The sequence below is a fragment of the Hirundo rustica genome, chromosome 23 (genome assembly GCF_015227805.2).
Source record: "Hirundo rustica isolate bHirRus1 chromosome 23, bHirRus1.pri.v3, whole genome shotgun sequence".
NCBI classification, from domain to species: Eukaryota; Metazoa; Chordata; class Aves; order Passeriformes; family Hirundinidae; genus Hirundo; species Hirundo rustica.
Window position 1 is genome coordinate 4,372,894 of NC_053472.1, and position 248,153 is coordinate 4,621,046.

Below are 248,153 nucleotides of genomic sequence, written 5' to 3' on the forward strand. Positions count from 1 at the left end.
TCCAGGCCCTGCTGCTGCTCCCGTCCTCGCCCCCAGCACACAGGAGCCGGTGCTTACGAAGGGTTACAACACTTTTTATTCCCACGCAGCCGTTTCAGAGTACGAACACAAGACAAGACACCAACACAGACAGCCCCCCACACCCACCAGCACCCCAAGGCTGCTCCCCACTCTTTCAGCAGGCACCCCAATGCTGCCCTGTGCTCACAGACCCCAGCCCTGCTCTGACCCTCAACCCTCGCACACCACGCAAACACAGCAGGGAATTTCATCCCTCCTTCCTCCCACTCTTGTTCCTGCCCACCAGAAAGCACCTCTTCCCAATTACTGGCACCAGCTGGTCACCACCACAGCACAATGCCAAGATTTCCAGCCCCCCATGGATGGGTTTGGCTCTCTGAACCAAACCTCAGCACCGCCTCTGCTCCGGAGAGTCAGAGGGTGACACGGTCCCAAGGTGTCACAGCATCCAGTGATGGCAGTGCGCTGCTGTGGCTGTGACCTGTGCCCCAACACCTACCTCTGCTGGAGTCTGTGAGCTCACAAGACCCTGGTGGCAGCTCCCGAGGACAGTGGGGACCTGCAGCTGTCCATGCGAGGGGACAGCACCTGCTCCATCCCGTCCCACACTACCGACAGCGGTGTGAGCCACCTACGGTGCACCCCACAAGGGAGAGCCTGGGGAAAAGCTGCAAAACCCCTCCTTGAGTCCACATCAATGATGGAAAGCTGTAAAAAAACCCCCAAACCCCAGTCCCACATCGCTGCTGGCGAACATCCCGCTCGGTGTCACCATTGCTGCCGCTGTGCCGGCCGCACGTCACCTTCACGTCCCACCTCTCTCCAGGTCACTCCCCTTTGCCTCCTCGCAGCTTGGCCGGGTCGGCAGCAGCGTGGCCACGGCGCGGGGGGCTGTCTCCTACCCTACGAAGACTCAGGCTGACGCGAGAACAGTTTTTGGCTGGGCGGCGGGGCCGCGCCTACGAGGTCAGGTGCCGCGGAGCTGAGCGCAGCCACAGCCACAGCTGGGCCACCACCACGAGCGTCACTCGGGCTCGGTGCTTCCCTGAAGAGCTGGAGGCTGCCAACACAATGATATCCACATGAGCTGGGGCTCTGGAACACACGCAGTGGGTGTCTCCCTCCCAGATGCCCCTCAAATCATGCCCACACAAATGCCCGACCTCACTGCTGGGCCCCCAGGGTATTTACTCTACCCTGCCCTGTACCATGCAGGCACCATCACCTCCCTTGCAGCTGCCTGGCAGCTCTTCAGAACCTGCCAGCAGTGCCCTCGCAGCGCTCAGGTGACAGGGACAGTGCACATCTGGCTCGCTGCCCTCCACACCCCTCTGTGTGCACCACGCCACACGTCCCAGCGCCCTTCCCCACACTGCTCGCCCCACAGCCCCTGGGTTTGGGGGTGGCTGTGCCCTGCTGTGCCCACCCCGAGCCTGGTACTTGCCCCTGCAGCTCTTGCCGTCCCCTTGCAGTGTCCCTGTCACACAGCTGCACAAAGGCCCGTCCGCCCGGCTGGTGCAGATCTGCTCGCAGCCTCCGTTGTCCTCGCACCAGTCCGACCCTGGACACAAACAGCAAATGGGGACACCTGAGCCAAGCTCCCACGCCCCTGGTCCTTGGCTGCCCGAGGCTGGGATGGCAGACAACCCCCTCCCCAGCCTTCCCTGGGGTCCCACACTTACGCTTCCTCCTGATAGGCCCCACTGAGAGGATCTGCTCCTTGGACTCCTCGGCGAAGGCACTGGCCATCCTCGTGTGCTGAGGGCAGTTCTGTTCGGGGATGAACACCACCTCTGTCACCCTCAGCCTCTGCCCAGGCCCTCTCTGTGCTTCTCCAGCTGTCCCAGCTCCCAAAGCAACCTTGTAACCAGCCTCAGAGAGCACAGGTCCCGAGGTGACCTGCCTGTGACAGAGCATCTCCTCCCTGTGCCTAGAGGGACACACAACCCTCCCGTCTCACCCCTAGGCCTGCATCTCGTGTCACTTCTCTGGAGCCACATCAGCAGGGCTCACTGCACTCTGGAAGAACCCTTCAAATCAAGCATCCCCTCCCACTCACAATTTTGCAGGAGTATTTCTCGGAGTCGCAGAGGGAGACGGCGCAGTGCAGGTGAACCTCGTCGTAGTCCCCGATGAACTTGAAGACAGTGACATGGAAGCGACAGGTCAGGGACACCCCGTTCTCCTCTATGCCGATGGTGTTGTCCTTCATGTTTTGGCACCTGTGCAAAGCCCTGATGCTCAGTGCCACCCTCCTGTGACTGGCACAGTCCCTGTCCCTCATCCCAGGTCCCACAGTGGGGTGCTTAGACCCTGCCATGGCTTGTCTGGACAAGGGTGTCATGCCCCTCCTCTGTCACCTTTGGCATTTCCAACATCCCCAAATCCCTGTGCCATGATCCATATCCCCCTGTCTCCTGAAGTTAAGTGCTGCCCACAGCATCAGTGACGCAAGGAAAGTGCTTCTCTCTGCACCTGGTACTCTGTCGCACGCAGGGCTTCGGCTACGTCCACACCAAGCAAATTAGCTCCTGCTCTGACAACACTGCTCCTCACCCTGTCCAGATTTTGATCAACCCTCTCATTGGCCAAAAGGTCCTGGTCCCAGCTGATGCCTCCACCCTTCCAGCACCAACAGACAGCATGGAAACCACGGGGGCTCGCGGTCGCTCACCCTCCCTCGATGATGAAGTAGCGCAGTTTGTCGTTGCTGTCCCGCGAGGGGGTGGCGTAGCACTTGTTCAGCATCAGGATCAAGTGGTTGGAGTCGGCGCCCACCACAAAGACCCCCACGTAGAGCACGTCCCGGGTGGTGAGCACCACCTCGCCCTGCCGGTACGGGTGCTTGTAGGATGAGTTCTTGTACAGGGCCATCTTGGTGGTGAAGCTCCCTTCCTGCGTCGGCACCGTCAGGTTAATCACGCTAACGACGGCAAAAAAAAAAATACTGGCTCAGTTGGTGGAAAGGTTTTGAGCCCCCAAATTGCTGCCTTGTTTCAGAGCCAGCACTGCCTCACTCGTCTGTGTAAGGGGCCCTGCTCCTACCTGAGCATCGGCCGCACAACTGAATCCAGGGAGATCTTGATGTCCAGCTCATAGGCACAGGAGAACTCCACGTTGATGGTCCTGTCCCGGGTGATGATGTTGCCCGTGTTGTTGGCACTCTCGATCCACACCGTGTTCTTGTACACTATGTGAGTGCTGTTGGACTGCAGAGGGAACACAGGGCACTGCCTGATTCCGGCTGTCCCCATTTCCCTGCTCCCAATGAGCACCTCTAAATGAGCTGTGTGACAAGGGACCTGCTGCCCCTCCGCCTCTGGCCAGAAAGGGTATGGAATGGTGGGGCTTGGAATTGCATCCTTACTCTACAAAACCTTCCTGTGCTCCCCTCCTTGACTCCCAGCCCATCAAAGCCCCTCCCAAGCATCACTTGCACTGACCTGCCCCAGCCCTGGAGTTGAGCTGGACTGCCGTGGACTGTCCCACACCCCCAGCCCTGTGTGCCCCATGTCCCAGCTCACCTGCACCAAGTTGCCACAGTTGCCTTTGGTGTTGTTGATCTGGAAGGAGATGAAATCCTCCCCTTCGATGCCAGGACAGTGGCGGTCGTTGACCCGCACGCCCTCACGCTCAAAGCCCAGCTGGAACAGCTTGCACTTCGAAATGGACACCTCCATTTGGGCAGCCTTGCAGGTCACCTCCGCATCAATGATGTCGTGAGTGGCTGGAGGAGAAGATGACAACTTCACATCACCACAAATGGCACCTTGGCACTCCTCTCCGCCACCAGAAATGGGCTGGGATCATATCCTGTGGTGTGCTCTGCCCATCCTACATCCCTGCTGCTCAAAGTGCTCCCAAACCAGAGATGCCCATAATGTGCACCTCAGAAAAGCTGTTTTCTGCTCTCTGCTCCCCTCCTGAACTGTGCATGGTCACGAAAACCCATCTTGGCAGAGGTCACAGCTCTCAGTATCTCCCTTCCCAAAGCCCCTGTGGCATAATGGCACAATGTGGAGCTGGACACTGACCCCACAGCCAGGAGCAGAGCACTCACTGTTCCCATAGGGCCAGGAGCAGAGGACCCACTGACCCCACAGCCAGGAGCAGAGCACTCACTGTTCCCATAGGGCCAGGAGCAGAGGACCCACTGACCCCACAGCCAGGAGCAGAGCACTCACTGTTCCCATAGGGCCAGGAGCAGAGGACCCACTGACCCCACAGCCAGGAGCAGAGCACTCACTGTTCCCATGGGGCCAGGAGCAGAGGACCCACTGACCCCACAGCCAGGAGCAGAGCACTCACTGTTCCCGTAGGGCGGGGGCTCGATGCAGCCGCACAGCTCCCCGCCGTTGTCCAGCTCGCAGGTGCGGTTGGGGCAGTCGGCGCCCACGCAGGGATCTTCCACCACTCCTGCTAAACAGCACAAGACACAGCACAAACACAACCGTTACCCTCAGACCGTGGGGCAGCCGCCTCTAGCCCATCTCCCCAGTGAGTCGTGGCTCCCTTGGACTTGAACAGCCCCAGTTGTCTTACAGCAATTCTCCTTCTCGATCCAGTCAGTGCCCAGGATGCCAAAGGTCCGGCAAGCTTCTCCATAGGCAGCCAGCGAGCCGCACAGCTGGACCTTCTTGTGGTTGTAGCAGCCATCCAGAAAGCAGGACTCGTAAAAGGGCAGCGGGTCCAGGAGGCCGTAGCAGGGCTGGAAGAAGCCTTTCATGTCGGTCAGCTTCAGGCAGTAGCTGTCGCTCTGCAGCTCCTGGATCTGGACGTTGTCGCAGGAGGCGGCGTATTGCGAGTACTGCAGCTCGTTGCAGCTGTGGGCACCGGACACGTCGTGGGGGCTCCTTTCACGGCCAGCCCTGCTCCCATTCCCGCTCCCAGCTGGTGGGAAAGGGCCGTCTGACCACTCACCTCTTCTGCATGCCGTTGGTTTTCCAGCTCTGTGCCAGCACCACGCTGCTGACGGCCGGCTTGCCCCGCAGCGTGGCGTAGTCGTCGGTGCGGTCGCCGTTGAAGTTGCCGCAGAGGCCGCACACCTTGTTCTGCAGCCGCTCCCCGATGGTGATTTTGATGACGTTGAAGCCGTTGTAGCGGATCTGGATGTCGGGGCTGGAGTCGATGACCAGGAAGCCCTCCTGGCTGAAGATCTTGGTGGACAGCCCCGTGACGAAGGGGATGCTCACATGACTTCCGTTCACCTGGCATGAGAGAAGGACGTGAAGCTGACATCCCTCCCATATCCACCTATAGATGTGGACATGAGCCACTCGTAAAAGATTCCACAGCTTCTTCCCACTATATCAGCTGTGAAAACATCAAGTGTAGCCTGGGGCCCTTGTGGAGACAACTGTGCAGCCTGAACTGCCCTCCACCATCCCCTCCCAGCCCCGCTCTGGAGGTGCTGGACACCTCTGACGAGACCTCACCTTGACGGTGTTCCTGTCAGTGATGAGGATCTGCTCCTCGTTGATGTAGAAGTACACGGGGGAGATGATGGTGAGGTTGGGCGAGGACCACTTGTCGAAGTTGATGATCAGCTGGAAGGAGAAGTCGGGCAGCTTCTGGCAGATGGTGGAGAGGACGAAGGCGCAGTTGGCGGGGAAGCGGAGGAAGGCGCCGTCGAAGGTGCGGAAGACGCCGCCGCCGGCCGCCAGGCAGAAGGAGCTGCGGGTGCTGAAGCAGCCGCGGACGCCGTTGCGCAGCGCGCACTCCTCGTCCGACTTGCAGTGCCGGGGGTCGCACTGGATCAGGTTGCGCCGGAAGCAGCGGCACCGCCGGGTGCAGTCCCCGCTCCAGAAGAGCTGCTTGGGCTGAAAGAGGGACCAGTCAGCGGCTGCCCCATCAGCCTGGGACAAGGTTTACACCCCTCTGTCACACGACAAGCAAGAGCAGGAAACAAGGGCAGAGGAAAAGGTGCAAAGAACACGCTGGCAGCTCGCACCTACCTTGCAACATCTCTGCTTCCCACATTCATGTTTGCACTGCCACCACAACCTCCCTCACCTCTTGTGCGCACGCAAAGCCACAGTGCTTAATACTCTTCCTAGCATTCTTGGCCTCATCCTTGGCCTCTTCCTAGCATTCTGCCAGCCCCCAACCCATCTGCAAGTAAGCCCATATAGCACCCCGATACCAGCTCCTCATGGAACCAGTACTGAACCAGTACCCCAATACCGGCTTCTCAAAGGCACCTCACACAGAACAGTTTCCCTGGCACAAAATACAACCCCCTACGATACGCCCAACGCTGTCAGCACAGCACTCTGCTGCTTCAAACTCCTCAGCAGCAGCCAGCAGCTACGAAAAAAGCAAATTTCATGTGAAACACTGAATCTATGATGTGTGAATACCTAGCACAATGTGATCGTGCAATATTGGACTTTGGCACTCGTCAAAGAGTCTTCCCAGCCACCACCCTTCTCTCCGTCCCACCTCCACCAGGTCCCTCCTGTGCCTGACACCCCAGGTCACCTTCACCCAAAAACCACATGATGGGTTTTTTTTGGATAGAAAAACACCATGCATACAATATGCAGCACACCATGGAATGACATCCCCCTCCTCTCTAGCCCTGCTACCAGCCCATCCTGACTGTCATGACTGTCATCCCCACTCAAACTCTGCCCAGAAACACCATCCAGAGGGAGGGAGCAGGCCCCAAGAGCTGCCCACCTCGTAGTATTTGCCATCAGAGTAGCAGCCGCAGTTGTGGGGCAGGATGCAGCTCTTGCCGTTGAGGACGTAGCCGGGGTCACACTGGCAGCCCTCCACGCAGTAGTGGCTGCAGTCGCTCTTCAGCCGGATGGCGGCACATCGGGGCTGGCACAGGGACACGCAGCTCTCGTAGTGGCTGTTGGGGGGACAGCTGACAGCTGAGCAGGGGACAAAACAGACGCAGATTAGCGCCATGGACACAACCAACCTGGCTCCCCACCAGGGACGGATTCAGACCTGTCACGCCTGGTGCCAGCCCGTGGCCTCACCACCCTGTGACAGCAGGGCCCCTGAGCCATGAGCTTGCTTGTTAGAAGGGAAAAACGACACAAATTTAATTTTCAGTCTCGTTAGCAAAGACAATTACTTCCCATCTGATTTGCCAGACAGATTGGCTGCCGGGGATGTGTGCGGTGCCCATCCTCAGGAGCCTGATTGAACAGCACATCATCATCTTATTGACAAGGGGCTGCAGCTTCATTAGAGCAAACATGCACTGCTGGCATTGAGGCTGACTGATATAAACCCCGCTTAACAGTGGGGGATGGCTGATGTCTTCTGAGCTTGAGGCTTTCCATTCTCCATCCCTGTCCCTTCTGACCTTGAGACTTGCCCTTTTCCATCCCTGCTCCTGCTGTACCACATGCAGTTTGTGACAACTCCAAGAGAATACTGTCCCAGATTTCACACGCCTCACCTAGCAAGTGTGGGAAGGATTGGCTGCCAGGCCATTGGCCTCCCCTTCCCCGGCACCCCAGGAAAAGAAGGACCTGGAGGCAGGGTGGCACTTACAGCACGAGGTGAAGTTCCTCCAGCCAGTGATGGCAATGCCCTGAGTCTGGCAGGTGCTGGCGTAGTTCTGCAGCCAGCTGCAGGCTGTCTGCATGGCCCCCCCATCCACGCAGGTGTCGAAGAGGCAGTTCTTGTAGAAGAAGCCGGGGTTGATCTTGCTGTGGCACTTGGCAAAGACACCGCTTTGGCTGGGGATGAGGCTGCAGAGCTGCTGGGGCTTCCAGAACCCCTCCACCCTGCCACAGGCCGGGCAGCGGTCGCCGCAGCCCACGCGGCAGAAGGCGTCCCGCCTGGCCCAGCTCTGCACAAAGTCACCGATGCTGGTGGCCGGTGTCCCCGCCGCGGCCACCAGGTCGTCCTCGGGGTTGCCGTTGTAGCGGCCGCAGAGGCCGTAGGTGAGGTTCTGGAAGGCCCGTGGGATGGTGACAGACAGGAAGGTCTTCCAGTCGTACACCACCTTCAGCCCGAAGTCGGTCTCCACCACGATGTGGAATCCGAAGGCGAAGATGTTCACTTTGCCTTGGCCCAGCTTCAGGGGCAGGTAGAGACGCTCGTCATTGATCTGCAGGGAGGAAATGAGGCACACTGCGAGGGGGAATGATGGTGGGAGCTTCCGCAGAAGGACACAAACGAAAGCAGGGAAAGGTCCCTGCTGACCTCGGCTCCACACCCAAAACAAGGCAGCCAAAACAGAAACCCTCCCCAAAAGCTGTGCCTGGCAGCACCCTAGCGTGAGCCCAAGCATGACCTGACCCCCAGAAAACCTTGCAAGCCATAAGGCCTCATGTCTGGGGTTTTGCTCCACAGTTTGGGAGTCACACCTGCAGAGATAATCACAGCCCTCATGGCCCTGCACTCACCAGCACAGTGTACTTGTAGGCACGGTGGATGACGATGTTGTAATTAAAGACCTCCACTTGGACCTGCTTCACCCACAGGGCCAGAGAGGTGTCCCGATCCTCGTTCTTGGCCGTGACCGTGAACGCCGGGAACGTGTCCGAGCGCTCCACCCTGGGCCGGGAGATGGTGGTGCACAGCACCAGCTCACAGCTGCTCTGGAAGTCGAAGGAGTAGCCATCAAAAGTCAGGTAGTGCCCGTAGCCCGAGATGATGCAGGAGGCGTCAGTGCGGACGTGGCAGTAGTAGAGGCCGTTCTCCTCCAGGCAGTACTCGTCGTCCTTGCAGGACACATTCTCGCAGTACACGCTGTTGTCCGAGCCGTTGCAGTAGCACAGGAAGTGGCAGGAGATGTCCATCCAGAAGGTCTGGTTGGTGGCCAGCTGCCGGCCCTCGAAGTTGCAGCCGCACTCGCGGCGGGGGATGCAGCGGGTGCCGCGCAGGGCGAAGCCCTCGTCGCACTGGCAGCCCTCCGAGCAGGTGTCCCTGCACACGGGGCCCGAGGCCAGGCTCTCGCAGGTCTCCACGCAGCTCATGCACTCCTCGAAGTGGCTGTTCTCCGGGCAGGAGAGAGCTGCAGGGTTGGCAAACGCAGAGCCTGAGCCCCCAGCTCTGACAGCACGGGGTGAGGAACAGGCAAAAAGCGGGTGGTGACGGATTCAGAGGGAAAAGGGAAACAGTCCCAGCACCTTGTGGCGACGGCCTCATCCCATTCCCTTTGCAACCCCTTTTCCTCTCAGCCCTCACCCCCCTCACATCTCAGCCCTGTCCTGCCATGTGCCACACATCACCTCCTCCTGTTATTTCCCTGTTAAACACCTCCCTGAAACCTCTGAGACACAGCCTTCTCACCATCTACTTCCACACTTGTGATTTTTCACATCTGCTTCTGAATTATGAATGTTCTCCCATCCACGGCAAGTTTACAGCAACAGCTAAAACCCAGTGTTATTCAAATTATCCTCTGGTGGTGGCGTACGGCACCACCAGACACCATCTGCGGCTCCAGAACGCTCCTACAGCGCACCGTAAAACTTCTGCTGCCTCCTGAAATGCCACCCTGAAACCGCTTCCCTGGGAAACCTGTCTCTGCTGGCACCAGAGACTACTGCCTGGGATTCCAGCGTCCCGCACAAAACGCTGCTCCACCTCTGCACGCCCACAAATCCCCAACAAAAAGGCTCTGCCTGGGTTTGGTGGGTTCCAAACTCCCTTCTCCCCGCCCTGGGTGATGAAGAGCTTTGGTGGACTCACGGCAGAAGCTGTGGCTCCTCCACTGGCCGACGTCCACGTCGGCGTTCTTGCAGGCGCTGGCGTAGCGTGCCACCGAGTCGCACAGCTCCGACACGTTGCCCCCGCTCTGGCACAGGCGGAAGAGGCACGTCCTGTAGTAGGCCGAGACGTTGACCACGCTGTGACACTCCAGGAAGGAGCTGTTGGTGGGGTCGTTGATGATGCCGCAGCTGGAGCGGCTCCGGTAGGACTTGAGCAGCTCCGAGTCGTTGTTGCAAGCCATGAGCAGGTCCCCGCACTCGCCGTTGCAGATCTCGTCGAAGGTGGTCCAGCTCTCCAGGAAGAGCTCCAGGTTGTCCGTGAACTTGCCCTTGGGCAGGCAGAACTCGTCGGTGGCGTTGTCGTTGAAGAGGCCGCAGAGGCCCCCGGTGCAGTTGAAGTAGGAGGTGGACAGGCGGATCTCCACGAGGCCAGAGCTGTAGTAGCTGATGGCCAGGAGCCCCTCAGACTCCAGCACGGTGCTGTTGTCAGTCTGGTAGATTTCCAGGCGCCCAGAGTGGTGGAAATAGGGCAGCTCCACGTCATAACCGTTCACCTACAAGGAACAAGGTGGAGGCTTCAGGGAGGGTGATGTAGCTCTGCCCAACCACACTGTGCACATTAGAAACACTTCCTGACCCAGACCCACCCTCCAAGGCCCAGAGCCTCCTCTGAGTGAGGGCATGAGTATCTTTGATTTTTTCCCCTCAAGAAGCAATTTTTCTTCCAGGGAAATAGCAAGTTGCTGGAGAAAAGGAGGAGGCAGGAAAGCCTGCTCAGCAAACAGAAGGAGCAGCGCTGTGGCAACAACTTCAGAGACACCCAAAGGTCCTCCAGATGATGGTTCAAGCCACAGACCCATAAGCCCTTCTCCACTGGATCACTCCACCTCCCACCCTGCCCCTGAGCAGCACCTTTACCTTAATGTCTGACAGCCTGGAGCCTCCAATCTTCACCTCTTGGCCGGCCGCCTGGACACGCACAACACGCGGCCCGTTGGGAGCGGAGCCTGCCTTCTTCTGGCTGATGTCCACCTCGATGAAGTCTGGCCTCTCCGGGCAGGTCTTGAGCAGCGTGTAGGACTGTTCCAGCGGGTATGGGAAGGTGATGCCATCAAAGGTCTGCAGCACCTGGTCCTGCCCCACCAAACACACCGTCTCCCGCTTTGGGTAGCACCCGCGGTAGCCGTTCTCGACGGTGCAGATCTCTCCCTCGGGGCAGGTGGTGTTGAAGCACCTGGCCTCCCCGCCAGCCTCGCAGTGGCACCGCACAGAGCAGTCTGGTGACGCCCAGAAGGACTCCCCGACGGGGTAGTAGCGGCCGTTCACGTCGCAGCCGCAGCCCTGGACGGGGACGCAGCGGTCGGCGCTGAGGACGTGGCCCTCGGGGCACTCGCAGCTCTCGGCGCAGGGGGACGTGCAGGCCAGCGGGGCCGTGAGGTCTGAGCAGGTGGCGGGGCAGCTGCTGGCACACACCGAGTACCGGCTGAGCTCCGGGCACTGCACGGCCGCCGCTGTGGGCGCAGAGGGGTGACAAACACAAGGGCCATGTCACAGCGCAGTTCAGCTACCACCTTCTCACTGACCGCAGCAGAGACAACACCGAGTGACCCACGAACCCCTCAGTGGTAGGACTGGCCCCTCTATTTCCCACCCAGGCCTCCCTGACCAGTCCTGGGCTTCTCCAAAAGAGCCCCACAGCAGCCCACAGCTATTTAAGGCTACAAGGATGGTGGACTGACCAACCAGTCCCTGCTCCAGTCCAGCCTCCAACTCCCCTCATGGCAGCTGATGACCTCTAGAGCATTGTGGAGCTCCCACCTCATTCCTGACTTGTGCCACGCTCTTGCCGGAGCAAAGGTGTGATGCCCCGGAGAGGAGGGACCAATCAGTTCTCTCCCAACTCCCTTGGATTTCCTCTCCCTCCTGTCACGCACTCCTGAGCACACAGGCAAACCCCTGGTCTTGCTCCCGTCCTCCCAAACACTCACCGCATCCCGTCTGGCTCCGCCACTCTCCCACCGAGATGCCCAGGGCCTGACACACGGTGGCATACGCCTGGATGGCCTGGCACAGCCCGGTGCCATTGTCCTTGGCGCTGCAGAGGTCGTAGACGCAGCTGTGGATGAAGGCAGTGGGATCCACGACAGAGCCGCACTCCCAGAGGGGCCCCCCGCTCTTGTTGATGAAGCCGCAGTACTCGGGGGTGAAATACAGAGCCTCGGTGGCGGGGTCGCAGAGGCTGCAGTTCTCCAGGCAGCCCGTGGAGCACCTGCGCTCGGGGTGCGGCACCTGCCAGCTCTCGCCCAGGTCCGGCACGGACGTGGCCATCCTCCCGTCCGAGCGCAGGACGTCGTCCTCGGGGTCCTTGTTGTAATTGCCGCACAGCCCGCACGTGGCGTTGATGTACGAGCCCGGCACGGACACGGAGGCATAGTGCTGTCCATCGTAGGTCACCAGCAGGCCAAAGTCAGTCTCCAGGGCAGTGGACAGGCCGCTTTGGTAGACCTTGATTGCACCCAGTTCCAAGGAGATGGGCAGGGACACCACCAGGTCGTCCACCTGCGGGGACAACACCCAGCAGCTGAGCCAGTGCGTGGAATAGCAGAGCCCTTGTGCTGGGACACGGACAGGACAGCCCTGCGATGGGGTCTCGGGGTAGGGGCATGCACAGAGGGACAGCCACTGGTAAGCTACGGGCACTTCGTGTCACCCGTGCCCATTGCCCAGGATCCACGAGGCCCACAAGCACCGTCCCACTCTCTCCAGGCTGCTGTTAGTGCTGCTGCCACCCCAGAGGAGCTGACCTGGCAAGTTCTCCCCTTCCAGCAGAGCTCTTACCTTTGCCTTCCCAAAGCCGCCCTTGGGGAGAACAATCTTGTGCGAGTAGACCTCCACAAAAATATCCCTCAGCCAGGAGACGGAGGAGCCGCCTCGGTTCTCATTCTTGGCCTCCACGTTGAAGTAGGGCAGCTGGGAGCCTGGCCAGCACTGCCTGGCGAGGAGGTAGGAGCAGGAACCCTGGAAGTGAAAGAGGAAGCCGTCGAAGGTGTGGTAATGTGGATCTCCGAACACCACGCAGGTGCTGCTCTCCACCGGCACGCACTGGAAGAATTTGGCCTTCGTCTCACACGCCTCGAAGGGGCCACAAGCCATGTCCTGGCAGAGGATCTCATTGTTGAAGTCCAGGCAGCGGCATTTGGTGGTGCAGTTGGCGTTGTCCCAAAAGATCTCCCCTTGACGGAGAAACTGTCCTAGAAAGACAGAAAGGGAAAAACCCACGCTACATCACCTCTTGAAACAAAAACATGCTCTGAGTGCACGCTCAGGGGGCTCTGCTGGTCCTGTGATGGAGACCACCACCACCACCACCGTGTCCTGCTGCTGGGCTTCTCAGCTGCTTTGTTTGTGCAAACTCCCAGTGGGAGCCACTCAGCAAATCCCAAGCTTCATTTCTAACGTGTGGTGCATCCTCTTTGAGTCCTACCCACACCACGAGTCCCTGAAATGCTGCGAGTGCTGTCACAAATCCGGGGTCAGTGCTGCAACACACAGGCTGGAAAGCTTGAAGGTTACTCCATGCACTTTGGACACCCATCACTCTGGTTCTTCAGTACTGCAGGGCACAAGAGGCACTTGTGCTGCTTTCCCAAAGGAAAAGCCCCATTTGGAGGCGGTTTCCAGCACTTTTGCTGCTCTTGCACCATCCTCCAGCTCTGCTGTCACTCCCATGTTTCCTTTGCTCACAAAATTCTGCTGGTCAAAAAGTCACTCTGTCATCAGCAGCCCCGGGAGCAATTTACTCCCATTCAGGAAGAGCTCGTAGCAGCTACAACACCAAAGAGGTGTTGATAAGCAGCTTCCACCCCACACAGGAGCCCCAGCAGAGCGCTGAGTGATCGCAGAGCCCCAGACGGAGCAGACGTGTTACACCACCAGCGAGGGAGCGGGTTTGGCTGGTGAGAGACAGGAGAGGCAGGGAGAAGGCTGGAGAACAAGGGTGGCAAGTCCCCGTGAGAGTTTCTTTCCCCTCCATCTGGCCATTTTTCACACTCCTCCGGCGCATGGCTTCTGCTGTGCGATGCCTGAGTTTACCTCTCCTAAACTTTTTGTTCTCTTCCCTGCCTCCTACCAAAAAAAAAAAAAAAAAAGCTATTTTCCGCTTCCCTGTGACAAATGTCTCCTCTTGGCAAGGCCCACGCTCCAACCATCCTGGTGTGGGGAATCTGGGAAAGGGGTGTCAATCGGATCCAACACCTCATGCTGCATCTCCTCTCGTGGAGGGCAATCAGCCATTCACTGTGAAATTCAAATCTGCTCGCACTCCTCTTGTCACCTGCAGAGCTGAGATGGGTTTCCAGCTTCTCTGCCAAGTCCAGCCTTTCTTCCTGGGGTCAGCAGCTGGAAAATGCTGGAGCAGCTGGACCCAAAACTCTGCTGGAGCTGCAAGAGCCTTGGAATCTCGTGGACCTTCACTAGTCCTAAACCAGGACATAAAGAAGCCACGTGTCTCCAGTGTCTGTCAGCAAATGACAATCCCCTCTTGGTGGAAAAGCTCCTGGAGCACAGTGGATGCTCCTGACAGTTTTATTTGTCAAATGGAAATGCAATCATCTTCCAGCAGCAGAGTCCCTGTGTGTGTGTGCATCGATTAATCCCTTTATGGCCCTGTGCTGTCAGTGACAGGCACAGACTCTGTAACTGCTGCAGACACGTGGCATTTGTCCTGCCTGCAAAACCTGCTGCTCCTCCTGCACAAACAAGGGAAATGGCACCACAAGATCGGCTTCTCTAATTTATGGGCAGGAGGAAATTGCTGTCCCAAGGTCTTTCCTGTTGCCACCAATTATCGCAGGAACTCGGAGATGTGCAAGGACTGAACGCTCTCCTGTGTTTCTGTCCCTGCAGCTGCAGCTCATGGGGATGCCCCAGATCATGCAGCACCCCAACAGCATCACCTTTCACTACACTGCACCCTAAAATTTGGGGACAAGCAATGCCATTTCTCCCTTACCTCTCAGGCTGCAGCCGTTGGCCGGGTCTATTTCTCTGCCATCTATTTTGAAAGCCCAGCGCCCAGGGACGTTTACGTTGGTTGTTTCCTCAATATTGACAATGTCTGGGGTTCTGGAGCCTGGGATGCTGAAAAAGTTGGTGAGATTTCCACCATTGAAGCCGGCCTAAACCAGAGAGAGAGCAAATTCCATCATCCTTTTTGGCAATGGGAGAGCGATGCTGCCTTTCCTCACTTCCCTGTTCCACCCTGAGTACATCTTCTTTAGTTCTAACACCTCTTCCTGGAGATTTCTGTTTTCAGGTAGCCTATATTTCTGTTTTCAGGTAGTCTGGATGTGAATGAAAAGCTGAACAGGCACTACAAGCAGAAGGGATGTGCACTCACAGATTTATGTTTGTATAGATACATATCTAAGTACATACAAATCTTAGGGTGTGTGAATTGAGTGGTCAAAATTGAGCGGGGGTGCAATGCAGGGAGAGAGAAAGCGAGGAATCAATGTGGGGATGCAGGATTCCTGCATTCCTTATGCAGGAATGTCCCCTTCCTCAGGCAGAGGGACTGGCTGCGGCACTGCTGCCGCCGCCGAATTTTGGAGTGCTCATCCCGCCGTGCCCAGCAGTTCAGTGTAAGGCAATTTCTGGGGTTGCTGAGGGATTCAGTGGCCTGAGCAGGCACGGGTACCTTGGGAAAGCCATGGGCAGTCATCCAAGAGCTCAGCAGGGATGGGGATAGGGGAGCAGGAGCCTCACCTGAGCCATCACCCCGCCGAGACCGGTGAGGGGATCCCCTCCGCTGGCTGTGCCCGTGGTCCAGCTGATCTCGTGGTAGTTAAACAAGGCGAAGGATGACACCCCGTCTGTGATCAGGACAGCCTGGAACGTGTTCACCTGTGGAAAACCACGGGCACAATCACAGGTGAGACTGCTTTTCTCCTGCCCTTCTGCCACATTGATGGCTGGCCCGGGTGAGCCTCACAGTGAAGAGCAGAAGTGGAATGGGACCCAAAATTCGTTTGTTCTTGCTGCCGCAGCCCCAGCAGCTCCCGCTCCTGCTCCTTCCTCCGGCCGGGAGCGTGTGAAGACCATCTCTGATCCACGGGAACACCGATAGATGGCAGCATGAGAATGAGCTCAGGGGGAAGGAGCAGCAGGCAGGATTTGGCTGGCTGTGACCTGTTATCTCCCATTACCCTGTCTGAGCATCATTCCTGCATTATCTTTCCCGGTTCCCTTCCACATTCATACCCTACAAGGCTGCTGAGGGTGGATTACATCCAAGCCAGCCGTGTATATCCTGCACTTTGCTGGCTGCCAAATCCCTTCCCTACCTGCTAAATCCTCTGTTTGTGTTCCTCCTCTCACTTGAAATGACTCTGCACTTCCAGCCCCACAAACTCCAGGCACATTCCAGCCAGGATCCAGGTGGGAAGAGCCCATCTTCCCTTTTAGGGCTGTGCAGAAAGACAGAAGCAGCTCCTTCCCTTGAGGTATCCCTTCCATCCCTGCAGATCCAGCAGAGCTCATCACTGGGAACTCACTCACTTCTCTCAGCATTTTCCTGTCCTGTCCCATCCCTGTCCTGGGATCATGCCACGACAACTCCTCCTGCCTCTGAGCAAGCAGGATTTTAGCAGGGCACAATTTGTGGGCTGCCTCTCTTAATAACTCCAGAGCCTGGCACCCTGGGCACCGCACCCTGGGGAGGAAACCACAGCCACAGAAACAATCCCCAGGTGATTGGGAAAGCACAGGGATGGAACCATCTCCCCCCGGGAAGCATCAGGGCTTATCCTGCCAGGAGCACTGCAAGCAGCTGGTGGCTGCTGGAGGAAGGGGAGGGCTGGGGGTCACTTTGCACCACGTTCCATCCCCTTGGAGCAAACCCACTGGATCTGGGGATGCCTCAGAGGGGAACCCGGGGCTGCTCCAGCTGTCTGCACGCCACAGGGGATGTCACTTCCAAGGAAATGAGGCCCTGCCAGGAGAACTCTCCAGCACAGAGGCGAAGCAGCTCCGGGAGCTGTCAGGAGAGGGAGAGAGGTGTGGGCAGAGCTGCCTCCCAGCAGCTGCAAATGGCGCAGTTCACACCAGGGCGAGCAGGGCAGGGAGATAAAGCAGAGCCACTGCCACTCCTCAGCCTTTCCCTGGGATTTTTTCTCCCGCTCGTGGTTTCCTCTTGCTCACCTTTGCCAAGCCCTTTGCCAAGCCCTTTGCCGTGCTGGGAGACAATAAACACGTCACACACAAAGGCAGTGGCACTTGGGGAGTGCCACAACAGCTTTTCCACACGGGAACAAACCCTGCTCTGCTCTGGGATGGTGGCAGGATGTGAATCTCACACCCAGCTCTCCTCATGAAGAACACCTCCATCAACGCCCCAAATTCCCCTCTTTGGAGCTCCTGGCCATGGAGCACTCGCTCTGTCCAACCAGGCCCTCAGAAATGAACCTATTTGCTCAGGTGACATCTCCAGGCAGCGACTGCAGCGTCCCCGAGGCCACACTCCCAAATTTTCTGCAGCTTTTCTGCACTGCGATGAAATTCCTGCTTAAGTTGCATGGTGCTATTCCTCGTGCCAACCCCGAGCCCTGGCTGCTCTACAGCAAAATAAATTGCATTGTGTTGCAAATGTAATTCTTCAGGCAATACATGAATCTCTATATTGCTTGCTGCCTGCAAATACATATATATGTATAAATATATATACGTGGGGGTTTTCTGCAAGTACTGCCAGGACTGGCAAAAAAAAAAAAAAAAAAAAAGGCATCAAATCTCAAGCTTCTCTAACAAATGGAAAAGAGCTGAACTGTTTCTCAGAGCCAACTCCTCGAGACAGGAGAAACTGGGTTCAGGCTAATCCTGAACAATCCAGGCAATAGCTGGGATCCCTCACTTGATATTCGAGAATGGGTTGGGTGAGGCTTGGGGCAACCTGGCCTAGAGGAAGGTGGAATAGGGTGATCTTTTCCAGCCCAAACCACTCTGATTCTGTCCTCACCCCAAGCTCCAGCACAGGCCCTACCAGCATCCAGCACGGACCGGCATCAACTGCAGTCACAGCTCACAAATTCAGCAGATATTTAAAAGCTGTCCATGCCCTGACAAACATCCCGCTGCCATCCCCCTGATGGGATACAGCTCACACATTTATGGCCACGTGACATGGCCGAGTCATTAGCGTGACTCTGATTGGCGTGATCAATCTCCTATGCGGGCAGGGAGCTGCCATCGGAAACATCTGAATCTGCATGCAAGGAACGCGTCACGATCAAGCCAAAACATCCTAATTGGTGTCAGAGCCTTGCTTAGATCCTACAAATGCTGAGGGGGCGATGCTTTCCCTGGAGATCTTAAAGCAGGGAGCAAGGCTCCTGCAGGCTCCCAGGGGACAGAATTCAAGGATTGTGCTGCTCCTCTGCCCAGAGGGGAAGCGGGGTGCAGGAACACCGAGCGTCTCGCTCAGTTTTACCCACAGACGATGGGACGAGACACGAAACACACCCACGAGAAGCCACTTACCGGCGTGGTGCTGCTTCCCCCGTAGAACGTCACCTCCTCCCAGGTGACGATGAAGACCCAGAGAGCAGAGAAGGAGGCCATGTCCCTGAAGTGCCTGCGGATGTCCCTGGAGGCCCTGCGGAGCAGCTCTGGCTCCGTGCTCTCCCTGTAGTAGATCTCCCCGCGGATGCCGTTGTGCACGTCGGCCCAGAAGGGCGCCACGAAGGCGCGGCCGTCGGTCAGTGGGAAGGCCTCCGGCGTGAACTGGCTGACCAGGGCGTTGAAGGAGATCACCCCGTTGTTGTTGACCTGCGTGGAGACCCTCACTTTGAGCAAAGGTGGTTTAGCAGAATAAATCGGCACAGAGCCGCCCGTTTGTCGGGAAGTGTGGGGAGAGAGGATTCGGGTGCCTCACTCAGCAAAGAGCCCTGAATTAGGGCTACAGTTACTTAAACAGCTTCAAATGTTTGGGGATCTCTCTGCAGTTCCTGTGATCTAAGCTCCTTCCCCAGGCAGAACAGCAGGAATGTTCTGAGCTCCCAAAAACGGCCACGGCTTCGGACAAACGCCTGAAACCCAGCTCCAGAACAAACCCGCTCTTTTCTGGGGTTTCTGCAGTGTGGAGATGCCGGCGCTGTGATTCCTCCCAGTCGTGTGCTCAGACTGGTGCATGGAGGAGAGTTAATGGGCTGGAAGGAAAGCTACACTTATTTTTCCATCTCTGTACCATGTGAGGCTTTCCCTGATACCTTTAGGAGAAGCACGGAATTAAGCAAAACCCAGGATGATAAAATGGACTCGGATAAGAACGCCACAGACAGAGGGTGAGCAGCCCAACCATCTGGGCTTCAGCTTCATCCTACCACGGTGGCCAAGAGTTGGTGCAGGAAGCGCCAAAAGCAGTACAAAACCCTGAAAAGTCTTCAAAATAGGGTTCTACAGGAGAGGCACCCATCAGAGCAGAACAGCACCTGCTGAGACACTGCCTTGGGCTCCCCGGGTTACTCAGCTTTGGGAGAGCAGCTCTGCAGCGCTGAGGGACGTGGATGATGGTGACACAGGTGGCCGCACGGAAAAAGCTTTGGCTTTGTCACCTGTGACACATCCAGGGTCTCCCCAAGAGCAGGGAGATGCCACCTCAGCCTCCCCAGAGTCTGCTGAAGTTGCTTCTTAAAATATTTTGTGCAACAAATGGCACTGCTGCCCTGGATGCTGGAATCCCCCACCACACAAGGGTTTGGAATGGGATTCTGCTTTCCCAGCACTGCTGCGCACAAACACGAGCTGGAGAACGGAGGAGTCTCTCTTCTGATCCCACAGAGACCACAAAACTTGGGATGTGGCACAGTCACGCTGACTTAGGCCCTGTCTAAGGTTTAGGTGAGCTCAGGTGACCCCTCTCAGCCCAGCCCTTAGCCAGGCTTTTGCTGTGCCATCACCTGGGAGCAGCAGCAGCAGCCCGTCCTTGTCTGGGGCCCCCCCAAAACTGTTGCCCCTTTTCCCCCCTGCAGGTCCTGCACGTTCTCATTTCTTGTCATGGAGCAGGAATAATGTCCCTCGTGTCAAGCCCTTCGCTTTGCTGTGCCATTTAATCACCCGCAAAGAAAATTTATTGCCTTTTAGATTCCTTTCCTATGAGCATTATCCCATTAAATATACCTTTGACTTTCTTAATCATAAAACCTATCAGTTCGTGAAATCTAAGAACTTGTCAGATAGCTGCTAATAAATCTTCCAATTCCTGATGACAGGCACAGCGCATTTAAAATGCAGCCAATAACAGCAAGGAAAAGGATGAAGGCAGGATCTGCTTTCCCTACTTACATAAATGCTTCTGTACGGGGCTCCAAAAAAGATGAATGGCACAGAGATCTTGATTTCGGGTGAGCTCCCATCATCGACTTTGGGGGTTTTGGTGTCGTTCTGCCAGAACGGATACAGGCTTGCCACGGTGTGAGCTGGAAGGGGAGGGAGAAGAGTCCTCAGGGCAGCGTCAGGACAGTCCTGATTTCAGAGAGGCCACAGAAAACAGCACCAAACCCCAACATCAGCAGCCAAAGGGGGACTGAAGGCAGGGCAGAGCTGCTGGCTGTGGGACTGGCTTTAGAACAAGCTCAGGAGAAAAAGCATCACCCAGCTTAGTCAGGGCACAGCAAAGTGACCACAAGATGCAGCACAGCTGCAGTTTTTCCTCCCCCGGGGCTGTGACCCAGTCAAACCCCCTCAGTCTTAGTTACGCACGGGGACAACAGCTCCATGCCCTGCTCCAGGACTGGCCGTTCCACACGGTGAGGTGCTCAGGGGAGCAAGCAGCACCAGCTCCAACCCCCAGAGCCACGTTCCTGGCAGTGCCCACCTTCCTCCTGCCAGGGCTCCTGGCCCGGGCGACACCTGAGGGGTCACGACTGTTCCCACATCTCCCAGCAAAATCAAGTTTCCTGCTAAAAGGCACTGCCAGAGAACGGAACTGTCTCTCCCAAAAGTACTTCGGAAGATGGTTTTGACACATTTCAGCCTGCTGCCTTTTTACCAGCCTAAAATCCATCAGCTTGAGGCACAAGCAGAGACTTCAGACCCCGGGGCACTCATCCCTTCCTGTCCCAGCCACCGCCACACTTCTGCTGTCATTTCACGTCCTGTTCCTCCAGCCAGCTCCTCACAGAGCAAAAGGAGATTTTTCTGGGTTTGCCTCCCCCTTCTCCCCTCTTTGATGTGGGAAAGGCTCACGACATTCAATCTGGGATGACAGAGCCCCCGGGCTGGGAACAATCCCGGCTCTGTTCGCCTGGATTCAGGACATGCTCTTATTTCCTGCCCTGAGCTCCTGGGGGGTCTCCAGCCGAGGCCAGGTTGCTTTGTGTTCCCATGGGCAGGGAAGAGGCTCTCCTTGATGCCCAGCTCTGAGGATGCTCCGTGCTGGGCATTAAGGAGCCACTGACTGACCCTTCACAGGCTCCAGATTTCCCTGGGAAAAGGGAGATAAGGGGAAATCTGGCCTAACCCACGGGCATCCTGATTTCCTAAGACATTTGTGTGCCCTGAGTGCCCTGATGGACATAAAGGGAGGTGGCACTGATGGTGTCCAAGCCACAGCCCTGTCTCCACAGACATATCCAAAGGGCCACAGCGAAATTCCTCTTGCCAGGCAGTAATAGAAATCATTTCACAGCTGTTACACACCTGATGAGTTATCACAGCCGAGGCACAGCTACAAGATGTGGATTTTATTCCTTTTTCCAACAGGAGGCTCGGCAGACATTCTGCAATTCTCCTTTGGCTCTACAAGTGCCACACTACCACACCTGCTCAGCACCCCTAACACAGATTTCCCAAACCCCTGCTTCCTCTGGAATGCTCCACGTGCACACACAGCAATATAAATTATAAACACAAGCATCCCTTGGGATTCTCAGTCGCTCCCTCCCCATGGGAAACACTCAATTCGCCCTGGTTGTTGTTCTTGCTCCAGCCAGGGAGCTGGGGGTGTTTCCCAAACCCTTTGGGGTGGTTTTCCAAACCCTCTGGGTTCTCTGGGCACAGCCCATCTGGGGAATCTTTTCCTGCTGGGAAATACTCACCTCTCTGCCGTGCTGTTATCACCAAAAGGGCCACCCAGGCTCCCAGAAATGCTCTCTTGTTCATCCTACAGGAAGGAGACAAACGCAGCCATGCATCACGTTGGTAGGAAAACACATCCTTGAGGCGATTCCTGAAGCTGCCTGGCTGCTGCTGACTGCTGGATGTTCCGGAGCTGGAGGTCCCTCACCTGCCAGGCAGCCCTGAAATGCCTGTGCCATGGATTGGTGTGAGGAGAATTCCCTGGTGGTAACAGCAAATCACTGCCAAAGGAAGCCCAGAAACACCTGGAAGAGCTCATTTTGTGTTTGGAAGCTGTGAACAGCCACGGCTCTCCATGGGCTCCTCATTCTTAGGAGCAATTCCCGATCCGCTTAGTGCGGGGATGGCCACTCCTGGCTGATCCCAGGGGGAGCAGCTCAGCTCCAGACAGCAGAGCTGTGATGTGCTCTCATGCTCCAGGGGCTTCAGCTTCAGCTAATCCTCTGCCCTGGCTGCCACCACAACCATCACTCCGGGGCTTGGATGAGCGTGGAAGGAGCACAAACATTTACACAGCTGGGCAGCTCCTTGTGCTGAGAGACACAGAGAGCGCAGACACAAAATGAAAGAGAAATCCTGTGCCAGCTCTAATTCCTTCTGTGCCTAATGCAATTTGTTACTCGCTATTAATCCAATAGAAAATATTGCTCAAACACCTGCTTTGATTTCTTCGCCCGTCGATTGCGCTCGTTCCGCACGGGCACGGCTCAGGGAGAGCTCCCAGGAAGGTCTGGAGTTCTCCCAGAGTGCTGGGAAGGGAGGTGGGAGCTTCCCACAGTGACTGTGTGCATTATGCACAGCCTGGGCATCATCAGCAGCCTCCCCACCTTCCCAGCCTTAAAAATCTCCCTAAAAACCCTTTGTGCTCTCCCCACGGATCTGTTTGTATGGAAAATGCGGGTCAACAGATCCAACTCCTCCTAATGACACAGAGCACAGGATTACGGGTTAAATGTGGGATAATCCCCATCATTTATCCCACAGCACTCCCACTTGGCTCCCGTTACTTGGAAAGTTTGGAAGGCAGTGGAAGGAAAGCTCTTCGCTCACATCAACGCGACCGCATTCTCCACGGGGAAGAGTTCATTCCACCGAGGAAAAGTTTTAGCACATTCCCCATCTTGGAAAGGTGGAAGGAGAGTGACAGAGATTTGTACAGATTGTAAATCTGAGTCTCATTAGCAGAGACCAGCAGAGAGTGACCAGTGGCAGTGGGAGGACAGGAGCAAAGCAGGACAGACAGCAAGGAACACGCTACTGAACACATCCCATCCAAAACTACAATTTTTTAGCCATGAAAAAAAAAAAAAAAAATTACCAACCTGTTTCATAGGCTAGAGGAGCAATCAGGTCTGAAATTTTAGACCAGTCTTGGTAGAGCAGGGCGAAATCCTATGTCAATGGAGAATGCATGCCCGTCCTCCCGTGCCAATTATTGCTGATGACTGAAACGATGGCTCAGCCCTCTGCTCTCCAACTTGAAAACTCCGTTTTCCTCAATGCTCTTCCAGGGCTGGAGCAGTGTTGAGTTGCAATCACAACTGTTGTTCCTCTGTTGATAACCAGCAGGCTAATCTGGAGATCAGATTCTGGCCTGGAGAGGGAGAGGAGCCTCTTTCTTTCCCAAAAGCTCACCCCCTTCAGGTGGATTCAGATGGAAATGCCAGAGAGACGGAGCTGGGCTCGCAGCTCTGCTGCTCAGAGAACAGAAAACCAAACCCTCGGAAGAACTGAGCCCCTTCCTCCTTTGTGTAAAGGGGGAAAAAAAAACCAGCCCATCTATATAAAGTTACAGGATTAGCATTAAAGAGTGCTAGGCTTAAAGCGCCGTTCAAAGGCGCTGCCCTGGAGTTTCAATGGAGCTGCTTTCCCATCCAAGTCCTGCTTTTACAGCTGGAAAAGGAAAAACCCACCCAGTCCAGCCCAGAGAAGGTTTCCTTGCTGTGCCCATTTCTGCCCTCTCTGGAAGGACTGGTGCTGGTGGGAGCTTCACTGGGGGACTGCTGTGAGCGTTACTCTCGTTTTCACTCGTACAATTGCAGTTTCCAGCGGGATTTTCCCTGCCTCTGGCAGCTGGGCTGACCACAGCTCTATATTTGAGTCCAATCTGTACCCCAAGAAAGATTTCAGCTGCTTTGAGTTGGTTCATACCCATGCTGGAGGAGAGGGGAGCTGGAACAGCAGCTGAGGGGTGAGGGATCCACCAGCAGAGCCATGTTGGAGCTGATTTTTCAGCCTGTGGCAAGGCTCAGGTCAGACAGGCACAGCTCCAACCCCAGCAGTGGGAAAACAGCCTGATCCTGGCTGATTTTCCCTTCTGACATTGTAGGTGGGAGACTTTTATTCCTGATTTTCCCTGCTAGCAGGTCTTAATCCCTCTTGTCCTCCCCACCCTCTGCCAGGAACAGAGAGGAGACAGGAATGCCAGGAGCCCAACAAGCAGCCCAGCCTTTTCTCCCTTGGGTGTCCCTGGCAGTGTGTTCAGCAAGTTTCCCCCAAAAAGCTGTCTCTTACCTCAGCAGTCTCTTTTAGCACATCAGGGCACCAGGCAGCTCGCGGCCTCCACAGCAAATCCCAGAATTTGCTTTCCCTCCGTCCTCCAAGCATGGCCTTGCTAGCAGGAATCTTTCATTTTTAAATTTATTTTTACCCTTTCCTGAGCCAACAGCTATTTTAGGAGGGCAGGGGGATATCAGCACTGACTGATACTCCAGGGGCAGATTACTTCCAGCCTGTATCCCGGCTCTTCCCTTCCCTCCCATACATTTTAAACACAACCAGCTCCAGGAAAATCAATCGACTCTCCTCGTTCTGTTTTGTAACACGGAGAAAACTGGTGAAAATAGGTTTCCCTCTGCTCCTTTGTCAGTTTAATATTCTGGTCCTGTTTGTCCTGTGCAAGTGCACACTGATGAAGTTTGATTAGGTCTCACTGTCTCTTTGGGGAAGACTTTGTCTTCCAGCCTCTCTTCTTCTGGCAGGGGATGTTCCCATCATGCAGTGCTGAACACATCGGAGCTGCACAACCAAACACTTTTTTTTTCTTTTGTCCTTAATTCTTCTAGCAGGAAACTTCCTCCCGTGCCTTACCTCCAGGCTAAACAAGCATTAAAGATGCCGCAAGGGCTTCTGTGGCTGCTTGGCCTCGGGCACAGGCAGTGCCTTGTCTGGTTCCCATCTCAAGGACCTGGCACAGCCCATGGAAGATGCCCTGGCAATGGAATTGCCCAGGAGCTGTTTCCCACCCAGAGGGGCACCTCTCTCCTCCTGCCTCCCCCATGGTCATTTGGTGCAGGCCATGAGGGCAAAATTTGTTTTAACCCCAAGGCAAATCCCTCTGAGGAGAAAGAGAGAGTGAGCTCCAGCTTTATTCCTCACCTGGAAGTGGGGACAAGTCCCAGTCATGGGGAAATACAACCCAGAAGAGGAATAGATCTCCCAGCTCTGTGAATTCTCTTTTTGACAGGTGCCACCTTGCACAGGTGAGGTGGCTGTGCCCAAGCTCATGGACAGACAACAAAATTGTCAGCAGGACAAAAAATCCCGGCAGTTTTCACTCGCACCTTTGTGGTGACAACAGGGAACATTTTTGCTTCAGGAGACACAAAAGTGCAAAGCTCAGGACACTGGGGTTTTTTTTGTGTAAAAACTTACATAAGTTTATTGAACTGATCCAAACCAATGACCTATTTTGGCCTGAATTCCACCGCTACGTCTGCGAGCAAACCAAAGGCAAATTGTGGGAGCGGGAGGTGTATCCCCAGGGAGAGAAACCAGAATAAAAAACCAGATGCACTTACAGTTCTTCTCCTTTGAAATTACATATGGATGCAACATTAACAGGGAGCAAGAACAGATTTTCATGTATAAATTATATTTGAAGTTTCTAGAAACAGCAGAAAAGCAATCACAGAGGCAAAGGCCCGAGATGGCTGAAGCCCCTCTAACGCTGCTCTGGGGAAGGCGTCTCTCTCCTGCTACAGAAGTGCCACATCCAAACCAGGCAGGCACAGCTGCCAGGAACACGTATTTTAGCCTCTGGGCTGCTTTAAGCGCCTCGTTTGCATTCTCAAATCTTGCACACGAACAGAACCCACAGAACCTCAATGACAAGAGAGGAGGCAGAGCCGCCGCGGCGCCTCTGAAGGGTTCCAGACCCGAGAAGGAGAGGGCTGTCCCCAGCAGCACTCCCTCCAAGCCACCATGGGTCACACCTGCCACCAGCACGCCTGCAGCTCCCAAAAAAACGAGGTTCCAAATCCCAGCCGGGGAGCAGAGGACAGCCAGCTCCCCGTGCACATTCATAATAATGCCCGCTACGCGATCCGCCCGGAACATCCGGCCAGAAACATGGATATTCAACGGGAACACATCCAAAAACACAAGAGCACGGCGTCAAACTCGGCACATGGAGCCGTGTGACACTTTGGTATACAGCTGTCACCCAAGTCCTCGTGGAGCAGGTGCTCTGCCCGCTGCCCACGGCAGACTTTTATGCACGAGCTAGCAGGAACAACACGACAGCTCTGGACAGAAGCAGCCCTCAGACACAAGGACACAGAAGCCAGGGGAGCTTGCAGATCTATTTTCTCAAGGGGATGTGACAGACCCAGGGACCTATAGCTGAAGTGGGCGCATGCTGGCAATGCCTGGACGTGGCAAAGGGTTAAATCGAACCTCCTGCCACATCTGCACCCTCCCTCAGCACCCAAACGTCCTCTCCCACCTTCTCCTCTCTCCCCAAGACATGGTCCTCTGTTGGGTGGCACACACACATGACTCTTCCCCACAAGGCATCAGGGTTTGGGGTCTTTTTCCCCATCCTTGTGTGCCACTTGGTCCCACTTCCCACAGCTGATCATCCGCACACACAAACTCCCTCTGCGTTTTTCTGAGTCCTTCTCCTCACAAAGACAACCGAGGTTTTTGGTTTCTACCCCACAACTGCTCCACTATCTGCACACAAGGTGAATGCCTGGAGAAAAACCTTCCCCTGGAGAAGTGGCAGGGTGGTGATTTCATACCTCAGCAGAGCAGGGGAGCAGGTTTGGGTGTCAGCACCAAATCCCCAGCATCTGCTAAACTTCTGTGTTCTCTTTTTCCATCTTCCAGTTCCCACCAGGTCTGTCACAACCAAAATCAGGGTTTACTGCCAGTTCTGAGCTGGTGACAGCACCGATCCCTCCATGGAGAGCCCAATTTTTAGTGGGCAAACAAACTTAAAAGCACGTACTTGGCTCTTCTTTATCATCCCATTCCACTTTTAATGGCCTTTGTTTATTCCCTCCTCTGAAACCCAGACACTTAATTGTGCTGAGGAAGTTGGTCAAGAGTTACAGCATCTCATTAATAGCAGGTACAATGCCATAGATACACCCAGAGAGGCAATCACTGCTCTGGAGAATTAGATCAGAGATACTTTTGCATCTCCACAGGTCGCCTGTCTCGGACTCTGCAGCCACTCAGGGATAACCTACTTACACTGGAGGTCAAGGGCTGAAATAGGCTTCTAATATTAAACAACCATATCTTCATAAAACTTTGCTTTATAACAAAATATCTTATTAACCACAACTTTTCCTATTGGTAGGTATGTATATATCATACAGAAGTGTTGGCTTAAGGGTTTTGCTATCAGGCAGCAAATTATTTTCGCTGCCCAAACGGAAAATACATCTTCGGTAAAGCTCTAGCTTATAAAAGCATCATTTTATGTTACACTGCCACTACTTCCCTGCTGTTTAGTTTACAGGTACCATGGATCTATGGAAAACCTATGCTACCTATGGAAAAATCTCACTCCCTTCCCTATTGCTCATCTCAATGGGGCCAAGAAATTGCTATTTTTGGCAGGGGCTTGAGGCACAAATCAGTAAATTGTTTTAAATCCTCCCGTTTTAACCCTCGCTTTGGGTAAGGAACTAATCCCCTCTGAACAATCCCCACATCCTAAACCTGAACACTATGAGATAATAATACTTCATCCCCTCCCCGCTGATCCCACCCCACGATCCCGGTAAAATGTGAAGAGAAATACACAACTCCAAGAATACCAAAGGAGCTCAGTGATGTGGGCAAAAGCATCCCAGGAAAGAAAGTGCACATGGGGATAAAGGGAGCATTTCAAAATGAAGGTCAGGAGTTCATGTGTAACTAGAGCCCTCGCTGCACAGCTCCAAAAACTGCTCTGCAGCTGCTTGGAACCGGGAAATCAGGGAAGTCTTGAACTTGGAGCAGGGAAGACACAGGAAAGTGAAACGAGAGAGAGAGAAAGGAAGGAGGATCTCGCTGACCAGGCAGGGGAATCTGCTCTGCAGTAGAAAACAGGGACTATGTGAAGCAGCAGCACGCGATGCCTACGAGGGGCGCGTGGGGGAAGCTAGGAGAGAGAGTGAAACCCGCTGAACACCCAACGTGAGTCCAGCTGCTTTGTTCCTCCACTTCCAGAGGCTGATCCGAGCCAACACATCCTCCGAGTTCGGAGCCTACGCAGGGACCCCCGGCCAGGGGCCCCGGGGAAAGTGCTAGGTTTGAACTGGTGCAACAGCAACAAACACAAACTTCAACTTGACTCTTCCTCTCTCCCAGGAGAGGAATTTTAGCCATTCCACTTGCAGCAGCCGCTGGTACAAGGTGAAGTGCACGGAGGATCTCTCCAGCATCAGGATGGACAACGGCCAACGGGGGAAGCTGCTCTTCAACCCCTTGTTGACCTGTTGCTCTAAAAGCCCTTCCAACGCAGCGCTCATCCACCACCTCCCAAAATTCACTTTCCAACACACCTTTATCCCCACAGGCTGCAGGCACCGTGTGAGATGGGTACAGCAGCCAAAACCTCTTTTTTCTCCAAAAAATCAGGTGGATGTAGAGCGTGCACTTTGGAAAGAAAGTTTCTTTCCGGGAAGTTCTTTTTCTTTCCCCCATTTTGTGCACTCACAGAAAGCAAACCAGCGGAGTGAAGTGGATGCACTAAAGTACCTGAGCTCTGAATCAAGCAGAATACTGATGGAGATCTTCCCTGTGAACTCGAGCACAACAAAAGGTTGAGACAGCACCAAGCTGCAAGAAAATACTACAGCAAGCTCGAGCCACAGTTGGATAGCTAGGCCAAAGGGAGCTCTGGTGGAGCAAAACACCAAAAAATTTAGGAAAAGAAAACAACAGGTCAAATTCTGCACCGAGCTGTCTCCTCCCTTATGGACCCTGGCACTGTTTAGCTTGAACAACTGACCATTCATGCCAAATCACGAGTATACCGGAGCATCAAAGGAAACATCAAGGTATTGCCCACACTGAAACACACATCCTGAAGTCAATTGTCACCTCAAGGTCACCTGCAGTGGATGGTGGGCATGGTTCTCAGATCAGGGCACTTCCTCCGGGCTAAGAAATCACCTAAGAAACACAACCAAACCTCAACCAACCAACCGAAATAAAAACCTTGCAAAAAACTCCTCAATGCATGTGTGTGGGTGTGTGGGGGCGTGTGGGTGCGGGCAAAAAGGCTATTTCATTCTGGGCTCCACGTAGATTTTATCCCCATCCCGGATGCCGTAGGAATGCAGCGCCCGCGAGCTGTATTTCATCTCCTCGGGACCAAAAGGAGCTTCCTGGTCCAAGTAGAAGAGCAGCATGTTGCTTGTTGACAGCTGCACCACAGTTTTTAAGTGCTTCTTCAGCTCTGCCACAGTCTGGTCGAGGCGGATGGACATCTCCTCCACCTTGTCCTGGAAGTGAACCTCCACCTTGGCGCTGCTCTGAGGCCGCAGATCCACCACTGCCAAGGGCTCCAGCTTCCCGTACTTGGTCACCAGCTCGTGATACCTGCAAAATTCAACCAGTGCAGAGTTATGGTGCAGCCAAGGCACATTTCCCAGGTCTGAGAGATCCCCACACGAGACAAGGACGCTGATTCCAGCTGGTGGCCTGAAGGCCCAGAAAGCCCAAGAGCTCCAGTTGCTCTGTCCCACAGTCCCCAGGCTGCGCCGTGGCACTGACACGAGCTCAGGGTCCCACTAGGGAGAAGTATCTTGCTGAGGAAGGTGCAGTTACCACCGGCCTGAGGTGTTTGAGCTGACTGGTCTCAGAACAGCTTTGTGACAACGCTGAGCAGCACAGTTTGGGCTCCTAGAGTTTCAGAAATCCCAGTCGAGGCTGCAGTGGGATTTGGAAGACAGGGAGGACGCTGTACTCACAACTCTACGCCTTCTGCTCCGGTGAAAACACTTCACTGAGGAGTGCCAGAATCAAGCCAGTGCTCACAAAAAGGACACAGCCCTACTTTAGATTCCCAGTATCTGTGGCCTCACGACTTAACTGATCATCAGACGTTCCTGCTGTTTTCCAAAAGGCCAGCTAGGTCCCAAATGTTACACTCCACCGAGCACGGGATCATCAAGATCACCGAAGCAAGGTGAGCTGCTGCACAGTTTGAGAGCCGATAACAAACAGGGCACTTCTTGCCAGCTGATCCCTCACACCTGCTCTCAAAGAAGATGGGCATTTTACTAGCAGAGGCACACACTCCACTGTCACCTCGTCCTGCAGACAAGTTCTCTGAGTGTTCTTCCCAAGGTCCCTGCAATGGAAAGTCTGTGTCACCCCCGCCCCCCCGGTATCGCTCCCATCGGGCCAGGCTGGATCTCCCTGCCTGGCTGGGAAAGAGGAGGAACGGCACAAAACACAATGGGATTGGGATGACAAAGGCTGAGAGCTGCCGAGGACAGGTAACGTTTCAGAGCCCCCGCACAGAAAGCGCTTTGTGCTCCCCTTCCCAGGCGGAGCTGAACGCTCCGAGCGCCGTGTCACAGCCCCCGGGCAGCGATGGGATCTGGCAGGCTGGGTGACCCCAGGGAGTCCTCCGGAGGCAGGAATGCTCCTGGAGAACAGCAGCTCCTCTGTGTGCTGGGCACTGAGGGAAGGGCCACAAGGCACTAGGAGTTCCCCAGTCCCACGGACACAGCCAGAGTGTCCAAAGGCGGGACGGTGCCCTGCTCTCACAGGCGCTGGGGTGGCAGGAGAAGCGATGTTTAACTGGGAAAGCCATTAGTGCTGAGAGAAAACAACACTCCCCTCCTTTAAACCATCTGCAGGCAGAACAAATGCCAGCCAGCATCAGAAGTGGGGAGGGCTTCTCTCTCTCTGGAAGGATTTGCCAGCAGCAACATCCGATGGGAAAGAGGGAGAGAGGAACCCCCCCCTCTTGCTCCTCCAAACCCTCAGCCGCCTTTGGGACATCCCTTTAATTCTCAGCACATCTGCTGCTGCAGACCAGCAACAACTTCTGGGCCAGCCACAGTCACTGCCATGATTCATGCACTAAAAGTGAACTGGGCTGATGGTGGGGAGAGGATAAACAGGGGGACAAATTTCAGACAGGCTGAGAGAGAGAGAACCACCACGAGAGAGCCACAATTATCCAAATATGTGCTGTAAATATGTGGTGGGTCAAGCTGTCTGGAATTTTCTTGTGTTGAGGAAGGGCAGAATGAGCTTTACTATGTGAGCTGCAAAGAAAGTGGGGAGTGTGGGTGACTGGCTGCCCTCAAATCAATCAGGACCAAGGCAGAACGGCACGTGGATGTTTCGGACCCCAATTATAGGCACCCTGGAGACTTCTCTAATCACCCCTTGCAGCCTGGCAGATGCTGAGGCTGCTGAAGATCTGAGCCTGGCTGAAAGTGTCTGTGATACTCTGCAGATAAACACTGGAGCAGACAAGCAGAGGGCTCATTAAAAAACCCCCCAGACACGAGGACGTCACTCCACAAGACAGCCAATATTGGATTGTGCACCCGGCGCTCCCTACAGCCACCACATCCACCGAGATAAATCGTTCCTTCCATTTCCCTGCCTGCCTGATCCCTTCCAGCTGCAGACAGCAATGCAGCAAGCAGGGGGCTTCTGGAGCTTATCACAGGCTGCACCTTGCTGGTCTGGAGGGGGGAAGCTGTCCTCTGCTCCCACTGGGATCTTTGCCATGCCCAAGTTGCTCTCCCTCTGCTCGAGGCAGCACTGCAATGCAGATGTCAGACCCCAGCCACAACGTGTGTGTCCTGATTAGTTTCTAATTACAAACCACTTTTGGAGCCACCACACCAGATCTGGGAGCGAGGAAGGGGAAGCTTTAGCAACAAACAAGACACAAAATCCCTCTGCAAGGAATGCCAGCTCTCCCTTTGGACAAGGGCTGCTGACTGTAGGTCTGGGAAATGAAACCCAGCACTGGGGACACTCTCAGCCATCTGCAGTCTCCGTAGAAAAGAGTCTGCAGTGGCACCCAACCCCTCCAGGACAGAAAAACCCTCTCTGGAAGCTGCAGAATTCTCTTGGAAACGCTGCACAGATGAAGGGATTCGGACAAAGAGGCCATTGACCATGAAAAAAGGCAGTACCAGTGCTCAAAGGCTAAGAAATCTGAGGGGGAGGTAATTTTTCTAGCATAAAGCTGGTATGTTGGTCAAAATTAGCCAGGTTTCCTTGGGTGGGTGAGATGGCAGCAATCTTTTACGTGAGATCCCACCTGCAAACCAATCCCAGCGGTGTGTGGTGATGTGTAACACACAGCCTGTTCCCAAAACCCATGTCCGAGGCACCATGAGTGCCTAAAGCTGTACCCCACTGCGTCCTTCCCAGCAATATACGGATCACTGACATTCTGTCACCACCTAACACAAGAAATATGAAAAGTTATGGAAATTATTCCCTTTTGGGAGCAGCACCATGAGCTCACAGTCCCAGACTCCCCTTCCCCTTCCTCTCCTGCATTCTGTCTCTGCTGTTATCCCTTCCAATATTTCCTTCAATTTTTATGCTTCAAGGCCCTCTAAAATTACAAGTCAGGACATGTCCGCAGAAAAAGGACCAGCTGTCCTGTCTCCCTGTGCCTCTGAACTGACCCCAGCATGCTTTTAACCAATATTATAATCACTGACCCTATTAATATTCCCACAAAATGCCATGCCCTCATTCCTCATTCCAGCCTTCCCACCCCCTCACCGGACTGGCAAGTCATATATCCAGTGCTCTAGCAAAACAAGAGGCATTTTAGCTGAGAGTTAAGCAGAGGAGAACACTGAGCAGATTCCATTTGCACCTCTGTCATCCATGCCAGGCCATACCTGTGACCTTCAGTGTGTCCCCACCTCAGAGTCACACACACACTCCTGTCCTACCCCTTTTCTGTAAAGAAAGGATAAAAAAGCCCTGCTGTCCAAAAGCACATGAGGGTTTAGGGCAGAGGGCAGGTGGAGGCCTGATGCTCCATGATCCCTCCTCAGCCCATTAGAAGCAATAAGAGGATGCTGGCACAAAAAAGATACAGACTAAACAGCATCTGTCCAAGTTCATTAGTTTACCAAGACGAACAGATCATTGGATGTACTTTTTTGGCAAAGAAAACCCATCAGACTTGTGATTTGCAGGCCTGAAAGTGAGGGGACAGCTCCCCCTTGCCAGCCACATTCCACACACCAGATGGTCCGGAGGATTAGATGCCCTGGCCTGGCAGCGGAGAGCAGGATGTGTCCTGGCTTCGGGCACTCCCAAACACAGGTGATTATGAAGGGAGCCGTGGGAGAGGCCAGGAAACAGCCAAGGTCATGAACTGAACAGTCCTGTTGTTTCATGGCACTCAACACAGGCACTTTTAAGGCCAAATCTGACTCAGGAGTGACCCTACAAATCATCAGATAACAATAATGTAACAATTTCAGCCCAAAGAGACTGAAGGAGCCATGCCTGGAGGAAGCTGAGGGATGTTCCTTTTTCATGGAACAGCTGGCACACATTTCCCATCACTTGGCCGGCCAGTACCCTTCTGTCCCTGCTCTCCACTGCAGGACATGGAATTCCTACCTGAAAGGAACCTCCTCCTCGGGGAACTCCATGTAATAGCGGATGAAGAACCGCTCCGAGTCCTCCCGCTCGCCGTCGGCCACGATGCTGCCGTTGAGCTTGGTGATGGATGGCAACCTGCAGGCACACACCAAGAGCCACAGTCAGCCAGGAGGGCAGCCCAGACAGGCTCACCAACAAGGCAGGCACATCAAAAGTGCTTCAGCTTTAATGCCATGAGAATTCCTGCCAGGAAGCTCAGGCCTTGATCTTTTTGAGAGAGCGGGAAAGTTCCATGTAATTTCTCAAGAAACATTCCAAGTTTAACATTTTCATTTCACCACAGACACGCACCACACGTGCAGAGATTTGTAGGAGACTCACAAAATCCCCCAAGAAGCAAAGCAGTCAGATTTAACGTTTTCATTTCCCTGACTTTTCCACAAGACAAGCTCCAATCTTTCTGCATTCCCACAGAACTTCATCTCCTGCCAGCCTCTTCCTCGGATTACCTGCTCCCACCCCTTCCTTGCCTTGTCACATCTCTGCTGAGCAGAACAAACCAACAGACCTGGCTATTAGCAGCTTCCTGCGCTCCTCGGTGGTGTAAGACTGCAGCAAAGGAATTCCCAGCAATTTCACTTCCTCGAGCTTGGGGAAAGAATTTAACTTGTCAATGTCTTCCCAGCAATGCAGACCTGCTCGGGAGGAAAGATTTGTGTTAACAAACACAGAAAACACATCATGGATCCAAGATAATCAGACACAGCCAGAGAACATATGTGACAGGAGAGTGTCACTGCTGCTCCTTTGAGAAGCTGGCTTTTTGCTCACGATGTGCTGCTAAAAAACTCGACATTTGCTTGTGAGACAGAGGAGCTGAAATTCTCTCGTGCTGTTTCCAGGTCTAGAAGGGTGCTCTCCATGGCTTTTTTATGGACCACTCAGCCTTTGGCCCCAGTGCTGGGGACTGACCAACATCAGTGACGTTGTGTGCATAAAGGGATGCTGCCTTCAGAGTGTTAAAGTCACCAGCACTTCTTTCACTCCAGGCATCCCTCAACAGCCACCAAATGGCTTTACCTCACATACACAACTACCTTGGGTCCCATTTCTGCTCACAACCCAATGGTGAAACAGTCCCAGAAGCCATCCGGGTATTTAATGAAAAAGGTTTTAACTCGTTTTCAGCCCCCTCAAGACCTGACATTTGGGATAACAAAGCAAGCAGGGAGGACAAAATAAAACAAAGCTGAAGATTGAGCAGAGCAGAGCCGTGATTGCGTGGTGAGATCAACACAACTCATCTTGGAGTCCTCGCCTGCCGGAACTTCAGAGCGCAGCAGCTTTCTCTAAAACCCCCAAAAAGTTTTAACAAGCTCCTTGGGATTCCTGTTTGACATTCAGCTCCCAAAACATCAAAATGCAACACAGAGCCCAGAGTTCTTAAGCACCTGGCATCAAAACTGCAAAACGACTTACCAGAGGAGCACTTGTTCCTTGATGAGACAGTGCTTTCAAATGCAACTTAACAGGCTTTTCCTCTTCTAGTTAAGCTTTTATTACAGGGATTCCTTGATGCTCACATTGTAGGGCATGTTAATGAAGTCCCTTCTACCTGCCTGACACTTCAGCAGCACTTGCACAGCATATAAAGCTGTAAAGAACAAAAGCTGCTGGTGCATGAAGCACTCCTGCAGGTGAATTTCTGGTGTATGTGTCACACACAAACACGTCACAGCCTCCACCAGCTGCCCTGCAGCTCCTTCTCTCCCAGCACAGGGTGCTCTTCCCAGTATTCCAACTGCTCCTTCTCTTTCTGGAACGTTGGCCGAAAATCCTCTGGGGCTGGAGTGTAAAAGCAGCTTCCAGCATCACTTGTGAGGCTGTAATGACTGAGCACAGATGCCAGACAGCTTCTGCTGGGGGGTGCTTGATCCATGCTGCACACCTGCACATGCCCTCATTTTACCTGAGATAAAGCAGGGAATAAAGGGAAAAGGGGATTCTTTCATCCCCTCCACTGCCAGACATTTATTTATCCTTCCCCAGCCAGGAGTACCAGAGGCAGGGATGGGAAACAGAGGGAAACTACCAACATAAAAAACCTTTCCTGCTCATTTTGATTAACTGGCCCACACTGCTCTGACTCGTCTTTTGATAATGACTGACAACCCAACGCAGCAGGAAAATCCCACAGATGGGCAAGTTCATTCCTTGTCATCCGTACAGGAGGAGAGACTCTGATCAAACAAAACCCATCCCAGCTTCCAGGCTCTCACCTGACTTGTGCAAGTTGATGGATCTTAGGTTGGGGAAGAGCCTTGCCAGGGAATCTTCTGACTCTTCAATGGTGGTGAGGTTGTTGTTAGCCAGGATAAGAGTGTCCAGTGATGGAAACATAATTCCCAACTTTCGAATTTCAGTCCAGTCTTGAAGATTATTGTCAGTTATGTGGAGCAGCTTGAGAGACTGACAGCAAACTGGAGAACAAGACACTGTTTCGTAGTCATTAAGGCACAGGAAGAGCTCCTCCAAGCTGCACAGGGCAGAAAGGATCATGCCATCAATTTTATGTGATTTTAACATGACTTTCTGTACCAGCTCTGAGAAGCTTGGTGTAGAAAAGGCCTTTGAGCACTCCACATAGAGTGTTTCAACTACACCTCTGCTCCCACCCATATCTTCAGAGATTAAAAAAACCTTTGGAGTGTTCCCTGAGTCTCTCCCAGTGTTATGTGACAGATTGGTTGGGGTTGTCTTCTACATCTGTGCCCAACAAGTCACCAACCCAGCTCCAACAGTGACTGGGACCTGCTCCCAGTGCTCTCAGCTTAATTTAAAATGGGGTTTTGATACAACACTGATGATTTTTTTCCCCCCACATCACTGCCAAAGATTCCCATGAAAGAAAGAACAGATCCCATCAAAGAAAGAGCAGGTCCCACTAAGTTTTCAGACAACTGAACTCTCACAATCCCAGAGAAGTGTAGGTTGGCCACTCAGGACATTCTGCTGTCATCACCTCTGCTTACAGAGCTACACTAAGAGGGATCTGTCATCAAAACAAAGCCACTGAGGACATTCATGGGAGCAGAATGCCAAGGTGGCCTGTGACCAAACCATAGAAATCAACACCTTAGCAGAGAAGAGCAGGAGGAAATATTCCTTGACAAATGGCCAGACCCTCAGAGGTACCTCCCATTTAACAGGTATGCCCTGCACAGTGACTCAGAGGGAAGTGTCACCCTCCAACATTTTTGGGGTCATTATCCATCTCTGGTATTTAGGTTTGGAAGAGCAGAAGGCCTGGGCTTTGCAGCACCACCCAAGTTTGGTTTCTAGGACGATGCAAAGCACTCACCTGGAGTTCCCAAACTCCCAAAGGAAAAAATCCCTTTTTCTCTACAGATGTTTGCATCCTCCCAGCCCCCTCATCCCTCACCAGGTGACTCCATAACCCAGCCTTGTCCTGAGTGCAGGGAATGCCCAGATTCCCAGGCTTACTCTGGTAATTCCTGCAGGATGGTGTGCACTGTTTCCCAGGAAGCTTTGCTGTTGTTGAGCACAAGTTTGCGGACGCCAGCGAAAGACCCAGCGCAACTTCTCTCTAAAACGGACAAACTGAGAGGGTTGGAACTCAGGTTTAGAAACTCCAAGTGGGGGACGTTGGACACAATTTTACTGACCTGAGTGGGGAGGGAAGAAAAAAAAAAGAATAGAAAGAAAGAAAGAAAGAAAGAAATGTGTATCAGGCAGTAATCGGACCTCTGGCAATAATATCCCACCTCCTAAAAGGGGCCCTGCGGAATCGCCACAAAGCAATTATATGGGGGGAAAACATAGGGATATCTACCTGTAATTCATACGCCAGCCATTCCTGATCTAGATGGATCAGTTAATTGCTCATTCTCCTCAAGAGTTCATTTAATTACACTCTAGGAGCAGCTTGATAAGAGAAAGGCAGTCCCTTGGGAGAGGCCATAAAATCCACCTGCACCCCAAAGCTGAGCAGCAGCACGTTCCAGGAGCCAGCCCTCGCTCACAGGGGGCCATGGGCTCTCCTCCTGCCTCCCTGGCCGACACTGAGCACTTGTCCAGCTTCCCACTGCTCCCCACAGAGCTCAGCCAACCCCTAATTCCCTCCTTGATGGGGGAACTGGGTGGGAAGCAGCTTCCAGCAGCAGCGGACATCAGTGCAGAAAATCACGTGGCTGGAAAGCTCCAGGGATGGGCAGAGATGGGCAGAGCACGGCACACAGAGGGCAATAAACGGCCTGCTGTTGGCAAAGGGTGATGGTCTCACGAATTCAGGCGTGGCAAACGTGAGGGAACGAGTCCACACCTCCTCTCAGGTGATGTCATGGTTTGGGTGCTACACTTCAGGAATTAAATAGGCAAACTGGATGATGTCAGTCCAGCAAAAAGACGGGATTTAGGAGAAAATGGCTTATGATGGGTGATTGGAAGAAGGGTGTTTTTTCAGTATTATACTAAAACAAGGAAAAGAGGCATTGAAGTTCTTCTTAGTGGGTATAAAAAGCTGTTGTATAAGGAACAGTGATGATGCTCCTTCTGCCTGCTGAGAACAGGGCAGGCAGAAATTGGCTGAAATTGCAGCACAGGAGACTTAAATTACACAGTTTAACCTATGAGGTTATTAGCTAAGCATGGGAACAGGCTATCCAGGGACCTGGAATCCCCAGCACGGGCAGATTTTAGGGGTGGGGAGATATTTATCTGGTGTGGATGGGCTGTGAAAACTTAATCCTGTCTCAGAGGAAGGGGCCAGGACACAGAAGCCTTTCAGTTCCCGGGCAGCCCGAAGAGACTGAACACAGAGCAGGGTGTGAGATGTGCAGCTCGTGAGTGACCAGATATGAGGTCAGCCCCACTGAGCTGGGACACTGCAAACACTGCATCCCCTCCCTGCTTAAAGACATGAGAATCTGAGGACACAAAACCCCATGATATCCTGGTTTTTTTCACATATTTCCAACAACAAACACTAACATAAAAGGAGAGCATAATCCAGTGAGGAACTTAATGACACTTGAATGGATTGAGACTGTTTCACTCCTGTTACATTGCATTTATTGAGCATTATTTCATCCAAGCACTTCAAAGGATTTTACAACTGCATTTAGCATTAATTAATGAGGCTGCAGAAATACCCTTTGTGGTAAATATTATTAAATCTGCTCTGCAGATAAGGCAACAAACGTGGAGAGGGAATAAATACCTTTCCCACCATCACAGCGGCAAAGCTGGGAATCAACTGCCAGCCACTCTGTTAAAAACTAAACTGCTCATTAACTTCTTGGTATTAGAAATGCCAGTTCCACTGCTTTGCATGATGATATAAAATAAAAATACAGATTTTTCGCCCACAGGCCAAGACAAAGTCACAAGGCACAGGAGTGAAGTGCCACACTGGATTAATTTCATCACATGTATTGCTCAGTTGCTGTCGGAGTAAATAAACGTCACCTTCAGAAAGGAGAAAGAAGCCACAAAAATGGAACTCTCATCAATGCAATTTGCAGGCAGTAACAGCTGTGAAAGGTACCCAGTAAGGTGCCCATCACCATTTTACCTCGTGCCAGTCTTCCAGTTTGTTGTCAGAGAGGTCGAGCTCAAAGACGTGGGCGCAGAAGGCGGCGATCTCGTTCTCGTCCCCGGCACAGGTGATGCCACAGCTGTTGAGCACCAGCACACTGGGCAGGTTCAGGCGGTCTGGCACGGGGAAAAACAGAAGCTGCCACTGCTCAGCACTGCCTTGGAGTTACAGAACCCAGCCCCAAACGTGGATGTTACAGCCAGCAAGAGAAATCTAGCATTAGTGTCAGAATTTACACCGATTTCAGGTTAAACACGGATTTTATAGCTGACGCCATCCTGAAGCCTTGGTTGTAAACATGAAGTACCACTCCTATCAGTGCTCTTCAGTTCTTCCATGTATTTCTGTGTATTTCAGGCCCGTCCTTTGTCATTTCAGGCCTGTCTCCTATCAGCCCTTGCCACAACTACTGCTCTTCCCCAGGCAGCTGCTGCTGCAGATAGGACACAGGGCTAGGGGAGTGTCAGCTGCACAGTCAGACTCACTTATGCTCTTATCCTGAACTCACTTGGGCCTAGCAACAACCAGGAGGTATTTAAACATTTCTTAGGAGGTATTTAAACATTTCCTTTCTAAGCTTCCCCTTCCCAAGGTTCAGGGCAGAGCATTCAGCATTCATGTAAAAACTCAGGTCTCTGCTCTGCCTTTCCATTTCTGCTTTGGTTTTGCTCCAGCTCCTCCTCAGACAGGTAAATGTACTCAAAGCAACAACCAAGGACTTGGACCTCAATCACAGCCTGCTGTGCTAGGGCTAAACCATGACAAAAAGCTGGGGGTTGGTAACAGGAAACAATTTCCACACAAGAAATCCATGTTAAGGCAAGGCAAGCCATCATGTTACCCTCTTTCATGTACAACATGGCTTTCCCCCCCTCTCTGGAGTACTGAAATCCATTAAAGCCTAACCACAAGCTTTTTCCTATATAGGTGGCCCCTTTTCTCCTTAAGACTTGACAGCTGCATGACTAGAAAGGGATTCTAGCAGCAAACAATCACCTGGGGTGATCTGGGTTTCCAAGTTTTCTGGCTCACAAGTGTTTGGTTTCTTAAAAAAGACAGCGTGGCACTTTGGGAATTACTAATGCAGTATTTGTAAGTCATGTCTCAGTCACATTTTCAGCCGTGTCCTCTTTTCAGCACCCAAACAGTTCACGTGAGCAGGAGAGAGTTAAAATTACCTGCAGAGAGGGCGCTGACTGAACATTCCATCAGGCCATTTTTCTGTTCTTGTTCATTTTGAGAGTGTTTTATCCTCAACTGAACCCGGGCCCTTTCTTCTCCTCTGTCAAACCCAGTTATTGGAAACTTCATCCAGCTGATTTCCATGGCTATTTTCCCCCTTTGGGGCTGGTTGTGACACAAATTGACCTGATGGATGCTTGGATTACTCCTACAGATGATGAGGGGCGAGATGTGTGACACAAAGAAGGGGCAGCTCTGACGGGACCAATGCCAATCTCAGACCCAAACCAAGAATTAAATGCCAACATCAGAGCGTGAGGGAAGACTCAAGGGCGTCACATGGATCTAGTTCAGAGGAGATGGTGACACAGATTCTGCAGTCTGGGAGGCTCAAGGACATCCACGGGCAGCACAGAGCTTCAGACACACATCTGGCTAAACTCCCTCGAGGCAGCAAGGTCAGGAGCACAGGAGAGGGGAATTCTCCACTAGGTCACAAAGCATTTGGTGCCTTGAGAAGACAAAGTACGCTGCAAGGTCACCTGAGGCGCTTGTCACAAAAGCAGCAGGAGGTGGAACAACTCCTCACTCTGCCTGAAATATGTCCCCTCCTGTGTGCACTGAGCTCCTGTCCCTGCAGGCATCAAAGCAAGCTGGTGGCAGGGGAACCAACATCACATTTAGATATTTTATGTATTTTTAAGCTGCCTCTGCCAAAACACCTGTTGCTGTGGCCAAAATAAAATAGGATCGGTGGCCTGAAGAAAAGCTCCAGGGACTGCTGAACCCTCAAAACACAGAGTGCGAAGGGCCTTAGATCCGTCTTCCACTCACAGGGCTGCAACCTGGTCACCCTGAAAGTCCCTTCCAACCCAAATAATTCTATTCTATTCTCTAATTCTCATTCTGTCATGCTGTAGAGAAATTTGGTTTTTTACAGCAATCAGTTCAGTCACTTTCAACCTTTGTTACACTCCAATCTCTCAACTCTCCAGCGGAAAAAAAACACATTGTCATGGTTCTTTTTCTGGGAAATTCAAGGTGATTCCTTTTTCAGTTGATTCCTCCCAGCACCCTCCCAGATGCTCAGAAAGATCAGAATTTACCTTTCATGGGTGAGCCCTGTGGAGTTGCCGGGACGTGCACCCCCATGCCAGGCCCACGGCGGTAGGGGAAGTTCTCAGGGCTGTATTTCTCACACAGAACTTGCATGAAACTCCTTCCACTGGGCTGGTCCATGCTCCCTTCTTGGACTTCTGGTTAAAGAGGAGAAAAATAGAGCATATGAGCAGTCAGCAAGTAATAATCACTTCTAAGAGTGGTGCTTGAGAGCACAGGGAAAGCAAGCAGATGGGTCACGGGTTTTATTCCTGAGCTCCGGATCACCCAACAGGTCCTATTTCAGACTTAAGATTAAAGTAAAACATTACTTGAAAAGAACCCAAGGCCAGAGGGTCTGGTGCTGTACAAACACAGCTTTACAGGCCAAGTTCAAGACCTCCTTACCTCACGTGCTCTTCCAGGACAACTCCAGGCTGCAAAAGGCAACTTCTGCGCTTGTCACTTCTGCCCCTCCCACGAGGACTGTGAGAAATCCACAGCTATTCTCAAACACTTTCCCAGGGCAGCCAGGAGGGGAAGGAGCAAACAGCTGCTTGTGAGCAGGAGATTGCTCCAACAGCTGTTTGCCAACTTCCCCTTTCTGCTGTGTCACCGAACATGGCTTGGCCAGGCCGAAAGGCAAATTCTGCCAACTCCATTCTGCAGCTGCCTAATGTATCTGGGAGATAATAACTGTGCCCTTGGTATCTGGGCACGGCACAGAGCAGCACAGGAAGAAGGCCTGGCCTCATCACTGCCTGCTGAGCTGCCTGCAGAGATACTGAGAGGCAGCTGGGAGCGTTTTTGGCACCAGGAGCCCCCCACTGCCGGGGCTCTGCCCTGCCCAGCTGGAACTCAGCCTCCCTCTCTGCCATATTTTCCTGTGCACTTGGCGTTTGAGGGGTTTGCCACGCGGGAGCAGAGTTCATGAATGAAGAGGTTGCTGTTTCCAGAGATCTCCTAGTCCTGCTGCCAACATGGACACAGCAGCACAATGCTGAACGTGCAGGAACCAGTGCAGGTTTCCTGCACTGTACAATGAGTCATAAGGCAGCTTTTCCACTAATTCCTGCAAAATTACATTTTTAAACCTCAGACTGGGGCCACACAATCATCGCAAGCCGTGTTGCTAATCCTGAACTAAAGTTTCTTTGTTACAAGCAAGGCTATAAATCTGGATATAAAATTCTAAACAAAAGTGATTTACACCAAGGCTCCCTTTGCTGAGAATCACCTGTTTAACAAGTTCCACTTCACTTCTTCATGACCAGACTACCTAAAACCCACCAAAAGGAATTGAGTACAATAAGCAGTGATCGACTAAAGCATCTTATAATTTTTATATTATATAGAGAGTTTAAATATCACAAATAGGGACTTACAGGATTAGTCTTTAAAAGAACCCAAAACCCACCATTTTCATCTCTCAACAGCTTGGTTGATTCATAGCTCAAACTTGACTCATGTCACTGCTTATCTAGAATCAAAAAATAAATCCTCAAACTGGAGTTTGACAGCAACAAGGCATTTAGTTTTAGGCTAAAGCATTCCCCATGGAACAGGAACAATTTGCACTGACAGCCAAGGCTTTAGGCTGAAAGGCCTCGTTCCAGAGTAGTTTGGGAGCTCAGCACCATCCACAGACTGACAGGGCTTTCCAAACACACACTGAGACCTCCTGGTCTGGAAATTCTCGAACTCCCGTGTGCACAAAGCCTTCTGCCCTTCACGTGGCTTCTCCATCAGCTCCATCCCTCTTTAACTGCTGAACAAAGGCCAGCTAGAAATTCCACAGGAGAAACTCACCTTAGAGGCAAAAAATGGTGTTTTCAGCCACAGTGTGAGAGCAATCCAGAACTGAGAAGAAAAACTACCGACATTTACATCCAAAAGCTTTGAAACCCCAATGTTTTCTTCCTCAAGCTCTACTTCTGAACACCGGTGCCATTGTGAGGTGACAAAAAACGTCGTGGAGCGGGCGGTCACCTTTCCCACCTCCCTTCCCATGGGATTTCACGTCCCCTGTAATCATCTGTCCCACACGTGGCTGCTCTGAGTCCTTACAATTGCCTGGGAGCAAGGAGCAGCAGGATGTGCAGAGGGAGTGACGGGTTTCAAGGAATGCTGTCAGCACAAGGGCAGGACAGGGTGACCTGCAAGGTGCACGTTCCTGAGAGTGTCCCTGCTGACGGCACGAGGAACAATGCACGTCCCAAAATAACCCCGGCTTTTCTAAATGACAGCACGGAGTGCAAACGAGGCTCCTGGGCTTTGAGAGGTGTCAACAAATGGCTTTTGTTGTTCTATTTAAGTGCTCTGCTGCAGGGCTGTGGTCCCAGTGAAGAAGGACAGAGAATCCCAGAGTGGTTTGGGTTGGAATAATCTCATTCCAATCCCTCATTCCAACACCTCCCACTATCCCAGGGTGCTCCAAGTCCCATCCAACCTGGCCTTGGACACTTCCAGGGATGCAGGGGCAGCCACAGCTGCTCTGGGCACCCTGTGCCAGGGCCTCACCCCCTCACAGGGAGGAATCTCTCCCCAATATCCCGTCTAAAGCCACTCTCTGACACTTTGAAGCCATTTCCCCTCGTCCTGTCTCTCCAGGCCTTTGGAAACAGTCCCTCTCCATCTGTTACCCTGCAAGTACTGGAAGGTAACAATGAGGTCACCCCAAAGCTTCTGCTCTCCAGGTAAACAATCCCAACTCTTCCATCCTTCGAGCTGTTCCATCCCTCTGATCATCCTGGTGCCTGGCTGGACTCTCCCCAGCAGCTCCAGGTCCTGCCCATGCTGGGATTCCCAAGCTGGAAGCAGCACTAGGAAGTTCCAGGGAAACCCAGGGTGCTGCTACAGCTGATGTGTGAAAAGAAAACACTAAAACCAGCATGGAAAACAGTTCCATCCCCTGTGCTGAGAGCTTTCCAGGAGAAGAAGAGACCCTTCAGGAGAATGACATCATTAATGACATGCTAATGAGATTCCAGTGCCACTCAAATGCCTTCGGGGCACATCCCCAATAGTCACACACCAAACACATCCTCACATGTTTGTATACACGGAAAACAAAGCGTCAGGAATGGATGAACAGCACAAACACCCCTCTGAAAGGAGCTGGAACATTGTTCTCCTGAGACATGATTCAGGGAAATTATTTTTGAGATGATCTCGAGAGGCAGAAAAGTGAATCACAGAATGGTTTGGGCTGGAAGGGGACCTTGAGGAACATCTAGTTCTGCTCTTCCCTGCCCTGGGCAGGGAAATCCCAGCAGGATTTACCAGGAATTGTAGCAGGGCAGGGAGCCTGACCCTCTGAGCCACCAGGACAAGCCACCCAGCAGGTGAAACTCTGCCAAGGCCCCCGCCAAACCCAGCATTGCTGTCCCCACACCACAGCACTGAGTGAGGAGACCAGAGAGCACCCGAGAGATACCTGAATTATCCCTCAGCACGCTCCTGGCCCGACTCTGACTCTTTCCCACCGCACCAGCAATTATTCCCTGCTGGAAATCCCTGTCCGTGTGGAGCCAGCCTGCTCCTTGTCCGTGCTGCCGGGCCCGGGGCAGGACGAGCACGCAGCTGCCCCCTGACAGCTCGGGGTCCGCAGCCCTGAGCCCCCTCCGAGCTCCTCACACGGCGTTCCCTGTCCCCGCACACGGCCCGTCCCCGTCCCCGTCCCCTCACACGGCCCCGGGCTGGCCCCGGCTGACAGCGGCCTCCGCGCTCCCGCACCGCGCCGCTGCCGGGGCCGGAGGCGGGGGGTGCCAGGGGCACCCGGGCGGTGCCGGGGGCTGCCAGCGGCCCCCGCTGTCCCCTGTCCCCCGCCGTCCCCCGCCCCTCTCACCCAGGCCCGGCGGCCGCGTCCCGCAGCGACCCGGAAGCAGCTCCAAACATCACGTGACGCCGCGCGCGGTCACGTGGCGGGAGCGCCCCCCGTTGCCGTGGAGACGGCGACGCCGATGACGTCACCTTTGTCACCGAGGGAGGGTTTCCTCGGGATGCGACGGGAGGAGCGGGGCCAGCGCATCCCGAGGGGATCCTGCCCCTCTGCTGAGCCCCGCGGGCGGCTCTGGGCTCCTCGGCAGCGCGGGGACAGGCAGGGGAGTGACAGAGACCAAGGGACAGGAGCGTCCCTGGCGAGGGAGCTGGGGCTGTCCCCTGTTCAGGGACCTCACCCCGGTCTGTCGGTGCCTGCACGGAGGGCTCCGAGCAGGGCCCAGGCTCTGCTCCGGGGGCCCAGCAGTGGCACAAGGGGAATGGGCAGGGACCGATCCCAGAAATTCCACCGGGACGAGAGGAAGAACTTTATTACTGAGTGACCAAGCCCTGAACAGGCTGTGCAGAGAGCGTGTGGTGTCACCCTCACCGGAGAGACTCCAGAAGCACCTGGACACAACCGTGTGGAGCAGGGAGGACCAGGTGACCCACTGGGGTCTCCTTGCCCCGGCCCAGTCTGTGATTCTGTGCTGCCACACAGAGATTATGTCAAGATCCCTGCAGTGTCAGGGCCCAGCTCTGGGCACCCCCTTGCCCCCAGGGTCCTGCTGGAGCCGGATACATAAAATTACCTAAAACCTGCAAACCCACAACCATTGCATGTTCAGGATGTAAAATGGCAGCAGCACTGGCTGCATTGGCCCATGCAGCAGCTGCACCCCTTTGCTGGCAATGCCCACCTGCTCTTTACCCGTTCACCCCATTCTCTCCTGTTTACTCTGTGCTGGCACCTCCTTCTCTGCAGTGGCTGCTCAAGCACAGAATTATAGAATCCCAGCTTGATTTGGGTTGGAAGGAACCATAAAGCTCATCCCATTCCACCCCTCTGGATGGGCAGGGACACCTTCCGCTAGCCCAGGCTGCTCCAAGCCTGAGCTGGATGATAAATCATGCTGAGAGTGAGGACAAATCCACCCAGCCTGGTCCCCCACCTCCATCCTTGCATGGCAGGAATCAGAAACACAGCCTGTGCTGCCTGGCAAAGGCAGGGGAGCTGCAGGAGAGCTGCGTTGGTCACGGCTGAGCGGCTGCAGTGCATCTCCCCAGGCTGTAACATCATCAGGACAGCTTTATCCTGTTACCCCGAGCTGTGCACGCTCCTCCGGGGCTGCAGGGCACAATGGCAGCATTGTGGGTGCCAGCCAGGCACAGGACAACAGAAGGAGCTCAGCCCCAGCCCAGGGGCTGGGTTAACTCCTGCTCTGCCGGGAATTCCCTGCCTCACTTTGCACAGACACGGTAGATTTGCACCCACGCAACTCATGCTAGGCCAAGGAGGCAATCCCGGGATCCTCAGAGCTGAACTGAGGATTTGTCAGCAGAAAATCTCCCCCCAAGGAAGCACAGCGAGACCACTGCCAGAGCTGGAGCCATCAGCACATCACATCAACCCCAGCTCCAAACTTAAAAGCTGTAATGGGCTTAGTCATGGAAACTAATGAGCTAATCAGAGGTGCCCAAACCTATTACCACAACTAAAGTGCAGCTGCACTGTCTGCCATTCCCTGCTCCTCCTCGGCCTGGCTTCACAGCAGCTTCTCAAACAAAGCACGGCGCATTTTCTTCAGACCACGGCGGAGAAAGCCTTTCCTGGTGCCAGGCTTGTGACAGACTCCCATGGCTGCTGCCCATCCTGCGGCGGATTTCCCCGTGTGAGAGGGCTCGGGGCTCTCCAGGTGTCACAGCCCCTGTCACACAGACCGTCTCCATCACCAGCTCGGCCGTGTGCCGCCCTGCCAGCCCCACTCTCCTCCCAGAACAGCAGCAGCCCAAGCTAAAATACATTCCATGGGCCTGTTTGCTCTTTAACAGAGAGAAAACCACTTGGGTGTTGTTCCTTTTCACCCTGTTGACACAGCACTGGGTTTATTTGGTTCCTGGGCAGGCCAGCAGAGCCGAACATTTCCTTGCTAACACTCCCTAAAAAACCTCCTCTCCCCGTGCTCTGAACGGCTCATTTGGTCCTTTCAATACATTTTGGAAACAGCTTTGTCTGCAAGGTTTTCCTTCCCCCTCTGCTTCTGGGATCTGTTTCAGCGAGATAAAGAATTCCATTGCATCCAGAGGCCACACTCTCTCCCTAACAATCCTCGTGGTTTCTCTGCGCACCGCTCACCTGTGCTATTTAGTTCGCTGGAAGGCAGACGGAGCATAACTTCAGCTGGTTAACTGGCACCACGGCTCCAGTGAAAACACATTTCTATAATTACAGGTGGACTGCACAGAGCAGATGTCTGCATTAACCTCCACCGGGTCAGTGCTGCAAGTGTGAGAAAGTGGCCGCTGTGCCCCTGGCTGATTTTAGAGCCCATTTCCACGGAGCCTGGACAGGTCAGGGAATTGTTAACACAACATAATCCTCCCCCTCCAGGGACCGGTTTGAATTGAGCCCCAGCTAACCCAGATCCCGAGTGCTTATCACGTTGGCTGTCTCATTGTTCCAGTTGGATGGGTCTCCATCTCCTCCCTGGCACACAAGTATCCTCTTGCCGATGCTTTTACCAGCCCCGGCCCCTCCCTGGCAGGCTCCCCGCTTTCCCACAGCCGCTTCCCCGGGGTTAAACAGGCCATGGGAACTGGGAGAACTGGGATCAGCACATCCTTCCTTCTGCCCGGCTGTGCAGTGATAGCGACAGTGATAGCTCACACCCACCCAAACAGGATCCCATAGGGCCACCAAATCCGAGTTATTTTCATATTTTTAGAGCTGGACCTGATTAAACTCAGCGAGCAAAACATCAATATCTGAAAATAATCCCGTCCTGAGCCTTCCCCTCATTACTCGTGTTTCTAATGCACCACAAATTAATGTCACCCACGACTGTCACTGGGGGCATTTACCAGGGACTGAGCTGCACAGACTGAGGCCAGAAGGGGATCACATCCAGAATAAAAGCCACAAACTCCTCTAATTTCACTGCCATTTGGTCTGAAGGGCAAAAAAACCCCCTCCCACGTATTCCTGAAAAATTACCTGAGATGGAGAATCAAACCCAGCCTGTGAAAAATCAAACAGTTAATTACTCACTGTGCTAAAGAGGAAAAAAAAAAAAAATAGCAGGCTTTATTCCACTCAGAGTGAGGCATCTAAACCCAGTTAATTCCCAGCTCACACTAATAATGTTCAAAAGGTCTCGCTGCACACGGAGCAGGAGTGTCACTGTCACACTCGGGGGCACGGGGACACCGAGGTCACCCAACTTCCCTGGGTCACACACAGAGATAATGGCAGCAGCAGAGGAAGGAGCATCTTTTAGACTGTGCTGCTTATCAGAATACTTCTCCCTATATTAAAAACAGCAGAGGGTTTAGGGGGAGGGCGGGGGAGAGGATTTAAACCATGCAATTTTCTATTTCTTTTCTGTAGCTTTTTTTGATCCTTTCACTTTTGGGTCTGGCAAATGCAACTTCCTTCATCCTTGGAGATTATTCTTCAATTCCTCAAAGAGGCTTCAATTTTCTCGCAAATCTCTCTTCCTTTCACTTAATTTAAACATTTATGGCCAATTCCATGATTTAATAATGAGAAATAAAATTGGAGATTTACTAAGTGTGGAGAAAAGACCTTTCATTCCATCTGGGGATTAAGAAGGGAGTTCAAGGTGTGAGCCCTGCTAGCCTGACCTGAGCTCCAGGAGAGCCCAATCCTGACGGATGCTGAGCATTCCCCGCTCCCACCCAAGCCAGGGAACGCTGAGCACACCGCAGATTTGGCCCCTAAAGACTCAAGCAAGCTCATAAATCCGCAGCAGAGCTGTTTCATAGATATTTTGCTAATAACTTTAGAGCCTGACTTCATTTAGCACCAGCGCCAGCTGACGGAGTCCAAGCTGCTCCTCGCTACACCATTAATTTAAGGTAACTGTTCACTGGGATCTTTGGTTCTGCATAAACGCTCCCCAAATCACTTCTTCGGTCTCTGTCAATTATCCAAGACTAATGCACCTTGAAGTTGCCTTTTAGAGCAAACATTTCTCCGTGGCCATAATTCTCAAATATTATCAGTGGCCCAAAGATGGGGACAATGCAGCTTTCAGCTTCGGAAATTGAGGCTGCGCGTTCAAACGGAGAAATCGGAAATAAATCAGCGCCGGCGGAGTCTCAAGATGGATTGCATTTTCATAATTTGGCATTTGCTAGGCATGCTCAGAGGACCAAACGGGCCTTGAGCCTTTTTCCGCAGCTGATTTCATTTTCTGGATGGCTACTATTAGATAAAGGCAGCTTTCTCAGATACTGCTGCGACGGCACTGCTGCAAATGAAGTCTGGCAAATCAAATCTCCCCCACTCGGGGCTGCACTCTCTCAGCTGGCTGCTGTCACCCTCTCCATCATCGTGGGGACCCTTCTGGGTGCTCAGTGCAGGATGCAGCTGCCCTGCTGTGCGTGGGAGACCCCCAAACTCACGTGCGATCTGTGATCCCTGTGATCCTTCAGCGTGGCATCCTCACATCTGGAAGTGCCACAGCACAGCCAGGCGCTCGCTGACCCAGCCTGGGCACGGGTCATGCTCAGAGCTCTTCTCCAGCCAGCTCTGGAGCTGTCCCTGGCATGGCACCCACCTGTTCCAGGCTCATCTCATCTCGGACCACAATTTCCATCCTGCTCACTCAGACAAAAAGGGCACCAGCAGACGCAAATGAGCCCAGACATGGAAAAGGCTGAGCCTCCCTCTGCCAAATGTCCTGGATTTGTAGCTCTGATGAGACAGAAAGGTGCCACTGCTGTCTGATTTTGGAATGGGGCTTTGGCTGGGAGAAGAGGACAGAACAGAGCTAGAATCTGTCTCTTCCCATCTCCTGTGTGTAACAACTCCATTACAGGTCTGGATCCCACTTGGAGAGCGATGCTGGCTGCGTCTGTGGGATGCCAGAATTCATGATTATTAACCATTAATGCTGGCAAACACTTGGCAAATCTCCACCCGCTCTTACAGCCCTCTGCAAACAGGAACAGATTAAACCTTGCCAGTCCTACACATTAATCCAAAGATTTCCCTCCACTTCCATTCTCTGACAGGGCCTTTAGCAAACAGGGTGAAATCGGGAAATACTCAGGTCACCCCCATTTCACAGAGTGGTGGCAAAAGTGACATTTCCAAAGCCCCGACAAGCACTGCTGGTGCATCAGGAGTGAATTTTGTGGCCTCCAGCCCTGCCCCATCCTTCCTCTGCCTGGCAAGGCTCCATCCTTATCTCACTGGCAAGAAAAGTCCAAGCAGGAAAAGGAGGCAGACTCAGCCCAGTCTGTCATGGATCAGCAAACTGGTGGAGAGATAGTTCTGCTTCTGTCCTCGCTGCTGGGACTCAGCAGAAAACAACCCAGAAATAGCCCTGAGCAAAGCACAGAGCACGGGGTGCTGTGACAGCAGCTTCTCTCGTCCCTGCTGTGGCATTTCTGCCACCCAGCATTGCCCTCTTTGCTGTTGTTTTCTGACAGCTCCTTGGGGACGTGACCTTGCCCAAAACAAGCCTAAAATCAGCAGGGTTTCACTCCAAAATAGTGATGTCCCCTTGAAATACAGTGTTCACATGGAGGACTTGGAATGAAGCGGGTTGGTCACAGTAAAAATTTACATCTTCTAGAACAGCAGACTCCCTCCTCAAAGACATTCCCTGACAAAACTCCAGTTTTCCACTCAAAGCCTAGCTCCAAACAGAAACATCATCCATTTGACCCAGTCACAGTGTGCCAGGGCCATTGGAAATGGCCAGCAGACAAACCTTCCTCACACAGGAGAACAGCCTGGCTCCCAGGCCCTCAGAGCACCGACATTTGGTGGCTTTCTGCTCATGTCTGGCTCCCTACCAGCTGAGGGCCGTTCAATGAAACCAGGGGCTGTGTGTTCACAATTCCCTGTTCCAGGTTAGCTCAGCCAGCAGTGATCAGAGCATCCTCCCTGGCTGGGCTCAGGAGCACTCAGGAGCATTTGCTGTTGACTCTGAAAGAGCAATCAGTTTGAGGCTTGCAGCTCAGACATCTCCGTGCTCGTCTGGGAATAAAAAAGGTCTTTCTTCTATTCCTCTCCTGGTTCTTTCCCCTCATTTGTGTTCATTTCTGGCTTTGAGAGGAAACTGCTTTAAATCTCAGCTCAGCAAGAGCTGGAAAGCCAGAGGATTCCGTTCAGGAACGTTCCCTGGGAGTTCAGGCAAAAGCCAGGCTGAGACCTTTTTTCTGGGACTGAGCAACAGGAGGACGAGTATTTGGGGATGAACAGCAAAGGTCATCCTTGGGGGAGGCAGAGTGTCCCTGCCCATGGAAAGGGGATGGAACAAGGTCCTTTAAGGTCTTTTCTGACCAAAACCGACTGGGATTCAGCGATAAAGGGAAAGATGGAAGAGGTTTGAAAAACCATGTCTCTAAACTGCCTTTTCCTCAGCAATGCCAGTGAAAATCCCACTTACCCCGTGAAGAACCTGCCAGGAACATCCATTTCCCCTGCCTTTACACCCCAACAGACATTTTCTGTCCCTCGTACCCTCAACTCAACACATCAAACACCGAAAACAACGGCAAGGATCCGTCCCCACGCATCGATCAAAGCCCGAAAAACGCTGCTCCAAACCGGCTGGAGTCAAGGCACAAGAAATGTTAGTCCTTTCCCCTGTAACAGAGCCTTATTTATCACAGTGGAAAGGGTACTTTGGAGAGGCAAATGGCCAACTAGTCCCTTTGATACATGGAGATGCTTCAAGATAGGTGTGATATAGAAAACCCCGGCGGAGATATGTCCCAGCTAATCTGACAGTTATCTCTTTTACAGCCAACTACTGTCATTTCAGTCTTTGAGAACTGCCAGCTCTGCTGATAACTGCAGACCTCAACACAGCAGAGGAGAAAGCCTTTGTTAATTAAGCTCCCTTCATTTTCCTGCTGCTCTGGCCCCGGCAGGGCTCTCGGGGAGCCGCTGCTGTGTGACCCTTGGTGCTGGTGGTGGCAGTGCCACACGTCCCCCCACAGCTGGGGCAGCTGCAGATCCTCACCCTCCGGCTGGAATCCTCCCTGGGATGAAATGCTGCAGCCCTGCCACCAACCAGACTCATAACTCACTGGAACACAGCAGATTCCCCCACTGGAGGGGAAAAAAACGTCTCTGAGGGAGGCATAAACCTGCCCATTGTCCTGATATGGGGCCGGTTTTTCCCAGTGTGGTGTCGGGTTCCAGGGGAGCCCATTTATGCTGAATTCATGAGAGCCACTTTGTGCCCAGAAGAGTTGAGCTCTCTCTTTTCAATCAGTTAGTGGCCATCAGACCCTAATGGTGTTTCTGGAACTGTGGGTGCTTTATGCTCTGTTCTGCAGGCGTTTGGGCTGGCTGAGCTCTTCCCTGGGCTGTGTTCAGCCTCTCACTCCAGGCAAATGCGATGTTCCCTCACTCTTAGATCCTCAGCAGACTCACAAGTGCCACATGTGAGCCCACAGTAACTTTTGACCATTTCTGGTGGCAGATTGCAGTTCCTTCTGCCCGACTCTTGCCCTGGAGCAGTGCCTCACTCCCCTCCTGACAGCCACTGCTGCTTTCCCCCTCTAAGCAAAGTCACTGCAAGAAATTCCATCACCTTCTCTGGATGAACAAGTGAAGCACAAGAGAGAAACACCCACCCCGAAGGTAATTAACTGCAGAACTAAATGGAACTAAAGTGTTGGAGGGGCTTTGATCACTCATACCGGGCTTTTCACAGCCAAGTTGTGAGAGCTTCACCCCAAACCAGTCCCTCTTTGCTTATTTGCTCTTTCAGAAACTTAGAAACCAGCTTAGAAACCTCCTTAGGAACCAGCCATCCTCCTCTGAACAGTTCTCACCCACAGGTCTCTTCTTTTCCCCTTCTTTTTTACCATCCAAGAACCATCCAAACCAGCCACCCACATTCTTGTGTCTATCCCAGTTTCCCTGTGCCCACAGCTGCAGTTCCCAGTTCCTTGCTGGTTCAGAGGGATTCACACCCCTCCTGTAACTCCAAATCTCTGCAAAAAAAGCTGTTCCCTGTGGATCTTCCTCCACCTTTTTGTCACTTACCTGGCGAAGCACTTGGGGTTCAAGGAGAAGGGCGGAAGCAGGGAAGATTTCTGTGGCTGTGGAATGGTTAAAAAGATTCCTGCCTCAGGACCACTGAGGGCTTAGTGTCTGTTCTATAATTAATAGCTCAGCATCTCTCGTCCCAAGGTTTTGTGCTCACAGAACAACCCTTTTTTATTTCATGTACACGGCTCAGCTCAGGAAATGCCCCCAGGTTAGTCCAGGCCTTGTTAATACCTTCACCCATGCAACCTCCGGGGAGAAAACGGCTTTTTATCATTAGGTGAAAATGGAACTGCCTGGAAAAAACAACACAAACAGGGGTTTTAGCCCACGAGCAGAGATTCCAGGCCTTTCAGTTAGGAAGCTGCCAGGCTGCTGTCGACTGAGCCAGGGCTGGAGAATTGGCTGTCAGGGCAGGGAGAGACGTGAGCCCAAAACAGAGGGCAGCAGGAGGCTCAACCACGCTGGTTAGAGGGGATAAAGCAAAGTATTACATTTTAATTGATCTAATCTTTGGCTCCCGGTGGAATTTGCAGAGATATCTTACTAGAATTACCCAGGGTTTATCAGGAGACAGCAATACTGGGAAAGTGCCTCTTGCAAGGCAAACGACTCCAGATCTTGAACTGCATTAGCATTGGGGCTGGCTGAGCAAAAGAGCCCCTACAATGGTTTCAAAGATGAGAGGAAAGGAAGGAAAAAAAAAAACCTGGGCAGAGAGGGAATATGTGAGATGTAAACCCATCTGGGCATGCAAATGTGCGTGAGCACAAACCCAGCACATGCATAATGCTGCCTGCTCCCTCCAGGGTGGGACCTGGAAGGATTTACCAGGGAGCAGAAAACGCAGGACAGGCACATTAGAAAAGACACCTCAGTGACAGCAGCTTTTATCCTCCTCGTCTGAGGTCCATTTCTGCTCTGGGTTCAAAACCTCTGAATATAAAAAACAGCATTAAAAAGAGAGGAGGGCAAGAAGGACAGGAAACAAATCTCCTTAAAATACAGACCCAGATATAAAATACCATGTGGGTGGAGCAAGCTAACAGGAGAGATAAAAATCAAAGATACTCAAAAAACCAGGTGGCTTCTCATCATTTTTTTTCCTTGACATCCTCTGTCTGAGCAGATGACTGCAAGATCTTTGGAGATGCAGAATAATGTCTGGCTCTGTCAAGATTTCTCTTTATTCAATGCGGGGAAGCAGTGAAAAAAACATCAGGTCTGATAAATGATTCATGGAGCCTTTTCTTCTGCTAATCTGTAAATAAATTTTAAAAAGCAGCTTCCTTTTGATGACTATATTCTGCGGCTCGTAGAAACATGTTGGCCTTTAAGCACAACACAGGCACTCTCTGATGTCTCTAGTGCTGCTGTCAGGACTCTGAAAGCCCAGCCTGGCTCCTTGCAGGGTTGGATGGAGTTTTACTGACTTACCTCAGCTGAGGATCTGCCTCTCCAACCCCACGGCAGTGAGAGAGCCTTGCCTTATCTCACTGCTCAGTTTGTGTCAGGGAGAAGGGAACATCCTGTGGATTTACAGATGTGAAGCCAGGAAGGACCTCTGTGAACGTCTCACTCGACATCCTAAGACACAAGCTCTAAATCCTTGCTGCCTGTTTTACAGTCCCTGGGAGGCAGAGCTGCCCTTCACACCCTGCTGGGAACAGCACAATGACCCTGCTGCACCCATCACCACGGATCAAGCCCCATTCCCTGTGCATCCCCCTCAGAAACATCTGCTGGAACCATCAGAACACCCCTGCTGTACCCATCACCACGGATCAAACCCCATTCCCTGTGCATCTCCCCCAGAAACATCTGCTGGAATTATCAGAACAACCCTGCTGTACCCCTCACCATGGATCAAGCCCCATTCCCTGTGCATCCCCCTCAGAAACATCTGCTGGAATTATCAGAACAACCCTGCTGTACCCATCACCATGGATCAAGCCCCATTCCCTGTGCATCTCCCCCAGAAACATCTGCTGGAAGCATCAGAACAACCCTGCTGTACCCCTCACCGTGGATCAAGCCCCATTCCCTGTGCATCCCCCCCCGAAACATCTGCTGGTGTCATCATTTGGGCTTTTTCTTTAAATTGACCTTTGTTTTTAAACTCCTGCTCTCCATTCAGCTACAGGTAACAGCAACACCAGGGGTGTGGACACTCGGGCAGAAGAGACCTGCAACAGCCAAAGCACCTCTTGCCTGTCAAGTTTCTGGGTTTCTCCCTGAGCAGACGGGCCTCAGACTGTCTCACAACTTTCCTGACTCTGAACAGGGGAGGAAAGAGAGAAAAAAAAGAGCATGATTATACAAGGACATCTTTTATTTCCGTACATTCAAGACAAAAAGAAAAGAAAACAATTCAAGAACAGGATGTACCTTCACTCGAGGCTTTATCCCCCCTGCCCCTCTCCATTGTCATCTCTTTCCTTTTATGACCAGAAATTGCATAGAATTTGTTTTTTCAATCAGAAAATTAAATTCACCAGTGTAAACCCCACATCTGTACCAAGCAGAGGGTGAGCTGCTGCAGTTTCTAGGGAAGTCACTATTTTCCTTACACGAGATCCCGGGCTAATGATTTCCTCAAATGTTTTGTGGCTGGAATTCACCCTGGGAGCTGAGGGTGCTCCGTGGGGTCACGGATTTGGGGCAGAGCTCAGAGTCACTTCAGGAGCGTGCAGAGCACAGCCAGGGACATTTTGGGGGTCCCAACACCTCCTCCCTCGGCTGGCGGGGACGGGCAGCCTCCCCCAGTGCTCCCCACTCACCTCCCTCAAAAGGCTCCCCCCACCCCAGCCCAAGAACAGAAAGGAAAAGGAAAAAAAGCAAAGGATAACCCCAGAATGAAACAAAAGACACAGAACCCCTGAAATTCCAGGCGTTTCAAGGCCTCTTTGAGTTCACTGTGTTTGTTGGCTGTTTTTTGGTATGTTAATATATATGTGTATATATATATCTATGTATAGATATATTTCTCTACATATGTGATTTTAACAGCTCCTCAGATGGACTTCCAGCAAATGCTGCTTCTCACAGGGAGCGTGTCCCATCCCATCCTCCCCTTCCCCCTTCAACCCACTGCCACCCTCTGAAAAGGAAGAGTTCAGCACCTGGTGCCTTGGAGACTGGGTCCTGACATACCCAAATTAAACAAAAAAACCCAAACCAAACCAAACCAAACCAACCAAACAAAAAATACTCCTCCCTTCCCATAACCATGGCAAAAAAAAAAAAAAAAAAAAATTCCCACCCCCTGCCCTTGGAGAACGTCCCCCAGTAAGTGATGGAGAGGCAGCGCCAGCGTCCTTTCTCCTGTCCTTGGAGCGGGGAGAAGTTCCAAGAACCCCTCCCACCCCTGGGTGGGCGAATATCTGCTACACCAGCCACCCACCACGTCCCTCCTTCCCAGAGAAAACCTCTGGACACCCACCAGCCTGAGGACATCCCCGCTGCCACGCCGGGCACCGAAACGCGCGTCCGCCCCCAAGGTCCGCCTCGCTCTGGAGAAGCCGGGTAACCGCTATCGATTTAAAAACGAGTCGACATTGTACAAGTCCGTGTTCTGTAAAACGGAACAGGACCCCCTCGTCCCACCCCGATGGCCCCGGCGTTACTCGGGCTCGCTGCTGTTGGTGGCCTTGTCCCACTCCAGGCTCTCCTCGCTCCGCGCCGGCGACCCCGCGGCCGGCCGAGCGCGGAGCCCCTGGAAGCGGCGGCACTCGGGGCACACGCGGATGTGGGTGCAGCCCCGGGCCACCAGGGCTGCCTCTTGTGCCAGTCTTTGCGCCAGGGGGTCTGGCTCGCCCCCGCTGCACAGCTTGCCGTTGCTGAGCGTGGTGGTGCTGCGGGCTCGGCGCTCCTCGGGCGCGGCGGGGCGAGTCCGTACCACCCCCCCTCGCCTCCGACGGGGGTGGAAACTGTCCTTGCACAGGATGATGTTGCGCAGCTCCGTCACCATCTCTTGGCACACCGACACCTGCGGGGGGGAACGGAGCCCTCCTGCTCACCTGAGCGAGCTCCGAGCCCCTCAGGGGATCGGGGGTGATGAGGGCTTGGAGCGACCTGGGATAGTGGGAAGGGTCCCTGACCATGGCAGGGGTGGCACTGGATGAGCTTTAAGGTCCCTTCCAACCCAGGCCATTTTAAGATTCCATGATATGATTCTGACACCAAATTTTTCTGGGCTCAGTGCTGCTGGTTTTCAACATCAATGCTCAGACATCTACACTTGATTTAACTCAGCTCTGCCTCTCATCAGAGACCCCCCTGTGTTCTTCATGCCCGGACCAGCACGAGATCCAAACATGCTGCAGGTACAAATCCCACCTCCAGGAAAGGCACCTGGATGCTGTACACATCTTTGATCCCTTTGGAGCATCTCTACAGCCTCGCTCTGAGTAGGAGCGCACAAGAAGCTCGTGGATTTTAGACCCTGCCCAAAGAGCCAAGCCTGTTCCTGTGTTTGAGGCGTCCTGGCTGGGATTGCTCCTCAGCCTGGGTGCGTGACTTACTCTAGTACACCCCACAGACAGCAATGAACGCACCCTGTCCCCTCAGGACACTCCCAGGTCCTACCTCTGACTGCTCAGAGTGTCGAAGACTCCACAAAAATTCCAGCATTGCCATAAAAATTGCTACGATTAAGCCACAGATGAGCACCACGAAGATTCCGCCAATGTTCTCCATTCCCAAGCCTAAAATAAAGCAGGAGAGACGCTCTGGAGAGGCAGACACACCATAAATCTCAAGTATCACTGCACAGAACCCCCGGGTTTTGCTGTTTTGTCGGCATTGTGGATGCCCAGCAGCGACCAAAATCACCGAGCCAGCAGCGTCCTATTAATAGCTCCCTGCATGACTCAGATGGCCCAAGTGAGTGACTTGCAATAACTGCAGGATCGAAGATGCCTTCTCAGAAATGATGATTTTGCAGGTAAACAGCCAGAACGTTGGAGGGGAGCACAAAGCAATTTGTGGGCAAACCGAAAACAGGAGGGGAAAAACATGGGATCAATGGGGCACATTAATCCCTGCAAATTATTCACCGAGCTCCAGTGGCTTTGAACTCAGGAAGGAAGAGGAGCAAGGCTGTTAAAGGAGCAGAGGTAAAGGAGACAGGGAAGGGCTTTAAAGGAAGCTGGGAGCAGGAAAACTCCTTTGACTACATCACAAAGTGCTGCAGGAAAATGATTCCGGCTGCTCGGACCGCAGTGGGAAAGGAGAGGCTCTGAACAAGAGCAGGATTCTGTGTCACACTGCAGGGTGACACAGTGGGGTCCCTGCCACCCATGGGTACCTGTTTGTGGTACTGGCCCATGAGGAGGAAACAGCCCCTTGCATGGACAACTCATCCCACCTTGCTTGGACAACTCTGGGATGACAGCCATGCTTACCCAGCCTGCATTCCAGAAGGTTCACCAGCTGAAGGAAAATCCATCCCTTAAAAACCTGAGCTTTCCGTGTGCTGAGGCCATCACTTCACTTGCCACTTAAGCCCTGGTCCCCAAAACTGTGCCTCCATCTGCCTGTGAGTTGAGCCCACCCCAACTTTTGATGTCCTGGGATATGGTTCCTCTCTCCTGTGCTTGGTTTGGGTCCCTGATTGGACTGATCACTAAAAGACACGTGCCCTGCCCTGGGTTGGCTGTGCGAGGCCATTACTCAACAAGAACATCTATAAAAATCTTCCTCTCCCTCCTGCAGCATTAAATCAAAGTGTAAGAATCAATGATTTATTGACTTGATCTCGGCGTGGCTTTTAGACATAAAACCTCACCAAAATCCTTGTAAATCGCTGACCTCTTTTGTTCTGAAACTTAGCAGGTCACATTTCTGCCTCCTCCTCCGTCATTCTTTTGGCACCACCCCCAGAACAACGCAGGGAGTCTGTAAATCAGAGACTTTTGCAGAGGTGCTTCCATAGCAATGGCAAGGCAGGAAAACCAGCCTGGAATCACAATCCAGACCCAAAGGTAAAGGCCACCCAGTGCCCCCAGCAGCTCACGATTTAGGGTTTGTACCTCTCTCCACATCCTCCTGTCATTCTGTCTGGGTGCCACCTCAGGCACCCAAGCTCACTGAGAGGTATTTCCTTTCTCCATAGAGCTACAGCCATCCTCATCTCCCAAACTGAGGGAATAAACCACGGCATAGGGAACAAACCAGCAGAAAAAACTTGCCCGGGATCACAGATTGTGCTGGGTAGTGCCAGAAACAGCTCAGCTTCCCCCTTCCAAAGCCATCTCAAAGCAGCCCCCAGCCTAGATTCCACCTTACACTTGCTTTTGGCACAGTCCATGGAGAAAAACTAACCCAATCCTTCCCCTTCAAAAGTAACTCCATTAACAGCAGTGACCTGATGTCTTACACCTTCAGCCTGGAGATAAATAACTGGGGTCTGCAGAGCAGCACTGCCCAAAAACGAGCATCACCTCCCAGCCCGGTGTGGTCCCAGCAGGAGCTGCACAGACACACGCACCCCTACACCTGCTGCGAGGTCAAAACCCCCAAAGAGCTTCCCCACACCTGGCCTGGCTCTTCTCTCTGCTCTCACAAAGGTCACAAGGCTGTGCTTTTAACTGGGGGGCCTGCTGGCCTCGCAGAAAACACTTGCTGAGGAAAGGGCGGCTGCCAAAGCTAAAAAATACAGCGACTGTGTTAAGCTGGCAACTGCTCTCACGCTGGGACATCAGCCTAATGCGGTGGCTTTTATGGCAATTTGCATAGCATTACCCAAAAGAATTTGCTCCTCAGTTTACAGATGTACTAATAAAGTCCTCGTGTCCCTTCCCCTGGCTGTTTAAAAGACGCTTTCACTTGGAGCCATTAACCAGCGGGCCTGTGGTGGAGATCCATCTCCCTTCAAGGAACCCAGGATTTTGGTCTGATCCCTTCAGCCATCCATTTTCCCAGACATTCATTAGAAGCTAATTTACCCTCCATATGCCTCCAATATTTGTCATTTGGTTGTTCCCGCTATCTCTGCCCCAGGCAAAAACACACAGCGTGAGGCACAGCGGAGCTGTTTGGCTTTCTCCTTGAATTGTGAAGGAAGGAATCTCAGGTCAGGAGAAGGGGAAAAAGCGAGTGCCAGGCAGAAAACCTGGCAGGCATGCAGCTGGGTGCTCATCCTGGCACCTCTGGCCAGGGTGTTTCTGTGCCTGATCCCTTGGGAGTGCAGGGCTCACCTTTGGCTCTGTGGTCCTCCTCTTTGGGGCATTTCCCTCCTTCCCACCACTTGCGCTTCAGGATTTCCAGGCGGTTGTTCTCCTGCAGCTGGAGGATGGCCAGGTCAAACTCGTCGCGGAACACGGAGCCTGCAACGCCGAGAGGGACGTGGTAGGGCCCCGCCTTCCTCCCCAGCATCATCATCATCATCATCATCACCCTCGCCACTCGCCCCACCCCAGCGTGCCCAGCTACCACAGCTCCTCTCTGGGTGGTTTGGAGGGGCTGTCAGTCCATGCAAGCCATGGAAAGCTGCAGCCACCCCGCTGGGAATGTCACCTGGCTCATGTCACTTGCAGAAGGTGACTTCACCTGGCCACCAGGAGCCACACAGGCCACTGGAGCAGGTCCATGACAAGGGGAGCTTTGGTTTTTGGATGAGCAGTTCAGCATCCTGCTCCTGCAGACCATGGAAGGTCCCTCTTTTGTCATTCCACCTCCAATTCAACCTCGTTCTAACGCTCCTTGCCTCAAACTGGCCACGGAATAGAAATCCTGAGTTGGAAGGAGCCCAAGGATCATGGAAGCCAAAATGTCTGTGTTGGAGGAGCTCAGTCCTGTGCTGGGCACGGAGCTCTGCTGCAGTCCCAGTGTCTGCTACCAGAGATCCTTGTCTGGTACAAGAAATCCTTGTCTGCCACCAGAGATCCCGAGGAAAGGCCATGGGAAAGACTCTGCTTCTCCCAGTAACTCTGCACTATTGTCCCAGCCAGCAGCTTTCTGCTCCTCTTATCTGCTAAGGTTTCACTGTTTAACAAGACAATGTCAGAACAAATTTAGCCCTGAAGGTAGGGATTTGTACTCACTTTGATCAGGTTGCTGTGACTTTACAAGCTTACCCGTGTTCCCTAAACTAGAGAGGCTGTTTGTGTGACGGGGGCTTTATGTAATCCACCTCAACTTTGTGTCGCTAAATGCCAGGGCTTAAAGGTCAGGACAAGGCTCCCAGGCTGTCCAAAAGATCAGCTCGTTGGGAATAACAATGACTAACCCCTCATTTAGTGGTGATGTTCTCTTGTGAGCTCATGCATTTGAAAGAGAAAACCCTTGCATTTGTTAAACCTGATGATGAGCCCCTGAATCGCCCGACTCTCTGGCCTGCAGTTTCAAGAACCACCAGCTGTTAAGACATTCCTGCTAAAAACTACCAGAGTTGCCACAGCGTTACTTTGACATCACTGCTGGGATTAAAACGAGGAGCACAGAACGATGCACAGACACTGGTTGGGGAAGGAAACAGCAGAGAGCAGGTATGCAGAAAACAAGCAGCAATTCTGAGACATCTTTCACACCAATCATCGAAAGAGCCGCCGTCGCGTCTCACATGGCTCTGGACCAGAGCAGGGCCTCGCACATCTGGCTCTGGACCAGAGCAGGGTCTCACATCTGGCTCTGACCACGGGCAAGGAATAAAAACGACCCTGAGCAGAGCTGTGAGATGCAACGTTGGCTTTTAGAGCCGGCGCAGCCTTTGGAACGCTCCGGTCCTCTGCCGACAGCTGAGAAGGACTAGAATTGTTCTTCACTGCCTACCGACGGGCATGCCAATCCCGTAGCCCTTGGTGTCCAGAAGGCCCCCGACCTGCGTGAGGTTGCAATTGCGCTGCCGATAATACTCGTTCATGGTGGACTCCAGCAGGAAGGCGTAGTTGGAGTTCAGCACGCGCGCGATCCCTTCCTCCGTGCTCTTCACGAAGACGCTGGGCTGCTTGGAGTACATGTAATTCCACATCCGCTGGTACGTCTGGTAGCGGGAGTTCTGCGGGCAGGAGAGAGGCAGCCACAGCTCAGGGAGGAGATTTGGGGGTCAGTTAGAGCCCGAAAGTTAAACACCCCCCAAGTCAGGTGCCGCTGTGGGAAGGCCACGACGGAGAAAGGAAGCAAATCAGATTTCGGATTCAGGAAGGGTTTTGATGCCTCATCAAAGAGGCCCAAATATTTTGGGAGTTTGTTGGAAAAGGCTGGGCATGAAACGCCCCAATTCCAACAGGGTCTGGCAAAACTCTTTGTGTAAATTCAATTTTAGGAAAAAAATCAGCAACCATGTATCAAAAACTCCCAAAAAAAGCCAGAAGAAACAGCTCCTGCTTGGTTGATTGAAACCTCTGGGTGCTCCCTGTAGGGCTCACGCTGTACTGACCATCCCTCAAACATTGTCCCAACAGTTCAGTGTCAGAGCCAGACTCTGGCACCCCAAGGAGGGCACTGAGGGCTGGGGGCAGCACAAAAGCTCTCTGGAGATTGCTGCTCACAAATTTTATTCAAAAAATTACCCAGATTTGGTTCACTCCCCTCTGAGGCAAGTTAAAGTGCTTGCTGGAAAGAACTGGGGTGGGTTTTTTTGTCATTGATTACAATAAACTAAAACTCAGCCAGCCGCAAATCCTCAGGGTTTGCTGCTGGCTGAACCACCTCAGTCCAATGAAAAGCAAGCTGAGAATGATTAATCTCTCTTGCCTGTGCTGAGCAGAGAGTGAAACCTGCTCGCACCAGGGGCGAATATAAACGCACCCTGCTCTGCACGAGGATTTTTACACTGTCAAGGGCTCGTTTTCTGTGGCTGGTGAGCGATGCTGGAGAGCCTCGGGGAATCTGCTGCTGACCCAATTCCTGTCCTCATCTGCCCAGCTCTGTCCTCTGGGTGCAGCCACTTGGGCAGGAGACAGATGAGCAGGGGAGGGGAGTTGGATCCTGATTCGCTGCATTTTTAAACCTCAAACCGTGTGTCGGGGTCAGGGGAAGCACTGCCAGGACAAGGTGCCTCAGGCGGGGACAAACATTCCTCCATGCACCCAGGAAAGGAGGGGAGATGGAGGCAGTTATCCATCACTGCTTTAACTCCCCCATCCCTACACTGGAGGCAAATGGATCCCCATGCAGCTTAAAGCACCCCAAATGGGACAAACCCCTCTTTTCCTAATTTCCTCTCTGATTTCCTCACTGCCAGGGAGTGCAGAGACGCAGTCAGGGGTTTAAACGTGAAAGCTTTTCTCGAGTGAGCCCCTCGTATACAACCACCTCACTCACTTAGGCTCTGCTCAGCTCATTTGAGATGTAAAGTTTGGCTTAAAAGTAGCTCTTTTCCATACCCCTGAAGAGCATAAAGTTGGGCTGAAAAGCTCGGGCTGACTCCAGAGATTTCCCAGCCTTCTGAATTCAGTTCAGACTCAGAGTGAGGGGAAAGAGTGAGAACAAGCTTTCTCTCCTTTTGGAATTTCAACAAGTAATAAATAAATTTAAAAATCCTCAAGCAGTTCTTTGTGTGTTCAGAGCGCTGCAGAAAAGATTCACTCATTTATTTCCCTTTGGAGCAGAGCAGGGAAGATAAAAATTAAACCGGGCTAAATGGCCCACATAACTCTGCATACACTTGACTTATTTCAGTGCCACTGACCTCACACAGGCGCCAGCACTTTGACTTCTGCGAGCCTGCCTGGGCTGTGCAAACGTTTCTTTGCTTATCCCACCCGAAAGACTCTCAAATAAAGGCTAAGATCATGCAAATACCTATGAAAATTTGACTTCCTGGTCAAATTCCCTTCTGTGTCCTTTACCACGCCTCTCCCACCGTTCATCCCGTCATCCCCACCCCGAGCAGGGATCTCTCCAGAGGTCCCCTCCGTGCCAGCAACCAGAGCGACACGGGCACAGCGGGCTGAGGGGACACCCAAACCTGTCTGAGGGGTCCCTGTGCACCCCCTGCCCCCCAGGCAGCCAGAGGACGGGGTTTACTTGGAAGAAGGTCATGCTGGAGCCGCCGTGGATGGTGCCATACTCGATGGTTGTCTGGTCAGCGAGGTCATCCACGGACTCGATGGGCACGTCCATGCGCTGGACGGTCAGGAACGCTGCCAGGTTGGCCGTGTAGGAGGAGATGATGATCAAGGTGAACGCCCACCTAGGGAGAGGGAAGAGGAGATGCGGTTTCCCTCAGGAAATCTGCTCTCCATCCCCACCCTTTGCCTCTCAGAATCACCGAGGCTGCAAAATCCTTCCAAAAGCATCAATCCCACCCCGTCACCCAGACAAGTGAGTGCCACATCCAGCCATCCTTGAACACCTCCACCACCTCCCTGGGCAGCCCCTCCCAACGTCCCACAACCCTCCCCACGAAGAAATCCCTCCTCCCCATCCGTTTCTGCCCAGAGAAAACCTTTCCAGAAAGGAAGGGCCGCCCTCCTTACCAGACTCCGCTGACGCAGCGCGTGGACAGCGCCTGGGGGGCGATGGTGGAGCCCTGCTGCATGAACCCCCCCACCGGGAACCACAGCGAGTTCCCCAGGGAGTACTGGTTCACCAGGAGGTTGCATCGACCTTGGGAGCAGGGGTGGGGGCTGTACCACTCGTACGGAGTCAGCCTGAAAGGACACGAGAACGGGGGGAGCTCAGGGAATGCGCTGGGAAGTGGGACACTTTAAAAAACGACAAAAAGGGGAGGAAAGCTGTGAAGCTCCAGCTCTCCTGGAGGCAGAGTTTTCTGAGGAGGAAATGCTTTGCTGTCAGTTGATGCCCAGGGCTCGGAGCTGTGTGAAACGTTTGCTCTAAGACTCAGGAGCCAGAGGCTTTCTCGTAAAGATGTGCAAAAAAACTTTGAGAGGCTCCGCTCTGGGCAGCTCTGCGTGCGTCCTGCAGCCCTGCGTGCGGATTCACACCGCAGCAGGAACTCCAGATATGCAAGGACTTGATGGGAAGTAGGAATCAAACATCTTTGGCTGTGCTCCCCGCCGGAGCACGAGCGCTGATGGGGAGTTCAAAAGCGAAGCGTGTGAGCCCTGACTGCATTGAACCATCAAGAAAAACGGCGCTGGTGCAAAGGGTTGCTCTGAGAAGGTCTGAGGTGGAGTTGGAAGCTGAGTGCTGCCGTTTCAAAGCATCTCATTCTTCAGGGACAGGGGAGAGGCGGGAATGGGAAATATCTGACAGCCTGTCACTGCTGTGACTGCACCTCGCTCTCTTCTCTTTTGCTGTTTCCAGTCCCCAGTTCCCTGGTTGCTAAGTCTGCTAATTCACGTGCTGCACTTCATCGTACTGCTCTAGCTAAGAAAGCTGGGGCCTGCGAGGGTCATTTTGGGGCTGCTGCCAGAACAGCTGCAGGGCTGTGCCAGCTCACATCGCATTTAGCCAGAATGGGGGGGTCATTTTTGTCCCTGCATCTCCTCTCTCACTGTGGTGCCAGGGAGGAGGAGGCATTTCCTGCAGACACTCCATGGTGGATCAAGCACCGGCAGCAAACACCGGTGCTTGGGGGAGTCTGCAGCTCACAGGGTCAAAAGCTCCTTCCTGCTGAGCAAGGCAGGGAGCAGCAGCCAAAACTCCCTCTCCAGCGGGGAGCTGGGTCAAGGCACCTTTTTGGGGGGTCACATTTAAAACACAGGGAAGGAGCTAAAGAGGCACCAGCTCTGCATAATTCAGTGGTTTCTCCAGACCTGCGTTTCTGAGGCTGTTACAGCACTCGAAGAACCCATTAAAGCCCTGTCAGGATGACAACTTGAGCCACGCCGAGGGAGCGAGCGACAGCGCAGTTCCAATTTGTGTAACGAGAATCGGGCAGCAAGGGGGGTCCCAAAAGGGCCATCGAGCCCTGAGCAGCCCCTGGCACGCCGTGCCAGGACACAGCCCCACTCTGCCTGCCACAGCCCCTCCACAGGGATGGCGGGAGGGCAGGGAGAGCAGCGCTGGAGCCTGGGCCTCGACGGGGCCGTGCTGCAGGAGAGCACTCAGCGAGGTATTTTAAGACTGATTTAAATTAGTCATGGGGGAAAGGAGCTGAGAGGTGCCAAGCGAGGCTCTGCACATCAGCTGCTCCGAGATATTCATGAGCTTTCCTTTCCTCCACAAACTGGGTTGCACAGGGCCAGGGGAGCCGCGCGTCACTCGTGGAATTTGTGCTGACACCTCGGAATGGATCCGTGGGTCCTTAACAACCTCCACCCTCCCTGCATGGGACAAGGGGTAAAAAAAAAAATAAAAATCTGCAGGGAGCATTGAAACAGCACCAAAACCTTCTCCAAAAACCTCCTCCCACCCGAATCTGGGCACCACTGCAACCAAACACATCCTGAACGAGCGTGACGGCCATCCCAGCGCGGGGACACGGGGACAAACCTCAGTCCCCAGCTGGCAGAGGCCAGCCCATCGCGGTGACCTGGGGGGGCAGAGGATGTCCCCGTGCCCCCTCTCCGCGGCTCTGCCGGTGACACTAGGTGGCACCGCGAGGATGGGAAAGGCGCCGCGACATTACCGAGCCACCAGGAAGAGGACGCAGCTGACAGCCAGGTAGGCGAGCAGCATGAAGAGCCAGACGCCGGGAGAAAAAGGATCCAGGAAGGAGAAGTAGCCGGGTCTGCGGCCCTGGGGATGGAGAAGCAAAGGAGGAGTTGGAGCTGGTTGGGTTTTGGAGAGGTGAAAATGGTCCTGGGAAGGGCGCCAGGGAACGCAGCTGCCACGGCGGCGCCGCGGCAGGGAAACGGTTAAATGGGAGAAGGGGGAGAAATGGGGAAAAAGGGGGTAAAAAAATGGGAGAAGGGGAAGGAGTAGGGAAAAGAGGAGAAATGGGAGAAAGGGAAATAGATGGGAGAAGGGGGAGAAGTAGGGAAAAGGGAGTAAAAATGGGAGAAAGGGAAATTAAAGGGAGAATGGGGAGAAGCGGGGGAAAGGGGGCAAATGGGAGAAAGGGGACGAATGGGGCAAAGAGGATAAAAAGGGGAGAAGGGAAATAAATGAGAGAAATAGAAATAAAAAGGAGAAAGGGGCAGACTGGGAGAAAGAGGAATAAATGGGAGAAAAGGGGATGAATGGGGCAAAGGGGATAAAAACAGGAGAAGAGAAATAAATGAGAGAAATAGGAATAAAAATGAGGAGGGGATAAATGGGAGAAAGAGGAATAAATGGGCGAAGGGGGATAAACCAGGCTTTGGAACAGCCTCGCAGGGCAAACAAGCAACCCCACAAATGACTGAGTCCTGCAGCGTCTCCCCACTGGATTCATCCCCTGAATCTGTTTTTCTTCCCATTTTTTGTTCCTCCAGGCAAAGAAAGAGGTGAATTGAGAGAAGAATGAGGCAATCACAGCGTTCTGCACCCTCCTGGCAGGGTTTGCTGCACCCCCTGAGAGGGGTCCCCCCAATCCTTGAAATGTATTTGTGAAGAAAAAAAAAAAAAAAAAGCTTTCAAAACTTTTCTCTCTCTGGCCTTGAAATGTTTCTTCTTTTACAATAACCCCCAATAAAATTATTACTTTTATCTCAGGGAACAGGGTATTTTTACCTCCAGGATGCGTCAGAATTTCCTGTTTTTTTCCTCAGCAAACCACCTTTCCTTGGAAAAAAATAAGGCTCCACTGCTAGAAAAAAACAGGTTGGTCTTCTCCCAGAGCATTTTAAACTTCCACAAGGATGCTGCCACCACCAGCAAATTGTCAAACATCACGAAATTTGTGCAAAGGGGGAGATCATTTTTTTTGGAGAAGTTTCTCAAAAGCCAAACACCTCCCATTTTAAGTGGATTTCTCCTGTCACCACCAGCTCTGTGGCAGCAGCTCCACTGAAAGGAAGGAGCAGCTCAAGCATATCCACAGGGACAAGGGACACGATCCCACAGCTCACAGAACCCTGCATTTTCTGTCCCAAACCACAAATCCACTTCCTGGCATCCCTAAAACAGCTCCACAGCTTCCCCAAGCACCTGTAACTGGGAAGCTTCCCACGAGTCAGAGCTTTGATTTTTTTTTTTCTTTTTTTCCTTCCCCAGACTTAGCCCAGCATTTTAAATTCCATTTCCATCCAAACCTCGCTGTTTTACTACTGAATGTTATGCAAAACCCGAATTTCACAAGGTCTCAGCAGTCCTCCCGGAGACTTGGGAGTTGTTGCTAGAAAAGGCAACAGTTGTTGCACAAAAACCTTCCCCTGCTAAAAATATCCAGAAGCCTGTGAAATCCTCAGCTCCAGTCACCATCTGGGAAACCTGTAAGGTGTCAGGAACCTTCCCCAGCAAACCCTGCATGAAGGAAAAAAACCCAGCACACCACAACAACCTGTCCCTGTATCCTTCAGGACAAGATTTGGGGATCTCCACCGTCCCTGCCGGTGGTGGTGGGGGGGTTGGAACTAAAGGGTTCTTGAGGTCTCTTCCAAGCCAAACCATTCTGCGATGAGCATTTTTGGAGAATCTGGCTCGTGAAGGCTTTCAGCGAATGGATGAGTTGAGGAGCAGTGGTTCAGCATCCATTCTCAGATTAAGTCAACTCTCAAGGAAAAGTTCAGGTTCTCAGATTAATTTTAAGTCAGTTCCCAAGGAAAAGTTCAGATTCTCCTGGGTTTAATTCCAGAGTCTCTCTTTAAGGCAATGCCTCTCTTCTGTTCCAGGTTATCTCCCATAAACAGGTGAGCTACAAACACTGCAGACACCACATTCCTCGTGTCCTTTCCCAATTTCTTGGTCAGTTGCTGCCGTGATTCTGGTTTCCCAAGCCAGATGGGGCTCCCAGCATCCCCAGGACCCCCCACTTCCAGGAGAACCCTTCGCTCGCCGTGCTGGAGCTCCTCTCCCAAAGCCAGGGAGGCCAGAGCATCTCCCAGCCCTGCAGGTGCCCTCCGCCCTTCCCACTGACCCCATCCAGGGGATCCACGCCAAGGGTGGCACTGCCCAAGGGTGGCACTGCCAAAGCTCTCCGCTCACGGCTCTCCTGGATGCCCCTCATCCCTGGCTCCTCGGCAGCTGAACTGGCTCAGTAACTCCTCACTCCTCCAGGCGTTTGCACGCTCAAGGATGAAATGAGGCCGTGGGGAAGCAGCGGGGTGTGAAGGGCGCAGGCTGCCGAGCAAGCTGGAGCTCCTGGAGCACATCACCCCGGGCAGGGCAGGGCAGGGAATGATGCTCCCTGGCATCCCAGAGCTGGCAGGGAGCTCACAGGCCCTGGCAGAGCCTGGGCTGAGCCTTCCCCTGCGAGGCGCTCCCGTGACAAAGTCCCTTTCTGCAATTAAGGCCTTGATGTCTTCTTTATATTTCTGGGGCAGTTTGTCAATAAATTACTCTCATTAAGGAAATTGCGTTGGAAGCTTTAAGTCTCCAGCTTGGCAATGAATCTCTCCTGTGACTTTACAGTTGTAGTAGTTCTGGTTCTTTTCAGCTCCAGTCATTTCCAGGCTGCTGGGACATATTCTTTTCATTCACAGTTGTGGGTAAGAATAAAGATATTCTGTTCCCACGGAGGGCACAAACTCTCTCTTATCTGTCTGTTTTGAAGATGGGAATGACAATATCTGGAGTCTGTCAGATATTTTTAGACGGTCCCAATAGAGCTTTGTTAATTGGAAGAGCTATTTTTCCTGGAATAGATATGTTCAAAATGTCCAATAATTGATGAAGGCCTCCTGCAAATCCTCAGATGGAAGTGGGAGAGATTAATTTACCCTCCTCCTAAGTTGTTCTTGGAAATCTTCATTTGTTCAGCCAGTGAGCAGCAGTTTTCTGGGAAGAATCTGGTGACTGAAGAGCTCGGACAAGGGGGACATTTGGGCAGCAGAGGACAGCCCTGGATTTGTTGTTTTCAGCACTCCCTGCCATGCACACACAGAATCTGGAGGGACACCTGCCAGTCCCATTTCTCACAAGTGTTTTCCCTAAGAAAGGAGGGCAGAGAAATCCCTTCTGCCTCTGGAAGTCAGGGGGAAAGCAGGAAAACTCAGCCTGGAGAGGCAGAAACGTCGGTGTGTGCTCGGTACAACTGCAGGGCATGTCCCAGGATAACCACATCTGATCCAGGGGCAGATCCAGATCCCTCCTTTTCCTCTGGAGTCCATAAAAGCCCAGCACGGGCTGCTCTGAACCTTGAGCCTGATTTAGTTCATAACCAGCAAATGCATCCCATGGTCCTGGGGCCAGCAGCTGCTCCCACCCTGCTCTGCTGGGGAGGGATTCTCGCTGTCAGGAGCGGGCTCAGCTCCTCTCAGCCCCTCTCAAGCCTCCTCTGGCTGGAATGAAGGAGCTTTTCCATCCATCCTTCCCATTTCGTGTCCTCTGCAGCAATCAAGTCGGAACACTTTAAGCCTCAGCTCACTTGTGCCCTCTCCCAACCTCCATTTCCTCATTTTGAAGGCAAGGACTTTCAGAGCTGAGGAGCCAGAATCACCTCTAGTCCCTCATTCCCTGTCAAGGAGGCAGGATGCGAGCAAAGATGTGTAAGACACAAACAATCCTGATTTAACCCTCCGTGCAGAAAGCACCCTGAGAACCTGATTCCAGCCCCCTGCCAAAGCCAGGGACTGCTCAGGGCTCCTCATCCACCTCCTGCCATCCCCACACTCCCCTGGCTGGGCAGAACGGGCACCTAAGAAAACCCAGCCGAGCCTCTCCTCTCAGCAGCCTGCGAGTTCGGGAAGCCTGTTAGAGCTCCCGTGTCAGAAATCCAGCCTTGATTGTATCACAAGCAGTGAAATTGAGAAAAATGACAGCCCTGGTTAAAGCTGCCATATTTGGTTATGTGTGATAAGAGGCACAGGATCTGTGGTGGCTGGGTTGGCGGCGTGGGGAGGAGAAAGGGGCGAGAAATCACTTGCCACTGGAGCTACATGGAAATTAAAATAAAATGTCATCGCATTCGGAGGAGCCCAGGGCGTGGAGACGACTCCTCGGTGAGGAAGAGGATCATTTGTGGTTATTTATTAGGCTCCATCTCATCCGAGCTGTGATTAACAGACGTCAGCTGCAATTTTTGACTTTGCAGAGGTGGTTTTTTGGGGTGGGGAGGAGAAAGCTGTGGGGCTGCTCTGCAAGCCACATCCTTAAAGGAGAACCAGAACCGTCAGGTTTAACAAATATTTACCAGGCTGAGAAGTTAAATTGCCACACAGCTCTCAGGAGCCCTCCTCGAGGTGAGCAGGAAAGGCCTGGAGGAAGAGGTGCCGAGGGTTGGAGAGGGAATGGGGGGGCTCTGAGAGTCCCTGTGGGGATCCCCCCTGTCCTGGCACCAGCCCTGGTTGCGCCTCCACCACTCCCCATGTCCCCAGTGCTGCCAACTGTGGGATGACCCCACCTGGGAGATGGCTCTGCACCCCTGCCTGGATCCCCGGGCAGCTCCTGCTCACATCCAAACCGGGTCCCTCAGGGAGCAGCTGAAACCCTGCTGAGAGCAGGGAGACATTCCCCAAACCCCCTGGAGTGTGGAATTACAGACCCTGCTCCGTTTGCTGAGTGCCTCAAGGGCAGGCTGGAGCAGGGCCGGGCTGTGCTCCTCTGGTGGCAGCAGATGCTCCCTGCCCTGAGGAGGTTCCACCCAAAGGAGAAGCGCCAGACAATCCTGCAGAGCTCCCCGAGGCAGCAGCAAACGCCTCTGACGGACAGAGCCTGTGCAAAGCCTGCACCAGCACCCCTGCCTCTCCTCTGGAGGGAGGAATGCTGCTCAAGGAATGCTGCTCAGGGAATTGCTGGATTGCGGTGCAGATCTGAGGTGGGACGTGCACAGAATGGTTTGGGTTGGGAGGGACCTTCAAGATCATCTCGTTCCAATTTTCACTGCCCCAGGTTGCCCCATCCAACCTGGCCTTGGATACTTCCAGGGATGAGGCAGCCACAGCTTCTCTGGAGAATCTATTCCAGGGGCTCCCCACATTCACAGGGAAGAATTTCTTCCTAATACAACACAGTATTTAACCACCAAATCTGATTTTAATCTTAGGAGACACTGGCAGAAAAAGATCCTGGCTCCACAAGGCAGCAGCTGATGTGAAAACCCAACCGTGCTGGGGAAGGGACAATTTCACCAATTCCATTTGACTCCCAGGAGCTGGAAGAGTCCCCTTTACCTACTTATTAATTTTTTAAATTTTTTTTTGTGATCAGTTAAATCACCGATCCTAAATTCTGCACGTACCAGAGAAAGCAGAATTTTAACCAGATTTTAATGACTTGTTTGCTCTTGGCAGGAGCCGCTCAGCGCAGAGATAGATGCGTGCATTTGTTTCTGTTCATCCCCAACGCTGCATCCTTGACAGCCTCCCTTAGCAGGGTGCAGAGGGGGCTGGGAGAGGCAGCTTGAATGAGATTTTTAAATTTTTTTTCCCCTTTTGGCTGCTATTGTTGGGCTGACAGAAACCAAGGCGCTGTCACTCACATCACACTCGACGCCCGTGCAGAGAGCGTTTCCAAAATGCACATTGGGAAGAGCGGGGCTGCAAAGGGAGCTGGCCTCCTGTGACACCGGGAATTTGGGAGGAACTGGGGGAAATCCGGCCTCTCCTGAGCTTCAGGGAGAAGGTAAAACAATGGAGGATTCAAATAAAAAAGGATTTGTGGGAATTTAAGACAAGTTTGGCTAAGCAAAGACGCGACGCCATGTACGATCTTGCGCACACAAATCCCTTGGGAGCATTCCCAGATGTTTTGACACTGAAAAAAAAAAATTGTCCCACTCCTGGAAGTGTCCAAGGCCAGGTTGGACAGGGGCTTGGAGCAACCTGGGATGGTGAAGGTGTCCCTGCCCAGGGCAGGGGGGGGAATGGGATGAACTTTGATGTCCTTTCAACCCAAACCATTCCAGGATCCTGCGATTCTACAACTGCTGAGAGCACTCCCTGGGATTCAGGAGCTTTCCTTGGGCTGCAGGGGCTGCTGCTCTCTGGGGTGAACAAATGAGGAGGGCTGAGAGCACAGGGGCAGAGGCCAGGCAGGGCTGTGAGCTCAGCAGGGACATTTCCCCTGGGCTCAGGAGAGCAGAGAAAAAGCAGGAATAGCTGATCTGCCCGTAGAGCACTCCCAGGAGGTGACAGCAAAGAAAACAATCCAGGATTCCTTCCCGACGTGATTCTCGGGTGGGAGAAGGCAGCAAGAGAGCAAAGCTGAGATCAGGAACGGCCCCAGCACCACAGATGTCCCAGCTCTGCCTCCCAGCCAGTCCTAACACTAAATCCAACTGGACGGTGACTCCAAGACAAGTTCCTGCAACCCACGCTCCAGCCAAGCCTGCCCTCAACACACCTCACCCAGTGGCCTTAAAGCCACTTCAAGCCACTCTAAAACCATCCTGCAGCCCCCACCATGCCCAAAAACCCATCATGTGCCCTGGGAGGAGTGGGGAGAGAAGCCCAAGGGCTGGGGGGGTTGAGTAGGAATGGAATTCACCAATCCTGGCACACAGCAGGGAGACGGAGGAAAGCAGGAAATAAAGGTCGAGCGCATTTGCGTTTAAATGGGAAACCAAAATATTTTTATGAGTGGTTCATTATTCTCCCTCTAACCAGGCAGGTTTGCATGCAAATAATGGAGGGACATAAATGGCTCTAAAATCAGGCTCTTACCATGTGAACTCGGTAGAGAATGCTAATTCCCAGAGTCATGAAGGGCTTGGAGAAATCAATCACCTTCTCCCGCTCCGCCGTGATCGTCAGCCCCGCCACGGCCAGATCGGCTTTCTAGGGAGGAGGGAAAAGGAAAAGGTCAGAATCCTGGGAAAGCAGCAAACCTGGGGCTGCACAGGGCACCTGCTCCTGCGGGGGGGATGTCCCACCCCTCTGGGACAGGAGTTCTGCATCCACTGGGTCCTGGGTGGGTTTCACACAAGCCCTGCTCAAACTCACCCCAAGGTTTAGCCCACCCTGTGCTCTGGAGCATTATCCCCCATTTTTCCTTCCTATTCCCTGTCTTTCCCTCCCTTTCTCCATTTTTCCTTCCTTTTCCCCATTTTCCCTTACCTTTCCCTATCTTTTCTTCCCTTTCTCAGTTTCTCTTCCCTTTCTCATTTCCCCTTCCCTCATCTTTCCTTCCCTTTCTCCATTTTCCCTTTCCCCATCTTTCCTTCCCTTTCTCCATTTTCCCTTTCCCCATCTTTCCTTCCCTTTCTCCATTTTCCCTTTCCCCATCTTTCCTTCCCTTTCTCCATTTTCCCTTCCCTTTCCCCATCCTCCCTTCCCTATCAGGCTGCAGCAGCTCCTTCCCCTGGGTGCTCACAGCCCAACTGCCACTTTTGTTCATTTAATGCATTAAAACCTGGAGCCATAAACCAATAAATATCATATTAATCTACAGGAAATACAGCCTCCCCCTTCCCCGTTGAACTCAGCTGTCCCTTCTGGCACAAACAAACCCCACAGGTAGGTGACAAAGCAGCATCCTCACCCCCTGATCCCTGGGGTTCACAAACCCTGACCTCCAGAAATGCAGATCAGTCTCCAAATAAAAATAAATAAAATAAAATTCAGAGGGCCGGCGTGAAAGTTTTCAGATCGACTTGCAAAGCAAATGAGATTACCGTGAGGAAAAAAATAAAAATAACTTCTTCCCATGTTAATACCCTTGTAATATAGATAAGGGATTTGAATTTTAAATATTATTTTTATTACTTTAGCTCTTTTAATGTCTGTAATTGCTTTCTGTAAAAATGAAACCTCCACTCCCTTATCCATGTTTCTCTGCTTTGCAGGAGGATGATTATGCATGCGGAAAAAAGAGAAGATGGGGGAGAAAGGAAAGCTCTTTGCACTTTTTGTGCCTAAATTTGACAATTTGGTGCAGGTGCCAAGGCACCACTAGGCCTGATGGAGATCCTGGGAAAAGCTGGGGCTGCGAGAGGGAAGAGCAGCATGGCTGGAACCAGGAGAGGGGAAAGAAAGGGGGAAAAAAGGGGGGAAAAAGGGGAAAAAAAGGGGAAAAAAGGGGAAAAAGGGGGGGAAAAAGAGGGAAAAAGAGGGGAAAAAGGGGGAAAAAGGGGGAAAAAGGGGGAAAAAAGGGGGAAAAAGGGGAAAAAAGGGGAAAAAAGGGGAAAAAAGGGGGAAAAAAAGGGATCCATGAGCCCAGGAAGGGGTCACGGAGAAGGTGACACTCCCCAGGCTGTGCAGGGCTGCTGGGACACGCTCAGTGAAGGTTTTTGCAATTGTCTCCAAGCAGCTCTTGCAGATTCCTACGAGGTTCAGGCTGGAATGAATTAGGAGCTGAGGAGAATTTCTGCATATCCAGACATTTACCCACAGGCTTTTTAAAAGACACCGATAATCCCAACGTGGTGTGCGAGCAGTTGAGCCCTGTGTAAACACCAGCAGATTACTAAAAACGGGATCAGTTCATCGCTGGAACGTGGCATGTGGAGAATTTTATCGAGGAGGAAAGGCTAAAGCTTCCTAAACCTCTCTTGTCTCCACTTCAAAGGTTTGTAGGTGGCATTGTCCCCAGGAGAGCTCTCCCAGCAAAGCCCTGGTGAAGATCCAGCTTAGTCTGGCAATGGAATTCTTCTCCCAGTTCTCCAAACTAAGCACAATTCCACCAGCAAAGCCACAGACTAAGAGGGTAAAAGTGCCGTGGCCAAAAGGGTTTCACGCCAAAGCTTTCAGGAAATTTTCATTCCTATCCTATATATCCCAAATATAAAGGTGCTGTTAAAGGAGCAGCAGCATGCCCAGGTTTGCCCGGCTTTGGGGTCCTGACCATTCTCTGGGCAGAAAAAAACATCTTGGTTGTTCCCTGATCATCTTGGTGTTACTGAATCATCAGCAGCATCTTGAAATGCTCTTCCCCACACAAAATAAAGCGCAAATCCATCCCCCTCCCTTGAAATGCTCTTCCCCACACAAAATAAAGTGCAAATCCATCCCCCTCCCTTGAAATGCTCTTCCCCACACAAAATAAAGCGCAAATCCATCCCCCTCCCTCCGTCCACAGAGCAGGGACACAGCCCAGCCTTCCCCTGGCGCTCAGACTTTGTGCCCAGCTCCCTTCTCTCCTCTCCAGAGGCTTCTGCCATGCCATTGGAGTGATTTCCTTCTGCTCCTTCCTGGGGGTTCTGCCATTCCATCAGAGTGATTTCCTTCTGCTCATTCCCTGCTAACTTTCCAGGACTTTTGCCTCTTCAGAGGCGCAGAACTTTCTGCAGCAGAGCTCCAGCTCCTCATCTCTCTCCCTCTCTTCTCTCTGCAGGCTCAGTCATGCAAGTTAAGAGCTGATCTCTGATAGCAGGAAACTTTGATCTGGGAATGGCATGCAAAGGATTCTCTGCCTGAATTTCATCCATTTCATGCTTTCAGCTCCTATTCCTGACAAAACTTCTCGTGATTCCCTGAGCTCAGAGGAGCTCTGCAAACCTGAGCCCTCTCCGGCCTCCCCCACCTGAGCACAGGTAGGTGTTGGGATTTTATGGGCTGAGGGATGCCCTGGGGCAGGAGAAATGGATTTTGCCTTGTGCCCCTGCACTCTGTCCACATCTGGGCTCTGGGGAGAGGGAAAGCTGGAGGCAAAGGATGGGGGGAAGAGGGGTTGTGGTTTTCATCCCACCAGCACATTGCAGCTATAAAAGTCAGCATGAAACAGGCTTAGAAAAAGACCCAGAGCTGTTTGGGAGCGGAGACAGGCACTTCTCTCGACAAAACACCGCCTAAACAAGGCCAGACCCTTGCTAGGTGAGAGGAAACCCAGGTGGGCTGGCGTGCCAGACAAGAGCTGCCACCACCACCGCCCTACCTGGCACTCCCGTGGGCTCTGCCTGCATCAGGGCTCTGGAAAGGACGTTAAACACGGGGGCTGAGCCGGGCTCCCGAGGAGGAACAACAATTAAGCATCCTTCAGGAGCAAATTGCAGGGACTGCCAGTCCAGAGGCGGCATCCGCCCCCTCTGACAGGGCTCAGCTCGGTGCTAATGGTGATGAATGGGCCCTGACGTCAGCCCCAGCCCGGAGAGGATCCCAGAGAAGCCTCCCACGGCATGGGATGGCGGAAAGCAGCCGGGAGAACAGCCCAGCTGCGGCCCCACAGAGACCCCCAGCCCTCTGCCAGGCTGCGGGGACACAGCTCGGGGTGAGCCTCGGGGCTGGGACTGCGTCAAACACCTGGAAAACAAGGCAGGAGAGCTCTGGGAGCGCAGGGCTGCCATCTTTTCCAGGAGCAGGAGTCCCTCATTGAGCAGCTCCTTGGGTGCCACATCCCCTGGGCGCTTGTGACAGCGGCGTTGTCACCAGCACTGCCCACAGAACCCTGGCAGCATGACCAGGGGCACCAAGCCCTTCTTTCTACACCGTCCCTGTGCCCAAAAAGCCTCCCAGAAAGGTGAAAGGGCTGCTCAAGCTCCAGCTCCCACCACTGCGGACCCAGCAGCACCAGCAGAGCGTGGCTGCCCCAGTGGAAACCCATCCAGCTGCAGGAGACCCTGCTCTCTGCAGGACCCTCTCCAGAGCTTCTCTGCTATTCCACGCATCTCCCTGATGCTCAGGTGCTTCTCCTTGCGTTTAGAGGCAGCAGGGTCACTCCAAACAGGTGTTTGGGTTTGGTTTTTTTTAAGGACAAGTCTGTGTTCTGCCATATCAGAGGTGACAGCCTGCAAACCCTGGAGGCTGCAGCTCTCCCCCAAGCCACAGTCAGGGTGAGGTGACCGGCACTCGGCGCAGGTGTCAGCCTCGAGTCTGCCCTCGCCCACCCCTCCTCACCTGGCCTCTCTCTGGGGCTGGGAGGACGAAGCCTGTGCCAGGCGTTCCCCCCGCCCGAGGCAAAGCCAGCTGAGGTGAAGCAGCAGGAATGGGGACCCAAAGCACGCAGGGCCAGCACTGAGACCAGCCCAGCTCACCCCACGCTCCCCATCCTGTGCTGGATTGTCCAGCAGCGCTTTGCAGAGCCCTCTGCCCGTCCCCACAGCCAGCCACTGCCCCCCCCTCGATTCCCAGCCTCTCCTGGAGCCTCCTCGTCACAGCTGCCACCACCACAGCCTGCAAACACCCTCCCCCTGCCCCCTGCACCCACACACAGCTTCTCTCCCCACACACCCACACCCACTGCGAGCGGAGAGCAGGACCCTGCCAGCTCTGGGGACTTTTCTCCCTCCTTTCCCCTTCCTGCCATTCCCCAGCTCTGGAGCAGCTGAAGGAAAGCGGCACCTGACCAGCAAGGGAAACCAGCGGCCCAAAGCTTTAAGGGGATTTCTGTTCTCGGTGTTGCCGCCCCTGAGGCTGGACAAGATGAACAACTTCGTGTCCCTCACTTCAAAAAGAGCTTTGATCACCGCTGATCCTGGCCAGAGTCCAGCCAGGCAGGGTGGGACAAGGCTGAGGCTGTCACACCGCTGTGAAAATACATCCCCTGGCTTGTGTCACGCCGGAGAATCCATTTCAGCTCGAGGGAGAGAGAGAGAAGGGGAAGAGCAGGCACCATCAGGGACTCTGAGGCAGAGCTGCACTGCAGCGGCAGGGAGCAGGATGTAATTCTTCCAGCCCAAACGCCCTTTAAGTCTCTGATGCCAGAAAGGAGGAGATGGGAAGATTTGCTGCTCTCCCTCGTTTGTTTGTCTGTGCCAGAGCCAGGAAAGCTGACAGGGAGAGTGGCTTTACTGCCCTGCTCACTCCAGGAATGAGCAGGGTGCTCAATCTCCCTGCCCTGCGTGCTCAGAGGGACAAATTAGCCCAGGCTCTTCTGCCTTTGTGACATCTTTCACTACAGAATGGGCTTGGGGGACTCTTCATCAGGGGCTGGAGTGACAGGACAAGGGGGAGAGGCTTCCAGCTGAAAGAGAGATCGGGAAGGAATTCTTCCCTGTGAGGGTGGTGAGGGGCTGGGATGGAATTCCCAGAGCAGCTGAGGCTGCCCCATCCCCTGGGGATGTCCAAGGCCGGGCTGGGAGAGGCTTGGAGCAACCTGGGATAGCGGAAGGTGTGAAAGGGGTCGAAACTAAATCACCATTCTGTGATTCTGCCTCCTTCCAAGTGACTTCTCCCACGCCAAACCTCCACGAGCCGATCCCAAACTGCACAGGATTCCCCAGGATCCCAGTCCCCCTGCTCGTTACCTCCCAACCTGTTTTGTGAGCGGGTCAAGAAGACATGTACCGGGGAATTTGGATCAGCAACAGATTTCTGTTTGTACAGCACCCTGCTCAATCATACCAGGGTGCACAATGAGCTGGAATGGAATTCCCAGCGCTTAAGAATAAATCAATACCTGGTTAATTCAGAAGCAATAAAATGAAACATTTTCTCCCCAAACAGCCTAGAGTTGCTCTGAGGAGATTCCACGCCACAGAGGGATTACAGGGGAGGCGTAATTGCATGGAGCTGGATAATTCTGTGACCTTTTGGTCCTGCACACTGAGTGTGAGTCAAACCTGATTTTCTCATGGATGATCAGGATCAAGGGGGAAATATTTTCCTGCAATGATACTGTGCTGGACTGAGGCAGAGCTTTCATTTTTGGGAAGGGTTTGGGACTTTTATGAGAGGTTTGTGCCCCGACTGATCCCCTTTTGGTCCTAAAGGGGCAGAGTGTCCAGGGATAAACCACTGAAAGAGGAATATGTGCAGCCAACACTGGATCCCACAGGACAGCGGTGAACAGAGGGCTGGAATCAAAGATAAACTCCCTTGGGGAATGACTGTCCAGGATGCACAGAAGCCCCTTGGGCAGTGAAATGCCCTCAAACAACAACCCAGGCAGCCCTGAATAAACACAACACCAAGCACACACAGCTCTGCCCTGGCTGACCTGAGCCCAGTCCCTGGGATTGATCAAAAACTTGCTGAAGCCATTATAAAAACTCTCAGGGATAGAGGGAGAACAGGAGACAAAGCTGTTTCTCTTCCCCAATTTGTGATCCAGCCTCACAGGCTCTGACAGCTCTGCCCTGCAGAAGCAGAAGTAAAAGAAAAAATCCTCCTAAATAAGGCTGGAGCTGCAGAAGAAACAAACGGTTTCTGTGTGAAGATGAAGCTAAAACACTCATCACTGGAGAAAAACAACCCTCCAGAAGGTCCCATTTAATGAAGAGGCACTGCCAGGGTTAGTAGGCCAAAAGTTTGATGGCTGTTCCCTTCCTCTGATGGGGTGCTGCTCTCGGCTCCTTGCCTCCTGCCTCCCCAGAGGAATGTTGCAGGAGTGTAACTGTGTGTGTGCACACTCACAGGGACACCGGGATGGACAAAAACGGTGCCAACAGCCTGGAGCACTTGCAAACAGCCTCACAGAAGCTCTTTTAAAAGAGCAGATGGAGGTGGGATCTCAGCTGGCGTTGAGAGCCACTGCTCAGGGAAGAGTGACCCAGGAGACAGGGAGAGCTCAGGGGAGCCTCCAGTCTGTTCAGTGCCCTGCCTGTGACCCTCAGAAAAACCCAAATCCCTGCCTCTATCAGACAAAGAGTTGTCCCAGCTGGCCTCAAACACTCAGCTGGAATTCCTGCAGTGGGATGAGCATCTCCCTTCACCGCCTGGGGAAGAAGCAGAAGGTGCCAGTGGGAATTTCTAGAGATCATGGACCCTTTAATGACTACAGAATCATGCAAAAGATCTCAAAATCCTCAAGCCCAGCTTTCAACCAAATCCCACTGTGCCCAACAAACCACAGATTGAAGTGATGCTCATTTTCCAGGGAGGAAAGATCTGGCAGGAGCCCCAGATCCCTGCCTGGAGCCACAGGGGGTGGATTTGGACCTTTGCCCCTCTGCTCTGCAGAAGGCAAATGACTCAGGGTCCCCTCTCCCACGGTGGGGGGATTATCAGCAATCCACGTCACCGTGGATTTGTCACCAGCTGGGACAGTGGCGCCGGGCTCTGGGCACTTCAGTAATGACAAGGCAGAAATCAGTGAGGAAGCATTGGCTTAAGCAGCATCAATCCCACAGTTAGCTGTGGCTAAGCCTATTTTCCTAAGGATCTCAGAGCATTTTGAGAGCTCTGTTTAAGCTTCAGGAGGTCTGGGAAGGACGACAGAGGAAAACAAAGAGCAGGGAGGAGGGTCCAGGCTGGCTGAGCACGGGTGTACACAGAATTATTGTCAAACCCAGCAAAATAACGCAGTTTTTGGCTTTGCTGCTGAGCAGCAGCTCCACAGAGCAGAGCAGCGAAAAGATCTCAAGCCATGCTCTTCAAGGAAATAGGAAATGTTCCTCTCCAAAAGCAGCACTGAGTTAAGCAGCTGAACTGAATCTGCCAAAACTTTTCCAGGCAGAAATGGGATTCTTACTTGCTCCCATCCCAGCGTGGTTTTTGTAAACTTTTTCAGCTTCTACCAAGCTCTGTGTGTTCCTATTGCAAGTTTTCGTTGAACTTTCTGCTAGGAAAAAAAAAAAAATAACCTATCCTGTAACGAGTTTTTACGTGGGATCCCTGAATCCAAACTTCCTTTCCAACCAAGCGAGCACCCCTGAGAGCATCCCACAGCTCTGTTCTTCCCCTGGCTTCTCCCCACGCTGTCACGCCACCCCAAGAAACGCGTTTTTCCGCTCCAAGCCTCCCGAACGGACTAAAACCCCATCCATCCTCATCACCACGAAGCGCCCACGGGGCTTTGCAGCGCCCAATCCCGGCAGAGCAGAGTTTAAGAGAGCAGCTGATCCACTTACCCGGGCGATCAGCTCCCCAACCATCCCCGTCCAGGTGCCGTTGGCCTCGGGGACTCCGTAGACGCCGTCCCCAACCAGGTGGATTTTGTAGTTGAAGCGCAGGATCTCGGCCAGCTCCTTCAGCATGTCCACGCAGAAACCCTCGTAGCGGTCGTTGCCTTCCAGCTCCTGGTGGTTCCACTTCAGCATCAAGTACGGGTTTTCCTGCAGTGAAACTGGGCAGCTGTCATTCCCATCTTAGCCGAGGCGTCCCGCCAGCACGGAGCAGGGAGGTGCTGGAGCCCTGGGCACTGGGAATTCCCGGCTTTCTGTGCTGCCAGGCACTGACCCCCCACAAACGCTGCACTGGACCTGGAACAGCTTCCAAAATGGAGTGACAGCGCTGGGATTGTGGGTGTGGAGTTTGGGTAGAAGTGTGTGATGTCACAGGGTGCAAAACTCAGAGTTTAAGGGTTTAGAATATAATAATAGATATAAAGCAAGGTGGAGGGTTTAGGGTGGAGGCTGAGTCCTTCTTTTTCACCTTCTTCTTCATGGGTCTGGGTGGGATTTTGTAATTGGGTAGAAAAATCCGCATTGCGGGCCACGGGTGGTTGGATATTGGGTTAAAAGTGAAAATAATTTAGGTGCCATTTCCTAATTGGACAATTTGTGCTTAAAAGACCTTGTAAAGAGCTAGAGACAGAGCCATTTTTCACTTTGTTAGCTAAAACTCACAACTTGTGAGACTGTAACATAGACAAGAATTAATAAACATCCGAGTCTGAACACAAAACTGCGTCTCTCGAGCATTTAATCCTGGCTCTAATGAAGAAGATAAAACCCCCATAGGAGAGCAGTGCCAGAGGCTCACAGGGTGGGTTGGTTTGGGAGAAACCTTACAAAACGTCTAGCTCCAAGCCCAAAAAGCACATCCCAGCCCAATGTACCCCTCTCAGACTGGATGTAATTGATGAGGGAAGCTTGGGAGCTCAGCTGGTGCCCAGCTCTCAGAGCTGTCTCCACACCGGCGCTCTCTGGCCTCTGCTGTGTGAGGGTGCAGCAGATTCATCCCCGTCTAGGACACAAAAATGATGATTTGGGGGCTGTTTCCAACTGGGAAGTGCAAGAGCAGCCCAGTGACTCCTCCGAGTCACGGCAGGACATCCAGACTTGAATCTCTCCCGGCAGGGAGCCACTTCTCCAGCCTGTTCCCCTTCCAACAAACATTGTGGGATGTGAGGGCACAGTCAGGAGTTTGAGCGTCTTTAAAGGAGCAAAAAAAAATCACTGGACAGGCAGGACCTGGAAAGGAACCTGTTGAACACAGACAGCGGTGCCTGTACCTGCCAAGTTTTCATAAAAATCGTGCCCATCTTGGCCAATTTTTATAATTTTATGGGTGGAAGGGGCAAATGTCCCTGAACCCCATTCTGAGCTGGATGCAAACTGGCAGCGTGTCCTCACCCCAGCCCCCTCCCCTGCTGCCTCTGAACCCAACAAACACCATTTCCATATGCAACATCTGACCGGAGCCTAATTACACTGCCAGGAACAGTCCCCAGGCTGTGATTTGGGATGTGCTCGCCTCTCCTCTGTGGAATCAGCACAGGGAGCAATATTCCAGCTGAGCCCACCCCTGAGGGCTGGGCTGGCCTGACGGGCAGTGTGGGTGCCCCCTCCCTTACCAGGATGGTGGTGACAATGAGCGTGGTGTTGAACAGGCTGTCGGATATGTTGGAGGAGAAGATCCTGTTGTCCATGCTGAGCCCTTCAGAGACGTGCCAGTGGCCAATCTGGAGGGATAAACAGCACAATAAGGCGATTTATAGGGCGAGTCACTGCCCAGATGGCTCTGCTGAGTGACAACCCTGGAGCTGGCCTGCTTAGGGACGCTCCATTACCTTCACGAGGCACCCTGGAACGGGTCAGCAGAGAGATCAGCCCTCTGTGCGCAGCCCCGGCTGCTCTGCAGTGCCACCAGCCCGGCCCCTGCAGCCTTCCCACGCGTCCTCCCCGCAGAGCCCCGCTCGGGGACAGAGCTGGCAGCTGGGCAGCTCCCAGGGAGCCACACAGCCTTGGGTGCTGTCCCCAGATGCCACCAAATGTGTCCAGAAACCCCCGGTCTGTGGGTTTGTCCCTCCCAGGTGGTGCTGGGAGCCTCTGCCCTCCACCTTGGTGGCAGGTGATGTTGAGTTATTAAAGAAACACAGGTATTGATCTAGTACGGATACCCAAATGTGACAGACAAAAACTCTCTAACAGTTTAAAGTTAGAAAGTGTATGTTTATTACGGCCGGGCAGCACGCGGGATATTTCCCTAATTCGAACTGTGAAATTCACAGGTAATTACAAAGCCTTTTATTTACAGAAGTGTTGAATACCCAAAATACAAATGCATATTCATACCCCTGTCACCTCCCATTCCTCGATTCGTATGCTAATTGACAAAAAAGGCAATTAAGCACGCGTAGTTTGTTTCCTAAAATGAGTCGGGGGTCTGTTCTGGGGAGGGGTCACCCAAAATGAGGAGGTAAGATGAGTTTTCCTCATCCTGACCTTTCTACCTTTTCAATGCATTTGTGATAAATGAATCCTTGGTAGAACTTATAGTTTCCTGTGTTCAATGAGTCCTTTAAGGAAATCTGCAGCTATCTGATGTCCTATTTACCACATTTTGTTTTTTCATTACAGGCACAACTACATAAACATAAAGCTGACAAGCAACGAGTTACTAAATCTGGGACAGCTTATCTAAGATCCGGCTTCTGTTAACTGCAAACAAAGCTCGCCTATCTACTTCAGCTAATTCAGCAACTTACCATCTTAACTTTCCTAAAAATCCTTGATTCTTCAAAATCAACGTCTCACTGTGACAAAGCCACCTTCGCAGTGGTGCTGCTCCACCACTCCTCTTGCAGCTCTTAACCACCACAATTAAACACTTCCAAATCTTTTGATTCGGGCTCACCACCCCCAACAGCTCTGCAGACAGCCCAATTTACCCGTCCAGTGGCTGCAGCAAACCCAAATTCCCAGCGTGGATGGCAGCAGCCAGTCCCCGAGCGCTCGGGAAGGACATCGTGATTCAGCTGTGACACAACTGCCTTCAGCCAGGGGGGAGGAATATTCCACAAAACCTAATTTTGACTTCAAGAGCCTAATCTCCTTCCCTCAGAGCTCTGGGCAGGGAGATCAGCACCTCCAGCAGCTCGTTCAGAGCGTGCAAATTAAACTCTTGCTCTCTTATTGTCCTTAAAAGAGCCTCTGCTTTTCCTCGTGGGTACAGGTTGGGCTGAGGGAGGTTGGCTCCCTCTGAACCCCTTCTCCTCCTTTTCCTCCTCAGGTTCCAGCACTGTGCTGGTGTCCTCTGACACCTCTGCAGTGGGGTGCTGTGGCCCTGAGAGGCAGTGGGTGACCCCAAAGGTGCAGGGAGGGTCTCCAGAGCTCGTCCAGAGCAAATCCATGCCCAGCTCCCTCCTGTGACACCGGGACTGAGGCAGGCTCTCCTCCCGCTGTCAGGGTGGGAGGAACTGATTGATTTTCCTTTCTGTCACGGGTTAATCTCTTTATGCCCAAGGAGAGGGAGGGAAGGTGCTGGGGAGCCCTGGGATTGACTCTGTGCCTGCTCTCGGCGCTGCCTGGCCTCTGCTGTGACCAAAGGCTGGGGGACTTGGGGGTGGCTTGGATCTGAGCCCAGCACCCACCCTCACTGACCGAGGGTGGGTCCCTTCTGGTTCCCTCTGGGTGCTGAGGGAAGGGCCAGGTCCTTTCTGGTTCCCTCTGGGTGCTGAGGGAAGGGCCAGGTCCTTTCTGGTTCCCTCTGGGTGCTGAGGGAAGGGCCAGGTCCTTTCTGGTTCCCTCTGGGTGCTGAGGGAAGGGCCAGGTCCTTTCCTCTGCCAGGTGCTGGTGCAAATCCAGCCCAAGCGACCCCACAAGCCACAGCGGGAATCCGTCAGGAGTCCCAAATCCAGCCTCCCCATGCCAAGGAGCAGTGGGAAGGGCAAGCAGGACAGCTTAGCACTCAGAATCATCAAAGCCCAGCTCCTGGCCCTGCACAGACACCCCAACAATCCCACCCGAGAGCATTGTCCAAACCCTCCTGGAGCTCTGGCAGCCTTGGGACCGTGCCCATTCCTAGCGCAGAGCTCACCTCCGGGAACAACAGCCCCAAGCTGGGAGATTTTCCACGGATTTCCTGGGCAGGGAGCTCTTAGAGCACAGCTTTCAGCGCCCTGCACACGGTCTGAACCCATGCAGGATGAATCCCTCCCGAATTCCCCACCTCTGCAGCAATCACCTCTCAGAGCGAGTCATCACTCACAAACATTGCCTAATTTTTCTTCCCTCCCGGATTTCTCAACCAGAGATTAGTGACAGATTAACTTTAATTTTAACAGCCCTCGCTGTTCTCCAATTTGTCCCTCCCCTGCTGGCATGTGCTGAGACTAATTGCCTCTTCTGCTGACAGTGCTGTGGGTTTGACCTTGCTTTTAGAAGCACCAAGGCCACGCAATCCCACGTGCTGGGGGCACTTCTCCCCACCCTGGCTGGCCCCAGCTCACCCCGGTGCCCCTCTGGGGCTGACAAAGCTCCTCACTCTGCCGTTTCTGCAGCGTCACAGGGTGTCTGGGCCCCTCACTCACGTCCCCCTTCTGCAAGATGGATGTCAAGGTGATTTTAATCATCTCTATCTACATATGAAGAGCCTCTGGAAAATAAAAAACATATCCATCTGCAAAGTGGTTTTTTTTAGAAAACAATCAAATGCTCCACACGGACGCAGATGAGACCATCCTGTTGTTAAGGCTCTGGACAAGGACTTCAGGGTTTTTAGGACTCAGGGCTTTTAAGGGGGGGATGTGATTGGTCTGTATAAATACTCCAGGTGGAGGAGGTCTGTAGCAAAGAGGTAGAACGGCTTTCTGAAGCTGAAACGATGGCGTTGGCACAAAAATAAATACACACAAACCAGCCAGAAATAAACAGGCTGCCAAAGCAGGGGAGAGGTTCCTAACGATGACAGGAGCTGATCCCTGTCCTACAAGAGCAACGAGGGCAGCGCAGCCAGCTGGGTGCAAACACCTTTGTGAGAGGGATTTTGTGACCTGGTGAGGGGTGACAACCCAAGGCCTGGGTGGAGAAAGCTTCCTCCACGTCCCCAGGGGCGTGTGACCCCCACGGCACCATCCCTGCACATCCCAGCATCTCCCCGTGCCCCGAGGAGATCCAGCCCTGCCTGAAACAGCCGCAGGCATCTCGAGGCGGGTCTGCAAACACAAACTGTGAAACTCGGAATGAACCAGCCCCAAAAGCCCAGAACGAGCAGGGAAGTGCCACTGCTCCATCCCCACAGGCAGATGAGGGGCCTCAATTTAGCTGCTCTGAAAAAGGTGTGATTTGGGTTGGTGGCACAGAAAGATTTCTCATTTCTGTAGAAAATCCCCAGGTGGAGCATTCCTGGCTCACTCCTTCCACCCTGTGAGCAGAGGCCTTGAGGCTCCTCATGGTGTGAGGTGATGAAATACCTCTCAAGGTAACGATTTTAATGAAATCTTCCCCTTCTTTTTCTGTATTTCTTACATTTCTGTATTCTGCTTATTGTCTGGAGGCACAGAGATGACAGGGCAAGACTTCTCCACGAGTTTCAGGGGCACTACAGGTATTTACCATCCCCATTCCCAGCTTCAAATTAAGGTAGAGGCAGCTCTGAATCCCGATCTTGGAACGGGCAGACAGCAACAGGCACCTTCTGGGCTCTGATTACAAGTGCTGCCCCTCAGCTTGCAGCCGTCATCTCCCCCTCTCCTGTCCCCAGGAAAAGGAAGGAGTGCACAACGCAATCGAGGTGCCCCAGGAGAGGGAATCCGGGAGTGGCAGGGGAGGGGGAAAAGGGAATCAAACAAACAAATGAAGGAAATCCCTCCGAGGACACGGCCAGGGGGTTGGATTCCTGAGTGACACCGCTGATACCGGCACAGCAAAGAGGCAAAAGTTCCTCCACTGAAATTAGCGCTGAAAGCATCAACTGCTAAACCAAAGAACCATGAGACACACACACCTCAGCCCTGAGGCCACCAGCGTCCCCCAGGTGTCCCCTCCTCGCCAAATGTCCCCTCTGCACCACACGATTGCCACTTGGCACAGCCCAGGCAGGGCTGCAGCGGCACACACGGAGTTTGCCAGGCCCTGGAGCTCCAGGAGTCATGGAGCTCTTGGCAGACCCTGTCCCTGGGCTGTTCCTGGGGGTAGCAGCTGAAGAGGAACCGCTCCCACCGAGGCTGATTAGCTGCTGCTAAATTAAAAAGGTTTGATGTGGCGGGGACTGCGGAGGGTCCCAGAGCTATCGGCGGGGAACTCATCTGTATCTCATCACCAGCCCAATTAACAGCCCCAGCCCTTGCACTGCTCTGTCTCAGGACACCAGCAGGGCCCGTGGTTAGCTGCAGACTGATGGGCCTCACTTAGGATGGGGAGAGCTGGGCTCGGGGTCTGCAGCTCCCTCCTTCCCCTCCCTAAATCACAGCCTCTCCTCACTCCCTTCCCCCCGTGAAGTTCCCAAACCTCAGCTCGTGATTCCCAGTGAATCCCTCTGCAGGAACTCCACAGTGTTTTATTTTAGAGGGGCAAAGGAAGAGGGGGAAAAAAAGAAAAAAAGATGACATTTCCCAATGCCAGCCCTTGTCAGATCTATAGATCACCAGCACATTAATGAGCCTGTGCTTTATGGAGCATCCTGTGAGCAGAGAGAGCAGCTCTCATATGGCTGTGGAAAAAAATTCCTCTGGTTAAGCTAAATCAGGAAAAGACGCGTTTGGCGCGTTACATAAACGTATTAAAAACTGGATGTCAAAAAGCCCTGCCTCTCCTTGCCCAAAAGCAGCAGCAAGTTAGAGAATCTAAGTGGCTCTAATTCGCTTGCTGGCTGGATCAGCCTCCAAATCTGGTGAACTCTCCATCAAAGCTGAGGAGCTGGAAGTCCCTGTGGCTTCACTGGATGGCAGGAGAGAGAGGAGAGGGAAAGAGAGGAAGAGAGGAATGGGCAGAGTTAAAAGGAGCTTGGTTCAAACTGAGCAGGGAAGTGTTTCAAACAAATCAGTTAATACAACCCTCGGGAGCAAGGCTGTCTCCAGGATGTGAATGCCTACTCTTTACCCTGCTCCTTTAATTAAAATATTTCTAATGATTTATTTAGTCCTTTTCATTAAAAGAAGCCAGGCTGGCAACAAGAAAATAACCATTTATGGCACAGCAGAGCTGCCTTTGGCTTCCCTTTGAAGGATCGTGGAGGGGAAGCAGGCTGGGCACGAGCCTGACAGGTCTCACAGCTCTCTGGGGATGCTCTTCCCAGTTAAACACATCTCAACAAACTCCCTTAGGCTGGGAGGGGCCCTGACACCCCTCTGGGCACTGCTGTGGATCAGGAAAACTCCCTGGGAAAGGGAGAGAAGGCAGAAAAGCTGTCACAGGAGCAGTTTTATGACAGTCAGCTCCTTCCCGGCAGGTTTGTGACGGGGCAGGGCTCGCAGCCACCCCCAAGGGACTGCCCTGTCCTTCCAGCAACTTTTTCCCTGTGGCTGGAAGTGTTCCACCCCCCTGCAGCCTGATGGGGATTTTGGAAAGCTCGATCCGGGTGCAGCTTTCCTGGGCACCTCACAGACACAAAGCTCCTTATTTACCGAGCTGCTACAACAGGCCAGCAAAGGTTTTCTCCTGTCACAGCAGGTTTGTGGGCAAGAGATGAGACTTTAGTCTCAGGGCAGATCAGGCTGCAGTCGCAGCTCCCCGTGGAGCTCTGGGAGAAGCTCTGCTCCAAGAGGACCTGTGAGCTTTACGCGAAGTCCCTGCCACAGCCAAACGCGTCAAAACCAAAGCTGTCACAGGGAGCTTTGCAGCGTCTCCATCCTGAATCCAGCTGAATTTGTGCTCTTATTAATGCAGATGGGCTTGGATCTGTCACTTCTGTTCAGAGGGTGATGGGTTTGGGCGAGGATTAAAAGGGCATTGACGCTGTGAGAGATCTCTGTGGGGGAAATGCCAACCCGATCCCCCCTGCTCGCTCAGAGAAAGGCAGCATCAAAGCCAAGCTGTCACTCGACAGGTAAGAACTGGCAGGTAACATCCTTGCCAAGGCTGAAATTCCCTGCTGCCAGGCCAGGAGAGGGTTCCTGGTGCCAAAATGCTCTGTTGGTGAGGGCAGGATACAATGCCTTTTGTTCTCTGCCAGCATCTAGAAATGGCACTCTCTGAGAAAAGGGCAGCAGGGAAACAAGACAGATGAAATTCCTTTTTTTTTTTTTTTTTTTTTCCCTGGGACTTCTATTTTTTTTTCTCCTGGATAAGGTTTGGATTTACCAGCAAATTCCTTGGATTTTTGTCATGTAATCTCACCAGTCTGCTATCCTCAACTTCAGCTCAAACCGGAAAATACGGCTTGGGCAGAAAGTGTGAGATGAGGAAATACCACTCAAATTAATGATTTTAATGAAATCTGCTCGGTGCTCTGTGGGCAGAGGAAAGCTGTGAGGAACCTACGAGCACTGAGACAAAAACTAAACGAGTGTGAGCTGAGCAAACCTGTTAGAGAGGAACCACAAACCGAGAGTGAAATGAGCTTGGACTTCCCCTCCCAGGGCAGAGATGATGGGGAGCTCCTCACATGGGGTTGCCCCATTTGCTTTCCCTCCCAGAAACAGTTGGAAACGGTTCACAGTACCCACTTCTGTCCCATTTCACAGAAAATTCTCCCATTTCCCCACCCATCCAAATAATTTTAAGCAAATGCAGCCACAAGCTTGAGAACTGAAGGGTCGTGAGCGTGAGCTTGCACCTGGCACACACTCCCTGTCCCGAATTAGCACCTGTGACAGGCCAGAGATTGGCTCTGCCATCACCCCCTCCGGGGCCTGATGGCTTTAGACAAACCCAAACCACCCTGAGGCGCGCTGCTGATGGAGTCAAACACGCTGAGCTTGCCAGCCGGGGCTCGGCCAGAGCTGAGGTGACACCCCGAGCTGAGGTGACACCCCGAGCTGAGGTGACACCCTGAGCTGAGCTGACACCCTGAGAGCTGAGGTGACACCCTGAGAGCTGAGGTGACACCCTGAGCTGAGGTGACACCCCGAGCTGAGCTGACACCCTGAGCTGAGCTGACACCCCGAGCTGAGCTGACACCCTGAGCTGAGGTGACACCCCGAGCTGAGGTGACACCCTGAGGTGAGACCCCGAGCTGAGGTGACACCCTGAGCTGAGGTGACACCCCGAGCTGAGCTGACACCCCGAGCTGAGGTGACACCCCGAGCTGAGCTGACACCCCGAGCTGAGGTGACACCCTGAGCTGCGGTGACACCCCGAGCGCCTCACAGGGCAAACCAGGGGGGTCCACAGCCCCTTTTGGTCCCCAGAGCTCCCCCCCCCGAGCCAAGGACACCCAGGACACGCTCCCAGCCCTCCCCTGGCCGCTCTCACCTGCCGGAAGCCTCCCCGTGTGTGCTGCAGGATTTTCAGGGCGTAGTTGGAGCGTTGGCCTTTGCTGTTGAATTCGATGTGGCCGGTGAGACCTTCCAATTCTACCTGTCCAAGAGAGACTCAGTTACAGCGCCCAGCGAGGCTGCCCCACCCCAGAACCCCCCCAGAGGCAGGAGGGGCGGCCCCACACACCCCACACTCCCGGCAGGAGCAGCAACGCAACCCTCTTATCTCGATCCGGATTATTTCTGGAGTCTGGATGGAGGAGAAAAGACACGGAGAGGAGCAGGGAATCAGCAGCACGAGGTGCCCGGATTGCCTTGCTTTGGAAAAACCAGCTCCACGCCCCATCACTGCCTCCCTCCATCCCAAGGATAAGACCCCTGGGTCTCTGAGCAGCAGAGCTATGGGGAGCTGGAGGATTTTGTTGTCCCTGGCTAAAAGTGAGATTTAAACCAGTGGGCCAAAGTGGTTCAATGCTCAGGTTCAGCTGAGCTCTCCCCTGGAAAATAAAATAAAATAAAATAAAAAAACAACAAACCAAACAAACCCAAAAAAACCTTATAAAGAAAAAAAACCCTTATAAAATATCCTTGTCTCATTTGCACCCAAACAGACTCAGCAACCTGCTCCTCTGCATGGTCACCTCAGCCCTGAGGAGCCACAAACTCCAACTGTTTCACAAGGATGGAATTTCAGAGTGTTCTCGTGCCGGATTTAGGCTTGTTTGGTTCCAGAAATGACAATTTTGGGTTGAAAGGAGCCCAAACCCATAGGGGAACTCGCATCTTGCCCCTGAGCTCTGAGCAATTGCACTGCGTGATCTCGTGTCAGCGCAAGTCAGAGCTCAAATGGCTTAGAAACATTCATACTTTAAAAAAAAAAACAAAAAAACACCTGAATTCCATCTTTTCTGCAGCAAAGCCTGAAAAAGGAGAGTTTCATGCCATTCCAAGGCCGGTGACAACCCAAACCCTCAGATCTCTGTTTTCGCTGCCTTCAGAGAGCCCGGGCAAAGCGTGCCCTGCTGCTGGCGGCGAGGAGCGGCCCCCAGCCCCCTCTCACCATTCTCAGGTAGTTCATGAGGCTGGTGCCGTGCTGCCAGATCTGTGCTGAGCCGCACGACAGCGGCTTGACGCCGATCTCCTGGCTGCGGTTCAGCTCCTGCACCGCCGTCACCACGGCGTACACGGCGTCGAACAGCAGCGCCGAGGACAGCTGCGGGAAAGGCAGGGAAAAGTCAGCGCCTGAGGCTGCAGGGTGAGGTGAAACCAGCAGTTTGTGTTCTGTCACCAGCTGTTCATCCAGGTGTGGCACTGCTCTTTGTGTCACTGCTCTTTATCCCTTCCAGCACCCCTCCTCCCTGCAGGGATCTCTGCTGTTCCTGGCCCATCCAGGCTCACTGCAGGGCTGAGACAATTCCATCCTCCATCGGGAGATGCTGCAGCCAGGGGAGGAGCCCGGCATTCCCGGCTGGATCACACCTGGCCCTGGGAACAGCAGCACAGCCCGTGTGCACGGGATTGCCAGAGGAACCCCGGAGCCATCTCAGCACCACGGGAGCTGCAGAGGGAAACTGCACCCTGCTGCAGGATCCTGGATCACAGAACCACATCTGTCACTGCAGGAGGCTGGGCTGGGCTGGGACCAGCACCCTGAGCACCACCAACACGGGGTCAGGCTGGGCTCTGACTCTGTCACTGTTTTCTTTTTGTTTATTTCAGTTTTTGTACTAGTGCATTTTCAATTTAATTTTCCTAGTAAAGAACTGTTATTCCTATTGCCATACCTTTGCCTGAGAGCCCCTTAATTTCAAAATTATAATAATTCAGAGGGAGGGGGTTTACGTTCTCCATTCCAAGGGAGGTTCCTGCCTTCCTCAGCAGACACCTGTCTTTTCAAACCAGGACAATCAGCTTGGAACACAAAAATCCACCCTCCTGCTGCACCTTGGAGCTGGAGAGTGCTCTCTGCACAGCCTGGGGTCAGCTGGGATGCCCTTTGTGTGGGCTTGTTTCATCCATCACTGTCATCCCTCTGTCTCTGCTTGTCCCTGTTCCTTCCCAATCCTTTCTATCTCAGTTTCTGCTGTTTTCCTTTTCTAATCAAGGGAAGTTTTTCAGAGTTTTGGTGGCTCTGATCAATCTGCTGGCCAGGGGGAATGCTCCTGAGAGAAGCAGGAATTTCCAGGGGGAATTGTTCCTGAGATCTCCTGCCTGCTACCACAGAAGGAAACTCAATTGTGCCACTTCAGTGGCCCTCTCTGGCCACTTCTGACAGGCAGGCCCTCAAGAAATGAGGTTTTGCTAGATCTGCTTGTCCAGCAGCCAAATCCTGCCTTTCACACCCCACAGGGATCATCCATCCCTCGCTACAACCTCCAGTTCCCTGCTGGAACAGTGCTGCTGAGGGAATGTCCGGAGTGGCAGAGCTCATCCCCTCTCCTGCTCACCTCGGCTTTGCTCTCCTCTGCCCAGTTTCTTTGTCCACCATGCCTCACAAACCCCGTTTCTCACCTGTGCACAGCAGTTTCCATGGCTTTGGGCTCGTTACCAATCAGCTATTTTCTCCCTCGTGCTCACTGTTGCGGCCGAGATTTCACTTTTAATTATTGTCACCTCCTGACTCTGCTGGAATTAAGCTGTTGCAGCTCATTACTATCAAAGATGCATTTTCCTCATGGATACTTCCAAGAGCATCCTCTTCCCGTCCCAGCTCCTGGCAGAGGGCTCAGTCTCCAGCCTGGGGCTGCTCTCCCCACCTTACCCTGGCTGTGGCTTCCAGCCCTGCAGTGGCTTCTGCATCCTCTCCTCCTCCCAGAGCCTGACCAGGTTTATTCCCTGCTGCAGGGACAGTCTCGCCCAGCTCAGTGATCCCAACAAACCTTGGGCTTCCACTCTGTTGCTAATTTGGATTTAACCCTGCTTGATCTTACTCAGACCAGTGGCGAGACCTCACTGGCCACGTTGGTGTGGGATCAGACACTCCAAAAGCAGCACAAAACCCTCCAAACCTACAGGTCATCCTAAATTAAAAGGCAGGATTCCAGCCTGATGCCATCAAAACCCCGAACACCAGCTCTGACCACCCCAGTGACCTTTCACTCCTCCAGCCTCCTAAGGCTGACCTAAACATTCCCCTCCTGGAAAAACTTTTCCAGAGATTCTTAGAGAAGCTGATAAATCCTTCTCCCCACCTTTCTTTTATCCCTTCAATACAAATTCTCTCCCTAACAGGGCTTCTCCAGCCTGTCCTGCCCTCACAGCCCCTCTTCCATGAAACTCTTTCCATGCACTTAATTTTAATTATGAACTTCATCCCGTTCAGGTTACAGGATGTCACACCCAATTAGCCATTTCTCTCCTGAATCAGGAACCATATGAACATCAGATGGACAAATGAAACTGTTACGGGACCAAACACAACCCCCACGACCCCAAAGTTTCCCCCATTTCCTACCAAATCAGAATACTGGCCCAGCATTTTTAATTTTCTCCTGCTGGGTTTCCATTTCCATTTTCCCTGAGCAGTTAATCCCTTATTAGCTGGTGAGCAAGAGACTTGTAGATCTCAGTGAAGCATTTGACATTATTGATTGGAATGTTTTACTCCCAAACTCTGGAAAATCCATTAGGATTTCTGCCAGCACCCCTCATGATTTCGAGCAATTTAAGTACTGGGGAGGGTGTGGAGATATACAGGATCAAGTCCTCGTGGCATGGAATAGGAATCCCTCCTCTGCAGCCTGACTTTGCAGGGAATAGATGTAAACCACAAAGTTTTGAGGTCATAACCTCCAGCAAAGGAGTGAAAAGACACCTTTGGAATGTCCTCCAGGCAGATCCAGCCGGAGGGATCTGTCGCTGCCCTCCCGGACGTTCCTCAACTTTCCTCATCTCACCTACAAAAACCTGTCACTCCTTCTACATCCTCATTTTAAACCGCAGCTTTGTCCCTCTGTCACAAACAAGCCAATTTGTCTGCTAACAAATGGATTCTCTCCCTCGCCTGCGCCGTCTGACTTGTGCAGAGCCCTCTTGGTTTTGCGCCCTTCTGCAACATCAGAGCTCCATGGAAAATCCGTGGGCCTTGGGGGAACTTCCCTCAATCCCCAAAAGCCAAATTTTTGTCAGTTCTTGACACTGAAACATGAACAGGTTTGGCTGCTCTGGGTTTTGCCGTGTGGGGTTTTTCTTCCCTCCCTGGAACATTATCAGCTGTATCTTTGCCCCCAAACCCAACACGGGGAATTAAAACCATTAAAACCCTGTGAAACAGACTTTGCAATCTGGATTTTATTCAATGGCATAAACACTTAATTACAAACATCTGTTTTAGCCTAAATCCTAATTACCAAATCTAGCCATCTGTAATTTGAATGATTTTCTCTGATTTCCTTTCTTTGCAATGTGATTAATGAGAATGGCATTAGAGCAGGCAGCTCCCTCCTCCTTTGTCAGATGCTTCCTCAGCTCCAGCAAGAATGCCCTGGGATTTTTGCAGCTCACAGGAAACCTCCCTCCTGTCACTTCCAGCTGTTGAGCTTCCTTTTCTCTCTTTAGGATGAGTTATCCCACAGGATAACTCCTTCCCAGGGTTACCAGGGGAAGTTCTAGCGCAGAGAGATGCTCCTTGCCAGATTTCCAACAGCAGGGGCAGAAAGCTCCTGGATTCACCTCACAGACAAAAGGAACTCTGCTTTGGGAATATTTCACCTCTGCTCTGTAACTTCCCTACCCTCAAATCCTTTTCCCATCACCTGGGATGTGGCATCTTGAAGGATTCCAGCCCCCCCAGGCATCATCATCCCGCATCCTCATCCCTACAGGTTTTGCTGGATGCTCAAGACAAGGCAAGGTAAGAACCTAAAATGAGAATTTTCATTTTCCCATCGCACCTGCTGCTGGCTCCTGCTGGTTCCTGTTTGCACTAGGAGGAGGAAATTTGTTTTTAATGCCTCTCAACAGTCCCTGTGATCCAAAAAGGAATCTTCCTGGTAGAAATCCCATGGGGACTGAGCAGGGCAAGCTGATTGCAGCTGCCTCTGGGTGGGAGGGGAGAGCAGGACGGTCCCAGGCACATGAGCTCAAGCCAAGTGATGTGGACACAAAGGGCAAAAATCTCCTTATTTTGCCTCTTAAGGATCCCTTTGTGGTGACAATAGGAGGTTTTCAGCAGCTCAGCTCATCAAGGGGGCTCTGAGTTCATTAAAATCCCTGCAAAGGGTTCAGCTGATGATATTTTCCTCTCTCTCCCCTCCTGCAGCTGCAGCAAATCTGCTTTGCAAACTCTCCCAGTTGTGGAGAATCCCTGGGGAACACTCCTCAGGGAGATGCTGGAGCACAGCTCAGCCCCTGGCATCTGCCTGACCCAGCCCTTCCTGTGCCATCTGCAGCCACAATCCCCCCTCCACCAGCCGCTTTCCTGGAGTTTGAACGCACAGGGATAAACTTCAAGAGGGAAAAAACCAAATCAGAACTGCATCACCCCCTGCACCCACAGAGAAATACAAATCAAATCAAGATTAGGCTGCAATTTAGAGCTGTGCTCCCAGTCCAGCACAGAGCAGCTCTGCACCCCAAGGTGCTTTGGACTTTCAGGGTCACTTTGGTATTTTGCACATCAGGAGACTCCTCTGTAAATCACAGATTGACAGCTGGAGTCCTCCCCTACCTATTTAATAAATAAAAATGCTCTGCTCTGGCTCTCCCTTCCCATTCCTGGACCAGCATCTCCTCACAAAATCCAATCTGAGGTACAGCAGCAGCCTGGGGATATCCCTGAATCCTTCAGCACAAGATTAAATAGGATTTAATAATTAAATTATTTAATAATTTAAACGACTTTCAAAAATAATTATTTGAGCCCAGAGTCTCTACCCCTGCATTGCTCAGGACCATCCTGAAGCTCTTGCCACAAGGTTTTTCCATGGTTTATCACAGCTCCCAGCTCAGGGAGGTTCTGGGAGATGGGAATGGACTGAGAATTTACTTACTGCTGGCCCAGTAAAAGGAGCGTGGTCACAATTCTCCTGCCAGGACTGGTTGAGGCTCTGGACAAACTCTTGGAAGAAGGCGTGAGACTGGTTGAAAATGGAGAATCCCAGGATGTTGACTCGGTCGTCCAGCAGACTGTCCAGGCGCTGGAGGGAAAACTCCTGCAGCAGCCCAAAACATAAAATGGGATTAGAGGGGAAAACAGGCACTGAGAGCTTCAACCCCACCCAGAGCCCTTGAAGGGAATGAGAGCTGGGAGATCCTGGATGCCAAACCCATCCGGCTGTTGGAAAGGAGAGCCTGGATTTGAACCAGGATTTGATTCAGGCTTTTAATGAAGGTATCACCCCCGTCCAGCACTTCATTGGCCAAATTCCACCAAAAAATAAACCCCAAACCCTCCAAAGAGGGTGTCACCCACCTGCTGAGTGAAGCTGCTCTGCCACCACATCCAGTTTGGTGACACCAGGTTTCGACTGTTAAATTAAATCAGTTCTTTCCCACAGTAGGAGGAACAGAATTCTACCTAACCCTAAAAAACCCCAATCCTGCACTGCTCCTTTCTGCTGCCAGCTGCCAGGAGGAGATGCCACCCTGGGGAGGCTTGGAGAGTGACTTGACTGTGGGTTTTGGAGTTGGGAGCCTCCTCTTGCATTTCTGCAAGCTGTAAGAAGTATTAAAAAAACTACATTTAAAAAAAAAAAATAAATTAAAGCAAAAATAGAGGGCTCGGGTTTGCCCCTCACATCCACGTAAGCAGCCACACAACAAAGCCTGGGGAAGAGTCCTTGTCCTATTAGCAGGGAATAATGGCGCTTTCCTCACTAATTTCTCTTCTGCTAATTGCTGAAGTGGAGTGAGAAGGTGGGAGCGACAGTTCCAGCGACTGCTGGATGCCCAGCACGGATCCAGCCCTCCCTGGGGTGGTGAGATTCCAGCAAGTCGAGCCACTTCTTATCTTTGCTGGGCACGCAGGAGCAATTCCTGTCAATCTCCCAAACGTGGGACTTACAAGACTTATTCCAGCCCTGGCCAGGACCCACGGGAACGTGACCAAGCCCGGGATGAAGCCCATTTCGGACGCGCCGCCGGGTTAACGTCGGGCGACGTGAAATTGCCTGCGAGCTATTGATTCATTTGAATGATATCAAAGCCCTGCCTTGCTGACAGGTGATCCATTCACCCACGGCATCCTGTCAGCCCCGGCAAGCAGGGCAGATGGCTAATGAGGAGCTGGGCCCGAGGAGATGCTGGCTGCAGGCAGAGCGGCAGGAGGGATGTTCAAACCCCTGTAAAATCCTCTCTCCCCGCAGCCAGAGCCTCGAGGCAAATCGTGCAGGGCACCAGGCAAACAGCTGCCCCACTGCCCTCTTGGCTTCGGGATATCCGGGAGGAAAACGAGATGTTTTGTACCCCAACAGCCGCAAAATGCAAGGTTTCATCTGGTGCCAGCCCGCCCCAACCTCAGGGCAGCTGAAATCGGTGTGTTTGTTTATTTGCTGTGCCTTTTCTCCCCTGAAAACACTTCCAAGCTTTTGAAGTTGAAGGTTTTGTTGTGCTCTGATCTTTAAATCAGCAATTACCTGGTGGGGGAATGAAGTGGTCTCACTGCACGTGGGGAAACTGAGGCAGGGGTGAGATTCACCTCAGCCACAGGGCTGAACCCCAGGTCCTGCTGCCCTGACTGGCTGTGCCACGGCCAGAACCAGCCCCCTGAAGGGTCCTTTTCCCACTTTCCCTGGGTAAATTCAGGGAGCTGCCAGGACCCTCTGCCTGCAAAACAACCACAGCCAGGCCCTGACAGGCTCCAGAGCCAGTAATTCGCTCTGGTTCAAGCGTTACCAGCAGCTTTGCCCAGCTCCCATCACCACTGGCAGCTTTGTGCAAGCTTTGGTCCTTTCCTACAGCCATCCCTCTCCATATCCATTTCTCCAGGCAAGCCTCCAGCTGCGGAAAACCCCATTTCTGTGTCTGTCACGTCCATAAAGCATCGCCTCTGTGACACACGGGGGTGGCACAGCCGGCACCCGACCCCTTCCACCCGCTGCTCCCCGTCCCTTCCCTCTCCAGCTCCAGCTCCCATCTTTGACCATTAAATGTCTTTCCGTGAGATGAGCACAAGAGCAGCCAGCAGAGCCGGGTCAGGGGGAAATGAGCCGTGAGCTGCCTATGCAATGAGATGGAGATAAACCACCCTAGGGGGACACACTTCATTTGCAGTGGGATAAGAGAGATTTGGTAAGGTCAGGCTTTGCTGCAGAGGGCAAAGGGGTGAGAGCATCCCGATACTCCCGGAGCTGCCAGCACAGCTTCTGCCCCTTTTTCATTTTTTTTTCTGGTTTGTATTTTCCCTTTTTACGCACTCATTCGCCACGCTTGACATTTCCAAACCCGCGTTTCGCAAACAAAACCTCATTTGCTATTCCAGACCTGCACCTCTCAGCTGGTTTCCCACCCGCCCTGCTCTCCTCCCACGCTGCCGCCACGGGCAGGACAAGGGGTGGAAAACCCCCGATCTCAGGGGGATTCTCAGGTGGAGAGCCGAGGATTTCTCTCCAGTAGTGAAGCTGATTCCTGCACAAAACCCTTTCCCAGCTGCCTTTTTCTCCCCCTGGTGTTCCTCTCCCTCACCCTCAGCGCTGGCTGGAACTTTTGCAGGATACAAGATTCCCAATGCAATAAGAGCAAAGAGCCATTAGGAAAATAACTCTGACATCCTCTTTAAGAGGGGACTGCGAGCCTCTTCCACCTGTGCAAACACAGCTTTGTAACCACAGGCCTACAGAAAATGCCATCAAAAAGATGGGTGCAAGCAGCAGCTCCCTCTTTTCCTCCCATTCCACTGTTTTTTTTAATCCCTTTCCCTACATTGGAGGAATTGCAATAATTGCCCCAAACTTGGCCCTCAATCTCAGTCCAACGTGAGGCACGGAGACCACCAGGAATCACGCCAAGGTGAATTTCAGGGACACAAATCCTGCCTGCCTGAATTCCTCCCCCTCTTTCCACTCTGTTTTTTAAAACACCCACCACATGTCAATAATCTGTTTCAAGGGAACTCGGTTTAAAAAAAAAAAAAAAAAAAAAAAATTAGACCCGGAGGATCTGCAGCCAAAATTAATGAACTTTTTCACAGGAAGAAAAATCCCCAGGCCTCGCTCCCATCGCAGCAAATTCAGCAGCAGGCACCAGCAGGCAAATACGGTGTAGATTTTCTGACTGCTACTACGGGGCTGCAAGCACGGAACGCGTGCTGTTAAATAACAACACTTAGCAATTCCGTGGCATGCTGTATTTTCCGAGTGCTAGGCACACATTAGCTAATTGAATTCCACGGGGTTCCCTGGGAGACGGCGCTGGAGGAGTTATTAGAGGATGAAGTCACTCCCCGGCTCTCTGCACCGCGCAAACCCCGTGGAACGGCCCCGGCACTGAGGTCGCTGGGAGGATCTGGCTGATGAAAGCCACAGAGCCGAGCTCTGCCATCCTCAAGCCGTGAGATTGGATTTTTTGGCGTGGCTGGGTGTGAGTTATGAGCAGATCTGCAGGGCACGGTCCCTGTTCCGTTAGGGACGTGAAGCCGGCAGGGACAAGCGTTGTCACTCGCCGCAGGTCCTGCTCTGCAGGTCTGGATGGAGGATCAGCTGAGCCTGACCAGGACTCTGCACCCACAAGCCCTGTCCCACCTCAGCTGGCTCCGGGGCTCCTGCAGCACCCCTGAGTTTGGGAGGGAATTCACAGAATCCCAGAATCACCAGGTTGGAAGAGATCTCTGAGATCACGGAGTCCAACCCAACCCTGAGACCTCAACTAAACCCTGGCACCGAGTGCCACATCCAGGCTTTGTTTAACCTTTTTTCGATTGTCCCTCCTGCCCTGGCCGTGTCACTGTGGGACGCCCCAGCAGGGACACGCTGCTCCTCACACCGGCACTGGGTCAGAGTGGAAATCCCAGCTGCCTTGCCCCAGGGGAAATTAAGAGTTATTATACCCAAAATACAGAGGAGGAAACTGAGCAGAGTCACAAACAGCAAGAGATTCGTACCCGGCAGCACGGCTCTTAGAAACACGGGATCGTGGAATGGTCTGAGTAGGAAAGGACATCAAGCAGCCTCTCATCCCACCCTGACACCTTCCACCATCCTAGGGTGCTCCAAGCCCCATCCAGCCAGGCCTTGGGCACTTCCAGGGATCCAGGGCCTGCCCACCCTCCCAGGGAACAATTCCTTCCCAATATCCCATCTAAATCCACATTCCTTCACCTTAAAACCATTTCCCCTTTCCCTATCACCCACGGCGTTGTAAAAATGCCTCTCCAGCCCTCTTGTGGGTGATGTTCAGGCACTGGAAGGTGCTGTAAGTCACTCCAAAAACTCTCTTCTCCAGGCTGAGCAGCCCAAAAGAGAAGTGGGTTAAAAACCTGCCCTACAACACAAAACATGACAGCCAACATTCATCTATCAGCGCCTCACTAATGAGGTTTCACCCCAAACCTGCAGCTACCTAATCAACTCCTAGGCTGAAGGAAATCCCGGAAATTACAGCCAGTTCTTCCCTCACCACTGGCTCCACTGCTTCCCAAGAAGATTGGCTGGAAACTTCAGCACAGGAGTCGAGCCCAGCAGGAAATTCTCCATGTCACAGCAGCCTGTCTGGCACAAAATTGTGTTTGAAAGCGTGGAGCCGCCTCCCCTACTCTGCCACACTGGGATGGAGAGTGGCTCCCGGTAATTCCTCCCCCTGCAGCAGCCACTGTGCTGCTCAGCACTGCAGCAGCTCCCGAGCTCCTTCCAGCACATCGATTTGGCCGGTGATGCTGCTCTGCAGCCCGTGGGTGTGGGGGTGTGTGTGCAGGACCTGGATCCTTATCCCATCTTTAACAACCCGGAGCGGCAGCGAGCGGTGCCTGCAGCCTGGGGAGAGCCTAAACAGGGGCTCCTTTCATTGCCAGGGACACCCAGACCTCCCCAGGCCCCGTCTGAGCTCATCCCAGGCCTCTGGAAGGAGCAGGGTTTGCTCAATTCAGGCTGCACCAACAGCAAGGTCCCCACTCCATCCCTCCTCTCACTCGCAGTTTCATCTTCCTCTCCTAATCACTGCAAGGACTTTTATCGGATTTTTGGCTCTGCTGATTAACAGCCTCCAAAACACCCTCCAACACTGTGCTCAGCAGGAGAAACTCCCTGCTGTAAACTCAGCAGAGACTGCACTGACCTCGCTCCCCTCTGACAGCACCAAAAGCTGATTTACACCTGGCCCAGGACTCTCTGTGCTGTTCCTTCTCTTTTTTTATGTGGGATGGGAAAGGAGAACACCGGGCCAAGGCTTCCATTTCTCTATTAAACCCTCACTCTGGCAAAACCTCCTTGTCCAGAGTGTTTGGTGCTTAGAAAAGCTCTCCAAACCCCGAGTGCAACGTCCATCCCGAGGTTTCCTGGCAGCTTTTGTGCAAGAGCCAAACCTGCGGCGCCAGCTCGGCACAGCTCTGGCGACATCACCTGTGTGTGTCATCATTCACCGTTTTTGGGGTAATAAAGTATCCCAGAGCAGGTTCTTTGGGCAAACAGAACTCCAGGGAGCCTCTGCCCAGGTCATGGAAGGCAGAACTAAAACACTGAACCCAAAAGGAGCTGGGCCCTGCAATGGTCACCTCTTCTCCCCCGGTCCTAGTGACCATTTTTTTCCCCCCAAAAATCACCAAACCTCCTCAGTTAGAGGTGGAGAAAATTCCTTCCTTTCCCTCTGGATCCTGCTGCCCTCAGAGCCGAGCTGCCAAGCCTGCAAATCATTCAAAGCTCCCCTCAGAACACATTTATTTGTTTGCTCAAGTGGACAATATTATGTTAAGTGCTTTCCATGGATTTCCTGAAAGGCTCCATTTATCTATAAACTATCGACGGAGTCAGTAAGTTTCTAATGGGCCACGTGTGAAAATCAATTTCTCAAGGAGGGGAAAAAAAGTGGAAAAAAGTCACCACAGCAACAATTTGAGTAGGTAAGTGGATGGGGGAGATCTACTCAAGGCAATGCCATTTGGCCATTCAGGTGGGGAAAGAGAAGCTGTGACCTCGGTGAGCTCAGGGACAATTTAAGGGAACCCTGTTTATATCTGTGATTGGATTTCTCTTCCCCAAAAAAAGCATCACCGTGCCTAACGGGTCTTGAACCTCCTCACACAAGGCCAGCTGTTAAATTTTGGAGGCTGTTCTTCAAACAAGAGCACTTCTAGGAAAATACACTGCCCAGACTTGAACTTCTCTTCAGGGAGCCCGAGGTTTGGGGAGAGACAAATCCACAAAGAGGTCAAGTGCTGAATGTTGGGATGTGAAAGAAGACAGCTCTTGGGAAAAAAGGGGTGGGAAGTAAGGCAGAGGGAAAGAGAGAGATTTGCCTTCACCTCAGAGGGGCTGGGGTATATCTGAGAGAATGATTTACCCAAAAATCGGGAATCAAGCACAGGGATCTGGTCAGAAAGTAAAGAGGGCTCAGGCAGCAAAAGGCAGGGAGGCACAGGCACTGCTTTGTCTAAACCCTCCTTCCCTCACGCAAACTACAACGAGGAGAAATTGCTTTGGCAGCCTTGCAAAAACCTGATCTGTTTGCCCTGCTCCCACATGCCACTGAAAATATGATCCATAAATCCCGGCAACGATCGGGGCTCTCCAGAACGCTCCGCATCAGCTGCTGGGAATCGGGAGGGCTGGCTGGGCTGGGAGGGGAAATCTGTCACGGGGTAACCAGGGACTCTGCCTTCCTCGCCTGGGGGAGGCACAGGGAGGCGCCCCAGGCAGCAGAAAGCTCAAACACCACGGCCTGTGCTGGAGCTCACGGTGAAAAAGAAGATTATTTCACCAAAAAAAGGTAATTACACAAAACCTGGCCAAAGCCTGATGTGTCGTTCCCTGTCCCTGTGCTTGATTTGACATCATCTTTTCCTTCCAAGGGATGTCGCCCTGCTGACAAGCGACAGCAGAAACGTGTGACGCTCTCCGGGGGACTTGGACACCAATTTCCCCTCCAGTTCCAGGCTGACAATTCAGCTTTGAAAACCTCGTCCTGTACGAAGACCTCTTTATAAATCACGAAACAAAGGAGACAGTGCGCGAAACAAGGCAAAACAAAACAAAAAAAAATCCCCAAACCCAAACCGATTTATCTGGTCTGTGGGAGTTGAACGTGGCAGCTGTTTTATCAGCAGCAACACCTGCACACAATTTTGTCAGGGAACAGAACTGCATCCAGCGAATTGCTCTGCCTGACTTAAGGCGCTGGGAAACCTCCTTTGCACCTTCCCCCTTTACAGTAATAATTTTAATTGTTTCAATTATTCCCGTCTAAATCGCCTTGACAAATATTTTGAAATTTAAACCCAGCCTGAGGTCCGGACGTTATTTAAAAATGAAACTAAATGACAAACTAAACAGAGAAAGAAAAAAAAAAACAAAAAAAACCACCAAGCTACACAGAATTAACAAGCTAAAAGAATTAATTGTAGCGTGGGGTTTTGAAGGCATCCAACACCCCTCCTACTCTGTGCTGCTGATTTCAGGGATTTCCAGTGCTGGAAGGAACATTTCCTTCAATGCACAGCAGTCTGCTTGCAATGGTCTATTTGTGCCGCATTTATTATTATTATTATTATTATTATTATCATTATCATCATCATCATCAACATTGTCCCCTCACATGGCCCTGAGCTCTGTGGAGACCCTGCCAGGGAGAGAGGGAAGGGATGATGAACAGCTCTGAGATCATCCCAGCAACATCCTCAGGGAATTTCCTCCCTCCCAAAAGTCCCAGAGCGAGGGAATCATCACCACGTGGAGATTCCAGGGAGAAACTCGGGTTGGATGAGGATTTTTTTTGCCAGGGGATGGAGCACAGGAGAGCTGCCAGGAGTGCCCCAAATGCAGCTGATGGATGTGGGGAAGAAAAATGCACCAGACCCGAGAGTTCTCCTGGAAAATTTGCCAGGCTGCTGCCGCTGCCGACAAAAACGGGTCCCTGGAGCCGGCTGAAGGAGGCTGATAATGAATTTGCACGCAGGAAAAGGAGCCTCTGGATATTTTTACATTTACATTTTTGCCTCGGCTCCCATGGAAATATGTCAGGGGCTGAGGGTTCCTCCTCATCTGCTCCAGTGATCTCCTGGTGCCACTCCCTGCAGCCACCAGGCTGGGACAGAGGGGCCATCACCCCCCAAAATCCCCTCCTGTGCCCCAGCACACAGAGAATTCCCTCCTCTGACACTCACAGAGAGCAGAGCTGCACCACACCACGAGCTGTCGCCTGGGATGTGCTTATTAAATAAAATTAACGCTAAAAGACAGAAACAGAACTCCCCTCTAGAGCTGCGGGGCAGGTGTTTAATTCAGCATTTTATCCTATTTTCTCCTCTTTTTTTTTTTTCTTTTTTGCCTGTGATATTTTTCCATCTCCAAGCAGCTCAGTGCTCTACAGATTCTCTATTCCCTTTTCTGATGGGTTCTCTCTCCATTTAAGCCATCTTTTTGCTTGCTCCCCTTGACAGTAGTTCACTGTGATTTTATCTTTTCTATTAGGCAGTGATTGCAGAACCTCAGAGGGTTCATTAGGAGCTGGATAATCCCTCCAGATTTATGAGCCTAAATTGCTCACTCCCATCTCCAATGCCCATTTAAATATTACTAATTTCCTTAAACATCTCTTCCATCTGCCCAGGTTTTGTCTGATGTCACCATTCCATAACGATCCCTGCCAAAAATCCAGCCAGTTCTGCTAAGGGCTGGGCTTTTGGACAAAGCGGTTAAAATAACCCGGATAAACAGATTAATACCCTGAGAGAGCGGACAGAAACAAAACTCATTTCTTTCTCACCTGCCCTGGCTGCATTCCACAAGATGAATGGGTTTGAAAGGCAAATTTCACCTCCAGCAAATGCTTAATCACACCCGTGCTCAGGACCGGGGTGGGGCAGAGGTGGGAGCTCCATTTCCAGAGTTGTTTCTGTTGTCGGAGCAGCCTCCACGGGCAGGCTCCACTGAGCTGGAGATGTGCAGGTGGAAATCCCTCCCTGCTCCGTGGGACTGGGAATGCCTTGGGGAGGGCAGGTGGAAGAGGAGCAGCTGTTGGGAGCACTGGAAATATTTCCTGGGAGCGGGAATGGGAACGGCTGGGTTTGGCGTTGCGGGCAGATCTGGCGGGGGTGGAATTGTACCTCAGCAGCTCTGCCTGGGACACCGTGACTCGGGGCACAAACCACAGCCCCCAGGCTCCACCCCTGCAGGAACATCCATCCCTCCCTCTGCCCTCCTGCCCATTCCAGGGGGATGAAGGGGATCAGTGCAGTGTGTCTCGCTGGACTGACCTGTGGATCGAACACCGAACAGGAACACAAGCGTTGTCCAGCCAGGAGCCTCGTGGCCATTTCTATTCCTTACACTTCTCTCTCTCTGACACCTCCTTCCCCTCTTCCCTCCTCCATTCTGTGCCCCAACTGCTCCCAACCCCTCCACTTCCCTCCTTCCCCTGCTCCCATCCACTCCAGCTCCCCAGCCCACACGTTTGGCTCCGTCCCCTCCCGTCTGTCTGCCACCCAAACACAAAGCGTGATTCAGCTCTCGGCTTCCCTGCCAGAAATATTAATAGAAATTAGAGAGCAGGAGAATCACTCGGGCTGGGAGGCACCTCCACTGAATCCCCCAGGTTTCCATCAGCCCCACAAGCAGCACTAACGGCCGGGTTCCTGCTCTCCTGCTGGGACCTCCCTCACTCCCCCCTGCAGCAGCAGAAGTTCCTTGGATGTTTATTTTGGATTTTCCCAGTTCAGCACAGCACTGAGGGGTTTAACCACACCATGCCCCCGTTAATGTTATTGGTGGCCATAAAGCCAAAGCGCCACTCTGGAGATATCCCCTGCCCCCAACTTTTATGGGATCATCCTTCCTTTGCCTCAGGGAGCAGAGCAGCAGGAGGGCACAGGGCTGCGATGCCTTCCAGATGCTCATCCCTGGCCTTTTCCAACACAGGGAGTGGGCTGGGGAGGGAATGACAACACCAGCATAACCCCCACAAATCAGGACAACCAAGAAATTCAGGAAAATCAGGAAATTCAGGACAATCAGGAAAACCAGGAGCCACCCATCTGCTGGAGCTTCCCAAAGTCCTGCACATCTCATTGCTCCTGTCACAATGTCCACAATTCCTGCCTTTGGATGCTGCACCAACCGTTTTCCACCTCCCAAAGACCTTCCCAGCTTTGCAGGAATGATGACTGAAGATTTTTTTGTTGTTGTTTTTTAGCTTTTTAGATATTTTTCAAGTATCTGTATTATCATAGCTTTTTAACATGTAGTTGTAGAGTTTCCAGTAATTTTCCTGCCCGTTCTCACATTTCAGAACAATAAGCCAGCCTTTCTTAACACGTTCTTGAAACTCTGGTTAGCCTGATCTTAACAACGGGAATTTCTAACGAGGACATTTTGGTTTGCACCAGAATTTAAGAGACGGAACAAGACATGGAACAGCTCCAGGGGGCAGAACCAAGGGCGGGTTGCTGGGGCAACTGGTCTCTTGTTGGATGTACCTGTTAGATGAACTAATTAATTAACCTGATGGAAGTTGTAGAAATCCAATACCAGGCGTGCACAGAAAGCTTTTCGAATTACGATTCTTGCTTGTTGTTTGGAAAGATTTTGCCTGGTGATTCTAGGCAGCAGGTGACACCCCTGCCTCCCTCCCTCCCCAACACACGCAGATCCCATGGGTCAGGGGGATCAGCTCCCATTAAAATGACTCCACACTCAGGGAGGAAAAGCTGGGAGAAACTCCTTACCAGATTAGTGAAGATATAGGTGTAATAGGCAGATGCCATCCCCAGTTCAGCTGCCTGTGAAGGGAAGGAAAAAAGAGATTAAACCAGAGCCTGACAATCTCCGATCTCCACTCCAGCAAGGCAGAGCCAGGGCCACATTTTGCTTTTTCAGGCTTATCTCCTCCTGCAATAAGGGAGGGTGGGATGCAGCAGCACAGCTGGACCTGGGAAATTAAAGTCTGGGGAAGCAATTTTTCAGCAGGACTGAGCCAGCCTGAGGTCTCCTGCCCATGACAGCCCTGACAAAGCACCTGCCCAGGCAGAAATGACCCGGGTCCAGACCTCTGGGAGCATCCCTGCTCTCCCCGCGGCACTCCGAGATGGAATTCAGGGATTTCTGCATCCTGCAGGCGCATCCATCCAAGGACAAACTCTAAGGAAGACACCTGTGGAAAGCAGAAGCTGTTAACTCCCAGCAGAACAGCTTCTGAGCCCCTGGCAGACCCCAGTGGGGCACAGAGAAACTGCAAAGGGGAGGTGAGGTGGGTCCTGCAGCCCCAGAACCGCTTGGGATGAGGAATTCCATGATGCTTGTGGAGGAAAATAAAGATTTCTGCTTTGTGCGTGGATGCTGCTTTGCTCCTGTTTTGGGACATAACGAGGGAAAAGAGCAGCTGAGAACTCCAGGCTTGTTCCTTCCACCACAAACACCACGATGGAGGGAGAGAGAAAGGCAGGAAAAGCTCTTGGGGGCTACAGGAAAAGGACAATCAAGCCCCTGGTGGTTTTCCAGTTTAATCAGTCAGATTTGGGCTCAAATTCCACAAATTAATGAGCATGGAAGAGACCCAGTAACTCAGCCTGCTCTCCAGAATTGAGACAGGGCTGTGCTGGCCACAGAAATAGAAGAAAACAGGGCAAAACTGTCCAGGGGTGCAGAGAGAAGGACACGGAATTTTCCATGGGGATGATCTGTTCTAGAGATCACAGAGCAGACAACTGAAGCCCTTTCCCAAAGTTCTCACTACACAAGGAGCTGGTTGAGGGAACAGATGCTCAGGAAAGTGGGGCATTAATCTGCAGATGCTCCTGGAAGCCTCTGTTCCCCTGCCAAGCGCAGCTGCTCTCAAATCAAGCTTCCAGACCCTGGCAAAGAGGTTTTCCCAGCAGTCCAGACCACACAGAGGGACGGGAGGCGAGGAGGGAAGGACCAAAGGCAGCAGCTCCTGGTGCGAGTCCCTTTTCATCCCTCCCAGAAGCTGCGACAACAGAGTGAGGGCAGGAACGAGGGAAAGAGGCAGCTTGGATTGCTCCTCTCCCTTTTCCTGTCTGTCTTTTACCTGTTCCTGTGCAAACCTGAGGCCACCACCACTGCTGGTGGCTGAGGCCTGGCTGTGCCCTCTGGCTGCACATTGTTGCACCGGACACAGCAAAGCCGTGTGCTCCAGGAGTCACCCGATCCCAGAGGAACCCATCTCATTTTTCACCCCCTCCACAGCAAAACTTGGCACCAGTTCCCTCTCCTCATCCCTTCCTGGGGACAGTGACGATGCCAGCTCTCCCTGTGACCCACTCTGAGTTCGGTTTCAAGGGCAGAAAATCAAGGTGAGCAGCAAAGCGGCGCCTGAGCGCGCCTCTCCCATCCGTTCACCCGGCCCTGGCACCTGGGAGCGAGACAGGCTGGGAATCTGGGAACCATCCACATGTCTCCAGCCCACCTGTGGAGGGATGAGAAACTCTCAATTCCTCTCTCTGTGCAGGGCTGCTCTCCTGGGACAGACCCAGCAAAACCACAGAGCGTTTTTCCCGCCGCTGCTGCCCCGAGGGACGGGACGTGGATTCACCTGATGCTCAGCACCACCACCACCCCTGGCTCCACCTCTATCAATAAAACACTTTCCAGCCTCCCAAACTGTAAGAAGTTGCCGGATCAGGAGCTCTTTATTTATTATCCTCCATCCCTACAGTCCTCTAGCTGGAAGAACCGGGTTTTCCTGGGAAATGCCGGTGATTCCCGGAGTTCCTCAGTGGTGGCAGAAGGAGGCTGGAGCTGGGCAGGGAGATGTGGGTGCCTGGAGAGAGCTGCTGGGAGCCTGTGGGAAGTCACTATAGCAACAGAGCAGGGGGACAGCCCTCAGCAGCCAGGCAGCAACAGGGGGGAAAAAAAAAACACATAACCCACCCCCCTCGAGTAGACAACCCCAAAAAATCCCCCAAATTGTCTATTTAGAAATGAGAATTCCCATGTAGTAGAATAAAAACCTTTTGGGGGAGGAGAGAGGAATGATAAAAACATCCCTGCTGGATGTCATCAAGGATAAATCTGACACGGGCAAGGCCTTTGGATGACACATTCCCTTGGGACAAAACAGCCAGGACTGTGGAATGCCAACACCAGCCAGGGGGATCCCAGTGCTTGGATCCTGCCTCTCTTCAGGAATCTAGTTCCCTGCTTCTGGTTCCCTCCAGGATGTGGGAAACTCTGCTCCATCTGGAGCCACTGCTCAGTTTTGAAGCAGGCTATCAAAACAAGTGCTAGAAACTGCAGCCAGGGACCGTTTAAAAATAAACAGGATTAAAATAAAATCTCGGTTAATAAGACAATAAAAATAAAAAAGAAGGAAAAAGTTAGATAACGGGAGGGGGAAAAAAGAATGCACATTTCAGAGAGCTGAGCAGCCCTTCGCAGCTCTTTGATGGCAACACCACTTGTGGAGAGCAAACATCCCCTCAGAGCAATTAAACCATCACTCGCATAGATCCAGCCCTGGAAATTCCATCAGTGGCAATTCCCTTCTGGGCAGAGCCCATTCCCAACGCTGCTGTGGGAATTTTCACTTTTCAATATGTTTTATTGTCACACCAGACACAGCAAAGCTGTGTGCTCCAAGGAGTCCCCCGAACCCAGAGGAACCCATCTCATCAATCCAGGTGTGTCACTGTTCTTTATCCCTTCCAGCACCCATCCTCCCTGCAGGGATCTCTGCTGTTCCTGGCCCATCCAGGCTCACTGCAGGGCCGAGACAATTCCATCCTCCATCGGGAGATGCTGCAGCCAGGGGAGGAGCCCGGCATTCCCGGCTGGATCACACCTGGCCCTGGGAACAGCAGCACAGCCCGTGTGCACGGGATTGCCAGAGGAGCCCCGGAGCCATCCCAGCACCACGGGAGCTGCAGAGGGAAACTGCACCCTGCTGCAGGATCCTGGATCACAGAACCACATCTGTCACTGCAGGAGGCTGGGCTGGGCTGGGACCAACACCCTGAGCAGCACCAACACGGGGTCAGGCTGTGTTCTGACTCTGACAGGGTTTTCTTTTTGTTTATTTCAGTTTTTGTACTACTGAATTTTCAATTTAATTTTCCTAGTAAAGAACTGTTATTCCTATTGCCATACCTTTGCCTGAGAGCCCCTTAATTTCAAAATTCTAATAATTCAGCAGGAGAAGGTTTACATTCCCCATTCCGAGAGAGGCTCCTGCCTTCCTCAGCAGACACCTGTCTTTCCAAACCAGGACACACCACCACACAACAGCTGGCCGGGGGCAGCAGCAGCATCTCGGGGGACAGGGGATGGACACTGACCTTCTGCAGGATGGTGTGGGACATGGAGGCGTTGGCATGGACGATGATGGTGGCTGTCTTGTCATCTCGGATCTCCTTCAGGAGCGGGGTGGGGTCCCGGCTGTCATCCAGCATCCGCACCGACAGCGTGTCCTTGGAAATGAGGAACTGCCGCAGCAGCTTCTCCAGGTTTAAAAGGCCTTTGAAGAAAAGAGAGAAAAAGAACAGATCCCTTTTAATTTGAGGCTTGGTTCTCCTGTGGAACACAGTGATCCATGGCAGGATGCATTCCTGAGGTTCTGGGTCTGTGCACTAAAAAGGAAAGGATTTAGGGCTCATTGCTTGGTCCAGCAGGGAATGAGAAATGATGGAGTTATTCCAGCTGCTCCCCAGAAAAAGAAAATGGAAAGGATTTAGGGCTCATTGCTTGGTCCAGCAGGGAAAAAGTGATGGAGCTACTCCAGCTCTTCTCCAGGAAAAGAAAGTGGCCCCAAACTCTTTACGGGAAGAGAGAAGCGCTTCAGTACCAGGTCCAAACAAGGTCTCCATTATCTCCCTGCATGTTCTGGATTGTTCTGGTTACTGTAGGATTATTCCTCCCCCTCAGCTTTTGCATTTCCAGCTCCCAAATTAAGTGCCCAGGAAGGGGCAGCGTTTTTGGAGCTCTTGGAGCACCGTGATGGGTAGCTGCTCTCTTCCAAGGGGATGAGAAGCTCTGCCGAGGGCTGGAGGTCACTGCAAAAATACAACATTAAAAAACTGTGACAAAAAATAAGGATGGGCACGTCAAGGGCTCCTTCCAACACAGCTGCCTTGAAGCCTAATAAGATGTCAAAACTCCTGCTGCAGATTTTGTTAGTCAAGAAGGCAGCTTTGATAAAGCCTCTCTGCTCCCCAGCTGCTGAGTTTCATCAAGAAATAACCTCCTGCCAAGTTTGATTGATCAGAGGGACCAGCAGACAGAATCATCAGCAAGATGCAGACAGCACAGCCACACACCCCATCCCCACAGGAAGACAACCCCAAAAGAGGGGGGAAAGCTGAGCTGGAGAAACAGAACTATCAGCAGGGTCATATCCCAGCTGGGGGAGGAGCAAATTAACCCTCAAGTCAGAGTTTTACTCTTAACCTGACTTATTTCTGACTGCACAAATCCACTCATTCCTGAGCAGGTCAGGAGGCAGGGAAGGGACAGAGCGGGATGGGATCAGGGCTGGAGCTCTGCTCTCGAGGACTCCCAGCACCTCACAAGGTAACAAAGCAGTGCAGGAAAAGGGACACTTCCAAGAGGAGGAGCCTCTCGTTCACAGGGAGAGGTTGAAAGCTGCCCGAGTTTGCTCTGAGCTCCTGACAATGCCCTTGCCTCTCACCTCTCTCTGGGTACAGGGAGGAGCGCAGCAAGGGGTTATAAAAACAGCTGTGCCAGGGCTCTCCTGGGTCACATCAGCTTCTTCCTCCTCCTTACCAGGCAGAGAATCTACTCTGCTTACAGCACACAAGGACCTCACCTGAATATTTCTTTTGTCTTCTAACCCAAGTGAACAGTAAATTTTACCTAAGCGCTCCCTTTGACCCTTGAGGATGTGGAAAGGTTTATTTTCACCTCATCCCACATCTGCAGGGGACCAGAAAGGCTGCTGCAAGTGACAGCCCTGGCACTACCAAGTTTACTCACAGCTCGTCCCAGCGAACTCTGCTGCTGTGAAACCCAGGAAAATTTTTCTGAAACTCATCAGGCACAGAGAGGAAGAAGTAGAATCAGGGTTAAAAAAAAAAAAAAAAAAAAAAAAAAAAAAAAAAAAAAAAAAAATCATTTGATCTCCACCTTCAGCTGGAGGAAATTATCATTCCCAGCACGTTAGATCCTACCTGTAGCCTCATCAAGCCTCCTGCTTGCAGCCGCTCTTGCTGTGTGCAGGGAAGTCTCTATTGTGTGCAGAGATTCCCCTTTGTTTGATGCCGAGAGGATGTGAGACTCTGGCTGCTGCTGCTGCCGCCAGACTGGCACTTCAGAGGGATGTGAACCCCAGCAAAGGCTTGCAGACTCCTCCTGGCACCTTTGAAGTACTAAAGCGGCGACAGAGAGGCTGCACCAGGCACCTGCTGCTTGAACACTCCCGTGGGGAGCTCTGAGGCAGGTTCAGGCTGGCCTGTGGCAAGTCCTGACCTTGATTATTTGATTTTCCCTTGCGCAAACATCCGGAGCTGGCAGGAGCAGCCTCTCTCCAGAGCTCTCAGCACCAGAGCTGCTTCCCGGGAAGGAGGAAAGGCAGGAGCTGGAGCTCTCCTGGAGTGCCACATCCCTGTTGAATGCTCCTGCTGGTGGAGGACCTGCAGTGCTGCTGATGGCTGCAGCCCTGGATGGCTGGGAAGAGAATGTTCCCATCACCCAGCCTTATTTTTAATCCCAACACTGTTGCTTCAAACATATCCCTGGGTGGTTGAATTAAAAAAAAAAAAAAAAACAAAAAAAAAAAAAACTAAAAAAGGATCAAGGATGTGCACAAGGCCTTGGACCTCAGTGCCCTGGTCACTGGGTGTTATTCCCTCTCCTGTCACAATCAGAGAAGCTCCTAAAAAGTCCACACACTCCTCTATTTGCCTTTTTGGCTTAAAATTTCAGTGGAATCACACAAAACCTTCCAGGGCAGTTCCCGAACCAGCTGATTCTTGAACACCGCAGAGGTTCTGAGGCAGACAATCTTATTCCAGCCACCAAACCGAGCCACACAAATCTCATTCTATTTTACATTTTACATTCCCCACGGCGTTGCACTTAGGCTGGACCAAGTTCTTTGGCTTTAAAGGGTCATTTTCTGCTTCTGCCAGGGGAAATCACAGCCAGTCCCCGGAGGAAGGATGTGGCAGGATGAGTGTGGCGGGGTAGGGCCCAGGGGTCCCATCACACAGCCTCACATTTAAACCAAGGCAGCTCCAGCTTGCCTCTCCTGGGATCTAAATAATAGCATCCCTCAAAGCAGCATTTCCTCACTGATGAGCAGGCAGCTCTCATGCTCCCCTCAAGGGCTGCCTCAAGGGAACTTTCCAAAAGCCTGAAATGCCTCCAGTTAGTTGTTTAAGGACTGTGCTTAGGAGCAGTGCAGGTTCTAAGGGAAAATCAGGGTTTGTGCTCCTACGTGAAGCTCAGTTAAGCCTTGTCTGTGCTCTGTTACAGTCAGGGCACGTCGGGCTTCGAGCCTGGCTCAGATCAGGTCCTTGCTGAGCACAAAAAGCTGGGTGGATGAAAGGCTCCTGTCCCACTGCTTCCCTGGTCTGGGAAGGACTCGGCACATCTTAAATATTGAGTTGTCCAGCAGCACCAGAGCGAAATAAATTGGGTTGCTTCAGGTAAGAGGGTTTGATCCAGCTAAATAAAAATCATATTAATCATGTTAATCCCAGCGGGAGACACCTGGCCCAGGAGTGGGGAGCAGGGCAGGGGTGCAGAGCCCTGAGCCTCCTGCACAGCAGCTGAGAAAACCTAATTATCTTTGCTTCCCTTCTTGCTCCAGGTCTAGGCGAGACAATGAAAAATCCCGGCACTGGGAGCGATGTGGGAGACCATTTGCATGATTTTAATTGCATCATTTCGAGCGAGGGCCTTTCCTGGGGTAAACGGGAGCGCTGCTCACTGAAGGTGATTTACTGACTTACCTCAGCCGAGTGCCTGCAGCCCTCAGGGCACAGAAAGCACAGAGGAAAGGCAAAGACACTCCTGGTCCTGTTCCTCATGTCCCTGCGCAGCGATCCTCCCACGCCAGCCGCTGCTGGGAATGATGCTGCCCTCCCTTCACCTGGGCCAGGCACAGAGCAGCGCTCCCAAAGCTCTCCCTGCCCAAAGCTGCCTTTCCAAAGCCCCTCCTCCAGGACGGTTTGTCCGGCAAGCTCCAGAGCCGATGGATCCGGCGCGGGGCGGCGCGAGCAGAGCTGGTGCGGCCACCCCGAACCGACTGCACGGTGACCTCAGAGAGCACAGGACACACGGAGCCTGCTCCTGCCACACCAGGAGCGCTGCAGGGAGGGAGATGGACCTGCCAAAGGTGGAGATGGACCTGCCAAAGGTGGAGATGGACCTGCCAAAGGTGGAGATGGCCCTGGAGGGATGGAGATGGATCTGCCAAAGGTGGAGATGGCCCTGGAGGGATGGAGATGGATCTGCCAAAGGTGGAGATGGCCCTGGAGGGATGGAGATGGACCTGGAGGGATGGAGATGGCCCTGGAGGGATGGAGATGGACCTGGAGGGATGGAGATGGCCCTGGAGGGATGGAGATGGACCTGGAGGGATGGAGATGGACCTGGAGGGATGGAGATGGCCCTGGAGGGATGGAGATGGACCTGGAGGGATGGAGATGGACCTGGAGGGATGGAGATGGACCTGGAGGGATGGAGATGGACCTGGAGGGATGGAGATGGACCTGGAGGGATGGAGATGGACCTGGAGGGATGGAGATGGCCCTGCCGAGGTGGAGATGGCCCTGCCGAGGTGGAGATGGCCCTGCCGAGGTGGAGATGGCCCTGCCGAGGTGGAGATGGCCCTGCCGAGGTGGAGACGCCCTGGAGGGATGGAGATGGCTCTGATGAGGTGGATGTGGTCCTGCTGAGGTGGAGACGCCCTGGAGGGATGGAGATGGCTCTGATGAGGTGGATGTGGTCCTGCTGAGGTGCAAAGCCCAGTGTCCAGATGCACACGCACCAGCAGATGTGCGGCTGCAGAGCCCAGCAGGGCGTGCACTGTGCTATTAATCAAGCTCTGCTTTTAGGCCACAAACTGCGCATGGCTTTGGGCAAGACATATCTCAAAGTGCTTTACTTGCCTAAAAATAATCTCCAGAAACAGGCCCATGCCTTTTTAATTTTTTTTTTTTTTTCCTTATTCAAAGCTCCATCTGTGGAAGCAAAACACTCTTGAGATGGTCAAACAGAAGGCAGGATAATCTCCTCCCATCCCCTTTCCTCCTCCAAAAAACACCTCCACAGGGCAGCAGGCTGGAGAAACTGCTCTGGAGTGGGAAAGGCTGCTCTGACCAGAGAACATGAGGACCTGGGACCTTCTCCAGCAGGCACCAAACCAAAAGCAGATGAAGCAGAGGGGCAGGCAAGCCCAGCCTGGTAAAGACTCACATTCAGCTTTGGCACAGATGAGGCAGGCAGTGGTGCAGTTAAAGAAATTCAGGATTCCTGCCACGGCCACGCTGATGTCGGTGTTGCTGGGGTGGAGGTTGAGGGTGGTGAACCTCTGGAGCTGCAGCTTCAGGAACTCCTCTGGAGCCACTCTGAAGTGAGGAACCTGAGCGCGAGGGGGAGGAAAGAAAATATAATTAAAGAGGAAGTGGAAATGAAAACAAGTAAATCTGCGATAAAGGGCCTGTGGTGTGAAACACACAGCGGGCAGAGAGTGGAATATCCCAATAAAACTGCAGAAGCATCACTGGAGTCAGGAGGGGAGGGTGGGATTCGTGCAGCAGCAGAGGAAAATAATTATCACAGCAAAGAAAAGCCACGGGAAGGAGCGGAGCAGGAAAAGTCTTGCTGAGCCACTCAGTGAAAGGCAACGGGGACTGTGATTACAGCACAGGAAACCTTCCCTGAGCTCAACCTAATTAGCTGGGGCACTAATTGGAGCTGGGCCCAGCCCTCGTTGGGGAAGGATGCTGTGCAGGCAGGCAGGGACACCGGGGATCATCCAGGGCCCGTGCCGTGAATCCAGCCCTGCCTGCCCTGTGGAGGTGCCCCCGGGTAATTAATTAGCAGAGACGAAGACAAGAACAAGATGACCCCTCGCTGGCGAGGCCGGGCAGAGGAGGAACAGCTGCAGCAGCCAGGAGCCTTGGGAATTTCTGATCAACAGGAGGCAGGGCTGGAACCACCAGTGCTGGGTTTGTCATTGGCCCAGCAGAGCAGCGCTGGAGCGGGACGCTGCTCCACGGGGAATTTCGGGAGCTGGGAAGCCGCAGGGCTCGCTCTGAGGTAGCTGTGCTGAGCATTCTGCAGACCAGAGTGGATGGACCGGGCAGACACTCAGATGGAGCCCAGGCACCTCGGGCTCAGCCGCATAAAGAGAGGCAATCTTGCTTTTCTTCCGCCGGGTGAATCATTTTGGAAGCAGCAGAAGCCGGAGGAAGGGAAACGCCTGCCACAGCTTTGTTAGCAGCGTGTCGGGTCCTCTCTCCACTGATGCTGGTCCTTCCGAAGCCATCAGCCCCTGTCCCCCACCTCTGTCCTCCTGGGAGAGCCTCTCAGCAGCTGGTGATGGCTGCGTTACGGGCAGCAGGAGCTGTGGGCTGGCACAGGGCGAGTTCAGCAGCGATAAGCTGCTCTCTGCCTTGATTCCAGCCCGCAGCGCTCACCCAGCAGGAACGCCGGGTTCCTGGAAGCAGAGCAGACAGGGCAGCTCCTGGCAGCATCCCGATGGCTCCAGGGAGTGATCCAGACCCAGCCTGCGGCCCAGAGAGAGATGCAGGCACGGGGGAAGGAATCCACCACCACATCAGCTCCCAGAGCGGAGCACAGCCCTGTCCAGCCCCTGCCTTCATCCCCAGAGTCCTCCTCTCCTTTCCAAGAGCTCTGCCCTGGTGAAACTCCCCTTTCTGGACAGGGAAAAAGGGTTTCTTTGGGCGTGGGAGGGGTGACCCGGGACAGGTTCATCCCCACAGAACATCAGTCCCTCCAGCTGGTGCTCCCTGTCCCTGAGCGGTGGCTGCAGGCACCGGGGGCTCTGGCTGGGCTCTGTGTCCCTTTTGGCACAGCTCCTGAAGGTTTACATGGCTTGGAGGGCAGCTGAGACAACCAAACACCTCAGCAGGACACCAGCACTCACCTCTTCTTTCCAAAGAGAAAAAAAAAACAACAAATCAGGAGTCTCAGATCAGAGACTCGGGATGAATCTGGATTTCAGAGGAGAAACACTTGCAGAGTTGCCTTTCCTGGGATGAAGCACGTGTCCAGGATATTTAGCAAGAGAAAACACTAAAAACACCCCCAGGGGACCCCTCCTGCTGCAGCCCCTGCTGAAAGATCCCTTCCATCTCTTGCACACTCCAGAAACAGCAACCAGCACTCATTTGTGAATGCAAATTATTTACAGCGCTCAGCCCCAGCCTCCTCTCCTCGAAGGCTGGGCTCCAGAGAGAGCCACTAAACGGCTGAGAGATGTTATCTGGCTTTACAGGGATGAACTATGAGGAGAGAACTCAATTTCTTCTCCCGAGCGCAGAGCCAGATCAGCGCAGGATGGTTCGAGGCTTATAAAATATTAAATCCAGCACATGGTTTGGACAAAGATAATAAAAGGGGTGGAAATGGATGGAGCAGCAGTAAACATAAAGCTTCCCGAGCATGTGCACAAAGTCCCAGCAGGAGCTTTGGGTTTGCATCCCTCAGGGCAAGCTGTGGGGTTTGTACCCTGGTGGTGGTGATGAGCGTGAGGGGATGGAGCAAAAGGGGATGCAGAGAGGGAGAGGGAGGCAGAAAGAGGGAGCAAAGGGAAAAGGAAGGCATTTCAAAAGTCTGTGCATCAGGAGGAGGGGGGAGAAACCGCGCTGTCCGCTCTGACCATCGCTCAGGAGCTTCTCCACTTACCTCCTTCTCCCCACAGATGTTGCTGATGATCGAGCTGGAGGCCGGGCTGGAGGAAGGTCCCAGGACTCCCACCACGCCTTTGGGGAGGATCTGGCACACTGTGGGCATCAGAGAGAGGGAACAGAGGTCAGAATTCATCTCAGATTCCAGCAGACAGCCGTGCTCACGGTGCCTGCTGCACCTCAGCAAGGACACGGCATCATCTCCTTCGCACCACGCCCTCTCTGCCATTTCCATCACAATAATCCCTTTACTCCCCCTGAAGCGCTGTCACCCTGCCTGTGGCACCCTCCATCTTCCTCCAGCCTTTTAAAACCCCACCTAACCCTCTCCAAAACCCCAGAATCTCCATCTCTCACCCTCTCTTGTACCACTCCTTTCTGTCCTCAGGACAGAAACATGAACCAGACTTTATGGAAGATGCCACACAGCAGTGACCTGGCTTCAAAGTATCAGACTTGTAGGAATTTCTCCCTTCATCTTTGCAGAGTTCAGTGGTAAAAACCAAGGATTTCGTTGCTGGTTTTCTTTTGTGTTGTTTGCTTCCTGGCAATAGTTAAATCTTCTGGCTCCCTGCCACCAAGGTTAGCAGAACCATAAAAAAACCACCTGGCAAACCAAAGAAACGGTTCCCAGGTTAAACTTTTTGGTCCTTTTAATTCACAGCACAGATCCAGCTGAATTTCACTCCCTGGAGCAGCTTGGCTGGTGTCACCTCCCTGCATCGCTCAGAACCCCTCCTGCAGTGCAGAAAAAACCTCTTGAACAGGTGAGAGCTCAAAAGCCTCCTGAGAGCTGGCCACAGCTCCTTCTGCAATGCCAGACCTGCCTCAGCATCCTCACCCACCCAGCTTTTTCCCCGGACGAAGCCACATGTGCTCAGCTGGACCCTCTGAAAAAAATTGGATATTGAAGGGGAGGGAGGAGGCACCAAAAGGGAGAAAAGAGGCACCAAAACTCTTCTGAGTTCTGGCCAGGGCAAGCTCACAACGTTTCTGTGTGTGAAAACCAAACCACTGCCTCCCAAAGCCGAGATCTTAAAGACAGGCACTCTTCAGTATCAAACCTGCCTCTTCCCCTGGCTCGCACCTCAGAGCAGCTCTTGTGAGGGTTGTGAAGAGCGATTGGAGCTGGCAAAATTCAAGTCTGAACATGGTTTTTTGGTAGTAAAGTGAATTTATCATCAAAACTGCTGAGCTACAGATCAGAGCAGGGGTTTTAGGGACTTTGAGTCTTTAAATCGAGGCTGGAAGTGGAAGGAAATTTCACTGTGCTTGGGGTCGGTTTAGAACAGCAAGGCTGGGGATGAGTGTGGGGTTTGGGAAGCGAGCACCTGCAGTTTCAAGTTTTCCCGGAGAAGCTGTGCCTTCCCCTGGATCCCTGGAAGTGTCCAAGGCCAAGCTGGACAGGGCTTGGAGCAGCCTGGAAGTTGTCCCTGCCCATGGCAGGAGGTGGAAGAAGATGATCTTTAAGGTTCCTGTCAATCCAAACCGTTCTGTGATTCTGTGGTCTCTGGCCTTTAGACTCCTGAAGCCTCCACAGCCTCACAACTGGAATATGAGGCCCAAATCTCATTTAATTTGTCGCTTTGGGGAATTGGTTTTGCTTCTCTTTTGAAGGAAAAACTCCTTATCCTCCCCAGTCCCCGCTGATTGCTCCGACTTCTTACAGAAAGTGCTCATGAAATGCAAACATCTCCTCTTGGGTTTTCCTTCCTTCTCAGCTCCCTCACCCTCCAACAACTCAATCTCCCGCGGAATGAGGGATATTTTTTTTTCTGCAGCATCTTCAAAGGAATCCAGGGCTCGCTTTTCCTCCGTGCTTAAAAAATTTACAGGCACTTAAAACCTCTCCAAATACAGAGCACCAGCAGTTTTGAAAGCCTTGCCCGCTGTCTCAGCAGCGCACATCAGCCCCTCTCGGCTCTGCCGTTCAGCATCCAGGAGCAGGGAGCTGCTCCGAGCCCTTCCCTTACTCACAGGTCACCAGGACAGAGTTCCTGGGGAAAATTTCCTTGTGCCGTGGTGCAGGGGAAAGTTTGGTGAGTGATTTTTTCTCCTTCTGCCTGCCAGCAGGAACAAAAAGTGGGTTAAAGTAGCCATAGCAACGGAGTTGTAACAAGTGGAGGAAGAAAAAGACCTGGCTTATCACTACCAGGGGGAAACATCCACAAAAATGAAGGAAAATGAATGGAAACAAAGTGAAGGTGCCTGAGGCAAAGGCTTTGACCACATTTGGAAAGCTCCTCTTGTTATCCGAGCACATTTCCCATTTCAGAGCGTTACCTGATGCTGTCAGGGCTCCACAGGGAGAAAAGGCTCGACCTTGCTGCTGCCATGGGCGTCCAGACAAGCGCTTGTAGGACATGGAAATGTTGGTCCTGTACCCAAAATCCATCCATGATAATCACAGGAGCTATAACTTTGGATAATTGCAGCCCCCTCGCCACTCCCATCCCTTCGTACCCCAGCGCCTGGGCACCACAAAACCTGTGGGCTGTGCAGGGCTCTTTGTGAGTGCTGCAGCTCCGAGTTTCTGTCCCAATTTGATGTTGTTCAGAGTTCAGGGTCTCAGGAATGCTGGACGTGGAAGTGGCACCACTTTAGGAACCTCTTTACCCTGGATCTCTGACCGTGCTGGGTCAGGTGTGTGCTCAGGACACGGTGATCCTCCTTTTGTACAGCAGGGCCGTGTCCAATCACTTCCATGGGTGTATTTGGGAATTAAGTCCAGGTTTGGACACACCAAGGTATTTTTTAAAGGAAGGCGGCACTGCAAACTTATTTTTGAACACGAAAAAGCACAACAAATGAGCAGCTCTTGATGATAAATGCATGCACATTGCCTCAGACATGGTCAGAGTGTCTTTCACTTCCCCAGAGCACCTGGAAAACATTTCCATGAATTCCTGTTCAAAGCAGGGCTGAAAACTCCCTCCAGAGAAAGGATCCAACCTCGGGGGCAGAATCATCTCTTTCAGAGCACGCAGATACCTGAGCAGGGTTTCAAACAGAATGCACAGAAGATTCCTGACTCTAATTCAAAACAAACCAGTGGAGAAGGTGTGGAAATACCTCAGCAGCTCCCTGATTGCAGAGAGATCTCCAGAGACAGGGACTGGCCGTGGGATTCAGAGAGAAAACACCAAGGGCACAAACAGAAGGGGTTCTAGAACGCTCCTGGAGCATCCCTTGTGCTTCCTGACTTGAATCTGTAACCAGAGAGGTCTGCAGAGGCTGGGGATGCCCTGGAAGTGTCCAAGGCCAGGTTGGACAGGGCTTGGAGCAACGTGGGACAGCGGAAAACGTCCCTGCTCACGGCAAGGAGTGGAACAAAATCATCCTTAAGGTCCCTTCCAACCCCACCAATTCCCTGATAACCAGAACAGGCTGAAATCCCCCAAAACAGCGGGACAGGCGACAACAACACATTGGCATCACTGGAAGGCCACTTTGGAATATGGGTGCAGATAAATCAAACTCTCCACTCCTCCAGCTGCTCTGCTGGCTCTCCTGACCTGCCCCGGGCTGTCTGCACTCACAACAAAGAGGAGTTTAAAAAGCTGCCGAGGCCAGAGGGGACACGGTGACAAGTAGGGAAATCTGTCCTGCCCTGGCATCAATAGGAACAAGGTGGTTTCGATAAGGACACGATTAAAGGAGTAATTTTGGAGCTGCACAAAAGGAGCTGGAACATCAAACACAAAGAGAGAACAGCCTTTCCTTGTAACAGCAAAAAAAAAAAAAAAGGAAAATAAAAAAAGGCCCTGTCCACAATTTGTCATTGAAACCTCCTTAAAAATCACACAGGAACAGCCAAAGTTTGTGTTCGTTCATATCTAAAGCTGGAGGAGAAAACCAGGTGTGATTGTGATGGATTAACTTGGATTTTACCTGCTGGAGCAGTTCAGATTTTGGGGCTCTCTCACGTTAAAACACCTGACTCAGTCAGGTATTTTAATGTAAGAGAGCCCCAAATTCTGAGGGAAATGGAGAAAAAATTGGAGAGAAACAGCTCCAGAAAAAAAAAATAATAAAATAATAATTTTAAAAAAATATATATATATATAAAATAAAACAAAATCCTGACTGCCCAAAATTCTTCTTCCTCTTCTCTATGCAATATGTGTTATAATCCCAGCCTTCCTAGATCTGTCAGCTAAAGCATGGAGCTGTGATATTTAAGAGTGAATCAAAGGGTGTGAAATGTGAGAACAGTATTAAACAGCTGTAAACAGCCTTGCAGTCACAGGTTAAAACATCTCAACAGTTTTTATTAATATTGTGTGTCATAACAAATACCAGCAACGTACTGAAGCATTTGAAAGCCATGAAAGCCTTGAAATTTAAGTTCAGGGATCTGATTTTCCTCTGCCACCAGGATAAATCACGAATAACATCAGTGACATTAATAGCGGAGCCATACAGAATCCAGATTATTCCTTTTCTAAGAAAAGCTCCCAGACATTTTTTTCTTTATGCCTCTGAAGAAAAGGCAAATAACACACTGCAAAATTCCCCCAAATCGAGGCAATTTGCTCCAATTTCTGCTCGAAAAATCCAAGTAAAAAGAACACAGAAAATCAACCCAAGGTGAAAACTGGAAATGGGAGATGCCTCTTCCTCACTTGTCCTGTTTCCAATCTCTCCCCAAACACAACTTCTGCTGAAATCAACAATTTCTTGCATAATATTTCATTGTCAGCCAATTAATATTCCTCTGCTGGAGAAGCCTTCCAAGAGAAGAATTCCTGAGCAGTGTCACAGGCTGAAAATAAGGCAGAAATCCCTCTCACGATCCCCACAGCACCTCTGGGGTCACTGCCATCAAATCTGTTTCCCAAACTAAGGTCCAAGCAAGGAATGCTGCTACAAGCAGGATATTTACGAGGAAGGAACAAAAGTGGAGCTAAAAAATGCCACTGGGTCCTTCAAAGACAAAGAAGGCTGAGGAAAATGAAGATTTTTCTCGTTTTTTAGGAGTCTCACAGGGAGATTTGGGATATATTAAGGGACAAACTGGGAATGTGCTTGGAGCGAGGCCAGAGGAGGCACAAAGATGATCAGAGGGATGGAGCAGCTCTGCTGTGAGGAAAGGCTGGGAGAGCTGGGGTTGTTCAGCCCGGAAAAGAAAAGTGGTGATCTCATTGTCCCTCCTGAAGGGAGGGAAAGGGAAAGATGGAGAGAGATTTTACAGGGATAGAATGACAGAACAAGGGGGAACTGCTTCAAACTGCCAGAGGGCAGGGATGGATGGGACAGTGGGAAAAAAAAAAATCCCTCCTTGTGAGCATGGGGAGGCCCTGGATTCTTGGAAGTGTCCAAGGCCAGGCTGGGGTAGAGCTGGATGAGCTTTAAGGTCCCTCCCAACCCCCTCCAGTCCGGGACTCTGTGATTCCAGGCAGATCCCCTCCCTTCTGCAAGGTCTGGCCAGGTAAATTGGATCTGCCCTAATGCTGTGCCAAGTTAGGGGACAGCAGTGGACAGCAGAGATGGGGAAGACCAGGAAAATCTTTAAAACTTGAGGGATCCAAAGCAGTGGGGAAGGGCTGGGTGCAAGTCCCTGAGCTGGGTTTAACCTGGGCTGCCTCAAGGCTCTATAAATAGAGCCCAGGTAGTTGCTGAGACGCTCTTTATTAACTGCACACTTCTATAAATAGCGCAAACGCTCGCTCAGGAAATGAAGGAGCGATGTGCTGATCCCACACAGCCCCACGGAGCTGCTCCGCCAGCTCACCTGGAGAGCCCCCACCACTGCTCGGGCAGAAAACCCACCAAAATTCCAGGAAAACCAGCCAGCCCCAAACCACAACCCCCTGCCACACTTTCTGGGGATGCCCTGCAGATCACGCAGTCATGGAATGCAGAATCATTAGGAAACAAGTCTAAAATCCCTCTTATTTAAAATTATTTCTCCAGATTTCTCGAGCCAACTGGCAATAAAAAATTATAGCCTTCCCTTGAACTCTAAAGGTCGGCTAAAAAACGATTCTAAAAGGAGGATTTCCTATTCCAAAGGGTTTTCCCTCTTACAGGAAAAAAAAAACTATCACAGACCTTTAGGGTTTCTTTCAAACTGTGGGACAGTGACCAACAATTTCTTTTTTATTCACCAGCACAGAAGTGGCATATTGGGCACCCAGAGGAACAACCCTAATAGAGAACAGTTTCCTTCAGGGACTTGAAGGAGACATGGGAAATCTGCTGCTCTTCTTCATCCTTATCATTTCAAACATCACTTGAAAAGCTTCACTTGACGTAAATAAATCTGCTGCCAATCTCAAGCTCCAGGAAGAGCCGGCATGTTTGCTGACACCCAGGATTCCACGGGGTTTTAAAAGCAACTTAATTGCACCCAACTTGCCCGAGAGTCTCATGTTTGCTCGCCATTAAGTGCTTGACAAAGGATCAGCATTACCCCTGTTTATTGAGAGGCAGATTAAAGGAAATTGTTTTTTTCAAGCCACTGAGTGGTGGCAAAGCTTACTGGGGGCAGGAATCCTGTCAGTCCATGCCACTGAGTGAAAACTACTCCGTGCAAGGAGCAGAGAGATGGGATTTTCCTCTCTGTTCCCTTTTGACTGCCACAAAATCCCAAGTTCAGTGTGCCAGACACGTCCTGGGAGCAGAGCTGGGCTCTCTGTGGTTGGTACTCTGTAGCACTGTGTCTGCTTAGCTTTGAATATAAAGTGCTCCAGCCAAACTACCACCTGTAGGCATTAGTTATCATCAGCAGCTCTTTCAGAATGCATCAAGGCTACAAAGACACAAACCGTTCTAAAAATAAGAAGAGGCTAAGAAACAAAAACACCAAGACAACGAGAACAGGACAGAGGAGGCCGCGAAGGCTGGGAACTGTAACCAACCAAACTCCCCAAGGGACGTGCGCCAGCCGCGCGAGCAAAGCGGCGCAACCAATCCAGAAACGCGCAAACGGCCGCCCTGGAATCCGCAATTTTAGCGTGACGTCAACAATAAAGGGCTTCTACTGCAGCCGCGCTCATCCCACCGTCCGGAAATCCCGGGCTCCCGCGGTACTCACTGGTCTCTGCCGTCTCGTACTCGCTGTCCCGCAGCAGCTCGAAGATGTCCACCTCCACCCTGGCCTTGCCCGCCCGCTCGGGCGCGCGGTTGATGCGGTTCTTGGCCAGGGTGATGGAGAGCCTCTCCCCTCTGCTGCACTCCATGGGGTCATCCAGGATGGCAGCTGCGGGGGGAAGAAGGCGTTGGCACTGGTTAGGTTTGAGATCTCCCCGTCCCCGCTCTCCCCGATCCCTGCAGGAGCTCTGTTTGCGCTCCCGTCACCGCCGGAGCCGGCGCTTCCCCCTTCCCACTCGTGGCCTTTCCCGCTGTCTTCTCCCGCTCCCCAGGTCCCGCCAGACGGGTGGGTGGTGAAATCTCTGCAGCAGCCTCTGTTTTACCTGCTGGGACGGCACGGCACAGCCACCCACGCTGCCAGGCTGCCGCCGCCGCACAGGCTGGCTGCTCCCGGAGAGGCGCACCCAGCTGCCCAAGCCAAAAACACCCAGCTCCGTGGCCTCGCGTGTTACCCTGGTTTTTCGGAGTTTCTTTATCAGCCTTTTGATTTTCAGAAATGGAGTCAGATCTTTTAGTTACTGTACAATATTAGAGCGGTTTTCTACCTTTCCCACGGATGTAATATAAACAAATCCTTTGTTTATTTTTTTACTTTTTATACGTTTGTGGGTCTAGCAGGAGATTGGCTTTTTGGGGTTTCCACCCCTCAGCCTCAGTGGCCAGACCAACTGTCAGTTACAATTGTTTTCAGGTTAGAAATATGCAAACAAAGGACAGAGAATGAAAAACAAAGGATTTGTTTATATTACTTCTGTGGGAAAGGTAAAAAACTGCTCTAATATTGTACAGTATCTAAAAGATCTGACTCCATCTATGAAAATCAAAAGGCTAATAAAGAAACTCAGAAAAACCAGGGTAACACTCACATCCTAACAAAGACACACCACCATCCCCAAAAGCCTGAATGATTCTTCTGTGGAAGAATTGATGGGGAGATGAGAGCTGGAGTATTTCAGGAAGCAGGTGGGCAGCCGTGGGTGGAGACAGACAAATATTTTTCAAACAGAACGCTCTTGACTCTTGAACTCGGCTCCTGGGGCTGCCCACTCAGATCTGCATGAGGCAGAGGGTGGTGGGGAGGGGTATTATTTTTATTTTCTGGAGGGAAGACAAAAAAGATTCAGGAATGGAGCACTCAGGCCAGAATTTCCTGAGGAGCTGGCACCCCAGGGGGTTTAACCTTGCTAACAGGAGGTCTCCCCCCAGAACGCAGCTTTGCCATTTTATCTGGGGAGGAGCAGCACCGCTGTTTGCTGCATGCACTAAAAAAAGCACCAATTCTTATCTTCCCTCCCCAAAAAAATCACTCTGCAGGGAGCGGTGCCATCCAGGAGGTGCTGGATCAGGTGTAGGGGAGCAGAGCAGGGATTAGTGGGGCTCTGCTGCTTCATGGCAGGGAATGTGGGAACTCCCTGGAGCAGCCAGGGTGCCCTGCTGGAGCTTTGGAACCTGTCCTTGTGCTGCAACAGGTTTGGATTTGGGGCTTTTTTGGTAGGGAGAAGTATAAATGAGCTGGGGACTGAAATAAAGCTCATCAGGGAGATCCCCTGAGTGCTAAGAGCGAGGCACAAAGGACACAGACTTGGAAGCAGAGCTGGCTGGGAGCAGGGTTAGGGCAGCACAGGGATGCTGAGCTGGAGGTGGGACTCAGGGATCCACAGAGGGATCGGGGCTGTGCCTGGAAGGTTCTCATTGCTCCCATCACCCTCCTCTGCCACCACAGAGCCTCCAGCACAGCCAGAGCCCCCTGTCTGGGGCCCAGGCTCCTTCTCCTTTGGTTTTCCTGGTCCATAGGCTTTGACCCAGCCCCAAAACTCAAAGCACAGCCTGATTCCAGCACCCAGGGCTCTTTTCCCAGCCTTGCGCTGCTCATCCCAGTGGGATCTCTCCTCTCCTGGCACAACTGCAGGGCCCTGCCCTAACCCCAGCAGTGGAAGCCCGAAGGTGGCTCACACCAGCCTGATTTACTTCATATCCTGATAATACTCAAGAATTCCTTCCTTTCCTATGTTTTCCCAGTTTTATGGGAGTTAAATTAAGTTCACCTTAATCCCATTATGCAACAAAAAGGGTTGTGCTTTCCTCCAAGGCCAGGAGCAGGGGTTTTGGGATATTAGTATGGCTGATGACTTCTTTTAATTAGAACAAAGCTGGGAGAACAATTTGCCACAAACTCCACTTTTCCAGGAGAGAAGCAGAGGGGAAAGTTCTTGTAGAAACTTTTCCTCCAGCCCTGCTCCCAGGGAAGGGTAAATCCATGTGCTGAGCATCACCAAATGCAGCTCCTGCTCAGGTGCTGACTCTGTCAAATTAAAGATCAGCAGTGGGGGAGTGGAAGTCAGCATTCTCAGATTCATTAACTTCTAATTTAAAGCTTCAAAATCACTAAATTGGGGAATGTTTTCAAGTATTTTCCTAATTGGCAGCTTTCAAACAAAATCCACTCCACTAATGCACGGTTGAATGATCCTTAAGTATAAAAATAGTCAAAACCAAAGCATTTTGAATAGTTTCCTCAAGCCAGCTAAGCAAAAAAAAAAAGTTTGCACAGAGCTTTTTTTTTAAATCTCTGTTCAGGATGGGATTTTCTGTTCTTATTTTTGGGAATCTTGGAAATGTCCCTGGAGATGAAGAAGGGCAGGGACCCAAAATAACAACAGCAAACTCTTTCACATACTCAGCTCTGATTGCATTTCAACTTTGGGAGCAAAAAAAAAGAGGAAGGGGAAAGTGCAGGCTTTGGAAAGAAAGGAATTCAGATGGAGAGCCGGGATCCAGCAGCTCCAGAACCCAGCTTGAATTCTAGTCGAGTTTCCAGCCTCCCTGTGGGATTTGGGAAAGGAAACCAGCAAAATGTGCTCATTTGGGGAGATTGGTTACTTTAACTAAATATTAAACCAGCCCCCAGGACCAGGGAGGTAATGAGGCTGAACTAATCTTTATTTATTAAAGCTGGAGGATGAAAAAAGGTCACTGAATGTTTAAAAAAGGTTGGTTTTAAAGCTTCATGGCTTGGGACACTGTGCCAAAGCTCATCTAATAGTGGCATCATTAAGTATGAACAAAAAAAATCTTTATAGAAATTCACTTTCATCTCTTCCTGTCTATTAAACAGGGGAAGATGCATCAAGTAAATCTTTAATCCTGAAGACTTGCAGCAAAGCCTTTGAACTTTGTTGCCCTCAAAAATCACTTCTCTCTTCCCTATCATGATAAATGTCTCCAGTCTAGACTGCTTCTCCAAGAGTGATGAGAAAAATATTGCAGAGGGAGCCAGGAGCACCTGGATCTGCAGTGCCTGGCTCAGGATTTCCCAGGCACTGAGTGAAGCCAGCCAGGACTGAGCTTTTCTCAGGAAGAGCATCTTTTCCCATGGGATGTTTCACTTCTGTCAGAAAAAAAAAAAAAAAAAAAAAATCCCTTCTATCGTAATAATTAGCTTTTTAGTCAATTTACTTGGAATCTCCATGCAATTAACACAAAATCCACGCCCCAGAAGCACCAAACCAGGAGAGTTTATCCCTTTGGAGTAGCTGGGTAATAATCAATCAAGGTTCAAGCAACAAGTGACTTCCACTGCAAATCTCCATCAGACACAGATTTCAAAGGCGACGCTCAAAGTTAATGAATTAACAGCAAAAGCAGAAAAAACTAAAGGTATAATTAAAAAGCAAAGGTATCATTAAAAAATAAAGGCATAATTGGGAGCCAGAGAAATGCAAGGGGATGGGATGGCACCTCCTGAGAAAAGCAGATTTTAGTGAATGCCCTACAGGGATTTTTCAGCCCTCAGGGATGGGGGATGAGGGGGAATTGATGCTCATTGCTGAGCCAGGAGCTGGGCAAAGAGCAGGAATTGGTTCTCTATGCTGAGCCAGGAGCTGGGCAAAGAGCAGGAATTGGTGCTCTGCTGAGCCAGGAGCTACACAAGGAGCAGGAATTGGTGCTCTGCTGAGCCAGGAGCTGGGCAAGGAGCAGGAATTGGTGCTCTGCTGAGCCAGGAGCTGGGCAAGGAGCAGGAATTGGTGCTCTGCTGAGCCAGGAGCTGGGCAAGGAGCAGGAATTGGTGCTCTCTGCTGAGCCAGGAGCTGGGCAAGGAGCAGGAATTGGTGCTCCCTACTGAGCCAGGATCTGCACAAGGAGTTCCCTGTGCCTTCCCCAAACTCACATCCCTGAGCCCACACAGGACGGCGCCCATGTGGCTCCAGAGCCAGCTGAGACAGCAGATGCTCAACCCCTTCTGCCTGTTCCCCTGGAGAAACTCCTCCATGGGGAGGAAAGGCATTCATTTCTCACCCCAAACTGCTCAGCTGTGCCTCCCTGTGCCAAAGCAGTGGCCAGGGGCAGGCAGGGCTGTCACTCGTGTGCTCCCCGAGCTGCAGACAGCTGTCTCCCAGAGCTGGGTGAGACACAGCCCTCGTCTGATTCACAGCCCCAGCCAGCTCAGACAGATCTGAAATCCCATCCTCGCCACCCCCAGCTGGTTCTGAGCGGGGCTGAGGGAGCAGAAAGGCTCCGTGCTCCATGCCCCAGGGCGCCGTGGCCCCAGCCAGACTCCAGCATGTGCGCTGTGACAGGCTGATCACGCTGCAAGCCAGCTTCAGCATCGCTCCCCAACTCATGATTCACCCGAAACTGAATGAAATCACATTTTTCCAACAGTAACAGGGAACAGATGCCACTGCGAGGATTACACACAGCCACAACAAAACTGTGTGCAGCTGACCTCGCCCTGTTCACGGCTTTTTTTTTTTTAATTTACATTTTCTCAGATGTTTTTTTGTACCTTTGAAATGTAAAGTCGCACGCAGAAACACGATTTCCATCTCATGGCAACTCTTGAAAATGTGGATTTAACACAGCAGTGGCTTGGTAAACAGGATATTTCACTGTTCATAACCCGTCCCTCCAAGTGCAAAACACATCAAGGTACCTGCAATATTTCCTAAATGTCCCAAATGACAGGTTAAGATCACAACCTCTCCTGATTTATGCTGTAAACACAGCCAGAGAATCAGAGGTTGGAAAAGACCTCTGGGATTATCAAATCCAACCCGTGCCCAATCTCCACCAGAGCTCTGAGTGGCACCAGTCCGGTCCTGCCCTGGACACCTCCAGGGACAGGAATTCCAAACCTCCCTGGGCAGCTCCTGCCAATATTTAACAACCCTTTCCGTGAGGAAATTCCTGCTGGTGTCCAGCCTGAGGCCGTTCTCTCTCCTCCTGTCCCTGTTCCCTGGGATAAGGTCCCAAATCGCCCCTTCCTGTCAGGAGCCACAAGGTCCCTCCTGAGCCTCCTTTTCTCCAGGCTCAGCCCTTTCCCAACTCCAGCCCCTCCATGTCCCTCATTCCACGAGGAGCCCAGAACTGGACACAGAATTCCAGCTGGCTCCTGTTGGCCACACCATTCCCTGCTCCTCAAATCCTCTCTGCCCCCTTTATCAAATTAAGAGCTGCAATCCCAGTCCAGCCCAGTCCAGCCAGCCAGAAGATCCAGTACCTGCCACTAGAGCCAACCACTCCTCCCTCTCCAAACCAGGAGACCCAAAAGAATTCCAGGAAAGCATTTCATTCTTCAAACACCCACGTCCTGCTGAGGAACACCAGGAGATGCCCCCGACCTCCACACCTCCCCGTCCTCCTGAACTCCGAAACTCCGAGGGCTGCAGGGTCAGGTGGTTAAAAACTGTTGCCAAAATTTCCTTATTTTGTGCTTTTCTGCTCTGCTGAATAAGGCAGCAACCCTCCAGGCTGTCAGTTGAGTAAAGGAGAGGAAATTTGCACAGTTCCTCATTACAGGGCTGTCAAGTGGAGCTCCAGTGGAGAAACAGGTGGGATTGTATTTTCCATTATAATCTCTGAAGTGCTGCTTAAAAATAAAATAAAAAAGGCGTCAGCACGCTATTACTCTGCGAGGTAAGAGCATCTCATCAAGGAAAAAAGAAGATCTGAAAACATAAAATTTCCTTCACAAAGAGGCTTGATAATATTTGTCTGGTTGGGGTAGCTCAGGGCTATTTATTGCTCTTGGCCAGCACTGGAAATCTGCATTTAAATGGAGCTTCCCTCTCTTTCCTGCTATCCAGAGAGAGCAGATTCAGGGGAGTTGGGATGAAAAAACAGCTGAGGGCTTTAGTTCCTGCTGCTTGAAACACAATCTCTCTTTTATCTTCTTTAATAACTGCTTTGTGTACATAAAATCAGAATTACGCTCCGCGAGACCTGGAGTTCCCAGGGAAATTGAGAAGGAGGGGAGTGATCTGTCCATCAATGCTGGGAGGCAAAACCTCGGTTGGACCAACCCTGGATCCCAGCAAACATCACTCCCCTGGGGCAGGCAGGTAAAAACCCTCCAGGCTCCTCATCTCACCTGATCTGGGGAATATAAATCCCACTCCGAGGCAGCAGCAAACACCTTGAGCACGAAGTGAGGAGAAAAAGACACAAAAAAGATATGAAAAGGGTCTAAAGTGGGAAATTCCCATGCAGAGCTGGCTCAAGGGGGTCTGAACCCACCCTCTGGTGCTAAAGCAGGGGAGGAAATTGATTTTAAAGGGAAACTCCTGTGAGTTTTCACAGCCAGACTTGAGGCACTGCAGCTGTGGAGAAAGTCCTGAGCTGGGGATTTACATACTGGGATTGTGACCAGTTATATCCCACTCCATGGCCTGAAAAACCTGCCAAGAGAATTCCCCAAAAACATTGAGAGAAAAGCAGGGAGAAGGAGGAATGAGGTGTAAGGTCAGGGAATGGGATTGTGGCTCTGAAAGGAAGGGACAGGCTGGAAGAATGAACACCAGGGGCTCTCCTGCATGTCCACAAACCCCCAAAACCAGGGAATTCCAGCCACCAGGAGCTTGTTTCTTCACGGGTCAATGTGGTGGGATGGCTTTCTCTGTTTTCCCTGAAACTTTGCTCCCAGCAGGAACTCCCCACAGCACCGCCCTCTAATCCAGATTTTCCAGCACCTCTGCAAAGCTCCATCTTTGGACCACAGCTTGCCAAAAATCCGAGCTCCTGCAAGGCCACCCTCATCCCCTAAATGCCCAAATCCTATTTTCTTAGCCTAAAAAAACTGACTAGAGTCAGGAAGAGCATTTTTTCCTGCCTGCCTTTGGCTTCCATAATGTCAAGCTGAGTTTCCAAAGGAGGTTTTTCTGCCCATTCTCGTGGTCTCAGGTGACTGGCAGCAGCTGTGGTTTTGTAGGAAGAGAGCACTGGGAAGCCCTGGTGGGGCCAATAAACTTGGCAAGGCCAAGAAACGAGCAAGAACTTAATTAAGTCAGTGGAGAGTATAAACACAAGAAAAATAACCACACAAACCCCCAAGTGCCGCTGCCAGGCAAGCAAAAAGAACGAGGAAGGAAGAAACAATGGGTAAAGTTCTGAGTTAAAAAAAAAAACCAAAAAACCCAGAAACAACAACAACAAAAAAGCCAACAAACAAATGAGAAAGTCCAGGAGGATTTATGGCTCTAATGATGGATTTGAGAGATGGCAATGAATAATGGAGCTCTGGGATTTGGGGCTGGAGAGCTGGCAGAGAGCAGGCAGGAAAAGATCCAGACCCCACACAATACCCTCAATAAATGTGGTCTGTGCCCACAAAATCCCAGAGCTCCGTCCCCAGAGGCGGCTGAGTTTCAGTGGCTGTTCCAGCACACACAAAGATCTGCGACACTTTGGGATTTTTCTGACTGGCAGGGATTTAAGGAGAGGAACATTCCCAAAGCTGGAACTTTGCCTTGCAGGGGAAAGCATTTCCTGAACCTCCTCCTGATCACAGGATGGAAAAGACCTTGAAGATCATCAAGGCAACCCCATGGTCACTAAACCCTGTCCCCATGCGCCACACCCACACATTTTTGGAACACTCTCGGGGTGGTGACTCCTCCACCACCCTGGGCCAGTGCTTGGCAGCCTTCCCATGGAGAAATTTCTCCTGATATCTAATCCAGACCTCCCCTGGCACAATCTGAGGCCATTTCGTCTGATCCTGGTGAGGATGAGACAGCAGGTTACAGGATTTAAGGAACAGGGGGATCTCTCTAAAGCCACAGAATTTCCATTAAGTGGGGCTTTAATGCCCATTTGCCTCTGAACCCTTCAGGATCTCTCAGCATTTAAAGGGCATTTGCTCTTCTCCCTGTTTCAGCTTTGGCTGATCCCTCCCAGGCTGGCAAACCCCAGTGCACTGCAGGGAGGCACAGCTCATCCCAAAGGAGGGAAATTCCAGGTTCTGGTCTCTCCCATCCAGCCATTAATCCACACACAGAGACAGAAAACCGCCTTGGATGCATGCCCAATATCAAGGTGAGGAGGGGGGAAAACGTCGCAGAGGGATCTGGGGAGTTGCTCGCATTAACACGGAGAGTTTGGAGATATTTTGCACCGCTTCTACTCCTGTTCCAGATCACTGGCCGCTGCTGCTGTGACAAATCTCGGAAAGATGGACCCAAGGACAAGGGCCCACCATGCTGGGTGTAGGTATGGCGATTCCTATAAAGATAGGAGCCAGACAATGATATGTGCAACGATTTTCGTTCTCTCATGGTGGATGAAGAGTGAAGAGATAAGGTGGCTCCTCCTCAAGGTTTTCCGGGACCACAAATAAACAGATTTAAAGTGCCAGGAGGCTTCAGAAAGCCTCGTTTAGGGACTCAGCTTTTTCTGTCACCAAGACCTGACAGTTCTGCCTCAGCCCTCAGGCATTTGAGGGCATCACAAAGTCAGCACTACAAACAGAGCTTTTGGGAGATGGGAACCCCTGGAAGCAGGAAAGTGTGGGAAGACGAATGGGTGGATGCCACGTGGCTGAGTGTGAGTGGAAGAGTCAAACTGTGCTTGGGAGCCTTTGGGTTGGAAAGGAGCTCAGAGATCATCAAATTCCACAACCTTGCCGTGGGCAGGGAGAGATTCCATGGGCAGGGAGAAATTCCATGGGTAAGGACACCTTCCATGGGCAGGGACACTTTCCCCTAAACCTGTCTGCTCCAACAGAAAAGCTGAAAAGGTGAATAAATTTGAGAAAAGATGAATAAAGTTGGGAAAAAGATGACTAAAGTTGGGAAAAAGATGACTAAAGTTGGGAAAAAGATTAATAAAAGTTGGGAAAAGGTGACATTGGAAACCTCACCTCTCTTGACAAGGATCCGGATGTCTTAAACCACGTAAAAGAGTTTGATCCGGGTTTAAAACAACACTTGAGCCTTCTCCTGACGTGCCTCAGGATTGTTTTCATCCCTGCCCTCTCCTGATGGAACAAACGCCTCTTGCTGCTGAGTCACGCTGGGATGAGATGCTGAGGAGCTGCCACAGCAGACGTGGAAGCCCTTCAGATCCGATACCGATCAATCTGTGCAGCCTCCATTTATTTCTTTTTTGCCGCTCAGCCTCCAGCTGATTTAATGGGTTGCTTTAACGTCTTCCTGCCTCCCCTCGTTAGTATGCTCTGCCCACTGCAATCCTTCTCCCCTGATGGCTTCTTCCCTGACTCCTGGGTTGGAAAGAGAAACAGCAATTTGCTTTTTCCTGGACTCTGACGTGGTTTTCCCTGCCTTTCTATCCATCTTCGCAGCACATTGCTAATTCATCTAATCCCAGGATACTTTTTCTGGTCGTTTGGACCAAAGAAAATTAAAAAGACAGCTCCACTTTGTTGTGTTTTGGTTTTTTGATTTTTTTTTTAGATGGCTTTTTGAGATCTGCAGAGCCCTGAGTGAGTGAAGTGATGCACAGCAACATCCCTGCTCGGAGCAATTTGTCTCAGCATCCTCTGGAGACCACCCCGAAGCAGGGAGGGTGTCAAACACTGCCTGGAGAATCCCAGGCACAACAGGAAAAACAACCACAAAATCTTTAAAAAGTTACTCCAAGTTTTCCCAGAGAACCTCTGAGGTTTCTAAGTGCAAGGCTCTCCAGCCAGGGTGAAGAACAAATTTTGGGCAAACAGCTTTTGCTTTCAGCTCGGGAGCTCATTACAGATTCTCCTGCATCTGGAGAAGTTTTAAAGACACCACGCAGAAACTGGAGAGGGCAAGTGAGGAGCAAGAAGGGAAGGGGGGACAGCAAGGCTACAGGAAAGGCTCAGCTGCAGAGAGTAAATTAAAGCAGACACAAAAACTCTTAGTGAACAAGGCTGAACAAACCCGTTGCAGGCTCCTGGGATGTCAGGAATGATGGAAGAGCTGGTGGGATCGGGGAGGAATCAGCACCGGGTGAGGATTGAGATGTTCCAGAGCCAGCCAGGCTTGTACAGCAGAGGGAGGGGAGTGAATTACATCCCCTGCAGCCTGCTCTGGAGCTGCTCAGAATGGAAACTGCATCAGTGACATTAATGCAGCGAGGAACTGGATCAGGGTTCCCAGGGATAAGCTTAATTAAACAACAGAGCTTTCCATAGGCTGGGGTTTATGTTATAAATAAGCAACATTTACACTGATTAATTGAAGTCATGGCTCAGATCATTAACTCCTCCTCCTTCCAGCCGTCTTAATGAGGATACCTGCAAGAGCTGAAGTTTGACACTTGCACCCTTGGAGAGCAGGGGGACAGGAGACCTTTCCAAGGCCCCTTCCCACTCTCTGGTATTCCAGTGGGTGCTCCTGGAATTTCTGCTGGGGGCTCACTCTGGCTGCTGTCACGTGAGGAGTCAGGGCTGGCAGCCTCAGGCAGCAGCACGTTCCCAGTGCTTCTCCAAGTCTGTAAAAGACTTCTTAACACAGCAATGAAAACATCTTGGAGACAGCCAGCTGTGTCAGCTGCCCTCACAAATCCAATTCTTTTTCATTATCCCAGCCAGAAAGAGCCCGCCTGGAGAAACAGGGCTGCTTTGTCATCCTCCCCTGCCTCTTCCCACGTGAGAAACGTCCTGGGCCACGGCTGGGACAGCAAACTGCGACCCCATCACCAAACCCCCGAGCTCTCCTCCCTGCCACCCACTCCTGGCCTCCCCTCGCAGCTCATCCCACGCTCACAACAACACCCTGCAGGGTTTGAGGGGAAAACCCTTCTGAAAGGCTTCACTCCATGAGATTGGAGGTTTAAGGATGATAAAATTCCCGCTCCAGCGCTGCTCTGAGCCCGGATCAATTAAGGATCATCTCTAACACTTACTCTAATGGGAATTAAGAAAGCAGAGCAGACCCTTTGTTCCTTCCTTTTCAGCTTTCTGCTCCTTCCTCCCACAGCCTGAGAGGTTTTGTACAGCTCCAATATTTCAGAGAGTGGCCTTGGTGCTCTGAAGTGAAAAGCCAGCTTGGGAGACCATGGCTTGCTCCAGCTCATCCATCACATCTGCTCCCAAACCCAGTGGTTATTAAAAATTAGAGCCGGTCAAATTATTGTTATATTTTGACACATGGAGAATATTATTATCATCCTTCCCAGCTACCCCCAATCCCTCCTCGTGAATCATTCATGAGTCTCTCCTGACTCCTGCCGAAGAGCTCAGCCCCTGCTTTGTGCAAGACAGATTTCCTGCCCAAGGAGCAGAGCCGCGGTGGAGGGAGGCTCTGGAAGGAGCCAAGGTGAGGTTCCAGGTCTCTAATGAGCCCAACAAACGGTCCCAACCAATTCTGCAAGGCTGATTTCCAGCCCCACTTCATCTCCTCCAGCCTTCACCCCTTTTTCTTAACACAATCCTATCAGATTGGGAACAGACTAATGGCGACAATAATAAAATAAACTTCATTTTGGATCAGTTTGCAGGACTGGGGCTATTTCCTCCATCTCTTCGCCATCACAGAAAGTGTCTTTTAAATGGATAACAATGATTGTGAGAGGCCGGTCATTACCTTGAAACCTCGCATTTTGATATATCCAAAGCTGTTCCCTTATATAAATAACAGTTATTACTGTAAAGCGATTTTCCCCTTTCTCTACTTCCAGAGAGTTCCTGCAGGAGATGGCGGAGAAAATGGATTCCATTACTGCCACACTTAGGCCCTCTTGCTTTCACACTTTAACTCCCCATCATTAATCTCCTTATGTGTCTTTAAACAAATGCCATTCATTCATTCCACAGCTCTCTGGCAGCGATTCTCCCCCTTCCTTTCCCCCCAATCCCCTTTCCCAATCAGACAGGAGCTCTTCCTCCCCTGACTCATCAGTGCTGTGCTCCTGCCAGCCAGGGAAAAGCACTTGGGTCAGGCAGCTCCCTGCTAATTACGTGAAAAAACAGGAGAGCCCACGGTCAGGGGAGGCAAGGAGCCGAAAATCCTCGACGAGGATCGCTCTGCTGAAGGGAGAATTCCAAACTAAGCCTGGAGTGAGAGTCCCCTCGACTCTGGCAGGCTCTCAGCACAGGGAAAATATTGCCTGTGGCGCTCAGCAGCCTCTGAGCATCCTACAGACACAACTGCTCTGCAGAAGGTGCCACTTTGGGGTGATTTGATGACAAACAAGGCAGTTCTTTCTCATGACAGGCACGGCACAGCTGCAGCCCTCGGCTGTTTGCTCAGGACTCTGAAACAGCTCCACTTCTCAGCAGCCAGAGAAGCGCTGTCACCTCCTTTTCGTGGGGAGAGGAGCCAGAAAGCACAGCCCGATCCTGCAGAGGAGTTTAGACACCAGCCCTGCCCCCAAGGGGGTAAAATCCCACCTTTTCCAAGGACTTCAATCCCTCTCCTCGATGGAGCAGCACTCAGTCCTGCTCACGCTGCCAAGGCCACAACATCCCCCAGCCAGGGGAGGACACGCTGACCTTCCAGCAAAGGCAACCCTCACCTCCATTTTCCAGTCTAATTAAGCTAATTAAGGCTAATTATGCATTAGCCATAAGGCAGGTGGGCAGAGGACCACAGTCGCAGGGAGCAGGGCTGCATTTTGGGGACAGGGCACCACGATGTCACCCCCTCTCCACATCTGCTCAGGGGATCTGTTCCCTTCAAAGAGGGGATCTGATCCTCGAAAGAGGAGGGTTCCTCCCCCAAAAAACCCTCATTTTCATGTGGTTTAACAGCCAGGCCGAGCCAGGGTTGTGAACTGGAGATAAATAACCTTCGCTTCAGAGTCTCTGATTTTCCCCTGCCACCTCTGGGAGCAGAGATAGCAAAGACTAACAACTTGGAGTGACCTCCTGTAACTCCTGGACATCTGGACCCTTCTGCTCTGTCCCCTGCTCCCCCAGGAGTGCTGCCATTCCCTCTGCCCTTGCTCAGCCACAGCCTCTCCTTCATTATCATCTGTCAAGTCCAATTAACAAGTGCAGTGACATCAGGGGACACGGTTCCTGAACCTCCTGCGAGAGCCACTTGAGAGGAGCCTCCAGCTTGAGAAGATGGGGTAAAACCCCCAGAAAAATTGTAATTTCTGCCCTCAGGATCCTCCTCTGGCAGCCCAGAGCACTCGCTAGGACTCTCCCACTTTTTGGAAATGCCCATCCCTGCTCCTAAAGCCCAAATTATCTCCCCTTTCCCAGGCATTTTACTGGATAAAAGGATTTCGGGCCAACGGTTTGGTGGTTTGCAGGTGCCTCCTCCGAGCTGTTTTCCTCCCCTCCAAACCCAACAGTGCCTTTCACAAAAAAGTGCTTGGCTGTGTTTTCCTGATTAACCAGTTAATGAGGAGTCTGCACAGAGCAAAACCAACGGGAAATGAGGCCAAACATCCCTCCTGCTTCAAACAAGAGAAAGCACTGAGGGAAAAAATCCAAAATATTCCCCCGAGGAGCGGCAAAAGCTCAAGTGGAAGAGGCAAAGTGTTCTTCCTAGGAAATACCAACCACCTCCACATATCCTTAATATCATAAAGCTCCTTGATGATCAGGAATATTCACGAATAAAAGCCCGGGGTTATGTGGGAACAGGTTCAAAACCAACTGGTTCTGATCCCGTCCCCGCTGCAAGAAGTCCCTTTTTGCCACTTCTTTAAATGCGTAACTTTGCTGCAAGGTTGCGGGTTTTCTTTTTGTTGTTGCTTTTGTTTGTTCACTGAAAAAAAAAAGAAAGGTCATCTAAAGGGGAAAAAAAAAAAAAAAAAAAAAAAAGACAGGCTGGGATAATTTTTTGGCAGAGGCGCTCTGGCAATATCTTCTAGGTCAAAAGTGGTGTTTCTCCAAAATTTTAAATCTCTTGAGCGCAGCAAACAGATTTTCAAGGCACAGGGAGGGTTTTCATTACACTGGAAGTCTCTGAATGCAGGATTTTTTTTTCTGCAGAGCCTCATGAGCCAAGTTGTGAAATGCTACTAAAGTCCAAAAATAAAGGATATTAATCACTTGGCGGCGATTTTATTTCTCATATAACCACGTCTGATACGTGTTTGAGTGTATATGTATAAATAAAACATGAAAAGACAACCTTTGCTCAAAATTAAATAAGTTAAAGAGCTCAGCACTACCAAGAGCAGCAAAATTCTGTCCCTTTGCTTAGAAGAGCTCAGCAGAAGCTTCTCCCTTTCCTTTCTGGGGCAGGAACTTGTGATTCCCGCACTCCAGGAGCTCCCACAGCCCTTCCTTTCCCCAAAACCTCAAAATCACCCCGCGATTTCCAACACTGATTAAACCCCACCACGTACCCAAAGCGAGACGCTTGGCAGTGCCCACGGCTCGACATGGAGAGCTTCAATTAAATCAATTAGCATTCCCATCCACGGCTAATATTGGAGACGTAGGAGAGGCTTTATTATCCAAATAGAAAATCAGTTTGTGTGTCCAGATGGTCACTGGAGGCGCTGGAATTGCCGCTCTCTCGCTGTGTTTGGGCCCGTTTGGATGGCACCAGCCCTGTTTATCAGCTTGGAGAGGAGCCTGTGCCATCTGGGCGAGAGGAGGTTCATTGTCTGCCTGGCAGGCACGGGGTAAACACAGCTCCCCCACCCACTCCGCTGCCATTTATTAAATGTGGAGTCTGGGAGAGGCAGGAGATGCCTTCAGTTTTCTATTTCCTGTGTTTCAGGTTCTGTGCTGCCCAGGGTGCAGCTCTGAGCTCACACTCAGGGTCACTCAGCTCCCTGCACACAGCAGGGACAGAAAACAAATCCTGTTCCTGCTGCACACCAAGGACAACTTTCAGCCCAAAAGCACAAACAGTGGCTGGAGGGAGGAACAAGAGGGATGGGAGCTCACAGCCTGGAGCTGGAATTGGACAATGAAACCCCAATGTGCAAATGGATCAAAATTGATCAAAGTGTCTGACCTCCTGACCATTTGTCCATTTTGGGACCATTCTGTGTCCATTTTTTGTCCATTTTGTGCCCATTTTGGGTCCAGCCTGGGTGCAGCCCTGCTCAGGCTCCTCTCCTGCCCAAGGTGTATCCTTAAAGGCATTCCAATAAATCTCTGTTTTATTCTCCAGCTCTGTCCAGCCTCTGTCCCAGCTCAGCTTTCCCAAGGCATCACTGGGAGCTGAGTTTGGGCTGAGGAAGATGCTCTGGGGAGGTGGAACCCTGGGCAGTGCAGGGATGTCAGGTTGTTGTGTAATTACCTGGATTTGAAACGTTACTGGAATTAGATCAGGGATAGGCAACAGTGCCAAAAGAACACTGTCAGGTCGTGGCTGTGCTTTGCTCTGTTCCTACAAATTGTGGTCACAAAAATTCTTTTTCCTTACGAAAACAAGTGACACCTTTAAAACACATCCTTTCATGTACGACGCAGAAATAAAACTGAGTACAGAGAAACTGCATCCCTAAAATTGTAAAATATATTGGAAAAATAATTTTTAAAAATAAACAAAAATAGGTGATACTTTACAGGTACTCTGTTTTACCTGCACCAGCACCCAGCTGACAACTCCCCGTGCCCTTCTACCCCTCCCTGGCTGCAAGGAGACACTCTGAGATACTCAGGGACAAAGAACGGAGCCAAAAATTTTATCCCTGAACCCTCTCGGTCCCTGCTGCTCCACCTGCGAGCGCCGAGGAGCTGGGAACACACCACCAACACTTCTGACCTGCTCTTCAGGAGAAAACGAAAAAATCCCCGTTCTTTCTGAAGGCAGGAGGCAGCCAAATTACCTGCGCTACAAAGACGGTTCAGCCCCAGCCATCGAGCGAGCTCGGGACGGGCTCGGCAACAACTTCTGAGCATCACCCGCCCCTCTCGGGCTTTGTAATGACAGCACGGCAGCGCTCGCAGCCCGTTAAGCCTCTAACTACTGCTAAAAACCTCCCATTAGTCTCCCGATGTCACCTCCCTGTCGGGAAAAGCGAGGGATGATCCTTCTGTTCTCGCACTCTTTATCTGGTCCAGAGGAAGAGATTTTTATTTTTATTTTTTTTTTTCCCCTCATTATGCACCTGGGTTACGCCCAGGACAGGCAACGCAACCCAGAGAGACTGCTCGGGAATGCTTGCCTGGGTATGAGTGAAAAATAGCATGAAAGGAGATTATTATTGGGAAAAAAAAAACACCAAAAAATAGGAAAAAAATAAAAATAAATTTAAAAAACCCTTTCGAGATGCTGAAAGCAGCTTCCAAAAGGGATCCTGTAAAAATGGATGTGTCGTTCTCTGCTGACTCGACATCACCCCGGTTAAGTTTTCTTGCGGAGGTAACCTGGAGGTGACAGATGGAAAAGTCTGCCCGTGAGGGGAAGTGCAGGGCTCTCCTGACTCGAGGTACATAAAGCAATTTATTGCTGTTTTTTGGCCTCCTGCAGTCAGTGTTTCTGACGAGGTCAACAGGCAGGGAGCTGAGAACACCAGGGTTGGGATTTGGGTTTCACGCATCAGAGGGGAAACAGTCAAATGGAAAAAGCTCTGGGAGCAGCAACTGAGAAATTACATATATCTGTGCTTTTTCTCACCTCCAGCCCCGTTCCTTTATTTTATTGAAAACTGTCACACTAATGTGGTTTTCAAGGAGATGCATAAAGCTCCCCTGCATTTCCCAGCGCTGTGCTCTGATGGTTGGCAGGGATAAAATGAATTCTCCAGCCGGATGGGATGGGAAAGCCTGAGGGCACATGGGGCTTGGGAACGGGGATTTTCCCAGTGCCTGGAGTCCCAGGGTGGGTCAGGAACCCAGGGAGGAGAAGTTCTAGCAGATGAGCTAAGGCAGGGTATGAAGCATCAACCCCAAAGTGGCTGCAGCCAGTGGGAGGAGGAGAGGGAACTGCACCACGGGAGGCTCAGGTTGGATATCAGGAGGAATTTCTACACGGAAAAAGTTGTTGAACTTTGCAAGGGGCTGCCCAGGGAGGTGGTTTGGAGTCCCCACAAAGTGGGGATGGGTCACAGGTTGGATTTGAAGGTCTGGGAGGGCTTTTCCAACCTCGATGATTCTGGGATTTATTCGGGTCCTTCCTTGCTCTTCCCTTCTGATGCAGCAGCAGCTGCCCGAGGTGTTTGTCCAGGAGCTGAGAGCTGCAGCTTTTCCCTCTCTCACAGATCCCAGAGAGCTCCCTCGTGTCCCTGTCACCTTCCAGCCACTTCTGAACCCCCTCCACAGCTCCCTCCATCCCCACTCTTTGTCTTTCACATCAAATCAATCAACAGCAACTCCAGCTTGAATCCCAGCCTTTGAGGTTTCCGGGCTCGTTCGCTCTTAGGATTTCCCTTTCCCAAAAAAAGCTAATTTAACCTGGCGTTCCTAATTCCACCCACCCCGGGAGGCACAGCCAGGGATTTGCACAGCTCTGGCACGGATCTGCCGGGTCTCCAGAGATCTGTCTGAAAGGAAATCCAAAAAAACCCCTCTGCTCTACCTGGAGAGGCTGAAGGACGTGGGATTTCCTCTCCGCTCCATTCCCTGACCCTTCTCCAGCAGCTGAAGTTCCCACATCATGGCAGAGGCAGGGATGTCACTTTGCTGAGAGCCTGTCAGCTTAACCCAGGCCTGGAGAAGCCTCTGGAAGGCTTTGGAGGAGGCTTATCCCTCGCTGCAGTTAATCCAGCGGCCACACACAGCCTCTGGGGAGCTGGTGGGAGCTTCCCTGGTGCTTTTCCTGACCAAAATCCTCCAGTCAGGGCTGGGCGTGTGTCCAGCTGCTCCAGGTGTTATGGAAACGCCAGGGGATGAAGAAAAACCTGAACACCAGCAACATCCAAGCTCCTCCAGAGGCTTCTCCTGGCTTTGGTTGGTTTTTCTTTCTCCTGCTGCTCCTGTGAGCCCAGGGCTGAGGGCAGGACCCCTCCTCCATTAGCAGGGACGGAAATGCTTTCCCCTCCCAGCAGCAGCAATGCCAGCAATTTAATTTCCTGAGTGTCTTTGAGTCTTGAATATATATTACTTACTTAAAGAGATCCAAAAAAAAAAAAATATATATATATATATATAATAATCACATGTCCTACAAAGGTTCAGCTCTCCATCAGGGACAGGTGAAAAGTTTGTGAGGGACAGAAACAGGACAAAGTGTTGGAGTTTGGTAATAAAAGGGCAAAAATCTTCCCAGTTTTTCACAAAAATGCCTCAAGATGACTGGGCTGGTGGAAGATGTCCCTGTCAGGGATGGAGGAGGAAATGGGGTGAGCTTTAAGGTCTTTCCCAACCCAAACCGTTCTGGGGTTTTGTGACTGGTGCAGGAATCTCAGCCCTGCCCAGGAGCTGGGAGCCAGCAGAGCCCTGCTTGCAACAGGTGGGTCGATAAGGCTAATTTAAAAATATGAAAACACACAGGCAGAAGGGGGAAAAAAAGAGAGAACGCTGCTTTTCTTCTGCCCCTGTTATCTCACCAAAAGAGATCCAGATAACGGCAAACACGAGAAGCACAAATATAGATTTGTTATTACCATTATTTGCTGCAGGGCCAAGGGAAGGCTGTGGAAATCACCTCCTCTCCTAAACAATCCTCCTGTATTGATTTCTGGAGCAGGACTCCCATTGACAGATGTAATTAGGCTAACGGTGATGAAAGGAAAATACTTTCCCTTCCAGGTGTAATTATGGACACGGCTCCGCACTTGACCCAGGCCAGATCTCTCTGAATCACAACCAGGCACTGCACAGGGCTGATCCTGGGACTCCTGAGTGCCGCTTCCACAAGGAAAACTCCAAAAAAAAGAGAAATTTTTCCCATTTAAACTAACTCCATTGCAATGGGTCTGCCCGTGGTTGTTCAGCGGGAGCTCAACCAGCACCACACAGCTGGGTTAAATGAGAAAATATTAACTGAAATTTTGGGGGATGCAACCCCTCCGAGGTGCTGGGAGAGCCCCGAGAGCAGCTCAGGGAGGGCTGGGCAGGCCTGTCCTGCGCTGACCAGCAGGAATTTTGGGCAGCCCACCAGGGAGCAGCAGGACAGGCTGGAGCTCCCCTGGGCAAACCCCAGCGCGCAGCAGAGCGGCCCCGAGCGCAGCGTGACGCCAGCGCCGTGTCCCCAGAGCGTCACCCGCCTGTGCCCCACGCTGGGGCACTGCCAGGGCGGGGAGCAGGAGATCAGCACACGCCAGAGCCGCCGCTCCCCGAGCGCAGCACGCGTCTTTAATTGCCTCTGCGCGGGAGAGAGCTGGCAGCTCCGGCACCTGCTGCAGAGCACAAACCCTCCCCTGCGTGCCCTCCCTGCGTGCCCTCCCTGCTCCTGGGCACGCAGGGGAGGATGGAGGGACATCCCACCTCTCCCAAACCCAATTCCTGCCCTTCCAGCTCACCCAGAATCAGCCCAGCAGGGCGAGGGATGCTCGGCAGCTCCTCAGCATCACCCCGAGCGGTGGCACTGAGATGTCACCGCTCATCCCAGACTCCCCTCCCTCCCTCCAGGCACTGCCAGGAGCCCCTCAGGTGTGGAGAGGAGGAGGAGGAGGAAGGGCAGCAAAGGGGATGCTCAGGGGGTGGTGTCTCGCAGGATGCTCACAGGATCCCATGGAAAATATGGATTAAACCCATCAGTCAGCACTAAGGGCACAAGAACTCAAGGATCCCATAGAAAATATGGATTAAAGACATTGATCGGCTCTAAGGGCCTAAGAACTCACAGGATCCCATGGAAAACATGGATTAAACCCACTGATCAGCACTGAAGGAATAAGAACTCACAAGATCCCACGGAAAACATGGATTAGACCCATCAGTCAGCACTAACGGTACATGAACTCAGAGGATCCAGTGGAAAACATGGATTGAACCCATTGATCAGATCCAAGTGCAAAAGAACTCACAGCAACCTGTAGAAAACGTTAGACCCATGGATTAGACCCATCAGTCAGCACTGAGGGTACAGGAACTCAGAGGATCCCATGGAAAACATGGATTAGACCCATTGATCAGCACTGAGGGCATAAGAACTCACGGGATCCCATAGAAAATATGGATTAAACCCATCAGTCAGCACTGAAGACATAAGAACTCACAGGATCCCATAGAAAATATGGATTAAAGCCACTGCTCCGCTCGAAGGATGGCACAGGAGCTGCTGTTCCCACACACTCCTGGCCTCTCCCGCAGCCTGTGCACCCTGCAGGAACCACAGGAGCCAAAGGAAGGGAATTTCCCCCGAGCACACACCTGTGGGGAGCAGGTTATTCCAGCAGCACGGAAAAGGAGCAGTGGGAAAAGCAAAATCTGCAGACCTGACAGCCACATCCCTCCTTCACGCCCCACTTCTCAGCCAGACCTCATTCCTCATTTAACAGCTTTTTTTGTAAAAGCCTTTTCTGTTTAGTTTCCAGCTCTTTTCACACCAACTTTATGATCCCTTCAGCGGAGCTCTGCACCAGGTTCTGTTCTGCAATAACCAAGACAAATGGCATTACAATAATTCAGGCTCCGGGCACAGCTTTCATTAATGCTCCTGGTTTTACCGGGAACGTGCAAAAGCCACACAACGGAGTTTTAAAAACCCTTCCTGACTTTTATCCCTGACAGGGAAGCGCAGGAAAACCAGATGGTTTTCCTCTCTTGGCTTCCTCATTTTTCCTCAATTTTATGTGGATTGATCACAGAACGCCCCCAGAGAGTTTCTGCTCTCAATTTTTTCATTGATTTCCCCAGTTTACAAAGTTTTGCTCTTGAGCCACAAAAAGCAAGCAAACAAAACTTTAAGAAACAAAAATCCTGTGCAATTTCTGCGCTCAAATGCTTGGTGGCACCACCATCAATTTTGTAAGAGGAAAAAAACTTCCCTGGAATTGTCTGAAGCCAAGCTGGATGAGGCTTGGAGTGACCTGGGATAGTGGAAGGTGTCCCTGGACTAAACCATGTCCCCAGAGGCACCATCCACATATTTTTTGAACACTTCCAAGGTTGGTGACTCCACCTGCTCCAAAGCTTTCCAGAAATTTCTCCTAATATCTGATCAAATGTGGGGGTATCAATAGCTGAGCTCCACAAAGAAGAAAAGCTGGGGAAGATTAAATTCCTGGTAAAAATAAACTAAAGCACAAATCCCTTTATCCAGCGAACGCCGAGTACACGGAAAGGTGACACCAGAGCTCTCAGGGGAGCCTGGAAATGTCACCAGCCCCGGGGACAGAGGGCTCTGTGCACACAGCTCCGAGTCAGAACGAGCAGATCCAGCCACGAGCAGGGCTGGTTTATTTTGGTGCCTCCCAATTTGACATTTAGGCATTTGAGCAGCACCTCCCAGCGAACGGAGCTGTCCACATGCCACAGGCCCGGGCACAGGGAGCTGGGCTTAGAAAAACCCCTCGTTAAACCGGCACGACATCTGTTCCTGGCTGGAATGCACTTCCAGGAGATTCACAGCCCTCTCCCTCCGGCTCCACGCTGCTCAGCTCCCATCACAACAGCTCCATCCATCTCCCAGCCACGCCACCCAAAGCCATCCTGGAAGAAATTATGGCAGCGAGGCTTGGTGCGTTGAAAGCGAGCGTTAGCCAAACTCTCTGCTCCATAATTTTCCTCCCCTTTTAAGCTGTCTCGTTCCAGGGGCGGGCAGGGAGGTTTATGCTGTGCAGGAGGTGGTTGTGCATCTTTCTGTGCACAGGTGACCTCCAGTTTTTCCTGCCAGCATCACAGGGAAATGAGAAAAATCCAAGTCTGGTAAAAAACCTTCAGCCTTCTTGGACCCTTCACTGCCTCGCCACCACCCAAAAATACCCTTCAGAATCCCTTCAAGGAACTGCTGCAGCAATCTCAATAATTACCTTGAAAGTTCTGCTGCCATAAATCACGTTAAGACAAACTCTGCTCGAGTGTTGTAACCAAAAGAGATGATGGGGGCCTTGTACAATGGCCAATGACCAGAGAGGAGTGAATTAAGAACATAAATATAAGTGATGAGGGCCATTTCCTCACTGTGCCATCCAGTTCTGGAAAACACTTGTCTTTTCTCATCAGTGCTAAATTGGAGCTGCAGGAGTGTGCATGGAAACGGGCAGGAAGCCGCCAGGGGCCAGCAGCAGAGGACGGGGCTCTGTGGGTAAGGACTAATTAAATCTTGAACCAAAACACTCCCAGATCTTCTCCCCGTCCCCTCCTGATGCCTGAAAAGATCTGAGCAAACACCACCTCATCATATTCAGCTAAAATCCAGTGACTGAGGCGTGTTTGTCCCAATGGCATCACGAAAAGGAACTCAATATCATTCACTGACGATGAGAGCAAATTTGAAATCAAGATTCATTTGCCAGATTTTCTTTTTTTTTTTCTTTTTCCTAATATTTAACCTACAGATTCCCAGCCTGATTTGCCTCGCTGCTGCATCCATTATTAGGAGATTTTAAAACCTTTTGGAAGGCAGGGCAGTGCTGGGGTTTATTGCCCTTTCCCCTCTGCAGCCATTGGTTGGGTTTTGTTTCCTTTTACATTAATTATTCCCAGTTTTGCTGGTCACAGCTCCACGGTTTGGATCCACCGGAGCTTCCCAAGGCACCTGGTGGGATTTTCATTGCCCAGGGCGGTTTGCGTAAATAGTTCATCATCTTATTTTGGTGGAATTCTCCATCCAACCTCACATTCTCAAACCAGGATCAGTTTCTAGACCTGCTTGTTCAAAGAGGAGTTTTCCAGACTGGCAGGGTGGCCCAAAATCTTTTTTTTTTTTTTTTTTTTTCCCCAATATCTTCCATGTCCCAGTGCTCCTCCCTAAACATCGAGGTGCAATACAGCCAAAAGAGCACCCAAAAATCCTATAAAACACCCAAATTCAGCTGTTTCCAGCAGCCAGCAGCCACCTCCCCCATTCCCACCCCTCGGGAAGGAGAATCCAATATAAATTACAGTACAAAAGTTGACTTGGCGTGTTATAAACGCTCTCACTTTGAATTCAGTCAATAATATTTTGCATTATTAAAATATGAGCTTACAATCATTTCTCATCTGAAAGCTGTTTAAGCAGTAAACACCAGGCTCGTTACTGATTCCCAGTTTGCACTGGGATCATTTAGGGGTTTTTTTTTTCCTAGACTGATTTTCCCTCCATGCCCAGCTCCTGGATTTATGGGATGCCTGCCCACAACAGCTCCTGCTGTCCCAAAAAACTCAGCTATTTGCACCAGGAGGTGGCAGGTTTTAAACAGGTGTGATCTGTAAGCTACAGCCACCTGCCAGGAGGGCTTCCAAATAAATAAATAAAGCGATTCACGCCGCAGAGAGGCTTCACAGAGAGATCTGAGCACCCACAGCTCCAAGCACACAGAGAGGAAATCCTCATCCTACCCCAGCATCCCTGTCCCCACCCTGACCCACCCTGGATCGTTCATCACAACCTGCCTAAAACACCTGACTCCTCTTATCCCAAAAAAACCCCTCAGGAAGCGGCAGGTTTTACACAGGTGTGATTTATAAATTATCACCCCACGTCCTGAAGGTTTTCAAATAAAAAATAATAAACTGATTTATGCTGCAGAGAGGCTTCACGGAGAGACCTGAGCACCCAGAGCTCCAAGCACAGCGGGGAAATCCTCATCCTACCCGAGCATCCCTGTCCCCACCCTGGATAGCTCATAACAACCTGCCAAAAACACCTGACCAATTCCTGAAGGTGAGTTCTCAGCTCTCCAGGAACTTGTAGAACAAATCCCTGAACAGAGCAGATGCGCTGGAGCGGAATGAGGAAACACAAGGCGCAGATGGCAGCTCTGGGGAAGCTCTGGCCGTGTGAGAGGCGCCGGTGGCAGGTCACCGTCACCTTCCAGAAGGGGTTGGAGCACGGCTGCCTTTTTCTTCGGCTGGACAAACAGTCAGGAACTTGGAGTTCCAGGCGGAAATGCGGATATTGAAATGCAGCCCCAGCCTCTGGCCCGTGTTCCCGAGCTGGCTGTGACAGGAGTTTGCCAGAGCGAACAGCGGTGCCCTCAAAATGAAGTTTATAACTCGCTCTTGTTTATCTGTGTCTCTATTGCTGCTATTAATATTTAATGTCTCCGGAGGAAAGGCTCCTCTCCAGCAGAACGAGCCCTGCTGCAGCATTAATCAGAGCACCGGCAGCCCCGAGCTCAGCTCCACGCCTGAGGCTTCCCACGGCACATTCCTCACCTGGGGAGAGGGAGCGGGCTCTGGGAATGCTGCCCACCCTTCCCCTGTGTCCTGCCAGCTCTGAGCCCTTGGTACCAGCCCCACCACAGCTTTGAGCACCACTGGGAGGAGAAAGAACCTCTCTCAGTCTGGTGCCAACACGAATTTCAGTCACAGCTGTGAGCTGAACCTCCCAGACCTTTGTCCTCACCGTCACACTGCCCTCCTGACCCCGAGCAGAGGAATCCGGGGAGAAATGAGGGAGAAAAAAGTGACTCTGGAAGCCACAAGAACCTTTCTAAAAGCTCATTAGGACCTGGCTGGGCTTTGCTCTGCTGCCATTAACCATCCCCTTCTCCTGCCCCTGCCCACAACTTTGTGTGCAAACCCTCTAAAGATCCAGGTCAGGAGCTGGTGTTTGACGGCAGCCCCATTTCCCTGGTCCTCAGCACCCTGGGAATCACTGACTGGCTCAGATCACCGGAGCTCTGCACTTTGATTTCACCCCGTGGAAAAGGCATCGCTGGAGAGGGGCAGGGGAAGATGGTGAGGTGGGTAAAGGCAGCGAGGGAAGGGGATCATTAGTTTCCACAGACATCCTCAAATCCCAGGCTACAGACCAGAACAAAGCCAGCCCAGCACAAAAGGCTTTTTCTGCCTTGCCCTGGCTAGCCAGCATCCCTGAAGGAAATGAAATAATCCCAGAGAAGCAGCATCCGCTGCTTGGAAAATCTGCTGTGGGGCTGCCACCACACGCAGACAAAGAACTCCAAGGAAACCTTGCAAAGAGCAGCCTCACACCAAGCAGCAAATGAGCTCCTGTTTTTGCAGCACAAAAAGTGGGATTGATGTTATAATCCCATGGGATTGCATCCACAGGGATGTGGAATTTTCCCTTCAGCTCCATGGGCAGCCTCGCTGAGAGGATTTTTGCTCTGCGGAATAAAGATTTTTTTCAGTCCAGCCCTTCTTGGTGATACTCAATCAAGTGAAATGCAGTTTGAAAAATTATTTTCTTTCCTTTAAGTACCTGCAACAACCCCTCCACGCCCACACAAACACACTCCTTTTTCAATCTCAGCTGCCAAATCTTAGCCCTGCACTTCAGGGCCAATTCCTCCTTTATTTACTGAAAGCTCACTCTAAATCTTTTAAATACCAGAAACGCCAGTCCTCCAAACAATTACTCCAGCTACAACATCAGTCAGTTCCTACATTTTCCATTATTGTTATTCATTTGATGACAAATCACCTTTGCTTTAGTAAGATCTGGGCTGTGCCTTTCCTCTCCTGGCCTTCCCGGTGCTTTTCTATCCACGAGATTCCAGATTTCATCTCCTGGACAGGACAGCAGACATTGTGTTTCCCTCCCAGATTCCATCCCCAGGACAGGGGATATCAGACATTGCATTTTTTCTCCCACATTCCATCCCCTGGCCAAGGGGACATCACACACTGCATTTCCCTCTCTTTGTGACCACCAGGAAAAATCAATCCATGCACGGCTCCATTCCAGGAGATTCCAGCACAAACACCAATCCACACTGTTCCTTGCAGAAAAGCAACAGTGCAGAGAGATTTGGTTTGGTTTTTTTTTTTCCCAGGTTGGAAATCTTTTAATTAACGTCCCAGGGGCTGTGGGAAGTCCCTGTGAAACATTTAACAACCAACACTGAGATTAGAGCCAAGAGGCAAAGAAACCAGATGGAGGCTGTGTCAGCTCTGAGCCCTCTCCTTGGAAGGGACAAGGAGCAAGTTCTGGATCCCTTATCAAGTGCTGATAGCAAGGAGAGGAAACTCAGAATCCTGGTTCAGGGTGGTTGAGGACTGGGGTTAGCCCAAGACAGAACCCCAAACCTGAAGTCCCACAGGCAGGATCAGATGAGGTTTGCCCTGCACGCTCCACCAGCTCAAGAGCTCCCACCAGAACTCCAATTTACCACGAACAGGATGTGATTTGGGATGCCCTGAGCCTGTAGCCAGGACCCACCTTCACTGCTGGGCTCACCTTGAGGCCCTCCCAGCCCTTCACAGCCTGTCCTCTCCCAGCTGGAATGTGCCAGGGACCAAGGAGCCACCTTTCCACATTCAAGCATTTCCAGCCTAGGGTTTTTTTTTTCCCTTCCCTCATAAAATTTTTTGATAGAACACTCCAGACTAAAAGTGGAGCCGCAGCAGAACACAAACCAGTGCTCTCCTTATGCACACATATGTTTGATGTCAAAAAGACAGAGCAGGTCATTCCTTAGGAAAAGGCCCTTGGAATACCGATACTCGCTGTCGTCTCGGTTTTCCATCACAAAGTGACAGCCTCCCGTCTCCAAACAAGCTCTAATGGAAGCACATTTATCCCCATCTTGCCGTAATCGCATTAGGCAGTCCCACCAATTTAACTTTATTGGTTCCTTAACTATCTGGGAAAAAAAAATAAAATAATAATAAAAAAAAAATCCACGCAGGGCAGCCTGACATGTTTTACCACACAGGAGCAGCCACCTGCAGTCCCCTTCCGACAGCAGCATCCCGTGGTCAATAAAGAGCCTTCTGTTTGGTGTTAGGCTTCCTGCTAAGATCTCATTTTCTCTAAGAGGCTCGTGCAGCTTCTGAGCACGTCAGACCCCGGCTAAGGCCGAACTCCAGTGCGTGCACGAGCGACGATGCGCTCGGCCTCGGGTGCTTGCGCGCAGGAGAGCCGGGGGATGAATGCGGATGAGGCCGCTGCTATCCGCTGCCCAGACGCCTCACCCCGACACGCAGCGGGGGAGCGAGCCCGGGGCACATGGCAACACCGGGGATCTGGTTTTGCAGCCGTTTCTCATCCCCAAATTCATGGTTTGGGCAGCGCCTCAGACGGATGCGATTAACCTCTGCGGCATCCCGCTGCCCGCTAAACCCGCCAGGCAATCCTGCCCCTCAGGTGCCCTCACAGATTTCCCTGGAGAAGCCATGGGTGTCCCCCGGAGAAAGGAAAAGAGCTGGCCCCACTCCAGGCACCGCCACTTCAGAAAAAAAGAACAGCGGCAGCCAATTTATTTTCTGCCTGGGTGGAAACCTCAGCCAGACCCTGCTGAATTTCTGTGCTGTTTCCCCACCGGTTCTGTTTGTGCTGGGAGGGGTGAGCAGACAGGACACGCGCTGCTGGCATCCCTAAGTGGACACAAAACCAGTTTCCCCAGCACTGAAGCACGGGGAGTGTTTTCCATGCCGCAGTTCTGTCAACTCCTATGAAGAACTGGCCCACCTTTCTCTACAAATAAAGCCAATTTTTTATGGAAAAGGCACCCAGGTGCCAGCCCTGGGCATGGGAGTGTTACTCAGATGCCCAGACCTGTGAGCTGGAGCTGGTCCGTGCCAGCCCAGGCTGCACCAGACACACACAGATCGTTCAGTCCCTTCCATCTCTGTGGGTGGAACTTGCAGTCCAGTCCAGCAGCTGTAATTGCAGGGTTAGAGGCAATGCCTGCCCTGTCCTGGACACCCTTCTGGGCCCAAAGGATGGGATGCCATCATCCCCGTGTCTTCTGATGGGACGTGGCAGTGACCTGGAGCGCTGCCACTCACACCCTCACACCACAGCCCCCTTGGAGAACCCCACTCTCCCTCTCCCCAGCTTGCCAAAATAAACAACCCCACCAGCCCAAAGGGACCAGCAGGCTCCCCCAAGCCTGGGGAACCAGGGGCTGCTTTACAGCTGGAGCTGGTGCAGCCTCTTCTCTTGGCTTGACGGCGAACGACATCAATCCTACCTCCCAAACCCATCAGCCAAAAAGCACATTAACCAAGGTGCGCCACGCTCCTGCTCGTGTCTGAGCACACGCAACGCTGCAGCGGGCAGGAGCCAGCAGGGAAAGTGGATTTAATCAGCCAGAACACGGATTGGAAACCTCCAAGTGGTCGTGTTTTCATACCACCAAATTAGGCTCATCAGGTTGCCCGCTATGGGCAGGATGATTTTTTGTTTTTGTTTTTTTTTTTTTTTAAAGTGTGCCTTTGAGGCAGATAAAAGGTAACAGAAATTATTTCAGCCTAGAGCTCCCTGCTGTGCGGCTGAAAGGAGATTTTGTCTCTTTTGGAGCTGAGTCAGGAGAAGCAGCAGCCTCTGAGGGCCCTCTGCTGCTCCCCACAGCCCAAAGGGGCTCAGCAGGTCCCTGCTCTGCAGGGTTCCCTGCACGCTCCTGGTTCCATCACTGGGAATTCCAGCTCAGGCCAGTTCACTTCCAAACCAGCAAATCCACAAATATGGAGTCTCATGGCCCAGATGTGAGATGTTTTAACCAGGTTTGAAGGAGCAAATCTGTCTGCACTGCTGAGGTCAGCACTGGATCTTCTTTCCAGCTGCTTCCTCCACACAAGACAAGAGAAACACCCTTGGGGATCACCAGAAATGAAGGTAGGAGCTCCATCCATGGAAAAACTCCAGTGAGAACTGGGCTGCTCTCGGAGCATCAGCCTCATTTCTTCCACTGGGACAGGCTGGGTGTCCCTGTGGGTCAGACCCTGCAGGCACAGTCCCCTTCTCTCTGCTCTGCAAAAAGCCAAGCAGAAAACAAAACCCATCAACCTCCAGCTGCCCCAAGCCCAGGGGCTGAGCCCCATCTCTGAACTCATCTTCTGCTTGCTTTGAAATCCTGGGATTTCAGAAAGGCCGGAGTTCAGTGCAGCAAAAATTAGACATATTAAAATAAAATTTAAAAATGCAGAAATTAGAATAAAATCAACTGGAGGAAGAGGAACAAGAGAAAGCTCATCATCACAACTGCAGCGCACAAAGCCACCCTCGTGTAATTAAGATGCAATAAACTCCAAAACCTGAGACATGGTCCATATTATGCTGAGATTCCTAAGTCCCAATTCCTCCTCAAATCCACCCAATCCCATTTTCCGCCTGCCCACTAGCAGAGAAACGTGATGAGAACAGGCAGCTCGCTTTCCAACGCTGGATATCTCTGTTTTCCCTTATCAACGAGGGCATTGGCATCAATTAGAAGACAAAGCCATTAGACGCAATTTGTTTATTCAAATTAGCAACAAGCCTGTGTCAAAACCCCGGGCTCCCCACGGCCCTGACCTCAGCCAGTGTTTGAGGCAGGATGATTGATGGAGCCCCCTCCACAGGCTTTGGACTGGCTTGCTCAAGAATCCATCTCAGCGTTCCAAGGGCAGTTCCCTGCCTCCACCTGCTCCCCAGCCCTGGGGATGGCACCTGGTTTCACTGGCACTCGTCTCCATCACAGCCTGACACAGGAATGTGCCCTCCCTACGGATCCACCTCACCTGGCCCGGCTTTCAGTCCCTCAGAGCCGAGCAGAGTTTTAAAAAATCACCCTCCTGAGGAGTTCCACCTCGCCAGGGCTGCTTTGATGCCCACGGGGTGTCTGCGGGGAGGTGCCTGCGCCGCTCAGCCACTAAATCCACTCCGACTACAAAGACAGGTGAACGAGTGAGCGCTGAAATACCACGGCAATTTCCAGAGGATTTGGATAAGGACCTCCAGCGCCCCGTCCTCTCTCTGTTTATGAAAGGCTCTCACACATCACCGCACAGCAGCAGTGTCAGGCTCCCAGGGTTAATTGGCCCTCAGCATCTCCAGGGCTGCTTCCTCCTTTAATAGCCAATTAGACCTTATTAGCTGCGTTGTCATTTACATCCAGGCCTCCCAGCAGCAGTCCAGAAGCTACAAATTCGCCTCAGCAGCCCTTCAGTGGCGTGGACCTCTCCATCCCCGGCTGACCTTGCTGCTCTGCTCGTGGCCTGTCCGCTCCAGGACAGCTCTGCCAGCAGCTCACCGGGCTGGGGCTGGGGGAATGCCCAGCACGGGTGGAAGATCAGAGGAAGGTCTGGCCCACCAGGAAAAGTGTCTTAATGGGCTGCAGACATTTTCACAAGCCTCTGTCAGCTCCCAGCCCCTGGGCAGGCCGTGCTGACGTCCTGCAGCTCAGATCAATGGGCAGGGCTGGGGAGCAGCCATTGATTTTACACGTGTAATGAAGTTGTGGAGTCTCTGGTTCAGCCATTAGTGAGCGCTCATTGTATTGACCTGCAGGGCCAGGGGAGGTCTGGTTTTTCCCTTTTAGAGCAAGCAGCACTTGCTTCCCTCCTCATCCTCTCTCTGCTCCACCTTTACCTCCTCTGCTTTTCCCATCCCACATCCACAGAAGGTTTCCTAAGCCCCCTGCAGCCTCTGGACCAGCTGGAATTCCATTTTATTCCATCCCACTGCATTTCATCCCATCCTAGTCCATCCCATCTTAGACCAGACCAGCAAAATGCCGGAAGGAATTGTGCATTAACATCTCCAGAGAGGCTGAATGAACACAGCCTGCTCTTCCTAGAAACTAAAGCTGAGCTAGGAGAGATGGGCAGAGCAAGAAGACCAGAAAGCACAGGACAGAATCATGTAGAGATGAAGGAGATATATTAAGGGTGGCATTAAAAAGCAGAAATGAATGTTCAGCTATGGAAATGGGAGAGCGGTGCTTTCGTGTGAAAAAACCCAAACAGGTTTAGATTAATTCTGCTCCCACTAAACCAGGGGACGTTTCCAAGCTGAATTTTCCAGCTCCCAACTTTTCCCCAGCCTTGATCCTGCTGGTTTTGTCCTCTGCACCAGCATCACTCCTGCCACAATTTCCCTCTGCTTGTTGCTAACAGCCCAGGCAGATTTCCACACTTCCCAGGCCTTGATGGACACTGCACCAGGCTGGGGTTTGGGAGATAGAGGTGTTAATTTGAGAGCTTGCTACAGGCGATTCCTTTCATTTTCTCTGTGCCTCTGCCTCATATCTGGATTGTAAGAACAAATGTTACTGTCAAAGCAGAAGTCCATCCAATAATTCCTGCTAATAGCCTCCCAGCCCTGGGCTACTCTCAGGTTAGGAAACTTCAGGAACTGATGTTGTTTATATATTTAATAACTCCGAAGTGCTTTTCTCTCCCCTGAGCTCAGCCAGTTTCCCCTGAAATCTGTGAAAACTTTCTGTACCCACCACATTCTCTGAGCTCAACACATCAATCACCTGTTGCAAAAAAAAAAAAAAAAAGAAAAGAAAAAAAAAGCCAACCAGATGATCTTTCTCACCTCCATTTTGCTGGGATTTACCTTCCTGGAAACTCTCCAGCACAGGCGTTACCTCTCAAAATACATCACTGCAGACAGAAAGGGGCATCCTGAGCATCACCAAAAAAACCAAACCTGGGCGTGCTTGGACAGGGGTGCTGTGCAGACACACATTCCCTGGAATGCCATGGGATCCAGGGAGCTGCACACCGTGGCTGAATCCAGCCCTGCCTGGGATCTGCAGCCCATTAGAAGCTGATGAATTGTTTTCTGCTCTCATGCCTGACTCCGGATTGGGTTATCGGCGCAGAAAACGCAATTTGTTTGCTGATATCAAAATGCCGCCGCTCACCTGAGGGATTAACACCGTGACAAAATCATTAGGAGCCTGAGGGAGTGCTGGAGGCCTTCTGAGTTCATGGAAAATTCATTCTTCAGCCTAATGAATGTCTCTTCCCAAACAACTCCCAGAGCAACCCCCGTTTCTCAGTTCCCGCTAGACCGAGCAGACACGCGAGCAGACACACGCTCCCAGGCTGGGCTGGACCCTGGACCAGCCAAAGGGGCAAACAGCGCCTTCCAAACACTAAAACAGCACTGGGAAAGAATCCCAGCAGCATGCCTCAGCCCCAGCTCCGCAGGGAACGCGTCCCAGTGCCACGGGAGAGGCAGAGCTGGGAGCTGAGCCCCTCTCTGATGCTCTGCTCCCACGCCTTCCCTCACTCCTGCATCCCGTTCCCCCCCGGGCGCTGAGCACAGGAGACAAAACACTGCTCCGGTCGCTGTCCCTGGAGCTGCTGCTCCTGCCTGGCGACGTGAGGAGCTGGCACTGAGTCACCGTCACTGCTGGGGAAGGGGAGAGCAGCGACCTGCCCTGTGCCGTGCGCTGCCAAAGCGCCCGCGTCACACGCGCTGTCCGCGCCACGCCGCCGCCCTCCCGCCACTGCAGCTGCGTTCTGGTCATCCCCTCACCCCTGCCGCCGAGGTGACCCCGTCAAACATCTCCCTCAACATCCAGGCTGGGATCTGAGTTCCAACTGGAGCTCGTTCTCGTGATTCCCACGAACTGAAGGAGCTCCTTGCTCGCGGTGATGGAGCACGCTCCCCCTCTCTGCTGACACACACCGGGATGTATTTTTAGCCTTGATCCCTCCATTAGGGAAAAGTCACCCCCTTAAAAAGAGCAGTTTTACTGCCAAGCTGTATTAGCACAATGAGGGAAAATCGCTCCTAATTTTTATAAATTATCTCATCATCTGCGACTAATTAGCAGCGGCAGAAAGAAGGGGAAAAAAAAAAAAAAATAGTAATCTCTCCTCGCCCCAGGGAGATGAGCTTGGAGGTGCTCAGAGATCCCTGCTGGTCAGGGATTCCACGGGAATTCTCTCCCACTGCACAGGTGAGGAGCTGTGCCACCCCTTCTCCAGCACCACAGAACAATCAGGGTTGAAAGGGGCCTCTGGAGATCGCCAGCACGGTGAGGAATAGTTGTGCTGCAGCTTAGCTGGAAACTTTATTAAAATCCAATCTAATCAAGCCGTTGCGAGTCTCCATTCTCCTTACCCTTGCTCCTGGGCGCTTGTGCCTCCGTAAATGTGTCTATAAAAGTAAAATGAGCAAGCAGCCAACGGCTAAGCGGCACTTAATCAGAAGAAAATGTATACCCTGGTGGATAGCAAACTGCTATTAGGCTGGGGAGGGGGGAGACAGCAGGAAATAATAAGCTATAAATGGACAACCAAATAAATCTCCTGCCGCACCAAGTGAGAGCACATCTGGTTAGATGCCACCTCCAATGAGTTGTGAGCAAAATATTTATTTGCCACCGAGCACCTGGCAGCGGGAGAGGGAAGGGAGCTGCTTTCCCTGCAGGAAAATCCTACTTGGAATCATCTGGCTCTCGGAGCCAGAGAGCCCAGGGCATCACTGGCAAGGCTGGGGCACTGTCCACGGCTTTTTCTGCTCCAAAAACAAGGGGGAAATAGAGAAATCCATCTCTTCCCCGACAGCAGAGCCCCTCCATCCCCACCATGAGCCCCAGGAGGGGCAGTCAGGCAAAAGACTCCAAAGCTTTAAATGCCGCAGGACTTTTACACCTCTGATCCTTGAGAGTGCCTTAATTTAATATAGAGCACTTCAGCATTAGGAGAAAATGAGATTTGGGACTTGGAAGGGCCCGAGGGAAAAGCTCCTTGGAGAGGGGCATCACTGCAAAGGGGATTATCACCATAATCACGAGATTAGTTGAATAATCCCAGCCCAGAAGAGAGGTTTTGTTGTCTGCAAGATGCTCAGCACCCTCCTGCTTTCCCAGAGCTGCAGTGCAGCGCGGGGTCAGGCTGAATTTGAGGAATAACCTGGGGGAAAATCTGCCAAAGCTTTGCCTTACAGCCCATCCAAATCCATCAGGGTGACACCGCTGCGCTCACGGCAGCCCCATCTCCCAAACCCTGACAACACAGCACAGAAAAATTGATTTTCCAACCCCCCCACAGCCCCTCTCTGCCTCATTTTTCACTCTTTAAAGCAGCCACGGAGTTCAAACCTCCTAAAAAATGCAATTCCCACCCCACGCCCAAGAAATGCATCCCTTCCAAATGAAGAGACAGGCCAGGGAAAATAAACTAAACCAAAATAAAACAAACCTCCCCTCCTAATCATACAGCCCAGCTCTTTTAAGGAAGCTCTTGCACATTCGAATTGCACAAAGTAAACAAATAATTACCAGCTATTTTCTTCTATAGGTCAGAAAGCAGATTAGCAAACTGAGACTGAAATCTAAAGCACGAGTGCGGCGTGCCCAGGCTCACAAAAAGCAGGAAAAAAAAAACCAAAAAAACAGCCAGAGCCCTGTAGAACAACCACAGCTCTCAGCCCCTGCTGCTCTCAGTGCAACAAGAAATCCACCTGCTCAGGTGTTGATAACCTCCCTGGAAAAACACTCAAACCCAACGCTAATATTTGACATTTCCGGATTCTCGGCTTCTTAACCGAATCCATCCTGATTTAGCACGCAGGGAACAGTTTGCTGAGAAGGGGAAGGCAGAATTTGGTGCTTCCCCTGGAAATGCTTCATCCAGAATGCCTCAAAAGCCAGGGCTGGGCTCTGCTGGCAGGATCCGAAGGGAGAAAGAGGCGAGAGATGTAAGCAGCAATGCCTGCATTGAACCCCATTGTATTTTTCCCTTTTTTGCAACTGAAAGCAAAATCCATCCTCCTGGAGCCCTCTGTGGAACGGGGAAGGATGATGCTGCTGGGGTGAGAACTTTAGGTCAAGGAGGTTACAACACTTTTTTCCCCAAATCTGCTTTAATTCAGCTCTGGCAGAGAAATCCATAGAAGCAGCGGGTTCAGGGATGATATTCCAAGCATCAGGAGCCTCCCAGGAGTGCAGGAGCTTTTGTCCTGACCCCTCAAGCAGAGCAGGTGAGGTCACCCTTCCCAGTGCTGTGCACAGATCACTCTGCTTTTTCTCTCCCCCCCCAAAAAAAGCTCCAAAACCACCAAGCATTCAGACAGGGACCTGTTGCAGCTCCCTGCAGGCGCTGGCTCGGGCAGAACACGCAGCCAGTGCTGCCTTTTCAAGCAGGGATGCTTGATGCTGGATGGCTTCCAGATGGGGAGGGTGGGGAAGAGCAGAGAACAGAGCCAGGACATTTAAAACAAAATATATTCAGCAAATGACTGCTTTTCAGAAGGGTTTTAGTTGCACAGATGCTCTTTTTTTTTTTTTTTTTTTTTTTTTTTTTTGGCATTTCTTCTGGCATTATGCTCTTCTTTTATTCCCTTTTTTTTTTTATTATTATTATTATTCTCACTTCACCTTTCGGTGCTAGAAACCCATCCATGCTTCACGCTGAAGGTGGCTGATTTTAGCAGCAGGAGAGGAAAATTCTCGGAGCCGGCGTTCTTCAAACCAAGCCACCGAATGTTTTCGAGGTTAATTGATTCTCCAAGCATGAGGACACATCTTCCAAAAGCCTGTTCAGTGGCACGAACCGCTACTCTAAAACTCTCCGTGCTGCCAGCTAATGCCTGAAAATGCTTCTCATTTCCTCACAATGAAATCTGACAGCCCCAGGACAACAAACAGCCGCGGATCCCTGGCAGTTTGTCATTCAAAAAGGGCAGGAACCAGGAAAATCATAAAATCTCAGGATGGGCTGGGTTGGAAAGGAGCTTAAAAATATCTCATGATGATTTCCAAGGGCAGGGTGCTCCAGCCTGGCCTGGGACGCTTCCAGGGATCCAGGGGCAGCCACAGCTTCTCTGGGAATTCTGTGAGGAGAAGGAAGAGCGAAGGCAGCAGAGATTCCAGCTTTTTGGCTCAGTCTGGAAATATCCCACCCTGTGCAGCAGCAGAGGCTCCATCGAGCCCGGGGTTTCCTGAGGTGTGAACTTCGCTCAGAATGCGTCTTGCTTTATTCTTCACAGCTCTTCAATCCATCCCCCTCCGGCTCACCAGCAAAAAGCCACATCAGTCTGGCTGTTTATTTTCCAGGGAAATCTGTGTCTGTGTCCAACTCAGGATGAGCTGCAGGCTCCTTGAATCCCTTCTCAAGCCCCTGACTTTTCCCAGCCAGCCTCTTCCTCTCGTGCCGTGATCAGAGTGCGGGGCTTTGCCAGCAGTGTTTGCAGGGCAGAAAGAGGAAACAGCGACCTGGAGACAGGGACTGGAGGGAGCTCAGAGCCTTTTCCTGCCCAACAACAACCCAAGCCGCCCGCAAATAAAACTCTGGAGCTCATCAAGCAGCTCTGACCACTGAGGATGCTTAATAAAGATTACTTTTCTCCAGCTCCACTTGCCTGAGGCATCATTTGCTCCTAATGAGATGCTCCATGGGATTTAAACGCAGGAGGGAAGAGCTGGGTTTCAACCAGAGCCAAGGAAAACGAAATTTCTGCTCCAAAATCTGAGTTGGGCAGCTCAGAACCATCTCCAGCCATGCTGATGCTCCTCAGCTGTGCCAAGATGAGCAAGCACAGGGCCTGCCTTGTGCCAGAGCTGTTCCATGGCAAAGGCTGGTCGTGATGGGGACTTGGGTAAAGCCACTGCAGCCTCACCTGGCCCTAAAAAACCCAGCTGGGGCTCATGAGGCCTCTGGGGTGGGCATTACTTTACATTTGCACCAGCTCTGCAAGGCATTTCCTTGCCAGCTCCACTGGTCTTTGCTTTATCTTCTGTGATCATGGAGATCGTGGGATTTCTGAGCATGGCTGGAATGATTAAAGATCTTCTTGCCACTGAAGCAGGGCCCCCAGTGAACCAAGAATGCAAAAAAAAAACCCTCTGTGTGATGTTCTGGTGGATATTCTGTCCACTGAAATGGGTAGAAATGCAAAGGAAATTAAATACTAAAGGTTTGTAACTGCCAAGCAGTGCAAGGGATGTGGAAATAAAAGTCCTGAAGTGCTGAAGCCAAAGAGCAGGATGGACTGGCTGCTGGAAAAATGGGAATATGGATGAGGGGGGCAGAAGCTGAGCACAGAAAACCTCTGTGCAGGAAGAAGGACAGGCTGAGATCAGGGCAATCCTGCCCTGGTGGAATTCCTGAGGATCAGACCTGGACCAAGGGGAGGGTGCCAGATGCTGACCACAAGGAGCACACACAAATTCATCCCAAAGCACCGATCCTGCTGGGTCCTGGGGGCTCCAGAGGAGAGGCTGGAGTCTGGAATGGGCGAGGGGATGCTCTCACAAACCCAGGCTGACACCACAGCACAGCTTTGCAGCTCTCGCTGCCCCCCGGGCTTGGCAAGGAGATCACAGAAGTTTTAAGCTCATGTGGGATGAGCCTGGGGCTGGAGCTCAGGCATTCATCCTGCCCTGCACCTCTAAAGAGGAGAGCAGGAATGATTTCAGCTCCTGTGAGTCTGGGGAGTGAGCAGCAATCCCCCAACAAGAGTGGGGACACAGAGCCCCTTCCTTGCCTTCTTCCAGCTCTGAATTCCCCCCTGAACACAATTTCAGCTGCAGGAGATGCAAGAACTCTGGGCATTTATAGAGACCAGGCTGCTGGACAAGCCCAGGAAAGGAGACAAAAATCCAGGATGGGCTCAGCTCTGCCTGTAGCCAGCTTTGCCAGCCCTTCTGGCAACCACCAGGACACAAAAATGGAATATTTACAGAGGGCAGACTCCTCTGAACAGGTAAGAGCATAATCCAGGTGGGTTACCCACAGCCTGGTTGCCCCAAGGCTGGAATTTGATCCCGGATTCCTGCATCCCACCTGAGCCTCCCAACCCACTCAAGACTTGATTTCCCTCTCAAAAAAGTAATGAAAATTCATGAATCCTCCAAGTCAAGAACACAAGGTGTTGTGAAAGCTCGGGGCTGCACAGCTAAGAAGAAAACCAGCCCTCATCCCTCCCTGTGCTTTTGTCCCTTGTGCTCCCCCAGGCCAGGGACTGTCACCTCCAGCCCCAGACCTCCAGCAGCCAAGAGCAGAGTCCCAAAAAGCGCCGAGAGAAATCAGCTCCTTCCCTCCACAGGCAGTTTTGGAAGCATCTGGAGCAGTTCTGCCTCCACAGAGAGATGGGTCAGGAGCACATGAGAGGTGACAGGTGACGGCTGCATTAAGTCAGGTGGCCAGGTAAAGCCCTGGCTGCTCTCCTGTGACAGCCCTGCTCCTGCGGCAGCAGGTAATCAGTGCCCATTAATAATTACTGCGCTCTCTCTTTGGGTCAAACTGCAGCACTCAAGGTTTCCAGCATTTTCATTCCCTCCTAAATGCGGCAAGAAGCTGCTCCCGCTGCATCGCTCCTCGCCAGGGGCTCCAGGGCAGCCCTGAGTGCATCCATTTACCCCAAAAAGGATGCAGCACTGCGTGGCTCCACTCTAAAAATGCTCCCCAGGGACACAAGGGACACAGAGGTACCAAGGTAACGCCACCCCAATTCTGCCAGCAAGAGAAACTCCAGCCAAGATCAACCCACTTGTAAAGAAGTGAACGAGGTGAAAGCACAAAGCACTCCCGGGCAAATCTTGCTCCTGTGGCTCCATTCTAGAGGATGATGGCACAGCTGCTCCTTCCCCTCCCTCACATCCCGGCACCTCCACAGGCTGAGCTTTCCCTTCAGGAATGCTCACAGCAGATTAAAACCCAGTTTATTAAATAAGGCAGCGCTCTAACAAGGGTAATCCACTGATAATTTCACTCATTTAAACCTTACTTTATCTCAACCAAGTAGACTTATTTCCATTTAACAATCTTAATTCTTTTAGCACTTTCCAGCTCCCAAATTGGCTTCGACGGCAGCATTGACATTCAGCCATCACTTTCACACAGAGTTCCATTTAGTCTCTCCAAGCCCCTACAGTGTCTGGAGGTGCAAGAGGAATTCATTAATGATGGAGAGGAAAAGGAGCCGTCCCCCCCTGCAGCCTCCTGACATCCACAGCCCGCGTTTGGCAGGGCTGGAGTCAGGGCAAGGCCGGGCTGAGCTGCTCCTGCTCCCTCCCAGCTGTCACGTCTGCGTTCTCCCAGCTCTCCTCCAGGCAGGATCCTCAGCTCCTGCTCCCCAGACTGCCCACACTCCTCCCCTCTCCAGGTAACACCCAAAGAAGGGCTCTGGGCTGTGATGCCACCCTCATGTGACACGATGCTCCTGGATGGTTGTCCCGAGAACAAGAAGCCCCCATTTTCCATTTTCCCATTTCCCAGCCTGCTCACAGCCCTTTCTGCCATGGATTGTGCCCTGGGTGTTGTCCTTCTCTCTCCCACATGCTCCCCTGTTTTTCGCAGCTGACAGAAAAGCAAAAATTTCCTTCTTTCACATCTTTCCATCCTTCCCCTTTTCCCCCAGTGCTTTTTTACACCTTTGATCTCATCACACTGAGGTCTCTGCGAGGGAGAGGAGGAGGAAGAGGAGCACAAAGCTGGGAGCAAGGCAAGGGCAGCGCCCACCACTCCCCCTGCTTTGTCAGCAGGTTGCTCTCCACTTCTGGGACTGGGACTTTTCCAAGTGCTGCGTGTCCCTAACACCTGGATGCAGAGTGGGAGCTGCTGGATCCCCGCCAGCACAGTTTGGGATTTCAGCCTCTCGGGGGCTGCGTTTATCTGACACCGAGCCAGCAGCAATTAGCTGCAGAGGGGCACTCGAGATAAGTGCCCTGCTAGGTCAAAAGCTCCTCTTCTGGGAAGGTTGCCCAGCAGCCCTGCAGTGCCTAAAGCTCGGCAAGAGGGCTTTAACACCTCACTGAGCCCAAAGAGCTCCTGAGCCTGCAACCCACCCATCCAACAGAGCAAGGACGAGGGAACGTGCCAAGAGTAACAGAGCGGGAGGAATAAACCCCGGGCAGGAGGCTTGGAGCACAAAGAAACCCTTCCTTGCGCTCCCAGGGTGGGGATCTCAGCTCTGCTCCGACAGGCTGGAGCTGGAGCGGCTTTTTTGTCTTCTCTCTCCCATCTGCCATCCTCTCCCTGCCCTTCCCAGGAAGGTTCTGACCTCCGAAGGTTCCTCCAACAGCTCCCAGGTGACAAATTTGGCTTTCTCTCAACTCAGCTTGAGGAAATTGGGCATCTACCTAAAATCTGCAAAGCTCCCCTCCCCCCTCACTGCCTGAAAAGGACCTTCAAACCACATTGTGGTCACTGCAGACCTGCATTTCCCTAGAAACAAGGAACATGCTCTTCAGCCAGGCACTTCCCCATCCTCAGGAGCCGTTCCCAGAACTGCTCCTGCCTCTGTGGAGGATTTGCTTCCCCTCTGTGCCAAATTATCCAGATTTTCTGACTCCTCCCAGCTCCTGCCCACATCCCCAAAATCCTCCTAGCTTACTTCAGATGATTCCAAGTTAATAGGCCCATGGGGAGGAAGGGATTTGGAGCTCCAGGTGTCACCGAGGCTGGCACCAAGCTCCCAGGATGCCAACAGCTGCCTGGCAGGGTGGTGGCTCTCACCCCAGCACAGCTCTGAGGAGGAGATTTAACCCAGGCCTGCAGAGCAGTGCAATCCACCCCTGCTGGCTGCCCACACGGATAGCCAGCGGCGAGGGGCCGGGCAGCAGGAATCTGTAATGCAGCCTCCTGCACAATCCCATCTCACGCCACACTGGAGCTCCCTGCAGAAACTCCAGCTTTGCCGAGTTTGGCTCCGGGTTGGAATTCATTTTGGCAGCTGTTTAGGCAGGCAACCAAGGATCTTTCATTCATGTAATTGACTTTTATTCATATATATGTATGAAAAAATAATGAAAGAAACTGCAGAGTAGGTCTTGCTATCGGTAGCTTCCTCCGTGTGAAGCAAAAAGATGTGTATTAAAAGTGGCTCAGCAGCTAAATACACAAAGTGCTGCCCAGGGGCAGGAGCAGTATTTAGATATAAAACAAGTTACATGACTCTCAGATCCTGATCCTTGGCTCCGGGAGAATGTTTAACATTCAGGAACAAATGTAAAAAAAACCCCAGACCTTTGATACAAAATTCTGCACATGCACCTACCCATGCCTGTCCTCAGCCACCCTACCACAGCTCGGGACTGTGCCTGGAAGAGACAAACGTCACCTTTCCACTGACCAGCCCCTCTCTCCTTGCCTCCTCTCCTTAAAATTCCCTTTTCCTGCTGAATTATCACCTGCTTCCCACCAAGTCACCTTCCAAAACCACAAAGCCACACAGGCCAGGGCAGCAGCTGCTGCTGTGCCCAGGGGCACCACAGCTTTCCCCCGTGCTGGTGGCTAAATGGCTTTCAATAAACAAGAGAGTCAAGAAATAGAATGTTGATTTGCTGCTTAAGTAACGTGGCTCTTTTCCATAACTACCAGCCGGTTTCCCCATCCAGCTGCTCTGCACAGAGAGATCTATATCTATATAATATGTATGTGGATATATAATGAATCAAAACAAAGCTTAAAGGCCTCCTGGGGTGGATAATATAACCTGCCTCTCGGACATTAATGAATAGGAACAGATCAGGAAAAATAACTCCGCCGCAGAGGTGCAAAAGATGGAAAGAGATGATCTGTCTGGCTGACTCCCCGTCCCTCCTCGCTCCGTGCCCTGTGGCACTGATCTAAAATATAAATCTGCTTATTATTTATTATTCATATTATTATAGTGCTGGATTCCTCCGCTGGAGACGAGGAGCTCATTATGTTTTATGTGGCAAAGCTGCAGCCTGGAGAGAGGCAGAGCCCTCCCACGCCAGGCAAAGGGGATCTGCTTTGCTGGGCATGATCTGCCTGACACCTGGACACCCTTCCCTTGCAGGGCAGATCACTCTGCTCTGCACCAATCCCATTTTTTTCCAATAGAGTTTCCCTACTCTGCACCAATCCCCACTTTTTTCCATGGAGTTCCCCTAGTCTGCACCAAATCCCTCTTTTTTCCAGTAGAGTTTCCCTACTCTGCACCATTCCTCTCATTTTATCGATGAAGTTTCCTTACTCCACACCAAATCCCTCTTTTTCCCACGGAGATTCCCTACTCTGCACCAAATCCCTCTTTTTTCCCATGGAGTTTCCTTACTCTTCACCAAATACCACTTTTTCCCATGGAGTTTCCTTACTCTTCACCAAATACCACTTTTTCCCACGGAGTTTCCTTACTCTGCACCAACCCTCTCTATTTTCCCCACGAAGTTTCCCCACTCTGCACCAATCCTCTCATTTTTTCCACAGTTTCCCCTCTGTGCACCAAATCCCTCTTTTTTTCCATGGAAGTTTCCCAGCAGGACGAGGCTCAGCTGATTTTTAGCCCAAACGCATCCAACCTTGACCACCTAAAATCTGCGTAAAAAAACCCTCGGCGGTGGAGGAAGCCATCGATCCTTCCCTCTTTGGTACCCGCTCGTGTCAACCTGCCAGAAAGGCCTCTCTCAGTGCCAAAACCCAAAGCCAAGCAGGGCTTGCAGCAAGGTTTGTGCATCCCTCGGGATTTCTGCATCCCTCGGGATTTTCCACACCCCGCCGGCGGCTGGTCGCGGTTCCCGCCCGGAAGCGCTCGCGCTCCTCCCGCAGTTTTCCCTCACACTTCCATGGTGCTAACGAGCCTCCTGCCTCTGCAGGCTGCGAGGGTGCCGAGCGCAGCCCCGGGAAAATCTGCAGCCGCAGGTTTGGTGGGAATGGCGTGAGAACCTCCTGCCTGCGCTCGGAGACCGCCCGGCGCCCACCGCCCACCTCGGCTGAGCATCGACACCCTGCAAAAGCTTTCAAGGAAGCACCTTTCACCAGATCGTTCCAGAGAAAAGCAGCATAGATAAATGACTGCACCAGTCACCAGCCCCTCTTTGAACAGTTTCAGTTGCCTTTTACTGAAAAAAGAAAAAAAAAAATTCATTTTATCCTTGAGCAGTCTCCGTGGATGAGTCGCCTCAACGAGGTCGCTCAGGGCAGGGAGGGTAAAGGAGATGGGGCAGGGGCAGCCACTCTTCCCAGAGCTGGAACACACGGAGGGAATACCTGCAGAGAACTGCTAAGAATCCAAGGATAACCTTTGCCCAGACAAGCTGTGGCTGCCCCTGGATGCTGGGAGTGTCCAAGACCAGGCTGGACAGAGCTTGGAGCGCCCAGATCCAGTGGAAGATGTCCCTGTCTACATCAGGGGGTTGGAACTGGGTAATCTTTAAGATCCTTCCAACCCAAAGCATTTGTGATTCACTGTAAGTCTAAATGAGGCTTTGCTGAAGGGCCTGGCATCTGTACAGGTGATTTAAAAAAAAAAAAAAATATTTATGCACATAATTCAAAACCCCATAAATAAGACATCACTCCTCCAAGAAGAATAATCAGAACAAAATTAAAAGAGCAGACAGCAGATGAATATTGTATTTTTCTGTACCTCTCACCACTCCCCAGCAGCAAATGATAAATAGCTACAAACCTACTTCGCTTTAATGAACTTAACTGGCTCCTTTTTAATATGGGAGGGAAATATTAATATTGTATCCCAATAACTACACCCTCCTCCCACCCCGCTCCCCAAGCCAGGCCGGGATTAAACACTAATCCTGATGACAAGTGGAGAGGTTTTCCAGCAACAGCACCACCGTGTGAGCCCTGCAGCTTGTTCTGTGCTCTGGGCTGATCACAGCAGCCTGGCCGGGTTTAAAACCAGGGTAAGGCCATTCCTCTGCTGGGCAGCAGCAAATCCACGGCCACTTCACTCCGGATCCATCAGCAGCATCCACAAAGGGCTTGGAGAAGGCAGAGCTACACCACGAAAGGAGTTTGCACTTTGTGTGTGTCAAATGTTTCCAGCAGGAGGGAGAAGAGGAGTTTCGAGCTGCAAAAGGGAGGTGTGGAGCTGGGGATGGCACCAAATCTGCCACAAAGCCACACTGCCACGCTGCCTGCCGGCAGCGAAGGCACAGCTGGGTTTCTGCCCCCATCACCTCATCCCGACACCGGGAGGAAGAATCCAGACCTGCTGTCACCAGCGTCCTCCCTCCCCAGCACCCAGGGGCTGGCTGCACCTCCATCATCAGAGCCACCAGCACCCTTTAAAACGCTAATTCTGCCTTGTGGGATCTTCCCTGCAGCGCCTGCAGGAGAATTCTGCATGTCCTGAGGGAGCTGAACTAACCCATCCACGATTCCTCTGCCTTTTCATTCATTTTTACCTCAAGAACCTTTCATGCTCGTTTTTCCCTTGCTGCAGCCCTCCAGCTCAGACGCACCTATGCACAACCTGCACCCAACAGGGCAGCTCTGGGGCCTTTACTCACTGGAGAAGGGGCTGAGTGCACCATGAACCCCCCAGGAGGGTGATCACACAGGGATCCAGGGCCGTACAAACGATGCTCTGCTGCCCACGGCCGTGACAGAGGGATGGGCTGGGAATAAAGGGGCACCACACAACCGCAGGGATGCAGGAAAAGCTCCGCTCTGCCTCTTCCCAGCACACACAGCTGAACGCCAGGGGCTTCCCACAGCTCTGGGGGATCCCCAAGAACATTTTCTTGGTGCGAAAAGCTGAGAGAATTGGGATTGTTCGGCCTTGAGAAGAGGCTTTGGGTGACCTCAACTGCAGTGCCTGAAGGAGCTGCAGGGAGGATGGAGAGGGACCTTTTACAAAGGCTTGGAGCGACAGGATGAGGGGGAATGGCTGAAAACTCAAAAAGAGTGGGTTTAGGTTGGATATTGGGAAGAAATCCTTCCCTGTGAGGGTGGGGAAGCTCTGGCAAAGGGCACCCAGAGAAGATGTGGCTGCCCCTGGATCCCTGGAAGTGCCAAAAGCCAGGATGGAACAAACCTTCAAGCCTTCAAACCAACCTAAAGCATTCTATGACTCTGGTTCCGCCATCAGAGCAGACACAGGAGATTCACAGCCCTTTGGGCACTCCAGAATTTTGGAACCACGCCCAGAAACGAGGACAAACTACCCAGAGTGACACTTGCAGTGACACCCCAGCGTCGGCGTGGGTCCTGGATTCCAAACTGCTTCTCTGGGCGATGAAACCACAAAGCACAGGGACAGCAGTGACAGCTGAGCCAGAGGTGGACGCACAGTCCCTGGGTATGGGGCAGGAAAACATCAAGTTCCAGCCCAAAAAACACCCTTAAATGCTGGAGTTGTGTAAGTTTTGCAGGGCTGGGAGACAGAGGCAGGGAAGGGATTTTCATGCGCAGGGGAAACCCTGAAAGCCCACAGGAGGTTTTGCAAGGGGTTTGTCAGCAGATCCTCTCTCAGGGCTCCTGATCCCGCTGCTGGTGAGGGCAATCCCACGGATAAACCACAATTTTGGCCGGGGTATGAATTTTAAACAAGCTTCTTTAGCACAGCCAATGAATCAAGCCAGAGAATGCCAATTTAGGGCTCTGCTCGGTGAGGCCGAGTAAATAACCCAGTAAATAACTCAGGCAAATTTCCTGACACTTCCCTGAGCATGAGTGAACAGGCAAAAAAAAACAAAAAACAAACCAAACCCAGAACTGCTCCCACACACTTTGAGTGCTGCAGGAAAGCAGGGGAGACGCTACCCTGGAGGGAGCTGATGGTTTTAGGGGTGGCTGGATGCAACAAAACCCATGCAAGAGGTCTCAGGATATTTTAGGAAGCTTTGTGCTGGCTCTTCCAAGGGCTCCAGGCTTGCCTGGAGATAATTCCTTCCCTCCCAGAGCCCTTAAAGCTGTTGAGAGAGCACTCCCATCCCTGCCTGCTCCTTCCCTCCCTGATCAGACCCAGCTTTTTGAGGTCCTCGGAGATAATAATTCAGCCAGACAGAGCAGGGAGCTGACTGGCAAAAGGCATTCTCAATAAAGCATCACCAATTTGGGATAAAGCTTTTAGACCTGGATTTCCCCACCAAGGTCTCCAGAAAAAAAAAAAAACCACAAACCAAAAACAAAACAGGAACGAGGAGATTTTCTCCAGGGCTGCATCAGAAGGGAACAAACAGTTTAAGGCTGAAAAAAAGAGGTCTGCACCAATGGCTTCTCCCCACCCCCCGAGTATCAGGGAGAGAACCAGAGCGTTGAGGAGGCTCCAGGCTGCTCCTCTGCAGCCAAAGGCACGGGGAAGGTCACCCTGGAGCCCACATTCTGCTCGATTTCTCGCACAGATGACGCCTCTCAAGCTCACTGCAATGCAACGCTGGCTGTGGGTCCTGTCCAGGCCAGCAGAAATTCACCGTGTGCTCGGAGATGAAGCAATCTGCTGCCTCTTCGCTCCACTGAGGGCTGCCAGGGCCAAGATCCACCCAAAAAAACCCCAAAAAAGCAGCAGCAGGGAAGCTCAGGGCTCGGCTCACAAGCCAAGTGTCCCTGACTCAGCACCAGTGTGTTTCCTTCTGCCTGGAAGCCAAGAGCTGCAGGGAATAATCTCTTTTTCCTGGTGAAGAACCCACCCTGACCCTGCCCAGCTCTCATCCCATTACTGATCACATCCCTGTGCCTTTCAGCAATCCCTATCAGATGGTTTCCAGGATTGTTTTAAACGTTTGCTCCCATTTTCTTTGAATATGTAAATGTTCTCGCCGGTCTGATTTTCCTTCCCTAAGCAGAGCATTGATTAATGTTGCTAGATATCATATCTCCCTGCCTTGCCAAAAGCATGCATTTGGGAATGATTTCAGGGCTGCTGGTAATATTTTTTTCCCCCTCTTTTTATTCTGCACTTTATTTTTATTAACTTTTTTTGTTGGAGGCACCATAAAAATGAAACTGTTGCTTGAAGGAACAGCACTCACTAAACCCCCCCAAACCAAAGCAAGCTGGAAGGCAGCTGCCATTCCCACTTGGAAGATGCAGTGCAAGATTTGAGTTTCCAGTCCTTAAAAAAGCTGAAAATCACAGTGCCAGGTCTCAAACACCTTCACTTTTCGCTCTGGGGAGGTGGAAAGCAGACAAGACCCCAGATTTGCAGCTCACACACTGCCAAAAACCCCACAGAGCTCCCCAAAAAGACGGGACACAAAGCAAAGTGAAGGATTTTCCCTTCCAGCATCCTGATAATTCCCCCCATCCCTGCCTGCTGGCTCGAGTGGAGGATGTGCCCATCAAGGTGAAATGCGGGCAGCAGAGCTGGGAGCGTGCGGGGATTCCAGGGATATAAAACATCCAGCCACCCTTCCCAGGCTCCTGCCAGCTCACACCCTCCCTCCCCGTATTTCCTGGGCTGCCTCACGCTCCACTGGCAGAGGGGAGAGGTAATTTCACTCCAAGAGTGTCACCTGTGAAAGTTGCAAATGGGGGACAGGAATGGATTAAAGCCGCTTGTCTGCAACTAAAGGTTCACAAAGGCAGCGTGGGGAGCAGCCAGGGGAAGCAGTTTCCTTTCCAAACAGCACAGCGAAGCGTCAGCTCCGGGAGCTGAGTCCCATCATCAGGCTTCTGGATGCGTTTCTGCTCCCTAATCTGATGGTGCCTCTCCCCGGAGGCTTTTTAGCACAGCCCAAAGGAGCCTGAGTTCACGGGGTGCCCTGCAAATGGGGAGTCTGGGGTTAGCAGGGGTCCTGTGGCACCCCTGAACTGGGGGCGGGTTGGGCTCACCCCCTGCCCATCGATGGAGAGCAGACGTGTTTGTGACACAGAAATGTTTCACTGTATGGGGAGTTCAGGAGAGGGGGCAGGACACAGCAGGGAGGAGTTCAGTTCCTCAGGGCTCTTTGAGGGGAGGCTTTGAATGCACACGGGAAGAGCAACATCAACACCACAAAAACCAACGTAAACATGGAAATTCACCGTGAACTGCATTCCATTGAGAGGAAGAGACAACATTCCCAAACTGCAGGGAGGAGCTTCAGCAAGTGTGTCAACTCACCATCAACTGCATTTCATGTACAGACTAAAGACAGAACATTCCCAAAATGCAAGGAGGAACTCAGCATGTCCACTGACCACAAACTGCATTTCATTGATAAAAGGAAGTAGAGAACATTCCCAAAATGCATGGAGGAATTTCAGCAACTGTGTCAACTCACCATAAACTAATCTCATTTACAAGAGGAAGAGACAACATTCCCAAAATGCACGGAGGAATTTCAGCATCTCTGTCAACTCACCATAAACTAATTTCATTTACAAGAGGAATGCGAGAACATTTCCAAAATGCAGGGAGAAGCTTTGGCAAGTGTTGTCAGCTCACCATAAACTCCATTTCATTGATAAAAGGAAGTAGAGAACATTCCCAAAATACACGGAGGAGTTTCAGCATCTTTGTCGACTCACCATAAACTAATTTCATTTACAAGAGGAAGGAGAGAACATTCCCAAAATTCAAGGAGGAGTTCAGTGTGTCAGCTCACCACAACATGCACTTCATTTACAAGAGGAATGTACAAGAGGAAGGAGAGAACATTCCCAAAATGCAAGGAGGATCTCAGTGTGCAAACCCACCATAAACTCCATTTCATTGATAAAAGGAAGTAGAGAACATTCCCAAAATGCAAGGAGGAATTTCAGCAACTGTATCAACTCACCATAAACTGCATTTCATTCACAAACTAAAGACAGGATATTCCCAAAAGGTTCCTCCCAAGGAGGAGCTCAGCAAGTGTGTCAGCTCACCATGAACTAATTCCATTTACAAAAGGAAGGAGAAAACATTCCCAAAACGCACGGAGGAACTTCAGCAAGCCTGCCAGCTCACCATGAGCTGCATTTCATTCACAAACTAAGGACAGAACATTCCCAAAGCTGCAGGGAATGAAAGTGTGTCAACTCACCACCAGCTGCACGTCTCTCCCAAGAGGAAGGAGCAAACCTTGGCCCCACCTGAACGAGGACAGGGAGGATCTCCCTCTCCAAGAATCCCTCCAGAGCTGGAAAAACCCAGACCCGAGCGAGGCGTGCACTCACCGATCCTCAGGGAATGGGGGCTGGCCCAGATCCTCATCAGCCACGGCAGAAGGAGCACCAGAGGCGCCAAGACACGGAGCATCTTCCATAAATCCTCATGGAGCCCTGTGGTGGTCTGGGCATGACATAACTCTGCAGGGAGACACAAAACGCGGCCGTGAGCCCCTCTGCTCTCCCCCAGCAGCATCACTCAGCTCCGGAGACAAAAGCTCTATTTACCAGAGGAGGAGGAAGCTATTTACGGACTATGAATTATTCAGGGATTGGAATCAAACTGGGCAGAGAGATCTTTGGAGGGGAAAGAAAAAAAAAAAAAAATTAAAAAAGAAAAAGGGAAAGAAAAGCGAGGAAAAGTCCAAATATTTCATTTTGGCATTTTTAGCGTTTCAACAAAAACAAGTGGAAATCAATATTGAGTCACATCTCTGACTTCCATTCGCACCCACTCCCCCCCGCCTTTTTCTTTCCACTCAGAGCAGCCTGCGAGTCATTATATAATCCTGATTTTAGGGTGGGAAAAAAACAATTTCACAGCAAAACATGATTCCAGGGAAGGGTTTAGGAGGCAGAAGTTACTCGGGCTTCACCAAACCAGAAATCAATTCCTCACCACAATTCCAGTCACCTCCTTCCCTCGCTCTCAGGACCAAGAGGATCCAGCACAAGACCAAGAGCATCTTTTTTTGTCCTCACACAAGGTCTCACCACCCAACCATACAGAAGTCCGAGTTCCAAAGTCAAAACACCACCAAAATGAAGGGCAGGAGGTGCAAAACCCACCAGCTCATCATCAGCACGGATATTGGCACTGGCTGTCCCACAGCAGGCTCCTGCAGTGCGCTAATCAAATTTGTAACAAATACCATTTTAAACAGCTTCGTAAAGGGCAGGTTTTACTTCATAGGAAAGAAAAAAATTAAAAAAAAAAACAACCAAAGAAGGTTGTCTCAGGAGCTGATAAAATTATCTCCACAGGCAGCGATGTCCTTAAATGCTGACTTTGAGTGTTTCATCTGTTACCTTATCTCTCCCTTCTCCAGCTCGCTGGCAAACATTCCCAGCCTCTTCCATTTGTCTCCTTCTCGGGCCAAATACCGAAGTCCTGACACAGGCAAAGTCTTTAATCTGCCTTTGAAGTTACCAGGAGTTTTGTCTGAGCAAGGCACAGCCTTTCACTAGCAATTTTCCAATTAATCTATTTTTAGATTACATTTTAAGACTTTCCTCCAGCTTATCTCAGCACACTCCACAGGGACCTTCCCCTTTCACAGAGGGGAAATGCAGAGACGGGGCCACACAAATAAAAATCCTGGGACAGCTGCATCCCCTGGGGTTTGAGCCCTCGGGAAACTCCCACCTCCAGCTCTCCCTCCTGCATCCCAATCCCAGCAAATTGAAGGATCTCATGCTCAGCTATCAGTCAGACACGAGAAGAGCATCCCGATTTCAGCGCCCCCAACCCATTTTTAAAAGCCAGGAACTCCCCAAAAAACCACCTGGAAAATCGTGAGCCACCTCTGTGAAGGGCAAATAGCAATTTTATCTTTTTTTTTTTTTTTCCTCCCGTTTTCAGTGGGAGTTCCAGGGTAATTCCTGGGGAAGAGAAGCCCTAAAAGGTCAAGCACATGGGAAATTGGTTACTTAGAAGCGCTGGCAGCGGCAGAGACAGATTGCGGAGCCAACGTATCATTTGAGCACTTCGAAGCAGCTATTTCCAAACTTCCCAGGATATTGACAAAACAGCAGGATGGCGTCGTCAGGTTCTCTCACAGCCCGGAACGCGGAGCTGGTGGAACACACACAGACATCTCCTCCCCACGGGAACAGGGATGGAGACAGCAGGACAGCGGGGGCAGCTCGAGCTTTGCCACCCCAAGAGATTCCTCCTGCTCAGCTCTGGCTCCAAAGCTGCTCCCCAACACTCACCGTCCCGTTTTCCTCAATTTTTAGGTCCTACTTCTTGTGCTGCTGCCCCCAGTGTGCTTTCCTCGCCAGCCCCTGGTGATGAACAGCTGCTAAACTCAACTAAAACAGCTGGTGGGGAATGTCAGACCAGGGCAGGAAAAAGGGGGTAACAAACACCTCAGTTTCCAGCCAAACAGGAGGAAAACGCCTGCCTGAAATCCCAGGAGGCTGCTGGAGTTTACATCCTCATCGTTCCCTGCCAAAGCTCTGTGGGATCACTGCAAGGAAGGACACGGAGGGGCCGGAGCACATCCAGGGAAAGGAAAGGAGCTGGGGAAGGAGCATCAGGAGAGGCTGAGGGAGCTGGGAAGCGGCTGAGCCTGGAGGAAAGGAGGCTCAAGGGGAACCTTGTGGCTCTGCACAACTCCCTGACCGGAGCAGGGGGATTTGGGATCTTATCCCAGGGAACAGGGACGGGAGGAGAGGGAGCGGCCTCAGGCTGGGCCAGGGGAGGCTCAGCTTGGACAGCAGCAGGAATTTCCCCATGGAAAAGGCTGTTAAATATTGGAAGGAGCTGCCCAGGAAGGTTTGGAGTCCCCATCCCTGGAGGTGTCCAAGGAACCACTGGAGGTAGCACTCTGTGCTCTGGGCTGGAGATGAGATGGGATTTGGGCACAGCTGGGATTGGGAGGACTTTTCCAGCCTCAGTAATGCTGTGACCCAGCAGATTAAAAGGGCGTGGTTCTCATCTCAGACCCGGCAAAGACAAAACGCACAGGAAGCAACCACTCCTGCGGGAAAGGGGAAAAGCTCCGAGGGACAGACCCCCAAGGCTGCTCCTCCTGTTTGGAGAGGCTGAGGAGGAGATTCCCACAGCTGCCTGAGCACCAGCAGCTCGGAGTTAACAGCAAAGCTGAGCCATAAATCCGGGGTGCCCGCTGAGCTCTGCTCCAGCTGTAATTACCTGGGACATGGAGCACAGGGGGATGCTGCTCCTCCTCACACATTCCCCACCCCTCGGGAGGGCTCGGCTCTTGGAGCACGGGACCCAGGGAACAGCTGCCAGTAATAGGAATGCACCAAACAGCAGAAGAGACGGGATCCTACAAGCCATGCCCACGGGCCATCTGGCTGCTGCAGGTGATCGCAAAACACCTGGCGAGAGGAGCACCAGGAGCCTCCCCACCAGCACACCTGCACCGCTGCTGGGATTCCACATTCAGGATAAGGAGGCCAGGAGACAGAGGATTTTTCCTCCTAGCCCAGCATCAAAGTCACTCTCACGTGAACAAAGACGCGTTTCAGTCCTCACAGCATCTGCCCAGACCCCGCCTGCTGCCTCCTCCCTAAATTCAGGCACAAAAGGGTGGCGAGCACAGTTCGGACGCCCTCGCTGCACACTGATTTTGCCTGAGCTGCAAGGTGCCATCTGTCTGTCCCTCATTTCCCCGGAGATGCCGTGAAACGGGAGTTGCACCCGGGTGCACCAGTGAATCGTGGTTACAGCTGGGCCATCCCCCCCAGCGCAGCCCCAAATTCCACTCAGAGCGGGGAGGAGGAGAACTTTCCTTCGTGCCACACAAATATAAAACCTCAGAAAGCCGAGAAAAGCCCCGAAGAGACAAAGCTACTCCGCAGCTTGCAGCTCTAATTCTCGTGCATGTGAAGATGACTTATCCCAGACTCATCCTCAGCTGGCTGAAAATAACCCAAACCCAACTTCCCCTGCTGAAGTTTCCCGGCGAGAACACGGCAGGAGCCGTGCATTCACAGCTTTAGTGGCTCCCCTTCGCTGCTCTGCCTGGTTGATGGACAGCTGTCTGTGGAGCATTCCCAATCTGCTCCCCCCAAAAAAAGAGTGGGATGGCTGGGAAAGAGTTCCCTGGGCCCTTCAGAGTGGGAGGCGCCTTGCTGAGAAGCTGCTGCTGGATCACGAGCTGACCCCTGCAGCAGCACAAATATGGAATTCTTTTCCTGCTAAGCTCCCACCCCCCCTTTTTTTTTTTTTTTTTCTCATATTTCATCTCTGCCAATACAAGAGAATGAAATAAATCAGGGCTATACTGGAGAGTTTTGTGTTCTCTCTGGAGATAAAAGTCCCTAAATACCAAGCAGAGTTATGGACGATTTGCCTCCGAGAGGGAGCAAGTTGCTGCTGAAACTACTGATACATTTTTAATGCCTGTGAGAGCTGGTGCTCTTCCCTGCTATCGCCACAGCGCACTGCTATTCGGAGATTTCCGCAGAAAAAATTCTCAGCCGGTGGAGCAAAAAGCCAAAAGGCAGAATAAAATGTTAAAGCACTGAAAGAAACCCCCCAGAAAACCTCTCTGCTGAAGCTGCCACAGAGATAAAGAAGACATCCCTGAAAAGCTGCCACCTCTCTGCTCGCTCCCCCTGCACAGCCTGACGAGGACAAGCAGGGAATCCGCTGTTATTCCATGGAATTATGGAGTGGTTTGGGTTGGAAGGGGCCTTAAAGATCATCTCCCACGGGCTGGGACACCTCCAACCACCCCAGGTTCCTCCAAACCCAGCCTGGCCTTGGACGTTCCAAGGATGGGGCAGCAACTTCTGACGGCAACCTGTGCCAGCGATTTCTGCATTTCCTCCAAAAACGCAGAACGTGTTCCCAGCCCCATCCTGTCCCCAGCAGGGCTCAGCACCTCCAGCCACCCTGCAGAGCAGCGCCGGGCCCAGGATTCCCAAAAACCCCGACGTGTTGCTCTTATCCCCGTGCAACCCCACGCTGCAAACCCCTCTCCACGCCTTCTCCCGCAAGCTGAGAAACCACAAACACCCTGGAAAAACCTGGCAGCAAATTCCACCTTCTCCAGGCTGATTTTTTTAGGATTTTTTTTTTTTTTTTTTCCCCCAAGCAGGAGTTTGGAAGGGAGCTTTGGTGTTGATGGATCTCTCTCCCTGCCTCACCAGAAGCTTGATGAATGGTGAGAAAAGGCAGCTCGAGCAGAGCTGGAGTAATCCTCACAGCTGAGACAACAAATTTAACAGCTGCAGAGCAGCAAGGAATTGGGGGGGAAAAAAAAAAAAAATCAAACTGTCGGGGAATATCAACAAACAACTTAACCGGGCCTTTTCTCATTCTTTTCGACAGGCAAAGAGAGCTCTTGCGTTTTGTGAAGCTGCTTTTGCAGACAGGCTGGGGTTTAAACGGAACAGGCGAGAAGGGAAGAACATGAGAAACCTGGAAAAAACATCTCAACAAGTGGCTGTTGGAAAGAGTCTCAGGGGGAGGGCAGAGCTCCACTGACAGCCTGCCCCGGGGCCACAAAGATGTAAGTTCAATTAAACTGAAAAATCGCTCCATTTAAAGCCGCCACCGATATGTTTCACACGGCAGGGAAAAAAAAAAAAAAAGAAAAGAAAAGAAAATCAAAAAAAGCATAATTAGCACGGGTAAATCATTACCACGAGGTATTGTCGCAGTCAAAAAAACCTCTGTGAGGCTGAGGGAAGGATCGACATCTATAAAGAGAATGAACGGCTGGAATTACAATGGTAAATTTGAAGGAACGGGGGGAAAAAAATACAAATTAAGGTTTGGATGGAATGTAAACCCTTCACGCTGCGAGGAGCTGGTGAATTCTCTATTTTTGAGGGCTGGGAGAATCAGCCCTGGGGGCAAGGCTCCTCACACAGCCTCTGGAAGCAGCCAGTGCTTAAAAAGGATACTTAACAACATGAAGCAGAGCTCGGTTCCAGTCTGGCAATTTCTATGTTCCTATAAAAACCACGTCTCGGGTTTTTTTTTGGGATTTCATCAGCATTGAAGAGCCTGCTTTGCTCACAGCCACCCCTCTCTCTGTCCCCACACCAGTGCCAGGGATGGATTCACCCAGGCTGAGAGATGGAGCTGTGGTATCTCCCTTGCCCAGGTGCCAGGGGATGAACAGAACCCCATCACCTCACACCTCGAGAGGCAGAGAGCAGCTGAAGGTGATAGTAGTGATAAACACCTGCTCGGATGATACATAAAATGGATTTTTAAAAAACTTTTATTTTCATTCCCCTAGCTGTGTTCTTTCATCTCTCTCTTCTCCTTTTTTTCTTTTTTTTTTTTTTCCCCCTCCACCCTTCGTGACTTCCAGAAAAAGCAGCAAGAAAACTTCAAGGAGAAAAGAATTCTGGAGGCAGTGAAGCAGAAGGACGAATGTATCCCTGACATTTCTCGTTGCTGTGGATTATTTTCTTTAACTTTCTCTCTCCCCAGCCTTGAGCCCTCTCATCTCAATCCTGCCCAGAATTAGCACAGCCCGATCAAATTTCCTACCGCTGCTTAGAGATAAAAGCAGCGCGTCCCCATCCTGATTCCTCACACGGGCTGGGCTATCTCAGAGCGAGATTTATCAACCCCGGACCCGTGAGCACAAGGAGACTTCAGTCTCAGGATATCTTTATTCAATTTCCTTCTCCTCCACAGGTTTATCACACGAGCCATCAGCCCTCGCAGGCTCGGTGAATTCTGGAGAGCTCTGCTGGCACAGAGGAGCGAACGATTGAGTGTGGAAACCTCTCCTGCCCCCTCAGCCACGCTCACGAGAGTCCCATTGCAGCACCCGAACTCATCTGCTGGGGCAGCTCCTGGCAGCGGATTTCAGCTGGGGCAACGCTTGGGGGTTCAGGGAGCGCAGCCGCCCTGCAGAGCCCCGGGACATCCAGCTGTGCCCTTCCTGCCCTCCTTCACAGCCTGCCACAGAGAAAACCCTCCGGCTGCCGGGAAAACACACAGCGCGGGGGATGCGCGGGGTAGAACACAGAAATGGTGCGGTTGTGTGGTGGAACCCGAGCCTGGCTGCGGATGAGCTCCCCCAGCCTCGGCGAGGATGCTGCTGCTGCTGCTGCCCCGTCCCTCTGCCAGGAATCCCCGCTCCTGGCACAGCACAGCCCCGGGTTTAGCCTGGGCCTCACAGCGAGCAAGGATTTGCACCTTTGCACTGAGCACTGAGCGCCCCAGCACACCCCAACCCATCATCTGCCAAAAGCTCCCTGCCTGTGACCGTCCACCGGCTGAAAAAACCCACCGGGAAAAGAGGGAACCGAGGCCGTGCGGGATTCCCTCCTCCGGTGCCCACGATTTATTTTTATTAACAAACAATAGCATTAAAAGCACCGCGGTCTCCCACTGCGAGGACTGTGTGAGACACTCTTAATTGGCTTGGAGCTGTTATCTGAGAGGAAAAATCACCGCCAGGCTTGGGGGGAGAGGAGAGGCTGCAGGTGGGAGGAGGAAGGGAAGGGTTTTCTCCTGTTTAAGGGCAGGCAGCTGGCATCAAACAGGGGCCAGAGATGGCCACAGCAGCTCTGATCCCACAGCTCAATCCCCGACCAGCACCTCAATCCTCGACCAGCACCTCAATCCTTGACCAACACCTCAATCCTCGACCAGCACCTCAATCCTCGACCAGCACCTCAATCCCTGACCAGCACCTCAATCCCTGACCAGCACCTCAATCCTCGACCAGCACCTCAATCCTCAAACAGCACCTCAATCCTCAAACAGCACCTCAATCCTTGACCAACACCTCAATCCTCAGCCAGCACCTCAATCCTCAAACAGCACCTCAATCCCCGACCAGCACCTCAATCCCTGACCAGCACCTCAATCCTCGACCAGCACCTCCATCCTCGACCAGCACCTCAATCCTTGATCAGCACCTCAATCCCCGACCAGCACCTCAATCCTCGACCAACACCTCAATCCTCGACCAGCACCTCAATCCCTGACCAGCACCTCAATCCTCGACCATTCTGAGCACCAAATACAAGGCTGAGGGTTTGTTTACCTTGGGAAAAGATTCTGGGCAGGTCAAAAACCATCTCTAAAGAAGCTCTAAAAATCATCTCTAAAAGCTTTGTTTGCCTCCCCGCCCCTGGCAGGCGCAAACCCCTCCGTGTACACCTGGGTTTTTGGTTTTTTTTTTCCCCCGCATCTAAAGTGGCTCTCCTGACATGTTTTATGCCACATTTATTCAGCAGAAGACTCCTGCCCACTCTGCAGGCCTTCATTTCCATGAAAGCACCTCTGTGGCAAGGGACAGAGCAGAGTCTGTGCTGCAGACAGCGGTGCGGGAGGGGATTTTTGGAAAGGGAAATGCAAACGGATCTCTCCAGCTGAGGTGGCCTGGGGATGCTCTGAGGTGAGCAGAATTTGAGCTGCTCAACAAGTCTGCTTTGCAAAGAAACCCTGAATAAATGAGCACAGCCAGAGCCTTGGATTCATCAAAAGCTTAACCGGGAAAAAGGTTTTAAAACAGCAAAGGTCTTACACTGAGAAATTGATAAAAATTGAGTTTTGGAGTCTGGGTTTTGTTCCAATTGGGAACAAACCCTGTGGCTTTTTCAAATGGATGTTCCAGGGTTGCCCCATCCCTGGAAGTGCCCAAGGCCAGGTTGGACAGGGCTTGGAGCAACCTGGGATAGTGGAAAGCGTCCACAGCTTTAGGAATCTTAGCAAAACATCTTCCCCTGAGCAGCACAAGATCCAAGTACCCACTGGCATTAAACCTTTAAATCCTTCCAACCCTCTTTCCTGTCTCTTACAAAACCATGCCCTGAGCGCACAGAGTGGATGAAGAACCCACTGAGGACCCCACTTCTATTGCGTTTCAAGGGCTGCATTCAGGAAGAACTGCTTCAAACACCCATTTTTGAGGTTTCCTTGCACTCTGCGCAGCAGAGCCGAGCACAAACCCATTTTCCCCTCCTCGAGAGCCACGACTTTTCCTGTTGTGCCACACTTTTGTTAAGTGGAGATGCTTTTGGGAACCTTCTCTCAGCCTTTTGGCTCACAGTGATTCAACTTTCAGCACACAAAACACCAACTTTCCCTTTTGAAGGAAGCCCTCAGGTTTGAGGCGGTTCCCCCCACCTCTCCGACGGCCGCTCTTTTCCCACAAAAACAGAAAAAGGCCTTCTCCTTTTAGCAAAAAAAAAAGGGCTTTGATGGAAAGTTTTCAGCTCTGTCAGAAGAAAAGAAACCCAAGGAGCACGGAGCCCTGTTTGCTGCTAGTGAAGAATTGCTGCTCCACCAACGAGGCTCTTTACACATGAAGGAAGTTCTAAAATATGAATCGGATCTGTGAACGTCTCAGGGGGCTGGAGGGAGAGAAAGCTCTTAAATGCATCAACCTGATCTCTGGGCTACAGAAAGAAGATTAATCTATTTATTTAACTTAGACTCCCTGGCAGGTTTGAGAGGGAGAAGAAAGGAAAACAAAGCAGCCTCTACCAAATCAACCCGCGAGAAGTGCTTTATGGCCAAAAAGCCGGGTTTACTTCTTTATACTGCTGCCAAAAACCTAAGTGAAACAAATAGATTAATCCCCCATCTACCACCCAAAGAACATTTTGATCCACCCAAGCTCCAAGAGTGTGGGTTTTGAGGACAGGATGCAGTTTGTGAATGGCTGGAGGTGCTTGTGTGTTTTAATGGAGCGAGGATTTCTGGGGGGGATTTGGATGACAGGGAGCACGGGGAAGGAGGTGGGGAACGAGGACAGATGCCAAGAAACTGAGAGCAGGCACAAGAAAGCACAAGGGTGACAGACTTGGGGGCAAGGGAGCAAGGAAACCTGCAAAATGAACGGGCTAGAGGAGAAAATACAGGAGCTGGGAGATGCTCGTGCAAAGGCACAGCTGCGAAAGAATAACGCAGCAATAAATAGTCTTGCACAGGAAGGCAGAATCAAAGTCCAAACTTGTGTGTGAAGTTGCAATTAAAGGCATTATTTTGCATGAGAGAAGCTTTTAATCCTGCTTGTAGCAAAAGTGACAAGGGGAAGAAAAAAAAAAAAGATTTCAGGCCAGAAGACCGTGGGTTTGATTAATTAACAGCAAAAAAGCACCAATTAGGGGTGCAGTGCTCCTGTGTTGCTGAGATGAAACACCCAAAGCCCAGAGGCGTGGAGGAGAATGGGCAGCCCTGGCACTCTTCCTGAGCCTGCTGTAACCACACACCAAATCCCATCAAAAAGAGGGGAATTCTGGCTCCAGGAGAAACACCAGCCAGACAAGTGGGGTACCCAGGGGTTTTTTTTGGGAGGTGTTATTTCCTGAACTCTCTCCCTGGTGAGGATGTGAGCCTGGGAGAATGGGATTTGCTTTAATTCCTGGCTCAGCAGGAGGAGCATTCCCAGAGCAGGGATGGGGAAAGGAGAGCAGAGAGGCAGTGTTGGCTGACAAAAGGAAATTTCCTCTCCTGCCTGTCGCTACATTGCTGGGCAGGGGACCAGACAAATCCTCGCACTCATCCTTGGCAAGAGCCTGCTCAGCTTCTCCCCCCAGCACCACGACAGCACAGAAAATTCACTCACAGACAGGACTTGTCTCCCCAGCCTTGGCTCTGGCACCTCTCAGTGTCTCACCACGCTCCCCTCGCTGTCTCATGGCCTTTCGTGGGTTTATTTAAGGCTTGGGGAACCTTTTGCATAACGGGAAGTTTGGGCTCAGAGCCCGGTGAAGCAAGAAGAGCTTTGGAACCAGGCATCACTCAAGTTTCATAAGCCTCGAGATAAACTCCTTTCTGCCTGCTTTCTCCTTTGCTTCTCCAGTATCTGTTTGCTTTACAGACACAATTCCAGGGCAGCTCCACGCCTCCCCTGTGGCTCTGCCCGAGTTATTTTATTCACCATTTCTCCTTCTTTGCTGAGGGGAGCTTGCCCAGACAGAGCCACTCCTGCAGGAGATCTCAGCTTTTCTATGCTAAATGCGAGTAGAGGTCTCCAAAAGTGCTAACGAGGCTCGCACTGCCATAAAAACCGCCCTGAGGAAAACCCCACAGCCACAAAAATTTCCAACACTTATTCTGCAACCTGGTCCAGCAGAAGCTGTTGGGATGAAGGGGCTGGAATGAGATGACATGAGCTTTAAATCCCTTCCGACCCAAACCATTTTGTGACCCTGTGATTCAAGCAGAGCCAGCATTTGGAGAGCCAAGCACGGGATCAATCTCACAGACACCTCAGGAGGTTTTACTCCGCTCCCTCTCCTGTCTGCAGCGTGATGAGGAGTGGAGCAAAACCTCCTCGAGCTTTTCACAAGATGAGGAGTGACACCACAGCCGTGGCCTTTCTCCAGCGAGCGGAGATCGCTTGGCCTCGTTAACAAAGCGTGACACAGAGCCCCACAAAGGCCCAGGACACGGCCTCAGCATGAAAAACAGATTTGTTCCCTGAACAAATCCACCGTGCCCACCTTGCCTCGCTGCTCCAGGTTAGCTGTAATCGGGCTGGCCCTGCTCCTGGCTCAGCAGCGTTCCCAAAACCGCTCCCAGAGCGCTCGTCCTCGTCAGTGATGTCCAATTTCCAAACTGAGCAGGGAGCAGCCCTTCCCAGAGTTGGCTTTGCAGTTGTTCTCATCGCTGGCTCGACATCAACTCCGGTTAAATGAGGGAAGGGCAAAGTTATGCCCAAGCTGAAAGGCCTCATCACATCGCTCTCCTCCAGCTCTAGCATAAATTGTCCTCATTAGCTGGGCTTAGCCCAACTTCAACGTTTGCACCTTGACCTATAATCCGCCCCAGCGCCACGTCCGGACGCAGCTGTCACCCTCAAGCCCGGTGTCACAGCCTGTCTGGCCAGGTGAGCCAGCAGGACTCGGGGATGTGACACCCTGAATCTGCTCCTTCTCATCCAGACACTCCTGCTGGTGCCTCCACAGCAGAGGAAGAGAGGCTCCAGCAGCTGAGCTTTCCACACCCACGTCTGTGCCCATCCTTAGCCCATCTGGAAGAGGATGGCCAGCTCCCAGCCGAATTTCATGGGGATGCAGGCCCATAAAAAGCTCCTGGTTTCTCTGAGTTTGGTGAAATCGCAGCCTGCTGGAGGAGAGAAAGATTTCCTCCCAGAGGGAAGGGCTGTGTATTTAGCTCGGCTCCCACCAGGCACCGTTGAATCCACCTGGGAGGGAGGCTTTGCGTGCCCAAAATGTGGGAAAAATCATCAATTAGAGCTTGCAGAGCTCAGCCACGAGGCACAAACAACTCTCCAGGCTGCCTTAACTCCCCAGCTCAGGGGAACCACTTGGGTTTTATTCCCCCACCCTCTGGAATTCACTTCACCTCAGCCCCGCTCCAAGCAGAGGCAGTTTGGAGTGGCTGTGATTCAGCACAGCTCATTTTGAAGCTGTCTGGAGCCCAGCAGGCTTCCAAACTATTCCAGGAGCCACCAGCCCAGCTGATTGCTGCTGACTGCTGTCAAATGGCAGCCTCTGAGCCTCCCCCTGCCCCCTTCCCAAAAAACCAAGCTGTTAATGCTAAAATCCACACTATTCCTGCCCAAAAGTAGTTTCCATACTGCTGGTGGGAGAGAACAGCACTGAAGGTGGAGGAAGGATCTTGATCAGACCCCCGGCCTGAGCTGGAGCAGCTCTCCCCCCGCTCCATCCTCAGCCTGGATTAAATCACAAACATCAGGGGCCCCATTCCCTCTCTTCCAACCCCCCAAAAAATGCTGCTGCTGCAACAACAAACCCTCAAAGAGCTCGGGGAGATGGTGACCTGTTATTAACAGAGCGAGGGCAGCCTGGTGTGGGCACACAGAGCCTTAAATCAAACACAAACCCAGCTGGCAGCACCTCGGTGGCTCCTGCTGGGGGAACAGTCCCTGCCCTGAGCTCATGGGAAAGCTCTCTGCCCTCACTCCACCCCAGCAACTGGGCTGAGAACACCTCAGGAAGGTTATTTCACACCTGGATCCCAGCCACTGAGCTGGAAATCACCCTCGGGAGCTCCAATTCCGCCCCGGGGCACGGGAGATGGGCTGTGGGAGGGACGGGGCTGGGTGCTGCTGCCATGGGGTGGGAATGGTGAAAAGCCCAGCCCGAACTCCTGCGGTGACACCGCACAGGAGCCTGGCCAAGCACAAGGCACAGGCTCCTTTTCCTCCAGCAGCAGCCTCAGCCAGGGAATGCAGCAAAGAGCGATCGGCGCAGAAAGCCTTTGACACATCAAGGGGGGGAAAAAAAACAACAGAAAACAACACTCTCAGCAATAAACAGTGAATAATTTGCTGTTACTGTGGGCTGGATTGACTCTGGCCCCTGAGCAGGCTCAGATTCCTCGTCCTGCAGGACCTCTCTGAGCAGCACTTCCAAGGAGCTGCTCATTAGGGCTGCAAACACCCAAAGCCCCTTCAGATCCAGCTTCTCTCTGAAGTTCGCTGCCTGCTCCCTCTCTCCAGCATAACTGCAGCCACCCAAGCCCCCTAAAAACACAGTTCACTTCCCTCAACGTGGGTGTTTATCCCAACAGCTCCCTGCTCGGATTCGCTTCACCCTGGTGCCTCCCCGAGCGCGGCAGTGCTCATCAGGGGCACCGAAAATGGAAGCAGCTCTCTCCCTGTGCCGCCTGCTGCAGCCAGCCTGATGAGTGCCTGTCCCCTTTTTTTCCCTGACTCCCACCTGCCTCCGAGCATCCCCCTTTTCCTCCCATCCCCATGGCTACCAGCACTCTTTGCCAGCTGCCTGCCAAACCCCCCTCCTTGGGGAGGAGGCATCACTGCCTGCCTTCCCCTGCTCTCAAACTCATTCCCTGGGACTGGATCCCGCTGTCCTCCCCGCTTCTCCCCTGTTTTTCCAAGCTGGTTTTGTTTTTCTCTGTGCCCTGAACTCCCAGGGTTTGCCCTCGGGATGTCCCTGCAGAGGAGCACGGTGCTGTTATCCAGCCCAGTGTGCCACAGGGGGCACAAAGACCCCACAGAGCCCCCAAACCAACCTCAGGAGCACCAGAAGGGAGGGGGAGAGGCGCAGCAAGGAGAGTTTAGTTGGAAATCCCTGGTGCTGCGCAGGGAAGCAGGCAAGGTCCCAGGTTACACTGAGCCCATTCCCCACTGCCATCCTCCAGCACAGGATCTGCAGGATCCTGGATCTGTGACAGCAGCTGGTTTTCCACCATATTTTAACTCAGGCCAGCTCAAACCCATTCCTTGGTGTCAACTCCACCAGCCTTGGCTGCTCTGCTCCAGCCTCAGCCCAGCAGAAGCTCAGAGAAGAGGAGAGAGGTCCACGGATGGGCGACAGAATCCTGCCCAGGAAGAATTCCTGCACTGAAAGGGTTGTTCAGCCCTGGCAGGGGCTGCCCAGGGAGGTCTGGAGCGCCCATCCCTGCGGGTGTCCAAGGAACCCCTGGAGGTGGCACTCGGTGGGGTTTGGACAGCTTGGGCTCGGCTGCCTGGGAGGTCTTTTCCAACCTAAACGTTGGATTCTAAACCTGGTTTGTGCAGTCCTGCCCCCAGTTCTGTTCAGCTTCCTGCCCTCCCCGTCCCAGAGAGCGGCACGTGGAAGGAGAGGACGGGAATATCAGCGTCTGGGGAAGAGGAGGAGTTAAAAACACTGAGCACTCAGAGCAGGAAGAGGCCACATTTCTGCCTAAAATCGAGCCAGGCTGGAGGCAGGAGCAGAGCATCCAAGTCCCACGGAAAGAATGGACGGTCTCCAGATCCCTGGATTTATGTCAACCTGGAGACCAGACAAGGAGCCATTAATTCCTGAGCTGTCCAAGCAAGAATTGGATGAGTGACAACCACAGCACAACCACTACAATGGCCCATGTCCCCAGGGTGCCCAGGAGAGGATGCTCGCTCTGCCTGAGACTCCAAGAGAGATCCCAATTCCCAATTCCCCGCCTCCTGTTCCCAGCCAGGAGCCCTCTCCACCCCCGTGCCTTGGGAAGGGCTGATAAAGGAGCTTCCTGGCAGCACTGGATCCTCTGCTCCTCCTGCAGCCTCCCCCTCTCATCCCTGTCCCTCTCTCCCCAGGCTGCTGCCACTCAGGCAGGAATTGCTCTCTAGGGAGGGATGGGGGGCACAGGATTTTCAAATCCCTCCCCTGGAGCTGACAGCAGCCTTTCAGCCCAACAACAGCTCGAAACGCTGCTGAAGAGAGATATTTTTATGAAAGCTTCCCCCCCACCACCTTCCCAAAATCATTCCAAGCTCCTTTTCTTAGGCACTTTGAAATAATTAAAGTCTTCCATCAAATTATACTGAAGATCTCTATGAAAAGCCTTTAATTTCCATTCACTTAATGTAACTCCATCCACCAGATGAACTCTGCAGGGGGGCTCTTTTTGTTTGGGGTTTTTTTTTTTTTTTCTTTTAGCCCATCTTGGTTTTTTATTATTATTTTTTTTTTTTTTTTCCTACTCCTCCTCCTAAAACACCACGCTGGGAAACTTTAATTTGATTTTAGCCTGACTGGAATTCTGGGCTGTGCCACATCCTGCACAGCTGCAGTGGGAATCTCGAGCTCCCCTTAACGTTTAATCAGCTCCTGGTGGGCAGCAGCAATTTCTGAGCGTGGGGTGGGGACGTGAGTGAAGCCTCTGAGCGAGCAAGGAACCAGCACCAGAATCTCCCCAGCCCATTGCTCCCTCCCACAGCAGTGCTGGGATAACAAAAAGCGCTCCAAGCAAGCCCTGGCAGCAGAGAGGGGAGGGTTTCTTATTTTATCCGCCTAGGGGAGATTGCCAGCCTGACCTTTAGCTCACGGAATAAATAGCAGGGATTTCCAGGGGGCAGAAATGGCTCTTTCCACCCCAGCGGCTTCTCCGGGTGATAAAACCCATAATGAGCGAGAAGTTTCCCGAAAGAGAGCCAACATCAGATCCCCAGTGACAGCTGGGAGATGCTGGGCAGGTTTGTGCCACGAGGCCGCAGCTCAGGATGTCACCAGGGCAGTGTGACCGTGCAGAGAATCCCCCTGTGAGCGCCACCACCCCTGGCTGCAGCTGTAGGAACCAAACCTGATCGCAACACCCCAAAAACCCCTGATTTCCCCCCGTCGCTCTTGCTGCAGCAGTTGAGGCACTTCCAAGCCCATTTGCCTTCACACAAATGAGGAGAATGTGCTCCCCAGAACTGTTGGGGCCGTGTGTGCGGCATCTCGGGAGGGGAGCTCAGCAGCACTGCAAGCAGCGAGGGCAGGGCAGGCAGGCAGAGCCCTTTCCCCAGCTCTGTCCTGATCCAGCTCTCCCCACGGTGATGGAGAAGCTGAGGGAGGCAGCAGAGCCAACACCTGGGAACTGAGGGGAGGCCAAGGAAAAGAGCCAGATCAGGAGGGAACAGGAGGAATCCTCCTTCCTGTCCAGAGGAGGATTTCCCTGAGTTTTGGGGGTTTTCATGGCTTTATCCCTGCTCCCACTGGTGCTGACCCACTCTTCCTCGCTGGGTGTCTCCTGGCCAGCACGTTTTCCCTGGCACAAAGGTAGGAGCAGTGGTGTTACACAGAGGAGACAAAAAAAAAAAAAAAAAATGAGACTCAGGTCTTGGCAGATCCCTGGGTTGGTGCAGAATGGCTCCAATGGATCCAAGCAAGGAAAAATGAGGACAAAAAGCCCCACAAACTGCAAGAAACAGATTTCAGCTGCTAATAACTGAGAACCACAGGGCAGGAAACAGGGACAAGACAGAATTCTGCACCCTGAGAGAGGAACCAGAGAGCGACAAAGGGACACCGATGCATTTCAGGAGCAGGCAATGCAAACAGGTGTAATTCAGCGCTTAAACTTATTTTGTCCATGCTAAAATGAGGATTCTGTCCCAAAACCAGGACCAGAAAAGGGGTGGCAGTGTCCCTGGGGCTGGGCAGCCCTGCACACGCCGCTGTGACCCCATCCACGGGCACACCCCAAACCAGCCATGGGCCTCGCTCTTCCCCAAGGCTTTTTAGGGAGCTGTAGAAGCTCTGACATCCCCTAAAAGAACCTCAAAAACGCTGCAACGAGCTGTGTGAGCAGTCTGTGAGAGTTAAAGCACTGGCAGGTGGCACTGCCAGCAGCTGCTCAGCAGAAGGGAGATGACGACGATGATGATGACAAACTCGTGTTTGGGTTTTTTCTCGCTGGCACATGGGGTTCAGAGCCCTTTGTGCCATCCCATGGAAGCCACAAGATGAGGAATTACGCAGAAATAAGGAGAATAAAACTTGCTGACCCTTCCAAAACAGCAGGGTTTGATTTAGCAATCACAGCACCAGCAAATTCCAGGAGCTGGGAAAAGCTCCTGTGAGGCAAAGCCTGACACTGCTTCAGGACACCAAGATTTCCTCCCCGGCTCTGCTGCTTGGCCAAACTTTCTCTCCTCATGCATTAATTTTCCCACCTGTACCTAGAGAGAATAATGTCACAGACCTCTCCAGCGGAGGTGTCAGGATGAAGAGTGTTCTGCAAGGCTCATACATCATCATTAGCTCCGGCCAGGAATAACCCAGGCACCGGGAACCTGGAGCAGCATTTTTCCAGCTGCACTTGGAATGTGTTTCCCTCCTTGCAGCCCTTCTCCTTCTGCCTAGCTGGACTTTATTGCCATTTATTTGCACCACAAATGAAATCATCACGGCTCCTCGTCCCCAAAAATGATGTCTTGTCAGTCAAATCAAGTCCTGCTCTGCACAGCAGAAAAAAAAAAAAAAAGAGAATATCCCAGAGAATTACCGAATATCCTCAGCCAGAAGGGAGCCACAAGGATCACCAGAGTGCCTACACAGCACAACCCCAACGATTCCACCCTGTGCCTCAAAATCCCGAAAGGGAACTGGAAGATGCTGCCTTTATTTCACACCTGAAGTCACAGCGCTGGCAGAGAAGCCCAACATTCAGCAAAACGAGGAAACGACGGCTTTTAACAACATTTCCACGGGGGTTTTTTGCCCTGTGCCGCAGCAGCTCAGCCTCTGCCATCCCCACAGCGGGACAGGGACTTGGAAAAGTGACTCCAGGAGCTGACTGCAGACACAAAGCGGGCGGGGTCACGGGAGGCAAATTCCCTCTGCAAAATCCCTTCTCTCACCCCAAACCGGAGCAGTGATTCACCAGAGGAAGAGCCTCTCATAATTCTCCCCCTGACAGCTCGGGACAAGCAACACAGCTCTGGTAGCATCAGGTCAGCGCTCTGCCTCAGAGCGTGGGCCAGAGCAGCGCGGGGATGAAGGTAATTAACGATGTGGTAACGAAGCTGTTTAGTCATCCCCTGCGATGGCAATTCATCGCTGTCCTGGGCAAAAGCTGCCAGCAGCGCCTCTGGAGCTGCCTGCTGGCCCCACATGCTCCTGGTGGGCTTTGGAGGGGAGCTGCAGTGACCTTCTCCAAAAATCCACGTCCAAATAAACCCCAGACACTCATGATGGGGTTTTAGAGAGGAGCTGCAGTGGTCTTCTCCAAAACTCCACATCCCAATAAACCCCACACCCTCATGATGGGCTTTAGAGAGGAAATGCAATGGTCTCCAAAAATCCATGTCCAAATAAACCCCAGACACTCATGATGGGGTTTTAGAGAGGAGCTGCAGTGGCCTTCTCCAAAACTCCACATCCAAATAAACCCCACACCCTCATGATGGGCTTTAGAGAGGAGATGCAATGGTCTCCAAAAATCCATGTCCAAATAAACCCCAGACACTCGTGATGGGGTTTTAGAGAGGAGCTGCAGTGGCCTTCTCCAAAAATCCATGTCCAGATAAACCCCACACGCTCCCGGTGGGCTTTGGAGAGGAGCTGCAATGACCTTCTCCAAAAACCAACATCCAAATAAACCCCACACGCTCGTGAAGGCTTTGCAGAGCCTTGGAAAAGCCCAGCTCTACGGAAACGGGGTAACTGAGAATAAAAATCACAAGATTTTATTCCATTGTCAACCTCGTAGAAGGGTGAGACACAAGAGGTGTAAAAGTCAAAGCCATTCTATCAGAAACCAACCTATTTCTTTGTTACAACACCTTTTTAAATGCTTTCCAGCCTATCAGCTTTTGCCACACAACACTGCTAATAATTATTCATGGAGTTTCCAGCTCCATTTGATGAAATTTGGGTTGTGGTGGGTTTTGTTATTTTTGGGTTTTTTTTTTTCTCATTGGGAGAACCCCACACCAGCCCCACAGGACGTGACACAAGCGAGGAGCCCCTCTCAGCGTTTTTCCATCCTGGCAATAAAAACCAAGACCCAAAGACCCTCTTCCTTTTCCAGAGGGATTTTCCAGAATCCCACAGCGCCCGTGGGTTGACAGGACACTGAATTGAGATCCCAGGATAACGCTGCAAGCCCTGAAATATCCCATCCTCCCAATGGGAACCAGGGGGAAAAACAACAAAAAAAACCAACAAAAAGCAGCAGAAACAAAATTTCATTAAATGGAGCTGGAAAACTCCTTTCAGGTTTGGACCTTCCAGTATCTTGACTTTGTGGGAATACAGAAGATCCAAGGAAAAAATAATATAAATCAAAGAATTGATTTGGGTTTGGCAGCCCCTGATCCACCAGGATTTGGGTGAGTGCAATGAGGAACGAGTCTCAGCCACATGCTCAGAAACCCCATCAAAACATAACCCTGAGTTTTGCACATTCAAGGGGGAAATGCACAAAATTTGATGCTTTTATTCCCATTATTACCATTTCTGGCTCTGCTTGGGGTGGGAAGGGGCAATATCAGAGCAGGGGAATCTCTCTCCCCGGGAAATCCACTCCCAAAAATCCCAGCTGCTCTTCCAAAGGCTCCCAGCTGGTTTTGGGAGCCCCAAGGCGCAGCATTCCTACATTTTTTGGCTTTGGTAGTGCAGGGGTTTATCCAAAAGAGTTTCAAAAATGCCATTTTGTCCATGCCATAAGAACCTGGAAATCCCAACACAGGTTCAAGCGTTGCTACAAGGAGAGAGGATGCCTGCAGCCCTCAGAGGGCACCCAGACTCCCCCTGTAAGGAGATTTGGGAGGGAGAGCCAAAGAACCACCACCAAAAAAGGAATTATCGCTGTCAAAAAAAAAGTAATTTTGCCATATATCCACACAGAGAACTCAGATTTAAGGTGGAAAATCTCTGTGTGATCAGAACATAAGTCTGTGGGTTTGACAAGAGGCGAGGCACAAACATTCGGGTACGTGCTTGGAAAACACTCCTGTGCCCAGATTTTGGGCTCATTCCTGAAGGTGGGGGGCAGCCAAGCAGTTCCCTGGATGGGAATCACATTTTTGACACCAAAATGCACCAAACCCCCAGCTCTGGGTTGATTTCAGCCTCTGCAGCAATGCCTGAGAGCAGCCCAAACACCGGGGTGAGTTACTGCTCCCCTGCCACCGAATCCAGATTCTCTCTTCTTCCCTGTCCACCTCCATTTCTATCACTATTTTATTGTGAACATTTGTGGTTTAATTTCCACCTCTCCTCTACCTTTTTTTTTTCTTTTTTTTTCCTTCCCCAACACCACTAAAACCTGGCAGGTTTTAAAATCCCCGAGTATCTCGACAAGAGGAGGGCTGGAACAGCTCCTTTGGGGACAATGGATTCGATTCTCCTGCAGTGTGCCTACAAAGTCAAACCCAAATTCTTCCTTTTTATAGGAATTCATTCAAAGCCTATTGATCTGAGCCTTCATTCTGCTCTTAACAGCCTCTGAGTTGGATTTATTTTATTTTTTATTTTTCGGATGAAGGTTTCTAAAATGACTTTCAGGTCGGTGCCTTTATCTTTTTAACCAGCCCCTTCACTCCCTCCTTGCCCCGGTGCTGCTCCCCACGCTCCATCTCCACGGAAAAACCCCACAAACTGCCCCAGGTTTGTGGCTTTGCTCCCTCCCACCCCCACAGGTGTGGCTCCTCCCAGGAATCCCAGGATTATGGATGCTGGAATTGCTCCCTGGGAGTCATCACAAGCCGTTCCTAAGTTGGGCCTGGGGACTCCTTATCCCCTGAATTATTCTCCTGGAAGCAGCTCCAGCAATCTGCTGAAGGCTTGAGCAGCAGGGCTCAGGCTGATGGATGGAGACAGTCGGGATTTACTCTGCCTGCAGGCGTGAAAGGGAAAATCCCCCCTGGGAATGGTCCTAAGGGCAGTCACCTCTGGCCTCTGCCCGAGCTTTCCAGGACAATGGAATTGCTGAGGCACCCATGGGATCATCCCCTCAGATCTCCGGGTGCCAGCAGCATCCCAGGCTTTTCAGAGTGGCGGCACAACCCCGACAATTCCAGAGCACAGAAGGATCCCTGGAGGACTGGGAAAATCCTTATCCATGAGCAAGAAGGACCTCACAACCCCTCCTTTAAAGTGGTCTCCTTTATAAAGAATCAAAACAATAAACTATCAAAAATCATAAAGAATCGAAATTATAAATAATCAAAATCATAAAGAATCAAAACCATGGGTGGTACCCAGGCCTTGCCAGCTCCTGCATCACCTCCAGGAATTCCCGGGTCCATCTCCATTTTCCAGCCTGTTCTCCCTCACCCACGTCCCCGCACCCAGCAGGGTTTGCTCAGGGGTCACAGCACGTGAGCTGCCCAAACTGGGAGAGGACAACGCTGCCTCCAGCGCCAGGCAAGCTGCAGATAAGGACACAGCCCCCAAAAATCGGGATATGAGCCCGGGAGAGGTGACAGACAGACAGACAGATGTGGAACAGCGAGCACAAAGCTGCCCTGAGCTCACCAGCACGGCTGGGAGAAGCAACAGCCCCGGATTTATGTCCAGGCTGGAATGCCTGGTGGAGCAGGAGGCCAGGGAAGAGCAGCAGTAAATCCTGCCTCCCACCACAGCTGAGAACGGCAGGAGAAGGGGAAAACCCTGCTCCACCAACCCGAAAACTCAGATTTCAAACATCGCTCCAAATTCCAGCTCTTTCTGCCTGTGACTCCTCAGAGCTGCAGCTCTTTTGGGCTGGGTTATTAACGGCAGATTAATTAGAGGCGAGCAAGGAAGGAGGTTAAGATGGAGCAGGGTAAGATCATGTCCACAGCCACGGGATTCTGCTCTGAGGGCAGGGACACAGCCAAGAAACCCCAGAGCCTTAATTTGGAGCCAGCTATCATCCGGATAAAACAGAGTTTTATGCTGGTTTCATGCAAATACATGGCTTAAAGGCAGATAAAAGGGAGAGGAGGCAGCAAGGACAGCAAAAAAAATATGCCAAGTCCTGAAGGAAAAAGGCATTTTGCTCGTTTTAATAAATAAAGCACATCTCCACTCATTCAGAAAACGGATAAACACTCAGCTTGCAGAGCAGGAATTACTCCAGGTTGGTTCCTCCCCTCCCTGTTTGGAAAAACACTCCAGAACCGGGGCTCTTTTTCACCCAACTGGTGGGAACAGCAGTGCCAGGTGCTATTAATAGGAGCTGCCTACAGCCTGAGGGAGCTCTGCCCCTCTCACCAGGGCTCTCTACCCATTCTCAGATTTCATTTTCATTCACTAAAGGCACAAAAAAAAAAAAACCAAAAAACACCCCAACCTCCCCCCACGAAAAGGAAGGTTTCAAACACGCTTAATGAATTAACAAGTAGATGCTTCTCCCCCTGTCGTTTTCCCCTCTAAGATCTTTGCCAAAGCAGGAAAATAATAATTCAGCTGTGGCCAAGGATGGGGTTTAAGAAGTGTTTGTTGTTTTCTGGCTGTTTGTTGTGTTTAATTATAGACGTGTTACAGCTCCCGTGCCCGCCTTCCCCTTCCTGCAGTTACATAACCTGCCTCAGCACACGCTCCCACCCACCACAATATTCCCAAGGAGTCCTTTCCCAGAGTTTTCTACTCAGAGAGGCAAAAATGAGGATGCTCCTCAGCCTTGCTGCCCGTGGAGAGGGGCTGGGGGGAGCTGGGATGGACGGAAAAGTCACAGCTGGAAAAACAAAAAAAACCTTCCAGCCCCGTGCTGAGGTTTTATCCACAGGGTTGTGGGTCTGCTCCCTCCTCCTGGAACAGCTGATGCTCAAGGTTTGGAGCATCACTGTCCTGCTTTCCCACCTGAAGGGCTTTTCCGGGTGACAGCTCCACTGTCCCTGAGGATTTATGGGATTTATGAGAATTTCAACAGAACCCGCGCTTCCCCATGAGCACATCTAAGCACTGACCCGGACATTCCTCATTACACAAACAAAATTTAAAAATCACACACTGTCCGTCATAAACAAGCCCAGCCAAAATCCCAAGCTGAGGGGAACAATTCCAATGTCACCACACAAAGTCACACTAAAAATAATAAATCTCCAGCGCACACAGAGCAGCAGGTGAATACCAATGGTGTGGAAGCACTGAATGGGTTGGAATGGACCTTAAAGGCCATGGGCAGGGACATCTCCATCTAACCCAGGGTGTTCCAACCTGGCCTTGGACACTTCCAGGGATCCAGAGACAGCCACAGCTGCTCTGGGAAAATCGTGCCAGGCCCTCACAGGAAAGAATTTTCAACTAATATCCCATCTAACCCCGCCCTCAGTTTGGAATTCCCCTTCTCCCGTCACGACATGCTGGAATTAACTGGAATGGTCAGTCCAGGGAATTCAGCGGAATTGTTCATTTCCTCCCGGCTCTGAGCACGTCTGCTGGGCCCAAGGTTCGTTTAGCAAACGAGAGACTGGGTCTGGTTAAGAAAGGGACAGCAGAAGGCGCATGGGAGAGGCAGGGCAGCAGGAGCTGCGAGTTTCTTGGGAAACAACGAGCCTGTTTGAACAAAACCAACTTCTGGGGGACTTTGGAACTCTCCTAGAGCGCAAAGGCGCAGAATGAACCCTTTTGGTATTGATCAGGATGTCACTGCTCCCCAAAGCTGTGCCAAGGGCTGTGATCCCTGCCCAAATCCCTCCTGGAAGCAGAGCTTTGGGAATATGGCACAGACAGGGGGTTGGGATTGAGAGGAATGACAAGATTTGTCTTTACAAACAAGCCCTGGGTCTGCTGGTAGATAAAACCAGCACTGAGAGATGAGAGAAACAACGGGAAGGATTCCACTGATTGATGAATGGAAAAGAAGATTCTTGCCTTTACAAACAAACCACAGGTTTGTTTGTAAATGAAATTGAATATTGAAAGATGAAAGCAACAATGGGCAAAAACCCATAAATCCCATAACAATTAAAAATTAGGGGGGTTATACATTAAAAGGGGAATCCTAGGCATTTCGGGAAGTCTGTGCCTCTCAAGTCCCTCAGCCAATGGGGAAAGAGAGAGGGGAAATGCGGCCGGGAAATTGGGATAAAAAAGAGGCTGAGTCCTTCAAAAAACTGAGAGACCCCAGGGGAAATGCCCCATGGCCTCTCCCTTTATTGGAATAAAGTCAAAGGACTCCTCTGTCTCCTTTTTGGACATCAACCTCTGGTGTCGGTGGATTAATTTTCCTAACAGGATAAACCAACGGCGAGGTTGGGGCCACAGCAGCACCCGAATCCAGGTGGCGACAACCCTTGGAAGGGTGAGGAGCATCCACCAGGAGGAAGGGGAGAAGCGGCCCGGTGTGGGGTCACGGCAGCCCAGTTAGAGCAGCCCAGGCAGGGACAGAGGAGACTGATCTGTGCTCGTCACAGGGATGCGCTCAGAGCCTCCAGCAGCCTCACGGATCCATCAAAGCCCGGCCTCCAGCCAAGCCCCAGCCACAGCAGCCATTCATCACAATAATTAAAGGGAAAAAAAAAAAAGGCAGCATTACAAGGATTCCGGAGCCATCGGTCAAGGAGCAGAAGGGAGAGGAAAAAAGCTTTGCCTGGAATATTTTTGCAGCTTTCCTCCACCAGCAGATCGTTCCCAGCGCCACGAGGTGACAGCCCCAAGCACCTGGCACAGCGCTGGCCTTTCCCCTCCTCAAATCCCATTCCCTTTGTGCCTCTTGCTCCAGCCACCCCATCAAAAAGAGGGGGAAAAATTTAAAAAAAAAAAAAAAAAAAATCAAGACATAAAAGTTTACTGATTGATTTAAATGATGCTTTGAAGCAAAAAACCCCCTGGATTGGAAAGCTTGTATTTCACCGTGGGCAGGGCTGGCGGAACACACGGAGAAATAAACAGCCTCGTCTCAGAGCATATATTTTGTCTTCATTATGCCCCTGAGAAGGTGTTAATACACAATGTACGACGTATTAATCACCCCTCTAACTTCCAAACGCGAAATGCACCATTAACATTCATGTTGTTTTCAATTAGTTCGCTGGATGGGAAGGAGGGAACAAAGACGGGTTTCCTCTCACTAAATCCTGTTGTGTTTCCTGAAGAGTGGGGACCATAAAGAGCAGCCTGGGTGAAATTCCTGCACTGCCCACCATCCACAGGGGCTGCAGGGAGGCTTTTAATTGATGCGGCAATTAGGAAGAGGCAGGGCCAGGGCTGTGTTTGCAGGCAGGCAGGTAATTTAGAAGTGTAAATTCCATTTCCAGGAGTGATTCAAGTGCTGTGGGACGGATTTTTAAAGGCTATCAGCCACCAGAACAGGCAGATAAGCACCTCGTGGGATTTGTGAGAGCCCCTCAACCAAGGCCCCTGACTCCTGTTGATACTTTCATTTATAAAAAAAGGCTTTGAAGATGGAAACGCTTAGAAGTTTTCCAATTCAGACACGAGCTCAACTACAGAGAAAAGCTGTTTGTTTCTCATTTGTGAGAGTCTCATCTTTCACAGGCTCCTTTGCCAAAGGACAGAAGGTTCAAAGTCACTCATTTAGGACACCTGACCGACAGTGCTGCCCTTTCAGAGATGCTGTCACTGAAATTATTTCATTTCTGAGTGCTGACCACTTCGGGAAGCTCTTAGGAACTGGAAAGGCAACACCACCAAGAGAAGAGCTGGGAACTTTCCCCTCCAGCCAAGCTCTTCCAAGTCTTGTGGCCACTCTTTCAGGAATTTGGCTTCGGTGGCAAAGCTGGAGAAGCTCAAAAGAGTCAGAAAAGAAGCCTGGAAATAAAGCTGGGCTCTTTTGCTAAAGCAGCTCCCTGAGATCAGTCAGGACTCCTGTGGCTGTCCAGGCCCCCTTCCAAAACAACCAGCCATGGGCCTTCTTGAGCTCCTTCCAACTCCAGCTTATTCCTTCAGGAAAAGCATCCAGTCACAAGCTGGAGTTGCCATTCATGGATAATTGACCACAAGCCTTAGGGGAGATATTACGGTTTTTAATTACTCTCACTACTCGGGACCGTCTGTCTTGGTTCTAAGGCAGAGCTCCTCGAGCTCCTGCTCCTTGCAAGTGGCTCTTACTGTACTTTCTTAGACCAAAAAATAAATAAAATTAAAAAAAAAAAAAGCAGTCACCTTGGCAGTGGGAAGGAAAAACAAGATTTTGTAAAAAGGGAAAGACACCCTGAGCCCAGAGGATGAGTCACATCTGAGGTGTCACCTCGGAGGGAACACAGGCCAATTGCTCTCTGTTGACTTAAAGAGATGAGACACCTCAGTGAAGGTGAGGGGGATGGATCTGGGCTGAGGGATGGGAGAAATGAGCTCTTCCCCAAAAATTCCAACCCCCAGCCAAGGAAAACACATCCCCATCGGCCTCCAAGCAGTTGAAAACAGGATTTAAAAGGATGCACCCAAGGTCCCAGAGCCTGCTCTGGTCACAAATATTCAGCACAAACGCCTCTACCTGCAGGAGCAGAGTCCCTCTGTGCTGCTGACTCCACTCACAGGCACGCAGCTGCTCTTCCCCAAAGTGAGAGAAAACAAAATAAACAAAAACTTCCCACACCGACAAACTCCAGCCTCTCCCCATCCCCCTTTAACTGTGGCAGCAAATCCCACTCACTGCCCCTCATCCCAGCACGTGAGCTGTTCAATAAAACAGCTTTTGTTTAAAAGCGATGCCACTGGGGACGGAGCTGCTGCCTCAGCCTCAAATCCAGCACAAAATTCCCCAAAAACCGCTATTCCCGCCACGGATGGCACCTGCACAGCAGCCCCCCGGGGAAATCAGCCAAGCCAAAAAAGTTGCCACGTGCTGGAGACCTGAATCCACCCAGTGGAATAGGTTGCTATGGTTCCCAAGATCTAATCCAGAACGATACAGGTATAAAAAAAGAGAAAAATGCAGTGATTAAAAATAAATAAATAGACAAATCTGGGCCCGGTGCCATGAAAAATGTGAAGTTGTCCTTGACTCCAGAAGCAAATGAGGCATGAAATGTATCAAAATGTGATATTGAATATAAGGATGTATTTAATATTTTACAGCACTGGAAATCTTGTTACAAAAGGGTTGGGTCATAAATCAAGCCGAGAGGGGACCGGTCCTTCCCTCCTCTCCTCGCCTCTAATTGCTCCCAGAAAAGTTTGAGCAGGCAGGAAAGCTGAGCATCGCTCAGAGGAGAGGCAGAGCTGCTCGGTTTGTCCATCAGCAGCAATAAACCCTCATTAATCACCTGCCCTGCTCCAGAGTCACTGCTGATTCCCGGAGATGTCCATCCCTGCACAGCCATTCCCAGGGGAAAGGGCTGCAAGGCTCAGCCCAGGGGAGAGCTCTGCCCGCAGCTCATTAACCCCCTGTGTTAATTGCCTGCCTGGGCTGCCACTTATCAGCTTATCGCTTATTATCTGTGCTGAAAGGTTTGTCACCGTCCCCTGCTGATTTCACCGCTGGATTTTTTACTCTTTTATTGGATGCTGGAGAGCACAGTCCCCATCCCATCAGGAAATTCAGTCAGTGGAACTCCCAGGGACGGGATGGAACACACATTTCCCTCCTTTTATTGTCCAGCCACTCACACTTTTCACCCAGGGAAGAGATGAAACACACATTTCCCTCCTTTTACTGTCCAGCCACTCACACTTTGCATCGCCGCCTTTGTTTAATCGCATGCCTAAAAACAAATATCAGCAAAAAAAATAAAACCAAACCCAAAAGTAAAGGGAATTTAGGAAAACTGCATCTCCAAGGGAGAAATGGATTTTTTTTTATTTTTTTTTTTTAAATACCGCATGCAATGGAAGTAACCCCGTGGTAAATGCAGCTCTGGTACCAAAAGCACAGGAGCCAAAGCATTGAAATCCCATCCCCTGGACATGGTAAACGAGCAGTTTTAATTTAAGCACCACCCTGCATGTCAAGTCCTGTTTGTCACCGTGTTAATGGACGTGTTTATTCACACATTCCCCCGGAAAAAACATCCTCTTCCCTCCTCTGAGAGTCCAGAAATGGTGGCACTGACTCCACCAGGTCCGTCTGCCAAAAATATCCCTTACCCACCTATCTTTCCAACCTGCTTTCCTATGGAAACAGGCAAAGCCACCCCCAAACAAATCCACCTGCGGCACACTGGCCAGAGCCAGTCCCCCAAATCCTCCCAGCTCCTCAAAAATAGAGGCCAGACAATAACCAGGCTCTCAGCATCCTCGGGGACAGGCAGGATGCAAGGCGAGCTCACTCCTCATTAGAGAATTTACACACAACCCAGCTTTTCCTGTGGCTGGGGCGCTCAGTCAAAGCCTGAAATTATTTAGTTATCAAAGAACCCAACCATGAGAAAGCAATCCACAGGAAACCAGGCTTCATTACTTCCACTGCTGATGATACTACCCTGAAGACTGGGAGGAAAAAAAAAGGGAAAACATTGGTACTTGGAGTGATGGAGCTTCCAACATTTACCTTGAAATTTATTGCCCAGAGTAATTGAATTGCTGGATTGCAAACTAACACCTGCTCAGGGCTTTCAAAAGTTCAGCAGAGGCAGAGAAAGGTTTCGCTGAAATCACCACCAAAAACATAAAACCCAGCAGGAGCAGTTTCCAGCTTGGAGGAGACATCCTGAACTCCCAGGGGACTACCAAGGAAAAAAAAAAAAAAAGAGAGAATTCTTTGTTTCAGGCTGAGTAGAACGCTTTGTTCCAATTTCAATATTTATAACCTTAATAAAAAGATGAAACACGTTTCAAAACTAAATTCTCCCTTCATGGCAAACAATCAAAGCCTGTTTCTCAGCAGATGCCAAACGAGCACATTTGCTGCTGCCTAGAATTTTAGCTTGAACATTTCATTTTCCTGCACGTTTGCTTTGTGATGAATTTACTCAAAGCTCCTGACAGCTCAAGTGGATCCTCTGTCCTGTGACCACCAAGCCTGAACCCCGGAGTGGTTTCAATTCCCAGTGCACGCAGTGACAGCGGGGCATGGGGCGAGCTGGGCTTATCTCCATGGTTTTCCTTCCTTGGAAAAACCCCATGTGCTCCACAAGAGGATGCTGAGACCGAGCTGGAGCAGGGAACCCTTCCCAGCAGAGGTTTTGGTGCCCTTGTGATGCTTTAAATTTAATCTTCCATGTGTTTCATGTTCTGTGCTGCCCAGGGTGCAGCTCTGAGCTCACACTCAGGGTCACTCAGCTCTCTGCACACAGCAGGGACACAAAACAAATCCTGTTCCTGCTGCACACCAAGGACAACTTTCAGCCCAAAAGCACAAACAGTGGCTGGAGGGAGGAACAAGAAGGATGGGAGCTCACAGCCTGGAGCTGGAATTGGACAATGAAACCCCAATGTGCAAATGGACCACAGCTGATCAAAGTGTGAGACTTTGTGACCAGCCATGAATTTTGTGTCCATTTTGGGTTCACCTTGGGTGTAGCCCTGGCCAGGCTCTTGTCCTGCCCAAGGTTGATCCTTAAAGGCCTTTCAATAAATCTCTACTTTACTCTCTGGCTCTGTGCAGTCTCAGTTCCAGCTCAGCCTTCCCAGGGCATCATCTGTGACTCCCCTTCCTCCTCTGCTGCAGGCTGCTGCAGCTCCCTGATCCCAGGGACTCCTCTGGGAGCCCAAAGCCACCTCCCAGCACAGCAGGGGTTTGGTTGCTGCTCCTCCATCCCTTCCCTGTGCTGGGCTTTCCTTCAGGCTCTGAGTGCCCCAGGCAGAGAAAACAGAAATTCTCCAGTGAGGAGCGAGCTTGCCTTGCATCCTTCTTTTTCCTCAGGGAACAGTTTTTGGCTGTCCTGTGTTTTTGTGGGATGCAAGGATTTGGGGGAGCTGTGCTTTGCTTTTCCTCCTTCCCTGGCTGGACACAACCCCTGCTCTTTTCCATTAAACTAAGCAGAGGAACAGCAGGAAAGTTGGAATTTTCAGGCAAAAACAGCCTCCCCAAACCCCAGAAGATCCCACCTGAAACTCCCCGGCTCCTTCCAGCCCTGCTGGAATAAACCCCCTCCCCTGAAAGTGCAAACTGACATCCTGATTTCCTCCTCTCCCATCCCCAGGAGCCATTTCCCCCCCAGCACTCTCTGCCTCAGCAACTCTGAGTAAAACATATGAAAGTGTCTTTATTCATTTCTCCAAGAAGTAATTAGAAGCAAGAACAGGAGTCAGGAACGTAAACGTTATCCTTCCTAAAGGAAAGCAGATTTCTAATTAGCCAAGAAAGCGGCTTCTGTGGGATTCTTTCTCCAAACAGCTGTTGCTGAGGGATCATCTGTCTCTCTTCTTTTCCTCTTTTGCAGTGAAAAGTTCATTTATTTTAACACATGGAACTGTTGCAGCACCCAATTAAGGCGCGGAATGGAGGCACACCGGAGCGGGATGGAGACAACTCGAACCCTGAGCACTCAGATGCGGCTGAAACCACCCCCATTTTCCTGTGCTCCACTCAATCCACACCAAAAGTTGGGAAAACACCGAAGGACTGGCTCAGCTCAGAAGAAACAAGGAGGAAAAAGTGCATTCCTGGCTGTCTTTAGCCCCTCTGAGAGGTCAGACAACTTCCATCCAAATATTCCACTTTATTTCTGGCTGGCTTCATTTCCTTTGCTCCCTTCTAGGACATGACAAAGCTGATTGGTTTTAAATCATGGAGAAATCAAAGCTGCGCTACCACTTCTCACACACAGGAGATTTTCGCATCAAAAAAGACATTTTCCATTAAGGAAGGTTTTTCACAAGGCACCCCTTTCCTACCCATTGTAATTTTTTCCTCTCTCTTTTTTTATTTTTTGCTTCATTATCGCCAAGTTTGACAAGTTCATCTGAAGGAGGAAATGTAAATCACCCCCCACAGAGCTGCAGTGACAAGGGCACATTTTAATTCTGTGCTGAACGGGGACTTTTAAGCAAACCCCTCCCAATCCAAGGAGCCCCAATCCATCCTGATGGGATGCACAACTCCAGTCTGAGATAAATCCAGTGGACAGCTCCTCTCTGTGATTATTGATCAAATAAAAAATATGTATATATATATATATTATACATGATAATAATCACAATGATGATGACGATTTAACAAAAAAAAAAAAAAAATTAATGGGGCTAAGCAAGCCCTGGAATTAATTCTGCCTGCCATTAGAGCAGCAAGGAGCTGGAAATGCCATCCCAAAAATTAATAAAAGGGAAAAAAAAAAAAACAACCCAAAGCAGGCTGGAGGTGGGTGCTTGTGGAGCCTTCCCAAGGCAGGTACCTGCGACTGCAGGGGCTGGGTGGCTCCGAAGGTCCCCGTCTGGGCTCACATCCAAAATCCCTTCAACACCTCACACGGGGAGAACGGAGCAACGTGTCCATCTGCGGCACCGGCAGCGCTTCCAGCCAAGCCCTCCCCTCCTCCTTCCAGGAGAAGGTGGCTGTGCCGTCCCCAGACATATTGTGCACCTAAGAAATTGCATCAACAAACACACCTACAGAGGCTTCCTGTGCTCAGCTGGGTCCTCTCCAGCCCGTCTGGCACAGCTTCCTGAGGAACCAGCACACACGGCGCAGGGCTGAGCGCTGAAATTCAAATAATCGCTTAATAATTCCGCCACGTTGGAGCTGCTTCGCTTCTACCTGGATAAAACCTCCTGGGGAGGCTCAGGTTCCTTCCAGCTCTGCGTCCCCTGGCTTGGCAAGGCAGGTTTGGGAGCTTGCAAGTGGGAAACGGAGGGAGAACTCGGCCCCTGGAGGACACTGAGCAAAACAAAACTCCTTTTGCCAGCCCGAAGCTGAGGCAGAGAGCTCCCGCATTTATCAGCTGGAGCAGCACACCCAGTGCCTGACCTCTCACAATCCACACTTTGGTGCCCAAAGGCCCCCAGGCTCCATCACACACGTGTTCCTGTTTGCAGATAAACCCTTCCACGCGGAGGAAAGGGGGGAAAAAAATACCAAATAGGAGGGAAATCTGTAAGAGTGAAACCAGAGATAAAATCCCCAGCACTGGGGCACGGCCGGCACAAACACACAAATCAAGAGATGAGATCTCCGTCGATGCTCTGGGACCTGGAAACTGAGAGCAGCAAACAGGGGAGAGCAGGGAAAGCCCCAAAGCAGCAGGACCCAGAGATGTCCCTGTGCCACAGCAGCACCGCGGAGAGCTCTGCTCAGCCTCGGGAGCACAGGCAGGAGAGAGGCGCAGCTACAGATCACTCAAATTACAAATTTTCCAATAGCTGGAACGGAGCCTGATCAAAGGAACGCCCTAGGAATCACTGGGAGGGAGCACAGCAGCAGAGATTCCCAAGAAATCCTTTGTCCACATCACTCCTCCTGCAAAAACCCGGCCCCTGGCCTCCCTCCCCTCTGCCCCAGCCCTGGTTATTCAGAATATCGACACCAGGTTTGCACCATCTCAATCCAGCCCATCAGAAAGAGCAGCTTGATCACAGAGCCTGCTGCACATAATAAACGCTCATAATGCGTACGTAGGAAGAGAGAGACACCTCAATATTTTTGCTTTGGTAGAGACAAATCGCCTCAATTGTTTAATCAATAAAAATGCCTCTCCGGCCGCTGCCGTTATTACAAAGCTGTTCCAGACAGAGTGAAAATGAACCATTGCATCTGTCAAAGGAGACTCTGGACACATCCTCCGTGCTCCCCAAACCCCAAATCTCAGCTCTGAGCAAGCTGGAGCTGCACCCCAGCCTCCCTCCAGCACCGTGCCCTCGGCCAGATTCAAACATCCCATTAAATGAATGAGGATTCTTCCAGGAAAGGGCTCAGCAGCTCAGCCAAAAGTGCACAAAATGTGAATTACTCAGCGGGTGGCAGTTATGGGGAAGGAGACAGGATGGCCTGGGAGAGTCCTGGGTGCTGGCATCAGGAGAGCAGGGGTAGTCCCAGAGGGCTGGGGGCTGCATTTGTGGGAATGAGGAACAATTTGAGGCCCTTTCCTCCCAGATTTGCGAGAATGAGGAACATTTTGAGACCCTTTCCTCTCATTTTTGTGGGAACGAGGAACAATTTGAGGCCCTTTCCTCCAGGAATTTTTATTGTTGCTCTCCTCTTCCCCCTTCTTTGAGCTTCTTGCTCCTCAGGATGTGTGCCACCTTCAGGAAGAACACAAGGCTTTCCATTTCTGGGTACAAAAACCCACTTCATCCCTCCAAACCCGAGCTCCATCAATGCCCAGGTAAAATGCAGGGATCCTCTGAAGGGACCAAGCACATCCAGCAGCGATTCCCTGAGGAGCAGAGACAGGAAACCTCTTCCCACCTGGACAGGTTTGGCTCTCAGGTGCCCTCTGGAGCCATCTGAGCCCTCCAAATCCAACCTGTGCCACAACCAGCTCCCCCAAGCCTGGCCCTGAGCACAGCCTCTGCTCAGCTCTGGCATTTCTCCCGCTGCCTTTGTCTAACTCAGAACCTCCCCGTGGTGCCAGGGGAGGACAAGGGTTCCCTTCAGATCCTCGGGAAGATGGAATTTGCATCGACCACGACGCTCAGGGCTACTGCAACAGGAAGAGGAGGAAGCCCAGGAGCCAGGAGCATTTCCACACCACCATCCACTCTCTTCTCTACCATTTGCTCCTTCTCAACAAAGACTTTCTTTTTTTTCCCCTCTTCTTTTCCCTTTCTCTCCCTGGTGACTGTAAATTAACTGTCAGCTCCCTGGTATTTTGTACCCTGTTCTTTCTGGCTCTTTTCCACATCTCCAGGGTGCCATTCTTTTTTTTTCTTTTTTTTTTTTCTTTTTTTTTTTTTCCCCTCTCCTCCTTGCTGCTCTCTTTCCTTCACCTCTCTGGTTCCTCTGGCTCTCCCCTGGGGTTTTCCTGCTCTGCACAGCTCCTGGCTGAAGGACTCCTGACCACCAGAGCCCAGCCAGGCTGATCTCACCCTGCCCTCATCAGCTCCCTGCCTCCTCCTCCTCCTCCCCCTCTGCACTCCGGCAATGAAGCCTGGTTGCCCTTTCTCCTGCAGGTGGCAAATTCCCAACGGGAAGGGGAAGAGGAAAGGAGGGAAATAAATCACCAGAGCCCACAACCTCCCAGAGATGCCCTGTCAATCAGAGCCTGCCCTTCAGGCCTGTCCGAGCCGAGCTGCTGCTGGCTGGGGAGCAGAACTCATTTCAGTTATCAGTGCAGGAGGAGAGATTAGAGATGTTCTGGAGAAGGGGGAAAACCAGGCAGCGGAGGAAGGAAAGGTTCCTGCAGAGAGGGAGAGGAGATATCTGCTTGTCAGGCACGAGTAGGAGCAGAGGGAATGAAATGGGCTGAGGAGTGAAGGGGGAAGGCAGACTGCAAAGAGCAGATCCTGCAAACCCCTCTGCCTCAGCTGACTCCGGGCAAAGAGAAGAAATCGATGCCAAAAGCTTCCTCCTTCCGCTGCAGCAAACAGAGCTGGGAGCACCCGAACATCCAAAGAACATCCAAACCCGACAGGGACAGCTCTGTCCAAACCCACCCCCGGCTCTTGGGTGACATTCTCTCCATCCCACCCTTCCAAAATCTCCCCCTCAGTCCTCTCCCAAGAAACCCACACGTGGATTTCGACCTCCAACCTCATCCCCAGCACACAGATTCACCCCCAGCTCCCAAATCCTGCAGATCCTGCCCCGTTCCCTGGGGCTCAGGCCCTGGCACAGCTCTCCCTCATTAAGCTCCTGGCTGTGCTGTGGCACAGGCACTTACTCATGCCTGGCTAAAAGCTCAGCTGAAGCCCAGCCAGACTCAAAAGGTCTTGCAGGCAGGTGAAATACAGCCCCTGGGATGATTTGGGAGCAGGAGAGCTAAGCCAGAGCTAAGGAGAGGAGCGAGGGATGAGGGAAAGCAGGGGAGGCATTTCTGCCTGAGCTCTTTGCATGAGCTCCCCCCCCATCCATGATAGCCTTGCAAATTCCCACAAATCCAGGATGAAAGGACCTCAAAATGTACCTCATCCCACAAATCTGGGAGGAGAAAAAGCTCAAAATGTACCCCATTCCACAAACCTGTGAGGAAAAAATCCTCAAAATATTCCTCATCCCACAAACCTGCAAGGAAAAACTCCTCAAAATGTACCTCATCCCACAAACCTGCAAGGAAAAACTCCTCAAAATGTACCTCACCCCACAAATCTGGGAGGAGAAAAAACTCAAGATATTCCTAATCCCACAAATCCAGGAGGAAAAAAAGACTTCAAATTGTACCTCATCCCACAAATCTGGGAGGAAAGGAATACCAAGAGTACCTCAAAGTACTTCCAATCAGCTCAGAAAACTCACACAATGATAGAGAGGAAATCAGAGGCTGAAAGAGAGCAGGGGAGTAGATTTCAAGCCACAAAATTTCTGCAGAGAAGAGGGGGAAAAAAAAAAAATAAAATCCAACCTCCTTCTCCTAAAAAGGAAGGAGTGGGCACCACTCAGCTTATGGAGATTTCTCCCCCTGAAAAAATTAATCCTGACAATACAAAGACGCAGGGAAAAAAAAAAAAAAAAAAAAAAAAAAAAAAAAAAAAAAAAAAAAAAAAAAAAAAGGAACAACTCTCTGCAGAGCACCCAGGAAAGAGAAAGCCGGGTTTGGTCAGGGAAGATGATTATTTTAACATAATCATGCCTCCCCCCAAGGCTTTTGAGAGGACCTGTTCGTGCTTTCCTCCGCTCCAAGGCTGTAATAACCCCACAAGCACACAGCCAGCTACAGCAAAAGCCACATCACAACAAAGGCCATTAGATGGAACGCATTTTCAACAAAACTTACAAAGAAAAAGAGGGAGAAAAACAATGAAGCCAACATTTCAATCAGTGCCTCTTGCCCACCACTTCCAGGAGAGCTGGAGATGGAGTTCCGCTCGTTTTTAAGTAGATCAAGACAAATGTCCGCCCTGAATATCTGAGTATTTTCCCTTTTCCACCTCTGCTCTGCATCACTCACCCACAACTCCTTCAGTTCTTTAAATGTTTCTGGTTTTCCCCTCAGGAACAATTTTTGGGGGGCACCACCAGCCCTTTTCCATCATCCTGCATTCCAGGGCCTGGATGGCGGCAGCACCCAATTATTCCCACGTGGATGAAGCCACCTTGAGCCAGCAGAGCAATGAGAACAGGACATGGAAATTTCCCGATCTTTGTACAAAACCACCGAGTTTTTGAGAAGGAAATGCAAAAGCAGAGCAGGGAGAGCTTATCCTGGGGTTAAATCTCTGCTCAGTCTCATTAAGCAGAGCTTAGGTCGCATCCTAAAGCACAGGAACTTACAATTTACTATTCATTTATGCTCTTACCCTCCCCAAGCCCCTAAAAAGTCTGATAAGCACCATAAATATCAGCTCTGGGTCTCAGTTACACCATGGGGTATTTCTCCACGACACTCAGGAATTAACCCACAGATCAGCAACTGGAGTTTGACCTGAAATTACTTTTTCTTTCCTGAATCAAAACATTCCAGAGCAGGGAAAGGCAGTGGAGGAGGAAAGAGGGGATGGAGGGGGACTCCAGCTCCCTGATTTCTTTTTTCTTCAGGAGAAAAACCCCACGGGGGCTTTTTGTTATTCACTGGGTTTTAAAGTTATTGTCACGAGTCCTTAAGATGTCAACAATGAAGAATCCCATTGTTCTCCTAATTAATTCGGCAATCTCGGTGAAATAATACAAGCTGCAATTGTAATTCCAGGCTCACCCCTCGACCGCTGAAATCAAGTAATTAAATAACAATCAGCGCTACCACTTGCATTTAGAAGATGGACTATCCCTTTTTATTGCTGCAATTAGGGAATGCGCTCAATAATCGGAATGAAATACAAATTTACCCAGGAGCCCACTAAATTATGACCATTCATACTTTGTTGTCTTTTCATCCTAGAGAAAAAAAAAATGAAAAAAAAGGAAAAAAAAAGGCAAAGATGGCAATTTTCCCCTTTCCCGGCTTCCTCAGCTGGAAAGGGCATTGCCAGCTCCCAGTGCAGACCCAGCTGTGCAGGCTCCATCTTTCCTTCCTCACAGTTAGGATAATCTGTCTTTTTTCTGATGAAGGTCCCTCATAATGGTCTCAGATTTGAATATAAATCAGCACAGGGCTGCAGACATGCTCTCACACAGACTGGGGCTGAGCAGGGACCTGTCCTGCTGTTACTGGTCACGGCCAGAAAGGCTCCTCTGAGTGTTGGCCCGATCTCATTATCTTATTCAAATGCTAAATATTATCTACAGAGCAAGAATAACACCAGAAAAATACCTGGGGGACGCAGTTATTTCTTTTAAATGATGATATCTCGCCATGATTCCCATTTTTTGGGTCTTGCCTTCCTCTATCCTACACCTGCACCTCAAGGTCAGTGGTTATGAGGTTCTGCACTTTGCATTTCAGTGCCAACACTTCTAATTCCAGCTGAGCTGGGAAAAAACCCTCTGTGGAGTCCAGGCAGAGCCCTGGACAAATGATCAGATCCCATCTAGGGTAGCACTGAGCACTAAAATGAAAGGGAAGAGATCCCACATCCAGTGGGGAGAACCCTGGTCACTGCCAGCCTGAGGTGGGGCGGGATAAAAACTGGGGCAAAGCAAACTCAGCTGCAGGAAAGTGAGAAATAAACCCAAAACAGCTTTGCCAACCCCTTCCTTTTGCCCCCCTGGTGCTTTTTTCTCTGATATCCAGAGGTGTTCCCACCACCGCTGGAGGCTTGGCTGCTGGAGTTGGTGGCAGTTTTAATCAAAAGCTCCCCAGGCCTTGCCGGGCACTCCCAGCAGGGTGGCACAAGAACCCTGAGAGCCCCAAGTTCTCACCAGGAGCACATCCCCCTGTCCCCCCTCTCCTGTGCTGCCCACCCTGCAGGCTCAGCTGGCAGCTGGGCTCTGCTCCTCTGGGCCACCCTGAGTCACAAACATCACCGAGGCCACCGAGCCCGGGAGATCCTGGCTCTGTTTTGGGGACAGAGAGCTGCAATTTCCCGACCCTTCAGTTAACTTTGTCAGCACTTGTGGTGCTGGCAGAGCCAGAGCTGCTGATGACTTCTCCTGCAGCTGCTGCTCTGGCTCTGCAGGGCTGGCAGGAGCCAGCAGGATGAGCCTGGCTAAAAGCACAGTTAGGGATGAAACCACACTAAAGAGGAGGTGGGCACTGGCACCAAGAGACGCTCACATCCAGGTGATGCCTTCAGTTTGATCTTTCCTGTATTTCAGGTTCTGTGCTGCCCAGGGTGCAGCTCTGAGCTCACACTCAGGGTCACTCAGCTCTCTGCACACAGCAGGGACACAAAACAAATCCTGCTCCTGCTGCACACCAAGGACAACTTTCAGCCCCAAAGCACAAACAGTGGCTGGAGGGAGGAACAAGAGGGATGGGAGCTCACAGCCTGGAGCTGGAATTGGACAATGAAACCCCAATGTGCAAATGGACCAAAACTGATCAAAGTGCCAGACCTTGTGACTGGCCATGCATTTCGTGACCATTTTGGGTCCACCCTGGGTGCAGCCCTGGCCAGGTTCTTGTCCTGCCCAAGCTGTACCCTAAAGGCTTTTCAATAAAACTCTACTTTATTCTCCAGCTCTGTCCAGTCTCAGTTCCAGCTCAGCCTTCCCAGGGCATCACAGGAAAGCTCTGAGGAAAACCCCAGAAGGAGGAACATTCCATTTCTGGGGTGGTGACATCACACAGACAGCCAAGGGTTTCTATCCAAACCAACACAAGTTCACAGCTGACCTCGTGCTTTAGCCCTGTCCTGGTGGGAATCTGAGGTGTTTTCCCCCAGCTGGGACCAGCTCCACCAGGATTACGGATGCCAGTTTGGGATGGGAACCTTCAAGGCAATCTCTCTCATAAAGGACAGACACCCACTGCAGAAGCAGAGATAACTGGCAAGGACAGCAGCGGCAGGAGGAGGTGTGAAAATTAAATTGGATAAAAGGCAGGTGCTCAGGGAGGAGCGGAGGCTGAGGGGAGGGGGGAGGCAGGAGAGGTAAGGAAGCAAGCAGAGCCGAGCTGGGATCATGCTGCTGTCACTGGGCCCTCAGAACATCCACAAAATGTTCCCGTCCCCTCCAAGGAGAAGGAACAGCAGGAGGTTTAAGCTGCAGAACCAACCCTGCACCCACAGTTAAAGGAAATTACGCTTTCCCTGCGCTCTGCCCCTGCTCAGAGGTGGAAGTCAGGGAATCCACACTTCCAGCTGGGATTGGGCTACAGAAGCTGCCCCTGCCCTGCTACCCCACAGTCCTGACACGGCCAAGGGGCTTTGAAACCCTCCCTGTGACCCTGGGACCTTGCAGAGCCCAGCCTCCAGGAGGAAAAACCACAGACTATCCATGGCTTGTCCCCAAATTTCCTGCACGTCCAGAGCAGAGGAGAGCCACCAGCTTTGCCAGCAGGGTCAGAGGGGAGCAGGTCGGTGCTGCTGCCTGAGGCATCATCCTTCCCTCACACCAAGGGTATTTCAGATGAGACAGCATCCGTGCTTCAGAAATAATGAACTGTGATTACACAGGATGCTGGCCAAAACACATTAGAGCGAGGGCCGGGGAGAATTTCTCAAATAGGTTTTTTTTTTTTGTCAAACGAATGGCCCTCTTCCAAAAATCGGCAATTTTTGCAATTCAGCCCCCTCACCAAGAAGTTTCCAATTTTTTCCCCACAAACCCCTCAAGTAACACATTCAATTTCTTGTCTCTTTTATTAAGGGTTACTGGAGAAAACAGCTCTTACCAAAGGCAGGAAAAAAAAAAAAAAAAAAGGAAAAAAAGAGCAGAAGGGAAAGGAGATCATGAGAAGGAATAATGAGAGTTTTGCTTTTTCACCTCCAGAATTGCAACTACTTTTCCAAAGCGCGTATTTTCGCTATTTTGGAGCTTCCTCCAACTCCCACAGGTTTATTGAAGCCTACAGAGAGCCCGAGGCAGCGGGGATGAGCCAGGCTGGGTCAGGATCCCAGATGAGGGAGGCAAGAGCAGGAACATGCCCTGCTTTGCCTCTTCTCCCCAGTGCAGGTGTTCCCACAGCCTCCAAGGCAAGTGCCAGGATTCAGGGACTCAGCAGTGCTCCCACCCTGCTGGCACAGGCCAGTGCTCCAGCTGATTGTGCCATTCATGTCTTTTTACACAGAAAACGTCCCTGCTTTCCCTTCTTCAGCCCCTTAGAGGAGGAGTTTCCTGTAACCACAGCTGGGGCTCTCCCTCCTCTGCCTGGATGCCCCCTTCCTGCCTGCTGGGCTGCACATCTGATACGCTCACACCCGAAAAACAGCATTCAGCCAGGTTTATCCCGCTGATTTCTGTGTCAGTCCCCGGGATGTTTCTGTTCCTCTGTTATCTGCAGCGAACAGAAGCGCGAGGACAAGCCCGGTCCTTGCAGCAGGGGAGATGTGTGCGTGTCCCTGAGCTCTGCCTCCCTTCTCCAGCCCAAAATCTGCCCTGCCAGCCGCCCTTTCCCTGCTCCAGGTGCTCTGGAGCACAGCCCAAGCTGGTGCTCCTCTCCTGGAGCTCCAGGAGCGGTTTCAGCTCAAGCTGGCAGTGCCAGGAGCGAGGCAGAGCCTGCAGCTCCCTGCTCCGGGTTTGTCCCCTGTGAGCAGCTCCCGACCTGTCCCTGCTCCTCCCAGCTCCAGGAGGCTTGGGAGAGCGTCTCTTAATTAGCCAAGCATAATGAACTAAAGGGATTTGCAGCAGAGCTTGTTCTGCTCGAGTCAGGAGTCTTTTATCTCGTGAATCAGTGACCTGAACGTTCGGCCACCGAGCTCACAAATCCCGAGGATCCAGCGCTGGGGTTTGTGCTCCCAGCAGTCCCTCTGCCCGTGGATAAACGGGACTTCACCTCTTCACAACATCTTGCTTTTTTCCCAGCAAACCACCCCAAAAATCGCCTGGAGGCTTTTCCTGTAAAGAACGAGCGGCTGGTCTGATTGGAGGCAATTCAGCCACAGCCTGCTCTAAAGAGGGTCTTAGAGCCACCAAAGGATTTTAAGATCCTTCCCTTTCCTGCTCCTATGAAATCTGGCGGATCATAATTGCTTCACAAGATTAAATTCTGGCATAGTCTGTCCAAGATCGGTTGTCCTAAACCAAAAAATCTGGACTGAGTTGCAAGGAAAAAACAGATTAACTTGTCTTGAGGGACAGTGATCTCCTTTGCCATCTCCAGCGCCAGAAACATTCCTGTCCTCTAGAATAAAATAATATAAAATATCCTGAGCACACAATAATTTCACTTCTCAGTTTTGATTCTCCCATTGTCCCTGAGAGCGCCCAACTGAATGACTTTGAACTCAAGGGTATCTTAGAGCAGCCAGGTCTGCAGGCAGAGGCTGCTTCAGGTGGAAAAAGAGGAATTCACGGCTCACACCGAGGCTCAGCTGCAGAGCAGAGGGCAAGGAGATCCCAGCAGAGATTCCCCACTCACCCAGGAGATCCCAGCAGAGATTCCCCCCCTTTCACCCAGGAGATCCCAGCAGAGATTCCCCCCTCACCCAGGAGATCCCAGCAGATTCCCCCCTCACCCAGGAGATCCCAGCAGATATTCCCCCTCACCCAGGAGATTCCCCCCATCCAGGAGATCCCATCCAGGAGCCTGTGGCAGGGCCAGGGGGGCTCCCAGCAGTGCTGCAGGGATGTGATCCCTGCCACATCAGCCAGGCACCCCCTCACTGCAAGCAGCAGCTTGAGCTAAGCCAAGTGGAAAGTAAGCAGAACTCCCAATTCGTCCCCAAAACCAGTGCAGACAGCACAATTTCAGAGCGGAATAAGGTTCTCCAGCTCCACAGCAAGGCATGGGGAAAAAAAAAAAAAAAAAAAACCAAAAAGCTTCACCAATAATTCAAACTGCTGCATCCAAACGAAATCATGAGGCTGCCCTTGTCGCCTTAAAGATTTTTTTTTTCCTCCTGCTAAAAATACTGAACTCCAAACCTTTCTTGTTGCAACACCTCACAAATAAATAAATAAAAATGCACTCTCAGGGAAGGGGAAGCAGGGCAATGGCACGAGGAGAAGGAAAGGAAACCAGAAGCACAGAGCACAGCGGAGGCGCCTCGGCCATCGATGTATTGAAAGCCCTAATCACAATCCCATAAAACAGTTAACTTGATTAAGCCAGGCACGATTCAGGCACGGCTCCCTGTTTTCCTGACGGGGCTGGATCTGTCAGAGCCTTTGCACTCCCTGTGCCAGGGGGAGCCTGCTCCAGCCAGGCCGGGTCGTTTCGGATTCCGGAGACGCCTCTCGCTTTCCCCTCCTCAACTCTGCCACACGCATACAGCACCAATTCTTCTGCAGCTCCTTCCCCACGTGCCCCCACTCCTACAGCTGGTACAACTCGTCCCAATTCCTGCCTGCTAATTAAAGGAAGAGCCCGGAGACCCTGAGAGGGATGCTCTCCTCGGGCGCAGCTTCAAAACCTTCCCGGCTGCTGTGCGCTCGCTGCGCTGCTCCCGAGCCCCCGGGGCACAAACCACACAAATCCCAGCCATAACGAGGGCACCTCTGTGCTGCTAAAAACAAACAAACGCGCCAACAACGCCCACAAAACCAAACCATCTCCTCTGGGTATAAGGCAAGAGACTTCCCCCTGGCACCGGGATGCTCCATCCTCGGGATGCCCCATGCCACGACCAGCGGGAGCAGGGCTGGAGCTGCCAAAAACCTGTTGCACTCCCAGGGACGCGCCTGCAACAAGTGTCCTTGGCCGTGTGCGCGGCGCTGCCGCGAGCGATGGGTGTCTGGGTGATTTACACGGAGCTGACAGGCGGAACGGGCTGCTCGCCTCACTTCGGAGACGTCCCCTGGGAGGCTGATGCTGGAGGACAACATCCTCCAAGCCCTGCTGAGCAGACCAATATCAGCCCCGAGGCAATAAACCGAGATAAATCAACAGCAGCGCTGCGCTCTTGCTGAAGTCAGACTAATTACACCACGCAGCACGGCCCGGAGGGGCCCAGGCAAGTCTGGCCGGGAGAGAAACTATTTACAAGGGCACCTGGTGACAGGACAGGGGAACAAATGTCAGGTTTGAGCTGACAGAGAGGAGGTTTAGATGAAATACTAGGAAAAAAAGAGGGTGGGGATGCCCTGGAATGGATTTCCTAGAGCAGCTGTGGCTGCCCCATCCCTGGGAGTGTCCGAGGCCAGGCTGGAGCAGCCTGGGACAGCAGAAGATGTCCCTGCCCACAGCAGGGGTGGCACGGGATCATTTTAAGGTCCCTCCAACCCGAACTATCCCATAATTCTGCGTGAGCAGCTTCCCTTGCCCTCTGCTCTGCGTTTTATCTGCCTGTGGCACCTCGTGGAGATGCCATCCCTGGCAGGGCACCGCGTGAGGAGCGCCAGCACTCCCTGCACACAAAGGGAAGAACGACCTGCCCAATTAAACCGGCAAAGAGGAGCACTGAAAAGGCTGATGGGTTACACGGCAAAGACATGACATTTGAAAGGACTGGTGAGGAAATGTGAGAAAATGAAAAAAGAAGAAAAAAAAAAAAAAAAACAAACTCACACATCTCGAACAGAACGCTGTCAGGCTGCAGCAAAAGGAGCATTTGAATCACCCATTGCAGACAAGTTGAAATAAATCCGACAGTCCCAGAACGCTGGTAACAATCTAAAAACCACCTGGATTGGATTTGCTGCTGCAACAACCTAATTTTTATTTCAGCCCTCTCGCACTCTTGGTGAGTAAATCCCCCTTTATATGCACAAAGAGGGGATGTTCTGCATGGGCAAAATGAATATATAGACACAAGCAGCCACACAGAAACCCTGCCCTTCTCGCTCCCCCATCCCTTGGCCGTCCTCACTGCCACCACCAGACACCTGCATCATCTGCAGCCATGAAGATTATTAATTTTTTCAAGTCTCATTTATTTTAGCAGCTTCCCTGAGAGCCAGCCCCAACCTGGAGCCCTTCTGCTGACACAAGTCCTTTAAAAAAAAAAATAAAAAAAGCCTTATTGTTGCTGTCGACGTTTACAAATTCTGCTGGATCCATCTGTCCAGTTAATTACTTTGTGCAGTAGCCTGTTAGCTCCTTAAAAAAAAAAAATGAAAAAGCACCCAATTATCATTCCGGGCAGCTCGCTGGATCCCAGGGAAGCAGCACATCCCCGGTGCCACGGATGCTTTTGTTACCCTTGTGAGCTGACAAACAAGCAGAGAGGGAGGAGAGCTCTGCAGGGATCGCTTCTTGCTGCTGGGATCGATCGGGGCAGAATTCCCAGCTCCCGGTGACGTGGGGCCCTGTCACCGTGACACTGCCGGTGGCTCTCCCCGTCCTGCCCCTTCCAGCAGCTCCCCCCGCGCCCATCCCCTCCTGTGCTGTCACCTCCCCAAATCTCTCTCTCTTCCCCACACCCCTGGGGCTCAGACACTTGCAGGGACACGGCCCGGTGGCCCTGATGGGGACACATCTCCTCCCACACTCCCACCTCCTCCATGTCCCTCTGGACGTCGGGGTCCTGCAGCAGGAGGGTTTTGCTGGGGCTCGCCCTCAATGAGAGCATTTTTTAGCCGGAACAAGGGGCTGAATTCAGCTGCTTGGTGCTGTCTGCCTGCAGTTTGTTGCCAGAGTAACCGAGGCACTGGAGCTGCCAGGGCCGTGCTTCAGGGGAGGGCAGGGGCTGCCGCCTGGCACCCGCTGCCATGGCCCTGAGGACACGAGAAAAGGGTCCCCACGTCCTTCTGCAGGGCCAGCTCGGCCCGCAGAGCTCCCAAATGGGAAAAGGGGGGTGCAGAATCACCCCTGGCATCTTCCGGAGGTGCCTCAAACTGCTGTGAGCCAGCCCCCCATGAAACTGGGATCCCACTTTGCCGCCTTGCTCCAAGCCTTTGGAGACATCTCTGCCCAGTCCATGACTTTTCTGCGCCTCACTGCAGTCACCAGCAGGGTTTTTCCCAAAGGTTTTCCCACGTTTGAGGGCCTGGCTGTGCAAGGTGACAGCAGGGAGGTTTGACAGGTGCCCGTGCCGTGTCTCCTGCCTGAAGCAGCCAAACCTGGCCTCGGGCAGGCAGCAGAGGCTGAACAGAAGCGGTTTTCTTCCAGAGGGAGAACATAATTTGTGCTTTGTACACCCAGAGCGCTAACACAGCCCTGTCAGGCAGGGAATGCAGTCTCTGCACGTCAGATCAAACCACCCATGATCTTCCTGTTTCAAGGCTGAAGTTTGCCCATCGCAGCCCAGAGCTGCGCAGACCCACCAGGAGACCCCTGCCTCTCCCTCCTTTCCCTCTCCCCACGTTTACAGGTTTATAAATTGGGTTTTTCATCTGTAACCCACTGCTCAGCTCACTCCCCAAACCATTTCTGGAGGGTTTTTTTGCAGATGAGAACAGACGGTGGAAGGACACAAATACGGGGCTCCCCCCTGACTTCTCAGCACTCTCCTATCACAGCACCACAGAGACCAAGGAAAAAAACCCAAAACAACACTCCCAAAGCAAACAACTCCAGACACAGGCTCAGTGCTGCGTGGGGAGAGCTGCTGTTACCCTGCACACACGGGGTTTGGAGGTTTCTCTGCGTGTGGAGGAGCTCTGTCTCTCTGCTGATTCCCTCTCACAGCCTCTGTGAAGTCAGGGGACCCAGCCAACCCTGCCACGCACAGCGACTCGCTCCCTCGCCGCCTGCTTTGCAATTTTAATTTCTCACCTTCCTAAACAGAAGAAGATTTAGTATACCCTAGTCAGAAATATTTAATTTTCCAACATTCTTCCTCTTTTTTTTTTTTTTTTTGCCTTCCAGAGCCCTGAAAGCCTCGAGATAATGACATTTTCACATAACACCCATCTCCATTTACATACATCTGCTCGGGGAGGATGGACTGTACATCACAGGGAGCAGAACCACGCTCAAAAATATCCTTCCCTGTGAGGCTGGGAAGGCTCTGGAATGGATTTCCCAGAGCAGCTGTGGCTGCCCCATCCCTGGAAGCATCCAAGGCCAGGCTGGATGGGGTTTGGAGCACCCTGGGACAGTGGAAGGGGTCGCTACCCCGGCACTGGATGAGATTTGAGGTCCTTCCAACCCATTGTTATTCCATAATTACACTGATCTGTAATCAACCATGCACTGAAAAAGGCCAGAAAATTCATCTCAATCCCTAACAAGGACACCTCTGCTTGTTGCTGAAAGTCTGGCCTGTGTTCAGGAGGTTCAGATGATTTTCCTGAGGTCAGAGGGCAGAGCCATGAGTTAACTCTAAATCCGTGCATTCCTGTCAACACTGGCACAGGCTGCTCAGAGACCACAAGGCTAAAACAAAGCACCAAGAGAGAGCCAGGAAACCCCAAATTCCCCATCCCCAGGGCTGTGGCAGCCCCAGGGCCAGGCAGAGGTTGAGCTCAGGGCTCTCAGTGTGGGGAGAAAGGCTGGCACGGGGCAGGGCAGGTCGTGACACTGACGGAGGAAGCGTGGGAAGCAGGCAGTCAATGAAGAGCTCTCTCAGTCCTCCCGTCCATCCAACAAGCTCAATCCTTCCAAGCCATTTCTCTAATCTGTTCTTTCGAATCTCCAGTGACAGATCCTCTGCAAACTCCCTTAGCAATCTATTTTCGCTCTTCACTATTTTTACTGTTCAACAACGCTTCCCGATGTCCAGCCTCAATTTTTCTTGCTGCAATTTCTGCTGTTGAGAAGAGTTCATTGCCTCTCCTTCTTTGGAGATTGTTTCTCTTTGATTCCTGAGGGCTTGTGTTCAGGTTCCCAGGCCTTAATAAATCAAACATTACAGCACAGAACTGATGGCCCAGCTTATCTGAGCTGCTCTCTGCAAGCCCAGCTCAGGAATTGGCTGTTGCTGAATTGCCAGGCAGACCTTTGCATACGGCCCAGCACAAACAGGAGCTCTGCGGGGCAGAATCCCAAACTGGCAACCCAAATTAGACAGGAACAGCCAAATCCCTAAAGCCCTGACTTTCCCTTACACGGAGCACCCAGCCCTGGGCACCCAAAGCAGCAGTTTCTGTTAATCACCTGTTAATCAGACACGTTAATCACCTTCAGAGATGCAACAGCTCAAAGGGGATTCTTGTGCCCAAACTGCAGATGAGAGCTCCCACCTTTGAAAGGTTGGCTGGTGACCTTGGGAAAGAGGAGGAGAGGGAAGCAGTGCCCTGCTGGGACCCAGCAACCACCAGCCAGAGCCACACAGACAAGTTGATCCACGGAGGAATAAAAATGGGAACATGCTGGGGAACAAATGGAAAAAACAAAGCTCTCCCAGTAACCACAACCAGAGAGAGGCACCAGACCGGGGAGGAGCATCTCTGCTCCCAAGCCCTCCTCACACACGGATTTCCCTCTCCAGCCACCCCACGGCACACAGAGCGAGTGCTGGGTGGTGAGAGGAGCTGCTGGGAGAAGTGGAGCCGTGCTGCTCCCTGCCCTGACCCAGCAGCCTCTCGGGGTCACTGCGTGCTCCAGCACGGGGCAGAGCTGTGCCCCCAGCCCTGGCTGGCCCCAAAATCAACTGCAGGGCCAGCAGTGTGTCCTGCAATGTCTTTGTGTGTCCCTGGAGCCCGTCCCAGCATCCCCACAACCCCAGGGACAGCGCAGCTGGCACCACCCAGCGCTCCTGCAGCTCCAGCGGTGCCCAGACACTCAACAGAACATCCCAGAGCAAGAACAAGCCCTCAGCACACCCCCCAGCCCTGGATCTGCCGTGTGCCCTGCCCTCAGCCCCGCTCTTACACCCTTCTCCTGCTTAATGACATTTTTATCACACCTCAGCCTGTCCTGCAGCCTCCAGGGCCACCCCTGGGGACAGGGATGTCCCCACCGCCCCTAAACCAGCCAGCCCTGCCTGCATTTCCCATCCCCAGCACCACGGGAGCTCCCCAGCCTCACAGAAGGTGGGCAAAGGAAGCACGGCAGCGGATTCTCCTCCCTGCTCCGTGCACCAGAGGTGTTTCCCCACACCCGGAGCATCCTTCCAGTGCCACTCCCTGCAGGGAGCTGCTGAGAGGAATGAGATTTGTCTTTACAAACACGCCCTGAGTCTGCTGGTAGATAAAACTGAGAGATGAGAGAAACAATAGGAAGAATTCTACTGATTGATGAATGGAAAAGAAGATACTTGCCTTTACAAACAAACCATAAGTTTGTTTGTAAATGAAATTGGATATTGGAAGATGAAAGCAACAATGGGGAAAACCCATAAATCCCATAACAATTAAAAATTAGCGGGGGTTATACATTAAAAGGGGAATCTTACATTTTAGGCATTTCGGGAGGTCTGTGCCTCTCAAGTCCCTCAGCCAATGGGGAAAGAGAGAGGGAAATGTGGCCGGGAAATTGGGATTAAAAGGAGACTGAGTCCTCTGAAAAACTGAGAGACCCCAGGGGAAATGCCCCATGGCCTCTCCCTTTATTGGAATAAAGTCAAAGGACTCCTCTGTCTCCTTTTTGGACATCAACCTCTGGTGTTCGTGGATTAATTTTCCTAACACTGGGATGCAGAGATTGCCTCCAGCAGAACCCTGCCCTTGCCCATCCTCCCAGACCACTCCACACCCCTGGAGTCTCTCCTTCATCTCTCTTCACTCCACCCAACCCTTTTTTCCCCTCCTTGCAGGCGTTTTTCCCAGGGAGGATGGGGCAGCAGCTCCCAAGCAATCCCCTGAGGCATGAACAAAAGCAGATGCAATTATTTGGAAGCCCTGCTCCCCTGATGGATTCTGCAGGCTGTACCCATTTGTTCCCTGCATTTGCTCCCAGATCCCATAAAGAACTTTTCCCCGTCATCATTAGGGCCGGTGCCTCTTTGTATTCGTTGAGTAACCGCTCCCAGCGGCCCCGCATTAAAAAAAAATAAAATCCGTGTAACTTGATTCCAGTCGTAGAAATAACAATACCCCAAACGCGGAACAATTCTCCCGGACAGGAGCGGGAACATGAGAGGAAAACGCACGAACACCAGCGCAGCTCGTTCTGCCAGACCACAGCCACACCAATCACGTCTCCCTGTTGTTTAAATTAAAGAGCTTCATCCACACCTAGGGAAAGAAAAAAAATAAAACAAAAGCCCGGCACATGCACCGCAGCTGGTTTGATAATTCTCAGCTTTTTCCCTGATAATTAGAGGTTTTAGATGCTCTAACAAGGCGAGCACCGGTTCCACCCACGGGGCAAAGTTCAGGAGGAGAAGCTGGAGGGAAGTGAACAAAACAAAAATGTGCAGTGAATTAAAATTTAGCAGCTCGTCATCTCCGTGGGAACACCCAAGTACACAAGACAACAGCTTCCTTTAATTAAAAAAAGACTCATCTCAATCTGTTTGCCACAGTCTTTTTTTTTCCTTCTTCTTTTTAGGAGAAATTTGAAATTTCTGGTAGAAATTCACAGCTGCTTGTCCACTGCTACCTGTTCCCACACCTCCAATTATTTAAGAAGGGTAAAACAGGGTCATAGGAACCCAAATCCTCACCCAACCTTCCTGACTGCACAGATCCACTGCTCCCGGAGGAGGGAGTGGAAGGAAAACCGAGTCAAACTTCCACCTGCTCCTCCCAACCCTGCCAAGACCCCAAAGGGAACCCCAGCGAACCCAGCCTGTCCACCATTCTAAACCTGAATTTCACAGATGTTTTTTCAAGCTGAATTTAGCTCAGCAAGCTGCCCAGCTGTGCTTCAGGAGCCAGGGAGAATTATTTATTAAAAACATTTTTAGCTTCTCCCCTGTTTTGTTGGGGTTTTTTTATTACTGCCCACTCCAGGAGCGTTCCCAGGGTCACCTGATCCCTGAAATAGTGCCAGGGGAGGATCAGCTCAGCCAGCCAGGGCTGAGGGCACAGGGCTGTGCCCAAGCAGATGGCACAGCAGACCCTGGCTCAGCTGCTGAGCTCCTCGGCGTGGAAGACAAAGCTTTGAGCAGAAGGGGCAGAGAGAGAGAGAAAAGCCCTGGCAGAAACAACTCGAGCGTCCCCAGCACAGGTGTGGGTCCTGCCCGTGACCTTGGGAAAGCACTCAGGGCTAAACTGAGAACAGAAATGATCCCAGACAGGAATCAGGGACACCATGGGGACAACGTCCCTCCCACTGTAACACCAGCCCAGACCCTGACCAGTTCAAGGCTTCAGAGCTTCCCTTCAGCAAAAGCTCATCCCTTCCCCAGGAAGGATTCATTTCTTCACCACACTGGAGCTGTTTATTAAAGCACAAACAGCCCAGTGATGGAAATAAAATGAGCTGGACACCTTCCTGCCACATCTCCAGGAAAGGGGAGCATGTTTCCTCCCACCCTGCCAGCCCTGAGGAGTCCTGGTGGTCCCTCCAAACACAGCCCTCGCTCAGTCAGGGATCCCCAGGACTCAACAGGGGGATGCACTAATTAGAAAGATCACTGAATAACAAAGATTTGGGTTGGAAGGGATTTCAAAATCATCCCATGGGCTGGGACACGTTCCATGAGCCCAGGCTGCTCCAAGCACATCCAACCTGGAGATGTCAGCCCAGCTTTCAACTTTGAATGATTCCTTTAACTCCTGAAGCTCCCAAATAACCCCCTCCCGAGCTGGGGGGGGGAAAAAAAGAGGCACAACTTCCCAGCTTCCCACTGAAATCCTCGACCCTGCAGCACCAAACTGGGAAATGAAAAAGAAATCCCTTTAAAGCATCTTGGGTGTCCACTCCACGAGAGGCTGCAGCAAAACTCTTTCATTAGTCATGGCTGGCAAACTTGAAAGGAGTGAAAGGAACCAATGAGTAATGCACCACCACAAAAAAACCCCATAACGGCTTCAATAGCAGCAGAATCGAACCCCAGCTCGAAACCTCCACGTAAACAAAGCTACAGAACCAGGGAGGGCTGGAGCCGAGGTGATACAGCCCAGAAATTCCATCTGCACAAGCGCATTTGGAGCGTTCCAGCCATCCAGAGCAGCTTGGAAATGGTGGGATCGTAGCCCTGGCATATGCACTAATGCACGGAGACAACCATCATCTCCCTCGTCCTGGCAATCCCTGCCAGGAATTGCCACTCCAGGAGGGAGCAGGTGAGGGGTAGTGGCTCCATCAAGCATATGTGACAGCTCTAAAAGCTGCATTTATGCAAGCAAATGGAGCAGAGCAGCTGCACTGCATTAACACCGCTGCCTGCAAATGGGACTCGGGTGTTTCTGGGACTGGAAATGTGCTCAAGGAGAAGAGTGCTCCGAGTTCTGCCTTCAGAGCAGCATTTCCAGCTCCTGGAGCATCACCCCGTGCTAATCTGCCACATTCCAGCTGCACAGGCTTGTGCCTGCTTTACAGGCAGAGAAAACGAGGAGGGAGGGTGTCCCTCAGAAAACAACCCAGCCTTGAGAGGAGAACAACTCCATCCACTCCAATTCCCAGCAGGATGGACCCTGCAGATAACTACAAACACACAAACTGCCCCCCTGACCTCAGCTCAGGGCTGTAAAGAAGGATTTGATCATTCAGTTCAGTGTTTGGTCCTTCAGCTCAGGATTTCTGACCTGTTGCTCCAAGACCCCAGCAAGAGAATATCCCCCCCTCCACTTTCCCAGGCTGATGGAAAATGAGTTTCTGGTTCTTGTGGCCCTCAAGACAAGGTTAAAGCTGCACATTGCCAAAAACCACTCAGACATATATTTTATCACCACACATTCCTTAAGCCATTTTCCTATCCCTGAAGGCCACCTGTGGATAGAAACTTGGGCAATCCTTTGAACTCTGCAACAGCTGCAATAAACCCTGCAGGATTTTCCTCTTGACTTGATGATATTCCCAGAGACCAGAGAGCCACAGAGTAAATTCTTACATAATATGATAATTGACTTGATCTCTGAAGGATAAGCATGTCAAGATCCTAAAAATCATTTTTTCCCTTACCAAGGCAATAAAGATGTGATTGAAAATGTCGTGTTCTGGGTCTATGAGCAATATTCTCATAACCCATCATCTAAAACAAATTGTTCTTTCATTTGTACAAGTTAGAGGAGATTCCCAGTCAGACAAGCTGAAGGCAGGAGTTTAAACAGATTCTGCATGGCAGAAGGAATATTAATTTCCCTCCCTCCCCCCCATATAAATGTTAAATCATCTCACCTAGGGTTAATTAATCTTTCCAAAGATGCTCCAGCCCACCAAACACACACCAGGAGCATCCTTCGCACCAGGAAAGCCCCACCACCAATCTCAGAGCTCTGCTGCAGGATCTGGCAGGGAAGGCATAATTGAATATGCAGAACTGCACCAGGAGCCTCATGCTCTGGAGGGAAAACTCAATTACTCCAGACACCTCGGATCACAGGGGCGGCTAAACCCCAAACCCTCGGATGGCGAGGATGGCTAAACCCCAAACACTCGGATGGCGGGGATGTGGGACAGGAGCCTCCCTTGGTGCTGGGATGTGCTGCCAGCTCCTGGCTGGGTCAGAGGAGGATCTGGAGGGGCCAAGGACGTGTGGATCCCGTGCTGTTCCCAACCCTGCTGCTCCAGCTCACCTCGGTGTGCCCCACACGGGAACGTCCCGCTCCCCAGCAGCTTCCCTGGAACACAGAAAGGCTCTGCCCAGTCCCCGATGGAAGGATTACACAAACCCCGTCACCAGCACGGCTCGGCAGCGATTACCTGCTCGCAGAGCCATTCACATAACAGACACCATTAGCACAGAGAGCTTTCGGCTCTCCTTCCCCACCTCTCTTGCCATAAAACACCATTCACTCCCATAATTGAGCCTCCAGCCACAAAGGGCCTCTAATGAACAGAGCAATAGCTGGGGGAACTCGGACCCTAAATCCAGGCAGACAACAGCTCCTGGAGCCAGTTCAAACACATCCCCTGCTTAAATTCTTGACTGGGGCCACTTAAAAACCCTGAAGTATTAAAGCATTAAAGGTACTTGGGAGAGAACGAGGATGGTGCGCAGGCTGAGCTGGCTCCAAAGAGGAGGAGATGATGCTAATTATCCAGCTGGTAAAATGGAATCACTGGGGGGAAGAAATGAGCAGCCGAGCCGGTTCCTGGTGCAGGAGCAGCTCTGTTTAATCAGGGGTAGGGCACCCGCCCGAGAGGAGCCGAATTACATCGGGGTGGTGACAGGCGATCAATGAACACTCAATTAACACTTACAATATCACTAACTTAAGCAAAACGGGTTTTTGCAAATGGTAATCTCGCCCTTGTACTGATACAGCCTTAATTTAATTTTCTTCGGCGCACCAGCAACAAGCATGGAAAGAAAAAAGAATGAGGAGCCATCCCCTGAAAGGGAAAACCCTTCAGGTCTGCGAAGAGCGGAGTCAAAGCGGGGATGGAGACAGGGCGAGGCTGCGGGATTCCCACCTGGAATCACTTTCCACGTGGAAAAGGGGAGGCAGCACTTGTTAAACCTCCCCGCGCCAATCCCTGGTGGAGCTGCGTTTGTTTTCCAGCTTCGTTTTCCTGCCTCGGCTCCATTCCCGCGCTGGCGCTTTAAGGCTGGTGAGGTAAGAGGTGACAGCAACCTTCCAGAGCGGCCCCGTGCCCTAATTAACATGCCAGCCACCCAGCGAACGCTAATGATGCCTCTTAATCTCCCTCGCCCGGTGTGCTGAGCGCCTCTCGGGAGGCGGCAGCGGGGTTTGTGCCCGCAGCATCCTCTGTGCCCGTGCAGGAGGCTCGGGGGGTTGGCTGGTGAATCTCGCGGGACAGCAGGGGGAAAGTGGGTGTGAGAAAAGCAGAACCCTTCAGACACCCCGAACACCTCCAAACGGGCCTGTCCCAGCCCTAAAAGCAGTGGGAAAAGGGGATTTTCCAACTGGGTAAGCCCTACACATGGGCTCAGCTCTGAGCACCCCAATCCCTTCCACGCTACAGCCCAAAGCCCTGCTGGATTTTACATCCCTGCTCTCCCCCACATCAGAAAAAAAAAAAAAAAATTCCTACCACCACTGAAAGATTTGAAGGGCAATAATGACCACTTTGAAAACCTTGTTTTGAGTTGTGACTGACTCTCGCTGAGTGTTCCCCACTCCAAACCTGCAGTTGACCTAAAAGAGCGCTGGCAAGATGTATCATTTCAATTTCAAGAACAGCAAAACGCACCAAGCCCTGGGTAATTTGCTCCTGTGCTTAAATATAAAGCCGTACAAAAATAAAACACGGCTTTTTCTTGTCTGCCTTTATCCAGCTTGAGCACCCAGCCACAGAACCGTGGCCTTCCTCCCAACCTTTGCCTAGCAGAGGTCTCTTCCCCTGCTTAAGTACTCCTGGACAATAATCAAATCACTCCTTTCTGTGAGGAGAAGAAGATTTGGCTTCAGTCTCTCTCTCTCCAGCCTGTTTTACAGCCCTCACATCATCCCCGTGGCTCTGCCCTTATCTCCCTCCAGTTTGCCAACATCATTTTTAAGGTATAGATACCGGGGCTGCACACAATGCTCCTGCTGCTTGTATTCATTATTTCCCTGCTTAGACAGCCCGAGATAGCATTAGCACTCCCGAGGATTCGCAGCACAGCACAAGACCAGCCAGTTATTGATAAGATAATGAAATTAAGCTCCCGCTTCTCACCTTGATGTGGCGGCTCCCGGGGGTTCCTCTCACCAAGTGTGGGTTTTGCTCCCCACTCTCGTTAGCGTGGATTAGTAAATTATCACAGGGGCTGCCCGAGCACTCAGCTTTTCCCTCTGTAAACCCAGGGAGCTGGCTAAACCCCAAACCCTCACGTCCATCCGCGTGGGAGCATGGAAAACCTCAGCTCAGAGGTGCTGCAGGCGCCCCAAAATCCAATGGTGGCTATCAGAATTCCAGGCTGCAAGAGGAGAATGCCCAGACACAGCCACAGCTCCCATCCTGGGAGCCAAACAAGCTCCAGCACTGCCAGGACATCCCTGCTCCTGCCAGGATCCAACCCACCCCGCAGAGCATCTCCCACCAGCGGCACAGACCCTCCTTCCCAAGCCACGCTCCCGCTTCCCTGACTCCCAGCAGGATTTTGGGAGCTGGGAAAGCCCCTGGCCCCGCTCCCCCCAGCCCCCAGGTGCATTTTGGGCAGCGCTGCCAGCACGTTGCAGGGTCCCAGATGGAAAAGCTGCAAGCTCATCCAGGATCTGCACCCAGGGGCTTGATCCCAGCACCTTCCCCTCTTCCCTGCCCCACCAGCCGGGAGTTCACAGGTCTGGATTTTCTCACCCACAGTCAGAAGGGGAAAAAAAGAAAGAAAGAAAAAAAATTGTCATAGAAAATGTGCAAGCACTGACATCTTAAGACAAAAAAAAGATGCAGATTTCTCAACTGTTCACAGCACATTATGGAAATACATTCTCAGGGACTATTAAATATGGGATTATTGACTAGATGAGCAGCAGCTCAATGGACTGGCTTGCAAATATGTCTTCAGACAATTCTTAAAATGCAGATTAATTATCTAACAAACAAGAATATTTTTTTATTTTTCCTACAGACTTTCTAATGATCTGTTGCATAAACAAACATCCAGACAGTTCTGTTTGCGCTGGTGGTGGCTGCGATGCTCTTCAATAACTAAATAGTGACTGAGGAGACTTAAATCTTATTTAACACCCAGCAGGAACACAACAAAAGGCATGTCACTCCAAATCACAGAAAGCCACATCCCCTGAGAGACCCTTGGGAGGTGCAGCTGCCAAAAGGCCCCGATTCCCAAACACCAAACTCCTGATATTCCACGGAGCATTAAATCCTTTCCATGTTTATGTCATTAAAACAACCTCACCACTGTCCATCGTTTAACCGTCCAACCCCTTTGGAAATGAGCAGGGCATGTTGGACTAAAGAGGGATTTTTCAGTGCTCTGGAGATGCAGGAAAATATCCCTGCTGCCCATCCACGCTGGAATTCCGTTTGAAAGAGCGAGATTGAAGTTGGGGGAACCATTGCACTGAGCTCTGCCCTCACCTGCAGACTCCTTCTAACCCGTTAAGCCAGAACTTTAAAATCCCATCTTGATTTTCAGTTTATCACGGATGCAATACGGAGCACAGCGGTCATTTCCCTCACCGAGGGTAATTAACTCGTTATTTGTCAGCTGTAATTAACTCGTGATTTGCTTCCAGCTCCCAACCCCTCCATTGCTCGAGGGCCTTTTGTGGTCGGTTCAAATGCTGTTGGGTATCAAACCCAGCGCAAAGCGAGTGTGAAACATTATTATTCCAGCTTCACACCCACTTTCCCTCGGTGTGAACAGTAATGCGAAGTGCGAGACAGTGATGAATGGGACCTGGGGAGGGACCAGATGCTCGCTGAGCATCAGCACAGGCTCTGCCCCAAAACGTTTCTCAGGCTGAAAAGAGATGTGATAGCCGGAGCTGCGCGCACAGCCCTCAACAGCAGCCAGGAGGTGCGGCAGGAATCGGGAAACACGAGAACGGCGACACCAAACAGCGAGCGCGGCCAGAGGGACAGACTCTTTGATTAACCTCTTTTTTGGGGTGGGAAAAAGCAGTTTTGGCACATGCAAGAGTTGGCAGAGCAGCAGCGGTTGCAATGAGCTGAGTTTGCAGCCGCTTCACCCAAAGCAAGGCGCGTTTGGAGCGACTCTCCCAGACCCAGCAGCAATTTGCTGCTCCATCACAGGGAAAGCTGAATCCCAGCACCAGCGACAAGGAGTTCTGCAGTCCCCGTGCCCCCGAGCAGGGACACGGAGCCATCAAACAAACCTCCAAACATCAAAACACCGCGCTTTCCTTCAAAAAAAAAACCCACATCAGCTCCTGTCACCGAACTGAAAACTCTGTGGCTTGCAGCAGCAGGTTTACACAAAGGTCAAGGCTGAACAAGGGGCTTTCAGGAATCCACCTCCTCCTGATGGGGCACAGATGATCTCTGTTATCAGACTCAGCTGTAGGAAGGGGGGGAGAGGGTGCAGAGGCAAGGAAAGCTGATTTTCTGCTGAAGCAGCTGAGTTTCATGCCATGAACCTCGCAGGTTGATGTCCTGGCAGCCAGGACTGGGGATGCTCCCGGGGGATCTGGTGTCACACAGCTCAGGGACAGAGGCTCCCCACCTCCCGTTCTCCTCCTCCCCGACACACCCGTCGTAACAGCCCCCAAGAAGGTGAAAAAACTGCTTTTTTTAAAAAATAGCAAACTCTTTAAGGAACCGAGCGCATGCCTGAGCGTGGGTGGGAAATTAGCGTTATCATCGTGACTTTGTGCTCGCAGGGTCTGAGACCTCAGGTGACTTGTTTGTGCCCTGCACGGATTTTTGCAGACTCATTACAAACCCTGGCAAAGAGGGGTTTCTGAGGTCAGCAGGAGAATTTCCATTAAGTGGAGCCTGGCTGGAGATTGCCAACATGATCTATGCCTCCCATTTATGCATATGCAGGGAGGCCAAGAGGAAGCTCCTCTGCTTTATTTCCACATCATTGTGCTGATGCTGAGCTCACCAAATAAACAAACTGAAAAGCCAGTGGGGAAGCAGAGCAGGGGGGAGGAACAGGAAAGAAAAAAATAATAATAATAAAATAAATACAAAATGCCGTGCCTGGCTGTCTCCCTCATGAAGGATGCAAATAAATTCTGCAGACTTTGAAGCCAGGAGGTCTCAGCAGAGATGAGAATCCCCCGATGCTGGATGGCTCAGCAGGTGAGGCACTGTGTGGGTGTTCTGTTACAGAGCTGCTCACGTGCAATGGGTACAAGGAATGAATATTATGGGAATGAGAACCGGCTCAGGGAGGAGAAATGCAGCGGCAGCAGAACCCTCTGGGCTCTCCAATCCCCTCCCATCCCCGAAACACCACGGACGCTTCAAAGGCTGCACTTCAAAGACAAAACAGCCCCAAGACTCCCCTGACCTGGGGGGGAATCGCCCCTGGAGATGGACAGTTCATCTCAGCCCCATCATCTGCCCCTTGGAGAATCCAGGGGATGGCCCCACCAGAAGGTCAGGGCTCAGCAAAGTTCTCCTTGGTTGATTCCAAAGCAGCAAATCCAGCGGGATGCTGGCACAGTCCAGACACCCAGAGCTCCTTCTCCAGCAGCAGCAAATCCCTGAGCTGGGAGCTTTGGGAAGAGCAGCTGCCACTGCAGAGCCCTCCCTGAACCCCACAGAGATGGGGAGAGCTCTGTTTGCCCCAGCAGAGCATCTCCTGCAGCTCCCCAGCACCTGCAGCTCGTCCACACAGCTCCAGCACCTCCTCAGCTGCACACAAACCACACCAACTCTTCATGTTCCCCTGCTAGGATCCCACAGAATCAGCCAGGATTTGTTGTTAGGGAAGGATTCACGCAGGTTTTCCCTCTTTTTCACACGCTCAGATCTGAGTGACACCAACTGCTGCCGCAGCAGCCGAACCGCCGCACGCCCCAACGCAGCAGCTTTCCCTCTGAATTCTTGCAAAAGCAACCCCTTCCCGTTAGCATGCTCACTCTCCCTAACCCAGCTCTGACCCATTTCCACCTCCAAATCGTTAAAGATAATAAATAAGCCCGGCCTCAGTGTGAGGAACCCTCACATAATCACATATCTACGCTCCCATCAGCACTCGGCCATTACACTTCTATTTTCTGCAGCTTAACTAGGAAAGCCAGCACTGAACTCTGCCCCGTATCCCACAGCTATTTATTGCCCACATTCTGCTATTTATTTCCTAAAATAGCCTCTTTTGGGTGGATTTAATGAAATATCCAAATAAATTAGGCCCGTTGGAAGAAGTTGAACTCTCATTTCCTCAGCCTTAAGAAGGAACGCTTCCCTACTGGGCAGCCATCGACTGCAGATAAACTGTGGTGATTTGACCCCCAGGGATGGACCATCCAAGGATTTGAGGGATAATTAGGCGCTCCCAGCAGGCACAGAAGAAAAAACACTCACTTGCCTGATATCCCAGCTCTTCCTCAGCTTTGGCTTCCGTGCAGGCAGAGCGTGGCAAAAATTCCTGCTGCATCCATCACATCCCTCTGCCCGCTGGGGCTCCTGCCTTGGAAATGGCCACGGGGCGGGAGGAGGGGAAGGAAGAGGCGTCCCCCCCTTAATGTTTGCACCTGCTGCTATTTTACACCTGATTTACCTCTGATCTGCTGATTTGGAACACTTTGGGTCCGTTCCTCCCTCTCTGGACCATCCAATCACTGCTAATTGCCCGCAGCCGGGCGCTGCCGGCTCTGTCCTGCCCAGCAGCCGCTCCCTGTGACCAACATGGAAATGACCCTGGTGTATCCCCCTGCCCACGGAATGAGATGAGCTTGAAGTTCCCTCCCAAACCGAACCGTTCTGGAGCTCTCCAATCTGCTCCTCGCTGCATTTTCCTCCTCTTTCCACACAACCAAGTCGCACATCCATTAGCAAACCCAAACCTTGCAGAGGCACCGGGACAGACACACAAATCCCCGTGTGTCACCACCACACCCTGTCCTTGCAAACTCCATCCCGCAAATGAAGTTATGATGAACTCCTCACAGGTTTGACTCCTTCTTTTATCTCTCCATGTCCCCCGTTTTTCCTGTCAGGGACCCCAGGACAGCGTTAGTGGCTGCCCGGAGGTGACAAAGTGGAGTTTGCAGCCTCCTGTGCACCAGCAAATCCCACAATCTCCTTTCTGGACAAATTTTTCCTCGTGGAGCTGCTGATACCCCAGTGATTCCTCCCTCAGGTCTAAGCAACACCCTCCAAGCTGTTCTCATCCTGCTCAGCCACAATTTCACTGTTCCTCCTGTTCACACGCAGCAAGAGGCGCCTTGTTTTAACAGATTCCTCGCCTTTCATGTGCCGCCTTAGAAACCTCCTGCCCCAGAACAAAAAGCATTTCTGAGGAGGCTTGCAAAACTTCTGTCTTGCCTTCTGCCTGCCTAGAAGCATGAAAAATAAATAAATTCTGACCCCAACAAGTGCTGCCCATGGAGATCTCTCCCCAAAGTCACTGAAAATCAATATCCACACCTCAGGAACATCAGCAGGCCTTTAAAAAGGGCAAGACACCGACTGTCTGCACATGCTGAGTGCTGAGCAAAACCAGAATAAATCTTAAATTGCCTTCAAAAAATGAAGTTTCTTAGAGGAGAGCGTTCTCCTCTGCCTGTCTGGCCCAGCCATGTCTGACCCCAAGGATGTATCTGCTCCTCCACCTCTCGTGTCAGCCCTTGCTCCTCCTCTCCTCTGCTTTTCCTCCTTCCTCTGCTGACTCCAAAGCTTTTCCCTTCCACCCACCCAGTGAAAACGCGGCTTCTCCTCCAGCCAGGCCTTTCCTCTGGTCTCACATGGAAAGCCAGCAGGTTCCTCCAGGAGGAGCAGGATCCCACAGGGAACGCAGAGATCCCACATCACAGCCGGGCACTTTCCCAGCAGAATTCCCCATGCCATCAGCCAGGATTTAGCTGAGGATCCTCCCAGCTCCTGGGTGAGTTTGAAGTTCACTCTCTGCTTTTCCATCAAGCCGAGACATTGATGTGAGCACACACACACACACACACAGCGGAGATGAGATTTCCTGGCACATCGAAGCTTTCAGGATACTCTGGAGGCAGCACTGCCCCTACCTCGCCTCGCTGCTCCTTTGATGAGCTCTCAGAAGCCCAAGCCCCTCAAATCCTGCCCCACTCACCCCCAGATTGCTGAGTGCTCCTTGGCACCGAGGTACCCAGGCCTTTGCCAGCCCACATGACTCCTTGGCTGATTTTCCTTGCACAGCTTGCAAAAGAAACCTCCAGCAAGAAACTTGCAGCAGCAGCAGCAGCAGCATCTCTGTGCCTCTGGAAGCTGCAGGCAGCTGCTCCAAACCAGCCGCTCAGAACCAGTCTTTTCAAGGAGATGTTTGTGTCTTTATCCCAAGATTTTGGGATAAAACCCTTCATTTTGGGGTTCACCTTGCTCAGGCAACCTGTTCCCACCACACAGGAGCCAGATCACAAAGGGTCTAAGAGAAATGGCCATTTAAAGGATTCTTTCTTAAAAAAAACAAGAGAGCATTCTCCTTCCCTGCGCTGCCGCTCTGTGCCCAGCACAGCCTGCCAGCAGCTCCCTCTTCCCCAAAATTCCCGGTGCCTCATCCCAGGGTACTAATTCCTGCCAGGTGCAGGGGAAAGCACCACCTGCGAAGCACAGAGAGCCACGCAGCAACTTTCCCAACTTCTGTCTCCGCTCGTCAGGCCCAGCCCTGAAATGGAACCCGAGAGGGGAAGGTTGTGCCTCTCACCACCCGTTTCCCCAGGCAGACGCTTCCCTTCAGATCCCCGGCTCCAGACACATCGAGACCGAAGCGGGCTCGCATCGAGACGCTTTAAACACGCCTCGGCGCGGCGGGAGCCTCACTGCGGATCGTTTCTCCCCCTCTGCGAAACAAGACCGGAGCAAAGCACGGCAGGGAAGCCCCCGGCACGGCCACATCCCTCTCCTACCTGCGAGCACTCACGGCTGAGCGCCCAGGAGCTGCCGGCTCTGTCAGCTCCTCGGCAGAGCCGGACGCTCCCGGGGGATGCTCCTGCCTCTCTCCGATGCCGTAGATCCCGAGCGGCTGCCCAGGAAGGCGGGGATGGCTCTGCAGCCGTCACATCCAGCCGGGATGTGGCTGCCCGGAGGAAAGGCTGCCTTGCCTCGCCGAGACAAAAGGGCTGGCTCCTCCCGGGGGGGATCTCCCGTGGAATGGGGGCTGCTGGAACCCCGTCAGAGCGGCCGGGATGCGGTGGCAGAGCGAGCCGAGCTGTCCCTCAGCATCCCTCGCTAGTCCAGGTCCCCGGGGAGGCGGGCACGGCGCTGGATCCTCCGGCCAGCAGCTCCTCCCCACGGAGGACAGGCGTGTGGGGACAAAGCCAGCCCCACGGGGCTCCGGTTAACCCCCCCAGGGCCACGACCTCGCGGTCTCGATCCTGTCAAGCGAAAGGATGCAGCCCCACGGATGGCGAGAGCCGAGCAGCACTCGCAGCATCTGGCACCTACGCAGAGCCCCGGCTACGCCGGAGTTTGGGCATAAATCAGGCGGAATAAAGTTGGGCCTAGGAAGAGGCTTGTGCACGGAGTTCTCCCCGCACACTGCCCGGGCTCGGCGCTCGGGTTCATCACAGGAGTCCCTCAGCACCAGCCCCGCACGTCTGCGCACACAGCGAGCGCCTCAGCGATCCCAACGCCGATCGTTCCCCGGCACAACTCCGCACCAACGCCTTCCACGATAATGAACCTTCCCTCCGCCACCCAAAGCCTGCTCGAAATACGAGTTAAAGAGCCTTTTTCCTGGCCGCCTCCGAGCGTGGCGCGCAGGCTGCGAGCACAGCAGCACCCGGGGCTGCGGGGAGCATCCCTGCCCGCCGCGCCTCCCGCACCCCGGCACCGCTCCCAGGGGATCCGCACCGCCCGTAGCCGCACCGAGTGCCCCCTCCCCGCGCTCTCTGAACTTCGGCTCCGCTAAGAGCCCGAGCGTGGCGTTTTTCAACTCTCGGTGCGCTAAAACACCGCAAAGGGCCGGTCCCGAAGTCCTTCGGCGAGTGCGGGAGGCGGTCGGGGGGCGCCGGCTTGTGTCCGGGGAGGGGGCTGAACGTCACCGGGGAGCCTGGATGTCACCGGGAAAGGCTGGATGTGGCCGGGGAGGGGGGGACTGAGCGCCAGCCGGAGGCATCGCCGGCAGGCAGCGAGCGGCGGCGGCCGCGGCTCCGAGCGCTCCCGGCCCCGCTGCTCCGCGGCGGCGGCGGCTCTGCCGAGCATCCCGCGGGGGTCCCGGGGGAGCCGCGCCCGCCCCCGCCCCGGCCGCCATCCCCCCTCCCCGCACCCCGCATCGCCCCGCGGCTCGTACCTGGGCTGGGCTCTGCCCGCGGCTGCTCCGGCCCCGCTCCGGCAGCGGCGGCCGCGGGTCCCCGGCGGCGGCCGGGAGAACTGCAGGGGGCGGGGGGCGGCGGCCGGGACACCGGGACCGCCGGGCGGCCCCCCCGCGGGCAGCCGAGGGGCTGGAGAGAGCGCTGCGGGGACAGGGAGGGAGCGGGAGAGGCGCGGGGAGCGCGGACGGGGATGGAGGGATGAGGGGAGAACAGGGGGCTAAGGATGGAAAGAGGAGCGGGAAGGATGGAGGGATGCGGGGAGAGCAGCGGACCCGGGATGGATGGAGGGATGCGGGGAGAGCAGCGGACCCGGGATGGATGGAGGGATGCGGGGAGAGCAGCGGACCCGGGATGGATGGGGGGATGCGGGGAGAGCAGCGGACCCGGGATGGATGGAGGAAATCGGGGGACAGGGATGGATGGGAGGATGAGGGGAGAGCAGAGGAGTGGGATAGATCAGGGGATGCAGGGAGAGAAGGAGGCTGAGGATGGAAGGAGGGCCAGGCAGGATGGAGGGATGCAGGGAGGATGGGGCAGGATGGGAGGATGCAGGAGGAGCAATGGACCGGGGATGAACGGAGGACCAGGCAGGATGGGAGGAGGATGCAGGAAGAACAGGACACTAGGGATGGAAGGAGGACCGGGCAGGATGGAGAGATGCAGGAACGGGACATTAAGGATGGAAGGAGGACCGGGCAGGATGGAGAGATGCAGGAACGGGACATTAAGGATGGAAGGAGGACCGGGCAGGATGGAGGGATGGAAGGACAACGGGGTGGGATGGGAGGATGCAGAGAGGACAGGGCACTAAGCTGTGTCAGGGGAGGTTTGGGATGGATCTCAGGGAAAGGTTCTTCTCCCAGAAGGTGCAGGGCACTGCCCAGGCTCCCCAGGGAACGGGCACGGCCCCAAGGCTGCCAGAGCTCCAGGAGGGGTTGGACAGCACTCCCAGGGGTGCACAGGGTGGGATTTGGGGGTGTCTGTGCAGGGCCAGGAGCTGCACTGGATGATCCTGGCGGGTCCCTTCCAGCTCAGCCTATTCCATGATGATTCTAAGGCTGGAGGGCACTGAGGAGGGAGGGCAAGGCACTGGAACTATTGCTTCCAGCAGTGACCAGCTTTCCTAAGCCCAGACTAAACACCTCTGATCGGGACAGTTGGGTTTGGGAAAGCTGTGCTTGCTCCCCACACAGCCCAAATCCTCAACTGCTTTGGGACTCCCGAGTCTCCCTCCATCTCCTCTCCATCTCCCCTCCCTGAGCAGGACACAAGGTGAGATAATTTTGCCCCCAGCTGCTAAACCCTTCATATTAAAACCTCCTCCTGGTGCCCAGAGCAGCACCACAGGCTGGGAAAAGGCATCATCCAGCCCTGGGAAGCAGGAGTGGGACAGAGCCATCCCACGGTGTGGGGCTGGGAGATGCCAGGCAGGATCCTGATCCCTGCCGTGCTCCAGCCTTGCCTGCAGTGCTGCAGTCCTGTCCTCCTCTTTTTGTTTGTTTGCAACGGCGAGGGAAGCAAAGCTTTTAAGCCATCAATTAATTGGACTCTTGCATTAAGAGCAATGAACTATTATTTGACAGAAATTCATCTTCCCCTCCTGCTGAGATGAAATAAGCTGGAGGAAAAGAATCAGCTTCAGAGGAGAAAAATAAAACGCCTCTGCCTCAGAGACAAATTACTCATGAGATACACAGGTAACAGGCATGAGGTGTTTGAGCTCATCCCTTTTACACATCATTTCCCTCAGGACAACAGCTACAAGTCAGTGGCTTTGTGACAGATCCCTGGGCCTTTGTCCCAGTGTCCCTGCCCAGCAGGCCATTCCCAGCATTTATTATTCCTGGAATTGATGAGCATTCCCCTCATCTGGGCTGCATCTGCTTCTAATTAACGATGGTGGCCCTGCAGGTCCAGGTTCAGCCCTGCCTGGCTGAGCTGAGGTTTGGCTGACAGAGCTGGGGTTTCTCCTGGACCCCGAGCAGCCTCTGTGCCAACTCCAGGAGGGGGAGATGGACAGATCCCACCTCTCAGCTCAGCTCTGAGCACACCTGGGCCTTCATCCAGGTGGGTTCTGCATCCTCCTCATGGCTCCTGCCTCGTGCCGGCACCCCATCCTCCTTTAGACAATTTTTTTTGCATGGTTCAGATCCATCTCTGCCATGCCCTGAGTCCTTCACGCAATTATTGCGGCCTCAGCCCCGCTCTTGTACACTAAGAAGGCAACTCAAGGCCAGGAAAACCAAGATTTCTCCAAAATCTCCACGGCACGGCATAACTCAGAGCAGGATCACAAGCTGAAGCACCCTGGCAGCCAACAGGGAGAGCTGAAAGCAGGAATCCAGAGGAGACAGCTCCAGAAACTGCCTGCAAAGAAACCTGGTTCAGTTTGGGGGGAAAAAAAACCCAAACCAAAACAAAAAAACCAAACCAGGATTGTAAGCACGAGAGAGAGGTTTCCAACGTGCCTTCTGCTGGGAAGTGTTACGTGGGGAGAGGAGGGGGAGGGAAGGCACCCAGCGAGGTTTAAAATAGAGTTTTGGTCATTTTATGAATGAGGTGATGTGCCACAGCTCCCTGCCAGAGCCGGAGGGTTTGGTGACCTAGAAAATGCTGTCTGGGGAAGGAGCTGCTGCTGATGGGAGGCTGCAAACCCCAGTGTTACGGAGGGGTTGGGATCCCACCCACGCTCAGGGCACACACACACACACACACAGAGGAGATGCTGAGGCTTCCAAAAGCCCTGGGGGAGCTCAGGGCAGGGCACTGCTCCCCACCAGCCAGCCCGGGATGCTCCTCCCCGGGGAATCGCTGCCAGGATGTTCCCCAAGGTCAGCAAGGCACAGGAGGAGAGCAGCAGGGCTTGGGAATGGAGTTCATGGTCCCAAACAGCAGCACAAACCCATGGAACCTGCGCAGAACCAGCTCAGAGCGGACCCAAACACTTCCTGGGGTCTCAGCCCAGACCCAGACCTGTTTTGGGGTCTCCAGCCAGTCTCAAACACTTTATGGGGTCACAATCCAGACCCAAATACACCTCAGGGTCTCAGTGCAGACCCAGGACCTCAACCCAGACCCAAACACTCTTTGGGGTCTCAACCCAGACCCAAACCCACTTTGCGACCTCAATCCAGACCCAAACACATTTTGGGGCCTCTGTACAGACCCAAACACCCTTTGGGGGTCTCAATCCAGACCCAGGGTTTCAACCCAGACCCAAACACACTTTGGGGTCTCAATTCACATCCAATCACTTTATGGGGTCTCCATCAATCACAAACACATTTTGAGGCCACAACCCAGACCCAAACACTTCACGGATCTCAACCCAGACCCAAACACATTTTGAGGTCTGAATCCAGCCCCGAACACTTTTTGGTGCCTCGATGCAGCCCCCAAACCCCCTTCCCCAGCAGCAGCTTTGCCAGGAGGGTGTAGGGAATGCTGTGGCGCTGCACATGGATAAACCTGCCCCAATTTCCCCAAACTCCAGGCTGGTTGCTCTGGGAATGATCCCACACCTCCAGCTCCCAACATCTGGGACAAAGAGCCCCCAGCAGCGCCCGCTGCTTCCCTCATGGCAGGTTATTTATCCAAGGAATTAAATTCCCTTTCCCCCCTCGGCCGCACGGAGAGGGGCTCTGATCTCAAACCGACGAGGAGGTGAGCAGTGAATCATTTCAAGGAACTGCTGCATTTATCTTCATAGGTGGCCGTGTTTCAGCAGAACAGTAAATAACAGCCCCGCTGCAAAAAAAAAAAAAAAAAACAAAGGAGTCAAATTCAGGCAGAGCTGAGAGATTTCAGGGGATAAAAGGCACTGAAAGTCAAGGTTTGACTGAGACACAAAGAATAAATCCATTATGGCTGTGATTTTTTTTTTTTTTTTTTCCACCCAGGTTCATAATACGTTTTTATTGGTAATAGGAGACATCCAAATGAGATAATTTTATCATTAATTTTATCATTATCCTTCAGCTGATCTGAAGGAAGCAGTGAGAGGAGCAAGTAGCCCGTGGTAGTTATATAAAAAAAGCCCGGCTAATTATAAATATAAATTTAGATAGCTCCAAGAAGTTGGTAGGATGAGTTAGATAAATGAGGAACATTTTGTGGAACAGTTTGTTTGCCTTCTCCTCCATGCAGAAAGGGAAATGTGTGTGAATTTCAGCGAGCTGGAGAGTCGGGAGCGGCATCTGCCAAATCCTGATGCAGGATTTGGGAGGATATTCCTGCTCCACACCCCGATTCCCGATTTGGGAAGCCTTTAAGTGTCACCTAATCCAAGAAATACACGTGGGATTGGGGATTTTAGTGCCTAAAGCTCCCCCAAAATGGATCCCACCCCCTCTCAGGTGCAAAGAGAGAACTCTGGGAGATCAGAGCACTTAAAGAAGGTGCAAAATTTAAGGATTTGGGGATTTGGGGGACGGGGAACAGAGGGTGGGAGCAGTGACAGGATCTCAGGGAGGTCACACAGAACACCTCAGCCATCACAGGATCCATCCCATCAATATCATAAATATTGGACTGATCACTTCCAGCCTGTCTTTCCTTCCATCACACTTCCCCTTGCTCTTTTTTTTTTTTGTTGTTTTAATGTTCTCCTCCTCGTAATTACTGCCATCAAAGGATGTTTTCTCCTCTGTGCATCCCATTCACACCCCGACGAGAAAGGAAAGCAGTCGTTTAAGTGAGGCAGGAAAAAAAACCACCCAACCAAAACCCAGCCTCTCTTTGAAATGTGGGGAAAACAAGAGATGAAGAGACAAAAGATGAAGAGACTTTCAAGCGAGGAATGATTAAGAAAAGGGAGGAACGAAGAACGAAATGAGTCATGGGCAGGTTGGGCCAAGGACTCAGAGGAGACATCTCATTTTGGCAACAGGCTCAGGCTGTGATTTTGGGGCAAAATCACCTGCCTTTAAACCTCCACCTGTTGATAAAACCTTCCTTTATTGCAGGCCAAGAGAGGTCTGAGGTGTAGAGCCACCTTTTATCCCTGCAGAACCCCAGGTCTGACTTCTCCCATCAGAGCATTTTCCAGCCCTCATAATTCCATGAGAGTTAGGAAAAGAAAGCAGAGAAGGACAGACACAGTCCTAGGGGGACTACAGCCTGAACAGGGAAATTGGGATCTGCTGAGAGCCCAAACCCTGGAGCCCTGGAGGAGCTCTCATAATTCCATGGAGAGTTCCAGCTCTCATAATTCCAGCTCTCATAATTCCATGGAGATTTAGGAAAGGAAGCTAGTGAAGACTCAGTTCTTGGGGAATGAGCACCTGAACAGGGAGATTTGGATCTGCTGAGAGCCCAAACCCTGAGTTTCGTAAGGAAATTCCAAGCACGGAGCCCTGGAGGAGCAGCTGGAGCAGAGACCACGCTGCTGATGTGGATTTTGGGGCAGGAATTTGTGCCTCAATCAGAGAATTGGGTTTGCTGAGAAGGAGAAGCCACGACTGGAGCCTTTCCCTGCTCCTTTCCATTCCTGGCTGAGCCCCGAGCAGGGACATCCACGGCCACTGCTGTCTCTGGGGATGTCACAGCACTTCCAGCAGGGAAAAAAATGACTTTGGAGAGAATTTTTTTCTGGTTTCTGAGGTTGGACTGATCCAGTCCAACCTCAGCGGAGCATTTTCCCTCAGCTCCCATCTCTCAGAGGGAGACGGATGAGGCAGAGCTCCGCAGTGACAGGGGCAGCTTTATTATGGCACAATAAAGAAATTGCAGAGGAGAAAAGATGAGCTCAATAGAAGCTGCAATCGAGGCCATTTGACTTGTGCTGCATGCACGCCCCAAAATGATGGTGATGAATCGCTCAGGGGGGGCTTCTGAAATGCACTGAGCCCGTTTAATCCGGGAGAGAAGCTCCCAAAAAACCAAACAAGCAAAAACAAACAAACAAACAAACCCCACACACAAAAAACAAACAAACAAAAAAAAATCAGTATTTGGAGGTGAAAGAACAGGTTAAGGGCAGGCACAGGGGGACATGGGACAGTTCTGGTGTTTTTGTGAAGGGCAAACAGCAGAAGTGCCAGAGAAATGGGATTAAACTTCAGAGTTTTGTAAGATGGGAGAAGGATTTAAAAATGCCATCAAGAAGGGTTTAATCTCCCCCTCATCACAAGGCCCAAGCAGCTGGAGTTGCATCAAACTCCTCTTTATCAAACTCGAGAGAAAAGGGGTTTTTTTTCAAAGCGAGCTGACAAAAGAAAAGCACAAAGCTCTCTGCTCTCCGCGCCGATTCCGAGCTGAGAAGTTGCTTCAGCACCAGAAGTGGGCTCTGAATTGAAATTTGGAGAGACAGAAGGAAGGGAGATGTGCTCATTAATATCCCAGCACAACAATAACCCCGGATAATGGGAATTATTGCCAGAGCTCCGGAGAGCTGGGAGAAATGGAGATTCGCTCTGCAGCTCCACTCCACGGAGTTTACTCAGCAGCACTGAGTAAATATCAACAAGAAGGTTAAAATATTGATCAGGGGAGATGCTCCACGCTGAATAAGCTGCAGACATCTGGAAACAAACAAACCTTGCAAGAAAGGAAGAGGCTGGGATATTTTGGGGGTTTTATTCTGCCAAAAGCGCAACTCGATGATCTGCAGCTGTAAACTCCCAGCTGCTGAGGAAGAAAGGGAAAAAAAAACCAAAAAAACAAAAAAACCCAAAATTTCAGCTTCCTGACTGAAGGCAAGGCTGGTGGATTTTTGGTTTGGGATATGGAGAAATGCAGGAGGGTTCATGCAAGAAATGCATTTGGAATCCTGGAATTTTTAAGGCTTAAAGAACAATAAATGATAACATCAACCCAACAGCCACGATGTCACCACCAAACCACGGCCCCAGGCACCACATCCACAGGGTTTTGGACATTCCCAGGGATGCTGACTCCACCACTGCCCTCTTCCAATGCCTGGCCAGCCTTTCCATGGAGAAACACCAGAAACATCCAACCCAAACCTCACCTGGAACAACTCGAGGCCATTTCCTCTCACTCCCCATTCCCTTCTCCCAGGATTATTTTCCAGGAAGTGATGGAGTCGGAGAACGGGGCTGGAAGCCAACTCGCAGCTCTGCAGACAGGCTCCGCAATCCCTCACAAATCACAGCTTTATTTTCCTGCTTGGCTGCTCCCCTCTCTCCCTGCCTGACCTCACCAGGATGGAGCTTGTAAGCGGGGTCAAAACTTTTGGCTCCTTCCAAAAACTCCCCTGAACCTCCTTTTTATTTAACAGGCGTCTAAAAAATTTTGGAAGATTCGTTAAACCAAGAGTTCAACCCAGGCATATGCTCGGTGTTAACCCCAGGCTCTTTCCCAGCTCCATTTTGGATGACACTTTGATGGAAAAACATCCAAGTTTGTTGGTTTTTTTGGTTTCTGGGAGTGCTGGGCTCAGCTCTGATGGGAAACATTTCCCCCCAAAACGCTCAGCCCGACTGGCAAAGAACTCGTGCCAGGCACTGGACAACTTCCATCCTACACCAGCCTCCCATCATCAGTATTTTGAAAGGACCAAAACAACCTAAAATCCATCAAGGAGTTGACAAAAAGAAGGGAAATTATGGATATTTTTCAGCAGATAGCGAAGGGATCTTTGGTGAGAGAACAAAGGGATTGAAACAGTTGGGTTTTGACATTTAGGGAGGTGGATGGACAGAATGCAACCCCAGTTGCTCAGAAACCCCTGGAATCATGGAGTGGTTTGGGTTGGAAGGGACCTTAAAAGCTCCTGTAACCCAAAAATGACTCAAAATAATCCAAAATGACTCCTTGAATCCCCCTCATGTCTTCCCTGCCTGTGGAGAGATGAATTCCAGGACTGTGGATGCAAAACAACCCCAAAACTGCAGCACAGCCCTCCCCCCATCCCCAGCTGGGGTTCCAGGAGCCACAGAGCTCAGATTTCTCTGAGCTGCTGAGTTTCTGAAACATTTATTTACAGCAAGGCAGTAAAGGGAATATATAAAATAACATTTAAACAGGCAAAACACGAAGAGCATCATTAGGAAAGCGTAATAGAGCTCAGATTACCAATTATAATAAAGCAATAAAGAAATCTCTCAAGGAGCTTCATGCACATAATGCAGACAGGGAAGGGGAAAGAAAAAAAGGAAAAACTCCCAAGTTTTCAGGAATAAACTCGATTTGTTTTCTATTTTGATGCTGTTCTCAATTTATTTCTTTTTGCCAGCTTGTCTGTCAGGAATCATCACCTTGCAGAGAAGCTGAAGGCAGGGATGGCACCAACGCCAGGGATTCAGGGAGAGCAGAAATCACCAAACTCTCAGCACAGATGTTCCCTGTGCAAGAATTCGCAGGTTCCCTCAACAGCCAGGTTTTAATTTCACTTCTCTTTTACATTTTTGGGCCTGTCCCAGCCGAGGGGGAAAAAAGATCCAGCAGAAAAATGGGAATGCAAATAAATATTTGCGAGATGCAGAGGTGAAATATCACGCGGAAGGGTTGTACCAGCAACAGTTCCCAACCTTCAAAACATACCCTCTATTAAAAATAACAAGAAATTGATGGGATCAGTGAATTAACTTAACTGAATAATGGTCCTGGTTGGATTTAAAAGGGCAAAGAAGCCAAAAATGATTCGGGATTGAAAGCAGAGCTCCCTGCTCAGGCTGAATTGTCCCAGAGCAGCAGCGGCAGCTCCTCTGAACTTCTCCCAGTGTTCATTAAATTGCTGTCCGTGACCAGGGCAAACAGAAATTTCTTTAAAAGGGGGGGAAAAACCAAGCAGAAATTCCTTAAAAAGGGCAAAAAAAAATTTCCCTTTATAATCTCACCTGGCAGCTGCAGAACCACCCAGGAGGGAGGGCCCCAGGTGTCCAGCAAGGCTTCAGCTCCTGGAGGATCAGCTCAGCTCCCAACAGCTGCGGGATTTCTTTTTCCTGTAGTTAGGTCCTGTCGAGTAATCAACTAATTAATGATTCATTCACTCGGAGCGGCAAAAAGTACGACCCCAGGTACTTCAACCTCCGCGAAAATTCATCGCCCCCGAGGAAAATTCCCTTCAAACAAGAATTCCCTGCGAACGCTCCAGGCAAGCGCGGCCAAGCCACCCCAAAAAATCCGCCAGACAAAGCTCATTTTCCTTTAAGCTTATTTAATGATATTTGAAACGCTTAAATTTTCTATTTTCCCAGGTCCTGAAAACAGATTTCTTCTTCTTCTTCTTTTTTTTTTTTTTTTTTTTTTTTTTTTAAGTGACCAATATTTAATTCCAGAAACATACAACCCGATCAGCTAAGTCATAAAAGAGCTATTTTACAAACATACATCTGGATAATTAGAACAATAAAGTCTTTTTTTTTTTTTTTTTTAGACATTCAAACATGATCAGTAAAAATACAGGATTATTAATAAAGATTTTTGTGTATTTTTTTTTTCATTTTAAAGAATACCTCCAGATTTTTTTTTTTCCTTTTCTTCTCTTTAAAGTAAATCTCTGTTAAGAGTACATGATTGTATGTTGTACAAAGAAAATAAAAATATTCTAGTATGAAGAGAGCTCCACGAGACTTAATTCAAAATAAAACAGCAGTGTTTTGGCTGCAGTATCCCTTTTGCAGTACATCTGCTTGTCAGTTGGCACCTTTGGGGAAGGGGAGGGAATCCTGGGGTTTTTTTGGGGAATAGGGAGAAAATACTGGATAAAGGAGAATGAGACCTTCTAACAGCAGGGAGATATAAATCAGAATATTCAATTTTAGAACACTGGAACAGGCCAAGTGCAGCCTGAGAGCTCACAGCTCCTCATCCTTCTACGGACCAGGGGTGCTCAGGAAACTTGTGCAGGAGAAGGGAATTCCCATCCCAGAAAAATTCCATCTGAGCTTTTGGCTTGAGCTGTGTGACAGCAGAAGGGAAATGACCTCTCAGAAGATGTTCTTACATCCCATCCTTGTTCCCAAAACAAGAAATCCTTGTTCTATTTGTGGGGGGGGAAACTGGGATGAGGAGCTGGGACAAAAAAAAAACAAACCTCCAGAGAACCGTTTGGATATGGGAATGCCCAACCCATCACCAACCAGGGGCAAATTAAAGTGAGAATTCCACTTTAAAATGAATCTTATGGCTTAAAGGAGGAAAAAAACGTGGGAATCCTGAATAGTGCATGTGAGCTGCAGCTCCTCCCTCCAGCCCGGGGTCTGTGGTGCAGCAGAGGCGCCAGGGAGGAAAAGGAATTCCCTGTCCCTCCATCCCTTCCCTGTTTGCGAGGATGATCCAGAGCTGGAAGCACAGCCAGGACAGAGCCCAGAGCGGGGTTTATGTCACCCATAAAACTGGGATCACACGAGCTGGGCTCCTCCAGCGTTCCTGGATCTGTCACGTCCTGCCCTGCCCGCTGCTCCACAGGCTCCTGTGCCACCCTGTGCCTGGCACTGAGCGGGATTCTCCCTTTGTCCACCCTGGAAGTGACAGGGACACAGCTGCCCTCACCCCTGGCTGTTACCCCAAGGCAGAATTAAGGGATTTGGGGGAAAAATCCACTCCAGCAGGCAAAAAAGGGAATTCGCACACACGCCGCATCCTC

At 51.8% G+C, this 248,153-nt stretch overlaps 3 protein-coding genes across 4 annotated transcripts; all 3 read right to left on the reverse strand.

Annotated features, from left to right (window-relative positions):
- Positions 1 to 911: 911 nt before the first annotated feature.
- Positions 912 to 23,338, reverse strand: TECTA (tectorin alpha). The gene is made up of 24 exons (XM_040085030.1): positions 23,162 to 23,338; positions 21,800 to 21,864; positions 20,046 to 20,179; positions 18,243 to 18,530; positions 15,474 to 15,611; positions 14,719 to 14,884; positions 12,546 to 12,958; positions 11,696 to 12,266; positions 10,626 to 11,218; positions 9,688 to 10,261; positions 8,397 to 9,007; positions 7,537 to 8,098; positions 6,703 to 6,902; positions 5,457 to 5,840; positions 4,942 to 5,228; positions 4,564 to 4,844; positions 4,330 to 4,440; positions 3,546 to 3,748; positions 3,067 to 3,230; positions 2,696 to 2,944; positions 2,081 to 2,243; positions 1,704 to 1,791; positions 1,466 to 1,582; positions 912 to 1,081 (listed from the first exon to the last, which is right to left on the reverse strand). The coding sequence occupies exons 2-24, from the start codon at positions 21,861 to 21,863 to the stop codon at positions 981 to 983; spliced, it is 6,462 nt and encodes a 2,153-aa protein (XP_039940964.1). The 5' UTR covers position 21,864; positions 23,162 to 23,338; the 3' UTR covers positions 912 to 980.
- Positions 23,339 to 25,278: 1,940 nt separating this feature from the next.
- Positions 25,279 to 45,466, reverse strand: TBCEL (tubulin folding cofactor E like). Of its 2 annotated transcripts, none has more exons than XM_040085031.2 (8): positions 45,422 to 45,466; positions 41,583 to 41,732; positions 39,271 to 39,410; positions 37,182 to 37,363; positions 35,957 to 36,213; positions 34,246 to 34,372; positions 33,696 to 33,812; positions 25,279 to 29,663 (listed from the first exon to the last, which is right to left on the reverse strand). In XM_040085031.2, the coding sequence occupies exons 2-8, from the start codon at positions 41,713 to 41,715 to the stop codon at positions 29,345 to 29,347; spliced, it is 1,275 nt and encodes a 424-aa protein (XP_039940965.1). In that variant the 5' UTR covers positions 41,716 to 41,732; positions 45,422 to 45,466; the 3' UTR covers positions 25,279 to 29,344. The 2 variants fall into 2 exon arrangements, with proteins under 2 accessions (XP_039940965.1, XP_039940966.1); XM_040085032.2 differs by lacking the exon at positions 45,422 to 45,466 and adding an exon at positions 41,983 to 42,702.
- Positions 45,467 to 57,080: 11,614 nt separating this feature from the next.
- GRIK4 (glutamate ionotropic receptor kainate type subunit 4) lies at positions 57,081 to 233,789 on the reverse strand. Its single transcript, XM_040085041.1, has 20 exons — positions 233,676 to 233,789; positions 175,198 to 175,329; positions 126,547 to 126,711; positions 119,506 to 119,603; positions 117,049 to 117,214; positions 111,948 to 112,126; positions 108,384 to 108,437; positions 97,570 to 97,731; positions 92,640 to 92,792; positions 91,575 to 91,679; positions 83,795 to 83,902; positions 82,128 to 82,331; positions 74,128 to 74,241; positions 67,074 to 67,183; positions 65,017 to 65,190; positions 64,565 to 64,730; positions 62,366 to 62,591; positions 60,793 to 60,921; positions 58,181 to 58,299; positions 57,081 to 57,581 (listed from the first exon to the last, which is right to left on the reverse strand). Exons 1-20 carry the CDS (start codon positions 233,746 to 233,748, stop codon positions 57,216 to 57,218), a joined length of 3,003 nt encoding a protein of 1,000 aa, XP_039940975.1. The 5' UTR covers positions 233,749 to 233,789; the 3' UTR covers positions 57,081 to 57,215.
- Between the last annotated feature and the right edge of the window lie 14,364 nt (positions 233,790 to 248,153).

Coding starts and splice junctions, on each gene's coding strand:
- TECTA (XM_040085030.1), bottom strand. CDS start 21,863: ATGAACAAGAGAGCATTTCTGGGAGCCTGGGTGGCCCTTTTGGTGATA. Junction 5,229..5,456: donor CTGACAGGAACACCGTCAAG/GTGAGGTCTCGT, acceptor CTCTCATGCCAG/GTGAACGGAAGTCATGTGAG. Junction 1,792..2,080: donor AGAAATACTCCTGCAAAATT/GTGAGTGGGAGG, acceptor ATCCCCGAACAG/AACTGCCCTCAGCACACGAG.
- TBCEL (XM_040085031.2), bottom strand. CDS start 41,715: ATGGACCAGCCCAGTGGAAGGAGTTTCATGCAAGTTCTGTGTGAGAAA. Junction 37,364..39,270: donor AACTGGAAGACTGGCACGAG/GTAAAATGGTGA, acceptor CTCCCCACTCAG/GTCAGTAAAATTGTGTCCAA. Junction 33,813..34,245: donor AGGAAGCTGCTAATAGCCAG/GTCTGTTGGTTT, acceptor GTGTGCCTGCAG/GTTGCCATCCATCACCAAGC.
- GRIK4 (XM_040085041.1), bottom strand. CDS start 233,748: ATGCAGCAGGAATTTTTGCCACGCTCTGCCTGCACGGAAGCCAAAGCT. Junction 112,127..117,048: donor CATCTGTGCCAAAGCTGAAT/GTGAGTCTTTAC, acceptor TTTTCTTCAAAG/GCCTTTTAAACCTGGAGAAG. Junction 62,592..64,564: donor CCAGCATGACCTTCTTCCAA/GTAAACCCCGTC, acceptor TCCTGCCCGCAG/AACTCCCGCTACCAGACGTA.